Source organism: Pipra filicauda, unplaced genomic scaffold (assembly GCF_003945595.2).
Source record: "Pipra filicauda isolate LSUMZ 115617 unplaced genomic scaffold, ASM394559v2 scaffold127_size2900866_pilon, whole genome shotgun sequence".
NCBI classification, from domain to species: domain Eukaryota; kingdom Metazoa; phylum Chordata; class Aves; order Passeriformes; family Pipridae; genus Pipra; species Pipra filicauda.
Genome location: NW_024103740.1, coordinates 2028928 through 2313733, shown reverse-complemented (window position 1 = coordinate 2313733; position 284806 = coordinate 2028928). Strand labels below are relative to the sequence as shown.

General features: G+C 41.5%; 10 protein-coding genes across 20 annotated transcripts; 6 read left to right on the top strand and 4 right to left on the bottom strand.

The window, feature by feature from the left end:
* The first annotated feature begins 27808 nt into the window (after window positions 1-27808).
* GPR139 (G protein-coupled receptor 139) lies at window positions 27809-45683 on the top strand. The gene is made up of 2 exons (XM_027726337.2): window positions 27809-27929; window positions 41283-45683. Exons 1-2 carry the CDS (start codon window positions 27809-27811, stop codon window positions 42215-42217), a joined length of 1056 nt encoding a protein of 351 aa, XP_027582138.1. The 3' UTR covers window positions 42218-45683.
* A 45530-nt stretch (window positions 45684-91213) lies between these two features.
* On the top strand, window positions 91214-108037 carry GPRC5B (G protein-coupled receptor class C group 5 member B). Its single transcript, XM_039390273.1, has 4 exons — window positions 91214-91382; window positions 97378-98387; window positions 102926-103038; window positions 104445-108037. Exons 2-4 carry the CDS (start codon window positions 97382-97384, stop codon window positions 104487-104489), a joined length of 1164 nt encoding a protein of 387 aa, XP_039246207.1. The 5' UTR covers window positions 91214-91382; window positions 97378-97381; the 3' UTR covers window positions 104490-108037.
* IQCK (IQ motif containing K) lies at window positions 107964-144576 on the bottom strand (the record flags this gene model as incomplete). The annotated part of the gene is made up of 9 exons (XM_027743931.2): window positions 107964-109339; window positions 121741-121852; window positions 127654-127738; window positions 136580-136657; window positions 136772-136824; window positions 141003-141100; window positions 142452-142590; window positions 142938-142993; window positions 144465-144576. Coding segments are annotated over 9 exons (795 nt in total), but the record flags the coding sequence as incomplete, so codon positions are not given.
* A 73-nt stretch (window positions 144577-144649) lies between these two features.
* On the top strand, window positions 144650-153800 carry KNOP1 (lysine rich nucleolar protein 1). Of its 2 annotated transcripts, XM_027743963.2 has the most exons (6): window positions 144675-144745; window positions 145060-145126; window positions 145625-147020; window positions 150183-150251; window positions 150732-150809; window positions 153179-153800. In XM_027743963.2, the coding sequence occupies exons 1-6, from the start codon at window positions 144700-144702 to the stop codon at window positions 153488-153490; spliced, it is 1968 nt and encodes a 655-aa protein (XP_027599764.2). In that variant the 5' UTR covers window positions 144675-144699; the 3' UTR covers window positions 153491-153800. The 2 variants fall into 2 exon arrangements, with proteins under 2 accessions (XP_027599765.2, XP_027599764.2); XM_027743964.2 differs by lacking the exons at window positions 144675-144745; window positions 145060-145126 and adding an exon at window positions 144650-144658.
* A 418-nt stretch (window positions 153801-154218) lies between these two features.
* On the bottom strand, window positions 154219-204564 carry VPS35L (VPS35 endosomal protein sorting factor like). Its single transcript, XM_027743947.1, is given in 32 exon segments — window positions 154219-154982; window positions 155518-155664; window positions 161079-161197; window positions 162754-162919; window positions 164409-164548; window positions 174631-174745; window positions 175914-175991; window positions 176775-176873; window positions 178763-178826; window positions 181143-181223; window positions 182241-182326; window positions 182655-182717; window positions 183370-183450; window positions 183876-183929; window positions 184272-184388; window positions 184591-184702; window positions 186747-186793; window positions 187539-187661; window positions 188018-188095; window positions 188619-188712; window positions 189716-189763; window positions 190176-190272; window positions 192443-192502; window positions 193459-193543; window positions 197138-197266; window positions 198054-198130; window positions 199153-199177; window positions 199532-199654; window positions 199986-200153; window positions 201110-201209; window positions 204378-204516; window positions 204519-204564. Coding segments are annotated over 32 exon segments (3060 nt in total). The 3' UTR covers window positions 154219-154883.
* A 215-nt stretch (window positions 204565-204779) lies between these two features.
* On the bottom strand, window positions 204780-223459 carry CCP110 (centriolar coiled-coil protein 110). 7 transcript variants are annotated; one of them, XM_027743951.2, is made up of 16 exons: window positions 222556-223459; window positions 222100-222421; window positions 220921-221077; window positions 219806-219934; window positions 216791-218420; window positions 215707-215831; window positions 215384-215567; window positions 214559-214695; window positions 214101-214217; window positions 213744-213845; window positions 213370-213486; window positions 213120-213199; window positions 212465-212527; window positions 211583-211642; window positions 210932-211014; window positions 204780-207085 (listed from the first exon to the last, which is right to left on the bottom strand). In XM_027743951.2, the coding sequence occupies exons 3-16, from the start codon at window positions 221065-221067 to the stop codon at window positions 207033-207035; spliced, it is 3027 nt and encodes a 1008-aa protein (XP_027599752.2). In that variant the 5' UTR covers window positions 221068-221077; window positions 222100-222421; window positions 222556-223459; the 3' UTR covers window positions 204780-207032. The 7 variants fall into 7 exon arrangements, with proteins under 7 accessions (XP_027599752.2, XP_039246183.1, XP_027599753.2 ...); XM_039390249.1 differs by lacking the exon at window positions 222100-222421; XM_027743952.2 differs by lacking the exons at window positions 222100-222421; window positions 222556-223459 and adding an exon at window positions 221905-221998.
* A 335-nt stretch (window positions 223460-223794) lies between these two features.
* Window positions 223795-230343, top strand: GDE1 (glycerophosphodiester phosphodiesterase 1). 3 transcript variants are annotated; one of them, XM_039390283.1, is made up of 6 exons: window positions 223795-224122; window positions 225269-225440; window positions 226672-226777; window positions 227469-227561; window positions 228186-228397; window positions 228797-230343. In XM_039390283.1, exons 2-6 carry the CDS (start codon window positions 225334-225336, stop codon window positions 228942-228944), a joined length of 666 nt encoding a protein of 221 aa, XP_039246217.1. In that variant the 5' UTR covers window positions 223795-224122; window positions 225269-225333; the 3' UTR covers window positions 228945-230343. The 3 variants fall into 3 exon arrangements, with proteins under 3 accessions (XP_039246217.1, XP_039246211.1, XP_039246215.1); XM_039390277.1 differs by having other exon boundaries at window positions 224041-224122; window positions 225317-225440; XM_039390281.1 differs by lacking the exon at window positions 223795-224122 and adding an exon at window positions 224162-224367 and having other exon boundaries at window positions 225317-225440.
* A 513-nt stretch (window positions 230344-230856) lies between these two features.
* TMC5 (transmembrane channel like 5) lies at window positions 230857-260970 on the bottom strand. Its single transcript, XM_039390262.1, has 24 exons — window positions 260781-260970; window positions 255556-255672; window positions 246926-247087; window positions 246212-246396; window positions 245730-245834; window positions 245250-245342; window positions 244425-244524; window positions 243753-243843; window positions 243202-243450; window positions 242887-243038; window positions 242217-242361; window positions 241540-241695; window positions 240856-241022; window positions 240161-240239; window positions 239682-239779; window positions 237877-237972; window positions 237198-237273; window positions 236231-236364; window positions 234931-235104; window positions 233886-233964; window positions 233463-233555; window positions 232276-232377; window positions 231930-231975; window positions 230857-231371 (listed from the first exon to the last, which is right to left on the bottom strand). Exons 3-24 carry the CDS (start codon window positions 246997-246999, stop codon window positions 231253-231255), a joined length of 2613 nt encoding a protein of 870 aa, XP_039246196.1. The 5' UTR covers window positions 247000-247087; window positions 255556-255672; window positions 260781-260970; the 3' UTR covers window positions 230857-231252.
* Window positions 257720-272191, top strand: TMC7 (transmembrane channel like 7). The gene is made up of 16 exons (XM_027743962.2): window positions 257720-257788; window positions 257954-258182; window positions 260669-260817; window positions 261173-261340; window positions 261516-261601; window positions 262124-262269; window positions 262876-263023; window positions 264431-264601; window positions 266075-266232; window positions 267081-267198; window positions 267781-267878; window positions 268194-268377; window positions 269027-269157; window positions 269430-269585; window positions 270391-270469; window positions 271012-272191. The coding sequence occupies exons 1-16, from the start codon at window positions 257737-257739 to the stop codon at window positions 271069-271071; spliced, it is 2133 nt and encodes a 710-aa protein (XP_027599763.2). The 5' UTR covers window positions 257720-257736; the 3' UTR covers window positions 271072-272191.
* Window positions 272192-272458: 267 nt separating this feature from the next.
* COQ7 (coenzyme Q7, hydroxylase) lies at window positions 272459-275694 on the top strand. Of its 2 annotated transcripts, none has more exons than XM_027743984.2 (6): window positions 272459-272536; window positions 272658-272848; window positions 273235-273349; window positions 273484-273623; window positions 274493-274561; window positions 275119-275694. In XM_027743984.2, the coding sequence occupies exons 1-6, from the start codon at window positions 272464-272466 to the stop codon at window positions 275194-275196; spliced, it is 666 nt and encodes a 221-aa protein (XP_027599785.1). In that variant the 5' UTR covers window positions 272459-272463; the 3' UTR covers window positions 275197-275694. The 2 variants fall into 2 exon arrangements, with proteins under 2 accessions (XP_027599785.1, XP_027599786.1); XM_027743985.2 differs by having other exon boundaries at window positions 272464-272516; window positions 272602-272848.
* Window positions 275695-284806: the final 9112 nt, after the last annotated feature.

Genomic DNA, 284806 nt, shown 5'->3' with positions numbered 1-284806 from the left:
CACAGGCAGTATGTGCTTCAAAGTGCCCTGTTCTCAGGGTCTAGGTCACATTCCTGTAAACCCCACCAGAATACAGAATATATATCTAACAATTCTCTTTTTATATACATGTTTCTCACTGTGTCTTAATGCTGTGTATAAAACCATACCTGAGAACCAGAGATATAGGTAACTCCAAAAAACACGGTCATCTTTGTTGAATGGCACAGAGTGATCTTGAATTTAATCTCTGGTGCTACCTTAATCCACCAGATTGTCACAGTTCACTTCATTTCACGCTGGGGTTCTCCATCTAGATAGATTTTTTGATTAAAATTAGACTCCATTCCCAGGTAGTTGTAGAAAAATAGGTCCATATTTACAGATTTGTTTACTCATTCTCACAAAGATTTGATAACATAATTTACCTCCAGATCTCCTGAAATAATATTTAGCATCCAACTAACCCATCTGACTGAAAAGGTAAATAAATCAACAAATAAACACATAAACATAGCTCTGTTACTAGGTCATTGCTATTTTACTAGGTTAAACCTACCAACCACAGAGTATTTTCACATTGCATGAAGACCCTTAGCTTACACTTAGATCTGTATAGAATGAATCAAGAATTAACTCCTACAAATAATTGGGCAACTCTAATACAGAAATTATTTCAGTGACTTCAGGACTGTCTGTCCTCAGCTGCACCAGCTGATGCATCAACTCACTGCAGTTACTTATGGTTGTAAAACTGCTGAATAAAAGGCTCCGGAGAAAAATATCCCAGCACAATCCTCAATTATTTCAAAAGTAGTACTGTAAATCAGCAAGGCCATCTATGCTGGATTTTAGGCTGAGCAGATCCTTAGCTTTCTGTTAGGTCATTAACGCAGGGAACAACTGGAGTGTGACTGTTCTGTGTATTTACTACACTGGTTGGAAAAGCATCTTATATACTGCAGATAACCTTGCTCTGTAGCTAGGCTTTCTAATAACCAGTTCTGCTTTGCAAAGATATATGAGAGCTATAAACATTGATAATACCTGCAGGATCATCTTTTATTATTTTTCCTTCATAGCAAAGCAAACTCAAGCATATGAGTATATACATGAGGCAATAAAAAGGGAGAACAGAATATAGGAGCCTTTTATGAATCAAATTAATAAATTAATCTAAATCTATGCATACACTGTTATGCTGATGTATGCAGATTTTTGGGCTCAGTCAGGATGCCACCAGGTAACTTACTGGTTCCCACACTGGGGTATTGTTCTCCATCAGGCATTAGTGGTTTGCTTGGGTAGCTGTTGCAAACCAAACACAGGCAGCTGCAGTGATGCTCACATGAGCAGATTTTGTTTTGAACTCCTTTCCCAACAGTCTCTCATCACCACAGCACTCACCTGATCAGAGCCACCTCCAAACATCGCAGCAACAGAAGCAAAATTTAGCTTTGTGTTGGTGCCAGGAAGAGAATGACAGGGACTGGTGGGGTGAGGTGTATCTTTGGATATCCACGTTTTTCAAAGCCTTTTGGATAGAAGTCAGGATGTGGCAGGGGGCTGAGCAAGGGAAGCAAGTATCAGTGAAAAGAGAGTGAGGGGAGACACCAGGGGCTTTAGGATGCTCTTGGGAAAGAAGGGCTGGGAAGGGTGAGATTTTTGAGTGGGGCCATGGAAGGGTTTGGAAACGAGTGTTTCCAAATCCTCCCTTCCTTGCTGTCCCAGGCATGGGACATTTCATGCCATCATAGTCCTATGCCCAGCCTGGCACCAGAATCCTCTGCAGTGAGACTGGAGAAAGGACACAGGAGGGAATAAAACCCCAGAGATTTCTGTTCCTGCTGCCAGGAAGAATGGGGAAAAGGATGAAGTCAGCACGGGGAGCACCCATTCCTCCCACTCCTCCCTCCTCACCTGGCAGAGGGGTGAGCTCTTCCCATTCCTCCCCACGACCCATTCTCCACAGTTGTGGATGAGTAGAGGTGTCCCCTGCAGCCTGCCAGGCCTGGCTCCAGCCTCCTCTGCCCGAGCTTTGGACCAGTTTCGTTCCCAGTTCCATCTTGAAATACCATATTCAGAATTACATAACTGAATTCATGTCTAATTTAGCCTAACCTCATCAATGATTAAACAATAAAACTTATTACTGCTCTTCTATCTAATCCAGGAGGCATCGTAATGAAATAGCGCGTCTGGAAGAAACGCAAACAATTGAGCAGTTGCAGACAGAGGTCCAGAGGAGGGATGAAAGCCCAAGCAGGGCGTTTAATGAGCGTCTGGGTTACCACTTCAAAGAGCTTCATTCTTCCAGGCTCCTCAGCTGCCTCTGCATCTGGCAGACAAGGACACTGTTACCAGTTGCCAAATGCTGGTTGTGAGCACAAAGTACAAACGAGCGCAAGCGATGGATCAGAGGAGCTGAGGTGCTGGATCCTTCCCATCTGCAGGTGGGAAGCACTTTCACTTTCCCACCCCAGCACTTTCAACTGTGATGGTTTGGGAGCCAAGAGCTGGCCCTTCCTTCAGGACAGCTGAGCTGTGACCCAGCAAAGCCAGGAGAAGGATTCAGCTTTTGGTAGCCAGCAGTGCACACTGACAGCACTGCCAGCAAGATCCATATGGGAGCCGCTCTGGTGTAACTGGGAATATTTGGTGAAATGGAATTACCAGTGAAAACACTTCACCTGTGGAGAATGCTTTCCTCTTTTTTCTGCCAGATTTTCTTGGCGTGCTGTACCTCTTGACTTTTCTCTCAGGCATTTTGGAGAGTTGGTCATTTAAGGACAAGGAGGAAAAATCAGTAATGTGCTATTTGGCAAGGCTCTGAAGCTTGCCTTCATTTAACACCTTCCAATAGCTCAACCAAATACAAGAAAGTTTTCATTAAAATATTGCCAAAACACAATTCATTCTTTTAAAACATCATACCCATGTTAAAAAGAAAATTGATGCAGAATTGTTAGTGAAATCTCTACATCTCAAACGGAAAACTAACTTGCTTTTTCCAAATTTTCTAGAAATTTGGAGGAGGTTGAATAAAAATTCCTGGACCAAATATCCCTCTTTAAATCTGTTAGTCCCTGTAGCATTCAAACCACAGGCTCTCATCACCAGCTATCATTAGATTCAGCCCAGGCAGCAAATACTGTTTGCATAGTTGGCATCAACAAAATATGAACCTTTTCCTCTAGCTCACTGTCATGCAGAGCCAGTGAAGAGCATAAGGCTGCTTTCTTACACATCTGGTTTGTTTTGGTTCAGTTTCATCCTATTATTTCCCACAATCACATGGTATAATTATCTGATCTATAATTTATGCTGTTATTCGGAGCAGCATAAATAGTTTACTTTATTGCTACAGAAGCACAGCATGTCCAGATAACATCAATATTTTATTTATCTCTGTTTCTGTCTGTATTTGGTTATCTAGGTGCTTATTAAGTATGAAATTATTATAATAGCTGAGAATAAATAGCAACTGAAAGGAAGCAAAAATAAGACTGAAAATGTGTCTGAAATAGTGTCTGCTCTTTCTGTCCTTATCCTGCCTGCCAAGTATCTTAAAAAGAGAGCATTTTCAGGAAATTTCCAAAGAGCTAAACCCACCCCCATGATACCAGGGAGTAGATGAGTTGTTCTCATTAGTGGTGTCTCTCACATTTCCAGAAACTGTAATGGCTTTGTCTTAACTGGCAGGTCTGAATTTACCCACTTGCATTTTCAGGGTTCTTAAAAGCAAATGAAATCCTTCAGGGTGTTGTTTTTAATCACCAATTTAAATTCCATCATCTTGACAGTGATATAAAGTGACACCCAAAATTCAAGCAAGAGAGATCGTTTGAGCTGAAAGGAACTTCGTACAAATAGACTTGTTTACAAGAAGTGAAACAACTTCCTAATTTATTAAAAAGTGACTCGGGTAATTAAACAAAAATTGGAAAATTCTGTGTTGGTTCAATTTTATCTTAATACAGCGAGAGCATTAACAACCCCAGTCTTCTGACACAGTACATAGTGATGGTGGCTTCTGAAGCATTTAGCTTTTAATGTGGATTCCAAGTTAAGTGGGCTAAATGCACGCAGAAAGTAGCAGAAAATTTCGGAAAGTTTATGAGCCTGATCCTGCATTGCTTCTGCATCATGAGCTTGAGCAGATCCAATTCCATGCGCAATTCTATTATACAAATTGTTCAACCATATTTACTTTGGACTATATAGATGGAAAAAGAAAGTTTAATCTCTGATAGAGGGGAGAAGGAAGACACAACCAGCACCATCAACTTGCTATTCAGTTGTTCAGTTGTTGTCTCATCAACACAAAAAATTAAAGTGTGTGAGTAAAAATGCAGGTACAGAACATAAACATATGATTATGTTACAACCATAAACCCTTGCTCAAAAATCATGTAACTTTTCCCTTTTGCATACAGACATATCTTCTGAAACCTAATGATACTCATATAGAGAAAGCAATGGGTGATTTCAACAAAACTATTTTCCTGCAGCTGCTCATATTTTGTTTTATGAGAGAATCTACAGGGGTTTTTCACTGTTACAGCTAAAGGAGAAGTAAGGGAGGAAAAGGTGCAGCTCCAAAACTGACATAATGACAAATTATACTGACCATTTTGAATCAGTTGCTCAGTCATGGGGTTGGTTGAAATTCTGAGCAATTAAATTATTTTTTAAAAATCTAAATAGCCGGTAAAGAAATGCAAAAAAAATTCCACTCTTAAAATAATTTTCACTGATTCTTTTCCCCTCCACATGATTTTCACAAGCTTCCCCAAAGCCCAGTCACCTCCCTTGCTCTCCAGGTACTATGATACATTGTCACGGCTCTCCTGCAGCGGTACATCATCTTTCATTCCACCATATACAATCGCCATAAAGGCAGCATCCCTTAGTGGGACTGCTGTCATGATGTGACATAAATAATTATAAGGACTGCTCAGAAAAGAAATTTCAACTCTCACAGCCCTGCACCTTCTCTTCAAGAAATAAATGCGGTTCTGAAAAAATGGACTGATATGATTTATGTGCAATCTCGTGTATTTGATTTTTTTTTGCATTTTACCCATATTTTCCAATATTAAATTGTGGTGTTACTATAGCCTATATAATATAAGGTGCTTAAAGAATGAATGAGTACCAAAGGGAGCCATTTTCTGGGACATATATATAGGCTTGTGCAGGTAGCCCATCATTACCACAGTTAGCATTACACAGTTCCCATCCCACTAGAATATTCAAGAACAAAGTACCGTAGGCAGCAAAATAGCCATCCTGCCAGCAGACCATTAGTTAGCTCATGCCAGACACTACATACATTATTTGTGGCAGGCTTCTACTTTGAGAATAATGATAAAAAAGCTAGTGATGGGAACAAGCCCCAAATGGTCCATCAGTAGGTACGGTATGGCTTCTGCAAATACTTCAGTCAGCCAGCCTGATGTGCTGGATTATTCCTGGCACCATTATACCTGGATAAAATACTGAGGTCTTGTGCAAAATAATGTGATTTATTTCAAGAGAGGTAATGTTCAACTTCTCTAAAGTCAGAAAGCTTCAGAGCAGAGGGCCTCTGAACCTTCACAACCAAGAGCTACACCTTGTCTGGGAGTGGGTTAATTAAAATTGTTCTTACCTGTAGCCTGGACATACTCAGGAACCCCAACTGTGAACCAATCCTTTGCACACTAGGTCCTACAGAAATACACAGAGAGCAGAGAGACACAAGTCTGCTCTGCCTAGATTCAATCTAGGACCAGGAACACTGGTGCAAAATCATCCTTGTAGAAATCAGTCATTTAGGCTGGAAAGTTGTCTGGTTGCATCCACAGAGTTCCCACGCATACATGCACTGTGCACACAGATACATAAGCACAAGCTAAAAACCAAAATCTAAAATTGTCAATACTGAAAATGGGGCAGGGAAATGCCTTACAGGCTCTTAAAATGATTACAGGGATATGTTCTATTATAGAAAACTAAGAAAGGTGTAGAAAAACACAACCTGAGCTTCTTACTTAGAGGATTTTTTCAGTTGTCCAAGCAGAGCTCTGTCTCTGCACAAACAATGGTATTCAGAGGCAGCAACAACTGCCACACAATTGATAGGCTCAAGAATAACAAGCTGACGAGTGGATTTGGCATCCCCACAGCCAGAGCCTGAAGATTTATTGCTCTGGAGTGGTGCACGTCAGTTTTCTTTATCACTGGAGTCCCACAGCAGATTTATACATGATGACGTTAATTGAAAAGGAATAAAGCCACACATTCTCCTAACAACTGGGGCTCTCTCAGTATCTCCCCGTCCAGCAAGACTGGCAGCCCAGCAGCCACTGCTCTCGTCGGGGGCAGGCACCTGGCAATGAGAATAGCCCTACAGAGAAACGGGGTCACAGATGGGCTCTTTGTTGAAGGATGCTCTAACCCAAATGCCAGCTATGTCCGAGGAATCTATTAATCTTCTACAGCTCTAACACAGATTCCATTAAATGCATCTCTTCCCTTGCTTCTCATGACCCAAATGGTTTATGATGTCTTCTTTATATGCCTAAGAGAAGATGGGTTTCCCTCTTCTTACTTAGTTTACCCTGCAGAGAAAGAAGAGAGCCCTTCCCCTGCTTTACAGCAGTCCTTGTTTCTGTAACATAACCCGGCTCTGGTCCAGTTGCTTGAGCCTTCCCACTGCCATTTCCATTACCACCAGAGAGCCACTCCACGTGTTTTGTTGTCTGGGTCATGTGCCAAGGTTGTGGTAGGCAGTGACTGCTAGAAAGAAAACCTTAAAACCAAGTAGAATAGAGTAAATAACCAGTAAACCGCCTTCTCTTCTGCATATTCAAACATAAGTGGGAGTTGTGCTTGATAATCTTTCCTGAAGGACAGTGCTTTGGGAGGATCAAAAAATCTGCTTGCATAAAATGTAATTTCAGTTCCTGCTCCCCCACACCACCACTGCCTGGCCAGGGGAGCAGATCTCCAGGGTGGGACACACAACTTCACTCTGCTCCCTTCAAAGCCACAGAGATTCACTCAGGGGAAGAGCCAAGGCAGTTCCATCACTGCTGAAAACCCCACTGGAAAGCCCAGGCTCAGGACCTGCCTGGCTACAGGCTGGGCTCACGGGATCTCCTGGAAGAGGCTGCTTTCCCAGCTCCTCTGTAAATTCCTGACTTTGAGAGTCAGCAGCTGCTCACAGCTTCTGAAAGGTTTTCCAGGGTTATTGTGTCCTGATGGATACCTGTGAGTCCTGTCCTGACTCAGCCTTCCTCCCCCCATGCCAGGGACTGGCCACCTCCCTGCAGAGAGGAACAGAAAATGCCATCCCAGGCAAAGGTAGTTTTATAAGGAGAGAAATCTTGTTATTTCTTCCACAGATCTTATTGGCTTTTTGTTGTTTCTATTAACTTTTATGAGTTTAATAAACATGCCCAATTTTAAAAAGTAAAGTATTTTCCCAGCCTTGGAAATTGGATTTTCCATCTAGTCCAAACACAACAGCTGTTTTAAACTGCTCACCAAGAGAAATCACCGAAACCACACTTTTGAGTATTTTGTATTATTTCACTGTAACACACAGATGATTTGGAATACAATCACTAAATTAATTGTGCTCATTGTTATATAAACCCAGTGAAAGAGCAAAACCAGCAGAGAAAGAACATCTTTACCTATGTGATAACTTTACTTAAAGTGTTTTCTGCTCAGCTGCTCATTGACCAAATCCTAAATATAGTGATTCAATTTGTTAGCGTATTAAATCTCTTTTGTGATGGTAAAAGTCAGACTTAAAAATAGCAAGACTAACGCAGTGACTCGATGAGACTTTATGTAAAATGAGCCGAAAGTGTTAATGGTGCCCCTGTCTCAGAAACACGTAAATGATGGCAAAGAAAAGAGACCATGACCAGGTATAATCTAGTTTCCCTTGCAGTTTTCCTTTGGAGCTCACCAATCTCACAATTATTGGAGCACAGTGGTAGTTCAAAGTCACCTTTGTTAAACCAGCCAAGCTTCACTATATGCATGTCCCTGCAGCCCCTGTTCTGCACCAATGTCTGGCTGAATTAAAAGAGGTGTGAACCCTTCTGAAAAGCTGGAAGATCTTCGCAAGGACTGAAAGTGTTACTTGATTACAAGTAAGGTGGCAGTTGAGAAAAAAATCAAATTAATTTAAGGATTGCTAAATGTGGACATGAACATTGTGTCACTATTGAAAGGCAACTCCACTGACTCTCAATAGATAAAGGAATGAAATAGCAAATTATTAAAACCCTGCATTTCTTTTTGAAAATGCAGTATATTTAAATGCCTTTACAGTAATCCTAGACTTTAGAACTACATAGATTTTCATTTAGCCTCTGTGGAATTCTACTTCATCCAGCCTATTCCAAAACAAACCTAATCAGTTTACAGCTACTGCAAGCCCCAAGAAAAGTATTGTGGAGTCTTTGACAGAAATTGAACTGCCTTTCCTGATGATTCCCACATTACTGCACTGGGGTAAGCTGTAATGAGATATGGGCAGTGAGATAAAGGTCTTCCCCTCTCCTCAGTTCATGTTCAAATTATTATTATAAAATTATTTTTCAGAAAAGCCATACTTATTTGGCCCAGGCTCTAGGGCAAAAATTCTCTATCTGATGTTTAAATAATGACAACCAATTTGCAGGATACGGGTAATCTTAGATCAATTGCCCACAAGCTGTTGAAAAAATATTAAAAACCCTTCTCTGCACACTCCTCAGCAGAATGTGAGCGGGCTGCAAAGCAGTGGGAAAGCTGCAGAGCAGGGAGAGTAGAGGATCAGAGTAACAGGCTTCATGACATTGTGCAATCAGCAGCTGCAATCCAGAAGAGGCTGTTTAAAAGTCAACTGCCAATGAAAACATTTGACTTCACACCTGTAAGCTATACCCAGTAACTAGCTTTCTCCCACTATTTTCTTCTTTGTATTTTTTATCTTCTGGCCAAAATGTTCAGGTTTTGGGTCAGCAGGAACATACTCCCTTCTGATGCACTTCTTCCTCAGTGAAACAAGACATGGTGTGGGATATTAGGAAGAAATTTTTTACAGAGAGAGCAATCAGACATTGGAATGGTCTGCCCAGGGAGGTGGTGGATTCACTGTCCCTGGAGGTTTTTAAGGTGAGACTGGATGTGGCATCAGTGCCATGGTCTGGTAACCACGGCGGGATTAGATCAAGGGTTGGACTTGATGATCTTGGAGGTCTTTTCTGACCCGGTTGATTCTAGGATTCTATGATTCTATGAAAAGTGGCTCTGAAGCACACCCTGCCTGGCACAGCACAGCTCCCCTGTGAGGCACTGGGACTGGCAATAACCACCCCTGCAGGGAACAGGTTAAGCAGCACCAGTGGGTCTGTAAGGTGGGACACTGTTGATTGCATAGGAGATAATCCTTGTAACAAGACAAAGAACCCCAGGAGGTCAGGAGACACTGCTCTGAGTGCCAGCTGCCCCCACCCAGTGCAGCCACCCTCCACCTGCCCTGTGGGGTGCTGTCTCCCACAGGCAGCACCAGCAGGACCAAGGTGTTCATAAGAATGTCTTGAAGAAATAACAATAATCTTTCCCCAGAACTGTAAAACTGCCCAACAGGGTTCCACCACAGAGACAAAATTCTCTGTAAAAATCTCTATGGCATCCAAGTAATCTCTACAGAACTCTCCTCTCTTCAAGTTCATTCCAATTTACAGGCTGGATACTTACAGATTAAAAAAAGAGCACAGTTATTTGATTTTGCCTCATAAGCAAGAGTTAGTTACAAAAATACTTGGTATTTTTAGTACAATCTGGGATATTGCAGTGGGGCTACACAAAATACCTAATTTTCTAACTTCTGTTTTTCAGCATCAAGATTAACTCTGTCCCTCACTCTTGCTTTCTGTTTCTGAGCCCATGGGACATCACTGAATCAATTGGAAACTGGACACTTTGTTTTTTTCTTTCTGATCACAATCGATCAACTTAAGCTTCTGAATTTCAAAATATTCCAGTAACAAACACATCACTCCATATTCTCAATAGGTGAAGATAAAGTGGGATTTACACTTACTACTGGTGCCATCCACCAACACACCTGACTAACACCCTTCTGTTATAAAACCACATTTCAAGGACTTGATCAGACCTCAGTTGCAAGAAGGAAAATTCTAAACAAACCTGCTGATTTCAGTGACATTTCAGTGACTGAGTGTAAGCAAGATGTGAGTGGGGAGCTGTCTCCTTTTGCTGGCCCACAGCTTTCTTCCATCCCTAGCACATACGACATGGAACTATGTCAGGCAAGGTGGCCCCTGCAAAAGCTTTTTAATTCTTGCTGGATGTCCTGGCCAGTTGGGCCTTTTATTTGGGGAATATAAGAACCCTGAGCACAGAGCTGTAGGATTCCCTCCAGCAATAATTCAGCCTTGCTGGAGACAACCAACTTAATGCAATCTTAATGTGATAAACTGCTAACTTGATTGGATTCAATGAGATGTAAATTATTAGATTCAATAAGTACACAGAGACCATTTCACCTTACATCCTGCTCAGAAGGATTCTGCCTGCAGTCTCTCCATCATTCCTGTTAATTATATGCAATGCATCACAGAGATGGGAACAGTTTGGGACTTAAGTTGTCCTCTGACTCCTCACAAGCCTCCATAGCGTTCCCTTCTCTACAGAAATAATGTGTCTTTTATTAATAACTTTTTTCAGAATAGCTGCAATCACTTACAGATACAAGCTGATCTTCAGCACAGCCAAATTTGGACTAAAAAAACTCTGTTCATACAGATTTCTGCAAAATTCCCATAAGCTGAAGCCAGATAACATCATCTCATGTGGACTCATTTTTTAGTAACCAAAAACTTTGTGGCAACAAGCAGATTTTTATAGCTTCTCATTCACTAAAAAAGTCTTTAAAATCTATTCTGCTGAGCACAGAAATCAGTGCTACCACTCCAAAAAAGGGGAAAAAATGATGGAACATTATGAAAATATGTATAAAGAGATTCACAAAAATATGAGTCCAAACCAGTGTCTCTGGGCTTGTAAAACTCAAGTGGGATTTACATTGCCCTGTAGTTCATAAATATTTTGAGAAGATTTCTTTGTATAACCTTTTTCAGATTCTGACTCAGACGAGTGATGCTTCTTAATTTTATTTAGCTGGCATATTTGTAATCAAAGAAAAGTACTGGTTTACACTTTGTGCACTTTGTGACACTTTCTCCTCCCCTTAAATTTCCCTGTCTACTGTTTGACAGGTTTTTCTCCACACGGTATTTTCAGACATTTCCACTTTACCAAGATGTAATTTGTAACTACCACCCTTTTTGACAATTAACCCTTGCTGTGAGGAAGGCACACTTTCCACTTTACAGATGTTGCTTTTTGCAGTGAAAGAGTTCCACAGACTTTTCTTCAATATATAGTCCTCCATGACAAAAAACTTCGAGAAAATAACTTGAAATATATAACACATAATCTTTTGGCTCTATCAAGAACATCCTACTGTACTGTTTAGAAGAGATCATAGGTATTTCTCCACTTCAGGCATCTCTGAGAGGAATCCTTTAAACAAAATACTCCTACTTGAATTCGTTCAGTAGTTTTATACTGAGCAAGGCTCTGTCAAAATAAATATTCTGATTGATATTTTCAAAGGATCTGTTTAAGAGCTCAAAACCAAATCAAAATAGTTAATTTCTGATTTCACATAAAATGTTGACTTTTTCATTTTGCCTTAGAGGAGTGTTTCGGAGATCCCAAGTGACGCTAAGACTGTTCCCCTGTAATTCCCCAAATACAGACACTAACATGCCATTCTTCATGTGCTCTAGATATTATTGTGTGTTTCTAAGACAAATGGTAACCAAGCAATTGCCTGTGCAGAACAAGGATCCTGGGAGAACATCCAGTGAACAGTGCAAGGGATTTCAAGCTCACCTATAAGTCAGTAGCCCTCAGAGGAGAGGCACAAAGCCCAAGCAACCCCACCTGCAAGCCTGCAGCAGCCAGCCCCCTCACACCCACGTTATAGCTTCTCGTTTTCCTAGGTTGATTTTCTCCAGGCTTGGCATGGATCCGACCTGGTCAGGGTCTGCCATCATGAAAGTCAGATTTTCAGAGTCCCAGCTGACACCACACCAGGGACACCACCACCACCACCACACCTGCCATGGACTAGCCCTGTAAACGTTTTAGAGCCTGATGAGAAGGTGGATTTGTCTCTTCCATCTGCTAAGAATCCAGTTTAGGTGTGAGAGGTGGCTGCTGGGTTGATCAGCTAGCCCTTGATGACAAGGGTTTGATATATTGTCCTTCTCATGGGGTTTTCAAGCTGATGCCTGAGGCACTGATGCCTCCCACTTTGAAGTTACCATCTCCCTTTCTCCTCTTTCAACTTAACACAGAGTTTTTTGGTATTTTAATGTGCAGTTGCTAAGCAGTGGCATGGCTAAGAAGTCAGGAATATCAGTGGTACCTTTAAAATGGCACTTCTGGACATGTAAGAGCTGCTCACACTCCTCCTTCTGCTCAGACTAGAACTGAGTTTCATGCTCCCTGCAATTCTCAAAAATCCAACCTGCTTTCTGGCTTTGTGGGTATTTTTCACCTAATTTGTTTTCCTACACTCACCGACAGGTTAATTATTTCTACTTATTACTGGTAAATAATGACCAATTGCATTCCTGATTAGAAAATCCCTTTGGGATCCAAAGCCATAAATGCTGCAGTATGGACACACAGAAAATTAGAGGCTAGTTCAACACAAAATCCACTGAAATCAAGAGAGGAGGAGGTATAATGAGTAATCGCTGCCCAAAAATACAGGTGCAACTTCTGCAGGAAACTTGTTCAAGTACCTCTAAAGTATTTGTGGTGTTAGATTTGGGGGAAAAAAAGCAGAAAAACAAAGAAGAGATTGGGAAATCCATCCAGCTCTCAACCAGGATATCTACAGCTATCACCTTGCCTTGATGGTGAAGGAAAAGGTAAACATCTTAAGGACAAACTGATCTGAGGGAGAAGCATTTTGGGGTTTGAGGTAGCTTCAAGAAGAGGTCACACCTGAGAGGGCCCTTAGCTGGCAGCATTTTTACAGGTTCTGCCTCCAAAAAATTAAATTCTCATCCAGAAGTGTGCATCTCCTTCCTGAGTCCACGCTGCCATGTGCTACTCTGAAAGGTCAGACAGAAGCATTAAAGCATCGTTTTCCCACACATTGTTAATAGTCAACCTCAGAAACCCAAAAGGAAGGCACAAACCTCATTCTGCTCTAGTAATATAAATAGGGACTTTTATTTCCCGTTGACCTATGTGTAGTTAGCTGTATTATCACCAGGGATCAATGCAGAGCCCAAAGGACCAGACTGAGCCCAGCTTTAATTAGTTTACTGTAATGAGGTAAACCACACTTTACCTTTCTAAGGAAGTAATTATTTGCACTCTTCTTGCTTTTCAGTACTTGCACCACCTTCTTCATTTGCAGTGGGGGTGAAGCTATTGCCTGTTATATCAGAAATTCATCAAAACAAACAGGATACACAGAAATGATGAGGAAATGCTCCTGAAAATGACAATGGACAATGGACCAGAGGTGAGAAAAGGGACAAACCCAGAGACAGGACAAAACATGTCACCTTGTTAGTGTCCAGCTTTGGCAGTGAAGAGGCCATTCTATCCAGGGGGAGTGAAACAGGTCTGCAGCAGAGCTCATGAAAGCTAAACAAAAATGTGGACTTCGAAGTTGTTTTTGCTTCACAGGGGAATGAAACAGGGCAGTTCCCCACACTTGGAGATTATGTATCAAGTTGTTTTTATACGAGGATGCAGAGTACAGGAATACTTTCCAGTTTCTGAATGCAACAACATGAAGGATCCCCAGGCTGAGGCTTCTCCCCATCACTTTCCCTGAACTTGGAAAGCATACAAGAGTTTAAAAACAAAATAAAGCAAGAAACCCAGACCTTCAAAAAATATTTGGGTATCAATATAGTACATTCAAGACAGTTAGGAATGATGTCTGCTAAAGTGGAAATTTTTGGTTTTTACAAAAGAATAGGAAAATAAAATATTTATTTTTTAAAAGGGGGCATTTTTCTTTGAACATGGTTTAGACCCTGCTTTCACAAAATGCTAGTCCCTGCAGATGTTAAGCAGCTCCTGCCCTCAAGGGAGCAAACAGACCATGGCTGCTCTATTATTAGGGATTTTTATCTCCATATGAAATAAGGACCTGTTTTCAAAAAGTACTCCGGGGGGCTGTTGCCTAAGTGATTCTGAAAATCCCAGTTGTTAGTCTCCTCCATAGATACCTAAATATATTTTAAAATTTTGCTCTAAATAAAATTGAGTAAGACCCCCTCTGGCTCAGTACACTCTAACTAAGCTCTTCCTGGAGATTTGCATTTTTCTTTCTTTCAGAAAGTGTATTGCTGCTGCAAAAATTTAACTCAGGTTTTTAAACCATGTCAGCTATAAAAAAGGATAATATTAAGCAAGGGAGAGCCATGAAATAAGAATGATCAAATACTTCCATGCCTTATCATCAATAAAACTGTAAAGCCAGCCACACCAGTTCACTTCAGGGCATCTGCTCACATTTAATTGAATGATTGTTTTAATTTTTCATTGTTTGAAACCACTCAACCACTTATCACAAGCCAGCTCTGCTCTTAGAGTCGAGTATAAAAACTTCTTGCTTAGCTCCACTGAAAGGTCCTTGTTTTTTTTCAGGAATCCTGGACCCTGAGAGAGCTGCACAAGTAGAACAGTCAGCCCAGACCCTGAAGTTTCTTAGGCAGAATCCTGTATGTGGGATCAGATCCTCAGGAATCTGCAGTCCCCCCACACTACATATAACCCTGGCAAAGCCTGCAGGGGCTCAGACCCCATGGGAAAGCCCATGAGAAACAGCCAGAAACAGCAGTTGGAAAAAGGCAGATTCCAGGTCAGCGTCCTTGGGCTTCACAAAGTGACTCGATATAACCTCAAGACTTCTTTTTCAACCAAGGCTTAGATGTGTATTTTAAGTCCTGATGATTGAATCCAGGAAGGTGAGGCATTCAGGTGATCTCAGTTTGTGGCAAGACAAGAAAGGCAAAGGAAAGTAAGTTCATAATTCCTGCACATGTGCCAAAAAAATTTCTGCTGTCTTTAGGAAAGAGGAGGTCAGACTCTGAGGAGTGCTGGATTTTTCTCCATTGGTACTAAGGACACAGATCAGTGCAGCACGTTTAAAATCCAGATTCAATTTATTTTTCCAGGGCAGCCTTCCCTGCAGCATTCATGCCCAGCAAACCCAATCTCCAGATTAAGAGTTGTACATATAATGACCATATATTTTGTCATATCAAAATGTCTGCACCTTCCAAAGTTTTTAAATAATCCCCTACTGTTTTGTTTATCTTCTTTGTTTAATTTACTTTTATATAACAGCTCAATTTTGGAATGTAAACACCATGTCAAAGTAAAAGCTAGAATGCTTGAGAAAAATTATTTGGCTTATTCAAAGCAAATGTCTCCAGTTTTCCTCCCAAAGTATTTGCTGAACATCATATGAATTCACAGAAAGCTTCAGATCTGCTGAAACTGCTGTTGTTGGGTTTGGGACTTTTATTTTTCTAAAAAACCCCTTGGCATTCACTGAAATCAACTTCCCATTATGATATTGCCTCTATTGCCTCTATTGTGGCATGGTTTCTAGAATCATGAGACATTAAACAACAAACACGAGACTCTTTAGTCCTCTGGACTGTAAGCCTTTTGTAGTCCCTCAGCTCATCTGTGCAAGCTAATCTTTGCTACTCTACAGTACAAAAAGTTATTTTTTCTTTTAAATGAAACTGAGAATCCTATGTAATTGAATGACTCCAGCATCAAATATTGTGATACAACCTCAATTTGGGAGACTTGCAATTGCAGATGTCTTAGGGCTAAAACCTATCATTTCCCTGAGTCTGGATTGAACGTGTAGAATTACTGTGGGCTTTCCTCAGTGCAGCAGATGGTGGAGGCTCAAGGGAATCAATTCCAGGTCCCTGATTCTCCTTCCCATCCATGCCCTATACTACATTAAACAGTCCACTATTTTGCCACTGGCAAGGAAAATACTAATGACATAGAGGAAACAAATCCTCTCATGTCACGTTCTCGTGCATGGCACTCGCCTTACACTCTGCAAAGACATGAGCAGAAGTGCAGTGGCCACATTCTCCTGCAGATGCTCACCCCAGCCTTCCTTACATCACAGAAATTTGCTGGGGTCAACCTGCAAACAAAAGTAGATGCTTGCCCTTCCCCAATGCTGTGTAGCAAAGACACTTTGGAATTACAGGCAACAGCCCACCTGAGATGACAGCAGGGGCTGAGAGACCACCAAATTATACCAGACGGATGGCAAAACTGAGGAGAGCTCCAGATTCATAAAATTACGAAATCCCTGGGGCCCAGTGCAAGGCTAATTGTCTACTTTAAGTCTTTGAGTGCAATTACCAGCACTAATGGTTACAGGGACAGATTCCAAACAAGCACTATTTAAAACTCAGAACTGGAGGGTCTGGGATAACACTAAAGCCAAGCAGATAATCTCTAGAAAAGAAGAAAACAAAACTGTGATTAAAACTGGGCCATGCTCACTTGAAATTATAAATTACGTGAAAGTTATACCAGGACACACAATACTGAGAAGAAACAATCTGGATTTATTTTTTTTTTTGCAAATGCTGTCGTGGTTGATATCCAGACATTAGATCTAGTTTTATTACAGCCATAAAAGAAGTGAGTCAACAGCTTAGTCACATCAGGCAGGATGTGCTTCAAGCACAGCCTGAATGAAAGAATGAAGTTAAACACTGAGAAACACAAGGTAATTAGAAAAAGAACCCTAATAGTTTCTTCCCTAAAACAGCAAGAGGTAACATACAGGATAGTCTTTGAGTAAGACTGCATGGCATCCTGTGAGGCAGCAGGGTATGGATTTAAAGGAAATAAGCTGGATTTATCAGCATGTATATCAGGACAGCAGTTTATCAGCTGTCACTACCAACAGGTCTTCTGGCTTTCAAGAGTATCAGGTATCTTCATCTTGTAAAAGAAATGCAAAGAAAGATATGAAATCTGGTTCTTGTCCTACTTCTGCTACCTGTTGACTCCATTTGTGCAGATTATCTAATTACTAAAGGCAGACTCTGCCAGTACGAAAGCTGCAGAATAAATAAGAGAAACAGGTCAGCAGGCTCTGGTAACTTCAACATGCCCTGTGAGTATGGAGTGACCTTTCAAGAGTGATCCAGAAGAGAGTACCTTGGAGCATTATTTATTTATTTTAAACTGAGCCAGTAGCTAAGCACTGTGCCTGCAGGAAGAGAAGAGAAAGATACGGTGAGCGGGATGGGGAGAGAGCAAGGCAGGAAACTTTTGCAGATAAGTAAAAAATATTGTGTCACTGCAGGACTAGAAATAAGTCTCTCACAGGCAGCATGGCAGATTTATGTCACTCTAGGCCTGACTCCAGGAGGCTGGAAAGTTGGAGTGAGTTTTTCAGAATGGCATTTTATTTCAATGCGGGTACGCAGCAAAGACACAACACTGGAGTTTAATGACACTACATTCTCCAGGGAAACATTAAGTATATAGACATGGTCACATATGCCTCCTATCTGATGGCAAGGACTAGCTTTTTCTATTGCAATAGAAAATATGAATGGCATTTGTGTTTTTTTGAGAAATACACTGAAGAACACCTCTCACAGTCAGTGGGGTGGGAGTAGGGGACTGCAGATCTACTCTGGAACCCCTGGAGGCCATCAGAAGGCTGGATGTTCCTGACGTTTCCGTAGGCAGTTAACAAGGCCTCTGCACATCTGGTTTGCACCATGTGCAAAAGATGACATTAACTTCTCTTTTGGGATCCACAGATGCAATGGATTTTTTTGTACATGAGAAAGGATCAATGTGAGGAAAAGTGAATGTGCCACCAGAGGGCAGTGAATGAAATGGGTTGGGTTTTTATTGTATTGGGTTTGTAAGAGACAAAGCACATGGATAACACAACCAAACCAGCTTCATTCTACACACCTGTACTTACAGACACAGCTCATGGCCTGATTCACTGATGGTTTGGTGATTCACTATCAGTTTGATGCTGGAATGGCTTGGTGAGAACCAAGCACGGATTTCAAATCTCTCTAGGGAAGTGTCTACTCAGTGCTGTTGTGTTGGGAACTGCACACAGATGAGGCAGGGAAACAATGACCTAGGGGAGAAACCTTTGTCTAAATACACGCAAAGCCAAAAGCTTCCAGCAGAGGGAAAGCTTCCTCAGACACTCCACACACATTATCTCAGGCATGTAGCCAGGCACCCATGTGGGCAAGGCTGTGGGACACACCACCATCAACCCCAAGGGCTGTTCTGCCCCTGGGTTCTCTTTGTGTCAGTGGGACACGCACCACAATCACTGCTCCAACTCTCCAGTCCTCCCTTGCTGTCAAAGCATCCTGTACCCAAAGGAATATCCATCCTATGGACTGTGAGAAGGTGGGGGCTGCTGCTGCAGTTCTGCAGCTTTATTCTGCTTTGTCCTCGGTGTGCAATTACCCGAAACACAGAGTCATAAGACACAATTTACAATCCCTGCAGCTTTTTGGCATCCCTCTGTATTGGCTTACAGAGAGAATTGGTAGTAGGATGCAGCAGATAGGGAGAGCACTCTAATTACAGATTTACATTAAGAGGAAGGTTTAAAAGCTAATAGGACATTATTAGAATAATGATCCCTAGATGTTCTCCCAGCTGAACATCTGCCATTACTAATTAAAAACAAGTTAAAGTCAACCTGTTTAAAGAGAAATCAATATTTACAGAAACTAGATACCATCCTAATGTTAGATGTGGTGCTGACCTACAAGTACCTTCCCACATGCCACACCAAATCAAGGACCCTAAAAAGCACACTGGTTGTAAATCAGTGCCTGCACAAAAACCACCTTTGCAAAACCGACTCAGAAATCTGACTCATGTACAGCTTGTTTGTCACTTTCATTAGTCAGCTGCCCAACAGCTTTAAATAATTGCCACATAAAATGATATGTTACCCGCTTTCTGAGATTGGGGCATCATTTTTTCCAAAAGCAGGTTAGAAATTGCATTTCCAGTGGCAGACGAAAATAATCTTTTGGCAGTCTCTGTCTCCTCTCTATGCATCCCTGATTGCTATTGAACAGTGTCATTTTGTGGACAGAATCTACATCAATCTAACTACATGGGAATGTAAGAGTCAGTTCTGGAAGTGAAGGCATACAGTTACAGAGAGAAAACAATTAGGCAAAAAGTTACAACAGCAAATAGCTTTGAAATCCATTAGCTACCTCAAAGTGAAAAACAAATGCTTATTGCATCGGTCATTGTACAACCATCACAAAACAGAACAAACCTCTGAAAATGAGGAAACACTTGTCTTTCTGATCCAAGGTGTATTTTAGTATCTACCACCAGTATAATGCAAGAGAAGTTCAGAAATATGTGAGTTCATTCAAAGACTAAAAGGAGAGCACCCAACCCACAGCTGCAGTAAACTCCTTGCTAGCACAGTACTCCACCAATGCTTGCATGCATCTACAGGAACTTAACAAAATTAAAAGGGTGTAACCTGCATCATCTGGCCCAGGGGCATTGGTTGTTATAAAGGAAAAAAAAAAAAAAGGGTTGAAGTCCTCCTGATGGCTTTCCATTCTCACATAAACCCAAATCTATTGAAAAAAATTAAAGCCAAGTCTGACTCTGGAATTTAATTTTGCCATTGAACTGACAAAGCCCTTGCATATCAACCATCAGGAATAGGCTCATGACTACGAACTTGAGACCTTGTACTGGAAATGCTGGCCACTGACAGCTTCCACTGACTACAGGGGAAGATCAGTGGCCCCTTTGGAAACTACTGTGCTGTTTGTGATGTGTCTGGAAGACAAGCTCTGTGGTCAGTAAGTGCTCTAGTGTTCCCAGGCCAACAGCAGTGGAAGAGAAGAGTCAATGGCAGAGGAGTCTCTGCTTTTATAGCAGTGCCCAAGTTGTTCTTCAGGGGCCAATAGCAAGCACTGTGTGACCCTGCATTTGTGATTTCCATAGGCTGTATTATTAGAGACTTCAGTTTGGTGTATGTTTGTGCAGTGTGGGAGCAATAAAGAGCAAAGGCAAGAAATAAAGAGCCTCCGGGTGCTGACATAAAATTAAATCCTGACTTCTCTTTCAAGTTCAAGGTAGGAAAATCACAGCTGTATGTCTTTGTCAAAAGTGTGCCCAAGCACTAATATCATCAAGGACAGAAACTTTTGCCATGTAATCTTACCACATACTGTATATCATCCAGAGCCTTTGTGGACTTAGGTGTAAAATAAACTACCAACCCTCCTTAAAACATGCCAGCAAGCAGGATTTGGCCCCATTTAAGTAACTTTAGATTACCACTGTCTCATCCCCAGGGAGACCAAAGCTCCCTTCAGGGCAATATCTGATTAGAGGAGAAACAGTTGTTGGCCTCTAGGAAACTGCAAATAATTTTTTGTTCAAACCCACAGGGATTTTTGCAAGGCCTGCTGAGCCAATTTAAACAGGGGGGGGAAATAATCCGAGACCCCTGCAATGATATTCTCTGCAGTTTTCTAAAACCCAGATCCTGCTCATCCTACTCAGTGAAGCAATCTTGCTGAAGTTAATGAAACCAGTCCCCACCTAGAAGACAGGCTTCCTGCAGCCCTGCTGCTGCACAGAGAATTGCTCACGGTCTCGGTTGAGTGGAAACACATCCGTTAGTTTTTCAGTTACATCCCCCTCCCTGCTAATACTGACAAGTTCCATTTTTTCAGTTTGTTTTCTTTCCCCCTTTTTTTTCCCCTTCCTTTCTTCAGTGATGTGTTCCAACATCTTTGCCTCCTGCCATAGGCTGAGGTAGGTGAACTGCGGAATAAACATAAGGATATCAGAGAGCTGCACCTGCCTGTAAAATGACATGAATTTAATCAAAACCATTTCTAGTGTCAGGGCTCAGACACACGACTGGTCTTGTTGCTTTTCCCCTAGGCAACTGCTGGTGGTGCCTCTAGTGTAGGCTTGGACATATGTTTGACATCACCAGCAGAGCTGTAGGGGGATTGTATTATTTGATTTCTGCTTATGTAGAACTTCCTTCATTTTGTGCTCTCGTTGACCCCATGGATTACAGCAAAGCTGTGGCTAACCTGAGACATAAGATCCTGCTTATGCCTCACTTATGCCAAGGTAAATTGAGAGAAACTGTGGCACAGTTAGTGGAATTACATGGGAGTAACACTGAGTAAAAAGCTCACTAACATTTTTAATGGCTCTACTTTTTAATTAAGCACTAACTCTTTTTATCTAGAGCAATAACAACAACAAAAAAGTCAAGCCTGAAGCAGGAGAATACGTGTCCACTGACAGACAAATTACTCTTGCAGAAAATTCAAAATAAGACATTTTTTATATCACGGAAATAAAGCCAAATTAATAGTGGCTTTTATAGCCACTTAAAACATTCACCTGCAGGGAGGTATTTTTGCTGTATCTGCTAAGTGTGGTACCTAAAAATACCCACAATACCTAGAAAGTGAGAAAAAATGGGTCTTTTGCTTCAGATCAGTTTATAATGGTTACATGTAATTCAAAGTGAATCAGCCAAGAAAAGAGGAGTTCAAGGAAGCCAGAACCTTTAATCTAGTTAATTAATGGGGGGATAGCATGTGAAAGCCTTATGTAAAAGGGGAAAGCAATCTTATTCTGCTCAGCCTGGCTGCTCATTTGGTAGACGGGCAGAAGTTAACAAGGGACCTTGCAAATTATTTAATTGGCCACAAACTCAGAGTCTGCATCAGCCTTTTGTCCGTAGAACTGCACTTTTTTTATGCCTTCCCACAGAAAATAAAGGTGATGCTGCAAGACCTTCCTTCATTTCCACCAGGCTGCCAGAAACTGGCCGCACACAGGTCAGTGGGAAAGCCGCGTTCAGCACTCGTGCCCCGCAGCTGCAGGGGCTGTCACTGCGAGTGCCTGTGACAAGCACGGCAGTGGCAGAGCCTCCACTCCTGACAAGACACTCTCTGTAGGCATCTCATCACAGCCAGTGACGGCTGCTCCACACAGGAACCATTCCCAGCCCTCCTGAAGGGCTGCATTGATTTGGCCGGCGCTCGCCACGTCCCAGTCATGCAAAGGCACTAACAAGCAAATACAGGAAGAATTATGTATTTCCTTAAGGTGAAGAAAAGATCCAGATCTAAATCATTTAGCTCATCTGGAGATGTGCAGGGAGGATTGAACCAAACCAGCTAGCCGTGGCATTTGCATGGAAACACTAAACTGCAGAACAAAGTACGTAACTTTGTGACTCGATCCTGAAATGAGGCCTGATGAGGTTTAGGATAGCAAATATGCATGCATTGTTACGTTGTAATAATACTTGGGGGGTCTGCAATAATTAGTACGAATAATTGGTACAATGATTTTAAAATAATCTAATCTGTTGTCACCCTTTTTCTTGGTATTCACAGGCTGGACTTGATTTTTGCTCAGTAACAGAGTAAGGAAGCATCACCTCCCTTTGTCAGCATTCCACTGTGAGGTCTATGCATGGCACACCTTTTCTACAGAAAACCACTTGGAATTTCCAGCCCAAGAAAACTGGAATATTCACGTACTTTGTTATTCAACTTTTAAAAATGTCAGTAGAGGAAATACAGAGTCTCTGTGACACAAATCTCATGTGCTTTCTTTTCACCATGGGGAGAGGCTAAACTAGCCTCCATCTTCAGAAATATTTGTCAAGTAATTACATTTTAATCCTAATTTATTTATGCCTAAACCCAGCGAGGGATTTAAGCATATGCTGATGCTTAACATATGAATTAGCCCATTAATTCCACAGTTAAACATCATACAAATACATCATACAAGCTTCTGATGGATCCTTTTCACGTCCTTATCTTGTAAAAAGAGTTTGATTTCTGTTGTAAGTAATGGATTAATTTTATCTGAAACACCACCTATATGCTGGCTATTGCAAAAATAGTAATAATCTATCATAACCACTGCAAACTGGACAGGTCAAATGAGTTTATCTCAGTGCACATTTCTGTCAGATGTTTTCAATGTAACCTGAAAAGAGTATGACGGAAAATCAGGTGTATCACCTACCAACTAAACACAAACAAAACACAGTTTGTTTTGTAACTCTTCTTTAAAACAACAGATGCTAGGTTAAATCTCATGTTCAGGCATTTATCACATCTGTTTTCTGTTCCCTTGGAAAGTATACTCACAATCGTGCTCAAATTAATTACAATGAGATTTGTCAGCTGAAACCTAAAAGGGAGTTCAGGGAATAAACAAAGAAGGAAATAATTGGTGTTTAAAGGCTTTAAACTTGTTTTCAGATGGTTCAAATAGGCAGAGCTTCATTACAGACACTGTTTGAGACCTGTTGCAAACTTCATGGGTCTCCAAGGAAATATGAGGTCAAAGGAAGAAGAGATGAAGAGGAGTCTACAGGGCTGTGAAGCCTGAAGGTGAAGGCTATGGACCTGCAGCACAAGCTGGAGAAGCCTTGATGAATCCGTATTGTGGCCTCACAGCCTTCCCTAGCAATCACTACCAGTACAAGAAAAAAATTCTCACCTTAAAAACGAATAAATCTTCACTTCTCTTGTAAAACTGGAGCCTGCCTATGCACAGACACTGAGGAGGCTCTGGTAAAGAACCTTCATAATCACATTTTTTCCTTAATGGCTTTTATGAGAACACAGAAAGGTTTCCCTCCCCTTCCAAGCCTGGAGAGACCTGCAAAAAGCTATTGACAAAGAGAGTCCTTTAACTCAGGAGGAGTAGAATTTGACTCAATTACTCTGCAACCTAACAGTAAGGAAAGATAAAAATATTGCTTTGAAGAGAAGGGTTTCCTTGCAGCAAAATTATATACAAGCACCTAATAAGATATAATCTAAGAGTTGTCATTCTTATAGGTGTCATTTTCTCTGTAGCAGTTCTGAGTGTCATTCCTGCCTCACTGCTACACAGGTAAGACAGCCTTGATCAGGCCATAAACCAGTTCTCTTGCCAACATCCCTGGCCTCTTGTAACTGTTAACCCCCATATTTTGGACCAGATGATAACTCTTCCTTTGAGAGACTTCTCTGCCTTCACACTGCCTCTCCCAATCCCTTGTACACAGTCCATGCATCAGTCTTCCAGTTTCACCTTTGCTATCTTCCAGGCATGTTACTCACACCTGTATTGCAACAACATTTGGTTCTTCCCGACTCCTTCAGCCAATGACTCTTGTCTCCTGAAGTCACCATTACTTTGCTCCATGGCCCAAGTGCATGGGGGTGTGTGTGACCAATGTCATCTTCCTTCCCCCAGGATCACTGCCTAGCAGTTTCTAGGGAGGCTCAGTTCCTCTGAAAACAGAAAGCTAACCAAGCTCAAGGGCCTCTGGAATTTTAAAGCAAAGTACATTCACTTCGTATCTCTATGTAGCGCGTCACGCAAAGAATAAACTGCTCTTTGGAAAGGAATAAACATCATTCATTGCCTGAGCATGTGGCTGTTTATGAGATGAGCTTCAGAAACCATCCTCCTCAAGACTCCCGATGCTTTCTGCCTCTTGATTCAGCAGCAGACCAGTGCTCTTCTCACTGTGGCCCTGATGCTACACATAAATGTCATCCCCTTAGAAAACAGCGAGAAGTTTAAAAATAAACAGCTTTAAATAGACGTAAGCATTGTGGTTAGTTTTGAATTGGCTTTATTGAAATATCTGTCTAGGGTTCTGTTACTGCACACTTCAGAGGGCAGAACAATCAAATTTACTTCATTTAAGCCAAAAATTGCTTTTAAGTTGTTTGAAGGACAAAAGCCCCTCAAAACACAATTTACACATGGAACACAAGAGCAATCTTCACCTTTACTTTGGACCCTTAATTCTGGTATTACAAAGTATTTCATTGATTTGAATTCAGTGAAGCAAAAGTAAATCAGATGTGGAAACCTGGTCCATCCTACCTTAGCTCTTTGCACAGTGCAAGCAGAGAAGTTCCTCAAGAAGCTTTAATTAAGCTAACTGAGGTACCAGGAGCAGATTTACTTTCTGTGGCCACTCCACTTGCAGAGCAGGCCAGAGGGAAGTGTTAGTGAATGTGAGCGAATTTTCTAGTTTTCCCCCTTAGAATGGGAAAACATCACACGCGGTAGAACCTCTTGTGAGGCTCTAGTGAGCATTCCAAGCGGGGAGATGGGAAAATATTCTCTTACTACCAACAGTTCTTCTCAGCACACGAGCATCTACCTGAACTGTGCCCTGGAGACAACTCTAGCTCTGAGGAAGCAAATGCTGCTATTATAGAAACCTCTCCAGGGAAGCCCTATTGCTCAGGAAATTTAAAACTAGGCCAGTCTGAATACTGGCAACAGCACAACAGAAAATGGATGGCAGAGGCTCTTCCTCAGCTTTCAGCTTTTGTGAAATTTCACTGTTGTTACCTGGGAAGCTGAGAGACTCATGGTGCTGCAATGAACTGGATGTGAGGCTTTTCAACCAACATTTGCCAAGGTACCTCTCCACTGCCATCTCCTTCTTTGGTGTTTTCCTTTGCAGATAAACTTCACCTAGCTTCGAAACTGCGAGTCACACTATTAGCCCTGCTGATGGACTTACTCCCCCCAAGAAAAGGCTCCAGGAATCATCACTTCTCTTTTGGGAGGCAATAAAAGATCTCTTTCCTCATCAAGTCTGTTGCAGAAACACGAGGAGAAATTACACTTTTTAAAATAACAAGAAAAAAAACCCCTGAAGGTTAAATAGCTGGGGAAAAAAACAGGCAAAGCTGATTTCACAGGACTTTGTACTATATAACCACACACACCTCACTGTTTTATAAAATTCTGCCAGTTATTGGAATTATTGGTTTCAAAAAAATTCTTTTTAAAAGGAACACATCCACTTAAAAGCTGTACTAGTAGAGTCTCAGTACTAGACTACATTCATGAAGACATCAATTGAAAAAAAAGAGGAAAAACAATTTTTTCCAGCATGTTTAACCTGGGGAGATAGACAACAGTTTTAGTACAGTTCAAGAAGACCTTTTCTATTAAAGATTTAATCACATGAATAATCTTGCTGACTCTCCCAGCGAAGTAAGCTACCCAAGTCCTTGCAAGACCAGAGCCTTGCTTTCTCCTAGCTGTGCTTCCAAACAGAAGCTAAACTACTTTTCAAACAAGACCATGGAAACCCAAAGATACAGAAGTCCTTGCTGAGTCACCTGGTGGTCTGTTACAGCACTTGTTCTAAAGGTGCCTTCCCACCTGTAACACACTCTTTATGTTATATTATTACCCACGCTAAGCAGCTGGGTGTTTTCAGAGAGCAAGGACCACATCTTTATTTAGTTTTGTAACCCACCCACTGTACCTTGTGCATATCCCATCAGACATGCCTCACTGACCAACCTCACATGCACTGCAAACGTACATCCCCCTTGGCCTTCTGGCAGCCACAGAAATCCAGGGGTTCTTCCTGCTCCCAGTGCTGATTTGTGGGGCTCAGCCCTACACAGTTTGGGTGAAAAAACATCTTGTTTTCTGCTCAGGAGGAGTGCACTGTAATCTAACATCTATTTTATCACTAAACCATGACCTCCTGACCATATCAATATGCTGACATCTGTCCAACCCACTGATCAGCAGCACAAAGCACAGGGCTCACCACCTTATTAGTTTCACACGAGGTTCTGTACAGAAACACACAAGCCTTAAGGAACAGATGGAGAAAGCTTCCAAAATTTTGACCGCCCTTCAGCGTTGCCCTGAGGGAGCTGCACCCACACCTGCGCTCAGGCTGCGTCCCTGCTGGAGCACAGTGTGTGTCCATCCTGGTGGATGGCATGTGTCCCTGCTGGAGCACAGTGTGTGTCCATCCTGGTGGATGGATGTGTCCGTGCTGGAGCACAGTGTGTGTCCATCCTGGTGGATGGCATGTGTCCGTGCTGGAGCACGTTGTGTGTCCATCCTGGTGGATGGCATGTGTCCCTGCTGGAGCACGTTGTGTGTCCATCCTGGTGGATGGCATGTGTCCCTGCTGGAGCACGTTGTGTGTCCATCCTGGTGGATGGCATGTGTCCCTGCTGGAGCACGCTGTGTGTCCATGCTTGTGCATGGTGTGTCCCTGTTGGAGCAGGGTGTATGTCCATGCTGGAGCATGGTGTGACCCCGCTGGCCGCCCCGTCCCTCACCCCGCAGCACTGCGGGGGGAAGAGGGACAGTGCAGTTAACCCGGGCCTGCGTTGCGATGCCGCAGATACAAACGCCCATTGCGCGATGTGCCCCTGCCTCCCCAGTCGGCTTGAACCACAACCCAGGGCTGCCAGGCGCGTTCACCGCTGGCAACCCCCGCCTCTGCTCATCTTTCATTGACTCCTGCACCAACTTGGAGGACATCCCCCTTTTCCCTGCTCCTGGCTGTGGGGCGAGCCCGCTGCCCCCCGGGAGGCGGCGGCTCTCGGAAGATGCTCACCGAGGGAGATCCCCCCGCACGGCCGGGGGCGGGGGCCGGTCCCGCCCCTCTCCGCCCCGCCCGGCCCGGCTCGCCGGGGGCCGCGCCATGTGCCACCGCCCGCCGCGGGGCCGCGCCGCGCTCGCCGCCGCCGCGGAGCGTGCGAGGGGCGGGCGGGCGGCGCGGCCGGGGCGGCCCGTGCGGCGGAGCGAGCGCCGGCAGCGGGGAGAGAGCGGGTCCATGGAGCACAACCACCTCCACCTCCACAACGGCTCCCTGCTGGCGCACCACCGCTATGGCTGCGGCTTGGGGTACGCACCTGTCGTCTACTACAGCCTCCTGCTCTGCCTCGGGCTGCCGGGTGAGTGCCGCGGGACGGGCGAGGCTGCGGGGCCCCGGCACCGCCCGCCGGAGCGGCTCCTGCCCGCTGTGCGGGGCGGGGCGGGATGAACGTCCTCGGGCTGCCCCGGGCGCGCTGCCTCCGTCTGCCCGGCGGGATGAACTCGGGCGCTTCGGGCAGCATCTCCCTCCCCGGGCAGCATCTCTCTCCCCGGGCAGCATCTCTCTCCCCGGGCAGCATCTCCCCGCCCGGCGCGTTGCCGTCCCGGCGCTGCCTCCCTCTCCGGGGTTTGTCCCCTGCCTGCCATCGCACTGCTGCTGCTGCGGCCGCTTTCCCACCCGGCCTCGGGCACCCTGACTTTGAACTTGACAGTACAGAGTCAGCCTGTCGTGAAGTTTCTTGTCGTTATCAATTTGGCCATGTGAGTGCCAGAGCGGTACCGAGACGGCCGGGTCTGGTCCCCACCGATCGCGTGCCGGGCCAGCAGTAAGCACAAGTGTAGCTGCCGAGTTTTTCTGGTGCAAATCTCCGCCTTGTTCCCTGGGCTTTAGGAGCAACATGCCAGCAGTACAGAACTTGGCTGGGGAAGGAGCACGCTGTCGGAATGTTAGCAGGCAGTTGTCATATACTCGTGAGCCCATCCCTGTGGCTGGTGGAGCAGGACAGTACTTATAAAGTCCAGTCTTGGGGTCAGTGCACTGCAATGCTGACACTGAGACCCCTGAATACAGGTACAGGGCTTGGAACAAAGTCCCAGCTCACAGGCACCAGCCTCCAGCCTGTGTAACTCTCAGAGAAATTTCCTACTTAAAAAGGGGACAAAGACAATACAGAGATGCTGGAGATAAGAAAAGCTAGAGACATCCCAGATAGGGAAGGAAAGGATGTCTCAGTCTTGGGTGTGAACACCTGTGAGACACCACTGCCAGCACGCAGGTGCCCACAGCTCAGATGCTACACAAGCATCACATCAGCAGCACTGTCTCAGCTGAGACAAGGACTGAGCAGGTTCCTCATCCCTAGGGGGCTACCTGTGGCTGCCAGCGAGACACCTTGGCACGCAGGACCACCGAGAGCTGTTATAGTTACAGATTGGGCTCCAGTGGGCAGAGCTTAACGCCTCCAACCTGAGAGTGATCCCAAGGACAGGCAGAACGAGTCAGGGTAAAGTTAGAGCAATCTCATGCATTTTCTCTCACTGGTATTTTAAGGATGCCGAACAAGAGTTTGGTTGTTTCCTCATAAAGCTACATTTAAAGTGCCATGTGGAATGGCAAGCAGCAATGATAGTTAATAGTATACAATTTCTAAATGTTTTGTTCATCTTAATTCCTTCTTCAAGCAATTAATTCATAGAAAAATTTTTAATCAGACATGAAGAGAAGCCTGCTTCTGAACAGCACACATGCAATTACCACTCTGCATATGAATTGATGTTCTTTGTGTTGTTTTTGGGGTTTTTTTCCCTTCCTGGCTCATAATTAAAATTTGAACATTGGCTAATAGTTCAGAGAACTGGAAAGTTAAGTTCTGAATTTGCCCACAGAGGATGTAGAGCACAGGCAAGTATCTGTGCTCCACAGCATTGACGAGTCTCAGCCCTGACCCAAAGAGACCCAGCCAGCAGGGATGAGGTGGTAGCTTCCTCTTCATTAATCCCTTAGGGGCTGCTTAGATGTCCGTATGAAAAGCTCTGATTTTAACACCAGTCCCCTAGGAAATGACCAAGACCCTCTCAAGATTATCAGGTGGAAGAAGTTGTCATGAAGCAGTCTGTGGCTAAGCTTGCCTTTGTATGTCTCATACAGGGGAAAGTCTTACGTGAACACACAAGAAAAAAATTTAATGAGCGTTCTGCACATACTTGCACCGGCTCCCTAAGGATACTGCATTATAATTACAGACCTAATGCTGTCATTCTAAGAACATGGTTAAAATCAGTACACGATCCGAATTAGCAATGGTGACATGCATTTCTCAAGGGATGAGACATCAGTTGATTAGAGCAGTGGCACTTGTGACAGTGCTCAACAGAACTAGCCAAAGCATTTGGTAGTGCAACACTGCTGAGTTCAGTGAGCTTATATCAGGTATAGATGTGCTCAGTGCACGTGATCTGAGGATAACACTGACACTAACACCTGAAGTCATTGCACAGGTACAGTATGTTGAATAAATGCACAGTATGCTGAGTGCATGAGAAATTCATGATTCTCACCCTTAGACTGCACAGAGATGAGAACAAGCTAAATATGTTTAGGGGAAGACTCACAGCCATGCTTCATCGGGGATGGGGCATAGGGCAAGAGAAGCACTAAAAAGAGCTTTTCATGTTTTAATTTGAAAATTTTCTAACATTAGAAAATTGTAAAGGTAGCGGACTTTATTGGCTGTTAGAAAAAGAACTCTGAAGTATGTGGGATCTTAATTAGCTTTGCGTGGTGCCAAGAATTTAAGAGAAACACTGTTGAGGATCTGTCCTCAAAAACAGCACTGGTGCAGTGCTTTGGTGAAATGGAAACAGTTAACTCATTGCCACAAATCTTAGAGAAAGACTGATAAGAGGAGAAACCGGTTGACTGTTTCTGCCTTTCCTGCTGTAGTGTCTGAAGGAAATTTCACTAACTCAACAACTCCACGTTGAGGCCAAGTGATGCCAGGCCTGACTGTGCATGCAGAGGAAGCATCCTTCCCCTCCTGCCCATGTATAACCCAGGCACCTCAGCAGAGCCTGTTCTCAGCACTGGCTCCTTCTCCCTCTCTGTTCAACCAGGCACTAGAAAGTCTGTAAAAGATAGGGAGGAGAGAGAGCAAAGTGGACTCCATCCCTGCCGTGGTATTAGCACACAGAGGCAAGGGCCAGGCTGTGCCCTGCAAAGAGGGGCAACCACAGAGGCAGCACTACACCAACCTGTGTGACTGGTACCACGCACAAAGGTGGTTACGGCTCGGCCGGGGAGGTCATGCCTTCCATCAGCTGGGGCAGGAGGCTGCGTCTTTTCCCTCTAAGCAGAGGCTGACAACACAGAGACAGTTTTTCAAAACTTGTTATGAGTGCACATGTGCAAAGATGTCCCACAAGTGTGCAGTTGTGCTACCGGGAGTGGTGTGCCTCAGGAGCAGGATGCATGGAACAAGGAGAAACTGCCAGTACAAGGGTGAGGAGGAGATTAAGGCAGAGGCACTGGAAGTAGGGTCATTCTCCTATTTAGAGGGGAGGGTTTCTCATTTATGGAGCTGTTCTGCAGCCACTGCTTTACTAACCCTGCACTCCCCTTGTCTGTCAGTCAGAGAGAACCTTTGAAGCACCTGCAGTTAATTGGGAAGCAAGAGAGGGACTGCAAAAAGTCTTAATGGAAGTTTCTTGCTTTAGTGAGAGAAAATGCTAAAGAAGAGATGATATTTGCTATAGGGGAGGGAATAAATTGCTCTGTTTTAGTCCAGGAGGGGGCTGGTAAAGGTGAGAAAGCAAAGAGCAGCAGGTGCCACTCGGTCTGTCCCTTTGTCAGTGAAAGCTGCGCAAAGCAGCTGCACAAAATTGCTCCTGCTGTGGCCGGGCCACTGAACACAACCAGGAAGGTCAGGCACAGAAGCAACACTGCTTGCTGCAGACACCTGGCTTTGACTTTAATTCCTGCTTCATGAGAAGATGCAGCAGCAACAGGCTTGCCTTGCAGGCAGCCACCTTTTCCATCGGGAGTAGAGTGTATTGGTCCTGAAAGGACAGAGCAGCAGCATTTCCTAGACCAGAGTTTGGCCTGATCAATGTTCCCAGGGCTCATCTCCTTCTGACAATGCAAGAGGCAGAGTGAAATCTGGCTTTCCTAGTGTGGGATTGCTGATTCCACTTTGCTCCCCAGTCAGTTGCCTACCTTGCTTCTGGGGCCTTGGCTTCTGGGGTCATCACATCCCAGCAACACAAAGCACAGGCAGGTACCCAGCACCCTTACAGCATCCCCAGGAGGGGATGCCCCAGGGAAGAGCCACTCCAAACTTTTGGAGCCTGGTCCACAACTGTTTCTTTGATTTGTGCTTTAGGCTTTTACATAAAATCAGCCACAGATTCAGGACTTCACAAGCTTGGGAAAGCAGCTGGGACACACGTGGATGCTCTCAGCTGGAGGGTACAAAGAGGTAATGTTTGTGTCAGACCAGCTGCTGAACAAGGTGTTGTGGAGATGGGGAGAACCCAGGTTATTCAAAGCCCAGCCATGCACAGAGTGCACTCAGAGGGCTCCATGCAGAGGGAGAGAAGCTGTAGTCCTGACCTGGAGGAACATGTAAGCTCAGCAGGGATGCCTAACTGTTTTAACACACAGTGAAGAGAGAGAGACGCGTTATGGACCTTCCCCTAATAAATGACAGACTGGCTGTCCTTGCTCAACAAACCAGATGCTTCCCAGGGTGTTGGACTGACACACGGGTGCACTGTGCCCATGCAAACTGCAGTATAGCCACAGGAAAGCTGAAACAATGGAGAACTGGTCCTTCTGGAGCCTTGTCCTTGTGTAAAGTTTGGAATTAGGAGGCTACGTGGGAGGTGTGCATGCCAGGATCATCATCCTGGCAAGGCAGGTCCTGTTGGTGGGCTGAGCACCCCTGATCTAAGAGACCACCACCACACAACAGCCCAGTTGTGTTCCCTCCGCTCCTTGGCACGAGTGGGGGAACGAGACCCAAGGAGTGTTGCCAATTCTGTGCTTACAGCTGCAACCCTGTTAGTACCACAAGCAGGAAGGGAGACAGGTAGCAACGTTTGTTGATGGCTAATGTGGCACGTAATACCCAGTAAATACCAAAGCAGGCAGAAGGTAGGTGTACATACAGCACACAGCACTATAGAAATGTCTGGCTTGTTTTGGATTCCTGCCATCTGCTGCCTAGTATATTCTTTTGCAATCACAGTACAGGCTTCTGATTAAAGAGAGCATTTCTAGCACCTGAATAAATAGCCTTTCTCATAACAGCACACCTGAACAACAGAAGTGCTGAAGGAAGATCTGAAAATATGAGTGGGAGAATTGTTACATGTACAGTTATGACCTTGAAAAAACAGCACTCTTCAGCTGTCGCTCATTAGGCAGAGTTCACACAATGAATAAGAACCAAACCCTCCTGAGACCTGATTCAGCCACCCTTTCATTCAAAGACCATACTTTCTCTGACTTAAAATCTGAATTGGATGCAAGGCCAGTACATTGCATCCTACTTAAAAGAGGAAAAATAAATTGCCAGAACTTTAGCTCAGCTATTGGAACAACTGAAGGGCACTACAGCACATTTACAGTAGTACTACAGGACAGAGGGGAACAAAACTACTGCTAACATGCTTAAAATGAGTCATTTCCTATTGTAAAATGAATGCTTGTTCTGTAAGGAAAGAAGAATCATCTCAAAAAGAATAAATTCATTCTGTTCCTGTACAGAACCGGTGACAGCAAGGTGTGTAGATAGGAGTGATTTAGTTTGGTCAGTACATCTGCAGACTGTGGCCACTACAGTCTTGCAGCCTGAAAGGCAGCATGTGGATGAACCCATGCTAATGCATGGATTGTGAAGAAGTTGATTCCACATTTCTGGACGCCACTACAGAGTACAACTGCTAGCTTTGGTTTTCTTCTGCCACGTCAGTAGGAAACAACGCTGTCAGGGCTGTAATGATAATGAGGTGCCATATTTGGGAGGCTCAGTAGACTATGAAGTGCACAACCTTGCATGGCAGGCTGCTAAAATGGATTGGGAAGGAAAAACTCCAGAGGAGATTTTTCCTTGAAATGACAACGACACATAAGAGAGAGCACAGCCAGTTTTCACGGTAGGTGGGTAATGCTGAGCCCCCAGTTGTGAAGAAGTCAAAACATTCAGAAACACTAGGCAGTCTAATATCCTGCTGTTCTTCATCCACTCCCTTATTTAGTTCTGTCCTCCTCATCCTCTTTCTGCTTCCTTCCGTAAAATGGGGGTGAATCAGCAGAAACAAGCCAGCAGGAGCAGGCCTTCAGCCGCATACGACAAAACAATTTGCTGTAGGCAAACAAACAACGCGGAGATGTCCTGATGAGGTGCCCTCTGCTTTCACACACCAAGTGCAAAGCAATCCCTGTCCACAAAAGCTTTCACCTTCTGTTTCAGGTGGTCTTTTTGAGCCTATGATCTCTTTTCCCATTAGCTTTGAGACACCAGAAAAGGAAACAAAGCCAAAATTAACTCCTCGAGAACAAGAGACCTTACACACAAATCCGTTTTCATTCTGCAGGATACAGAAAAGTACATAAGGATCCTAAACCCCAATGTCTGGAGTGCTGTTGGTGCTGTTCTCAGAGTGACCTGATGAGAGAAGATGGGTTGCCCCCCAGGACACCAGTATGGTTGTGCAGAGAGAATGAAGTAGAGGCAGCCAAGTAGGACCAGAATTAGAAGTGCAGAAGATGACAAAAAAAGAGTTCTATCCCTTTATTCATGGAAGAGGAGAGAACCTTGCCTATTGAAACCCCGAACATCTTTTTCACTAAAATTGTTCCCTTCTACCAACTGAAACAGAGAGTCCTTGCAACAGTCGTTTAGCTTCTCCCTCTTTTCAATCATATGGACCATTGGCTGCACAGACAGGTGCACTAGAGGTTGCTTTTGGTTTCAAGACAAATTACCTGTCAGTCTGTTATATCAGACTAGGATATTTCTCAAATGTTTGTTCCCTCCAAGAGTGTTTTCTTCAATGTCCAGACTAGCACACCAAAGAGTGATATATCTAGTGTGGATGCAGTATATTCTCTGTGGGGGGAATAAAGCCAAACTGCAATGGTTTTACATAGTCTGTAATTTCCTGCATATTGTGTAAAATTGGCGTAGTCTCTGAGAAAGCTTGGCCATGGGGTTTGCAAGCATGAGCTCCTACTGCATTAGCTAATGCTTTAGGAAGACATAAAGACTGGTTTATTTTAGCAAAACCACAATCAGAGGTAAAATCCTCTTAATTATTCATGTTCAGTAAAGAATTCATGCCAGTGCCCTTATGAAATCACATCCTCTCTCCATCCCAGTCATCCCATGAAACACCTTTGGCACCTGCCTCAGTGCTTTGGCATTTGGTATCAGAAGGGTAGAATGGTTTTGTCACCCTCAAGCTCAAGTCACTCAGCCTGGGACCTCTTACACTGTGCTGACAGCCCACATGTAGAAGCCACAGACACCTGCCAAATGAGACACCTGAATTGCCTTGAAAATCTCTGTCTGTCCAGATATGTTGCATGAATAACCAAATTCCTTTTATGATTTCTGCATTATTTTGCAGATTGCTTTTTCTCTTCCCAGCATCAATTTCCATTGGAAAGCTTTACTGCTCTGGTAGCAAGATGTGAGGCTAGATTTTGAGATGTGCATTTTAGACATTTTTATCCTTGTGTGAGTGCCTCTAAGAAAGGCTTTGGGGAGGCAGGGGGGAATTCCTGAGAGTCATTAGAGACTTTCTACACTGTAGGCCCAGCTCAGGAAAGGCAGATGAAGAGGGTGAAGATGACAAGAGGAGAACCAGATCCCTGTCACGTTCACACACGTGTCACCAGTGAGCACAAACCAGACCTTCCTGTGTCTTAGCCCAGTGTTCCTTCTCATACTGCAGAAACAGCCCTATTTTATACAGACTATGAAAAAATCGTACTCCAATGGTCTAGGAAAGCCAAAAGCAGCGCAGTGTAATTACACCTTTCTGCCAGACAAAGCTACTGCACTCCAGCCTCAGTGGCTGGCAAGGCTCAAAGTTAATACCAGCCACTGGCACCTCCATGCCATTACTGCATCTGTGGCCTCCAACAGCGAGGAAGTGCTTTTCCTGGATTAAAATCCTTCTCTGGCCTCCATGACCCACTGATGGCTAATGCCAGCTGCAGAGCAGAGTACCTCATTCACTGCATCCTTCCCCAGAGCCGTCTCAGCTAATAAATGCTGTTAGTGAGAAAAATGGCCCCAGAGGCCAGATTTCCTTGTCAGAATCCGGCCTCTGGCACTAACTCGTTCATTCACTTGTGACTTGTAAGTGCAAGGCCATGCTGTGTTTTCTCTGGCAGTGACTAACCCAGTCTCCTGCATATAAAAGGGAGTTCAGGTTGTCCTGGGCAGGAGCTTGGCCATCCTCTACCTCCAAGTTCTCTTTCACCCTCAGAACTGGTGTGGTCTGTCCCTGCACGTGGGATTTCTAAGCACAAACCACATGAGAGCCTTCCTACAAGATGTGAAACCTGCTCCAGTAGCAGTCCTACATCCATGTCTGCTGTAGTTTTTATGATGCTCATTTTTTTTTTGCTTATATCCCCCTCCATCCCCACGGAGATAATGCAGGCACCAGCAGAAGGGGCTGACAGCTCTTCCCTCCTGGGGGTGCCTCGCCGTGAGCTGTTCGACAGCGCTCAGACAATTGAACAGCAAATAAATCCATTTATTTTCAAAAATCAATCCTCACAGGAACTCCCAGGGAAGCAAAAACTTGTGTTGCACTAATTATATTCTATAAAGTATCTCTTTATGCTTCATAACAGTTTAAGGAAGGATCTCAGGATATGATAATAAAAGAGAGGAACAAATTGAGGCACAGTTCACAGAGACTGTCCCCATCTGCTCTAGTGCTGAGTTTGATTCATATTGGCTGTAAGAGGAAACGTGGACCTGCCCTATCATTTCTAAGGGCAAACAGCGTCCAGGGGTCATTTTCAAAGGCCACATAACCAGCTATAGCCAATTTTAGTAATAAACAAGTATTTAAATTGCCACAGCAATTCTGAGTTTCTTTTTAAATAATTCCTGTTATGTAGCACTTTCATCAGAAATCAACCCTTGTCATGAGCTTCCCCAGAGAGCTCCCACACAAAGTAAGGGCTAAATGCCATCCTTATCTCCAGCCTAGTAACTATTGGTGCATTAGTAACCGTGGTCAGATCTGGCTGCTGGACACAGTACCTGTTTACATTTGAATATCGCCTCCTAGTTTAGAGGAAATCACCTATTGCCATCAAGCCAAAACATCCCTTGTTCTCACCGTATATTTTTAGCATGTTGTACTTCCATTCTCAGAGTTTCTAAATCTAAGACCAAGGTGTTACTAACATACTTTCTAAAGCAACTTAAAATTTCCCATTTGTAAGCTGTCTCTCTGTGCTGGTCAGGTGACTAATGCCAGGCCTGCAGAGAAGTTTCGTACATTGCACAATTATTTGTGGGGATCCTAGGGATCCTAGCAACAACTGTATTGGGTAAAAGATGTCCATTATATTGTGTGGCCTAATATTTATCACACTCAGTGAGCGACACTTGTGGCCACTTCATTTAGGTGGTTAGTGATGCTGAGCTGCTGAGCCACACAGCCAGCCTTGTCCCTAGCACCACGGCACTGCTGCTCGTGTTGTAATGGCTGTTACACTGCACGGGCTGCTGTGTTCGTGCAAAGTGCTCTCAATTAAAAAAAAACCCAAACCAGAAAGCCCAGAAATACGCCTATTTCTTCTTTACACAGATACAATTGCTCCTGCTTAAGCTCACGTGCAGTGGTGATAGTCAGTGAAAGGAGCTCTTCGAATCCCCTGCAAAGGCCGTCCTTAGACACTATTTGAGCAATGACTGTAATCCATGAACTAAGAAGCTGGAGAAAAAACTGTGCCCTTAGGTCACAGGCACTGCTTTGAGGAGGCACAGAAGATTGCCTGGGCTCTGCAGCCACGGCAGCATGGCTTCAGTATGGGAAGTAAACCCAAATCCACATGAAAACCAAAGTTACTCCTAAAGGGAGATCCCTCTCAGACATGTAGAACCTCCAATGGCGTGAATTTCAGTGCTAGTTTGTACTCAGAAGCTGATAAAGTCAGGGGAGACGTCAAAGGAGAGATGTGAGTGTCCCATGATGAAGCCTGGCTGAGTTAGAAGGTTGCCATATTTTGAGCAGTGTGGGCCAAGGGTGTTTGGGTATCAGAGACCTTCAGACACTGTGCCTCAAAGGCATCCTCAGGCCTGAAGGGAAAGAACTGAGACTGCCATTTCATACAGTTGCTTCTAATCATCTGCCAACGGCACCTCAAGGCTTCAGCCAGCTAGTCCCTAATCAAGCCCTGGTTCTCAACCAGATATTTATAAATTCAGAATACTGCACTGCAGCAAGCGACGCTGGCATAAATTCCCATCTGTCATCCCCTAATCATCTCCCAGCACAGTGATCAATCTCTTTCAAATTCAAATGATCTTAACCACTTAGTATCTAGAAAAAACACTGCAAGAAATGGGCAGTGTACCGTCCAGGACAATTTAGGGGTGCTGACCTCCCTAACAGCTGTGGCTCCACGTATGTTACAGTAGAGACAGGTACTTTTCTATCTCCATCATCACCATCTCTGCCATAGTCCTCATCACACACTACAGTATTAGTGCAAGGATTAGGGTCAGCCAGGTTAAAATATGGTTGCAAATACTCTTCCATCACCTTTCACCCACAGTGGGTAATTTTTGCCCACAGGAGAACAAGAGAGCAGGACTTACAGAGACACTGGCACAAGGACACAGTTGTTCACACAGAGCTGTGTGCCCACCCATTTTCCATTTTACTGAGTTTTAGGCAGTGTTTGAGGACACACCAAGGACTAACTCAACAGTGGCTAGGAAATGGGTGAAGGACTGAGACATTCATAGCCCATCTACATTTTCCCTATACAGTATGCAGCAAGAAAAACACTCACAGACCCTGTGCTAAGACACTGTCACACTGGCAACTTTCTGCTGCACCCCAGTATATATCTGTTTTCACAAAATAAGTGATGTTACTGTATTTCGTATCGTCCAGCCAGAAAAGGCTTGAATGTGATCCCAGGGAAAGCATTTCCAGTACAAGATACAGTAACCCTTGCAGAAAAAATGGGATAGAGCTAGCATGTATTTTGTCAGATCAATTTTCTAATCCAGCTCACCAGGCAAGGCTTTGCTGGCCTTAGATGAATAACTTGCACTTCAGCACATGCTGTTACTGCCATGGCTGGTAACCCTGAGAGGCAGGGGCAGAGGGTACAGAGGAAAGGACTGATCATAAATTTGCTCCTGTAGCAAAACTGAGTGGGGTTAGCAGAAAGTGTAGGGAGTGGGTCTGCTGTGCCTGGGCACAGCCTGGCTTCAGCATCCCTGCAGGAGCTGCTCTGACAGTCAGGCCAGAGTTACCAGCAGGGACCAGTGTCTTGAGACATCCCCCTTGCTGCACGCTGGCTCCAGCTGCTGCCACTGGAATGAGTCAAATCCAGAGGATTTAAAGAGGAGATGCGCCCCATGGGTCACATCCAATATCTGAAGCCGAGCCAGTCAGTCTGTCTGGCCAAAACCAGCAGTGGCTGCAGAGCCATGATAAACACTCCAGCTCGAGGATTTCCTTGACAGTACATCACTCACTGCACCTCCAGGGCTCATCAGCAGGCACAACAGAGGCATTTCGTAAGCAAGTAAGTGAAAAATGACACAGCAGTTCTGACTGTATCACCTCTTGTCTCCCACGTCTGCTCTGAGCTGAAATCAATGCAGTTGCATTCCCATTAATGGAGGACAGAATCGGGAAAATTCCCCTGAAGGCAATTCGAGACAATACCTTGGAAAGATCATGCTGCCTTTTTTTTTTTTTTTTAATATAGGGAAGGAGTCAGTTGATTGTCATGTTTTGTTTAGTTTTGTTCCAAGATACAAAATTAATACATTAAGTTAATACAAAAATAGGTGAGGGCTGGTGAGGGCTGTTAGTCAAAATCATTCACTCTGCTGCAGTTCATTTCCCTGGTGGCAGAAATCCGCTTCCAGACAGCAGGCTTTGAAGGCACTTATGAAGGAGGAAGTTTTTTTCAGTGCCAAGTAAAACAGTTTTTAAAAAATGAGCATTTCCAGTTGTAGGACATGTGTCCTAAGTTATCATTACCTTAATGTCAGCAACTTCCTTTCTCTCTGATTTAAAGGAATCCTTACAAGTATTGTTGATTTGTTTTGGGAAATCCATCAAAGCTGGCAGAAATGTTTGAAGCACTGAATGCACAGAAGAGGTGATTTATGGAACACTTAGGAAAGTATCAACTACAAACATTTGGCAGCCTCTTGTACAGTACACCAGAGCTCTGATTTTTAAGCACTACTTCAAGTATTATTCTAGCCAAGTGATACCAACTTCTAATGGGAACAATCTTGCCTGTCTCATTCCAGCCATAGTGATAGTAGGAATAATAGAATTATTTTTTTTCCCACTTCAAGACTACACAGTAAGTTCTAGTAAACGAGAGCAAGTAGCTAAAATTTGGCTGCACCTTAGTGCACCAGGAAAGCTCTCAAGGATTGCAAAGGCTGTTTATATTCATGGGGAGCTCTGCCTGGCCAGGGGTTGTAGGACTGATCCCTTGTAGGACTGGTTCAAGAAGACATTAAAGTATATCTAAGTTTAACCAAAGCTTTAGAAAACTGAGGCAAACCAGGCAGTGACAGAGCAGAGCAAAGACACTTCAGCACTTCACCACAATATTATTTCACTGCCATGCAGTACATCTGGGTGACGGGTCTGTATTGTGGCCAGAGAGTTGCAAACAGGCGCTTTTTGGGAAATTCAGGGATGTTTACACTCATGCTGAATCAGAACATCCATCATGTCTGATGTGACCAGCAGGATTTCATTTAAGGCTAAATTATATCGCTTTAGAGGAAAAATGCCTTCCAGCTGAAGGACTTCTAAAGGGCAGCTCTGGGTAAGCAGGCAGGTCTTCGTAGAGCTGACTGTCTCAGTGGTGGGAAGGGAGATGCTTCCCCAGAGCCCATGAGTAGGAGAGCAGGTCAGACAGGAATGACTGAATCACAGAAGAATCTCAGGAAGAGCTGAGGACACTTGTTTCCCTGAAAGTCCTTCTCTCGATTGGGAGCCCACTCAGTCAAGAGAGAATTACCTAATCCAGGGGGCTTTGGTTTCAGTTCTGAAACAGTCAGGTACCACAAGCTGGGATGAGAAACAAAATGTGTTTTTCTCCAGAGCCCACCCCACCCTTCTCATTTGTCCCTGGTTAAACAAAAAAGTAAAAAAAGCAAGGTGAGAACCAAGGGAAAATGTGCATGTGAGCTATTAGCTTTTTACTCCTGCTACCCCTGCCTCTGTGTGCGTGGACAGGGGTCCCAAAACCCTCTGCTCAGGACGTGTATTCCGCAGCTGAGAGCAGGGCCACATGCTCCTCCCATTGCAACAGTTTCTCTGAGGGACCTGACTGTGGCATTTTCCTTTTGGTTTAAATTTAATAAAGGAATCATGCTACCAAGTGCTTGAGCAGCTCCAAACAAGCGCTCAGAAAAGCTGGTGTTACACCTTAATAGCCTAACTTTGCATTTCTTTCTCCACAGCAAACATCTTGACAGTCATCATCCTCTCCCAGCTTGTAGCTCGCAGGCAGAAGTCCTCCTATAACTATCTTCTAGCTCTAGCTGCTGCTGACATCCTGGTTCTCTTCTTCATCGTCTTTGTTGATTTCCTCATGGAAGACTTCATCTTAAACAAACAGATGCCTCAGGTACTGGACAAAATAATTGAGGTCTTGGAATTTTCTTCTATCCACACCTCCATTTGGATTACAGTTCCACTAACCATCGATAGGTACATAGCTGTGTGCCACCCGCTGAAGTATCACACAGTCTCCTACCCTGCTCGTACTCGAAAAGTCATAGTAAGTGTCTATATCACCTGCTTTTTGACCAGCATTCCCTACTACTGGTGGCCCAATATTTGGATTGAAGACTACATAAGCACATCAATGCATCATGTCCTCATTTGGGTCCACTGCTTTACTGTTTACTTAGTGCCCTGCTCCATCTTCTTCATCCTGAATTCCATCATTGTGTACAAGCTGCGGCGAAAGAGCAATTTCCGACTGCGAGGGTACTCCACAGGGAAAACAACAGCCATTTTGTTTACTATAACTTCTATTTTTGCCATACTTTGGGCACCAAGAATCATCATGATATTGTATCACCTCTATGTGTCGCCTATAAACAACAGCTGGGTGGTACATATCGTGTCGGACATCGCCAATATGCTTGCACTGCTGAACACTGCAATTAATTTCTTTCTCTACTGTTTTATTAGCAAAAGATTTCGCACAATGGCAGCTGCCACACTGAAAGCCTTCTTTAAGTGTCAGAAGCAACCTGTGCAATTCTATACAAACCATAACTTTTCCATAACGAGCAGCCCTTGGATTTCCCCAGCCAACTCTCACTGCATCAAAATGCTTGTTTACCAGTATGATAAGAATGGAAAGCCTATAAAAATATCACCATGAAAAGGGCAATAGTTGGAGTTTCTGGGTGCAAGTTCCTTTCAAGTGGTTACATCTTCGGGATGTAATTTGCTGAAATGGCTGTTTTGAAGAGTGGTCATTTGATTTCATTTCCCTGGGAGACCAAGGGCAGAGCAGACTGCCAGGAAGGAACAGGAGCGCTTGATTTTAGAAGGAAAAGTGAGAAGGCAAATGCCTCCATCTCTTATATAGCATTTTGAATATGCTTCAGAGTTCAAGTCTTAGTGTTCAGCCGCCCTCAAATGTTTTGCATTCCAGCATCAGTGCAGTCCAAAGTCATTGGAGGGGCGAAGCCACAGCAGTGTTTAATTACAACCTTTTAACACACACCAACAAAACCTTGCTCGACTGTGTCGTTTGCTGTCGACAAAGTGAATGGATGCTTTTGTGTACTGTGGAAGGTGCCATTTCTGATGTGTGCACTTGCCAAAAATTATGTGTTGAATCTGACAAAAAATGCCACCACACACAGTTTTGCTGTCAAGACCTTGTTGCAGGAGGCAGCGTGTGAGACACAAGTGGTGACAAGCCCTTTTGTGGCTCACTTGAACAAGGCTCGAGGACCGATACAGTACCTGTTGCAGCTTTGACATGGAAAGCAATCCACAAGCTGTCAATAGTCATGTGGTTTAAGTTGTTATTTAAGAATGTGACTGAGACAGGGGAGCTTGAGGGAGGGAGGGAGGGAAGCTTATAGAGCCGAGAACAAAAGCAGCATCTTTTCCCAACTATTTCAGTTATGGTGTCTAAGGACTTTCAAGTTTGAAACCAAGTCCTGCCTGATGCAGAAGTTCCACCAAAGCTGCTTCTGTGAGGTTTGGAGTGATCAGAGCCTTCAAGTTCCTTCTTAATCAATACAGATTCTCAGTTATCCTCCATGTTCAGGCCTTTAGGGATTAACATATGAAAACCTCAACCTAAGCTTTTCTCCTGATGGATGATGCCATTCTGTTGCAGATTTGCCATTTAATTGTTAAAAACAATTATGAAAGAAATTCATTAAATACCCAAGAGCAGTAAAAACATAAAAGCCTTAGTCTAAGCTGATCTAAGTATTACACTTACTTAAAGTAGGTTAGCTTCTTTTCCTTCACACTCAAAAAACAGCATCCCATCAATGCTGAGTGTAGGAAATAAGCAGAGATTTACAGGAAGGCTGAAAATGTACTTCTTTTAATTTCTTTCACTTTCAAATCTTTGCATGTGGTCTTGGAGCCACATACCACAACCTTTTTGTTCTATATTGGGCACTTAATGCAGCCTCACTGACGTGAGAGCAGTGAAGGTACATGGTGAACACAAGCACAGTGTGGTCAGTGGACACAGCAGCTCCTCAGTAAGTACCTTGGTGCTAGCACTGCATTTGTGCCTGTGTCCATCTCCAATGCCAGCAGAGAGCTCATGGTGCATCAGGGACTAACATAGAGGGGTCCTTTCAGAAGGGATCCAATCAATCCCACTGTGGTGGGATCTGAGGGCTGAAAGCATCTCTCTAAAACCCATGGATGGCTCAGCTTTGGTGCATTTTCCCTAAGAAACGCCAAGTCTACAAAAGTCTTGGACAACAGCCTGGTTCCCCTCTGCCACACAGGGTGGGTTTGCACAACACCTCATACTGACACCCTGCAAGAGCTAAACCCACAAACCCGAGCACAGAAGGGAAGGGCAGCAAAAGGCACAAGGTGTGAAAATCAGGTCCCCAGGCAAGGGCTGGCTCTTGCATGGAGGGGTGTTCTCAGGAGAGATCAAGGCTGCTCAGTTTGGTCCAAATGCCCAGGGCCTTGGGGAGCACACGCCCCCCAGTCCTCTCCCACTGGCAGAGTGTTTGGGAGAGCTGCTCAGCACTCCTCTCGAGGTGCTCAGGCACCCCAAGGACCGTGCAGGTCAGAGCAAGGAGAGGGGCACATCTGGGGAAACGGGGGCTGAGAGCAAAAGCTGACGCTTTCCACCTTCACCACCGAGGGCATGGTACCCACCTAAACATCCCCAAAGGGAAATGAAGAGCCTCTCAGTCTGTCAGCTGTTTGCCCCTGTGACCTCAAAGCTTCACCCTTGCAATAATAAGTGCAAAAGGGATGCTGAACCTTGCTGTATTTTTCATGGAAAGGTTAAAATTATTGCTTCCTTTAGTGGTGTTTTACAGAAATTCAGTTTTGTGGCCATCCCTTCTGCCCTCCTCTCACAAACCTCTCTCTGGTCTTTGTCAGTTGATAGTAACCAAAGTTACCTTATGGAAAAGGTACTGTATGTCTCATTTTGGGAAAACACTGTATTTATAACTTATTTTTATTCTACATTTGTTATGAGGAATGCTTGTCTGAGTTACATGTGAATGAGTCTGAAGTGCAATATCTATATAGATAAGTGGTTCATTTTTGAGAATGTATCTATGGGGAAAAAAACTTATTTATACAAGAATTTCACTGTTCTACTTAATATGATAGTAACCTTAAAGAAAATAGTGAATGTTTAGGGCTTTTATTTATTAAAGAAATTTCAATTAAGTGCATGGCATATGCTGCCATTCATATGCTGTGATTTATTAATTTTTGTAGCATAATGGTTATCCTGCAGACTATCAGTGTTGTCTGATCTTTTCTGTCCTGATAATGTATTTTTGTAAATGACCATATTTAAAAACAAAAATCTTTCTGTATATTTTATTTCCCCATGAAAAATAACCCATTAAATTCTTGTAACTTATTTGGAAAAATTCACAATACTTTTCCATATAATTTTTGAAATGACAAGGTGCAATTTTCATGTACAGTGGATTGGTCATTTCACTTCTGATAATTTAGGGCTTTAAAAGCTTACTTCCATAGCCCTTTGAAGTCAAAGGGAAGGTTGCTAGTGGGTTTTGTGGTTGGTTTTTCAAATCCCCATCATTTTAGGAGGGCTTTGGATCAAGCTGTATCCTGTTAACAGACATTCAGAGCCAGTTTGGATAATAAAGCCTTGACTTTTTAGTCTGCCATATGGGAGCTGCTGTTGATAATACTTGCCTTATTTTTGGTTGTGTGAAGCATTTTGCAATGACTGTTGCTAACTAGCCAATGTCTTGCTGTATTATTTGTACCTCCTAATTTGCCAGTAGTAAAAAAACTTAACCAAGCACATATAGTGTCATTATTTAGGGAAAAAGTATCCTGGAGACAAAACCATCTCTGTTGTGGAGATGGTCTTTTGTACTCTAATTTATATTTCAAATGTCTACAATTAGAAAAAATAAGCTGTGAATGGACAGTTTTACAATTACTTATAGGTATACATCCTTGAAGACCACAGCTAGGAACAAAATACTTTTTAGATGAGTTGCTGGTATATAAAATTATGAGACCTATCAGCTATTTAAATTGTGAATATTGATATTTTCATAAGTAGACAATACCTTGTGTTTGACAAACTTGTTTGTATTATAATAAATTATGAGATGGTGCATAACTTACTATTGTGTGTGAAGCTATTGTTTGATTTATGGATTCTTATGATATACTTCTGATTTACAGATACTTATGATACACTGCAAGTAAGACCAACCCTTGGCAACCACAGTCTTAGATTATGGGTGTTCATTTCCTGAAAAAAAACTCTGAAATGTAAGATCTGTAAATTATTACTGACCTGATTCTTCATTTTGAACCAGAGACCCAGCTGCTCTAAGTTAAGTTTAGTTAAGTTAAAGTCAATGAATATCAGGGGAAAGTTGGACCTGAAAATGCTGGCACCTGTCCAAACAGGTGTGATATCAGAAAATCAGGATGATACCCCTGGTCTGTGCAAGTGGTGGGATATCCCATTTTGAGATAAGCAGCCAGAGCCCCTGGCTCCATCAGCTGGTGATCCCAAACATTTTGGATTTCATTGATTCCTGTGGGGAATTTCAGTCTGTTGCAGGAATAAGGATTCCTCATGAAACACCACACTTACAGATTTGAGTACTGGCAAATATATGAACATGATAAATGTATTGTACCTGTTGCCAGGAATAGAAAGTGAAAAAAACCCTCAAAAGTATGATGAGAAATACAAAATACTAGAGATAGAATCAGGACCTCAGAGGACTGCATGTGGAGGAAGCCCAACATTTCTTCAAATGAAAATTATTAACACTATGCAGATTTCATACCCCTGGCAAATGTAAAACTTTGTAGAGCTCTTTGTACTTCTCTGGAGAAGTAAAAGCACACAAAAAGAATATTACAGAAAATATTAAAACTAAGCAGAGAATAGAGACAAAACTGCCCAGAAAGAGTCCAGTATTTTAGAGGTCAAGAATCCAGGCAATGCCCAACCTGCTTGTCAGATTTCCCTGCTGTGAAAGGCTGGGAACAGGTTTTAAAGGACAGCTTCAAAGAGAGAAGCCAGGGGAAGGGGGCACTGCAGAAAGAGTCAGTGTCAGATTTGCTGGAGCTTATCAGAGTTGTTCCTTAAGGAAAGAGCCTGGGGTCTGCCTGTTTTGATAGTTTCATTAACAGTTACAGCATGAGAAGTCCTGATGAAGTGTACAGGTTATTAAAAAAGGAATTATACTGCCGGCGGAGGACTGAAGGACAGGTACTTCATGTCAGAAACAGATGACCTTGAAGATGGCAGTGATAAAAATGAGATTAATTCAACAGTAATAAACACAAGGTTCTCCAGTTGTCTGCCTTTAACAATACATTTGCTATAAAACCTCAGCAGCCAGAAACAACCAAGAACCCCGTTGTGCCAGCTGGGCTTGAATGACAATGAGTCACCAACAGAAAGCAGCTGAGAAAAATCCCAGAATGTAATCACAGACACTTCTAAAGATACAGCACAGTATTAATTGCATTTTATAAGACTTCATGTGCTATATGCATATGTATATAAAGGGATAAATAGCAGTGCAGAAGAACTTGATGTAACAGCTGGAACAATAATAAGTGTTTATGAATTTTTCTCAGGTAAATTTGTCCTGGAAGTTAGAAGACAGGCTAATGACTGAAGCAGGGAAGGCTGAGCAAAAGCCTTCCTAGCAGCTCCACTGGTTTTAAATGGAGATTGGGGGGTTCATGCACAGAATTATGAGCTGAGGCAGGCAGCAGAATACACTGGGACCATGCTTCCTTGGAAGCAGCTCAAAGGACAGCTGAGGTGCTCCCTGAGCCTATTCATCCCACTGGGGCTGCTCTGAGGGACACTATGAGAGCCACGAGAGCGAGCAGCTACTCTGAGTGATTCCTGCATGCAGCCACAGTTCTCTCAGCAGCTCTTGCAGTGGATGCTGCAGATGGGACACTCCAGTGCACTCCCCACCGAACTCACACTGACTTCTGCCTCAGCTTTCAGTTTTTTAAAAACCTGTTTAAACATACCAAGAAGAGCAGAATAAAAAGCAGACCCATATAGTCCTGAACTATTAAATGATAATCCCACTCTTAGCAGTCTGGGGCTGGATTTGTGGGATTTGCCTTTCTGACAGTATGCAATTAATTCCCAGGAGTTACCAGACACAACAATGGGGTTGAAAGGCTTCAGCCTTTTGTAATAAATAGGCATCAAAAGTGAATTCAGTATTAGCTTTCTACAGTGGACCAAAGACACATAAATATTTATTAAAATTACAAAATTGTGTCAAAAGATATTAAAGGTTTATGTTCTCCTGCCTTGCCAATAGGCTAGAAATGCTGCTCCACCTGTTTCTCACTCTGTACCTTCTTCTAGCAGACTGAATGGACAAGATGAACCACAGGCAAAGGTGTGATATTGAATATTACAGTCAGAAGATTAATTTACTGTAACAGAGGGTACTGAAGACCTTCAGCTGAGCATGGCTCAGTGTTGGCTGGTGCTGTACAGCAGCATAAAGAAACAGCCCTTGGCCTGAGGACTTTGCAGGGACAGGTGATGTCCAGGCAGAGCCCACTGCTCCAGGAGGTCCATCAGGTGCAGGATAGCCTTGGAAAGGGGTTGTGGGTAAGGCAATAAATAACACAGAACAGAGACAGGCACCCTGTCCTTGCCATGGCAAGGAGCAAGACATCCCAGGAAGGGTTCTACTGCCAGGGCCTGACTCCTCATGGGGCAGTGACATCCCCAAACAAAAAGCAGCAAAGGGTTAGTTACAGGAGGGATCAACTTCTGATGGTTTAAAACATCAGTGGCTCCCAGCCTCGCAGTGTTACAGCACACTGAGGCAGCCCAGCCACAGGAGAAGTGCCCAGTTCCCTTGCCATCCCCTTGGATCTGCCTTACAGGTGGGATTCACCTCACAAGATGGAGATGCCTGTTGTGTAGACAGCTCCCCATCAGCCACTCATCCAGACCAGCAGAGGGAAATTCATCTCAGGACTGGAAGTGCCCAAAGCACAGCAGGAGTGACACATGCCAAGGCCCTGAGTTGCTGCCTTCATCATAGGAGTGAGGGCAATGGGCTCTGCCTCCACCAGTCACCCTGCCCACTTGGAAAAGGACTTAGAGAAGGGTACAGAATTTAAAGGAGTCATGACTTTTCCCTGTTGGTTTTTGTAACAGAGTTTGCAGCCCAGCCTCAGGACAGTCAGACTTTCCAACAACAGGATTAGAGGCATTCAACCTTGTGAATTAAATATCACTATGAGCCTGGTGACGGGTGGTGGCTTCCAGCAGTACCTTCCTAGTCATTTGTCACAGTCATCTTTGTAAATGTAACTGATTCTGCTGGATTGAGCTCTCACAGGTTTCTATCCTGCAGGTACAGACCTTTGGCACTGCTACATTTCTGGGATGAAAAAGTTTAAAAAAAAAGTCCAAATCTGGGATGTTGTGTTCAGGAGGAAATCCATCAGCCTCTGACTAGCACACATCTCGAGTATTGGGGTACTTGGGACTACACATGACACTAAAAACACACAGAGCTGCAGCCAAACAAAACTGTGCATTTTAGCAAACATCACTTAAAACGGCCTTTAACAGTTGTCTCTTTCCCTGATTTTCTTCTGTGTTTTTTAACAGGACTCCCCTCTCCCCCATATTGTTTAATGAAGAAAAAAGAACACACACTGTGGAGTTTTTCCTCTCTTTTCTTTCATTTATCTACTTAGGAGTTTCAGAAAAAGCTACCTAATTGAACTCCAGGCAGTTTAAAGGAAGGGATAACTTCCACAGTAACACAGGAGCAGAGGAATAATTTGTATTACCTCCTCTTTTAGCACTATTGCTGGGGTCAGTTTAAACAGAAACAACCCAACCTCCCATGTCGTGTTATGCATCCTCAACAGGTTGGATGATGTTAGATAATTGCTTTGCTTGTGTTTAAGACAAGAAGTTCATGTTGGTGATATTTAACATGCCCCAGCTCCTCCAGCAGCTTCTTTTCTCTCTGAGCTGCCAGCTCTGCTCTGGGTTCAAACATGGGCACCTGTCCTATAGTGTTTTCACACTGGGGAAAATGGGAAGTTTGGGGAGGTGCTGCTACAAGCAACCCCTTGTTGCTAAACCAGAGAGCACCATATAGAGCCCAAGGGTGCAGAAAGCAAGACCAGAAGATGCTGCTGCTTTGATTTTAAATTGTAGATGTCAAATGAATCACATTGTCTACTTATTCCCAATCTGATCAAAAAGTCTCTTTAAAATAGTATCTGTTGTTATTTATCACTAGTATTAGTAAATGTCACATATGGAAAAGTTAGCTGAAATCTGCTTTATAGATTACAGCTGGCTCAGGTTAGAAAAGTACAAATCAAGTAAAGAGAACCAAGGTACTATTCTGATAGATAAAAGTATTTGAACTGAGAGTCCCCCTCAGTGCCAGCACAGCTCCAAGTGAACCTGAAGTGAGTCCTCCCCCTCTGATGCTCTGCACCAACAGTGACAACAATGAGCAGCCCCTCACGGACTGAGGGGGCAAACTGTGACAAAAAGTACCACCAGTCTGGCTGAGCCAACAAACAGGCACAACTGCAAGTCATCCAAAGCATGTTCTGGAGCTCCGTGCATCCCAGAGGATCTCTGGCAGACATCTGGCTGCAGCTGGCTACTTAATCAGCTGCCTGTAGGAAGAGCCACACGCATAATAAACCAATTTTCATTTAAGCCAATCTTGCACTGGCGTGGCCCTTTTTTCCAGGAGTGAGCATGTGTAAACTGCAGCAATCAGCAGCACTAAAGCTCAGCTGTGTGCGGGGAGGCTCCTGCCCGACAATTCAGCACTCGCAGCCAAGCCCGGTGCGCACCGAGGAGGAGAACAGCGCTCGGTGTTTGTCTGGGAGCACTGGGGAGAGCGGCGCCCGCGGGGTGAAGATAAGGCTACACATCTGCAGACTAGCTGGAGAGACCTGCTTAACATGCAAAGCCACCACACTCCGTGTGAGCTACTGCACCACTGATTCAGAGAGGAGAATGAACAAGGACGGGAGGAAATTTGCAGTTTAATTAAACTACTAGGAATTATCAAAGTGGGGAAAACAGAGGAGCAGCACAGGGGAATTCATGGGCAGAGGGCAGTGGCCATTCTGCTAAGGCTGCCATCCAATACAGGAACACATCAGTGTAAATAAAAGAAATCCAAATCTAAAGAGCATCAGTGGGTCTCTGTAGGGAGGATTCCAGAAGGCAAAAAGACAAGGGTTAGGCCACTACAGAATCATAAAATCATTTAGGTTGAAAAAGACCCTTAATACCATCGAGTCCAACAACAGTAAAAAGCAGGAGAAAGGCCAGTGTTCCTCTGATCACCAACTTGGAGGTGTTGTACCAGATCTCCAGAGACCATAGAAGGAACTCTTTTTCATGGGCTGCCCCATAATCCACCTCAGCCAGAAAGGGACTTGGACAGTCTTGTCTTCATCTGGGCCAGAGTGAGTAGGAGAAAAGCACTATAGAGGAAAGTTATATTGGTTTTGAGTAGCAAAATTTTGGTTGCAGGTGGTACTTCCTCACAGCACAGCCTCCCCTGCCCCTCTCCCAAAGCAGAGGGAGCTGCCCTTGCAGCTCATCATCTCGAGAGAAGAGCACAGAGTCACATCAGCTTTAGGGTTCTGTGTAATCATTTACACCATCACTTAATAGAGAGAACCTCACACTTGTTTGGTAAACCCCCCACATCTGCCAAATGGTACAATTACTGCATCACATCAAGCAGACACACTGCAAGGTACCCCCCCCAAGCATGGATTCAGCCACAATCTAGCAGGTAAAGGCAGAGGTGACAATTTATCAGTGCTGCTAATGCACATTAAACAGAACCAAACCATTCTCCACTCAGACCTCTCTGCACTATTTATCCTCCTGAACCCCATAAAGCAGTAAAGGAGAAATATCAATATCTTTGTGGGTTATCATCTTTCCCCAATCCATTAAACTCTCGAGGAGATGTATGAGGATAAGTTATTTTTCTCTGCAGTGAGTCATCCCTAGTCTTGCCCACTTAGTGAGGTCTTTGATTGGTATCAGGGAGAGAAAGCCCCAGATGGCAGAAAATACTGCCCCACCAGCATTCCCACTGTATCCCCTTCAGCAATGCAGGACTCACCTGCAGAGACCCAGGATCAGGTTCATGAACACCAAGAAATTGCAGGGCTCTGCTCCCATCAGAGTTTTGGATAAACTCCAGGAGACCTGAGTGAAGCTATAGTTCAAGCAGCTCCACATGGTTTTGGAACCAGGTTTAAAAGGTTTAAATGTTCCAGGATATAAAGATATTGACTACCAGATGGATTCAACAAAACTCATCCTCATGTGTTTATAAGAAGCAGAGCATTTAAAATTGCAAACATTTTCTGGAAAACAAACTATTACGTTCCAAGTTAAAAGACTTTGCTCTACTTTCCTCCATTCAGTTTTTCTAAAAGGTAAACCTCAGTGTATGGCTAGTTTTCACCATATAGTCCTTCTGCCTCCATGGCCATTATTTCTCCTCCCCAGGCCATTGGACATCCTTCTCAGTTCAAAAGTCACACATCTACCCATGGTCAGAGTGGGACCAGAGCATGTTCCCTCCCATCCATTTCTCAATACATCAGTGGGTCATGATGTCAGAACATGTCAGAACACTGACCCCTTTCTTGTAAATCAATACCTTATGGCAGTAGGTGTTAGGAAGGGAAAATGCAGCTTTTGCATTCTTACAGATATTCTGACCTTATCCTTCAGTGTCTGTACATCCATCCCTCCCACCCTTACCTGGAGCCACGCCAGCCCTCTGTCACAAACAGCTCAACTGACTCCACACAGCTCTCGTGGGCCATTAGAGTTTGGCAGCCTCCAGCACAGCTCTCACATTATGGGGAAGCAGGTGGAGAAATGAATATTGCTATGGGTTCTCAGACTGGCATATACCAGCCTCCTGATAAGTGTGAGTGCCACCCCCCTGACCTCACCTCCTGGCAAAGCCATTTCCTGCACCTGCAAAGCCCCATCTCCTCAGGCAGCACTAACATATTCCCAGTGGCCACACGATGCTCATTGATGAAGTCTGTGACACAGCTCATACACACAGGGACTCGAAAATGTGAGCTGCTCATGTCCAGTGAGCTCCCAGCTAAGCACTGGATGATCAGAATAAATGTTATTTCAGAAGCAGCTCATCTGGATCAGCCTTTTAAATCACATTGTCCTCACCAAGACATCTCAATTTTACAGTTCCTAAAACCAACCTTTCCTTGACATAAATAAACAAGCAAGAGCTGAAGGCTGAGTTAGCACAGAGTCAAGTAAAGGACATGCTGATACCTGCAGGCACATGAATGCTTTGTGAATACAGTTTACAAAGAACTGGGCACACTATTAAGGTTTGGCTGGCCTCTCAGCAGGTACAGGGACTTGCTTAAAGACCTGGGGTTAGGATAGACAGCTGCTCTCCAGGATGTGGTGATACTCCTCAGGAGCACTGCCTGGATTTTTTATTTTTTTTTTAATAAATACTTTGCTTTGAGAACTGCACTGATGCAGAAACCTGTTGGAAGGATTACTGCAAATAGATGATCCTACATTAAAGAGCCACTTTAAAGCCAATGCATGATTTCCAGAAGACCCCTGCCTCCCTCAGGAACCACAACGTACACCCTGTGTGAAGGGACAGCTGTGCTCAAGCTGGTGTTACCTGGCAAAGCTGTAATAAGTTGAATGTGGCTTCATCAATGACATCAAATGCTGCCAGTACCATGTCTGGTCACTTGGGACAAGTTTCTGTGGCAAAGACAGTTGCCTTCATAGCTTGACTGTAGAGGAAAAGCTAAGTTTTTTTCAGTGGTTTAAGGATTCAGGAACAAGAAACCTGCATTTCCAGTGAATCCAGGTCAACAATTTAGGTCACACTGGCCTTGTTTTGCTGCTATCTTCTGCTCTGGAACAACTAGTCAGCTCCAGAGGACAGAGCTCTAAAACACATCAAGCCAGGTCATCAACAGGGAGAAGCCAAGAGCTTCATGCAACACTTTTTGCACTGAACACATGTGAACGACTAATATGAAACAATAAGAGAAGTCACAAATGGACAGAAGGCTACTGACTGTAAAAACAGAGCCAGGGCTGTAAAATCCAGGAGACAGGACAGGGTGTACTTTCCCAAGATGGCTATTAACACATTCTAACCATTCCTACCATCTTGAAATCCCCGGGTGAACACCACCACTTGCAAGTCCTGAACAAACAACATTCAAGCACAAAGTAAGGTTTACAATTGCTTCCTGTCTTAAAGCATCATTATGCATATAAGGAAAGCCAAGGAACCAACTTGGCTTTGAAACGTTTGAAACTGCGGTTTGAAACGTTAATAGGGTAATTATAAATTCTCACACATTAAAAAGGAGTGATTGGGCTTTGTGTCACAGCAAATAAGAGTTGTAGCCCCCCTTTACTACTGCACCATGTCAGAGGCAACAAGAGTAAAAAGGGGAGGTGAACAAGGAAGACCAGTTGCTCTTAAGGAACCACCCACCATCGCAAAAAACATGTGACTGAGGATTCAATTTCCACTTTACTTTTTAAAAACAAACAAACAAACAACCTTTCTTTCTAGGCACAACACAAGTTTGTTGAATTCCAAGAACCAATGCTTCACCTCAGTGTAATTACACCATGTAAACAGCTCACATGGAGAAAATGCACATTCTACATCAAGTTTGGCAAGTGTAGCAAGTGAAGCAAATTCCCTGTAGCATTGCTACATGTAAAATGATGAAGGAATTCCAGTTTAAAAGTGCCAATGAGGATTTAAGTCCCCATTCTGTTCCCAGCTCTGCCACTGACTTCTCAGATAACCTTGGACACGTCCCTTGAGCTCTTTCCCCTCAGCAGAAGTCTTTTAGGACACTAGAGTTTTCTCCACACACTGAAGCACATCACCTCTGAGACATAAGTACCCTAGACATGAAAAAGATGCAGGAAATTATGCTGAATTAAGTCTCACAATCGTCAGTGACTTTGCCTCCTGGCTTCTCAGGACCTTTAAAACATTACAGTGTTGTTACTTATTGCTGACATATCTGGCTATGTTTTTTAGCAGATTTCCCCATAAGTTACAATATTTTGATGACCTACCTATGCAGCAGAATCTGCTTCTCAAGATAGGAACTCACTGACTGACTGCTGATGAGATGCATGCAGATATTCAAAAATTGCTTCTATAGGCATTTCAACCAACATAGGCTGGAAACTCTTTTGGACAAACACAGCCTTCCTTTTCATGACATTTCTGTTGCTTGTCTGAAACCATTACCAGGCTATTACTTGGAAACACTTTAATGTCTGCTGAAATTACCTGATCATTCCCAAAAAAAGAAAGACTGAAAAGAAAGTGATGGACTTGCAGCTTAAGAAACTCGGGAGTTAATACAGTAGAAGCAGAAACATGAGAAGGTCAGACCAGTTCAGAAACAGAGGACAGCACAATGGTTCCCACCAGCACTGGGGGCCAAGTGCTCTGGGACTGTATTGTCCTCCTGCTGACCTTTGAGATGTCAGTTGGGATTTCTAAGCCCCCGCTAAGACCTCTTCATCCCTTTTCACAACATTTCATATACATTTTATTAAAAATCAATTTTCAGACCCAAGAAGAGATTGTGCTGTAGCATGTCTTGCAGCCCAGCACAAGGTGGGAGATCTACAGGCAAGCATGGGGCATCTTGTCACCCAGCAGCAGAGTGGTGACACTGATGGCAGCTCTTAGCCTGGACCACCAGACCTGGCACCTCATTCAGCTCTTGGGGCACAGGCTATCAGGTAATCTTGTAATCACACATAGCCAGACATTATGACAACGCTGCTGTCCTGGGAATAGATACAGTTAGAGCAGATATCCTCCCATGTCTGCATCTCCTACCTGTCCACAGTAAGTTGCACATGCAGAGCTCACCTTTATGCTTTGTGTACCTACACATACATTTGGAAAAGTCACGTTGCCAAGTGCCCTGTCAGTGACTGCTGCAGTAATGAAGTCCAGCATGAGACAGTCACATTGCAGATCTGATCCTCCACATGGCTGCTGGAGCAGAGGGCTCCAGAGAGCCTCCAGATGGTACTTCTGGCACTGCTTTATTTTATTTGCCAGGGCCACCCCAGAAAACAGTATGCAGGCATTGAGTTAATGAAACTAGCTGCTAGTCATGAAGGGTTAACAGTTCATCTAGAAAGATTAATTTATGCTCAAAACCCTTTCTGTTGTCACTTACTGAGAGAAAAAAAAGTTAAGCACTGTAAAATGGGCAGCGATAATTGCATTTCCTTGAGGACGTGTCTGGCAGGAGGTCGCTCTCTGTTCCATGAGGTACGTGACCATGATACTGTCATTTTGGCAGAATCAATGTATGTAGCCATTAATCTTACAAATTAAAAACCCATAAATCTCTGTTAAACCCACTGTCATTGATTAGGAATTACATTACCACAATACACAGAAGCCTTTTAATTTAGTTTTTCCTCCAAAATGAATAAACAGGTCTGTTCGGTTTATCTTCTCCTATTCTGGAGTGATAAAGGGCAAAGCCATTTCATGGCTATGCATCATTTTTTGGAACAAAATCATACCTAAGAAGCTTGGGAGAGGGGGGAATGAAGAAGAAAAATAAGTTTCCTGGGATGTAATTTAGCCCAACTACTTATTATAAGTGCAAGAGTATCAAACACTGAGGCAGAATTTGTCAAACCTTAAATCTTGTAAATTTGGTTGATATAAGTCCTGTGAATAATCCAGCAGGTCTACTCATGATAAATATAAGGATATTTGTTGTGTTGGATCTTTACCTGCTTACCTATTTTTCTCTAATGCTCCTTGCCATTGGAAATATTCCAGACTGATCAGTTATCCAGTGAATCAACCTTCCAAGGTAACAGATGATTACTTCTCATTACAGTAATGACTTAATAATTCACACAAATTACTAGGAAATCCACTGACTTCTACTGAATTTTGACACCTGGATGCTGCTCTAAAATGTAGAACTTCAGAATACAGACAATTCCATCAGTCAGGGATCGATGTGCTGATAGTTCAACACACAAACACTCTACTAGACAAGCCTGACTCCATCTTCACTACAAAGTCCACAGTTCTGGTGTGATTAGGTCACCACTTCATCTTGTTTAAGTATTTGATGAGCGTGGGGGAAGAGAGGGAGGGAAGCACAGCAAGGTCTTTTTGATAATTAGCTATAAAACTGGGAACTACTATTCAAATGTAGCCATCTGCCAGTTTTACTCTTGGGAAGGTACATACAAAAGAAAACTTCTGAGAGTAAGGACTTGTACACAAGAACTTTCTGGATGACGTTTTTGTGAACAGCCAATGGGTACAGGAATGGGAGAGCCAGCACTTGTGGGTACACTCCCAAAGCAAGACCAACATCCCAGCTGAATTCTACCAGCTCCAGCAGGAAATAAGAAGGGGTCAAGGACTGAAACTTGTTCAACTCTTCTACCTTCTTCACTCATCTTTTCTCACAATGCCCATCCCCTGTAACTACCCATTGCTTCAAACAAGGGGAAAAGAAACTCAAGTAGCTGTCAGAGTTTGGATACAAGCACCTCAATGGACGGTAATTAAATATAGCATATGTTCTCTTTTAGTAGTTGTTTACAGCTGGAAGATCAAATGGTTTTCTCAGACTTTGATCTTGATGCTTCTCCTTGAAAAAACACACAGACAAGTTCAATGGATCCTCATTGCAACTTTTTAGGGATGTTGTTGATTAGATGCAATTTTTCTTAGCAGAGCTGCACATCTTCAAGGCAGGTTGTGGTCCCCAGGACCCAGCCCAGTCAATGGAAACTATAGGACACTGATAACAGTCAACAATTTAATTTGCCTGAGGGCTAGAAAGAGTAGTACAAGATCCTCTAAACACCAAGTAGCCACAATAAACATCCTCCTTCAGAAACACCGCAGTTGAATCTTGCTTTTCACTGCATTACATAGACACCAAGAGTCACTTAGGAGCTTGCCAGCTCTCAAATTGGCCAACAAACCGAAGTCAATCTGACTGGAATAGGAATAGAAACATTTGCCAGACTGAGACGAACCACACAAGATCAATACTATAGATCCCGGGACAAGGAAAAATTACTGTGTCTGAAGAAGAAAACAAATGAGAAAAAAAGTCACAAATCAATTATTGCCAGGATCTAGGGAAAAATGAAATAGAACATGGAAGAGCAAAATGGCAGCTCTCTGTGTATGTATGAAATAAGTAAACATGGGGAAAAAATATTTTTTTTTTATATGCAGAAAACAACTCCCACAGCACATTTACACAGCTCCATGGCTGTATGCAAGTGTAGACAGAACACATGCACTGGACTCAAAAGGAAAACAGTAAAACCCACAATTAAAGACAGGAAGGTTATCTCCTGTAGATACTCATTCTGTGCTTTTTGGAAAGATGTAACACCTGCACAATCACCACAGGGCTTTGTAGAGAAACACTACCTCCATTTGCTGAGTCTACTTTGAATGCTAAATACAGGATTTGATAACTCATTCCTTACAAAAATATACAGATAACAGGTAACAAAAGCAGCAGCTAATGACACTCAGCCACCTACTAGCCAGTGACAGGAACAGGCTACCAGAAGATGGACCTTTGGTGTGGTTCAATACAGCAGCCCCTACAAAAATGGGATGTGAGTGAAAATTGCAACTCCATGATGAAGCCAGACAGATTTTCAGGAATATACACATACACATTCAAGACAACCCCTTAATCACTCAGCTATGATTTACAATGCTTAAGGTGGTATCTACTGTCACTTGAGTCTACAGGATCAAGTCTCAATAGTTTGCCTTTCAAATCAGCTAATGATGACATGTCTCAAATGCCAGAGGAGAGGGTAAAGGGAATTCCACTTTGAACACAATTCAGTTTAGATCACAAAATAATTATGTATTTTATGACTTATTGCAATGGTCAGAACTTTTTCTATAGGTATCATCTGGGAGACACCTGCCCTTCCAGTCATGGCAACAAACAAAAGGTTTTATTTGCTCTTTCTATGTGCTTGACCTAAACTTACCAAAGCAATGGAATACCTTACAGATTGCAATACAATTTGGAATACTAATGTTTTGCCGATGACTAAAGCCAGGGCTTTTTTTCTGTTCGTGGATTAGTCAGCTGCTAAAGATAATTACTCTATGAAGTTTAGATTGCCGAAGACCCCATCATTTGTAAGTCACCAGACTAAACTTGCTATCTTTCTAAAGCCCGATATCTAATAATTCTAACTCCAAAAAATCCTGTGAACAACCTCCTCCTATTCAGACAATCCCAGATCATACATGTGCCAAATTTAAGTCTTTGCAGTCTTATGCACATGAGAGTACAGATTACAAGCCAACAGCTATCAGCTGGCACAGCCTGCACTCCTTACAGCGCACTCCCACTTCCTTGTACACATTCACTGAGGCAACAGGATAAATGGATGCTATCCCCACACTAAATACGATTTCCATGCACAAGGCACATGTTTAGCAAGTGTTCTGGTAAGGCCTATTCATCATCAGTAGTGTCAGTGCAGAGATGAGAGTCCTTCTTCAAACACACTCCCTGAAACCATGCCGACATCAGCAAGACTGCCTGGGTTTGTGCAGAGTCTGTTCCTGACCTCATTTCAGAGCTAGAGGAGGCAGGAAGACAGTGTCCAAGTCAAGACTTCTGGACCAGAATCACAGCTCTGCCTTCAACACACCCCATAGAAGGGGGGAAGAGAGATGCAGGGAAAAACCTGCAAGTTACTGCATTGTCTTTGGTGACACAGATGTAATTTTAAACAAAACCTTCCTCTGTGCCTCAACCCCCCTCCAAATACTAAACCTGAAAGCCTTAGTCCTTCCCTCTCCTCCTCAAGCCTCCTTCCTCACCCTGCAGATCTAAACCCCATCTTGGGAGTCTCTCAGCCAGCACCATTTGCAGGACAGATTTTACCATGACATGCTTCTTCCCTAATCCTGACTCACACTAATGTTGTTCTGGAATTGATTACTAGGACAAACTGCTTAGTGGTATATCTCCAAATCAATATTCCACTGCTTTCAAACCACTCAGTTGTCCTACCCCAGAGCAAAAGCCCATGTGAAGTGCCCTGTAACTTTAGCAGAATTTCAGTGAGGGCCAGCAGTGCAGATCCTCCAACACAGTCAGTCGATCAATCTTTATGGATTTCAGTGGAGCTGCACTGATTTGCACTAGCTGAGGATTTGGACCAGCATCTTTACCCAGTAGGAGCCTAAAGAAGCTTTTATACCTTTTTCACATCACCTAGAAAGCAAGACCTGGTAACATCTACAATGATCAGATCTGCAGTGGATTGTCTGAGTAGTTAACAGCCCACACAGCAGCAAATCACCACTAATGTCTGGTTCTCTTACCACACAGGGCTGCAGAACAAAACCACCTTGAGAGCTGCATTCAGAAGTGCTGTAGCTTTAACTCCAGCCATGTCCACAAAGGTCAACTCAATACTGCCTTAAAATCCTTCCTCCCCTCCAAGGCACTTCTTTGAAGCAGAAGCAGGGACCCCTTAGCATGGGGGGCTGCTGTGGTGGTCACACAGGCAGGGCAGGAGAGCATTTCCCACCTCCATCTCTGGAATGGAAAGCCTGTGCCTTTATAGATATTTCCACTCACTGCAGTGCCTGGAAGAAGCAGGAGGAATGTCCCTTTCCAGTTTAGGTCAGTATGAAGAATGTGATTCACAGACCTAAGTGCAATTAAATTGAGTGCAGGGTCTGTCCTAACCCACACATGAAGGAGGTGCTGAGGTGTGGGTCCTACAGCAAGTTTATTTCTTCCCAATAAAATATGGCTGGGCCTGAAGCCATCTACTTCAGCATACATTTCACAATAATATTTAGGTCAGAAGCAATCAAATTAAACAAATTCAAACTCCCTTTGAATTTTTAGTGCTTTTATTGTGGTTTGCCTTGAAAGAAGTCTGGTTCTAAGAAAGTCTCAGGCACCTACTCGATAAATTGAGGCACTTGTCTAAAGCTGCACACCCAAAAAAGCGAGAAGGAAGCCATGAGCACTGCTGCTGAGCAGAGGTCTGGTAAAAGAGCAAATTGTTCCCAGCTCCCAAATTGTAAAGAGTTTGAGTAGAGTTCCTTATTTTGTGGAAGTGAATTTATTTTAATTAAAATCATTTGGCATTATTTTAGCCCTGCTTAAATTATTTTGGCCAAACTAGTAAATCTGATAATTCAGTACTGAATACAACCAATTAGATTTACTGTATGATACACCATAATCTGATCGAGCAGTCTCAAAGGATTTGAGTTGTTAGCATTTCAAAAGCATAGGAGGTTTTTGAATAATTTATTACATTTCTTTCAAACTCATCTTTGTTAATTCATTATGTAAAGATAAGGCAGATGTTTTACAGAGACTTGTGCCATATCTATTTTAACTTGTATTAATCTGTTCCCAAAGACACACACCCACATCCTTTGACAGACAGCTCAGCTGAAAACAGGTACTGAAAGAGCTTTAGGAGCAGCTGAGCATTATGGCTTTCAAAATTCAACTTCAGAGATATGGGGATTTCCCACACCCCCCACTGTCTGAGAAAGAAGTTCTTGTCATTTACTTTTCCCTGGTTTCCTGTCTCCAGCCTATCTCACCCAGGTTTAGTTTTAATACATCTACTTCTGCTTCTAGAAGCTACAATGTTTCTTGCATCAAAGACTCTGGAAATACAAACATTAGCTGGACTAAACAAACCCACATCACCTCAGTTCTATTTGACAGAGGCATTTTTTTCCCCTGCCCACTTAAATGGTCTGAGTGGGCATTCACTCACCCTCCTCTGCCCCATGACAGTTGTTTCAGGGAAGCATCTTCCTCACCTGCATCCCAGGAGGATGCCTACCACAGGTTATTTTTGCTTTGTTCTTGTTCTGCCCAGGAACATGTTATTCACCAGAGGTTTGAATTCCTGTGAACAAACTTCACTGAGTTCAGTTGGAAAAGGGCACACATTCATTGCTTGATCCCTTTTCTGGGAGCTCAAGGCAGAAGGATAATGCCCCCGGGCTCCAAACCCACATCTCTTAGCACAGGGCCCTCTTCTCCCTCTCTGAACTGAGCAAGGGCAGCAGAACAGCCCTGTATCCAAAGGTACCATCTTACAGGGGTGTGAAACTGCAGCATAACCACTTCTTCCTCCATCAGGTAAGGATGCTCACTTCCACAACCCACACATATCTGACTACTCATAGTAAAATGTTTTTACCTGGATTCCTTTTGCAGCTTAAGCCAGGTACAAGGGTTAAGTTTGTCTCACTGAACTGCTTTAACTCTTATCTCAGAGGTAATCCCATTTTTGGTAATAGGTTATTTCCTTTTGCAGTGACATCAACCTCCACATATATCTGCATTGTAACTCCCCATACACCATTTTTTTATATATGCTGCTGTTCTGATTTTACCCCAAAGAACCAGCTCCCTTGAGCAGTACAGCTGGGTGCTGCACTCCCAGAGACTGACCATAAAGTAGGTCTCAGCACAGAAAAGGAGATCAGAGCCAGAAACCAGCCCAACACACCTCACACACTCCTCAGCCAGAGACACTGTGCCCCACGAGGCCAACTGGGATTACTTGGGCATGGAAGGAGGATTAAGAGTCAAATGTGCATGGAAGAGAGATTAAGAGTCAAATACTCTCATATCAGGAAATAGATGTGAGTATCCTTCTGAAATACTTGTTCTACCTGAAGAAAAGCTTCCAAAAGCAAATTCAGAACCATTTCTTATGCTAGGAGCTGACTTCAGTCTTAGGGAGTTCCTGAGGAGCTAAGCTTAGCAATGGTTGAAATAAGTGTGTGGAGTCACTCTGGGGAGGCAGAGCTCCAGTTGTCAAAACACAGTAACAAGCAGTTTGCTTTCAAGGACAATGTCTGAAGTGTCCTGTCTATCCAGAGCACTTCTCAGTGTTTCCTCACTGCCAGTGTCAGAAGAGGTGTGATATTCCTCAGCTGTACCGAGAGAGGATTTGTCTCCCAGTAACAAGCACTTCACGGCAAACACTTCTAACAGCAGGTTCCCTCACCTCTGCTGGCTGGCACAGAGTAACAGAGAACATCAAATAACAGAGGATTTCTGTTCCCATCCTTTTACTCCCCACCCCAAGTGTCATTAGACTCTGATATAAACTCAAAGTTCAGCACTGTAATACATTAATCAAAACAGAGCCAGGTTATTTAATATCTACATTTACATACCTAACTAGTGACCAACTGTGCTCACCTGGAAAGGTAGGGTGAAATTCATCTCATCTCACCAAGTGGTAAATAGTTCTCACTGCCTAAGCAAGCAGCTACAATTCAGACACTTCTCTTGAAATATGATGGAACTGGAGCTGATTCTCTCTACTGGACACAGGAGTGTAGAGAGATATCTTAAACTTAGCAGATGTCTAAATTCAGGGTGATATGAAACTCAGTGTTTTTCAGCTAGAACAGGGACTAAAATTCTGCACATTCACACCGGGGTTGTCCATAAATAGCACTACTGATGTATGCAAGTAAGATATGGTCTTGCCCATGGGGTCAAAAAGGGAAAAAAAGAAATTACTTGGAGATTTCCTAGAAGACAGAGCACTTCTGCTGCAGAAGATGTCTAAGTACGCCAGGTCAAGAGATTTAGACAACTTGAAGTGATGTTTGCTGGAACTGAAGGCTACTTGAAAACAAAATTGTATTACCAAAAGCTACAGATATGTAAATGAGAACTCTGTGACCCAGCAAGCAAACGTCATGAATAATCATCACTGCTGTGAGGGCTGGGCCCAACTGAGGAAGTTTCTGCTGTATCCAGTTCAATTTTGTGCTACCTAACAGCCCTTCAGGAGAAAACAGCTATTTAAGCATCCTTTGAACCAAAGCTGACAGTGCTTGCTATTACAGGTCACATCAAACACCTTTTTCATTTTAAGAATTTCCGTTATTCCATTGGTAACTTTTGAGGGTCAGCAGTTAGAGTTGGGCAAAGCTACACGGTGAGCATCTGCACCAAGAGGAAACAATTGTGTACACAGGCACATTAGATGGCACTATAACTCATACCTGTGGTGGTGCTCACGTGCAATACTGAGCTAAAAAAGAAATCCAATAATAAAGCTGGAATGATCCCAACATTTAATACTCTTCCTTAGCAATTTAGAATTTTTTTCAAGCAATAACGAGCTCTGAATTGTATCATTAACTAGGACGCAAATTCTGATCCAGGAAGTTGTATTTTATCTTGGTTCCATTTTCAAAACCATCTGGATGTAAATCACACAGACAAACTAGCATCAAAAATACATGGCTATTACTAATTATGGTATGCTGTGCCATTTCTCCCACCACCTGCTAGCGATGACACAACATTACTCAAGAATAAAGCTTGATAAGCTTAATGAATAATTTTAATACTATTTTATTCAGCTTGCAAATTACCTCTGAGCAGATCTTTTTCTTCCTCCCCTGCCCCCCATTTATCTTGTTATTTTAAGTTAGTCACAATGGTTTTGGTGACTAATTTCTGACCCATAACTTGTTTATGAGAACTGTGTTGCAAGTGTTTCAGATTTCAAATTCAAAACTTTGGTGCAGTTTAGATTTGACATGCAACTCAATAGTGGTTTACTCTCTGACGAGATAACAACTGAGTCATCATCCCAGTACGAATATTTGCATTTGAGGACTCAAAGTTCACTTTTTACCAACTTCTGATTGTTCCTTACTGTTTTCTGCACCCTCATAGAACATTCAAAGAATACAGAAACAGCATAAACATTAAGGAAGATTGAGGGTTGGAGAAGAGGTGAAAGAGGTAAGCAATTGCATGGCATTACTGCTGTTTTTGAAGGTAATCCTGTAAAACCAGAAAGAATCAGCTATTCCGAGCAATGCTTCTAAATAATGTTCACCACTGGATCAGTGTAATAGGAGGTTTTGCAAGCACCTGCAGACAAAGGCAAAGACCTTCTGAAAGCAACTGTTCATCTCTCAGCCATCTTCCTGCACAAATAAGAATGGCCTTGTTAAGGAAGAGCACCAATATAATGTCACACATGTGCAGTGTTCACTGGATGAGGATTCCAGCTTCCTCACATCTCCCATCTTTTCACCTCCATGACACACACCAGTTTCATTTTGAAGCTGGACATATTTTACAGCAGAGCTGCAGCACTCTCTAAAGGGATGATAAATACAACTTTTAAGAAAAAGTTTGCACTTTCAATACAAAGCAGATTGAAGAACAGTAGAAATGGTTTATGGGGCAGCTGTGGCACCATCACACTGTCAACTACACCTTGTGTAACAACACTCTGGACCCAAATGCTCTGGACCATGTTACATCTCAGTCCACTGATATTATAGAGCTGGCTATTTATGCAAGTAGATTACAAAGGTCCCTCCAGCCTAAAGTTTATAAATGTATCATCATAGAAGCTTCTAGAACTGCTACATTCTCTTGACTGCTCTGACACAGGTGCTTGGGAGCATGCAAAGATGTTCCATAACCAATATTAAACTTAATTATTAATTAAAACACCAGAGAAGAGTTAAAGTTCAGTTTTAATTTTGTTCCATTAATTATGATTAAAGCACTTTTCACAACTTGCTAGTAGCATTTTCTTCATTAAGGCAGTAATTTCCCTCATTAGTTTTCATCTGCGAGTCAGTCCCACACCAGCACTTGGGCTTGCTTTGTAAAAATAAAAGAATGAAGAAGAGCAACATAAGCCACCCTTTCTGATGAAAAGTTTTCTTCTGCTTGGGCCATTAATTCAGCTTTATGCTCCCAACTCACAGTTCTGGGGGTTCTTCATCTCTTACATGTTGAATTGAATAAGACCAGACCACTGATGAGAGATTTAACTCATAGAGAGGGAAACCCCCTCAGAGAGAGATTAACACTCCAGGGGCTGCTTCAGACTCACTCACATGTCCTGCCTGTTTCTCAGCTACGTGAATAAGTTTTGTGCTTGCAGTTTGCTTGTAAAAAAAGAATCCTGAAGGGTTTTTGTCCTGGTGTTCCTGGGGTAAAGTGCTCAGGTTTCCCCCTCCACATTGATGTTTCCCAGCAGAGCACTAGATCTTTGGCTGGCTGTCAGGGTGACACACACAGTGGGCTTCTGAAGAGTCAGAAAGTCATCTGAAGGATTTGTTCTTGGGCAGTACAGCCCTGATGCCATAGGAGCAGCCAGGTTTCATTAGCACAGCTCCCATGCATTTAAGAGCACCACAGACCACCAATCTATAAACCACACAGCCATGCTCTAAAGAGAGTAACAAAGCCTGTAGTGCTTACAAACCACAAATTTTAAATTGTATGTATTGTTTATTTAAAAGCATCACAAGGTTCTCATTTGTGTGATTAACTACCTGCTCAGTGCCATAATCAAATGAAAAGCCCGGATCTTTGCTGACCCCAAAACACTTAAAACAATTAGTAACAGCTATATAAGAACTGACCTCCATTTTACATTCCCATTTTACCTTTCCATATAGCTTTCTCCTCCTACACAGTCCTCAGCACCCCAGCAAGATGACATAAGTCCCTCCAGGTCCTTAAAAGCACTTCCACAGACCTATTTTTAAGTCTGCTAAAGTCACCTTGTTAATTGTGTCTTCTAGACTTCCTCAGCTGACCACTGCCAAGGGTGACTTCACTTCAGAGAGTAATTTGACTGCTTATGTGATCATCACACAGCACAAAAATTAGCAGAACATCTGAGCTGAGTCCTGATGTTCTATTCCACACAGTGTTAACACCAGCAAGGCTGTATTTTGGGGTTTAGGACCTGGTGAGCAACTGTGTCGATAAGGAAGGTTGAACAAAGAGCACATGCTCAAGGTGATGTTGCAAACATGGTGTCTTAATCTCCTGAGCATCTTCCCCAAAGGAAAATGCTGCCCACAGCCCAGGTGTAAGAGCCAAGCATTGTATCTGAGCTAAGTCTGAACTACCTGAAGCTGGAATTCATAGAAACACAGGAGAGAGCCTGGCTGGGCAGTCCAGCTGGGGAGCAGGGCCTGCACCTGATGAGTCCCCTCCTGGGGGTCCTGTGGCTGCAGCCACACTGCTGGCAGCACATCACTTGGCTCCAGCAGAGCCCACCCAGGGAGGGCAGCACAAGCCACATAAGCACCATTTCTTATTAGCCCTCAGACCTGCCATCCTGATCCATCACGTCAGCTCCCCAGGCATCAAGGCAGCAACAGGAGACTGTATTAACCCTATCTGCTAACTCTCATCTTAACTCCTCCTCTGGGAAAGTTTTGAGCCTTCTAACTCTTGCCACCAGCTGTCAAGATAATTAATGTTATTGTTTACCACAGCAAAGCCCTTTGATTGACATCCCTGTTAGAGGGCAGAGTTACTGTCCTGCTGCAGGACTGGAATAAAACATACAGGGCCATCAGTTTCAAGGCAGGTAGAGAAGAGCAGGGATGGTACTCCTGCTTTGGCTTCCCCTTTATAGTTCTTATTTAACAGATGACAATGCATTTTCTTGAGTTAAGATTTACCTTAAGTGGGTCAGGCAGCCACTGACTGCTGTGTCTTGAAGGAATGTTACATCCAGAGAAGGAAGAACAAAGCCAAGCAAACCTTAGAAGGAAGATGCATTTTGCACTTTTATAAAGGGCCCCAGCATCAGTTTGGGAAACGTCAATTAAGCTTTTCTAACTCCAGCCTAAGGAGCTTTCCTAAGTCATTGCTTCTCAGTCATACATATTACAAAGCAAGAACAGACACGAATAGCTTACAAATACCTCTCCAAAGGTCAGCATTGGTCCTACCCTGGGTTACATCCAGGACTTTTCCTATTCTTTATCTGTATGAAACTACACCCCCAAATAACACTTTGCTATGGCACAAAACCCTGGAGAATAAAATAAGAACAAGTCTGCAGTAATGAGGACAGACCTGCTTACACAAGAAAATGCAAGAAAAAAGACTTGCCTTTTCAGCTAAAAGCTAACATGATGAAAGACTGTGTTTGGAACCAGAGTTTAGTACCTGCTATAGCTCACAGCTTGTTTAAATGCATGTTCAAGTTTAAGGCTTAAAGTGATGCGAGGTACCATCAGGTGGTTGGGTTCACCCAGGACAGGTACAACTTTACTTTAATCTCAGTTCTTTTTCATCCATGCAAAAAAAGTAATCTTTCCCAAAATGCAAAGGTGACATGGAAAGTTTCACCTGAAATGACTCAGCTCTTATAAAACTGCAGTGAACCCAAACCCTATTCAATAAATCAGTGAGTAATTGGTAACCCCATGGAGCTCTGTTTTTCAGTAGATGTTGTGGCATGCAATGTCTGACCCCTGAGCCCAGCATCAGACTGATAAACATCCATCCTGAAAAAGTCACTCCTCTCTATTTCCAATATGCTTTAACAGGAAAACAATGCACAGCATCTTACGGCTCCAGATAAATTATTCTCATTTGAATGCACTACAAATCTCCAGCATGGCTGCATTCACCCCAAAGGTCTGTCTTAAACAGCTGCTCTTCCATCACCTTTTCCCCCACTCAGTACCAGGCTGATGGAAATGCATCTCCTAAGTATTTTTTAACCCTAAGGAAGATATGGAGGAAAAAAAGAATCTTATTTTAAGAGGCATCCCCATCAGCATCAAGAAAATCGGCATTCAATGAATATTTACTGTTTAAAAATGGCACAAAATAAAAAATAATTGGCTGGTCTGCACTGAGCAGATTAGAGGTTTCTCAAAGGTTTAAAACTGAAGCTGGCACAAGTCCAAAGACACTGTAGTTAGTTAAAAGAAGTAGGAAGAATTTTAATAACAGAAGTGCACTAGTCCATTCCTAATTAACAACATGATTGAGCGCACACTACAGCAGAATGATTTCAGGTAGGGAAAACACAGTAGTAGTAGCAAATAAGTATTTGTATTGTATTTGTGTTTACACTTGGGCTCAGCATTGCAAAGCACACCCATAAAATACAGAGAAAACCTCAGAGTTCATTCATCCTCCAGCAGATTTTGCACTCCCCGTTTTCTCTTATTCCTCTGCAATGTAATCCAGATCTCTCTGATGCAGCATCACCACCCATACAGCTCCCCAGGGTTCCAGAAGGACCACCAGGACACAGAGAGGAACTTCTGCCTGGCAGGTCTGTGAATGTCCTACTTCCCAGTCACAGCACCAGACACATTCAAGTCCTCTCTGCATTCATACTGAGCTCTTCCTACAATAAAAATTAAGTAAGGCACACTATAACTAGCAACAGCCAAAGCCCCTTGAGCACTTTTTACTAAGCAAGGAGAATAGGGATGCAGAAACTTTCTGCTTAACTGTATATCCATGGTGTAGTGACCTGCCATGCCCTGCCCATATTGAAGGCAGTGGGGTGGCTTGATCCCTTAAAAGATATTGGCTCTCAGTGAAGGATGAGCATCTGCAGTTAGCAACACAGACCGGTTTCATCCTCTCCAGTGCCCAGGGGAGCCAACTGTCAGAACAGCTCCAGCTGTTTAATAAAGCTCAAACCTGCTGTCTAAAGGTTAGTCCCCTCCTAAACCACACTAAATGCTTTAGGTGGCCTGGCTTTGTGGGCCACTTGCACAAAGGACTCCATACCCCTCATTCTTTTGTGGTTTGGTGGCACAAAGTGCGTAGAGAAAGAAGCAGAGATGGTGGGGGTAGTCCCACACTCCACAGAGGGAAGAGCAGGGAGCACCACTGCCAAAGCCCTCCAGCAGCCTGGAACACGTGGTAAGCTCATACCAGTGTAGCAATGGACTGTACAACACAGAACAGTATGTTGCAAACAGGTGTGCACTGTGACAGTGGAAAGCCTAACCATGTTAGATTAGAAAAGGGGGGGTGTCATTCATAAGACAATCATAGAATTGTGTGCAGCCTCTCAGTGAGGTACCATCCTCCCAAAACAGACAGCTCATCTCACATGCCAAGTATGGAACATCCATCCTAGTTCAGAGCGGACTGATGGCCCTCAGTGCAGCATTCACACTCCTTCTGGTCTGAAAACAGACACTATTGAAAAGGAAAGACATAGAAACACAGAACAGGAAACATTTGCATAAAATGAGATTAGGGAGACTTTCAGCAGCACAAGCAAGATCAGGGTGGCTGCTGAACTATTGATTCCAGTGCAGAATCTAAGTGGAGCAGGACTGTATGTTTTTGAGACAGTGACCTTGGCAAGACCATTATTTCCTTTTCCTTTACCCTGAAGTGCCATACATGCTGTGCAATATCCTGCTGAGGCTAATGCAGCTGCTGGACACCAACACTAGCACTCCATGGGGAAGCTGAGCCACTTGTGTGCTCCTTGGAGGCTCCACTGCCACACTGGGATAAGTGCCTGGTGCTCTGCATGGCTTTGGCAAAGTACCACCTGCTGTAAAATTTGCCACCCTCAAGCAAGTCCCCAGGGGTTTCAGGACCAGCTCATTTAACTCAAGACACTTTTATACAGACCACTGCAGTGCCCCTCTCCAGCAACACAAACCACAGCATCACCACTGTACACTGGCTTTTAAGAGTGATGTTCAAGAACAGTAGCTTTCATATGCTCCATGCTTCACCATGCTAAAAAAACAAAAAAACCCCACACTTTCCACTGCTTGATGAAGGCTGAGGTGGGGAGATAAGTTTCCTTGGTCAACAGAATTGGCAGAAAGCTTTTCATTCAAGGGAAATCAAGGAGTCCAGGTTTTCCTGGGCTCTGCCTCTGCTAATAAAGGATTATGCATTAAGAACCAATGGCAGCTTAGCATCACAAAACACTCACTGTTCCTTCCTTTCCTAAGGAGCACATGAAGGGAAACTGGTCCGTGGCTGACATGAGACATGTCCATGCCTGGAAGGCTCAGAAACCCAAGATATGCATGCCCACAGCACTGTACCTGTGCAGAGGACAGGTTACAGGATCATCTCCTGGTAAGCTTGCCCTGCTTCTCAGAAAAAACAGAAACAAGGAAGTATTCCCAAGGTTTTTTTTTTTTCCTGTGGGGTCTCATTTGAAGACTGGTTTCCCTAAAGGTGAGGTTCCAACCCAGCGATGCAAAGGGACCAACTGCACAGCAGAGCTCAGGACAGCAGGGACAAGCAAGCTGAAATTCCCTTGAAAAGTAGCAGCTACAGACTCAGCAGCCAGTGTCACTGACACCAGGCAGTGCTAAATACATACAAACAAGCAGAGTGCTGATTTCAGCATCTCTTCTGCACTTCTTAGAAGAAATAACCTTTTGGTTTAAGGATGGGTCAGTTTGTCTAATCAACTAGGTGTTAGACAAAGAAAAATGGGAAGAAAGGATGAACACACAATGCCAATTACTTCTTTAGCCTCATTTCAGATTCTCTCCACCCCCGAGTCTCTAGCTCTATCCATTGCAGCCTCCAGAGCTTAGTTCCCTCCCCATCATGCATCAGTTTTTATCACTCCTGCCATTTGGTTTCTCAAGTCCCCCTTGTCTAATCAGTGAAAACTTTACCTGTCTCTCCCCAAAACAAAGTCTCAGGGAACTATTTTGGAAGAGATACCAAGACCATATCTTTCTGCTGACAGGCAAGGTCTAAGAAACTGCCTAATCATGGTCCTGATACCCTGTGTGACAGTCTATTCGATGCATTAACTGATACTTCATGGCATTAAAGAGATAACATAAGTTTTTTAAAAAGCTCCTGATGCCTAATCTCAGGTGACGTCTTTAACTCCAACTGCCAAAACTTGTGCTTACTCATCCACTGTTATTCCCTCTCACATGTTTTCTGAATGGCAAGTCAAAAAGCTGAACACATTCGAACCTAAATAAGAATTCACTGACATCAACAGCAGCAACTGCTATACATCACTGACATGTTTTATATTTTAAGGGGAAATGAGTTTTCTTGCACTGTATTTCAGCTGTTGCCCTTTCCAGGGAGGAAGCAGAATGGGAGTCAGACAAGGCTGGAGTCAGCGCTGGCCAGGCAGGAGCAGACAGCAGGCAGACCACGAGGAAAGCTCAGAATGATTTTCTATAGAGGGACAAGTTTGCATCAGAGGTAGAAAAACTTAAGCACATAATAACATATTAGCATATAGTTACAGTATTACTGTGGGTAATAGGATAATGTATTTATAGAATAAATGTAATAACCACCTAAGCTTTGAGTAATCCATCAGTCGTAGCTATAGGAATTTCACACTGCATTTTCTGAGTCAGTCTAAGGTCCTCCCTGGACAGGTCTGGGGCGGGTCCAGCTCCAAAAAAGGATGCTCAAATGCACAGAGCTGCAAAGACATACTGCCCCACACTCTGCTGCTGCCACCAGCCCCAGGACTCCCTGCAGGCTATGTGCACTTCCCAAAGGAGCCATGACCAACCCTACCCCCTGCACTAGCACAAGAAACATAATTCCCCTCCAGCAGCAAGCAGCACAGCCCCACTCACTGGGTTTGCTCCTGATACCACAGTATTAGCAGCAGGGAACAAGTGGGCAGCAATAATTTTTCCTGAAACAAAAGGATATTTTATGTTTGTTCTCATAGCATAATAGCAAATTTTAATCAATTACTATTCAGTTACAGCAACTTATTTTAATTAGTTTGGATAATTAGTCTCAAATTTTCTGCATGCAGTCTATTATCCCTCCCAACACTATTTTTCCATTAGTTTATACTTGGGTTGCATTACAGAAGTGGGACATTAAATATTTACAACAAAAATACCCCCAGAAAGTATTGCTTTCCAATTTCAAAAACTAGATGTTCCACTAAAGGCATTGATTAATATTATATTTTAATAAAAATCTTGTAGGGGAAAAAAAAAAAAAAATCTTCTGAGTAGCTCTTCCTGCAGTTTTCTTACTTGTGTCCCTCTCAGCAACACCCACAGCAAGTTCTCTGTACAGGCTGGCTTTGAGCAAACCATGAGCTTATAGCAAAGACCCTGTAATGATGGACCAAGATAAAAGGCCAGAAATGGAAAGATGATAAAGTGAAACAGGGAAAAGGAAAATCCCCTCCTTCCTGCTGCCACAAATTGCTGCCAGAAGGGCTAATTACCCAACCAGACCACAGAGTGCTGGTGAGGGATTAAGAAGCTCCAGAAATATTCAGCAGCTGTGTTCTACCCCTGCTCTGATGAACCCACAGCTCCTCCAGCCCTGCTGGGACCTGACCCCACATTGCTCGGATGGGAAGAGGGGAGAAGTTCCAAAGGCCAACAGCAGCTCTGGTGCTCAGATATTCTGAGCATGAGGGGTGCACGTACTCTCAGCACTAGGAAACAGCTAAAGCTGTGGTAGAGGATACTCCAGCAGAATATGCCCCCAAGCAGCTCACCCCAAGTCCCCTGGGAGACAGCTGCTGGCTCCTGAGTCCTGTGTGTCCAATCCCCTCGGCTCCTAATTCAATGGTGCCACCTAGTGCCACCAGCCCTGGCACGGGACAGCCCGGGTCTCCCTGCAAAGGGATGCTTCACTCACATCCTCTTGGGCAAACTGGCTTCTCCCTGGTCCAGCCCGGGCCAGTTTTATAGCCTGGATCTCCTGCAGACAGCCCACAGTGGGATGGGATGCATCACCCACCACCATGCAGGGGAAGGGAGTGGGGAGGGCCAAGGGAGGGAGCCATCAAGAGCAAAACTCCTCTTGAGCTTTGGGGTCCAGGATCTCAGGGACATGCTCTGGAGAGGACAGTTGTGGAGGTGCTCCTGCTCACTGCAGCAGCCTACTCTAACCTGATCTCCCATAGCCTGCCTTCACTGTGCTTCTTCCAAGGGAGGAGAAAGATCATGTCCCATCACTACCACTCAGCCAGGCTACCTCCTCACAGAGCCCCTGCACTCCCAGCAGGACTGCCCACTGTTCAGCTCTCCAGCAGGACTGAAACTTGAGAGTAGCCAGAAATCATATCAGACACAGGCATCAGGTTAAAAACTCACCTTATGGGCCCTGAAAACCTACAGAAGGTTTAACTGTCAGACCTCCTGGAACTGGGGGCTTATCTCTAACTGGGGCTGCACAGTGGCAATGTCAGAGCCAGGGCAGATATGGAAGGCCAAAAGGAGATGAGTTTGTGGTGACACCAGCAGAGATGAGAATCTTCAAGGAGCCCATCTGTGGAAGGTCCATATTTGACAAGCAGTCACCCACTCCCATGACTGTGGCAGCAGAACCACATGAATAATGATGCAGATGCTCCAGGACTGCAACAGCATCAATCCTGGATGGGTTAGCCAAGACCCCAACCACCAAAGCCTGCACAGAGCACAAGATGGGTGAGCAAGACCCTGTGCAGAGACCCACCAGATCTCAGTGTTTCCCTGTGCAGGCAGAAGTCAAATCCCCAAAACCAGGACACAGAGCAAAACCTCAACCAAGGCCAGAGCCATGGCCCACTGATGCTGCTGAAAGGGCAGGATGCAAGAAGCAAGTTCAAAGGAGGCAGCCTGCTTCTCCTCAAAGTGGTGGCATGTGACAAAGGCTGACTTAGGTACAAGTTACTGCTCTATGCCCCACTGAGCAGATATCTTCCTCTCATCTCTTTGAGCTACAAGCTGGAGCTCAAAGGCCAAAGGCAGAGGAAGAGAAGAAAGGAGACTGGCTGCCTTGCTGAGCTTTTCACCTGCCACACAAAAGTACAATAAAACCATCACCACTACCAGGGTTCTCCCTCCAGCACAGTACTTCAGCCCAAGAAATTAAGGTTAATTTTAACAGATATTTGTTTAAAGGGATATAGTGTTGAAAAGTCTTTCTGAATTCAATGAGACTGCATCCAAAGGAAAAATATTCATGTGAGAATAGAGCCAAAATGTTCTTACTATTCTGAAGTGCAGCCATGCATTCATTCAGGTAATTTCAACTAAATTAGGGTGAATTGATATCAGCATCATTTCTTCTACATAGAGGTGGGGATCAAATTTTTCTGTCAGCATTAATTAGGGGAACTAGTCACTTGATTGTGCATTTATTCAAGGGTTCCCCTGGGTTTCTGGAAAATCAACCCAGTCTGTGCTTTTCAGGGGTGCACATGACCTGAAAAGGAATCACTTAATTTCACGGCCTCAAGATACAAAAGGGCAATTTCAGTTTTTGGCAAGAGAATGATGTTGGATCTGAAAGATGGGGTGCTCATTTAGATCAAAGTCCTGGCCAAGCAGCACAGTGCTGTCAGCTCACAGATCAATGCCCAAGCTGCTTTTTGATTCTCTTAATAATTGGATTTGATCGATGCTTTGAGAAGCTGTTCATGGCTCACCTCATTTCAGGGATGTTTCCTGGTGACAGGAGCCACACAGGCTGTGCTAGGGGCTGGGCAGGGACATAATGAACTCCTGTAAAGTGAGTTTGAATGCTCAATTCTTTATTGAAATGTATTTTTGTATTTTCCCTATTGTCTTCTTTAAGCACTGTTACCATTCAACAGCAGTAAATTCATCCTGCAGTGCAGGCAGACTGCAAGGATGCAGTGCCCAGAGAAAGCGGCACGCAGGGAGCACGAGGAAGGCATGTGAGCAGGTTTGAGTGTTTGTGCAGGTCTGCACTCAGGGAAACATCAACCTAAGCAAGGCAGAAAACATCCTTCTGCTGCTGCTCCCAGCACCACCCCCTTAGCACCCTGCCACATCTGCTGTCTCTGCACTACCACCTCTCCAGGATTAATGTCACCATAACCCAGCATCACACCACGGCCAGACCAGACACCAGGACACTCCCAACATGTGTTTGGGAAGAGAGAGGAAGGAACAGACCTGTCAGTCCCACCCACAGAAGGGCCAAGAGTGCTTCTAGGGACAAGTGGATGTAACAGCACAGTGTGCCTCAGCACACCATGGCCATCAGCTCCTGACCCTGCCGGGCATAGGCTTCACCTGAATCACACACAGCATCTCTACAGTGTGTTCCCTGGGCAGACACCATCCTCTCCACCTCCCTGAGGCATCCTCAGGGTGCAGACACTCCTGAGCAAGGCTGTGCCAAAAGCCAGCATGACTTCAGAGTGCAGGAAGAAAGGTGACCCCTTCTCAACAAGCCAGGGCAAAGGAGCACCTCACCACAGGGCAGGCTGAAGGGAGCAAGGAGGGGAAGGTCCATGAACCCTTCCTAGACCAGAGCCAGCTTTACTTGGCTGCCAGCAGAGCCAAGCTGCTGTGTTAAACACAGCGTGACTGTATGTTGCCCAGGATGTAACAGCTTAATTGCACTCCTGAAGAGACATTGTCCCCTGTGCCACTGAGGCCATGTGACACAGGTGGCACCCACTGTCCTACCCACAGGGGCTTTGCAGCTGCTCCAGCCTGCATCCCACTGCCCAGCACCTACACCTTGCTGCAGAATTCACAGCAAAACCACTCTTGTAGCTTAAAGTTTACTGACTTCTTTTGTTACTTCACTAGCCTCCCTCTTCAGAGAGTACCTCCCTGAGGTGCACAGCTAACCCCTGTGCCTGCCACCACAAAGACCTTTCCCCAGACCCTGCTGCAGCCAAGCCCTGAGGTCAGGACTGGTGAGATATGGAGCCTTTATCACCCTTCACACAGCTGTGCTCTGGGGATTAACAGACACCTACCTGCTTACACTAAAGGCAGTAACAACTCTCAGTGCAGCCACAAAACTCCTGCTCGCTACGGAGATGTTATGTAGCAGTCTTAAAGCCAGTGTTGACACAAGACCAAGGCAAGAAGCTGAGTCTCCAGCCCTTATCAAAAGGGCCCCATTTCAGTTCAGTTTCCCAGGGTCATTCTCTGGCAGCCCCTAAAGATTACTTGATTTGTTTCGGAAGCGTTTAGAAAGTATCAAATCTTCCAGAGGAAGGGGAATAGAAGAAGGATATAATTTTTAAATGAAGAAGATATGAATCAAACTTACACATGTTGACTCCAACAGTCTCTCAAAAATCATGAACAGTTGATGTTTCATCAAAGCTCCCACATGAGGCCCCAGCAGCTGCAGTGGTGCCAGGCTGGGTGCTCAACCTGGTGCTCAACCCAGAGAAATGCCCCACTGCCAAGGGGGAAGCTCTCCACCACTCACAAGTTTTTTATGAGCTTAACTCCCTGGTACAAATTTGCCACATCACACCAGAGGAAAATGAGTTTCTAAAGTCATAAAGAAATAGGAGAAGGTTCAGAGAGGGTCAGAGAATACACCCTGCACCTCCAGCAGGGCAACACCGAGCTGCTCAAGCACAGCTCCCACAAACAACAACAGCAGGGAGCAGGCAGGTAAGTACTAAAAGCACACATGCAGAAGTACTTTACTCCCCTTCCCCTTGCACTCAGGAAATCAAACCACATGAATTCTCCCCACATTGATAGCTTCTTCCCTTGCCTGAAGCATTTGCAGCATCCCTTGGGTTCAGAAACAGAGTACAAGCAATGGGAGGGCACAGCAAGGGCAAGCTGCACCCTCTGGACTGAGCACAACGAGAGCCAAAAGGGCAGGGAACACCCCACAGTACCTGACACTTGAGCAGGGCAGGTGCAGAGAGCACAGCAGGATCCAGCAGGACAGAACAGCTTCTTGACCAGGCAGGGCAGGGCAAGATTGAGACTCTCACCCTTACAATATAACTCAGGAATGGGGTACATCTCCTGGGCTGAGCTTAAATAGAGCTCCCAGTACACACTGGGGCAAGGGGAGGCCCCAGGTGAAGCTCATCAGGACACTTAAGACCTGTTAGTGCACTCAGGCCCTGACAAGCAGCTGCCGGTGGTACTTGACCTTTATTGGTCCCAGTGTCTGCAGAGCTAGAGAAATGTCTCCTAGGGAAGGTCCATGCAACAGAATCTTACCATCCCTACAGTCTGAGCAGGTGGGCAGAAGATTTAAAGGCATCAGGAAAGAAAAAACAGGACACAAGATCCATCCATAAGCCAAACCATCCAGGCAGGGATGGCTTCCTTGCCAGCATAACTGCTCATCACAGCTTGACATGAAGAGACCACCACTGCCAGCCCTAAAGCCCATGAGGCTACAAAGCCCTGGGACATCAAAAGCCCCACCATTATCTCAAGAAAGAAAAGACTCTACAACATAAATAACATTTAGGCAGGAGGAGGGGTGGCAGTGCCAAACCACAGTGTGGCTGAAGCCCCCGTGCCAACAGCACGTGGCAGAGCTGCTCCCACACCATGGGCTGTGGACTTGATGGGATGTCTCCATCAAGCTCATCATGAATCTGTCGTGGGTCACAGTTTGTCTACCAAAGCAGGTGGATGAACGGAGTGAGCAGACAGGTGGAAGCTCTGCGGGCTGGGTCCTGCTGTTGAGCTGTTAGGGATAAACACTGAAGCCAGGGAAAGTCTGTGCACATTGCTGTGGGGAAAACAAAACCCACTGCAATTCAGCCGGGAAACCGTGGGGGAAAGCATGGGGGGCAGAGAAACTCCCTAAAACCTCTCCTTCTCCTCGCCTGCCTTTAGCTTTTGGTGGCACCGCAGCACCATCTGTTGGGAATGCATGGAAGCTGGCCAGCCTGCACCACACGCTCCCAGCCGATGCTGAGACTGACACTGTGCCATGCTCACACGGGCAGGCAGGCAGGGTGGGGGTAGGAGCCCCAGTGCCCCAGTTCACCCGGGTCGTTACCAACCAAAACCTGCTAAATGTGTATTTCCCCAGGGAAGGCAATCTCCTAAAACCCCACCAAATGTGACATACACCCCTCATTTGGGTGCTCCTTCCTACTGCTGAACCTGGTGGCTGCATCAGTAGGAGGACACAGATGTGTCCCTCAGCAGTGAACTGTGAAATAAAGGAGCCCTGTATGAAGAAGAGCTGTGTCACAGAGGGGTCACCATGTCCTGGGTCCATGCCACAAGCTGCACAGACAGCATGGCTCATTGGAAACTGCACAGCAGGTGATCACAGATTTGCTCTAGTGACAAAATTTAGCCCTTTGTGACCCTTTGCTTGGACACAGTGCTGGCCTTTGCACTTGGAAAGGCTGACATAGATTAAAGCACAGGAAGCACACATGCATTATGGCTTTCTCATGGGGGATCTCTGATTTCTTGTCTGAAATTCAGTAGGACAGGCCAAGTGGCATGAACTTCCATCCTCTTTTCCTTTCTGCCAGCAGGCACAGTGCCATGCACCAGAGAGGGAGGGGTGTGATGCCAGAGCAAGAGTGTTACCTACAGAGAGAGATGAGCATGCTCTAGTGGTGGAGTCCTCCTTGTATGTTGAGAAGGGTCCACGTTATGATTTGGGCTGATCACCTACCGCCCGCCCTGGCAATTCTGAATTTCATTTTCACTGAGGAAAACCTTTCCCAATGCCATGTGCCAGCTTCAGGGATTTCAGAGCAGTGGATCCTCCCCCGGGGACTGAGCTCCCGCAGCCGGAGCATATGCTTCACTGGGCATTCCTGTGGGTGTCCTCTCCGGGCTGTGCACACACACGTCATTAAACAAGCACTAGTCCTGCTGCCCCCTCCCACCACTGCAGTGGCAGAACTGCCCTGTGTCCTGCAGCTCAGTAAAGATATTTTGGTTAAAAACATAACGAAAGAAGCAGATTTGCAAAGATTGCGTCTTATTAACTGGGATGCTTCATGGCCTCATTCTGCCCAGTGCTTGCAGAGGCATTGCCATACGGTTGCCGATGGCCATCCAACACAGGGGCTCCAGCAGGAGGATTCCTGCTTTGCTTTCTCCACGTCAGCAGCACCTGGGGATTACTGGACGGGCCTAATCCTGATGTACCTGCCTGGTGACCCTTCTCCTGCTTTATTCCCATCACCTGTGGTGACACAGGCTCCACTGCTACAGCCAGATTCCTTCTCTGCATCCACGCACTGCCTTCCTCCCCTGTATTACCGTTTTATGTAATTGGCCGTGTCAAAAGAGCCCTTATATAACCACAGCCACCCCAGGCACATGTCTCGAAACACATGCATGCCTCCCCTCTCTGTCAACTGTGATCTTTTGCACATGGATGGATTCAACCCTTATCCAGGAAATACTAAAAATAAAGAAACCACACTTGCAAGCACCAGGGACTCGCAGAGCTTGCCATAACAGTTCTTCATGTCTCTCACAGACAGTATCTGTATACTGCAACATCAACACAAAGACCTAGAAACAACACATGCCAGTGGGAAAAGAATAACTCACTTTATTCAGTCACCTCCTCTGCATTCAAGCAGAGCAAGTTCTCTTAATGAAAAAGTTCTTTTTTTAATCTTCACAAGTGCACAGATCTGTGTGCAAGCCATCCATACAGACCAGGGACCTGTACAGAGGCTACAAACACTTTGGACAGAGTAATTTTAATCATCTAAGTGATTCCATCGATTTTCCTGGGCTACTTGCATACCTAAATTAATCTGAACATTTGCATGACTTCTGCCCAAAAGTTTACTGCCTAAAAGCATTGGCACAATAACTTCCCATGAGATCAGCTTTATCACTGGCACAGGGAGCCACACTGACTGGCTCCCCACCCTGCTCACATGGATCATTTGCAGGGGCAGAGTATCACTTACGGATTAAACAGGCTGGAGCCTGTTGTGCAATGGTGAACCCAAGGAGCACTTTGGCACCAGCTTCAGGGAAAGTAAGATCAGGGTCTAGATAACCAAGGTCATGATTTGTTTGCAAAGCGAAGAGACACTTATTCTACCTCACTAGACACTGCAGCCTTACTTCTCTCTGCCAGCAAGACTTTATAGTTTCTTCTTCTGTTCATCCCCTTACTCTGCTACCATGTCCCATGTGTCTTAGGCAGGTGGTTCTTCTCACCCCTGCATTGGTAACTGCAAAGTTACTAACTCATGCACATGCTAAAAGGAGATGGGAGCTGATTACGTCTGCTAAACTTATTTTGGCCTCATACATCTTCCTGAATGCTGAAGGCAATCAGTTGTTTCCTCCTTTTTATAGTCAGCATTTCATTTTACAGGGCTCATTACAACAGCCCTTCAATGCCCATGTAGACTACTAAAGTGTTGTCTGGCATGAAAATCTTCCTAATTTATGAGATGATGTCAAAGCCTTGGAGTTGTGAGGCTGTGCTGACATCAGTCCACATAATGATGGTCTTTTTGGAAGGAAACTGTTTTACTTTTCTCTTGGGCTGTGATCACAGATCGTGTTAGGGCTATTGATAGTGACCCTGGAGTCACCAGATAGAGGCAAATCATTTACTTACATGAATGACTTTTCCAGCCCAGCGACTCAGCTGGCACAGAAATGATAGTGGTTTTCTCCTGCTTGGGTTTGGGTAGAGCTGGGCTTTGGCCAGGCTTGGACATCAGCTCACTGTCAGCCCCTGGGCAGGACTCCCTCTTGGCCAGCAGCAAGGCTGCAGTGCCTGACAGGTCACACTGCCTGGGCCAGTGGAGATGCCCAGCACTTACACCAACAGAGAGGCAGGAGAGTGGGGAATGTGGGGACAGGAGATGCACTCTTCTGCATAGAGATTCTTTGTTTTGCTATTTTTACTTTCTTAATGAAATGGATGTGATTTGAGTATGACTTAAGTTAATTTAGATTGTCCACAGCAGAAAAGTCACCCCATTTATGCAAAACTGTTGTGTTCCTGGTGTTCAACAGCCCTACTGACACACGGATATCAGTTGGCACCTATGGCTGATCCCTGGCTCCTGACTGTGCAGACATTACAATAATCCCCTTCTTCAGGGTGGCCGAGGCAAGGAGCACCTGACCCAGCTCTAACTGGCAGAAACCACACTGCTCAGTGTTTTGACAGGAAGTTTTCAGGCAGATCTAATGAAAATTCAGGAATCCCCAGAGCCGCCCTTGGCTGCCACCTCCGCACCCCCGCCTGGCTGCTTTTCTCTGGAGAGCTCACTGTCTCACAAGCATTAATTAATCAAGCTTCTCGCACACTTCATTTGCTTGCTGTGAGGTAAGTCAGAGATTTCTGGATCACTTCACTCCCGGCTGAGTGCAGTCAGCCATCCGGAGCGGAGCACGGGGCTCCTCACCCAGCTCCAGGCAGCAGCTCTGGGCAGGAGGCAGCCCCGGCCCCAGGGACCGTCTGCTCCGGCTGCAGCAACCCCAAACACCTTGTTGAAGCCAAGGCAGTCCCACCAGCAGGAATGATGGGAAAACGTGGGTCTGCACTCAACCGTACAAAGGGAAGAGGGGCAAAAGAAAAGGGCCACATTTCCACAGCTGTCTTTGCTAGGCTGCTTTGCTAATGATAACTTAATCCACAGCCCCACCGGTCTGGCCATGTTTGGAGGCTCTGAGAGCCCCTTCAAAAGCTGCTGTCTCATTGAAGGCCTCAGACTCTCCACTTTTCCAGCTGGCTGCAGTGAGGACAACCTGCCCTTCCATAGCTCCAGGGAAGGCAGAGGAAGGACCCGAAGTCCTGCCCAGGGGGGAGGAGGGAGCACACTCAGGCTGCCTCATGTCAGCAGGACAATGGCTCCTATAAAGACATCCCGACAAATGAGTGTCTCTGGCCTTTCACTGCCTCTCAAAGTGTGACAGCGGTGGCATCCTGCACCAAAAAGAGAGGGTGAAAGGTCCAGACCTTTGGATCAGGTACACCTAAACCTCTCCCTCATGGTGTGCTCCCTGAAGAATATCAAAAGGTTTCTGATGTAGAACAGCCAGGCTTCACCTGAAAAGAAAAGGGAAAAAAAAAGACACTTAACTTTCTAAACAAATTCAAAGTCAAACTATCAGTGAAGGAACACGTCGCTCTCTGCCTACCCTATTTCAAGGCTTGGCTGCAAGTCAGTGGCACTTTGAGCTGCAGCCAGCTGTGCCTGTCCAAGTGGATCCCTGGGGAGCCTCAAGCCTGGCTGCCTTCTGCCCACTCCTCTGCAGTACCTTGATCTCTGTGCCCAAGCTGTTCCTGCTCCTGTGCTGTGTTCCCTGTCTCCAGTCCCCTGCCCAGGTCTCAGATCTTCCCTCTGAATGTGCTCAGCAGCATCCCAGAGAAAGGGCAGCCACCAACCTCTGCTTCAGAGGGAACTCCTGATCCGGTTCCTGCCTTAAGGAGCACAAACAAACTGGACATAACATAATACAGCACAAAAAATAAACAAAAAATAGGTACTGTTTGTGATAAAAGGGCATGAAAGATCCCTCTTTGAATGTCATGACTTCTCCTGCACTACACTGCAGCCCAGTCCCACTTAGGATGTGGGATGGAGGTGACTTCCAACAACAGGGTCGATGCTCTGCCACACATTGCTAGTCATGGCTGACTCTGCCCAGCAAACAGCACCTTCTCCCAGGCTGTCCAGCTCAGCTTGTGTGGCTCCCCACTCTCCTCCCCAGCCAAGGACAGCACTCCTAAGGGCAGCTGCAAAGGAACTGTCCTGCATCCCACAGAGGTGCTGCCACAACACAAGAGCTTCGCCCTCCTTCCTCAGCAACCTCAGTCAAAAATGCTTTGCCTTGACCAAGTCCCAGCAGCAATTGTGGCAGCCCCAAGCCATGGACAAATGTTCATCATTCTAACACTGAAATATAAGATCAGTTAATAGTCCCTGTTAACTCTGAGACTGTTTTTTAAGGGAAGGCACATGAGCAGGATCGGCTTGTCTCACTGTGATGGCCCTGTCACCAGAAATACCACTGAGTCAAGACAAGCTTCAGGTGATGAAAACAGTAATGCAGCAGAAGGAATTTTTTTTTGACCTTCAACTCTCCCTTTTGATAAGATACATCACTGTGCTCTCACAGCTTGAGCAGTGTCTTTGCTGGATCCATTTGTGACAAGTAATGTTTTTGCCCAAACTCCATTTCCTTCCTTCCAAAGCAGTAAGATCTGCTTATGACTCAGCCTCAATAAAACACACAGCAAGGACCATTAAAATGAATGTGCAGTGCAGGGATAAAATTCATAGGCTACATTTTTTAGGCTAGATCTTCATTGCCCTTTATTTACCCTCAAAAAGAATATTAACTCACGCTAAGTCTCGATGCAAAGTAAATCTACCAGCAAAAGAGCAGTTTTAAAGGGAATCTATCTCCATGTGATAAATAAAGGGAGAGATGGGACTGCACAGGCTGCTTGATGGCCCTGGAGAGCCCACACTCCCAAGCCTGCACGGTACTTACAGCGACAACGCTCCCCAATCACTCTCTGCCTGAATAAAGATCCCACCAGCTCCGAGGAAATGACTTGCTGAGAAGTGTGGGCGGAAAGCAGAGAAGGAAGCCAGGGGAATTTTTTCTAGTTTAGCATTCACAAATTTGAAAAGAGCATTTCAGGCAAAGCCTCGTGCTCTCAATGAAGCTGTAGAAGCTGTGGTTTTTCCCCATTGGTGTTTGAGAACTGGCCCCAGGGTTTACCTGGTTGTAAGCCAGAGGATTCCAAGTCCTCTTGACACTGAATGGCCTTGGAAGTGCTTTGCTCTTTACAACAGCGCACAAGTGAGTGGTGAGGTAACTCTAGGGGAGGTAAATAGCATTATCCATCCTGTATTAATGCACCAGTCGAAAATCTCTCATGAAATGCATTTGAAGTCTGATCCTAAATTCTTTAAAATTACTCTTTTCACTGAATTTAGTGGAATTCCATGCAATCTCTAATCTCTCTGGTTTTCTGCTTAACCAGACACTTGCTTTTATAAGAGAGACATCCAGGCACAGAGTGTTCTCTGACAACAGTAAAGCTTGTAAGTGTCCAAGCACAAGAATAAAGTGAAGGGAAACAACAAACCCATTTCACAGAAAAAAATCCAAACAAACCCTAAACTAATAAGAAATTAAAATATGGCCACTTTGCATAGATTCAGTGCTAGGGATTGACTCCAGACATACTTTCAAGTGCATGTAATCTATTTTTTACAGATGTGAACTAAGAGGCATATGAAAAACATCCATAAAAAAATCTCTTCTTTAAAGTTTCAGTACAACATGGAGCAGTGAGCTTGAGGGTTACTTTAGACATGCTTTCAGGCAGCAATACCCTTGTGTAACACCAAGTTAGCTGAGGATAATTGTAATGAAACAGCTTCTATGGTACCAGCTTTCCTTTCCTAAGAGCAATCCTGCAGGATGCCAGTAATACAGCTCAATTATGTAAGGAAAAGCCACTGATTTTTAGGAAGAATTATAAAGAGTGGCGCTCCATCAGAAAAACAGGTGCAGTTCATCACCTGTTGTCCAGCTCAGAACTCATCTCTGGGTCTGAAACAGAAAAATCCCAGCTGAACAGTGCACTTCAGGCACTGCAGTAACCTGCTGGCAGGTCTGAGGAGGAACTGGGGGCACTCCTCGAAATGGGGAGAATGAACCACCCCTCAATCCCACATTCCAGCTGCGAATTCAGACTTGCTCAGGTTTACACTAGTTGAGATTCTGGCCCAAAGACTGGCAGAAAATAAGCTAGCAGTGACAACAGATGGGAGGGCAGGACAAGGACAGGGCTGAAAGAGCTTTTCAGAGCAATTCTTCTCTTTCCTGTAAAAGCTGTAGTGTCGATCTTCAGTAAAGGTACTTTGATTCCTGTTGAGCTCTGCTGGTCAATACAAAGAGGTGACCCTTTCTTAAGGTCGTCTTGTATCCATGGTCTAATGTGACAAAAAGCCACCAGAGATGGAATAACTGGTCCTTTTCCCAGTTTTTTTCACTTTCCCTTTACTGTTGGTTATGGCTTAGTTTGCTCTCATTAAGTTTATGGGAACTAGCAATTTACCCCACACCTTCACTGTGATGAGATCCTGACTTCCTTTGCATTAAAACTCCATGAAATCTGGTCATTTTATAAATGAGGAAGATTTCTGGATTCCTGGTCTACCTCCATTTACAGAATTACTGCTCTGTTTAGAGTTAGATAAGCCAGGAACATCTCAATGTGTAATTTATAAAGGCAAAGCCGAGTATTGAATTCATCAGCCTCTGAGGCTGCTCCCGAGATTCTGGCGAGCTGCTCTGTGGCCAGCAGGTGACAGTCTCAGCAACAGAAACCCTCGGCAGCTCACAAAGAGGGGATTGTTCAATATTCTGCCAGGATAAAAACGTTATTTTGGGGGGGGGGGTGTTGGATACACAAACAGTCCACAACAGAGGGCAATATTTTTCACCAAACATGCCAACAAACAGGAAGGCCAGAAAAATTTCTGAGCATGATTTCCCACCTCCTCAAGGAGATAATTCAGAAAAGAGCATGAATGACACTGCACTCAAGAGCTGTCAGCACCATTCTTAGCAGAATTAAAAAAAAAAACAAACCCTTTGCACCTCAGTGTAAAACCAGCACATATAAACAAAAGCACTCATAAATCAAGCCCATTTGAAACATAAGTCCATCGGAGGGCGTCACAGTTACACCAGCTGATACCTTTAAGGTGTTGAGGAGGGAACAGGATGCAGAAAATCTCTATGTGAGTTGTAGGTGACTGGAACATTTTTCTGCAGCAGCCCTAGACAGGGCTGTGTCCCAGCCTGGAGCACAATGGCATCTGTGAGCACAGCCACGTGCCACAGCCTGGCTGCATGTGATGGCCAAGACAACCTTTGCAGCAACAGCTAAGGAAACATTTCCACTGTACATTTAGACACATCATGTTCCTTACAGAGATGGCTGCATCTTGTTTAAAACCTAAAGGAATACAAGAACTGCTTGAACGGATCAGTCAGGACCAGAGTGTGTGATTTATGGGAAAAATGAGAACCCCCAGTGGGTGGAGGGAGGGTTTCTGCTCCACAGCCATTCCATGTCATTCCCTGCTGTAGAGCAGTCACTCTAAGAAACCTTTTTGCACCCACCACCATCCACAGCTACACACCACAAGGAAGCTCAAGGTTCTCCAGCAGAAATTGCTGTTCTTGACCAGGGTCACCAGCTCTCCAATATACGCGGTTTTAAGGAAATTTTCTCATGCCTGGAACAGAAAGCCACAAATCATTTGCTTGATCGAATTTATTTTAATCCAATTGGGTCTTTGCCTGAGCAAAGGTCAAGAATAAACTTTTTAAATCTAACTCGTTTGGCCAGTTTGAGAGGTATCTAGCCAGAGCCTCAGAGAGGGTACAGCAATAACTCAATAAATTAGAAATATGATGATTTAAATATCTGTCTCTGGTGGTTTTCCTTGTGAAATTGAGATTCGAAGGTGTGCAAATTCCCATAATCACATGCCTGGTGTCACAAATCATCTTGATTCAAATTGTGTTTTAATTGAATTCTAGCAGCTGCTGCATTAAATCTTAAAACTCATCCATGTTTCTCTTCAGTTTAAAGTAGCATTTATGCATTAATAGTGTGATAAATAATGTGTTAAGAAAAACAAATATCACATTGACTGTATTGTAAATCTTTCCTGCATCACTGCTCTGTTGTCCTGGTGTGGAGAGCTGTGACTGGTAAGTGGAGGAGACTCACTGCCTTCCCATACAGTGTATGTCCAAACAAGTGATGGGGTGAACCACAGGACAGGTTGTACATATTATCAAACAGAAAAAGAATTATTAGTAGGTGCAGAGCTGTAAAAGGTGTGTTCTCACCTTGGTTTGTCTAACCCAAGTTGAAAAACAGGTATAATTTGGATCTGAACACAGATGTGACATCCAACACTATGGCCACCTACCCACACTCTCCAACCTGAGAGCACCTTTCTTTTGTGCCATGGATACAAGTTCTTCTGGATTACATTTCTCCTTAATTCTTTCTTTCTCTCTCCTCCACGTATCCATCTCCTTTCTGACGTCCATCTCTTTCTTCATATTGATTTCAAGACTCTTTTCTTCTTTCATTTCCCCTTCCCCCCTTCTCCTCATTAACCACATTTAGTCACCCAGACCCATTTAACAGAGTACTGTGGAGAGCAGACTCTGCCTTGGGCAGTGCAAGGAGCAACGTGTGAAACCCTCTGCAGTAACAGAGAAATCATCTCACGGTGGTCACACAAATCTCGCTGTCTCCTTGACGCTGGCAACCAATGGGAGCACCAGGATTTGTATCCTGCCCTGAGAAAAAGCAGGGCAAGTATTAGGCAAACTAATCACGTTGCAGGGATTTGTGTAATGAAAAGTACCTCTGCTTGGGGGTCAGAAATGGTGTGAATCAACCACACACCATCGCTGGGGCAAATTCACCTGGTATCTCCATATTCTCTTCTGTCGTACCCATTATTGGGGCGTCTCCACATCCAGGAGGAGATAACAGAGCTGGGCTGCCCCACGATTAAGGCACACGGTCTGTCTCAGGGTATTCTTTCCAAGGCTGCTGGAAAACAAACTGCTTTACAGAGGGTTGGCTTCCCCTCGTGCCGCGCAGCCCTGTCTGTGCCCGGGGCCTCGACACACTCCCTAATGCAAAGAGTAGTAATGCAGACTTAATGATCGCTGTCATTTCCATGTGCCTACTGCTGATCTCTTAATGAAATATTCCAGTTAAATTGCACTGGCACAAGCACAGTTCCGTGCTGGCAGGAGCTGCAAAATCGGTCAACCCAGTGAAAAGGTTCTGCAGGAGCCGCTGTACAATAGGGAAGCTGTTGGTGAAATACTGTTGGGACAGCTTTTGTGCCTGCTCCTGCAATAGGCATGACACCTTCCTGGATTTCTGAAGGAAAAGAAGAGAACAGAGGACGGAAATTGCCTTGATCTCAGTTTGGGACGCAGAAAAAATCCGAAATGAGGATGACAGTATGTGGCGATATGGATTTGGCATTCATTGATGGGTGAGTGGTATCCACTCAGCACTGCTCTAACAGACTCACTCCCTGCTGTCAAATCCTGCTAGGAGCACTGCTGCAGAAGAGAAAAAAATGGGAATATGCAGCACCACACAGACCTATTGTCACAAGCAGGAAATCAAATATTTTGGGGGAAAAAAGCTAAATATGTCTTCAAAGACCAAATGGGTGCTGTAGGAAATAGGATAGTAGAATTCCTGAAAAGTGGTGAGTTTTTAAATTCGAGTATATGTGGTGATCAGAATATGACCAGTCTAAAATAAAAGCAAATAGATAACACACATGTTCTTCACTATTCTAGAGATGAAGAAAAGCACTAAACTTACATCCCTTTAAGCCACCAGCTCTGGGAAGTATTGCACAGCATAAGCAGAGGTCTCTAAATTTCTCCTTTACTTTGGCCTTGCATACCTCCCCCCTTCCCCAGTCTCCTCCAAGCACTGCTCACGTTCAAGCAGACACTGGCTGCAGCCACTGCAGGGTCCCAGGAACTGTTGTAGGAGCTGGGAGCACCGTGTAAAATCCAGGAATTCACACAGTCCGTCTGGGTCACAGCAGCCACTCCATCCTTATATGTGCTCTCTCAAGGTGAGGAAATGCTGAAGGTGCTGGTGACTTAGCTGTTGACTGATAGAAAGACTTTTCTCCTTAATAAAAGCGTATTTTCAGAGCATATTTCAAAGTTAACTAGTGAGAAAGTAACGCAAGAGGGGCTGTGATTTAGTTCATCTACTCTACCAAGTCCTCCTATAATTTCCTTGATGACTCAGTGTCCTGTCCTACACATTTTGCTGGTAGCTAACACTAAAAACTGCTTCAGCAGCACAGAAATCAGCCCTATTCGGTAATGACCCACTAGTAATGGTTGAGAGGGGCATTATCTTTCCTGTTCTAGCCGTACAAGGCAAAAGAGGGAGGCCATTTCCTTCAGGGAACCAGGGCTGTGTTAGAGACACAGGAAGAAGGGAACAATGCCCGAGATTTGCATTTGCTGAAGGGCTCAGTACATTGCTCCCTTGTGAGCCGGCCAAGACCGACAGTACATGAATCCTTGTGATTCATCCCTCCCCCTGATCTACCTCTCTGTATCCAGCATGGCACAGAGAACTCTGTGTGTTTATTTATACACAAAAAGGTCTTTACTTGGTACTGTAGTATTTGGGTGCTTGGCTCAGGCTGCCAAGCCAGAGCAGGGGGTACAGACTGATCTGGTGAATCAGTATTTTCTACTTTCCTGCCAGACTGCTGAGTGACCTTGGGCAGTTTACAGCAGCTTCACCTCTTACCACCTCAGTTTCTGTAAAATTATCCTGCTTAACTTTGAACAGCATGTAGCTATTGACTGACACAGGGGAAGGGTATATTGCTTATGTGTGACTCAAAGCCAGTGCCTACAATCTGGAATCAGCAAGGTAGAGAAACTGAGAGAGAAAAAAGCAGAAATGTGAAATTGTTCCTCTGCCTCAGCTTTTCTTATCCTGCTGCCCTGCCTAAATGCAGGCAATTACAGCCCAACCCCACCATCCGATTTACTCCATGTCAGCCACGCTGAGAAGTTCAGGTAACCCCCCAAGGCATCATAAATGACAGATAAATAAGCCCACGCATATTAGGAAGAGCCTGTCTAAAGGTTACAGTTCTGCTGTGCTGAAGAATGCACGTTTCAGGGCAGACGCTTCCTTTTGGAAGGCTCTGGATACGGAAACCTGGCAAGAAGGGCAGGGTGCTGCCTGCATTGAGGAAGGGCACACACAGGTCACCCCTCGCTGGTGACTTCATGTTGGCTGTACCTACCCAAATTTTTGCTACAGTTTAAGTGAAAGCACAACCCAGGGATGCACAACACGGCGCGGCTGCTGGTCACGGACGTGTCACACAGATGGACTCTAACCGGCTGAAAAGGCAAATGAGTTTCTGCTGCTCATGAACGAACATCTTATGCTAAGCCTGACTGTCTTTCCCTCCTACAAATAACTCCTCCTGGAGTTTGCAGAAAGCCCTGTCTACGACTGTCTCGGAGTTGAACCGTGAAGCTGGAAAGCAGGAGACCGGCTGCACGTTGGGAGGTGGGAGGCAGACAGCGAGCAGTCCCCAGCATCGCCTTTGCAGGGCCTCGTGTGCAGGGGCTGCTCCCGTGCGCTGCTGCGTGAGCAGCCGGTAAAGTGTCACTTGCACGATACGCAGGCTCCCAGCTTTTCTCTTCCAAGTGTTCAGCTGTTGTCTCAGGCTGCGGCAGGTCGGAAGCTGAATCCAGAGCAGGTCTAGTGAAGGTATCCAGCCCCTTGCAAAATCTCCCGCCGTCAGAGAGCTGAAAACGCCCTCACCTTTGCAGTCCCACACCTGGCCATAGGAGTGTGCATGCGCAGCCAGCTCGCCCGGGAGGGGGGTCCCAATGTTTGCCCTCGCACTCCTTTGCGGAGGCAGGAGCAGGGAGGAATGCCCGTCTGTGTGCTGTGTGCCCGCTCCCGCCCTGCGCTCTGTCCTGCCGTCACATCACCTGAGCACGTAGAGCTGCGGCCATGTGTGTGTCCCACTGTGCGCTCACAGCGGCGATACGTGCCCGGCTGTACCTGCGGTGCGAGGGTGTCTGAGTGTGTGTGTGAGTATCAGTGCGTGTCTGAGTGTCTGAGCGGGGTGCGTGTGCGCGCACCCCTCTCCCCCGGGTGCCGAGCAGCCCCGGGCGCCCCGGTGTCGCGGGGTGCGCTGTCCCCGGGGTACGCCCGGCCCCGCCGAGCAGAGGGAGCTCGACGCCGCCGAACCGGCCCGGCTCCAGCCGGGCAGTGCCGCGCTCCGCGGGGCGAGCTCATCCCCCCCGTGCCGTGCCGAGCCGATCCGATCCGCGCCGTGCCGGGAGGGCGGGGCGGTGGGAGGGGGCTGTCCGCGGGGCCGCGGCGCGGCGGAGCGGCGGGCGCAGAGCGCGGACACCGCACCCGCACGGCGCTGCCCGGGCCGGGCGCTCCATGAGCCGCCGCGGGGCGGGTCGGGGCTGCGCTCGCTCCCCGCCGCGGAGCCGCCGCGCCGCCGGTGCCGGGATGTGACTTGCGGCGGGCTGGCGGACAGAGCTGCCCCGCCGCCCTCGGCCGCAGCAAGACAGCGGGTGAGCCGGCGGCCAGGCGGCGGGCGGGGGGGACACCGGAGCCGGGTCCGGGGGGCTGCCCCCGGGGCAGCGCTGCGGGCGGGGGGGGCACGGCGGAGCCGCTCGCCCGGCTCTGCGCCCTGCGCTGCCCGCAGAATTAGCCCGGTGGCCGCCAGCAGACAACAGGCTGGATATAGGAGTCCGGGGGGGATTAGACGGGATATAGGGCAGGATGGGGGGGGGGGCTGGAGCAGGGGGCTGCGCTGCGCGGCGGGGAGCGGGGAGGAAAGCTGGCGAGGAGGATAGTGGAGTTGGGAGAGTGGGGACAGGCGGAGCAGGGAGAGACGGGGAAAAGAAACCAAAGAGAGAAATGGACGAAGGGACAAAAGAGAGGAGGCTGGAGCGGGATAGGCATCGTCCGGGGAGGAGGAGGAGGCGGAGGTTGCAGGCGGATTAAGGGGAGCCCGGAGAGGCGGCCGCGTACCGGCCGCACGGAGGGGCCGCTCGGCCTCGCACCGCGCTCGCGGGGGAGTCGCAGCCAAGCCCGGCATCTCATCGCATTCCCCAGCGGGAGCTCAAGGGCAGCAGTAACGGGGTACAGACCGAGGGGGAAGAGCCTTTTGTTGGCCTTTCGCCGCCCCTGTCCGGTCCCGGGGTTGGCGGGAGCCCCGGCTGGGTGCGGGTGCGGAGCAGTTTTCTCTCTAGTTAATAAAAGCCCCGTCTCTGTGTTACCTCTCCGCAAAGCCACGCAGTGATAGGATTTAGCACTTATGTGAACCCTTTGTTTACACCTGCCCTAATGTTTATCTTAAGGCTAACAGGATTTCCTGCGCGCTGAACCCAAACACCCAGGTTGGTGCTCAGCGCTAGCACGGAGTACCTGTTTATTGGGGATACGCTTGCTGCTTACCAGCAGGGAATATCGGGGTTGAGGTGTCCTCTCGCTGCATCAGGAGAAATCAGGTGACAGAACCCATCTGTTAGAAGGCTGTGACATGAATAGAAACAGTCTGAGAATTAGCAAAGAAAATAAAAACATTGATTACTGTCATTGATTGCTATCGGTTGTGAAATCTACTCTAGGCACTATGGCCAGAAGGATCCAGGCACAGGCGATTCACAGAATATGACCGAAGGGAATTGTGAGCACCCAGAACATTAGCAAGATCACTTCATATTAGCAAGATCACTTCATATTATATTCAGCGTTACAAAATATTTCTAAATGAAAGCAGCACTTTTTCTACGTGTCCTTTTTGGAGTGGGGTCTTGCTTTCTGTAACCGTGAGGCTCTGCAGAGCATTATGTGTATCTAATGCAGGGGCTGTCAAAATCACTGCTGTATTTTTGCCTACAAAGCACAATTGCACTATTAATTATTATTCTGGAAAAACACACATCTCTTGGGTAGTCTGATCTCAACTTGGCTGTTGCTGCTCTGTTATCAGTCCTGAAGCTCATTCTTCTGATCTGATCAAAAGCAGCTGGCAGAGATCCCGTGTTGTGATTAATTCCTCACTCACTAGCATCTCTCCACAACACTTCATGGTGGGGGCGGTTTTCTTTTGGAAATTGCACAGTGAACCAGTCTTGTGTCTGTGTGGCAGGCAGGTTACTATTTGTGCTACTATTGCTGATATTTACTAGATTGTTTTTCTTCTCTGTGATTGGATGCATCTTCTTGTGTCTGTTGACTAACATTAGAATATGGGAAGAGGTAAAACATCTAACCATGAATAGCCTAACCCTAAATCATCACATGATTACAGATTTATGTAGCAGCATACAGCAATATCTTTTTGACCGGAGATTTGCAAGTTTTGGTCAGAAGACTTTAGTTATGGAAAGCCTCATTGATTTTTAACCATGACAACTTTTTGATGACAACTGTGAGATTTTCTGTTTCTGCTTAGTTGCTTGTAATTGTACTTCATACCTGCTGGGGCAGCTTTGTGTCTGCAATTTCTGTAGTGATTCTATGCCAGATAATGTAATGTAGGAGACTGCACTCTGTGGAGTTATTACAGCTGTCATTGAGAGCTGTCCTGCTAATTGTTTGCTACTTTTGCCTGAAATGTGTAAGGCTCATTGATTCATTTTAAGTGCTTTTGGTTGCTCTGGGTTTAGGTATGTTACCTTAATAGCTTTACCGAAAAAAAATTTTGGAGAGCAATTGGGGGGGGGGGGGGAGGGGGTGGAAATCGTTGATTTCCTTCTGTATGAACCGTTCATTCAACTATGTGGGGGCTGTATTGCTGCCACTTACTGTATCTGTGCTGGAATGTTTCTGTGGCATTCCTGTATTACTATTGCTGTAGTTCTCTGGCAATAGGAATGAAGTGCCAGCCAAGAAGAGCGCTATTGTTACTACTGTGAGGTTGCATAACTTTGGTAAGAGCTAAACTAGACATAAAGAGGTAAAAATACTCCTCCTCTACAGTTACTGATTTAGGTACCCACCAGCAAGAACGTGCAGACAGATTTTACTACAAAATCTCAGACACAGGACTCTGCCATCCTACACACTGCACAGGCTTGAGGAAGACACTATTTGAATAAAACACCCATATTGATATATTTCTTTTTTCCAAAGCAACTTTTCTGCAAAAAAAAAAACAACTTTACAGTTTTCCCTTCAAATTATTTAGTCTGTCATTTTAGCTTAAGTTGTGGTATTCCCTTGCAAGACTTGTATGTTGTAATGCAGTGTTTTCCCTCGTTTTTACAACTGTCTGTGTTCAGTCCTGAGTACCAACACTAGAAAGGGGATTTTTTTCATTGGTGTCATCACAGGGGGTTGATTATTATTGCCAGTTTTTACCCAGTCGGGCAGAAATACATAGTAAACAGGTTGGAAACAAACTGCTATATTCATACCAGTGGGGAGGAAAAGATTTCTCCTTTGGAGACTTCCAGCTCTGCTTGCAAGCTTTGGTCTGGGCAGGATCTAGTGTTCAGTGGGACTTAACTGACATTTGGTAGGAAATGATTTCACACCAGGAGTACCTGTCAGCAGTCCTAGAGATTTCCTGGTCAGTGCTGTAGCAGTCTAGAACCTTACTAAGAGGACTACTGTTTATCTCCATCAGCTTTCCCAAAAGTAATTTCACAGATGGAAGTAACTTGAGAAAACTCCTCGAGTTGAACATCTCTGCATTTCAGGATATATTTTTATCTGAATGCTCAATATGTTTTGTCACAGCTTAATTTTCCCTTTCCAAAAGAAAGCACTTCTTCGTGGAGAGGGAAATACTTAAATTCATTAACCCTCCCTTCCCCCCTCCCAAACACTTCCAAATAGGAAGAGGAAACAAATGATGGGCTGACAATATGACTGCTTACCCATGCAGCACAATCTCCATGGAAACAGACTGTCCTAGAATAGCTCAATCACATGAGGGTTACATGACATGAATAAAGTAACCAGAAAACTGGAAAATATCTTAGAACTGGGGATACTTGCACTTAATTCATTACCCCCCAGGTTTTTGGAGAGTAGCTAATAAACAAAGCTAGTATTGAAAGCAATTTAGTCCACGCTTATCATAATTTGTAAGTGATGGGATACTGGAAAATTAACATGACCCTCACTTAAGGGCTGTTTATTGTTTCCAGTTTGGGTGACATTTAGAATGAATTTTGAATCATTTTCCACATGACCTCCTCCTCCTCCTTGAAATGGTACCACTGGTTTGCAGCATTGCCTTAGTAGATCCCAGTGGATTGCCTCTCTTTGTGTCAGCAGGCACTGACCATTTCACACTTTTTAGGACATTTCAGATACTCTACAGTAAATTCACTAGTTGAAGAAGGAATTGCAGAACTACCTTCAGAGTGTTTCCTTCTAGTTAATGATGTACTCACGAGGCAAGGAGGTTTATTGAGTGTAACCATATTCAATACAAAACTGAATACATTTCACTGATGATTAGTTTTCTGTCTGTAAGGTCAGTGTTTTTAACATGAGTGTTGTGACAGAGTCACTGAGAAACCTATTTTACAAATAAGACATAAACAAGTATATTTTCTACCAATTCACCATAAAGTAAATTAAAGATATGTAGAAATCCCAATTCATTTGTCATCAGGTGCAGGACATTGCATCACTAGAACACTGCAGCCCTTTCAACAGTGCAAAGATATGCTAATTTCTGTAGGCAAGCAGAGACTGTCGATTGCCCTTTTCGTGTTTGTTCAAGCCCAGATCACATTATTTGTCACAGCTCCCACTTCTGAGATGAAGGTTTGTAATAGGATGTTTCGTCTGTTGTATGAGTGAAGACCACAGAGTCATTATGGATTTATATTAGCACATTTGCTGTCTTGGTGCCTCTAATAGGAAACATTACAATCTCCATCATCTGTCTGCTGGCAGAGGCTGAAAATGGCCATTGGTCATTATGCAGTGAAACATTAGTTTGAAGACTGAGATCCTCAAGATTTGACTTTGGTCATCACAGGCCTGTAATGCACAGGAAGAAAATCCACAGTTCTCAGCTATAAGAGACCTTGTACAGTTTTGTACAGTCTATGTTAATAGTTTTCGTGTTGGTAATGACCAGCTGTGCTTGACACAACAACACTGCACTGTTACTTTGAACCATTTTCAACTCTCATCAAAGTTTTTGAAGTTTTCATTAAATGCAGTTCTGATCCATGAAATAGCTTTGGACAGGTAACCATTTAGGGCTGTTGTCTGACTTACAAAAGAGCTACTGCCAGTTTCTCTGCTTTTCGCTTTGTGTCCTAGACATGTCACATGAGCAGTGACTCGCAGTGACCAACATCACTGCCCCTTTATGTGGTGGTTTTGTTTGTATGGTCACACCATACAGGTGGGAGTCTTGCTCTGAGCACTCTTACCCTGGCACGTTGCTCACATCAATGGGCAAGATCCTGCTGGAACTGCAGCACTGACTGCAAGTGAAGGTTACCAGTGTCAGCTTTCAGAGCTGGTTCACGCAGTGTTTCTCCACACTGCCCTTACGGGGCAGCTCTCACCCAGGCACACTGGGCAGTTAAAGGTTATATTTTTAACAATCTCCTTTGCCTTTCTTTGCTTAATATAAACAAATGCTATAACATATGTATTTTTAAAGCACCTAACCCATGTTCTTCCTAAAATTAAGTTGGGATTTGTCCAGGCTTTTGGTCCTGATGGTCAAGTGGGATGTGTTGTGTTCCTGGAGAGTTTACCACTGTTTACTCTCTGGATCTGGGAAAGTGATGCTCTGTTTTTTGTTATTTGTTTCCTTTGTATGGCTTTGGACTTGCTAGGAAGCACAATGAGTCATTCATTTTTGACTAGCTGATTGATGACACTGCATGTGTGCACTATTGTAACAGAATATGGGATTTTTCTAGCCAACCATTCCCATTTGCAAATGCTATCTAATACCTGGGCTTTGGAAGAAGATGAAAGAAGTTAATATTATAACTCTTTATTGACCAAGCATGAAAACAAGATTTTCCTTTTTTAAAAAAAATACAATGTTTATTTCCTTGGACTGATTTATCCTTTAAGTAATAATTTAAAAAGTGCTTCTTACTCTTCCTTTGTTCCAGCAAAAGGAATGAGGCTGTGGACCAGTCTATTTGTGGTATAGGTTACACTTGCATCAGGCCCAGTGCAACTTACACATACTTTAAGTACCTGAATTTGAATGGGGTATTAAGTTTGAACAGGTAGTAAGTATCTAAGTACTGTGTATAATGTATTATTTTGCACCAGGATACATAATTTCTTCTGGCCGTGCTTTAGGATATTTGCAGGGGCAGAGTTTGGCAATGCTGTTTTCAGTCTGTGCAAACAGAGTAATGAGTCAGTTTGCATTCTGAGTACAACAGGCAAAGCAGCTTCTGGGAGGGCAGCGAAGGGGGCTGGGGGTAGGCTGTGCCAGGCAAATACAGTGCGAAAACAGTAAACACGGGCTACAGAAACCAGCTCTGCTTCCAGTTGCTGTGAAATCCTCCAAAGTGAGCTCCAGCTAAACAAATACTTTGTTGTCTCCGACAGAAAAATGAAAACCTACCCAGCCATCGGTTTCTTCCTCCTCTTCGTGATCAGCTATGGCTCTTCGGAAAACTCCAGCACGCCCAGGGGGTGCGGACTGGATCTCCTCCCTCAGTACATTTACCTGTGTGACCTGGATGCCATCTGGGGGATCGTGCTGGAGGCGGTCGCAGGGGCAGGTGTGCTGACCACATTGCTGCTGATGCTGATTTTGCTGGTGAGGCTGCCCTTCATCAAGGACAAAGAGAAGAAGAGCCCCCTGGGAATGCACTTCCTCTTTCTCTTTGGGACTCTGGGACTGTTTGGGCTGACGTTTGCTTTCATCATACAAGAAGATGAAATGGTGTGCTCTACCCGAAGGTTTCTGTGGGGAGTTATCTTTGCTTTGTGCTTCTCGTGCTTGCTAGCTCAAGCCTGGAGACTTCGCAGACTAGTTCGCCATGGGAAGAGTCCGTCTGGCTGGCATCTAGCTGGGGTGGCGATCTGCCTGATGCTCGTGCAGGTCATTATCGCAACCGAGTGGTTGATACTGACGATTGTCAGAGATAACAAGTTGGCCTGCAGCTACGAGCCGATGGATTTTGCTATGGCTTCGATTTACGTTATGTTCCTGATGGTATTTACCATGGGATTCTCGTTTTTCACTCTCTGTGGGAAGTTTAAGAAATGGAAGAAAAACGGAATATGCCTCATTATAACCCTTTTTTTTTCCATTCTGATTTGGGTGGCCTGGATGACTATGTACCTCTTCGGTAATGCTGAGCTACAGAGAAGAGACAAATGGAGTGATCCCACTCTGGCTATTGCACTGGTGTCCAGTGGTTGGGTGTTCGTAATTTTTCACGCCATCCCAGAGGTCCACTGTACCATCCTTCCATCGCAGCAGGAAAACACTCCCAATTATTTTGATACTTCGCAGCCAAGGATGCGCGAAACTGCTTTTGAGGAAGATATACAGCTTCCTCGGAGCTACATGGAAAACAAAGCCTTCTCGATGGATGAACATAACGCAGGTAAGAATTTGCTAGAGAGGACTATATTTTTCTGTAGTAGTCAAGAAAACTATCTGTATGAGACCTTTTTCAGGTGTTCAAAACAAGGGTCGTTAGAAATGCCATATTTTGCGTACTACACATTGTTCCTTTTTACATCAAGAAATCCCCCAGTGAGGGGGAAAAATGCAGAAAATACATGTGTTAAGTTAGAAGGATTCTTCTGCGTGTTGTTTTTTCTTTGAAAAACTGAACAATTCGAAATGCAAAGCCCTATTTTAAATAGTTTAAATGACATTTTTTGTCATTAGCAGGTAACAACATTTAATACAAAATATTTTCCCCAAACCCAAGAAAAAAATAAAGTAAGTGGTCTATGTTACAAAACGCTCAGCCTCTTGAGCAACAAAATAGTTATGATTAATTATATTTCCATTAAAATTAATTTAGTGCCACTTTGTGTCACTATGGGGGAAAAATGCCAAGTGGCTTATAGACAAGTTCAAAGACAGCCTTTGTTCTGAAGGCTTTAACGTCTGAGGTTTTACAGAGGTTTCAAGGTAATTTGCTTTCCTTGTCACAGAAGGATGCATGAAGACACATCGTTAATATTTCCAGAGAAAATGTTTTGGAGTGATTACTGAAAGGACCAGCAACAACTGGGTGCTTAAGAGATCCAAAGCATTGCTGACTGTTTAACCCGTGTCAGAAATGCATGGGTTACCCTCTGACCCGGGGAGGGGGAAGCAGGAGCCCGATGGGGTTGTGGAGGGGGGTTGTGCTCTGGTGCTGTCCCACACTTGGGTAAAGGATTTCATTACTAGTCACACTGATTTTTATTCGCTCTAATTGAAAAGAATACTGGCCTGGTATCCCAGCCAGGAGCTGCCACATTGCTTTGGCAGCCCCTGAAAGAAGGCTTAGGGCACATTGTCCAGGCACTTCACCTTTCTATTTGTCTTTACATGTCTTTGATTTCCTGTGGGTACAGACCAGACACGGAAGAAAATAGGACTCTTGTTTGGCACAATGGCAGGTCAGGAAGGCATTTTTCCTTTAAGATTTTTAGCAGTAACTTTAAAGGTCTCCTTCTAAGTATGGAAGTCTTGGAACAGAAAGGAGTTAAGTTCTGTGAACAGATACCACAAGGGCAGTGGTAAAACAAAAATCAAATGGATAAAAGAATGGTTGCTATTACTAATGTTCCAGAGCAACAGAGGCAGCTGCACTTTGGACTGTTGAAAGTACTGGTTTTTTCTGGGTGTGTTTTTGGTTTTTTAGCCATCTTCCATCCCCATTAAATTAATTTCATAGTAAGGTAACTGCAGTGACTTCAGTGGAGCTATTTCAGACTGAGGCAGATCTAAGAACAAAATTGGATCTTTCAGTCTGTATAATTCCAATTCATGCATGTGTTTAGAAAAAGGAATTGGAAACTCCTTTTTCATCTAATCATTCAGTAATTAAGTTTTTCAGTGAAATGGATAGATGTGTGATAGCTAGAAAATCATTATAGTGTCTATTATACTGCAATTTATGTTCTGTTTTAATCTATCTGAATCTTAGTACAATACAAAATTGATTTCCTTATCTGATGCCCTTATTAATATTTATCTTAATAAATGCATGTCATTCATAGTGCCCCGGCATGGGGGAATTTTTAATAAATCAAAACAGATTCGATATTCCTTTGCAGCAGTTCTTTAAGCACAGACTTGGACAACAGTGTTTGGAGACAAAACTTATTATTATGTTAGAGACTTAAAGTAAATACAGGCAGTAATAATCAAGTCACGTATTGCAGCTGCTGAAATGTCAGTTTAAGTCAGATCACTGACATCATCTGATGGTTGTCAGTGGTAAAGTACCTGGAGTCTATTAGCAATTGGCTCTCTGCAGGTACTTAGAGAATGTTCTCTTCTTTCATCCATTTAATTAACTCAATTGGAGAATTCATCGTTAAGAGTTTAGAAATTAATGGAAGGGTACTTTCTTCAATTATACTTGGGAATAATGTTTAAGAATGGAAGATCTACTCGTTGTGAAATTTTAGAAGACAAGATAACCAGAAAATACCTCTTAGTTCCCTGACTGTAATACTTGTTTCAGTAAATAGTCAGCTTGAAATAGAAGAATATGCCTGGACAAACATATTCTCCGTTAATTCCTGTTATTTCCAGTAATACTTATTCAAACAATTCCATAAATTTGCTCTTTTTCAAGATTTTAAGTGGCATTTTAAGAATCTGAACAACTTTTAAACTATAGGGTCAAACAAGTGTATGTCCTCCTAGTTTCCTTCTTTCTTAGCAAAGATGTAGCTTCAAGTTACACATCACGACAAGAGCTGTTCTATTCCAGGAATAACATTAAGCATTAATAAAGCAAAACTATTTTAAAGTTAGTATTTTAAATATCTTTTTAACAGCATAATTATCTGGGATTTTAATATTCATATGATAGGTTGAAATATCTATTTAAAAGAGTTTTTTACATAGCTGTGTCTTTTAAAAATGTTAGCAAAGTATTTAGAAATGCTGGACAAAGGCCAGTTCTCGGTGCTTTCTGGAAGTGCAGTGCACACTAGTAGGGCAACCTCTGTAGGCAAAGAGAATTTGCCTTATACATGAAAAATCTGGATGTGAAATGTAGAATGCTACAGCTGTCAGGAAACCCAAGCCCAAGCAATTCCAGTAGTCCTTGAATTTCATTTAATAACTTTTAGTACTACAAGACACCATTGCAGCCAATGCCTAAAAGCAAAGTTAACAAAATTTAAAATACGTGTTAAAAGGAGACTTTGACACATTTGCTCAGATCTTCTTGGCACTGCTTGTTTTTTACCTATAAATACCCTATGCAAGAGCATGTATTTAATAGTAATGGAAAAAGTACAAGGAAAAATGGTAAAACTGGTATGAGGAAAAAAAAATCAAAAATGAGTGTTTTGTCCACCAGCTTTATTACAGATTCTCATCTTTAAAAAATTTTAGACTCTTTGCAATAATAGGGAAGGGAAATTTAGCAATATGGAATTGAATTTACTGGCTCTTTAAGATAGCTTTGAAATTAACATTTTTATGTAAATATTTTGTGCAGATGTGTAAATATTTTATTGATAGTATGTATTATAAAGATTTTTTTTTATTTATATGTACTATCAAATCCCAGTGCAATCATTTCTGCTTAACACACAATATCTAGTCAAACAACAACAACAAAAAAGCGCTACTGACCTTGAGATGGTTAAATATAAAATAAAAAGCACTTAATTCCAGCTTAGGTATTTTCATCATTTGTTTTCTGTGTTCTGCAAAAATGTGTAATTTTAAAATATAGAGCAAATGAGTGTCTGTGTGTCTCTGAAGTCAACAACTGAGTATTTTTACCAGGGTGGAATTTCTAAATTTCCATGCTAAATCAATACTGTTCTTCCTCCTGGTGCACAGCTCCCAAAGAGAGGAGTAGCAGTGGATAGAGGACAGCATATGGCAGTAGGATCCATTTAAATCTTGTTCTACACAGAGCAACTATATTAAATCCTGGCTTTATTAAAGTCTGTGCTGTAATTCTCGTAAACTTGAGCTCATTCACGATTTCAAACAGAGAGCGTAGAATTGTAATTTGAATTAAATCTAAGAGAAATTCTTGCCCCAGGTGCCTGAACTGGGCATGTTTCTATTTACCAGCTGACAGATGAGTATTGACTGTTGTAACCATGCACATTGTGTGGATAAATGAGCTCTGTTCCCTGGCCACGTCTGAACTGAGGGAAGCCATTATTTACCCCCAAAATAAAGAGGGAGTTTTTGTGTGTCCATCCCCAGACTGGTGTAGAGAGAAAGCAGTATATCCCTCACTGTGCATCTCTCTCATTCAGAATATACATCTTGAACCCAAACTTGTGTAAAATTAATGGGGAGACTGATGTTTTCCTGGTATAAACATTCAGAAGGACAGTTGGTATCTTCTCTTTTGCTTCAGTCATTTGCCATGTTTAAGCTATTTGAAAGCAATATTTACTCCATCTTTCTAGTTTCTCAGAGTAAATATAATCTGAAACATCTGGAAAATCCTTATATGCTAGTCATGCTGAAGTAATGCTCAGGGGGCTGTGAGCATGCTTACTGGCTCGAGCAAGGCTTTGGATCCCTGTCCACTGCATTTGATAGAAAGCAAATTGCAATACATTTTACTTAACCCCACAGTATCCAGACCAACACTTTGCAAAATGCACTGTGCAAGATACATTAGAGCTTCAGTGACTGGAGATACTGAGCTTCCACTGATATGAGACTAAGCAAGCTTCAAAAATTTGGTTCCATTAAATTTTTTCCTGTTCCACAGCAAACAGTTAATTTTATGTAAATCTGATTCTTCTGAGATCCATTCCCAACTCTATAACAGAAACAGCTGTTCAAAAGCAATGTGAAAACTGGCATGGCAACAGGAAAGTTAAAATCAGTGGCAAAGTTCCCAATAACTAAGATGGAAGGAAGATACTTTGTGACTTCACAGCTTTAATTGTGTTCTAAGAGTGATCTCTCTTTTCTGAACAGCACTAAGAACGGCAGGATTTCGAAATGGCAGTTTGGGAAGCCGACCCAGCGCTCCTTTTAGAAGCAATGTTTATCAGCCAACTGAGATGGCAGTTGTGCTAAATGGTGGGACTGTAAGTATCAAAATGTGATGATTTAAGAAATCCTTGATATGCACTGATATATACAACCACTACTAATTGAAAAACCTGCTTGTAGCTTATTCACAACAGGGGGAGAGCTATAAATGAAAATTCGGGCAGCAAGTATGCATGTAATGCTTCCCTTCTCTCTAGAAAATATGTAATTAACAAGTATTTTGCATTTCTTTACTTGGCCATTCAGATTTTGCAGTGCAGCTTGAGTGAACCAAGTTTTTTTGTGGGACTACGTGTTCAATGGCCCTTTCAAATCTAATTTGTGTTAAGATATTTAACATAACTATTAAGTGACACCATTTCTAACCTGATATTTTTCAAGATTATGTGAGTCACAGAAATGTTTACAGGCCAGTGCATTGCTTCAAATAAGAATAATTGTTGCAGATAGTGGTGATCTTTCCCATCTTCTGTTTTCTTGTAAAATGTATGTAATTCTTTGTAACTTACAGATTTGTACCTCTCTTGAAAAGGGGTTCATAAAAGAGGAATATAGAATATTTTAATGTTAGTAGCATTGATTTTTCTTCCTTAGACAATAGTTTGGCATGCAATTCTTTGATAGACCTGTTTTTCTGCAGCCTGCTTGTTGTAAGAATGGTTTAGTGATCTGATGCCAAACGGATTTTCTAAATGTTTTTCACATCATGTGTAATTTGCGCTTAAGACATTTCATATAGCAGGCATACTCTTAAAAAAGAAGAATTTTCATCCCCACATTCTTCATGCATATCTACATGCTTCTTAAAAATCTACTCATGAGCCAGTTTATACTCATGTGAGTTGGGTTTTCTTTCGTTTGAATCATGAGCTGATTCCATAACTCAACCTCTACATTTAAAATCAAATAACGTGAACTGATTGCAGGTCTGGTTTTGTTTTTAAATAAGTAAAGTTTTGGTTGATTATAGTGAACAGGAGGGACTAGATAAAAGAATTCTCCTGTGTGGGTAAGACAATGTGAAACATGTCAACTTGAGTAAAATGAAAAGGCTTTGCTTTGTGTCAGTAATGGATTGCATCCTTCTGATGTTTGGATTCATCTCTGCCTGTTTTCTGATACCAGAGTGTGCAGCTCAGGGAAAAGGCAGTTTAAGGATGAAAAGCTTGAGAATTTGGTCTGGGGGTTTCTCTGTTTGTTTTTCTTTGTTCTGAGGTGGACACGAAGCTCAATGGAGAACATCAGATAGTGATTCATGTGTATATACAGTCATGGTTTTTACAGAGAGGTGAATGCACTGTATGGGTGGAAGACGAGTCTCTTTGTATCACTTTACTCTAGAACTACCATCTGAAAAGCTCTCATGTACATGTAGCATGATAACACTGACTTTTGAACAGTCTAGATCTCTCAGTTATGGGTTTGTTATCCTTATTTCCAGATACCAACTGCTCCGCCAAGTTACACTGGACGACACCTCTGGTGAAAGGCTGTAGGCTGTAGAGAATAAGAATCCTTGTTGCAGATGTTGTTCCCTGGCAGTGTGTCTTTGAGGGAAGGAATCCATAACAGTACCAGAACAAAGCAACAAAACATCCAGGATCTTTCGAAATCCTACAGAGGATTTTGTCTAAATGTGAACACCATTGAACTGAGAATTGCAGAAACAAAATTGTAAAACTGAAGCTGAATCTAACTTAAAATTGAAGTAGGCACACCTTAAATTGGAAGAGGGGATATTGTATTCTGAAATGTAAGATATTCTCTTGTCTGTAACTTGTGTGCCAGGCAAGCCTGTTTTTGGTGGTTGCCAGTTGCTTGCAAAATACCCTCCTCTCACCTAAACTTAATTCATGTTGCCACAAGAGATTGCCACGCAGGACTTCTTTCCATTTTGCTCCTTTTCCCTTCATTTCAAACGTCATGAGAAGTACCTTGTTTGCTCATTATGTAGCTGTACTGTACAGTCACGTAGCATCATGTGTAGTCGAGCATTGTCACTCTGTGGCAACTAAATTCCCATTACGCCGTAGGCTGATACACTGCTCTTCAACAAGCTGGTCTAGGAGGTGCAGTTCTGGAGGGATGGAAGGTCTAGGCATGTTTCACGCGAGTTATGGAGCTTCTTGAGGCAGAGAGGGAAAGCGCAGGTCCAGCACAGAGGCAGCCGTCCTCGGCCTCACGGGATGGATTCCCTGTTATTCCAGCCGCGATCCCGGTTGCGAGCGGAGAGCTGCGCACTCCCACGTGTCCTGCAGGCGAAGCCGTTCAGTGAAACCCTGCAGGGATGTACTTTGGCAAAGGTTTAGCTGGGAGGGAATGTGAGTGGTGGCGTTTGCAGCAGCAGTTCGTTGTGCTGGTGGATGAAAGGCAGCGCTGCTGCCCTGCCCAGCCCTGGGGTCGGGCTGATGGCCAGGCGGGAGCGCGGGGGCAGCTGAGGGGCACTGACCACCCCTGGGAGACACTCAGCAGCAGAGTAGGGTCGAGACCTCCCTTTCTAGTCCCTGTTCGTATGAGTAGTCCCCTTGACTGCAGTTGTTTGTGCATTTAAATGTGGTTGTGCATTTTAGTGCCTAGAGACTAGAATCTCTGTGCTGGAGGTGGTTTGTTGTTGTTTTTGTTTATTTAAGGTGGTTTCTTCCCTACTCCTCCCCTCCCCATCCATTTTCTTGAGTTGATATAAGGCAGACTTTCTCAAACCTTTTTATCTTTGTTTTCTCCAGGTTATTTAAAAGGTTCCCATTGCCCATTTTTTGTGCCATGGTTTTTCATTATGTTGAAGCAATCATTCCTTTCTTTAACATTTAATACATATCGGACATTGAAAACATCATTGTATCCTCACTGTTTGGCCAATGTTAATCTTAGCTTTCCTCAATACTAAAAGCTAATTGTTTTTACTTGAAGGCATAGGAAACATATAACAATTAAACTTTGCATATGCTGTAATAAAAATATATATTTTCAAACTAAAAAAAAAAATAAAATGTACAAATAACTGAATAGCTTAGTAGCTTCAGAGAAAGAAGTTACTTGCTGTGTACTGCAAAAGAAAGACAAGCTTTTTATTTTTCAAGAGTCTTCCTGATTCTTCATGTACCTCCATTTCTACTGAATTAGGAACCTAGTCCTGCAGACTTGTACTCCCACGAGTAGTCCCATCGGCACCAGTAGGTCTACATACAGGTACAGAGGCTGCAAGACCAGTCCCTAAGTGTTGCACACAGATATATGTATATATATATATGGAAAAATATATATTGCCATTCTTGCCATGATCATCTTATGGGGTTTTATTTCAAAGCCCTTCTCCTCCAGAAGCAATGTTTTTCTGTCATGCATGAGTGAAGGAGTTAGCACCCCCTGCCCTTCCCTCCTCGAGGCAAAGGAAGCATGTGCTTGTTTTAGGGATCCTTTATTTCATTTTGTATGTAACTAGATGGCCTTAGTAACCAAGTAGGGTAGGGGTGGATATTGCATGCTATCCAGCGACTTAGAAATACATTTTGCTTGTTTTAAGCAGAACTTTGATCAAATAAGACTATTTGAGATAATGATAGCCACCCATATGATGCATAATTTGGAACAATAAAAAAACTATTACCCATCACTTGCCTGCAGAATTTTGCTTTTAAAAACCAATTTTAAAAAGTCCCTCATAAAACTCTATCATAAAAACATATAAGATGACCATGGCACAAATGGTAGGACAGCTTTCTTTTTAAAAGTTTATCATGCTACAACCAAGACTGATGAAGTATAATACACATTTTACAGACCTTGGACAAAATCTGTACAAGATATAGTTATCTTAAGAAACTTTTTTTTTTCTTTTTCTAGATGTGACTGAATTGATAAATAGAGTTCCCAATCCTGCTTCTGATGAAGTTGTTTGGAATTTGAGGCCTTATGCAAAGATAAGGCCAGATCCTACAAACTGCTACTCACATGACTAGTCTCATTGGGTTAGTCATGTGGACTATTTACAAAACTAAAAATCAGCAGGATTGGGTTTAACGTGTGGTGGTGAAAGTGTGGCAATAGATTAGGAGGGTCTTTATTTTCCAACTTTATACAATTAGTAATAAGCAACTTTTTTTTGTAAACTAGTCTGTGATGTAAAATGCCCCAAATAAAACTGTAATTGAAGAAAGGCACCTTTATGTTAACTTATATTTTTGTTACAGTATTTACTTTTGCCTTTTTTGAAAGTTTTCTAGAATGTAGAGCATCTGTGAACAACATAATAAGTAAGTAAGCACAAGCCTTTCGCAGTTCTCCTAATTATAATTAGCTTTTATACTATAAAAGCTACTGTGTTGTCCCTTGATGGTTATGTGCTTATGGTGTTTCCATGCAGAAAAATGGAATCACAAAGCATCTGAAAAAACTATTACTAAAACAAGATTTATAATGACTGGCTTTTGGTCAATGGCTGGAAAAGAGTTCAAAGCCATTCTTTACAGATCCTGTCCCGCTTTTAGATGAGTTGAGGGTGTTTGAGGCTTGCCAGAAAATATGTAGCATCTTCAGAAGAACACTCTCAAGACATACAATTGTTTCTATAAACAAGGTACATGAACTACTATAGAATGAGCTGTTTCAGCTTTTAGTCTAAACACAGGCATCTTGGTTGGCTTTGTTTGAGCTTGATGCCTTGGATTTAACCAAAGGCCATACAAAAGGGAGCATTGTAGCTTTTATAATAAAACAATTGGACTATTCTACCAACTTACAGGATTACAAAGCAGGTGCTTTTTATTAATTGATGAGAGCTAAAGCTCATTTTTGATAGATAATATATATTTATTAAATGTATTAACGTGTGTTTTATAACGTACCCTTTTTTCCGCTGATTGTTGCATACTGGTATCTTATTAAGTACATCTTTAAAGGATTTTCAAGACAATCAATGTGTACCATGATGACTGTACATAAGTATACAAAACTACAAAGGTTGTAAAGCATGGGCAAATGTTTTATTTTCAAAATGCTGTTCTTAACGAGAATAAAGGCTTTACTATTTACTTACAATGTTTGTGTTACCTTGCTGTTAAAATCCACCTGAAGTTTTTTCCATTACAGTGAACTAACGGTGTTACAGACAGCATTGTAAGTGTAGATAAGTTAAACTGAAGGAAACAGGCTTCTAGAGGCCACATTCCTCCACCTTTGGCCACATTCCCATGCTTACCCTTAGCTCTGGCACCTATCAAACCCACAGTGAGCCAGTCAAAGAGATGAGCAGCCAAACTCTTAACAGACTAGTGATTTTTGTTTTTCCAGTTGGCTCAGCAGTTTCCTGTCCTGGCTCAATTGCTCATGCTTGGGAAAAGGAAGGGATAGGATCATACAGCTGGGGTTGAAGAGGGCTTTTTCTTCAAATGGTTTGATTTTCCAGATCTGGTGCAACAACCATCACCACCCAGGAAAAAAATCGAGGGGTGGGTACCAGTATAACAGTGAAGACAAAGTCTGTGTAAGTGATGGAAGAAATCCATGTGGAGCCACAGCAAGTGCTCTTATCCGTGTTTTATCATGTCTTTGTTTGAAACAACTAGATCTTTGACTTATATGGAATTAGTAGCAGAACTGCAAATATCTTCTCTAATTGTGAAATTATAAAGGCTTAAATAAGACTATGCTCAACAGGACTAAGTTAAAAAAATGAAGGCTCCTTAGCAGAGGGCCCAATCTGAGTTTTACTGGACCTAACACAGGTAAGTACCATACATAAGATTTGTGAAAATGCCACCACTGGGATCTTAATTCTACCCTTTCTCAGCACACGTGCTAAGTGGTAACAAAAGGGCCTTTGAATGTTTTTCCCCTGCAGAAATGCAGAGCAACCCCAGCTCTCATTGCCTTCCATTGGAATTGCAGGGGCACAGTGTTTCAGCAAATCGTTCTGAACAGGGCCTGGATTTGTGTGAACTGTCACAGCTCTGCACGAGTCAGTGAAGTCCAGTTTATGCCAAATGAAGATTTTTGCCTTAGCTTTAACACTTGCCTAAGTGAGCATTCAGGAAAACAAGATAAACACAGGCTGAACATTTTTGGCTAAATGTGCACAATACCATCTGTTTTAACGGAATTGTGTTCACTTAGACTAGGACTGAATTTTGTCTTGGCATGCTAGATCCTTATATGATCTCCCTTTGATTTACAATACCTCACATGTAAAAGTAAAACTACAATGCTAAGAGAGTTTCTAAATCAGTATCACATAGTTTATAGTCCATGAGCTTTGTGTTTTGCAATGTTAGTGAGGAAACTAAAGTTGACATATTGAATAATCTGGGGTATGTTCTTCCAAGTCTTCCAAGGTGCTTCCCACTGCAACCATACAAAAAACCCCCATTAACATACAAAGAAACAAAAAAGTAAACATCCATACTTCCACAGCAAATACTCTCTTGTTCAATGAATAAACAAAAATCCCCCACTCAACCCAAAAAGCTTATTTCTTTTATGCACGGCATTTTTTTTTGTTTTTACACAGTTTCAGCACTCAGATACTTGCACGTAGTTCTCCGTGCCAGCTGTGGGAGTTGTGCATCTGAGCTGAGGGCAGAGCTGTTTGCTAGTAAGTCACTGGATTCTTAAAAAAAAAGAATGAAAGCAGCTCTTTGAGGTTTTTGCTTTGAAGAATTTTCAATTAAAAGTCAGGGATGAAGTCATACAGTTCACCTAGTATATAAATATATTTTTGTCATTTAGGACAACAAGCAAGGTCAATAAAGAATAGTTTTTCTATGTCTCAGTGAAAGAAGAATGTTATCCATGTGATTGCAAAGGGTCTGCCAAATGGGAAAAAATCAGTCAAACAAAGAGCACAGGGTTGCTTGCTGGAGTAAACAATTCTAAATGAACAAAAGCTCTACATAAAAGTAAAATGTCCCACCCCCTAGTGAAAGCTGTTTTCAAAGCTCTGTATTCTTTCAGAGTGCTGTAATACAGATTAACCTAATGTTTTTCTTCTGCTGATACAACAGTCTGGTTCCTCATTCTACTCCTGTGATTTCAGCTATCGTATTCTGGGTTTAATATTTTAGTTTTACAAACTGCCTTTTAACCTAAAAAAATCTGTTTTTCTACTCCCTACACTTTCAGAAGATGCATCTGTACTATACACCTTTCACATCAAGTTTATGGGGAGATTTATATGTAAAAGTTATGCTAGAGGCAAAGAACCCAAATAAACTAAAAAAAAAAATATTCCCCTTTTTTACATACAGTTTCAGGAGGGCTTAGTTACCCTTCCAAGGCCTGCAACTGAAAACCAGCAAACAAAATCCTCTTGGTACGTACCCAGAGTACTGAGATGCAACAGGCCCATGTGTTAACTTAAGGTGCTCAATGTGCTACCAACGTGGAAGATCTCAGCTCATAGAAAACACACAGGAGAAGTGATGTATGAGGAGGAGGGACACAGCCAGTACCTTAGAAACCCAAAATATGACTGCAGTGGCAGGATACACCCTACGTTCTACAATGTTCAAGGCAATATGTGCCAAGTGCCTTCCTGGCACAAGACCCTTCTGAATTTTAGGCCTTCTGCTTGTACAGCTGGTGAGGGGAAAAATCAAGAGTGGATTCAATATCCCATATGACTAGTGAATATCCTATATACAAAATACTATCTAGCACATTGAATTTTATCTAATACTCCTTGATGTAATGAGGCTGGCCTTTGCAAATATTTCATAAACATTGCAACATATTCAAAAACCTCAGGGCTCGCACACACTTTTCCATTGAAGCAAGCAGGTGTTTTAGGTATCTGCTAGCAGTGCTTTTAGTTGAGAGTGTCCATGTCTTATCATAACCTGTGTTACTTAAGCATAACAATTTCAAATCACATCACACTAACCAGGAAGCACAGGTTGTCAGCAGGAATCTGAATCTCAAGCAGTTGTTTAAATAGTTTCTGACATATACTTGCTTCCTATGCAGATAGAAAAGTAAGATGTCCTCAGGATTCAGATAAGCTGGAAAGATGGGGAAAGAAGTGCCTGGCTAAGTCTTTTCACTAGAAATTTCCATTGGAAAAATGTATTTTTCAGGATGTGACACCTCAAACTGAACTAACTTGCTTAAAATACTTTGAAATGCCTAAGGAAGATGTTTAGAACAAGTTCTACTCGCTGATAATCCAGCCCGTTTCTTTCAGACAACACATACCTAAAAGCAATGAACACTGTAAATGTCAACACCAGTGACCAAGCTTACAACCATGCCATTCCTGTGCTGAATTTTAACCATTTCAGTCTTAGGAGTCCTGTCATTCCTTCAACAGAGCAAGACGAAGACCCATTTCTATTTTCAGTTGCATTTAAAGAAGTAATAAAAGTCAAACTTTAGCAGCATCGTTCCCACATTATGGTTTTATGTCCCTAGTCACTGTGTGCAGTTATGCTGGCAAATCCCTACCATTGCAGAACTCTGATTCTACTGCAAAGGAGAACATTTCTTTTTCCTCACTGAGATTTCCAGCATGCTGGGAAAAGGCGTATGGGCATAACTGGGCAGAACAAACTCCCAGGGATGTCACAGGATTGCAACTGTGCAGTTGCTGCCAGACTCAGGGCAATGCCAAGAAAACCATTCTCACAGGAGGCTGGATTCAGCTCCCAGGAAAATGACAAACACCTTAAATCCCAAGATGTTTGTGTAACTGAATGTGTGAAAATTATCTACAGAGAATACATAATCACTGGTTTAATGAGGTGTAACATTAGATTTAAGTAGAAGTAACACAATCATGCTCATTGGCAGCATGATCACAGTATTTCATATGGTTTTAAAACATTAGCTCCTGTTTTCAGTCCTAAGACATAGAGGAACTGAGGCCTTTAAGTGTTGTAACAGTGTATGTTACAAAAAAAAAAAATCTCACATCTCACTTATTTCTAGTATTAGGGTTTCTACCTGTATAGGTCATATGATTTTGTTGGCACTATGTCAGTCTCCTTGCTCCTTACTGTAGTTTTCAGACTCCTTCCTCATTACTCTTACTTTAATAGTGAACAAACCTGATTAAAGTATCCTTTAGTCACATGCATGTTCTAAATCATAGGACACTATAGCCACCACTACAATAATAAGCACTAGTGGGGACTGTGCTTAATTTCCTTGGAAACGAGGTGGGGGTTGCTCTTGAGGAGCACAACTGTTAACTGTTATTTTTGACTTGCTGCTCCTACTACAATAAGGTCATCTACTACTTGGTCTGCCACGTTCCTTGGGAGTGCAGCTCATTTGACATAGTTTATCAGGTATGTGTTGCAGTGTTGAGGCACAGATGATGGCTAAAGGAAGCACTGGAATGTATCTGGATTTACTGTTCGTTTGCTCCTGGGAGTGGAATATTCAAAAATCTGCAGAACTCCTATTAGCTGTCTGAGGATTGGCCTTTGTCCTATTTATATATGCATTAAGCTCAAACATCTTTACCATCTATTTTGGATAATAGGCACTATTTCCCCTCATCTTAATGTACAGGTCTGGTGTTCTGTTTTGACACTTGGTTGTTTCAGCATAACTGTGAAAAAACTATGACCTACTTTATACACTACTGTATAACACAACTGGCTTGAGACAGCAGCTTGTGAAGGGTTTGTAAAGAACTCATTACAGAGTGTGCTTCTTCATGAAACTCTAAGAATTACATTTAGTAATTTAAACAGCTGAACACAGTAATGAAAAATACTATAGACTCGGACTATAAGAAGATGAAAATCCATTAAAGAAAATCTATTGGAATAACTTATTAGCAGGGGCTTAGAGTAAAATATATATATAGAAAGGAGTTTCGCCCTAGCCTCCCAATGAAATGCCAAAGAAGCCTGAACATGAAATTGGAGCCACCAGCAATCTTTCTGAAATAAGACCTGACTTTTAAAGGCACAGTTTTTTATAAAGTGTTTATAATTTTAGCCTCTTACTATTGGAAGTCTGCCTGTACACAACTACTAGTGAAACCTTTTGCTTCAGGAAATATTCAGTCACTAGTAATAGGAAAATGGTGTACTGAATAAATATCTACTAACCAAACAAACTAATAATAAAATGGAAATAATGCCCATAGACACTCCTGCAACTCATGAATCTGAAATGGAACTGTCAGATGATCACTAAGCAGAAGAGGCTTTTGCAAAATGGATGTATAAATGTGATGGGACAACCCTAATTCTCCAGACCAGGAGCAGAGTTTGTAAAATGCTTAGTCTTGTCTTCATGACTGTAGAGAACTAAAAATTTCAGGGCATTTTTTAATTCACTTAGGATCAGATTAAGGAAGCAAGAGCTGACATACAGGGGACTCCCAAACACCACCATCCAGTGATGGATATGGAAAAAGAGGGCTGAAAGATCTCTAGCAGAATTTGTTTATGCAGTGCATAATTAATTTGAATGTATCTGAGTGGCATTTAGACAATTCAAGAAAAGAAATATGGGAACATACAAGCGTTAGACTATGAACATCTGAGTTAGGAAAGAACTACAGAGAATTAGATATACTGGAGACTGTTGCTTCCAATTGATTATCCAAGTGTCCTCCAAATAATTCAGTCACCTGAGATGCATGAAGAGACAGCCACAGAAACACAACAGTTTATGGAAGACAACCCTGGACTGAGAGAAGAATCCAGAATGAAGGCAACCAGTGCATCTCCAGAGCATCTGATTAATGCAGGGTTCTTTCAATGTAAATAGTCAAAATAAAGAGAATTGTGAAAACAGAAAGAACTGACCAGAAATAGAGAAAAATCATTCCAGAGTGGCAGGTCCTCAGCTAAAAAAGCATTTTGGGATTTACAGGTAGAAGCCAACACAGACAGAAATCCAGAATTCCAGATTTGCTGGGCAGATTCATGAAAAGTGCATTTATACTGATTAGCCCCTCTTATTTCTGCTTGCAAAATGTGATAGGTCCTGTAAAACTACCCAATTTAAACTCTTGCACAGACTAAAACAACTTATCAGGTAAAAAACCAGACTGTCATATGAGAAAAGACCTCCAAGTGACCAATACCACAGTGTGGGTTTAAAGGGAAGTCTGGGGCAAATAGCTCGTGTGTTCTGCAATCTGTCACCCACTTCTTTGTTATTCTCTGAATCATATTTTAAAACTCCTAATTAACAGCTCGTGGTCTTTCTTTCCCTGCCCTACCTCCCCTCCCTTTTGTTTTTAACTAAGAGTCTCGAGTCTAGTTCTGCTGCAGGACTACTTGGAGGCTTTATTTTTTAACTGGTGACAGTCTTTTCTCCAGGTTTTTAAGGCATCCCATAGTTATAAATAGAAATTTTGGGCTTGCATACCTGAGTGGCTAGCAAAAGACACCAATAGAATTTTCAATAAAAATGCTCCCACGTTTTTTGCTATTAACAAAAAAAGGTTAAACACGGAAAAACAAACCCAAGAAGATTGCAGAACCCATAAAAGATTTCTCCTCTCCTTAAAAAAAAAAAAAAAAAAAAAAAAAAATTATGTTTATATGATCACAGAAAAATTGCCAACTTGCAATTGTCTTTTTTTCCGTTACAAATCATTATTAACAGCTGCAGAGTGATGGGTGAAAATACAGCTTTGGTGCTGGAGGATTAGTTCTGACTTGTGCTCCAGATCCACTGCTGTGCCTGTGTAAGCACAGACCAGAGGATCACGTGTTGTAGTTTATCTAAATGATCATCTTTCCTTTTTATTTTTTCAAACATTCCCAACATAGTTACAGAAATTAAATGTTACTGTAATCTTTATAAATTTTCAAAGACGTCTGAGTCCGGGGTGTGGACCAATAAATTGGATTCTGCATCATGAGTCTTATGACTTTTATCACTACATTCTCAGCTGTTAGTGCCAAGACTGAACTTTCAAAAACATCTCAAGCATCTTGAATTAGGCTTGATGAAAACCACCACATACTCAGCCTTCGGAACTGCTTTGTTCTTGGATTTTCTTTTTATTTTCTTTTAAACAAAAAGAAATTTTAAGGTCTTCTGCATAACTGAAACTTTTTCCATGTGCTTTTAAATCAAAAGCAATCACATATATGCAGCCATTTTAAACCATTTGGACTGCAGCACTTTTGCTTTCAGAAAGAAACAAATACCTGTAAGTACAGTAATGTTTAAAAAAAAAAAAAAGCAGAGTCAAATTCTTTTAAGTGCAGTGTCCTGCTGACAGCAAGTAGCCTTCCACTTTATCCTGTTTATACAGCTCAGTTTGAAACCAATTTGTACCTTCAACATGTAGGATCTTAACATATGTGTGTGTATATATATGTGTGTTACATAATATAGCAGATTAAAAGTGTAAAACTATAAAATATGAGGTTACCACTTGCAAGAGTTTCATAATGAGATTAATTAAAAAATTACAGCTGTAGCAAAAGAAGGGCAGATGAAATTAGAAACAAATTATTTCGTTTTAAATCTTCTTAAAATATTTCAACCACCCATGGTGAAAGTGGAGGGGGAAAAAAGGAACTCTCACATAAAGCTGATGAATTCCTTACATTTTACTGAGCTGAATTTTCCTAAATAAAGCACAGGGATGCAGTCTGTAAGAAATCCATTAGCTATTCAGACTATGTGTTTTCCTAATCCAACATTATTACCTACAATACATTTTAAGTATTTTTTTAAGCCTAGTGTAAGTTTTCCCATTTATATATATTCCTTTTTCAATATTTTCCTTGGGAAACGACTCAGTCCTGCAAACATACACGTGATTGTAACTTCATTTATGGCCCCATTAATAAGGATCCATTAGAGCACATGACTATACTAATATATTTATATGTTTATGGAATTAATTCAAAGAAGTTTCACAGTGTAACCATTTTTTTTCTGGGTTCTGAATGTAACATTTTTCCCTTCCTCAATTAATTTTGCTTTGATGTGATATAATTACATACAGCCATCCTTCAAAAATATGTAGACTAGACTTTCCCTGTTCAACTTAACTTGATATTAAGCTTTCAAATCCTTCCTCATCATTCAGGTGGAGACAATCACAGCTGTATGAGGAGTGAGTGACTGCATTTCCTTGCTTCTTGACACTATAGATCTGTTCCTGCTCTAGTGGGAAATATGCAGCCTGTTCTCCCCTGCATCTGAAATCTCATTCATATTTTAAGGATTTTCCAGTAACAGATCACCTTCATTAGAGTATTGCTGGTTGCATCTTCCCAAGGGAAAATATTATTTCTATGAAAGGAGTATTTTTAAAATCTCTCCAGATAGGTAAGTAATAGCTTCTACTGCTGAAGGAAAAATACAGCTTGAAAATGAATGGAATGTAGAAGAATATTCCCCCTTGCATGTGAAAATCAACCCCCTCACCTGCTGTGAAGATTACTTTATGTCTTATTTTGATTTAACTAGATTTTCCACACACTGTGCATTCACTGTTACCCAAGTGCCTTGCAAAGCCCAGGCTGTGGTTGATCTGTAAGAACTGCCAACTAATAGGGTCACAATTGATTTTGCCATAAAACCAGGAACATTTATTTCTTTTACTATTTTCCCTAAGAACACTGCTTTTTAAAAACTAAAATTTTACAAATTTTATGCAGATAAGAAAAAGAAAAAGAAGAAAAGAAACCCTTTAGGACATAAAATAGCTGAAAGTACCAGTTGTATAATGGAATCAGTGCTCTTGCTAACAGCACACCAGCAGAGAAGGAACCACTGTAACAGGGTGTCAGTAGAGTGGTTTGTTCACATAAGTGATCAGTGAAGATTTAGATATTTTCATGAAAAAGTTCAAATATTTTTCAAATTCCTTTCATTGTAGGAGAGATATTTTCCCTTTCCAGTGATGTCTCATCAGTACTGCATCTATATAACACACTGCTCAGAACCACGACCAGATGGGGTTTGTCCACTGTGTGGAGGCACAAATCAGATTCACCAGGTTGTTCACCCAAAAGCAAAGGCCTATTTCTTCTTGGAAATTAAAGCAAAAATATGGTTGGAGCTATGTGGGATATCAGTGAGAAAACTAGCAGATGCAGTGAATTATGTCCAGTTTCCAATGGATGTTTTAGGATGCAGATACTGACAACACTGCTGTGCACAGTCTCAGATAAATGCATGGTGGGAAAAGAAGTTCTCCTAAACTGACAAGCTCACGGTAGAACATCAGCCTCGTGAAAACTGAGGCAGGCCTTGCACTGTCACATCCTGCCAAACATATCTTAAATAACATACAGGTTATTAAATCACTTATTTAAATATATTTACATTAAAGTAATTTCAGCAAATCAGAATTAAAAAAAACCAAACCCCAGCTCATCTGCTATTCACTCACATCCTCTGGAGGATGGTTTTTGATTAGCTGTATTTTCTCTAGAAGGTAATATTTTTTCTGGAATTTTGTAAAATATTCTTAAACAAATTTATCCCATCAGCTGTGCTATATTGCAGAAAATAATCTGTGTCCCTAAAAGTCTAAAGCTGTGAGCCACTAAACTAAGTCTTAAATGCTATGTTTCTATCTACATTTTCAGTCTGAACATAGAAATTGTAGAAATTGTTCAGAGTAAGGACTATCATACTTTAAATATAGATAACTTTGTGGAATGTAACGTTGCAGCAGTGGAGCAGTATAGCAAACAAAATGTCAGCCAAGAATGCTGTAGCTTTATGATCTTGGGTATATGCTGAAAGAAACACACTTTCTTCTTTGCACTCAAAAAGAAATTTTGCCAGCATGTGCATTAAAAGAGGTCAACGGTCCTGCAAGGTGCTATTAATATATAAAGTAATTTTCATGCAGTTTTCACACTTTCTATCCCAGAGCACTTTTCAAAAGTAATAATAAAGAGTATAAGAGAGAGAGCAAAAGAAGAATAAAGAATTACAAAGGAAAAAAAATGAAGATGCTTTGAAGCAGGGGGAGAATCAGTGGCTTATGTGAGGCTACATTATACCCCAGCCTCCCACACCAGGCAGACACACCGGGTGGGGATGGTTTCACATGACACAGCAGGCCCAGCACAGATCAGCTGATCTAAAAGTGAGTGGCCATCACAAACGGGCAGTTTTCCTTCCCTCAGTTACTGTGGCCCCATTTCCCTTCTGTTGGATGTAAGGACTGTGTCATTCTGGGGCAGGTCAGTTTATCAGGCTGATCCAGCACAAAGCCACGCCGAGGGCCAGCAGAGCAGAACTGAGGAGCGGCTCTTTGTCAGATCAGCCAGCTGAACCAACTCACCGTGAAGCCATGAGGGGAAGTGCCAAGAAAAGGAGAGGATGGCAGAAGCCTTGGCCAAGGGATGCCTTTTTAATGGGGAAGTTACTGGATCACCTTAGCTGCCCCCTAAAAATGAGACTTTTGGTCTTTACCTGAAAAAAACCCTCCAGAAGTGTGTCATTCTGGTTATGTTCTAATGAAAACTTAACTGTTTGCTTCAAAATTAATGAACATGTTTCAGCACACTTTCTGAAACCAGAAGAATAAATTAAGAATGCCTTTGGATTTGTTAATTACAATTAGTTTACATTTCTAACTTCTTATTATTATCTTTTTGAACTGTCACACTGGTCAACATTATACAAACACACTTTCATAAAGCTATATGTCTTTGCCTGGAACATACCCTTGAAATAAGGTACACATTGCATTGTGCTGAAAGCCACAACAAAGCAGACTCTGCCTGTTAGCTCACATTAACCGAGTCTTTGGCTGATATTTCCATGGAAGGTATGCTGATCTTTCTAGTAGTGTCAATAGAATCACATTACTGCTCGAGTCATCATTTTCTAAAAGCTATTTGGCAACTCACCATTCATCCCCTACAGTTAGATTCAACACTGTTTACAGCATCTAATAAACAGGCTTAGTGAGATAGAAATTTAAGAGATACTTCATTATTTTTCTTAATGTGGTTAACTTCATAATAAAATGCCGTATCTATTTAAAAGTGTTATTCTTTCTCTTTTGATCATGAATCTTAATGCTTTATTAGTGACATCTGAGTTTTTAGTAACAATAAATGCTTTGTCTGCTTGATTCAAAGAGCTCAGTCGTTTAATTAAAGGGGATTAATTGAATTAACCTAATTAATTAATTCAGTTAAACCAAATGCTTAGAAAGACAAGGTTAAGAAGTAGTTGTGTTATGCTATTCATTATTGTATGAGTGCTCACAGTCCTCTTCAGTGCAGTCAGCTGGGTTAGACTGAGTCACTGGTGAAAGCAGTTAAACTAACCTTGCTGACTTCATAATGAAATAGGGTTTAACAGCATTAATAAACAGTAGGATAATAACAGCAGAAATAAGAGCAGCTGGAGCACTAACAAAATTAATTATGGCATCACAGCTGAGATTGATAATGAAAACCCCTGGACAGTAACTTCTCAAACTAGTACAGCTGTTTCCAAATAGCCATCTGTCTGGGCCCCAAGGCTATTTTATGTATGGATACTCTTAAATTAACTTAGCAGAGCTCAGTTAAAGAATCACAGAAACAATGTGATAATATTGAAAGCTAATGTTTATAAGCAATATAAACTTACAGTGGTTTAAGAAAAAATTGAAAAGGGGCAATTTTGCAGCTTTGAAGTGGTTAAACAGCTGTGTGTCCTAGAGTCTGAAATAACTGATTTGATGACAAGAAAGCTCTATGAGAGTGATTAAAAGAAAATTTTCCTTTTGAAACAACTGGCAAAGAAGGCAAAGGAAATCTTATCACTACAGCTCTCCAAAACAACTTAAGTATAGTTTATGGAAAGATTAAATTTCTTTATTCACAGGAATTTTTTTAATCAATTCAACTGCCAAATGACACAGTCCACCCTTAGGCCCTACTTTTCTTAGGCAGCATTTTGAAAATGGTTTCATCTTGTGCTCTGAAAATGCACTTGTAATTTTCACCTTTAAGATTTTACATGTATGAAGACTGAAACTGTGATTGTCATCATATCATCTAATATCACATTCATCCTTTTTCATAGTGGTGTGTTGTGAATATATAGGTTTGTTTCTTAGATGTGGGAAATCTGCATTTGTAACTCTTACTGGTATCATGGATAATGAAATGTGTGAAAAAACATGCCTTGATGAGATGATAAAAATACTAACAAATTAGAAACAGAAAATCTAAACCACAAACATTAAATTGCAATAATTTAAAATTAATTAGCAAGCCTGGTAGGCCATCTTCTGTTATCACCTCCAGGAATGCAATTTTCCAACAATTAACACTGACAGAACTAAACATGTACTACAAAGAAAAGAATTCAGCTTTTATGTTTTAAATCTATAATGAGAATAATTTGATCATAGTAAATTTGAATCCACTGTTTTCAGATGATCAAAACCAGATATATCTATGTTTTCTTTTAAAAAGAAAAGATGCCTACATTTTTTTTCCAAAGTAAAGTCATAATAAACCACAGTAGATAGGCTATGAAATCCCACTTGAAGAAAACTTTGGTTGCTCTGCCCAAGTTTTCATTACATATTAGTCAAGTCTGCTGGAAGACAACTTATGTCTCATTGATTTCATTTTTTCATCATTTTTGTACACTGTTACGAGTTACTATATGATTTAATCTTCTAGGTCTAAGCTACTAAAGCCAAGAATTCTACTTCCCTTATATACACCTCATATATACACACATATAAATGCAGTTTTCCCCTGTTGTGATGTATGATTTTGTTCTTCGGAATTAATTAAATTCGGCTATAAAATATCCCTTAGGAAATTTCATGGATTGGTAAATAAAACCTGATCTTTTGTAGATTAAAACTGTAATATAAATATAAATAAATGCTTGCAAAATCTACGCAGCCCTTGTAACTGTAACCCTGCTACCACCAAAGAAAAAATCACTCTCCCGTAGGTCAGGGCAAAGATTGACCAGCTGAGAACACATGTGGGACAGTGTCACCAAACTGAAGGGCACACAGTGGTGCTGGTACAACGTGATTTCCCCTCTTTTCAACACAGCCACAGCTGAACGACCCCTTCTCACCTCCAGCTGTGGGTGTGGAGTTCACTTCCCCACGTGTATCAGGGCTGAGTCCAGCCCACAGGGGCTGCTAAAATGTAGACAGGTTGAGGAACTTATAAATTTTCCTGAGTTAGTAGACAAAGAGGCTGGGTGAATAATCATAATTAAACCTCTGTGCCTAAGTGAATAGAACTTTGGCCCTGTCAGTAAAGCCTTGTCCACAAACAGGGCAAAAAAAGAAACAAATTACAGTGTTGGTTCTTAAAGCAATCCAGCTTCATTTCCCTTGGCAATTTATTGGGTTGTTTGGGTTTATTTTTTTAGAACTGTACAGGCCAAGTTCTGCTATAAATAACTACAGGAAAATGCCAATAAAACATTTACCAGAGAGAAATCCCACAGTTTGGAAAAACTGTACTATGACCCACCTGGTAGAGGTCTAATCCTGCCCTGTGAAATACTGTGCCAGCAAATTATCATAGTCTTCTGAAATTATTGAGTTTTGGCCCTGTACTGTATTTTTCATTGCCACTTTCAGCAACTATCCAGGCAACTAAGACAGAGTAAATAGTGACTATAAAGGAACCGCCAGGCATTTCCACCAGACTTCACCTTCTCACTCAGGATTAGCGTCCTACTGTGGCCTGTTTTTTAGCACAACTCAAAGTATAAAAATTCAACACAGTGTAAAAAACCCTAAAAAACCAACCAACCAAACAACCTCTAAAACCCAACCCCCCCCCCCACACACAATTTAATTCACTTACCTTTGGCTTCCTGCTTAGTCCAGAATTGTTTCACTACTTTATTAATGTGTTTCTCCTCTCTCCACTTCTTTTGCCACTGACGTAGCTCTTGTATTTCACTGTCACACCGGACCTGTGAAAGGGAAAACAGAAAATACAACTAAAATTATATACCTTCGTGTCACCCAAGATGATGATACAATGTTTTTCATGGGGCTGTGGCTGGACAAATACATGAGAGCCATCCTATTTGCTTGGCCCGAGGTAAAAGAAAAATCCCAGAGGTTTACAGTTTTCAAATTACAGAGAAATAAAAACCACATCATTGACAAACCCCATTGAAAACATAAATATGCCAATTAGGGGATCACTTTGATTAGCAAGGACTCCTGAGAATGTGATTGCAGTGAGACGCTTATTCTTTGAGTTAATTAAAATTTCAGGCATTATGCTGAAGGGTATTAGTGCCTTTAGAAAACCACAACACTATAAAACCAACCCAGTGACCAACATAATAGAGCACAAGAGGAGCATGAAGGGTCATACAGAAGGGAATTTATTCCAGCAAACTGATTCACACCTGCCATCAGCTGCAAATAGGCTGACTGGCAATCCCAGCCATACAATTTTCACAAACAGGAGAGTCATTAATCTGTTATTTAAAGTAATTGGACTGCATTACGTGATATCTATTCTTTGTCAGTCAATCACCCCATGAAGGCCATAATTCTGCCTCCACAAAAAAACTACAATAGTCATGGGCCTTGATTCCATTTAGATTTAAGTTGAATTTTTCTAGTATTGTTTTTGTACTGGTGTAGTTCCTTCTAACATAAAAGCCAGCCAGCTCTGCATCACCAACTTTTACCACTCTGCTACTTAAACTTGTTGTAAGCAGGATTTGATTAATTAGCAGTGGGTTGCCCATTGCCTACCTTGGCATTCACACAATTACTACCTCCAGTGCACCAGATACTGTCCTTCTGAACAACAGTAGGAAGGGGACATGCCAGTATAACCTTAGAGAGTATTCTCTTAGAGTCATATGGAAATGGTAGTAGAATTATTTCTAAAATGCAGTTTCTGGTTTGGGTTGGGTTTTTTTTTCCTAAATATTACATATAAAAAATGTCATTATGCTTTAGGACTATGTGTAGAGAAGCTGTGGATGCCCCATTCCTGGAGGTGTTCAAGACCAGGTTGGATGGGGCTCTGACCATGGGTCAGGTGGAAGTTGTCCCTGCCCATGGCAGGGGTTTGGAACTAGATGATCTCTAAGGTCCCTTCCAACCCAAAGCACTCTATGATTCTATGACTTAATGTCCTAGTAATTTGGGCTGAAGTTGAATAACATGGTAGAAACAAGTAGCAATAACCTCAATTTCTCCTGGACACCTTTTTCTTGCAGGAAGATGACTACTTAGTTCTCTAGAAAATCTCTAAATAAATTTCAGTTTATTTTGTTCTTACATGATATAGTAGTGAGTTTGCTCTGTGATTTGAACTCTAGTACTCTTCTCCATTACACTCTGCTTTTCTCTCACTTTACTAAGACACATACAGAGCAAAAGAGCAGGACTTCTGTTTCCCACTGGTTATAAAAAAACCCAAATCTTAAAGAAAACAATATAAATTATGTATCAAAAGTATTCTTTCTACACAGAATTTCTCCTTTGTGGTGCAGCTAAGAGTGCAACAGACAGTAGCTGAACTCCCATAGCACTTTTCAATCCACTCAGGAGAAGATAACTTGTTATATTTCAGACAGTGCACTGGCAGAGCAGAAATACAATACAAGGTGACTCGATCAATAAAGACAGCCAAGACTTTTACTCAGTGACTTGACATCAGATACCTCTTAGGCCTCTAATAACATCCGATTATACTGATATAGTTCTGTAAAATCTTCTATAAAAGTAATAAGAATTTCTTACAAGGTTGGTACGAACTTTTAAAAATGAAGGAAGTTACAGTTACTAGTGATCTTCTTTTCAGCTATACAAAAAAATAAGATTATTTTCTGTTAAATTCATCAAGTACTATTTGCAAAAATAAAACGTAATCCCAAACACAGGATACTACAGGCTGCAAAAGACATTTTTTCTTTTAGGTTGTCATTTATGTTTTATAAGCCAAATAATTCCCCATTACATGGAGTCAGTTTATCTGCACGTGTAGGGGTTCAGGGAATGCTTATTGGGACTCAAGCATATAAATGACAGCAATGGAAGAGGCAGGAAATTAGAGAAATTACTACCTCTATACCTATAGAATTTCTGAAAAAATGTGCCCCTTCTACAACTTCAGCTGTGTGACCTGTATTTTGTCCCATGCCAGGGCCACAGTGGTCTCTGTATACTGAAAATGAAGACAATAACTCTTACCAGTTAAAAGATAAATGGCAAATGGAGTATATTCTGTATACTCTCCCTAGACAAATAAAACAGTGAAAGTGCAGTGAAACATAGTGAAATACATTGTTCTGAGATGAAGGCATAGTCATATAGACTCAAATACTCCAAAGTCCAACACTAAATCCAAGCAGTGAAAATGAGCTCCCAGAACAAAGTGTCTTTTCTAAAAAGTGAATAAAAAAAAAAGAAAAAAACCCCAAACAAAACACAGATATGCCATCTGCAGTAAAACAGGTAACAGGAATGTAACAAAATACATCAAAATGTTCCAAATATGCTTAATAGATTAGAGTTTAGCATAGTTGTGATAATTCCCCAGAAAGCAGTCTGTTTTGTAACCAGAGTGCAGTTCCACCATGATGGAAAAGCCATGACTCAGCAGCAAAATCTCCAGGCAAATAAACAGTGCAGAGTCTGGTGTCCCTCCTGCAGACCAGCCACGCCTGCAGCCCTGGAGGGGTCTGAGCTTTGAAGTGAGAGTTCACTCCTACCCAGGTCACTTGAGTTGAATCTACACTTGCTGTAAATAACAGGGAATATTCGTGTGACCTCCTGGGATTAAGCCTTTCCGAGGAGCCACAACTTGCTGGAAAGTAATAAAAGTTGTGATAGCAAAAGCACCACTGCACTTTGCAAGATACAAATCAAAACTGAAGCAGGTTTAACTTTTGCTCAAACAACACTCATAAAATAGCGCTGAATATTTACATAATGCTGTCCAATTTCAACTCTAAGAAAAATCTACAAGATTTAGTCAAAATAAACTTCTTTCAATGCTAAGTGAGAACACGTTGCACAACAGCAGAAGGAAAACACCAAAACTTCACCCAGAGACATCAGAGGAAATTGTTTTAATGAAAAATCCCCTCAGTCCAATAGTTCTGCAAATTGTAAAGTTTAAAAAGACCCTATTAAAAAATGGCACTAAGCAAAGATTCTGCAGTAGAGGAGTGAAGGAATATATCATCTTTTACTGGGAAAGTGCCTGGAAAATTGATACCTATCTAAATACTGCCTTGGCCCGTGACAGATGAATGGAACCTCAATGAAAAAGAATGATGGAAAGTGAAGAGAAAGAATTCTGATGACAGAGCTGTCTCAAGTCTTCTCTGAGTGCTCCTCCTTGCCCTCAAAGAGCCCACTCAAGATGACATCTTCCTTTCTGTGATCTCCTTACAAAACTCAGCAGTTGTAGCTCTCACTGCTTTTTGTTCTGGAATTTAGTTCTTGACTGAACTCGAAATAATTTTCAGAGTACCCATCAATGTCTTTGCATGAAGGATTGTAGCAAGCACTTTGTTGATGGCAGCCATCAATTATTACTACCAAAACAAGTGTTTTTCTGAAATGTGCTGCAGATAATGATGAATGTACTGCTTTGATCACGGTTTATTATGAAAAAGTTCTCAATATTCTGTACCTATAGTTTTATTTTACCTTTACATAAAAAAACCCTGATCTATTTTTGCATTTTTTGCTCCATGTTTTTGATACTGGCACACTCAGACAACTAGATGTGGCAGAAACAAGTGAAGTATCATGAGAAGACATGATGCTCAGTCAGTTTTATAACTAGATAAACTCTACTGCCTAAATCAGTATGGTTAAAATACCTCAGAGGTGGTCTGAGTCCATAAAAGACATGTCTTAGAAAACCAATGATGAAGTGCACTGTCTCTTTGGCACAGTGCCATGTAAAGTATCTATGTGTGCTTGTGTTTAATTATTCAATATTAACACTGTGTACATTTTTGTTTCAATAACACTGTTTAAAAGTTCTAAATTCTCTGAATTATAAAACAAGGTTTAATGAAAAACATCAGAAAAGTTTTTCAAATATTGACACAATAATATCCATAGAATGCAAAAGGGCATTATTTGTAAGTGTTCATTTATTACCACACTAAATCAGTGTTAGCTGACAGAGCTATCTATTTTGAAAGTAAATAATCTGAATTCTTTGGTAAATTTTCATAACATACTTTATCATTAATGCAATGAAATCCCATTTAAGCTTAGTGTTCTCTTAATTTGAAAGTCCAAGGACAACACATTGCCCTGTGTAGGAACTTGTTATTAATGATTTTTATTTCATATTCTGACTTTAATTTTTGATTTTTAAAAGCCTGATTTCTTTCATCTCGAATAAGAAAAACATTAACAGCTAATTTTATAGTCTGAGTTATTTTTTATGTCTCCTACCTTTTACAGCTAGGGTTTCTCTCTCATTTCTGGGAACGGTTTTAGAATGATACTAGTGTGAAAATTCTGAAGTTAATCTGTACAAGGGAGAATCATGCCCTTCACAAGCTTTTATAGAAGCACAAAGTATCTGAGCAACCTTGCACTGTTCAGCAAACATGACTGTTATTGGATAATGGTTGCCTTTGCAATACTCCTCTGTAAGGATGCCTGCAGGGATACTGTCTGGCCTAATTAATGTTAGTGTCAGTGCCATCTCTGTTTAAAAAAGAAAAACAAAGGAAAACGAACAACAGAAAGCGCCGCAAAGATCAATCAGTCAAGACCATTTTGAGGTATTTCATCGTCTTTGGCTGCACAGCACATTGTAGGAGCCACTTATATATTTGTGCTTGTTAAAAATAGTAAAAAAGAACTTACCAGAGAGTGTTTTATACTGATTGTTATTTAAAGAACACCTGACATCCGGAAATGTCTCACTGTCCATCACAACAAAATTGCTGCTATATCTGGGGGCTATTTAGAAGGTTAAATTTTGACAAAAGAAGCAAAGACATTTCTTCATCACCAAAGTCACCTGAATTTCAAGTGCATTTCTTTCCAAGGCATGAAGCTTTTTTAAAAAAAAAATTTACAGTATTTGTTTAGGTTTCAAAATAATTCATTTAGCATCCTAGGGTTAGCATGGCTGTTACCCTCCAAAATAATAATATCGGACAATTTTCTTTGTATTTATTTTATGCTCCTTGCTTTTCCCCCTTAAACTGGGGATTGCATTAGTGTTGTATTACTAATGTGTCTTACAACATCTGCTCACCATTTTGTTTTCCCTTTCCTGGAATAAAAGCCTTCACGCCTCTCCTAGATCTCCTGTCTCATTCTTGGTCTCAATTTTTTGTTCCTGTATGCTCAGACAGAACATACAGACCTCACCAATCCTCCATGTGCATCTCTACCCTCACTCACTCACATATCCCTGCATGAAGCAAAATAAGATTCCATCCTTTAGCAACTAGCCAGAGCAACTTTAAATTTAAAAGAGAAAATGGTTCACTGTGAATCGTACTTTTGAAAATCCAATTTCTGTGGATTTTCTGTTGTTGAGGAAAACACTGAGATTACATCAGCATAAATGCCTGTGAAAAAAACTGTAGTCACTAGGCATAAGGCAGAGCAACATCCAAAGCCAATGAACCATAGGGGTCTCAGCAGCTATTTATAGTATCCCCTACTTAAAATTTATGTAAGGATTTTCCCTGGGGCCTTCACAGTCCTACAGTTTTCAACATCAAGCAAAATAATTATAGATTACTCTTACCCGATAGCCTCTCCAGAAGGATTGAATTATTATGCTTGCTTCTTCTTCTGATAGAAGCAGAGATAGAGGAATTGGTGGCCTAGGACTTAAAAGAAAATATCTTTTTGTAAACAGACAGCCTATAAATGTAAAATACTTTCTTCCCTAACAGTGTATTTTATCAAAAAGATAAATGCTGTTTAGGAGCTTGAAAGGTACAATTTCTTATTGCCCTGAAAATAAAAATGTTCAAAGAATATCTCCTTTACAAATATACTGTTATATACACTGCAATAATTTCTTCTTAAAACAAAAATATACGAATGGCACATCAAGCACAATAATCTTTCTTATTCTTTTACAGGGATTTCAAATTCCCACTATTATGGTAAGGTTTGAGGTGGCAGTAGGAGGGGAACAAGAGAAGGAGCGTGCCATTTGTAAAGCAGAGGAGGTTTTAGTGTGCATGCAACAATTAACAGACTTATGATGTAAATGTTTATTATATTACATACACAGAATATAAACATATTTTAGTGCATTAATTTACATTATGATGTCCCTAAATTAAAACATACTGAAAAAAAAGTAATGTTTACCATATCTACGTAGCATGGACTCATGTTTACAAATGTCTAAACAAGTTCCTAAAATGCTAAAAATTTACTTTTGATAGCATATCCACATTGTTTGGTGATAAAAGAAAGTAATACATATGTGCAACCATTCTCGGTCAAAATACGCCATAGTTTGAAAGCATGTTTGGTGATTCTGTTACTACCAATTTTAATGGGAAACAAAGCAGTAAATAAATTCAGCCATCACTAACAAAAACTGAAAAGACTGTATGAAATCTTGCTTCCCAAAAGCCATTTTCTGTGGGTGTTGATTTATTGCTCACACAGAATGATCAAAAAGCATCCAGTGGAAAGGACAAAACAAAATTCATTTATATACTTTCTCTCATAATAAATGTAATTTAAAGCTAATGAACTATAGGGCAATAATGCTGCAACTCATGAAAATCCCAGTAATGAGGAGTAGCCTTGGCAGAGTGTTAGAAGGGCTGCCAAGGACCTCTCCCTACATGGGAAACAGGCTGAACACAGCCTTCACTTGGAAACCCACAACATTATGAATGTTGATACAGCAACCACCTATAGACACATGCAGCCCATGCAAGAACATTACCTATGGTATTTATACTCTAAAGACACATATACTGCAAAGCCCATTAATTGACCAGCTATCTATTTATGCAGTGTTACGTTTTCTAGTTAAAATGCAGCAATTTCCTTTGGAAATTTATTTTACAGTATATTAGAGCTCAAGCTAATAGGCTTGACAGCTTACATTTTCCTTTCACTTAATTTCATTCATATTAGTCTCTGCCCTAGTAAGCTTCCTATGCTCTCTGACATCTTTCTCTTAGGGCTTGTCTTCACTGCAGGAGCGTTTCAACTTAGAGCACAATCTTACCTCTTATCTAATGCTACACTGACTGCACCGTTTTAGTCTGTGTACTCAGCTAAATTGGTCTCATCATCATGTCAGCTGGGTTTTGGCCTACATTTATTTTAATGTGAAATAAAACCTTGGTCTGTTTGGAAAAATGGAAATAAGACAAAAATAAAGAGCGGTCTCTCCATTAAGCTAACCAGTCTTAGCCCTGTGAATGTTAATTAGTATTTCTCCTGCTCAGGGGAAATCATAAGTGCTGGACAAGCAAGGCTCCCTGAGCTAACGGCTTCTTATAATCAGACTTCAAGTTCTGAAGTTGAACTGTGCTGGTTTCCCTGATAGGCTTTCATCCTCTGTTCTATTTTTGATCTTTTTGAAACCCAAAACTTAGGGTGGGAAAATCACAGGAAGACCTACATATTCTACAGCAGTTATATCAAAGCCATTGAACTTCTCTGAGAATGAGTACATCTCCAAAGAACAACTTGAGATTTCTCCTAGCCTGCAAGGGCAACTCGAGCATTTCTTTCCTTTCATTTTCAAATTATAAAAATGTCTAGTTTATAATCCAACACTGAAATTCAGAAACCAATAAAAAAAATCAAGCAAGAACAGGACTTAATTTTCAGTATGACAGTCACTGGTAAGTATCAATTCTTTAATGGCACAGATTTAAAGAAGAGAAGCCATGCCAGGTCCAGTTTTGTCGGAGAGAAAATACGCAATTGGCTGCGGGTCAAATAAAAATAGAATCTGAGCAGAGGCAATTACCCCTCAGCAGTGAACTAGGAAAAGAGAGAGTATGTCAGTCGTGGCAGAAGACAGCTGTATGCCTCTGAGAAGATTAGAGCTGACAGTACAATGTACACTAACTATATTCTGTTTATTTAGTCTTTGATTATGCATGATCTTAAAAGCCCACACGTTAAACATATCAGTATCTATTGTGACACATATACCTTGTTTAATGTAAATTGCACCCATAAAAGAGCATTGGTAAAATTATTTTTCTTAAGTATTTTATTTTACCAAATCTGAATAAAGCAGACACTGCCCAGAGGAAAGTTAAATTCCAGAAACAAGTTTCTTGCGTTCTGAGCAAACTTGTACAGATCCTGATTATGTGATATAAAATTATGCAAGTGGAATTTGGCACCCAGAGGATACAAAACAGACTTGCATTAAATAAATGTATGAGGTAACCTCTGGGGGTTCACAGTCACACTGATGGACTGAGTACAGTCAGTATTTCTACACAGTAATGCCCAGAAACCCCAATTGTCTCTAAGTTCCCAATCTGTCATACAAATAGGCCTGATTCCTTCCTTGACAAGAAATCTAAGAAAAAATTTAATCAAGAAAATTTTCGGTATATATAATTCAGGATTTTGTAATTGCTCTTTTCATTCCAATCTGTTCCCTAATAGTAACAGACAAAGAAATTTAAGTACCAGCCTTACAGCCTGTAGGACCACTGTGCCACAGAGAGCATCAGTGCCTGGGGCTCATGGTGTGCAGGTGAGAGTGGAACATCCAGGGGCAGTCACTGAATGATCAGGGCTTCTCTCTGCTTCAGAAAGCTCAGCTCTAGAAACACTGAAGCAACCCTAAGGAAAAGGTTCAGGCCTCCTAAGTTTCAGTACAACAGTCACAGCCATATTAAACAGCCACAGTCACTTCACCTTTGGTTTGACTGTGATGGTTATTGTTCTTAACATTCATGTCATGTATGAACACAGGCAATGACAGAGTCACTGCAAAATTCATAATCTAAAAGAACAGGCCAAAGAATAGGGATAAATATTAGACATGCAAGTAAATGACCCTGGTGATCTGCATAACTCTTAAAAAAAAGGGGGTTTTGAGAAAGTCTTTGGTCTGGGAACTACTCCAAAAATTCACATGTTGGTCTGAATAACAAAAAAACTGCTCTGGAATTTTGTCAAAGTAGTTCTCTTTTATATTTTCAGTATTTCTTATTCTTACTCAGATGTTCTAGCAATACTACAGCAACACCTGCCTTCATTAAGTCTTTCTTCTTACACGCCTATCCAGAGTTGCAAAAGTGTGCAACAATGAAAAACTATTGTTTTGATTCAAAATAAATGTCTCAACAATCTCTGCTTATGAATACTATTAAGGTCATTTACCCAAAAAGCAGGAAAAAGATTGTTCATAAGCAATCAGACACTGAAGTACAGATTTATCTGACCTAGTATTTAAAATCAATTAGATATATTAATTAAATATTACACTTGCACTGTATGAGTCTCACAGGTTTACAGGGAAATATTCCCCACAGACACTTGACAAAAATACCCTGGAGCATTTTCACAGGTCAAACTGAGTGTGAACTGAGACCTTTCTTTGTAACATTTTCAGTATTAATACAACTATTCCACAGTCAGAAAGAAATTACTGGTTTGCTTTTGCAGCAATCTAAATTCACTAGAACAAGATTATTAGTATTCAAAGAAAAAAAATCCCTACAATATAAAAGAAAACATTTTAGTGCATTATATGGAGGGTACATTTTTGAAGGGTTGTAAATGTGGGAATAACCAAATTTAATCTCTTTAAAAGAGAGATTCCATATGAGTAGACTTTTTAAAGTGTGACTCCTGCTAGTTATCAGGAATCTGAACTCTTCTGCTCTATCACCTTCTCCAAATAAAAGCTCCTCGATACTGATAATAACTAATTGAAGAATTAAAAAATATATTAAAGCCATTCGAGAGTATTATCAAAGTGGCCATAGTCATAATATGCATTCAACTGTTAACACATACAAACTATTTATATACTTACTTATCTATTTATAATGAAGAAAAGACATGACAAAAAGAAAAGACAGTGCAGAACTAATGTGAGAAAGTCATTCCGTGGGGAGGCAGAGTCATGTACTGGACAGGAGGCTGAGGCAGAACAGGTGACTGGCAACAAGAATGTGAGAGGAATGAGAGGAAGCACAGCAAGAAGTCTTAGTAGTGAGAACAAGCCAAAAAATAGCAGTGCAAGAATCTTTTGTCTCAAGCTCTGTCTGGAAATTATAGTGGCTTTCTTGCCTCTTGGTATGGTCTCTCCTTGGGGAGGACTTACCATTTTAATGCTAAAACTCAGCTCTCCTGTGCTTGCATACTCGCTGCATGTTTTGAAAGTCACAATGTGTCACCTCACGTTTTCTGTCTTGTAGGACCAATGTTTATGTAGTTTGTATGAGTGTTCTTGGTCCTGGACTGAAGGAAATTAGACATGGACCTATTCCAAAGGCCACTCATGTCAATGGGAAAATTTCCATCTCTGTTTGTGTACTTTAGATCAAACTTCATATCCTGAAAACATGAAAAACTAACAGCAGCAAAAATATCCTCCTCTTAGTGCTCTAAAGCAACATTCGGAGAATGTCACAAAGCACTGAGACATTTTCAATTGCCATTTTGACAATCTTCACATAAATTAAGGCACGTTTCAACAAGGCATTGGTAATTATTCCATGAAACCTTCAACTCCATAAAGCACCATTAAAAAATATAAATATTTCATACAGAAACTTCAGGCAATTTTTCAACACACAGTTTTTAAGTAAAAAATTTCTCCTTTGTTAACTTGAATTCTGCCACAGCACTGGAATACCAGTTTTTTACTTGGAAACACATAGAATAACACCCATACAGATGTATTTGTTGGACTTGTCTATTACTACAAATAAATCAGCTGTCCCTGCCCCCAAAAATATTAAAGAAATTATTATTAAGTTATTAAGGAAAATGAAAGAAAAAAACATAATGCAAATCAAATATACTCCAAACATGGCTGTTTTAGAGATAACCCAATGAAATATAGCAGAATGCAGAAAGCAAAGCCTGTAGAAACTGGGCATATTATGGAAAGAAAAAAAATCAGTCACCCGTGCAAAATTACCCCTATTGGCCATCTGAGAACTGACAATGAAGTCAACTGTAAAGGCAGCTGAGACCAGCAGACTTCACCTAATTAAAATATTTGGAGGAGGGAGAAAAAAAAATCAATGTATGTATATGCATATGCAGATATTTGAGACAAAAAGCCACTACTTCAGATTTCGTAATCATTTAGAGACATGTATTCTTAGCTGCCCACTTCACTAAAGCCATGATAAATTTAGTTGCTCTGTATCTGCACACTTGTTTCGGTACACACAGATAGATTAAACCTGGAAATGTGTCTTTCTGAACTGAGTAGCAAGTAAATACCTCTTATTAAAAAAAAAAAAGAGAGAAAATGCAGATTAAAAAAATCTTGTGAATTACTTTTTATCTGACCTTCAACAGCCAGGAAAATACTTATGCTTATTCCTAACCTAGATCCATATGTCACCCTCTCTCATTGAATGTGTGGGTCAAAAGTGAACTTGAGCAATGCTGTCAATATTATTAAATTAATGTGACAGACTTTTATACCTGTTTTTGAGAGCAGTAAAACTATTTTTTTATTGCTTTCTTCATGTTTCTTTCATTAATATGCTAAAGAAGGTTGTGCAATGACACTGCCATGATACTCAGACTACCTCTGCCAGAAAAGTAAAATTGCAGGGGGATCAGAGCATAAACAGAGCTCCCTCTCTTTCCCTGTCCCTGATTCAGTACACAGGGCTTGGTTACTTGTGATTGAGCTTCACTGCTCTTCAGCCAGAAACACCACTGGAAAATGCTGACAAAAGGGAACCGCGTTGCTCATTAGCATATTTATAGGAGTACAAAACATTCACAGCTCTAATTCCATTTCCTTGGTTCTCTCAGCAGCCCTCAGTGTAGGAACAGGTACATCAGTCGGTATCTCAGCAAGTTCCCAAACACTTGTGTTGGTCTCTTGTTCCAGCTCCAGTTTCCTGCCCTCTGAAAGGTACAGCTGTGCTTTAAGGCAACAGAAACATTCTGTGTTCTCCTGGTGGGATATGTAGGTTACCAGTCAGTGTTGAGGCTGCTCCTTCTATTGCTTTTGAAATCTGCTTCGGGAATTGAAGATTCCCAAGGGATATAATATTTTGCCAGTGCTACTGGTAACAGAGAACCCAGAAGAAGACAAGGTAACTATACTGAAGCTTTATTTATTGATGTCATAGCAATTGCTATAAACACTAAAGCTGGAAATAAATTCAAATTCTACAAGCTTCTTCACCTACAATAACCAGCTTTAGAAGGTACAACATTTGCATTTAAAACTCTGGGAACCAATGCAGTATTTAGGTCTCCTTATAAAGGAAAAGTAGGCTGCAAGATCTCATTTAGAAGCACAACTTCCAGAGAATGAGGCTCATAAGACTGTGGCTTTCACTATTCTTTAAAAAAAAATTGAGCTTCAAAGAAGAAACTGGAGGCACTGGAGGAGAGCCAAAAAAGTCATACTCAAATATGGAATATATTAAAAAAAGCTGGATCTCTTATAGAACAAAAAATTATCCCTCTGGGGTTTTTTTGTTTCGGTGGGTTTTGTTGTTTTGGGTTTTTTTCAAGCATTAAGACTGCTTTGCACTGATAAACCTATCTAAACAGTTGGTATAAGGATGTTTCCCATCAAAATTTGACCAGCACTTTTTAGCATATTGTCTCTTGTATATTCTTAATCCTGTTGAAAAACTGAAAACTCCTTTAAAAATAGAAATGGAGCTGACAATAATCAGTTACATTTTAAGTCTGATATTTGGAAGGATATAATCATAAACTATTTAGGACATATCCAGAAGGACATAATAATACATTATCTCATTTTTATTCGTATTTAATACTGCAGTCTTTCACTTTGCTCTAATAATGCTTTCTTCATAAGCAGTATTTGTTTAATCTGTAATTTTAAGAGTAGTCCACAAAAAAATCCTATTTAATAATAATTTTAATAATTATTGTTTTAAGGGCCTACTTGTTTAGAGGATTTAAGACCAAGTGTATCAACTTAAGTAGGACTTTGACACTTCAGTGTCCTTGTGGAGCTGTCACTACATTATTTAGGAGCACCAGTACTAACAGAAACTATGAGTCATTCAGGCTGTGATTCCACAGTGTATTTCTCTTGGCAAAGCTGACTTAAGCAATTCCTGCCACCACCTCTACATCTTAGCAGCTCATTTGTTCTCTTCACCTTGCCCCGAGCCCTTCATTTTAATCCTTTGTTTGTGCCAATACACAGGTTTGTCACTCTCCAAGGTGAAGCAGATTGGAGAAATTATCTGTGTTTTAAATAGCCATACAAACCCTCCTCACACATTTTGGCAGAGAGATTCCTAACTCAGAGTAGGTCCCTGATCAGAATAACCAAGCACCTTATCAAACAGACAAGGTGATATCAGGTTGCCTACAAGCAGGTTGGGATGAAGAACAGGAGAGAGCAGGGAACCATTTCAGTCAGCTTTACTTCCAAGAGAAACGTTTGTAAAACTGTGACCTTGGACATCTTAGGGACAAATATCCATCCTCACATATCAGGGGTGTCCAAACTGCCTTACTAAGGGACAGCTCTTCAGTATGCTTAAGAAATGAGTACGACAACCTCGCTGCAGTCCATGGTCACCTTCCAAAGGACAGAATTCACTGCCTTAAATGGGAACCTTGTTGCCAAGAACTTGTGGCCTTGTTGGACAAGGAGACAGATGCGTCCCACCAGTGGTAGGTTCCAACAACAGTGGGTGGTATCTGAAGGTATGGGGGTTGAGATGAAATGGGTCATTCTGCAAAGGTGTTCATCTCTTACTGCAGAAACTTCCTACACGACTCTGACACACGATCACCTCTCGGGTAGTCAAATTTAACCGTTTTGACACAATCTCCAGCTTGGCCCCAAAGACAGATCTCTACGTTTTCAATGACTACCAATCTAGACTCCAATTAAGTTTAAAATCTGAGCTCTGTAATTTTCATATTCTCTCACTGTAAACTATGACTTTATTTTTCTCACACAGCAGCTATATTTTAAAACTACATGCAGTCTCAAGTACAGCAACATTTCTTTCAAAACCACTATGCAGCTTGGTTCTACAGGAATAAATGACTGAGGCTGCCAAAACAAGTGTTCATTTCTCAGACACAAAGTCATAAATGTCTGCAGAAATGCATCCTGACACCAAGGATTATTACAGTTATTTTTAAAACAGCTGCCTACAGCTAAAGGAATAATTTCTTGATAATATCCTCAAAGATTTCCACAGTAGGAAGCAGTGATGAAAACACTGCTTTGCTCATTAGCACAAAGATATTCATACTACCAGACTATTCAAATGTCCTGCACTCTACAATTAAAATGTCTAGGAATTCTAAACTAATTTCTGTGAACAATTCTGGTACAAAATACCTTGTAAGTCATACATGAGCAAGTTAGAAAGCATCACATAGTTCTGTGTTGCACACAGTAAAGGGCATTTTGAGGGCACAGTTGCAACAGGTTGAAGCTCTATTACTTTTTTGGAATGGCAGGGGTAAAAGGAGAAAAGGTTACTCTGAGTACTGCAATAACTTACTGGTCCTTAAGCCAGTCCTTAACAAAAGGAATGCTAAAGAATTCTGTGAATGGCTCATCTTTCCTCTTTGGGTTCATGCTAAAACAAAAAGGAAAACAACTCATATTAATTTAAATTTCAGCTATTCGATTTGAAAATTAATGCCTTTGAATTATTGAGTATAATTAATAGTAAAAACCATTATTAACTTACTTGTATAACCACTCAGTTAGGAAATCAGAGGCAATAAATTTGGTTCTTCTTCCCTAAAGATAGAAGATAGTTTCAAATTATTTATTATCTTTAGATTGGTCATATGTTTTTACTACTGGAGAGGAACAGAAGCTAAATTGACTGCTTTTATTAAATAAAATATACAGTCCATTACTCTCTCTACTTTAATATTGCTACTGCCAACAGTCAGTGGCTCTGCCAAAATTTTAGATGTTTTGTGGAATGCTTTCAAGTCAAGACAAACTATGAGTGAGAAAATTCCACATATATTATCTTGATATTTGCTGCAGTATATCTAGAACAAATATCTCTGAATGGTGTTCTTTCTAAGTGGTTTTCTCATTATGAGGAAGTTAACAGAACTCACTCATATATGAAAATATGTTGCCAATTACTTGCCATTTTGCACAAAGTTCTATTATCATACTTAAAATTCTTCATTTCCTCCAAGACACAGAAGGAACATTGATTGGATATTGTTTCCTCCTGCATGGAATCAGCTTGAAGGCATTGTGAATACTTAAGACACACACAAACGGGGTATTGTATGGCTGCTCAGACACAAATCATGTCAAGTGGCCCAGAAAGGAAGGCAAAACCAAAGGAAGGGATATGTCTATCCACAACCACAGAGAATCAGGTAAAACATTCAAAACCTGGAGCTTCAGAGCAAAACATTTGTGCCCTTTGCTCCCAGTTCTAAATCTCCACCAAAAAAAGAGAATTTTGCAAAATGCTTTGCAGCAGGTTCTCCTTGGGGACTCATGCAGCCAGTACCTGTTCAGCTGGACAGCCAGCCATTCAAAGCATGAATTTTGATAAGTACACAATGGATTAGGACCCTCCTTTTCTTAAGGATTTCCTCTCCTGAAATGAATGGATAAATGAGTACAGACTGAATGTATAAATGAGTACAGGTACTCATTCTGTTTATCACAAACCAGAGGAACCACGATGTGGAGAATATAATGTAGACTTCTGGTTGGAATAACAGGAGAGCTTAACTGGTATCTTTGGAATGGCTCTTGCACCAGTTGTGTTATGGATGTGCAGTCACTGAGTGAACACTAAGAGAATTCAGCCCCTGCAGACCACAGACACCAAGGGCTTTATCCCAATAGCAGCCCCTGAGCCTAGAGAAGGCTGAGCTCCCATCCAGAAGGTAACACTTACCCTGCCAAACAGGCGATTCAACTGCAATTACGACTTCTTAGAACTATTCACACTGGTTAATCACATTTGTGAAATTGCTAAATGTCACAAAAAAGGCTGAAGTCCTGACTAAAATGTAAGAAATAAAGATACTACTACTACTTGCTAAGAAAAATACAGTAAACATGTAATTGAAAATTTAATGCATGAAGAATGACTTTATTCTACGCATTATCCTCACCATCTGTGTTTCCCCCTGTGCTTCAAGAATAGGATGCAAAAAGGACCGGGGAATGTGAGCAGAGAGGCAAGAAAAAAGCACTCTACATAGAATAACTCTTTCAGTTCAGGTTTTTGTCATAATTTGGGGGTCAGCCACAGGTGAAGCGAAAGAACATTCCGTGAGGTGCTGACAGTGCCGTGAGGAATACAGAGCAGTCGTGTAGCTGGGGATGACAAGTGGGGAGTTTAGAGCCAGACTGCAGGGCACTCCCACATGATACCCAGGAAAGCTTTTACTTTTCTAAGTGTATCCTACCCTTGGTAGACACACAGTCTGACTCCCATCGAAAAGAAAGAGACCTTCACTGCAGAGCTTTCTATGGGTCACTTTAGATGTTAAATGGACAAATTTGGACTTGAACAGAATCTGTAAACAAACAGCACAGTCTGATCATCACTGTACAGATATTCTCAATCACAGTATGAAACTGGGTCCCATTACTTAGTGAATCGTTTCAGAGAATAAATGCTACACTTTGACAACGAAATTCAATTTAATCTAGCAGTTGTAATTTAATCTGTTTTAAGTAAATTGCTTTTCCTTTGCAATGGCAAAAAATGATCAGAACAGGCTTGTCAAAACAGCCATCACCAAAGGAATCAAATTCATCTTGTTTTATCCTTGTTAGAGGCAGTGAACTTATCAGGGAGGAATTTAGTCAAGCTCAATATTTTTTTATTTTGTTATTTTTTTGCCAGGAAAGAGTTTATTTTGCTAGCGAATTAAATCATTAGTTGCACAGCAGTCAACATTTATAAAGGGAAAAAATTACATAAATTGACCTCCCTTTGACACATCCCTCCTATGTGCTGCATGAATCAGGATAAACACAGGAAATATCTGCACAATGTGCATTGTTAACCTGCAGATGTGTTTATAAACTACTTATATTAGGAATTCATTTTCCACTTTTCAGTTTAAATGTTATGGACTTGGTAATAATCATGAAAAAAATCTAGTGATCAGAAAATGGCAAAGTCACTAGGAAACCTTCTTCCATTCCCTTTCCCTGATGTATCACACTTTAAAATATAATATATTCCATTACAGAGTCTGATACAGCATCCTCCTTCAGTAGGATAGCTTACTAAAAAGTCAGAGTTATGCTAATAAAAACATTTATACATTGTTCAGTTTTAATGCTGAAAAATGAATGCATTAGTCAGTTCTCATGAGAGAAAAGATTTAAGAAAATAGTCTTTCCCCTGGAGGCATTTGACAGCAGAGAGGATAAAGCACAGGAGAACTTATGGTAGGAAAAAAAAAATCAGTGAGGGAATACACTGGGCAACCTAACAGGTTTCTTTCATCTCTACTTTAAGAATGAAGCTTCTGCAGACTATTCTCATATTTCTGGCAGTTTGAAGTCTGCACATCTATCTAGCAGCTGGTGGGTTTTCTAGGTTTTTGCTTTTCAGATTTTTCATATGCATTACATAATGCAAGAGAGCCTATTTTAAATGAACTATTTAAATTGTTATGTTTCTATATCACCTCCCAAAGAAGATGTTGCAGATTTCTTTCCTACACAAATCACTACTTCCAGCAGAACTGTCTCCCTTTCCTGACTTTCCCATGTGATTACAATTCTTCCTCTCCAGACATGGATGCATCTTTTCTGGTCTCTTCCCTGAACTCCTCTGTTGGTTCCATGATCTGACCTCGCTTACCACAGTTTCAATTACTCAACAACTCTCCTACTTAATTTTTCATTCTCTTCTCATTCATCTTAATTTCCTTTCAAAACATGAAAACTTTCGGTCCTTCTCATCAAAATCCCACTCTTCATTTTCCCTCACAATTTCCTCTCTCTTCTCCCAGGCTCCATTCAACATTGACTGCAGTCAGTTTGATTATTCCTCCCTTTCTTCCAGTGCTTCTTCCATTAATCTTGTAATGGTTTATTCTGTACAACTGCCCTTTACAGGCTTTAATGACTCATGTCTAGCCAAAATTCAAACCCAGTATTCTCATCCTTCATGATTTCAGTCAGCTTAATCACAATTAATCTCGTTCCTCTCCCATTCTCTCACGAATTGCGTGTATCTTTCAAATGTTTGTTCTCCTCCTGTTTTTTAAAGCTATTTTCCAGTGTGTTTATCACAAGATCCTTTCTCCCTGTTTCTGCTTTGCTCTGGGTTTCTAAGGACTCTGGTTTTGATCCTAAAAATCAGTTCAAGTTATTTCATGAACTATTTTGATACAAATTATAGCATGGGGCTTTTTTTCTCCAATTCCATATGGATAAATACATTTCTTATGAAACAAAAATATAAATAGAAGTCACGTATTTAGGTCAGATAAGGAAACAGAATGTCCAAGTACAAGCACCTGGACAGCAATGGAAAAGAACACAAATATTCAGTTATGAGGCAAGCATAAAGAGCTATTGTTTTACTAGTTATTGTTCAAAAGGAGGAAGAAATGATGTCACAGTGGAAAACTATCACCCTCAAATGAGTGATGTGTATGAATCTGAGGGGAAGCCTGTTTCTCTAAAATATAGCACTATTTAGGCTAGATACAAATGGATATTTAAGGAGGATTTGTTGGGAGCTAGAGATCATCATAATGATCAAGTGTATGTAGTATGCAATCTGTTCTGAATTACTGGAGAAAACAACATATAAAACCAGGTCCAAAATAACTTATTATATGTTATATCATATAATTGTGGTTGGTTTTCTTGCAAAAGACCAAATTTAAAAAATACTTCCCATGAAATAAAGGCTGTAACTTCCTGCCAATTATTTGAACCAAAAACTACAAACTAACCTCAAAACATTTTTCTTTCTCTGCTTCATGCAGAAGTTCAGTCAGTCCAGGTAAGAGTACTGGAAATATGTAGAACTCTAAGTATTCTCGTGGAGAACCTGAGCAAAACAGGACAGACTTCACTTACAGGTAAGCACTCTGATTTCACAAAAAGACAAATATTAGAAATCATAAACTCAGTACCAGTCATTTTATCAATACCATCACAGCTTGCACTAAACAGATTTGTTCAGCTCAGATACAGCCACTGATGTGTCTTCACTTCTCTTCAGCCAAGACAACATAAACTTGAGCAAATTTCAAACTAAAGATGCACCAACAGTGCAGACTCAGGGCATCTCAGAGATGTCAGACTTAGTTTTAAAGGAGTAAACTCAGACACCAGAAGCAGTTCAGTCACAGAAATGAAAAGCCATGTGGACTAATTTGCCCTGACAGGAAGAAGTTAGCCTGTGCTGAACTCAGTGTTGTTACAGCCAGACCACTTTTGGTATCTCATGCCCTTTACAATCTGCATTATCAGAGTCGCTCATAAAACTGAATTTTTAGACAGAGGAAAAAACAAAGGTTATATTTCAGTGGTGCTGTGATTTCTTTGTCATAATTACTTCTTTACTTGCCACAGGCTTCAGAAATTTCAATGTGACTCCATACATCCAATTTTTCCCCTTTCTGAAGGCTGCCTGGATTGGCATCTCTCTCCATTCACAAATTATTCAAGTTTTGGTGTGGTCAGGAAAGATAAGTCATAGAAAGGTTCTCTTCTGGCAACACAGCTGAAATACTGAATGTATTCTCAGCTTTATATCTTTAATTGGTTTATATACTGCCAGAAAATGTTCATAATTGGAAGGACACTATTTATTTAAAAGCCCAGGGTAACACTGCTTCTGACTAGCACCAGGAATTCCTAATGAGCAAGAATGAATGGAAGAGAAGATGAAATGGAGGGCTAAAATGCATAATAAAGACACACTGCTGCTTGGTAATTTTTATAAACTATAGAAATTGATAAAAGTGGAAGAACAAAACTCTAGAGCTGTTTCCATTCTCATTTATAATCAGATGGGCAGAGTCATATTTTGACAGCAGTTTTCAAATTCAATTGTCTATTTAGTCTATTGATCCTAGTTTTGCATTACTAAATTAGAGGAAGAAATGTCTGCCTTTCTTTGATTTAAATGGCTAAACAGAAAGTCACTTATTCAGAAGAGCACAGAACTACCTAAGCCAGTCAGTGGTTTGTAATGCACCATTTGAAATTTCTGCCATTGACCAAGTGCCCAGGCTGGCTCCCTGTCTACAGACCAGGGGCCTAAACATGCCAATTCCATGTAAGAAAAGGTACTGAAGCTGTTAACACTCTCCATTAAACAAATTACAAACCCTTGCCATATGCAAGAAAAATAATTACAGCAGATAACATCAAGATAATATGCTCCTACTTACATGTTTTTGGGTCAGGTGGTTCTGGAGAGGGGGCTTCCTCGACTATGGGAAGCAACTGTTGGTCAACAGTATCAGCTGCAGGGGCAGAATTAAATTGTTCCATGACTAATGGCTGCAATATTCCTGCTTCCAAAGACACCTGTTTAAGATAAATGTAACCTATCTAAATACTCCAACAGACTATACAAAAATATGCAAACCAACTCAGCAGGAAAAATTATAAGGTCAGTTAAAAATTATGGAACTATAACTTCTTATTCAAATATTAAATTATTTATGTATTTTCTGAGTGCTACACAAGTTGCTTTAAATAAAAACAATTATTTGGACACTACATTAGTTGATTCAAAAAAGTTGTTTAAAAAATGTACTTTTGTTTTCATTTTATGAATGAGTCTACCATGTGGATACTTAATTTTCCCATTTAGTTATTTTAAATCTTTTAAAACCAGTCCTATGCAGACTTTTTTCTTGAAGTGTACTCACAGATTCTTGTTTTGATTCAGGAACACCTGGAAATTGAGGATGTTCTCCTTCATACTCTGAAAGTAAAAAAAAAAAAAAAAAGTACATTTACCATAAGACTTTAATTTAAAAACATATTTATTTTCCTCCTAAACAAGTATTACTTTCTAAACCCATTTATTTGGGTTTGAAAGAACAAAAGTTAGTATACAATACATATTTGTTAAACATGAAATCTAATGTTTTAATACAAGTGAGAACTTTAGAGCCTCTTGTCTTGGCTGTAAGTCAAGTGCAAGGTTCTTGGTGATAAAAGAACCCTTTATAGGGGAAAAAAAATTATCAAAATAATAATTTAAAATATTTCAACGCAAGTAAAATGCAGACGCTTGCATGGAATTAACCATTGTTTTTAGTAGCAGACAATACTGCTTTTCACGGTGGATTCCTCTACAAGAAATTATGTCCCATGGACATTGCTAAGTATTACTGTCTCCAATTTAAAAAAAAAAATAAAATAAACCCTCCCCCCAAAAAACCACTAAACACCATCAAAAAACCTAAAAGCAGTACATGACCCTCACAAATTACTGAGTGACTCAGGATAAGGAAACGGACTTGATATGAAACAATTTACAGATTACACAATACAGACCACTCAGAGCCAAACCCAAGAGGTTCAGTGTTCCACCATTATAATTAAGTTTACTGGCATCACCAAATCCATACTACAGATACCTTAGAAAAAACAACTTTATTCCCACATTTAAAACGTCTGCTTTAACACAAAATGCCTACTTCAGTAATTATAGTAGGGGAGAGAACCCTCTTTGGGAAGTGCAGAACTACAGTGCTGCTCTCCCGACTTTCCAGTCTCAGTGCTCTCAGACTCTGGCAGAAGACCAAGACTTTCGCTGTTAGAACAGGGCTCTGAGAGCAGTTTTGCGTTCTTTTAACTTTTACAACAGCGATAACACAGCCACCCCTCTGTTTCCCCAGAGCAGTGCTCCAACCCCCTGACGGGACCAGCCTGAGAGCGCAGGGCGCCGGTCACCGCCGGGCGAACCAGAGGCCGCGACCGGATCAACGGGCTGGACGCCGCGGACACACACCACGGGCACACACCACGGGAACACACACGGGCACACACCACGGGCACACACCACGGGAACACGCCACGGGAACACGCCACGGGAACACGCCACGGGCACACACCACGGGCACACACCACGGGAACACACCACGGGCACACACCACGGGAACACACCACGGGCACACACCACGGGAACACACCACGGGCACACACCACGGGAACACACCACGGGAACACACCACGGGCACACACCACGGGAACACACCACGGGCACGTGGCCGCCAGAAAACCGTGGCGATAAAAAGTAACACAGCGCTACACGAGCAGAAAAGCTCGTGGCCCTGCCCTCAGGGGTGGGGGGGGGCGGCTTTGGGGCAGCGCTGAGGGGAGCTTGGGGGGCGGCTGAGGAGCCCCGGGGAGGCAGAGCCATGGCCTGACGGGCGCTGCGCTCCCACCTGTCCCCGTCCCAGAGCAGGACTCTGTCCCTCCCGTCTCTGTCCCTCCTGGCTCTGTCCGTCCCTCCCGCCGCCGCCAGGGCCGCGTCCCTGCGTTGCCGCGGCAACGGCAACGGCGGCGCGCGCGGGGCGGGGCGGGGCGGGCCCGGCGCGTTCCCTTCCGGGGCAGAGGGCGCTGCACGAGGCCGGGGCAGGTGAGGGACGGCGGGGCCGCCCCGGGCACGGCCCGGCCGGGATGCGCCGCTCCCGGGGAACCCCCGGGCAGGACGGGCGGGGACGGGGTCAGGAGCGGGGCGGGGCGCGGGGCAGACCCCCCTGGCCGCGGTGTGGGGGTGGGTCGGTGGGCGCAGGGGCTGCCGCGGCTTCGGGAGGAGGCCCTGACAGGCAGGGATCGGTAAAACGCTGCTTACCAGACTTAGGTTTTCTATGAAGGATTTTGACAGGATGCCTTGCAAGCGGCGCTTATAGAAATCCCCATGGATTAATTTTTGATTAAAAGATGGGCAAACAAGTAGGGATAAACAGGTTTCTCAGCAAAGGCGGGGAGTGTCAGCAGGCGGGTGCCGGAGGCGTCTCTGGTGTGATCTCTTGGTAGGTGCGAGTGTCCCGAGAGAGGAGACGGAGGGCAAGGATGAGAAATCACAGACAGAAGCAGATTTAAGGTAATAACTCGGGTGTCTTGAAAGGATCCTGTAGTGCTGAGTGGGCAGTAAAGTGATGTGAAGTTCAGTGTTAAATAAGTGAAAAGTCATAGGTGTCTGGAAAACCGTCTTGACTGTACATCCATCTGTGTTTGTGTGTGTGTGTGTGTATATATATGTACATATATGTTTTGCCGTTTAGGAGAGATTTGTAGGTAGGTAGGTGTTACTGTAAAGGTGTCATGCTCTGCAGCTGTCAAAAGGAAGACACAGATAGAAAGTTACCAGCTGACTAGGACAAGTTACAGTAAAGAACAAGACAAAAAAAATCACCCCAGTGGACTGTATTTTCTGGGCTCTGTGCAGTTCTGTTTCCCCCATAAAGGAAAGCAGACTGAAATTAGAGTGGCAGGGACAGTGGGAGATATGAATAGTTTCAGAATAAAGGGAAGCCAAATAGAGGAGGGCTTGTATCATCTCTCTGAAGCAGTTTACTAACATCTTCGTTTCATTTTTTAGAATGATAATAAAGAAAAAGAGAAAAGAATTGCACGAGGAACCTATACAGAAGAAGAAAAATGTGAAGACTGTCATTAAAATTGAGGAAGATGTTCCAACTGTCATTAAAATTGAGGAAGATGACAGGCTTGAGATAAAAACAAAAATAAGGAAAAAGGTACATTTTAAAGATGAATGTTTAGACCAATCACAACCAAAGAACAAGAAGAAGAAAAACAAGAAAAAGAAAGTTGGCTCCAAATTACTCAAAGAAGCACAGTCAGAAAGCTTTGTGATTGTAAAAGGTCACCTGGATTCAGAACTTCAGGAGGAATCAGAGGAACAAATTAAAATTCTCAAAAAGAAGAAAAAAAAAGTCCCGTGTCATTCATTCTTAGAGGAGGATAATGACAGTAGTGGCATGGAGCTTTCAAATTATCCTACAGATGATATTAAGAAAACTGAATTTTCTTTTACAAAAACCAAAAAGGATACTGCTTTGAATTTGGAACTGGATGGTGAGGTAACAAAGAAAAAAAAGAAGAAAGGCAATTCTTCTTTTTCATTAGAGAACATCCAGGACAGTGAACAAAAGCAGTCTGAAAGAGTTTGTAAAAAGCCCCACAAATACATTTCACAAGAAGTAGCTTTTACAGGTGAAAACCATGACAAATATAATGTCCAGAATGATGGGGAGAGTTGTGTGAGAAAAAAGAAGAGGAAGAAGAAGGATAAGTCTGACTCCTTTTTACCATTAGTAGATAATGAGGACAACATATCTGGAGTTCCTGGTAGGCCCATTGCATTAAGTGACTTCAGAAAAAGGAAGAAGCAGAATTCCTGGGAAATTACATTGACAAATAGAGAGGAAGAGGACACAACTGAGGACTCTGGGAGTATCAAAGAGACTAAGAAGAACAAGAACAGAAGCAAATGTGTTTCTTCCTCAACATGTGAAGATCAGCTAGACTGCAATCACAGCATTCCTGATAAGTATCTCCCAGCACAGCAAGAAGTTGACTCTGAGGAAGAAAAGCTGTCTGGAAAAAAGAGCAGGAAGAATTTCAAGGGTAGTAATGAAGTCACCAAGAAGAAAAAGAAAAAAAAGATTCACAAAGAGGAGAAGGAAACAACATATTCAAAAGTTGCTTTAAACAATGATAGTGCCTCTAAAAACCAAAAAATAAGACTAACAGAAAGAAATAAAAAGAACAAAGGGGGTGAAATGGAGCGAGCTGAGCGTGTAGCAGGGACTGCTGTAGATGGGGCATTATGCAGTAGTAATCACATGCTCTGTGACAGGAAAGGGGAAAAAAGAAAAAAAGCCCCACCACAGGACTTGGCTGAACAACCAGGTTCAGAAGCAAATACAAAAAAGACAAAGATCGTTACAGAAGACACGGGGAATGAGTCACTGGTAAGTTGTAAAGAGGAGGGCAGCTTTGCCCCCTCCTGCTAAGGAATCAAAAGCTTTTTAGGTACAGTTCCCTACTTTGCAGGCTGTTCTGCCTGATCAGAAGTCAGTGAGGACCCCCACTATTCAGAAACAGGATTAGCTGATGTATTGATTTTAGCATATTGATTTTAGTTGTGACACGTGGGAAAGTATAACTTAATGCCTGGTGCTGTAATCATGCAGTGGTTCAGTCATGAAAATGTAAAAACTACAACTAACAGCAAGTATTGGCACAAAAAGAAAACGAGTGTGTGAAGTCATAAATCTTCTTCGGTTGCTCTTCACAAAGTGGCAACACTCCTATAAAATAGGATTTTAGTACCACGTCATTTACCCTGAGCAGGTTGGTAACACTGGCAGCATCAGTGCATCTCACGGTGTTTGTTAGACTTTTCCTCAGGCTTTGCTGCTGTTAATGCTGGAATTACATAGTGTTACAAACGAGGGGAAAATTTAGCCAAAGCCTGTTGTCTAACTTGGAGAAAACTTTAGAGAAAATCCTAAGAATGCTAAATGCAGACTAGGCCTAGAGCATTGATGTATAAATTCTGATAGAAAACTAGAGACCCGAAGACACATTTTTAATTAAAAGAATAAATCTATGCAAGAAAATTAATAGATGTAAAAGCAGTACATTATAAGTCATCAGGAGCTTGTTTTTATTTTTGTAGGTAATGGGAGACAGCATTCAGTTGTTTTTTATGAAAAACTCTGAATGGTTGGCTTGTTGAAAAGTCAAGCACTGGTTAATAAGGTATCAATGAAGATTTCTGTAAACTAAAGATGGAGCAGGCATAGCATGAGCTGCCTCCAGCACACTTCGTGGTGTGCTTTGCTTTGGTGTGCACTTATGTGCAGTGTCTTCAAGTTCTGTGGAAACCTGGCAGCTGCCTGGTGCCTAATGCTAATAATTAAATATAGATTTATGTGAAGAACCAGATACAGGCATTTTTCACAAGGGTTTGTGAGGGAAATGTGTGCTTATCAGTCATGAGGTGAGCAGATGTTTTTGGCTTTTAGCTTCGGTTTCTCCTTTTGACCTTTCAAAGGACAAGGTGGTTTTATTGCTGGGATATATTTTCTAATGAAGTTGACATTGCCTTTTTGAGGCTGTTAGACATTATTTGGATTCTTGCAGCTGCTCACATTGTGCAGAGGCAAGATAAGCCTCACAATGACATGTAAACTTGCATGACCAGTTAAAATGAAAACCACAGCAAATACATTGCAAACAATTGAGGAGAAGGTGATACCTGTTTTATTTCTCATTCCCATATGCACCTCCATCCTTTAATAATAAAAAATACTTCAGAGAAAGTCTCCTGAGGATTGAGAAGTCTGGGTTAATCAGTTCTAGCAAAATCTAGTTCCTGCCAGGCCTAAAGACTAATAACTGGCTGATGATGTTGGTCTCACATTTAACTGTGCCATAGTCCTGAAACATCCCAGTCTACAGTGTGTCACACACTGCATGCCTTGAAAAATCCTCTGTGAGGCTTGTGCAGCAAGCAAAAGAGTAAGTTTGAAAGACAATGTGGAGTGATACCCACTTAATATCAGTGATTGGTGTTTTTCCCACTGGGTGCCATTACAGTCAATTTGTGCAGAGTGAAGAGGAGCAAGAAATTGTTTGACTGCAGGCAGCATAATCCTACCACGTGTGAAGGTGCTCCTTTTCCATGGAGTTGGGGGAAGCTTGGCAGACCTCTGTGGGATGGTTTTTTCCACTCAGTAGCCTTCAGCCAGTCAGCACCATGCTGGGAATTAGCAGGGATGGGGCTGCTCCCCCATTCCTTGTCTGCCACTTGACCTTCCGGCTAAAAAAAAAAAAAATATGCTGCAGTTGTTTGCAGAACCCTGTCACAACAGTTTTCCTGCTTGTTTTAGTAGATATAAAAAGACAGTACCAGGCCATCTAGAAGTAAACTGGGGGTTGGTTTTGGTTTCTTCTTTTCCTCCAAGAGCATGAGCTCTCCTTACTGCAGACGGTGTCCTCTCATTTTTAACAGTGCGTGTGTTGTACGTGCGTGTGGTGAAATCAAAGGTAGCTTTGGAAAATGAAATAAATCATTCAGGGCTTTTAATAAAACTGTAAACCCTCGAAAAAGTAACAGCAGGTTCTGCTGACAGAAGTATGTTACAAATCTTTTCCTTGTCTTCATTTCCCTGGCTGTTTCATGCTTGGATTATTATGTTAACTGTATCAATAGATCTTCCCCTTGGCCACCTTTTCCAGGCTGGTCTAAAGCTTATGGCTCTAATTTACCACTATCCTGGACTTATTACTTATCCTGTTATACTGGGTGCCCAAAAATCTTATCCTAATTATAAATTTGGCAAAGAAAGGCTGAGGGCAATGATCTAGGAATGCCAGTCACTGGGAGCAAAAGTTGCTGAGGGGCTGCACTCTGTGGAAGAGCGATCAGGACATGGTTGCCTGTGGACTCTGCTGCTGATTTACCTGCTGCCATCTGGCCCATCCCGTCCTGGGGCTGCTCTGTGTCCTCCCATCAGCTCCCTGTTCCTCTCTCTCAAATGTGGAACTAATGTGCTGTTTGCTGCCACTGTGGGAGACACTTGATGTGTGTGTCCTGCCTCTCCCTGTGCTCTTTCCAGACTGGAAGCTCCTTGGGGACCATCATCCACAAGCGACCACAATGCAGCTGTTTCTTGATTGTTTCTTCTTTTTTTGTTTGTTTCAGAGAGACCTTTAATTATTTTACCTGCAATTTTTAAAATATTCTAACTTTTACTCTCTCTGTCCCTTACTTCAAGTATAAATTTAACTTTAACAAAACAGTTTAATTTGAAATTACTCTGCCTGCAAACATTACTGTGTGTGCCAGTGATGTTGGCAGATCTAATTTAATGTGTGAACTTAAAAAAATCCTTTATCTTCTTGGTTAAAAAAAGAAAAAATCTCTTTCTTGGGGAGAAGTTTCCTCCATAGAAATACACAGACTTAATTGGCATTTTCATCTTAGATCCGACTGTTTCTTTTTGCCCCAGAATAGTCCTACTGATTGCTTAGTGTTTTAATTACTCTCATGGTAAGAGCTCTGTAAATTCTAATTAACCAGAATGGATAAAAATAACCATACAATCTTTTTTCCTGTTTTACAGGAACATCTAGATGGTGTAATTATTGTGCAGGAAAAAAAAGGAAACTGTGATGAAGTTAACATAGACAAGGTATGCTTTGTCTTAATTGTGTGAGATTGAAAGCCAGTCAGCATTTAATATATGCATAAGAATTGATACAAAAAACCTGATTTGTTGCTTCCCTAAATAAAAGTCTGCTTAAAATGTGCTTTACCTTCTGTGGGTTAAGTCCAAAATATACAGCTTTAGTCAATGTCAGAAGTTCTGAGTAGCTTTTTAGGTTAAATACAGGTTTCTTTGCCTCTCTTCAGTGTTGGCAGTTTCAGCATAGCTGTTGCCTGCAGTTAGAAAATCAGACATACCTGTTACAGCAAAATATTCATTTAACATACCACTGGAAAAATCACAGTTCTCGTGTTGAATGTGGGAAAGGATCACATGCAACTTTTTAATTATCCTTGCAAAATTCTGAAGATCACTAATTACTTTATACATCCCTTTTTTTCCATTGTGAATTCACACACAGAAGATAGTGTCTTATGCTGCATATGTCATTTTTTTGCACACCAGGTGAGGCGACAGGCTCTGCAAGAAGAAATCGATAGAGAATCTGGCAAAACAAAGGTTTTCAGTTCCAAAGTGGGACAGGTATGTATGAGCTTAGACCTGGATCTGGTGGAAATACTGGGTCCTAGAGCAAGTTCCTGGTACAAACACTGTGCTCTTTTCTCTGTGTGGCTCAGGTACGTGGCTTGGCACAGCAGTCTTCCTTCTGACTGCAGAGTTAAGATCACGCTGTAGAACAAGTTGGTACAATGCCAAGAGAGTCTGAGAGCTGACAGTGAACTCCTTGGCATTGCAGTGTTCCAATTCCCATCATCAGTCCTCAAAAGCAACATTTTCTCTGGTTCCTCTGGAGAATGAGCCATGACAAATTGCTGCAGAAGCATTTTCTGCTTACTGTGAAGTACAAATAATTCCAGGCTATGGATATAGCAGTCACTGAAGTGTATCTTGTTTCTTATCTGCAAGACTTTGCAGACATTCAGAAAGGGGCACACGTGGAAAGGTAAAGGGGGGGGACAACTGATAACACATGATATTTACACTCAGTCCTCTCCTGGCATCCACATCTTTCCTCCACTTCTTTGAAAGATGATTCTTAATTCCTTGCCTTTGCATCCTACTCAGCCTGCCTCCTGAGAGATTTACAGTCAGGTAGTGGAAACTTGCAGTAGTGTTTAGCAGGGTTAATAGGATTGAGGTGGAGAGAAAGCTTTGCTAGTAATCCGGGATTCTTAGTTGTTTTGCAAGACTGCCAGTGTGCCTAGAAAGCTGGAATATGCCTCAAACAAATGCCAGAAACAACTTCTGTAGATGTAACATAGTGGGAGGCAGCCTGTGATAGCTCTGGAACTGCAACTGTCTAATAATGTCTGAAGTCATTGAGAAAAATGACATCCTTGGCAGGGGATCTCAGTTCCTTGGTGCTGATCTGTCTCTGTTTAGTAGCATGCAGAAGAATAGAAGCTGTGAAAACTAATTCATCAGCTCCACAAAGAGTGAGCTGGAAATGCTTCAGCAAAAGCTGTGTGTAGTGCCTGCCAGCAACTCATAAAAAAATGTACAGAGTTTGACAAGCCGTGATTATATTTGCATCTGTGCAGATGCCTCCCATTCCAGAGGGAGGACTTATATTTATCTGCATGTGACTTAAGTGTATCTGCATGTGTATCTGCATCTGTGTCACAGACTGGGCTTAGACAGCAACTTGCCTTTGTACAAGGTAAAAATACTGAAGTATTAGGGGTAGCTCTCTTTTAATAGGAGGTATTCTAGCCTATGATTGTGGGTGATACTCCAGCCATGCATTTTTTTTTAACTTAAAAAAGCCTGCTAGGGCTTGCCTGCAATATTGTGTAGCGTGCTGTGTGTCATGTTGGCTGTCTGCTGGAGAATGACTGTTTCATGCAAGCTACAACTGTTCAGTTGGAAGGATTTCAGGTTGACATAAACACACCACTAAATTCACATTTTTTCCTTTGGTGTAACCAGCTTAGTCTATTTAATTAATGATCAGACATTCTTCCATTTAGTTATCACCCCCAATTTTAAAGAAAAAATAGGGAGTAGCAATCCTGCTGAAAATATTTATAAATGACTGTGTAGCTATTCCTCAGGAGTCAAATAAAACCCTTAGATAATGAAGCCTGTTCTTAGGTAAGCCAGAAGTTCATGAGCTTTGTAAATCATACGATTTATCTTGGGTTATCCACAAACAGCTGAAATATCATTTTACCTGGACATTGGCTCTTCAGAAAGGAGCCAGAATCCTCAGACAAAGGAAAAATCCTGAAGGGGTGAACTAGTTCTAAAAATAGTGAAAGGCAAATACAGTGAATACAAAGAAAACAGGAAACTGCAAGGGAGGGGAGATTTAAGAGCAGTAGGTTTAGTCCTGTTGGATAAGGGGTTTTGCACCCTTGCAATATTCGTTGTAATTAGTGGGATGAGAATGCCAATGTTACTTAAAGCTTATGAGGCAGATTGAACACTGTCTCCAAAACTAACATAACAAAACACTGCTGAAAACAACAGCTCCCAAACTAGGCAATGGGAAAATGAAAAGATAAACATACAAAGTGACAGTGAAAGAGGATTAAGTCTGACAGTTTTCTCAGAATGAGAGATGTTGTCTGGCTCTTTGAGCTAGGTAAAGAGAAGCAGAAAAGCCAAGGTTCCTAAAGAGGGAGGGAAAGGAGATTCTCAAAGCGCATTAACCCCTCTCCAGGTTAAATGACCTGCACTGCTAGTGAAGATGCACTCACACAGAGTTCATGTCATTCTTTTACCACATCTTTTAAGAGGTGCTGCCCGTGGAGTAACTGCTTCTTCCCAGCTTTGCCACCCTGTCAGGTTTTTGTAGCTGGTTCTGTTCTCATGGTACACAGCCAGAAATTATCTTCCTTGCTCTTGTTATTACTTGCTTCTAGTGTTAACCTTGTTTTGCTTCACAGGATACAAAGTTTGGACAGTGGAGTACAGCTGCTTTTAAAAGTTCTGAGGAAGAAATGAAGTTTTTCAGACTGATGGGTGGCTTTAAAAAGGGCTCTGGGCCTATCCAAAATCTCTCAGCAACTACAAACAAACCGAACATGGCTCTGAACAGGGAAGGGCAGGAGAAGTTACAGCAGGCTCTGAAGATGGAGTTTGATAAAGCAATGGACTTGAAGCAACACAGAGGAATTGGTCTTGGATTTCAACCTACTGCCAACAAAAAAGGATACATAGACAAATATACATCTAGATCTATAAAATTTGAAGATTAAAACTCTGAAGTATTGAATGAAAATTCAGCAGGCAATTTTTTTTTTACTCTCCAGATCTTTTTACTTGAAATAAAATAATAAAATGGTTTAAGAAATTTGATTTGTGAGGCACTTTTAGTTCAAGTTTTCAGCTGCATACACTGGTGGAGCTGGGTCCTCACTTCAGCTAAACAGTAAGTTTTTGAAACCTTTAGCATATTTCTTCTACAAGGCAAGGCACAGCCTCCTTCAAAGACTGAAGATATGTGTGCCATGCCTGCAACTAGATTTTTTTTAATGCTGATTTAATAAACTTCTTTTTAGCTACCTCTTAGTGACTCAAAGGGATTTTAGTTTTCTGTAAAATCTTCACATTTTTACACTCAGTGAGTGGTACAAAGTGATGAGGAGATGAAAAACATGCAACAAGAATGGTTTAATAATTTGGGTGGTAGTTATTAGCAGCTTGCTAACTCCTTAAATATATGGTTCTGTCTAAACAGTTAGCCTTAACAAAATAAAACATTCTTGTGCAAAAATATATCTTAATATCTGTGTAAGGATTTAACTCATTAAGAATTTACCACTAAGCAAAAGCAGCAATAGATGCAAGGTTTCAGCATGGTTCCCTACCATGGGAAAGAAATGGTGAGAGTGAAATTTTATTAGGAGTTATCAGTACATGTAACTAAATTTCACAAGGGTAAGGTGATAGATTTGTATACAGAAACTCCCCCAGAACACACAGATGAACTGCAAATTGTTTTATTCAGTGATAGAGTACTTTGCAAATATAGAGTACTTTGCATACATTTCCTTTTTCATTTGCAGGCAGCACTTAAAGATTCCTTCCATTTTACAAAACACAGGACTAAAATGAAAACACAAACATGTCTGTGCAAATGTATTGTAGAAATTAGAACAATAACACCTCGGCCATTTTTCTCTTCTACTGGAACCAATAAAACAAATGCTGGCAGCATCCCAAAGCAGAGAGATTACTCAGTAGGATTATTATATTGAAATGCTGCTTTCTACACAGGAAAAACACTATTCTACAAGTGGGATGAAGTTTTGAGGCTGTGAATTCATTTATGCAGATTACCTTCTTCCTTTTATGTTAAAATTACAACAGATTAGATTTTGAAAGGCTTTCACTACCACAGAGGTTCAAAATACTGTTTACTGACAGTAAATCAGCATTTAAAATATTATTTCATATTATGGTAAAACTGGAGACAAATTCAGGTTAAATTATTGCACTCAGAACAGTTTTACCTTTACTGTGCCCAAGTATATGTTTCACACTAAGTAAAAACACACTGAACTCCTCCAGTCAGAATCTAGATCAGTGATGTTTGGCCTTGGCTGCATGCTGCCTTGTACAGGTGACTCCTTGGAAAAGAGACATCCATCAGGTCCTGGACTGCAGAGGAAGCCGAAGGGCCAGGTCTGCAAAGTGACTCATTTCAGGTTGTTGGCTTTGCCTCTTGATGTATTCCAGTGTTTTCACCTTGGTTTGAAAAAAAAGGGATTGGGAGATTTTTAGTGTCTTTGTCTTATTTCACAGGCCATCACTTCATCTTTATATACACACCATCATGATTTTCACTGGCTGTGGGAGCACCTAGGATTTCTTACTTATTATCACAGATATCTGCCTTAAAGGCTCTCAAATGCCACTTTCCAAGCTTATACCATGTAGTTCCTCCACAAAATAAAAATGCTGTATTTCTCTTAGAGCTAGTTTTCTGTTCTGAAAAAAACTTACAGCACCCAACACTTTCAGGTTCCTTAATGCTCGACACAGGATTAAAACTGCTAGAAAGATACAGACCACTTGAAATAAGAGAAGCTGCTTATTCATTAAGAAGCATTTAAAAAAATAAGTTGTTCAGGTTTTAAGATAATTTTGGGAGGGGAGGGAAGAGAGCAACTTGTAAAGAGATTAGGTTTCTTCAGATCAAGAAAACATTACTTTTTTCCAAATAAAGAGTGGCAAAAGATCTTAAGAATTAAAATTTTTCTGCATTATCTGTTTTCCTTACCATAGTCTTGGTGTCAGCAAAGCCATGTTTCTGAGCAAGATTCCAGAGATTGACTGAAAGCTGGTTTAGTTTGTTGTTTCGTAGATCTCCATGAGCTACAATAGTGTTAAAGAAATAGAGTGCCAGCTGGCTCTGCCGCTTCAGGGTCTACAAGGAAACAAAAATATTCCCATATTACCATGTAATCATCCCCAAACATGCAGCATAACCTCACTGGGTTCTCTGAACGCTTAGAAGTGCAAAGGGCACTCATTTTGTAACACACAGCAATAGCTACAAACAATACAGGCATAGTTTTCAAGTTCCATTCAAAATGCAACACGTCATGATAATGAATCAATGTAAGTTGCTGTAAATGAAATAACTACACCAAACTCCTACATCTCATATCACTTTGGCACAGCACATTATGTAGGTCTGACACATTTTTAACTCAAGACTCCCTACAATTGCATAGAAATCACCCTCCCACCGACCAGCCTTGCACTTGGAGCACCACAGCTCTATATATTTCAGAGAGACCACTATCATCAATCTAGATTAAGGCAACTTCAGGCTTTTTTTCAGCAGTCTATTCTACATTTATTTATTTAAGCAAAGATTTTTTTTTCCCTGCTATTCTTTCACTGAAACTTTGGTTATACCAACATATTTGCTCCATATTTGCAGCTACTTCCCCTAAAATTGCTGAAGAAGGCCCTTGAGGAGGACCCCTCCCTCATGGTACTCTGCCATGGAGGAGCACCAGCCTCTGTGGAGGAGTTCTGGGGCACAGACAATCCTGCACTAAGCTTACAGGGTGCTCCCTGATCTGGAGTGAGTGGAAAACAGAAATAATTAAAATGCTATTGCAGGTTCTGCTGATTCCTATAGAGTAAGTTTTCACAGTTCAAAGGATGAATTATTATTGGATGCATCTGAGCTGTAGTATTTGTTTATACTGCTCTGCTGCAGCTGTCCTTTGTTCTTTGCTCCAGAAAGCCCACTGACAAAGGCACAGCTCCATCTTACACAAACCACAGCAGAGTCCCAGTTTACAACACAACTGTCAGCTGAGCACTCCGATTAATGAATCCCTCTCAGTTCAGTTCATGCTGGGGTAGCTAATGCACAGTGTTCAGAGACAAGGTTACAGGCAGCATGAGCCAGAGACTGGGGTAAGAGAAGTGCAGGGACCTCTGACTTTGTGTTCCTGACACGGTACCGATGTAGCCATGCAGTCTCTGCCCTTTCCCTAAGGGACTGAAAGTAAATTAATTTCTCACTGCCAGCAGAAGAGAGGTCAGATGCTATTAATCAAAGAAATGGCACACACTGAGCTATCAGTCCTCCAGATAAAGATGGAAAAGGAGAAAGCCATGCTATGGAAGAACTGGCCAACTAGAAAAGAGACCAAGCATGCCCCAAACTAGAAGTATCAGACTGCTGCTGTACGTATGTGACACACTAGATCTGTACATGCAGAGACAATCTGCCATATCATAAACCACGCACACACAATGCCCAGACCTGCTCAAGGCCCCACAAAAAGTTCCTTGAGCACTTCATTAATTACATGAAACTGCCATGAAGACAGCTCTTCCTCTAACAGTCACCTGCATTAGCAATTTCCATCCCAGTAGCTCCAAAACTTGTTCGTATGCTGAAACTACAACCATCACTTGGGAGCACTGAAGTACTCCCTACCAGACACAGAAGTACAGTTGATCAATCTAGTCCAGTAATAGAAACACAGAGCAGAAATACAACTCAAAAAGACAATAAAATGGAAAATAGCTATGCTTAAATAGTACTGTTGTATTTCTCTTAGGACTAACACTCTTCAGTGGAAAACAGATCCAGGGTACAGCCAGGTAGTCCAGGTTTTGCCACATTATTCATAAGGCACCCTGCCACATCACCATGTATCCTGGATTAACAACATAACCTCTATTACCTCATTTTTTTTCCCATTGACCATCTAATACAAACTTCAAAGAGGTTCCTGGGAATTGCTTAGAGGTTTCCTCACAAGAAGTGAGGCAGTTCAGTTACTGGGCAGAATGCAAAAGCAGCAGTTCTCCAGTCTGAGTATTGACTAGCGAGGTTTTCCAGGCAACAAAATCTACTCTTCAAAATAAGGATGAAAAATTTGAAACACAGGTACTTCAAAAAGGATCATCCTTCAAAAAGGACTCAGAAACAAGCTAAGAGAATGAGAGGCACACTAACTGCCGTTGTGTTGGGGCAGGTATAACAGACAGGATTTTGACACCTAGTCCTCACTTACACAACAGCAAGTGGAGAGAGAGGCAGGCTCAGGTATGCAGGAAATCCCACCACAACAGAAAATGAGCAAGGACTGTCAGGCAAGGCTTCCATGATGATGAACAGGAATGTTTGTGTAACATGGCACTGACCTCCAACCCCAGGGATGCATCCGTGCCAGCACACTGCCAAGCCTGGCAAGATTGAGTTGTGGGTGGCAGCCCAGCTCATAGGGTATTCACAGGCAGCAAGGAGAAAGCAACAGCTCAGCTATTTGGCAACCACACACATCATGGGACTAGCAATTCCCACACCAAAAAGAACTGCCAGCCTTCTAGGCAGCACATTTTCCATAATCCTTGGAATAATGCTGATGACAATGAAACAAAGAACAAACTACATCATGCCAGAAGGTGACCCCCTTGTGTTCTCACCCCTCCACCAAAGAGCAGAGTAATGTCCAAATTTCATATAGCATAACAGAAAAAAAGCATAGTCTTTCATACAATAGGTCATGTAACATTCTGTTTCAAAAATTCTACCTCTTCTCAATTTAAAACACACCCCCACACAGAGAACTATGTCCAACTCTGCTTCTAGTCAAGTATTCAAGCACATGTGAAATCAACTGAAGTTGTTATGAGTTTATATAAAATTAAAAATCAGTTGTGTTGAAAGAAGAAGCCTCAAGAGCATTTCTCCTGCTCCATTTTTGATACTTACTATAAAAACTCCAGTATCTACCTTGCAGTACATGTGAAGACTGCCACCCTAACATGGCACTGCCACGGGCACAACAACATGCTCCTGATAATTTGGATCAAAAGTCATGTTTGAATAAAACATATATTTATTACTGAGTAGCAAGAAGCAAAGTATTTACATTTCTACAAAACCTGGAGCATAAGACCAGTCTTCCCCACACACAGAGAGGATTCACTGCTACTCTCATGACCAGAAACAGCTTGAACTTTACAGAACTGTCCAGAATTGAAAATTTCCATTCCAACACTGTCACATAAATGAAGCATTCTCTAATACTGTGAAAAGACCACGCTGTGTTAACAATAAGATGCATTGTTCTCTTCCAAATTGCCATTTTTTTGAAAGGATTTTATTGTGAGAAAAATTTATTTTCCTTTATAGCTTTTAAAGGAAATGGACCAATAAAAACGCAAAATCATCAGATGCTTGTTCATTTAAATGAGCAGCCAAGAAGATGAATAATAAAAGGTCACCAGCACTAAAGCAATCCAAATACCACAGTGATTTTATGACCAGTTCTACTTCAGCACAATTAGAGATCTCTGACAGTATTCTCACCACTTCTACTTCTTCAGCAACAACAGCTTCCTCAAACAACTATTCATTCTTAAAAAACAGTTCTAATCTAAATCTCTCAAGGACTTTTACTCAACAATGCAAAACAAACGCTCCCCCTTTGTAAGTAAGGATGGAGAGAGGAGTAAATCCAAGGCTGCAGGGGCAAAGGCAGGGCAAGGACCTATATCCGTGCTGCTTAGCTTTAAATCCAGTTTTCTATGCAACGACGGCTTCAGTGAAGTAACACAGGATCCCATTACTCAAAGTATTATGCTTGAAAGCAGAAAACAATAAAAAAAGCCTTTTCAGAAACCATGGATTTATTCCATATAGGAGTCAGATGCAAAAAAAACCCTTAATATACAACCCACGGTCCTGAAAACTTAAAAATCTCCTTCCAAGACCTGCTTGGACATTCTTAGCTGGGCTAGAATGGTTGTTTTCTGCTGTTACTGCTCTGAAAAAGAACTACCATTCACTGTGGTGTTCTGCACAATGATGCAGAGGCATTTGGGCAAAGGATTTATTCATCTTCCATCTCTACAATTGCTCAAGGAAGGACAAATAGGATAGCAAAAGCAGAGAAAAAGCTAAACTTAGCACAGTGTCCTCCCAATATGTATCACTTAACACATTTTGTATTGGCAAACGCTACGGGCTACTGTGCAAACAGGCTATCTAAAAAATTCCATCCAATCAATCATCCCCTGCCCTCCCATTCCAGGCTACAAGCCATAAGATTTCCATCAATAGAAGCTGTCCAGTAAGGGGTGATTAGGAAGCTGTGGAGGGGTTCAATCTCAGAAGCAGGTACAGTAACAGAACAGTGAGTTCTCCTTATTTCAGTAAGACTGACAGCATTAGTCACCTGCCTTTCACATACAATCCATTAAGCCATATTTGATCCCTCAGAGCCTCTCAACTCCAATCAAGAAATCCAATAAGCTGGCTGGAGTTTTCTTTATTTAATATTGAACAAATATACTAAAATCAGGGTAAAGACAAAACACCTTTTTCCTCCCTCTGTACCTCTCTCCTGACTTCATCCTAGTGTCTGGGGTCTGAAACTTTTACTAATTATAGGTGGCTTTCATTGCATTTTACTCAGGAATAGACTAACTGCGAATTCTCACTTTGCTCTTCACAGAATTGGACATTTCAGGTAACTGCTAACTCAGCTGGCAAGAAAATATGGTTTATTCCCTGCCCATGGCAGGGGGGTTGGAGCTTCCAACCCAGAGCATTTCATGATTCTGTGATTTACAAAGTTGAGAGCCAAGAGGAAACAACAGAAGGATGGACATGGGGCAGATTTTAGGTATGACCATACTGCCATCAAAGGAGTGACTGTGGCACTGTCTCCAATTCTATCTTAGGCCAATAACTGCAATATCATCATCACAGAGCTCATTATAGTCAGAAAGACTCACAAGAAAAAAGTTATCCTACACCAACCATCATATTTCCATGCCCAAATTACACCAGGACTCAAGCTGGTTAATTTAAAGTTGCCTCTAACCCCAAAGAGCATCACATTTCCAAAACCAGACTACAGCAGGACTCAAGCCAGTTAATTAAAGCTCACTCTAAGCTCACTCTCAGTGCAGAGTGCTGCTCTGCAGTGATCACTCTGTACTGCAGCACAGTCACTCCTTGGTGCACGGCCACAATCAATACCACGGTGTGCCAGAGTAGCCTCTGCTGCCTGTCAGCTCAGTGACCCACCCCTGGCAGCACAGAGCTGAGCAGGAAACTTCTGCCTGCATCTTAAACATGGATTATAACTGTGGCATCATCTGCTTCACATCATTAGGTGCCTCCACCACGAGCCTGCCTATGTGACAAACTCACTTTTTAAATAAGTAAAATTACCCGATTTCCTCCTGTTAAAAGGCTCCTGGAGCTTTCAAAAAGACCAGTGCCTGGTCAAAGATGGTGTTTCTTCAAATTACTTTTGGGTTTGTATTGAATCAAGCTGAGTAAGAACATACCTCTTCTTTTCCAAGGGTTTTCAGATGATCCAGGATCTGTGCTATCACTGTTTCACACAGCTTATTAATTTCAGCCAGGAACTTGGAGTCTCCACCATACAAGGCATCATTGGAATCAACTGCAGAGATGAATTCAAGCTTAGGTCTGGCTAAAGAGCTATGCATTTGTTTGCTACTGAAAACACCAGCTATTGACAGAAGACCACATGTGGAAGTTATAAAATGACCCTCCTCCATGAAACACAAACAGAACAATGTTGTTTAGGTGCCTACCACTCAGTTGCCAACTACGTGCTTTTGATTTTAGGAACAAAACACTGAAAAGAATCTTCTAGCTTAAAGCCAGTCCTGTATTCCTGGATGTAGCCAGGCTTGAAAATACCTGCTAGACTTAATGCAAAACAACATATAGTGTGAATTTTCAGTTTTTCCACAAAGACAGTGCCCCCATCACTTTAGAAGAGTATGGCCATTATCTTCAATGGCAGCAGGACTAGGCCAAATAGTTTTATTTGTATTTTACTATGAAATAGGTTACAAGAAATTCGTAGATTTAAGTGTAGTCTAGGTAAATCAGAAAGAACAAAAGATAAAAGATGATCCCCTGTTTCCAAGTAAACTTGATTTTAAGAAGCTAAGGTACATGGTGCATCATCCTACTACAGGGTAAAAATTACAATTTATATTTCCATGCTTGTCTCCATTATAATCTCCATTATAATTCCAATTTCTCATTTTAGGATTATGCAGCTATTTTTGTCATATAAAAAACTGAGTGAAAGAAAAAGCAGCTAAACCACACTTCCTTACAGAATTTGAAGAGCAGATTTACTGCAGAGTAGTAGTTCAACTGACAGCTATTTTCTGTGCTGCTAACTGCAAGAGATATTTTGTCATGGGTGGTAACTCTGACAGACTATTCACCAGAAGAACTGCAGAATATATTCCAGTCTGCCTCTCTGTGAAAGCCCTGTGCAACTAAAAGAAAAAATCAAAGTAGCTTGGTCTCTGACTCACTAATCTTCCAGTATGCTTTAAAAGACTCAATTATTACTCTATCTTAATTTAGTAATCTATAATCAGAAGACAAATACTCAAATTTTAAAGCATATAAAAATACTATTGCAAAAAAAGATGATGGCTATTTTATAAAACATAAAATCTTTAGAATTTTCTAGCTATTCTGAAGATTTTTATAAATTATCACCACAATTTCCAAAACTGAAAGCCTGTCTTCGAAGCAGCAAATACATCATTTAAATAATGGAGACTAGGCTTTACATTCTGAAAACTGGAGTTGTTAATAAATGTGAATGAAACACCAATGATAAGTATAAATCAAGTTGATACTTAAGACTAAAAAAAACCTCTCCATATTTTTAAAGTTCTAATATTTACTTGAATAGTTCACAGTTACAAGCATTTGCACCACCATTACCAGGAGCAAACTAAGTAACCCACTCTGCACAGATTCACTTTAAAGAACAGACTGTGCATCTGTTCAGGAGCCACCTCCTGTGATTATTTTAAGTTACAATACCTGGAACTGGATAGAAAAATAACCCATTCTGTAAGTCTGACTACCACTGATCTTCATTGACGAGGTACAGTGGTCACACAATACTACAAATTGCATGGTGGGAACGCCAGGACCCAGAGCCCCCTCAGGAGTTACCTTTATCTACATGGTAGATATATGCTTCTTGAGTCATTGCAGACAGCAGATGCAAAACATTAGTATAAATCCTGACTTTGTCATCGCTGTTATCCTCCCAAGTATAATCCTGGATCACATTTAGTAATCCTCGCACAAGAAACAACACTCCTTGCTCTGGGTGGTCCTACAGAAAAGAAAAAAGATGGGTCAGAACCAACACCACAACAACCCCCCGAAAACAGGATTATCTGCAGTCATTCAGTGGTTTAGAGTCACAATATAAGCTCTATAAAAGCAAAACTACAGTATAATTAAAGCTGCCAGCTACTTTTCTCAAGTATGCTTCCTGCGAATCCTTTTAAAAATTTGTTCCAGTTTCCATCTAAAATGTCCATTTGACCCATAATCAGAACTTGAACTAGGCAGCCTCCACGAAGTTTTGAAATGTTTTGTTTTCTAGTCACAGGGAAGTAGTATAAAATTAAGTGTCAGCTTCTTAACAGCTAAGCCTCTAAAATTAAACACTGGGTAGATTTTTTTAATAAAATCATGTCAGTAAGCTGTAGTATATAACACATAATTATGAGTTTCAGAAGAACACCTACACTGGGAAGTCAGAGTTACAGAAAATCAACAATCTTTTAACATGAAAGAAGTAGAAAGATGTCTGCTTTACATAAGCTGGGAGTTTTTGCAAGCAGCTTTAACGCTGCACCAAGCTCATTTCCAGCTGGCAGGTGGTGCAGTGATACCAACACACATAGGACAAATTACAGTCCACTGAGGACATTTCCTTCTGATCTTCAGTAAAGTAAATAGAAGAAAAAATTACAGAAGCTAATTTCTGAATCCTGGCATCTCATTGCAAGTTATTCTTCATTACTGAATCTGAGGGGTCCGCTGGAATAAGGAGAATGCACTGCTCTGATGAGGAGGATTTGGACAGCACCACACTGGGCTGCTTCACCAAACATGGTCAAATTAAAAAGGAAGGAGAAAACTATTAGGAATGTTTCAGTGAGGAGGAACAACCTACTTTTTACAAGAACAAATGAATATACCTCAAACTTTTCTTTTTCTAGTCTTCCAGATTAATTTACAATTTTCCCTCATCTTTTACCTATAGCTGAAAATATTGGAAGGAAAATTATCTCTCCCTCTCTCTCTCAATTTGACAATTAGTTAAAAATTGGAAGGGTGTAGAACGGTAGTACTTTGTGAAATATTCATCATGGGAAGAAGGTTATGCCAAAACACATCTTCTAAATATTGTTTTCACTCAAATGACTAGGCAGCCTATAACAAAGTAACTGAAACTAATAGAAACTAGAGCTCTGTATTTTTCCCCTGCTAAGGTATTAGATTTTTTTGAGTGCTTAGGTAATAAAACAGTAATTGATGTTTACACAATTAAATGACAGTGGATTTCATTCTACCCCAATCTAGTTAAGTGCAAGGTGCTACTGAGGCACCTCCTCCTTCACAGGTTCTGCCTCCCCATTTTCCACTGGGGTAAGTGATTTTGCAGCCAATGACCAAATCAGTTCACCTTGCTCATAGAAAACTAATCACTGTATCTGCCACTCCAAAAGCCCAAGTCTACTCTAAATTTTTCAACAGGAAAGTCAAAATAGTCTACCAGCCCATGTGCTGTTCATGCACACACAACTTACCGGAACAACTAATAACGTGGAAAAAAAATTACAAAGGAATTCCAGGAGGAAGGCATCAGAAGGTCGCATCTTTCCATCTACACTGATCATTTTTGGCACTTCAGGAACAAGGCTCACTGCAGCTTTGAAAAAAGCATCAGCTACAAAACAAAAACAGAGTTGCTGTATTATCACTTCAGCCACGATGGCAGTCGTGCCTGTGGCCCAATGATTGCTCTGAGTTTGATTCCAACAGATTACAGAAAATGAACCTGTGCTTAACTGCAAAAAAACTCAAGACTCAGCAGTCAAAATCTGTGGTAATTCAAGTGATGCTGTTTCTTCAAAAGAAATTCCTGCCTCACTCAAGACTTTTGAAATTAGAACTCTTCCCTTTTGTGAAATAAGGAGACACCATCATTTCACATATAATACATATATAATGCATATATAATAATAAATAATATTAATATAATAATATATACTAATAATATATAATAAAGAAATTAGCACATGATCAAAATTGACTTATCTAAAGAAGTGCTTATGCCAAGAGGATGGGGAATCCAAAGGGGGGAAAAAAAGGTTTGTGCTATCTTCTTTACCAATTCATTCACAAAAGGCTGTTAAAGTTATAAGGAAGTACTGACATCTTCATTTCTCTAATTATTTATAATACTTAAAAGTAAAATATTAATATAGTACCAGAACCTGAGGTATTGCTAGTTACCTAGATAAAAGACTTCTTTCCAAGAATCACAATACTGGAATCAGAGAAACCATCCACCACTGTGGCCTTGGCAAAATAGCTAGTAAGAAGTTTTTCATAACTCTTTAGTATGTCTCTAATCTTACAAAAATAAAAATTCCAAACACTAGAACATCTATTCCTTGGGTTATTAATATTCACAAATTAAAAGCAACAATATTTTCCCTCTTACACTAGATGACCCCCTACATATGCTGAGTTCACAAAAAATTTCTGACAGCAACATTGTTTTGCACTTTCTTGGCTACATTTCAGAATATCCAAGTATCCACATCTCACTTGAGTTGTTTAGCCATATACTTCAAAGCATCCTTCTGAATTAATGCCATGTCTTTATTTTACAGGAACAGGTACCAAGGCCATGAAATCAGATTTTATCAAGGAGAAAAGAGAGTTCTTGGTGAAAGCAAAGAGGTGTTACATGGCTGGGATGGAGATACCACTGACAGGCAGGCATGGACATTTCCAGGAGTGCAGCTTGCTCTGGAAAAATTCATTTGAGACTCCAAGAAAATTTGCTAAATATAGTACCAACTGATATCTAATTTAAGCTTATGAGGAATACCAGGGAAACATGTGCTTTGGAAAAACTGTAGTTCTTCTGACTCTTATTTCTTTTCAGCACATGAGGGCTCAAGCCTTTCTGAACTTTTCAGTGCTTAGAACACAGACCCCTTCTGTCACACATCGTACCTCCTTTTATTCTGCACATTTATTTTGAGGTGAAAGAATGTTTTTTATTTATTTCAAACAACATAAAAGTTTAGACGGCCAACCCAAAAGAAGGTAAGTAATCTTTCTCTAAGCTTTATTAGAGGAAGGAAAGTAGCAGCAGATGTTCATTCTAGCACAAGTAAATGAATCGCTGTCACTTCCACAGTTGTCTCGGCAGAAAAAAAAATAAAAGTGCATGTCCCACATCACCATACAATAAAAACATGTGACCAGACAAACGAAAAATGTGCCTCAGAGAACAGTCTGCATACCAAAGTACCCATGTCTGTGCAGAGAACACTCCTGTTATGAAATAACTTCAGAAGGCAGGACAAGAATGACCTGAGCAGCAATCAGTCTGCACAGTGAAAGAGCTGCTAATACCTCACCCTAATTTACTGCTCTCCCAGCAATCACAGTCCTACACATTCTCCTCTAAACTTCTGCCCTAATGCAAACCCAAACCCTCTTATCTTCACTTTGAAAAACTGAAATTTGATTCAATTTACTTTTCTGGCCCTCCTGCCGTTGCTGTGAATGGGAACTGCCTTCTCATCTGGCTGGGCAGCTCCAGAGCCAGGAGCTCCCTCATTAACGGGCTGGGAAGAGCAGCATGCCCGGCTCCTCTGCAGGTGAGTGCTGCTGGAATGAGGAGAGACCTGCCCTCCCCACAGAGGGCTCACCAGGCCCTGCCTGGGCTGCCACAAGTTCTGCTGCGCTTCCCGCTGCGCTTCCGTCTTTTTCTTCCCTACCCACGGCAGTCACAGAGCAGCTGCCCCTGGGCTGTCTTCATGTGGCTGCTGTCCCTGCCCACTGCCACAGAGTCACCCTGCAAACCCCGCATACTGTCACTGTCCCAGCACAAAGGAAAGACTGGGGGGCTCTTGCCCCACACTTTTAATCCTTGTTTCTTGCCTTTTTCCTCCTGCTTTCCCCCCAGTGCAACAAGGCAAGTCAAAAAAGCAATAAAGCACAAAACAGTTGTATTTTACTTTGGTACATCCACTAGTCCTGGCAAAGGAAAATATGTTCATTTTGCTACAAGTCCTGCCAATCTGTGCTAACCACAAAATGGCTTTATGCTGGAACACTAAAACCACATTTATCCAAGATATATGTGCTTCATAAAAAGCAAAAATAAATGCATATTCATGTGAAGGTTTTTACTACAGACTGCAGAAAGCTACTTGTCCTCCAAACACTACCACCCTATTTACTTGCAGGGAGGCGTCAGTATGCATCACATGCTCTGAGTTTGAAGAAGAAGTTCACTAAACAGGGTGTCACAGACCCGCTATTTTCTTAAGAAGTATGAAATGAGCATCAGTGTTTAATTCTGAACTACCTTAATTACAAGGTTATGCAATGGTGCTTTCTCTGTATCTTTAAAAGTCAATTTTTAAAGCTATTACTGTAGAGATGTTTTAAAACAAAACCCTACACCGCTTTTCCTGGCTTCCAAAAGATATAAGGAACCACTAAAAAAGCATCAAAAACCACAATGATGTTATGTTCTTGATTTAAAAAAAAAAAAAAAGGTAAAAAAGGCTTCTTCTGACAAAAGATGCTGTTTCCTTATCTGCCTAAAGTACAACACTGCTTCTAAAGTGACCCCCTGTTAAACTGGATAAGGGGAGAGCAGCCTGTGCACTACAACAAATCATCATGATGAAGCCTTCCCAGACTGCTGTTAATGTCTTGTGCAGTGCTCCGAACATAACATACTTCATGCTTCGCTACATTTATCCTTTCACAGCAGCTCCCTCATTTTGGTTGACCATAATCCTATAAATCTTTCCCCCAAGCATACATGCTGACCTTCAGGCTACAAAAACTAACAGTCTTGGATAACCAAGTCAGCACTTCCAGAAATACTCTACTACACAAGGAAAAGCAAGTGATATTGGTGGTGGATGTTTTGCTGTTGACAATATTCATGAGGGCACATGTACACACACATTTAATTATACCTACAAACAACTTTATTTACCTCCATATATTCCTATATATCAATCTCTATAGACATAAAAATTCAGCTTGCATTGTATTTGCTGCATCTGTGATAGCCAATTAAACTGGACAAATTTAGGATTTCAGGCAGGCAAAAATTCAAGAAGGAACAAAGCCATTAGAGATGGGAAAACAATTAAGCTCCTTAAGTCCACCTTCAAAGAGCAAAAGGGAGCGAGCTTGACATACCTACCCAAACTATTTTTAGACCCGGGTACAATTACACCAGGCTAAGTCCACCCAAAGGACAAAACCAGGGACCATACACAGCCTTCTGCATTCCACACCACTGTCATGTCTCACAACACTGTCAAACCTAATTTAATACTCTGAAGATTTTGCTTCCACATCTGACAGATGCTGGTAATTCAATGAAGCCTTGTACTCCAGCACAAAAAAATTAATGGGAAGCAATTGTGGGGGTTTCGTTGCCTTAGTTTTTCTGTTAAAGAAATTAATCCATTACTGTTTTGACAACCAAGCGTTGCAAACATATGAAACACCTTCTCCTCACATTAATGAGGTCACTGTGAGAGTTCTGCCACATTGTTGAAATGTGGATTTCCCTTGAACTACTGAACATTATTCTCCATCTTAAAATTATCTGCACATCACTTCCAGTCCAGAAACTACAAAGAATTATTTGAAGTAACAAAGTTGATATCAGAAAATGAATGCCCTGCTGCTTGGTGAACTGGAATGTACTATGTTAATTCATACTATGAATTAGCTGCAGACAAAAAGCTAGTTATGTGGATGAAGGCTGCTAGAGCCAGTTTTAGGCATAGCTCGAGCAGAGGTTGTTAGCAAGGCCTTAGTACTTCCAACAGCACACAGAGGCGTAAGTGGAAGGGAAGATGTGTACAGGGAGATGACACAGGATGAGCCAGGACACAAGATATTTTATTCTTAAGTTGTAGTCAGTAAATGCAACACACACCATCACTACCCCCCCAAAAACCACCACAAATTTCAGCCTGCCTCTCCGCATTCCACATAATCCCTAAAGATTATGAGGTAACACATCAGCAGGAGTCTCTAAAGAAAGCTCCACTAGAAATACTGGAAATTTTGAAATAAGAAATGCTATAGGTAAATACTAGGTTTCTCCTTGTTATTATGAGGTGAAAAAAAAAAAATCAAATGAACAGCCATATGGAAAAACACGATACAAGGCTAAAGAGTCAATATGGTATTTGCAGAGAGAAATCATTCCTCAGAAGTTTCTCAAGTTTTCCAAAGAATCACCAAGTTTATGTTTAAAAGTAACTCAGTTAATACAAATATCTGGATTTAAAAAAATATTTAAGTGTTCCTTATAGAAAAGGCTCTTTAAGCAACTAAGCTGACAGAAGATAAGGAGGAAAGTCCTCACGAGGATACATAACAATAAAAGATGGGGTGGGCAGGGAAAGGAGTGGGAATAAAAAGTTTTCACAGTGGAGCAAAAGAACTACTGCATTCCTTAAGGTTTTGCAGAGACATGTCCTTATGATGAGCTGGGAGGTGACAATGTTTGCAGACTAGTCTGGAACACGAGTGCAAAGCATCACAGATGGATCTCATGATTCTGAGCAATAAAGCAGCAGATGAACTCTAATATTAGTAAGGCATGTGGGGAAAGAAACAGCCCTTGCTATAAGCGCAGAAAGATAAGCTCTAAATAGGCTATTTACACTCATGAAAGATTTTGGAGTCATTATAGACGGTTTCCTGAAAACGACATCCTAAACAGCTGTCGAAAAGGCAAGGCAATTATAAGAATCATTAGGAGAGTAATGGAAAACTGAGGTGTCATTGTATCATTTATATAGCTGTTGTGCATTTATACCTGGAATACAGTCCTGATCTTCCCATTTCCAAAGGGACAAAAAGATTAAAAAGGTGCTAAGGCAGGGAACTGTTTCCTTATTAGAAAAGACTATACTGACAACAAATTCTTCAGAACTTACCAACTCCATCATCTCATAGACAGCAAGAAAATGAATTCAGAATGACTGAATTTTGCTCAGTATCACCTGCAGATCAGCTGCAAGCTCTAAGACATTCAGCTAACAGGTAACTGTGGAACTCACTGTCACATGAAGTTACAAAGGCCAAAAAGTAAAGATTTATTAAAAAATTAAATTCCTAAGGATTGGTCCATTTATTTTATTAAGTACTATGGTCCATACACAAGCTTTCTTGAAGGATGTATTTAGATCACCTGCAGCTGAAAGCCAAGAAGCATCATTATACATTAGTGTTTCCTGTAGGTTCCCTTAGTAGATGCTACTAGACACTTTCAAAAACAGGTCATGGGCTAGACAGACTTGAAGAACTGACAATCTGATATAAAATACTAGTCTGAAAAGCTTACAGAGACAGAGATGTCGTCTCTCTCACATCATATGGAAAAGCTATTGGCTGGGATAAAGAGAGGAACAACACAAAGCTCAGGGAATGAGAGAAGTTTCCAGCTATGGAAATCCCAGGTAACAGTACAATTCATAATTCTGTTCAAATAAAGCAACATTTAGCATTACTAGTAAGGAAAACAGTATCTCACCACTTTTTCCTCAAAGCTCCTTTGCTACCTTCAAGGAAAACAGCATTTAAAAACATAACAGAGACAACATACACCAATCTCACCAGAGAAGCAATAGCTAAGAAGTACCAAAATCTGTAATCAGGAAAATCTCTTCAAATTCTTATTTCTCTAAATTCTTTCCCTCAAATTCTCTCTATTTATATTCTTCAGATCTATGAAGATTTTAGGAGATTAGGAAAAAACACTACAAATTTTTATCTACTGCTACTGAGGAAATACTCTCAAACATTAATAGACTATGATTTAAAATTACTTATTAGATTTTCCGTACCATACTTTCTCCAGAGTTTGGCTGAAGCCTGTCATATTTAGAGAACATTCATGGAAAAGTAACATATTCTGCAGTAGAAAAGAAATTACTTTTGCAATCTACTAGGTGAAACTGTGTTTCAGCTACAACTGGAGAACAGAACAAATACCTAGAAGTACATTAAGCACCGTATGCCTCAGAATTAAAATCCGCATTTGGCAAACAAAAAGGTCTGCATCAGTTGGTCTGAGGGACAGGCTCCATTTTCATAATTTTATGTTTGACAGTATCCCACTGAAATTAGTCACATAGAATCAGTTGAATTACCATATTCACTCAGCATGTTACTTCTGAAGTGAGGCAAGGATTTCACAGCCTTTAAAACAAAACTGCTGCTGCTTAACACACAGTACCAGAAAGTTATGTCATCTCCACCCACCTGCTGAATGCTGTGACCAACAATTAAAAACTCATGCTGGCTGTTCTCTGACAGACAAAAGTAGCATTTCCACAGGGAGGAAATATGTGCAATTAAAATAATACCTATATCTCAGAAATCCAGAGGAGTGACACAACGGAGCATGCCTTTAATCTCAGTTTAGTCTCAGCACTCCCCATGGCAGGAAGCATGACTGATGAGAATTTATTCCTCTCAGCATGCAGTGTTTAGTGGCTCAGCTAAAAAAATGAAAAGCCCATTTCTGTAAAATCTCTTTTTCAAAAGTGAGCTCTTAATAGGTTCTCCAGGGGTACAAACTATGCATCCAGGACAAAAACACCTAAAACATTTTAAACATAATTACAGATTCATTTTATTTAAAGCAGTTCTTGGGAGCTGGAGACAAAAGAGACAATAGCCATGTTCAATACATACTGAACAGCATGCCCAGACAGACATCCATCAGTGTATTAAGATTGGAATTTCATGAGCCTATAAATTCACATTTCTGACCCAATTTCATTGTATTAAAGAAAATCTATTCCAAGAAAGATTACAGTTACAACTTTCTAATACTGAAGTATTTGGGTGAGTTCAAACACTTGATTTGTGTGGCAAATCCCAGCAGGAAAGGCTCAGATTTGATAGAGGAAATAGGAATAGCAAGACACTAGGACTGACAGCCTACTACTGCTGCCCCTTGAGACTGGGAATGAGGTAAAACCAAACTCCTCCAGTTATAAGCAGATTAGCTGTGGCTCTCCAGTTGTTGGTAGTTTATCAGTGCAATCCTCAGACTCATAAACTTTATTTATTGTTATGACTTGCACATCCTCTTTATAAAAAAAGCAATTTTTTTAATTCCCCTTGTCTACCCCAACATGTAATTCTGCTCCTTTTTCAAGTTAGATACATTGCCAATTTAGAGAAATCTCCCTATTGCCAATAGAAGTTGTGGAACTCAATTTTGTTATGTGTTTAAGTGAAAACTCTACTCACTGAAGTAGCTAGACTCCTCCATAGGAACTTAAAATTAAGAAAAACCCAAGAATTTAATTTGTTAAAAACAACAGCTGGAATCTTTAAAGACAAACTGCACACACACACCCCCATGCACACTCCACTGCTGACTGAGCTATCACATCAGGTACATTACCTTTCAGTTTTATTTCTCTGCACAATTTTAAACCAATTAAGCTAATCCAAACCAGCATGAAATAAGGGTTACAGACAAAGCACAATTTCACTTCCTGGCCTAATGGTAGCATTAATTGCACACTCTTAAATCTTCATGCTGCATTGATTTTAGTAGATTGGTGTCTAACTGGCATCAGTTAACTCAGTAAACTGACTGGACTGAAATTTGCTGTTATTAATTAATCAGTACTTCTTACTCATTCAGTTAGGATACAGATTAAACTGTGTTAGGAGTAACTTTCAAGGACACATTATCTGACTTCAGTGCATCAGCATATGGAAAGACATTTCACAAAAAATGTCCCAAGACAGTGCCTAACTGGTTAACACATGCTAAATTACTCATGCAAGTGACATGTCTCTGAATACAAATTATACTCAAAATAGCTTTTCTAAGGAAGCAAAAAAAGTGTGTAACAACAAAACCTTGGTAACTGAAGTGAGTTACTGAACACCAGAGTTTTGCACATGCTTCATTTTAATAAAACTGGAGATGAACCAAATGCTCCTTTTTCTAGCTTGTGGGTCTAAAATTCAGGAAAGTGTGGTTAATAAACCTGCAGTTTAGAGACTGAGCTCATAATACTTTGCATATACCTGTGACCATAAAAGATTTCAGGATGGGGATCCTGTAATTGTTTAGTGAGTGCATTGTGTTCACATGTCAAACAGCTGTGCACATTCATAAAACTCTCACATTGAAAAATCTGGACAATTGTTGGGGCCCAGGAGTCTCACTCAGAGTAGACTTGGATGACAAAAGTAATGAAAAGGCAGTTTAGAAATTCAAAGATTATTAAATAACAGAGTGGGCCCCAACATGGGCAGGGCATAATCCTCGAAGATCAAACATAACAGAAAAACTGCTTTGTATTTGCTTCCAACAAAAGAGGCACTGCAACACAGCAACAAGAACAGAAATTGATACACAGGATAAGGTAAACTGGTCAATTAAACAAAATGCCAGGGGAATAAAAAGTGAGTCCAATTTTTGTAAGCTCTGTTATCTACAAAGAAACTGCACAATACTAATTGCACAACAACGGACTTTGCAGATCTTTTATTTCCACAACATACTTGGACACAACAGCCAGCTTTAGTCTAAATCCCTCTGCTTTGCTATATGGGCAACATCAGATTCAAAACAAAGAAATACAACAGTCACCCTGCACTAAAAAGTCTTAATCAGCATCCTAAGTCAGCTTGTTTGTGCAGCTGGAACTTGCTGGTAAATGCAGAGCTTGGAAAACAAGCTCTCGTGAAGAAGCACAGAGAATTAATAGCAGCCACAACAAAAGATGTTGCAAAGCAATCCAATTTATTACTCTCACAGCTCCACTGAAAACGTGTAAAGGAAAAGCGTTTACCATCAGAGAGCAGACATTTAAAGTCAGGATTAAAAATTGCAAAACGAAGTAGAATGACATCATTTTAAAAAGGAAAAGAAAAATACTGCAAGCAGTTAAAAGTATGAGAAGACTTCTGGAATAAGTAACTGTCTTCCCTTTGTGACATGAAGGGGAACAAGATCATATTAAATGGCAATACAGACTTAATGCTCATTCTGGTGCCAGAATAGTTCCAATAGTTCCAATTGTTTTCCCCAAATCACATTTGGTCAGAATTTCCAATTACTTAGCATTGAGCTAACAGAATGGCTGAAAACTGTGCTCAGAGCCTGGTTCAATCACTAATTTAGATCGAAAAAAAAAGAAAATATATTTTTCAACCTTTATATGATCTGGTATCACTCCATTGTTTCACTCTGCTGTAGTGGCACAATTTCTTGGCTAAGCATTTATCACACATCTGCTTCAATACCAAGTTTCTGCTGTTCCTGACCTAACTTCTAATTCTTTTCCAGCTCCTTGCAGAGTTTTGTCAGCCTGTGAATTACTACACAGATGAACTAGTTTCTTTTTCCACAATACAATAAAGCACATCATTTGTGATTAGAGTGCTTGCATAATTATGCAGGAGAAAAACATTCCATGCTTTCCATAATTCCTAAGTAATTTAGGATAACCTACCTCATAGACAGGACTATCTTAACTATAGTCAGGTGTCTTGGTTATTGAGATCACAGGATTTGTGTTAGAATTGAAGAGCTGCTTTAATATGACAAGTTTTTACTCTAACAGTGCCTGAAACAGGGCTGTATGTTAATTACATCATAAATATACATATGATTTAGCATTTTGACCAAGTTATAATTCACAGCTAGAAATATTTCTGAAATAAGAGATCCTTTAAACAGACAAATTCATGCCTTACCTTGTGAAAGGCACTGATTTGCCAGAGCAACCTGTCCAGAGTGTAGGTACAGATTAAGACGTGTGAAGATGCTGCTCAGAGATGGAATTGTAATGAAGCAGAAGGCAACACAAGCCTAAATCAAATTAAAAAAAATTAAACTGAATAAAATTCCTATCTCAGAGTTATAGCAATCCTTACTGATTTTATACACCACTAGGAATCAAAATCTGTAGATCAGTTTTGGGAAAAGCTTTTGATGAAAAGCAAATATTATGTGAAACCCCAAATCAGCAACTTTAAATTTCTAACAAGTATTTCAGTAATGATAAAAATATTTTTATTATTGTTATTATTACTAGATAAGCTCAAAACTTACACTATGACTCTAGCTCAGAGGGATCCTCTCTTCTCAAGTAACCAGCCTGCAGCTCAAGACCAAAAGCTAACTAGAAAAGCAGATTACTGTCCTCGGGGACAAACCATGTGACAAACTGGCCAAAGCGGGTGCCCTGTGTGTATTTGGGAGGAAGATCCAGCCCAGAGTGCTGCAGCTGCAGGTCCATGGAACAGCCCAAACAGCTGGATGGAACAAGCAGCCCCCAGGCACAGGGAAGCTGGCCAGTGTCACCCCAGCATCCCTTGCCCAGGACACGGCACAGGTGCCGTTAACAAAAGTCCTCTCATTAATAGCAGGAAAAGCAAACAGCTTCCCAACACGTGGAGATGGAGACACCCTGGTTGCTACATTTCAGGTTAGAAGAAATGAACACAAGCATTTGGCACAGCCTGTGCATAGTTCAAAGCACATCTGACCATATCCATACAGACTCAGAGGCACTAAAGCTGAAAGGAGCCCTGCATTTGAAATTCAAATACTGATTTCAGCATATCGACTCTGATATTATGAGACAGAAGTTTGAATATATTTTTTACCCCATCTCCCATTCTCTCTGTGATTGAGTTACACAGAAATCTGGTATTTTATTTTAAATATAAATTGAAAAGCTGAGCTTTCTAGAATTCACACAAACAGCTCTCCCACGAGCCCCCCTTTGGAGAGGGAGTCAAATCTTGCTGCTCTTTTTCAATACAAAGCTGCTATTAGATGGTTTGGGTCTTTATTTCTTAAACAGCAGCATTATCTTTAGAGAGGAAAGAGAGACGGCAACGAGAGAAAATGAGACTACAAACAGTGTCAAAAAATACTAACAAACTAGTTTTTCAAAAATTACAAACTTAGGTGGCAGCAAATAGTGTTCTCTGCAAAGAAAGCAGGTTCAAAGTTTATTAGTCAGACCTACCCTGACAAATGCAGCAGTCTTTCTGGAATGATTTCCTTTCATCACCTTTCTTGTTTCCATTGCTAGTTGGTTCACAGACTACACATAAAAGCCAAAAGAAAACCATGAAGAAAAATGCACAGTCCCAGTGGCAAATAACAAACTGCATGTTTTACTGCATGCATTTAGAGAACAGCAAGAGCCAAAAGGAACTCTGATACAGGGTGCCCTCACTGTACTATTTAGTTTTTACTTGGAGAATTTTAGTGACTGTTCCTTAAAGCAAATATGACTTGTTTTGTGAAGGTAGACTCATTGATTTATTCAAGCCTTTAGCCTATCCTTTGCTTCCCAGCTATAGTGCTGTCACCTCTTTCCTAGCATAACAATAGTGATTTCTAGTTAACACATTGATTAAAAAGCCAAAACACTAAAAATATTTAAGAGAAGATACAATGTTCCAAAGGAATCAGATGCAGCTAATGCTTACCTGTGACTCAATACAGAAAAGGGATTAACCTTCCCAATCATAGCAGGATTGTGCCTGAATCTGCAGCCAGACACAGTCTAATCTCTCCTAGATGGAGGATTATAGAAGAGAGAACCCAAATTCTGAATGCACAAAAGGGCCATTTATTTTATTAGACATGAAGTCTCTTGTAGGATAGCCTGTTTTCTTTGTTGCAATGATACCATCGTGCCTGTCAAGCAAGAACTTCAGAGTGTTTAGAGAGATAAAATCAGAGATGAGATCAAAGTTTACTTTATAAACACTTGATAAAAATACTTTAGACTTATTTTGCCATATAATCTGACCAGGGAATGGGACAACTGCAAACATATCCTGACTTATTAAGGAGATGTAGATAAACTGTGGCTTACATGAATCAGCTGGACTAGAACAGGCTCCAGATTGCAAAACATTGACCTGGCTTCAACATAGAAACTCAGCTGTTGTTCAAAGTCACGGCCAAATGAAACCTAGAAAAGACAAAAAAACCCCTAAATTTTACCATTGTAGGTCATTAACTTTAAGATATATAAAACTGTGTGTGCAGATTAATCATAGATATTCAAAAGTCAAAATCCACATATAGTGGTAAGAAAAAAAACCACCAGTAACAACAAAATAGCACCTGGATAATCTCTGTCCTTTTAACCTTCTGCAATACTTAACTTTCAGGGAAACATGAAAGATTTACTGGTGGGTTTTTTGTCTATACTCCACATGATGTTCTACTTTACAGACCAAGAATACAAAATTTAAGTCCTAGGTTTGTAAAGTGTTCTCAAAACCAGCAGAACTCTTGTCTCTTTATGGAAAAGGGACAAAGACCTCGTTTTGGTCATACTTAAAAGGCAAAACAAAAAACCCCCAGAAAAACAGAAATACATCTGTGGATCTGTATTCAAAGTCCTGTAATTTCTGAGGTCCTGAGAAAGGGCCTTCAAGAGAAAATAGCATTTTTCCTAACTAGATAAACAAGAGAGAAAAGCAGGTTTTCCTCGAGTTTGGTTAATAAATACTTGCTTATATAGTATGGCAAAAGCCTGCAACCTTGTATTCTGGCAGGAAAGAAGTCAAAAAACAACCCTTGTGTGAGAACACCCTACTTCCAACTCTCTAGATTTAAAAAATCCAAGTGCTGTCAGCTGGAGTGTCTCAGCTGTCAATTAAAAGCCTTCCATGAGAAACAGTCTCCAGGCAGTCTATGTTTATGTATTCTATTGGAATTTTTTTCTAATAGAAGTAAAGGTTGCATTATTTATTATTTTTCAAGTCATATGCAAAAGATTTTTTTTTACAAAATTAGAATAAAATTTACATTCAATTCATACAGTGAAAGATCAAAGAAACTGCACCAGAAAACAAAAGATTGCTTCTCACATTACAGACAACTGTTTTCACCTTTCCTCTATTTGTACAACTGCTGATTCTTGAGTCCCAGTCTCAGGAAAACTCCTCTAGAAATACAAATTTTTCCACAAAAAGACTGACTGTAGGGGTGACTGTTACAACTGCTTTTCCCTTCATAGCTTAATGTGTGCTGGTTTAAAATTCATAACTAGTCATTTTGCTGCTATGGGATTTCCCCCCCCCCAAACCAAGACTATCAAGCCACATCAAATTTTATTCAGTGTGAGAAATCCTCCTAAAGGAAACTATACAATATTATACTGTATAAAAAGCTTAATAAAGCAAAACTATATTAAAGCATATTAATTAGCAAATTATTATAGCTGAAGAAAAAACAACCATCTAGAATTGCAACAAAGAGGACAAGTAGAGACAGAGCCTGTCAGCTGGATGTGAAAGAAAAACCAAGCATTGAGTACATGGCTAGAGAATAAAAAAGGCCTGACAAAGTCTCCCTAAAAAAACCCTGACATCTCAAAACCAGAGAACAACAGAAGATTTTATTAGGATAAGGGTTAAAAACTAATTTCAAGGTAAAAGACCTGGAGTTCTTGTGGGACTATTAATTTAATGATACAAATTATCTTATTTGTAAATTAAGATAAACAGAGATAAGAACAACATATGAGTCATATTTATCTTGTGTTTCTTAAAACTGGTATTGGTTCCATTTAAAGCTGGGTAGTGGAACTTCATTCAGATAAATCAGTGACCTCTCTGATGCTATAATAGACAAGATTTCAATTGCTGTTTAACTTTTTTAAAATCCTTGCTATGTTTTACAGGAGATTTACAAAAATAGCAGAAAATACAATGAAATAAACAATGTATGCACTTTAAACATTGCTATTGCATCAGACACACGGGCTCTGATTCAGCCACACAGGCATCTGTTCCTCATGGGGATCTCAGGAAAATCCAAACCCCACAGTTGCACACAACTGTCACTCACCATTTTTATGAATCCATTTATCAGAGCTGCTAACATTCTTTTCTCATCCTCGAGTGTTAGTGCACTGGAAGAGAAAATTTGTATGGTAAATTTTAGAATATTACTTATTAAAGGTTCAAATTATACATAATATTTTATATAACGTTATGTATAAAACTGATTTTAATATGAATATCACCAAGTCAACCATGCACCAAACTAAATTCCAGATTTAAAAAAAAAAAAAAAAAAAAAGTAAAAATTGCTAAGAGTGTCTTTCAATCTACAAAAACTCAGATTTGGGCCTGAGGAGAAGGAAGCTAAGCCAATGTTCTTTACTGTAGCAAACAAATGGCTTCAGTCTTGTGTTGCAACATGAGAACTAGAGTAGGAACTGACTCCAAAAGCCTAAAGAAACTAGTAAATCTATTCCTAGAAGAAAGTTACCCTATTTAAGGGGTAAAGTTTTTAAAATAAACTTTAAATAGTATATGTAAAGTGTATTTATTTTAAGAAAAACATTAGCTCATTGTTTGGTTTGGGATTTGTTTTGTTTTGTTTAGGGTTTTTTGTTCTAACTAACCTTGCCTTGGAATTTAAAAGATAATTAACATCACCTTCTTACATTGTTGCTTTTTTGATGTTTTAGTAAGAACTGAAGTGATATGTAAAAAGAAGTTTCTTTTCAAGATTATCACAGACACCTATTCTATAGCAAGAGTCCAAAATCTGATTTGAAACAAATTTACATCACATGAAAATCCAGTAAATCAAACCCGTTTCGCTGAAAATGGATGAATAAAAAGTTAAACAATTAACTATTACAATTTAATCCTCTTACTATTATATGCTTGGCTCCAGCTTTGACCTTTGGTATATCAGTTACCAATTTCCTACTCAGACACCAGATGGGAAGAGAACAATAGTTTTATTATACAAATTCAGTAAAGGAGGAAAGAAAACCTCAGCATGATTAGCTCATTAGGGCACTGCCAGTCAAAAGAGTCAACTGATGGGCTCTGAAAGGCTCAGAAGGCCTGTAATGAGATCTCCAGCTCAGTTATAGGTTTCCAGTTCAATTCTGAATCAGATCCCTACCAGTCTAAAGGCTGTTACCCTCCAACAGCTGTTATGGGGGTCAGTGAGCCCCACACAATGGGCTGGGAGTTTCCTGAACCAGGATGCAAAAATAGATGCAGGAGTTACTTCAAAAAAACTAGAATTTATGGTGATTTACCAACAGAACCAAGGCAATTATGTACACCATCTTAGCTAAAGGAACTGCTGGTTTAAGGGATTTTAAAAATCCCAGTAAACTATCAAATTGTTTTGGCAAAACGTCAGAGGCAGCACCAAATAGGGATTGTCATAAACTGCTTTATTTCTTTTCTTAATAAGCTGGTTTAGGTACAATATATTGTTCTATTTAAAGGCTGAAGTGGCTTTTAGTGCAACATACAGCCAAATAAGGTGCTTTCACCCAAAATAAAGCACTCTAGCAGGTATAAATTGGAATTACATGCCAAATATTACTTCCTTATTGGCAATAAATCTTGCATTCATGACCTATCAAGGCCAAGAAAGCTATAAGTTCCTTTGCAGCATCTGCCATACTAAGAGGCTCTGGGTTCAGAGTGCCAAAAGAAACTGTGCCCTTCCAATTCAAGAGGAAAAAAGAGGAGATTTGTGCTCTTGAGAGCATTGTGATTCTGGCTCTATTTTGAGTCAGACAAAGATTTTGGTGTGATTTTTGCAAGTTACCTACAAACCACAACATCTTCCACTCTGCACAATGGCTATTGAAACAGTGATGGTGCAACAGGGCACCCAGGATCTCTAACAACCTCAGCTCTCAAAGGCAAGGGGAAAAGTGAAGAGAAGGATTTAGGGGTAAGATATAGATGGTTCAAGAACTTCTCCTTGGTTCTAGCTTTCCCTACACAAGTTCCTGGAGGTCTTCCAGATATTCTTTTAAAGATTTGTAATAGCTGAAAATAGTGGCCCAAAGAAAAGGTATAATTGAGTATGGCAACCTGTGCTTTAGGAGCTACATATTCACTTGAATCTCACAAATAGCTTATTATTCACTGTAGCTCAAAGATTACACTGGTTTCACTCATCAAATATTTTTAAGATTGGATTGTGTACTGTCTCTGCTTCACTAGAAGACTCTACAAAGCCGTTGCTACTTTTCTCTTAAAATTCTGCTTCAGTATTTAAAACACAGCAGCAACTAAAGAGCAAATGGAACATGTTGCCACTTCACTGCACAGCTCTTCCCTCACCACTAATTGGATTCATGTCTTCATCCACCTTGAAGCAAACAGCCTCAGAAACATGAAACTACACCAGGCAGCCAAACTCTGCATAAATGATAGTTATTAGTATAAGTTAATCTTACTTCACAGAATCATGCATCGTCTTACAGATGTGCAGAAGAGCATTGAGTATAACAGGATCCTTTGTCGATTCCTGCTGATGCCTAGAAAGTGTTTTAGAAAAAGTGATGAAAAATCCTGCTCTGTCAAAATGAAAAACAATTACTAGAATAACACTGATTTCATGTATAATTCCCGTCGCCAGCACTGTATGACACTACTCAAGTTTTATATTCATTGGTGAACCAACAGAACTCCAAAGATCACATGGTTAATAGATGTAAAATTCCAGCAAATGCCAGTCAAGAAATATTATCTTAATACACAGAGCTGTAGTGCCAAGCCACAGAATCTGACTCCTTAAGGGACACAAGCCACAGGATCTGACTCCTTCAGGGACACAGCAAGCCAGATGTGATACATTGAGGCAATCTAAGAACATCAAAACAAAGCAATCCTCGATCTACCAAGATGTAATGTAATTTCTCAGCTACTTAGGGACAGCCAGGAAGGATAAATGTCACGTTTAGGTACAGAGGCACACGTGCAGTGCAGCTCCACTAAGATGATTAAGGGGCCACAGCATCTCTCATATGAGCAAAGGCCAAGGGACAGAAGGCTCAGGGGGCTCAGCACTGAATACAAATACCTGAAGGGAAGGTGAAAATTAAAAAAATGTTTCAAGGAACCTGTTAATTATTTGAAAAGGACTGTCTGCCTTTTACAATATTGGAAGATATTTTCATTTTCTAAGTTCATTTTTAACTGTGGCAATACTCCACTACACCAAGGCAACAGTTCTGTGCTGTCACAGCAACTGGAATGTGAAATAAATTTCATAAACCAACAAAGACAAAAAAAAAAAGCTCAGAGAACAACTATTCTGTTAATCCACAGCAAGTCAGCATCAGTACAATTACTTCAATTTCAGCTTCCTTTGTGAACAAACAGTCGACCAAAAGATTAACAAAACTGACAATTTTCTCTTTTCTTTCCCAGAGCCTGGAACACCTTCACCAGCTAAATGGCCTGATTCTTATATACTGACTCTTCCCTAGCCATCTTTCAATAAATTTCTCAGACCCTCTAAAGTGCATTTCACCTCAACAGTCTCCACTTACTTAATAAAAGATTCCATAATGCACTTGCAAACCTCCACTCTCACACTTTCCTTCTGGAACATATCCAGAAATGGCAAGAATTTCTCCTGAAAGTACAAACACATAAACAAGTAAAATTAGGTATGTTACCAAACAAAACACTAAACCAATAAACATTTATGCCATAGTAACAAAGAAACTCAAAGAATCTAACAGCCTACTGAAAAAAAAGTACAGAAAATTGGAATTGGAATAATGAATACTTAAGTACAAGCAGCAGAAAGCTCCCAAAATATTTCTGCACTTACCAACTTGATAAAAAGTCCTCCCATTCTGTGAACTTGTAAACAACTTAAATATCCCACTCACGTAAATTCTCTTGCAGAAAAAGAGCAAAATAGTTCTTAAAAATTTATTAAACTGAGTATTACTTACCACTGAAAAAAGCAGAGAGAAGTCATAGATATAGGTAATAACTTTCTGAATAATTGACTGCAGCTATAGGGGAAAAAAATTTTTAAAAAAAGGGAAAATTATTGTAATGCAAGTTAAATTAAGACTATCCACACCATAGTTAGGCATATTTTTTCAATTTAAAGTCTCCATGTCCTCCAGCTCTCTGCATTAAAAACTCCAATCAAATAAACAAACAAAAAATCCCCAAGTCAGTTTGTTAAATCTTCTTTTGTAGGTACTTTATCTACCCTCCAAGTAACCAGAAAACCTTCTTCAACTAATCTATATGTCATCTGGCATTTGGTCTCAAGAACTGCACACAGTAATTCACTGAAACCTTAACAATGCCAAGCAGAGATGGATTATTTTATGGTTTACTTCTGTTTAAACAGCCTACCACAATTGCTAATTTCCTCCAGCAAACAGCACTGTTGATGTAGGAGTTAACTATTGCTACTCCTAAATACACAAATCATTCAGGTTTAGCATTTCTCAGAACCGAAAGACTGATGAGCAGGGGAAAAAAGGAGGAATAAATCACAGCATTACAGTGTCCCAGAAGGCTTCCCAAATTACAGCTAGCGTTTAAAAATAATTATTTTGTGGTGAGATTCATCAGTAATGTTTAAGAATTAATTTCATTTAAGAAAATGCACATCAGATTTTTAGAGATTTGGTAAAATAGGTCCTTTACCTGTGGGTAAGCATCTTCAAATGCTCGATCAGGAGTCATGTGTTTGATAACATCAGCCAAAACTGTATTGACCTCTCGCTTCTGTGTGGCGAAAAACAAGGTTACAAAATACAGTAACAAAATCAGCACATAAATCAAGTCACTGAACATCAGTTGAGGTGGATAATTTATTTCCATTTGGAAAAGAATCAGCTTTTTACAGAGCTCTAGTTAAGCCAGGAACTTTAGCCATAGCTCCAGTAAATCCTTACTTAAATTGGTCCATCTGCCATTAAAACAAAAGGATAAGAAATATGCAGTGCTGCGGAGTGGTGAAGCTACAAAGCTGCATCTTTTGTCCCTATTTCTCTTTCATGAAAGGAAAGACATTTTCTCATTCACTACTGAAATCCTACACGCTTATATGGAATAGTTGAAGTTTCTCCATCTCTAATACCAAATTGCTAACACAGCCACTTAGTCTGTATCAGAAAAACTTCAAATGAAACAAAGTAATTTTCACTTACTGTAAAATGTCTGCATGTATACTCCACCCACACTTCAGCACAGTTGATATAATCCTAGAAATACATGTGTCTTGTGATTACCAATATTTACAGGAGGCTACAAGAAATACACTTGCAAAAATTATACTTAAAAGAATTAACTCCTGAGGTATGATTCATGCAGACTCAGAAGTTGCTTATATAGAATTACACTATGTAGAATTCAGCTATGCTTCAGTAGAGCTAAGAAAAGCAGGGATCATATAAAGGTGTTACCAGTCATCACATTTTTTTTGCAGCTCTATGTATCTAAAAAAGCTAAACAATGCCATGCTAAGCATATGCTAATTGAACAACTGGCTACAATTTTGCCCTAAACCCAGAATCAGTAGTGAAACAGAACAGACAATAACTCACCTGTGGGTTCTTCAGCTTTGTTATAACCTTCCAGGCTTCATTTAATATTTGAAGGCGATCGTTTTCAGGAGGATCAGCCAATGCCAAGTTTAATCCCAAGGACCGAAAGAGGAGATGCTGGAAGTTAACGAGAAGTTTTAAATTAAACGCAGAAGATGCATGACCCAACACTGCTCTAGCAGGTACACTGTGCAGAAAGATTCTGAGATCAAACCACCTTTCATCAAGTGATGTGCAAGTTACATAGGCAACTAGAGCACAAAGAACTCTTGTCAGGCAAAAAAAAAGGATTTGTTACATACTACACACAAAATTTTACCTTTGGGAATCCAGACTCATCACACTCTTTAATCATGGCAATGAAGTCCATCGACCTCGCAGCGATAAACTCTGCTCTGAACGCCGACATTACTGAATTCAACAGCAAAGCACTGCAATGAACACAGCACAGATCAATGCAGCTCAACATCAACTAAAACTTGGCTGTCCCTGCCCATCACTCTGAACTTAGACTAACAACTGTCCAACATCTACTGTAAATTGAAAAGAAAGGGGATAAGGAAGGAAAATTCCCTACAAATCAAGCTTGCATGGGTGAGGATTAATGGTGCATAAGCAAAACAAGAAAACATAAAGCCAACCTGTAGAATACTTGTTCCACACAGGTGTTTTTGAAGCCATCATTTTAGCATCAATTTAATAGAAAGATCAAGCAAACCAGGAGTAGATGACACATTTAGAAACTTACTCTTTTTTACTACAGTTCAGAAGAATACTTAGGGAGGGCAAATCCCCATTGAAATTTTTCTCATTGAATTAAATTACATAAGCATTATAAAAGCCACATTTCTAGCAGCTGCATTGTTAGGATTAAAATAAATCCAAACAGTCCTGATCATATGATAACTGGCAATGACATATTTGGACGTTTATGATTAATCATTCAGACACGTATCTGTGCTACTATGAAGCCAAAGTCACCAATGGAAGAGTGAACTCACTGCATTACTGTAACACTCAGTTTACTCAGCCATGAGTTAGGGCAGAAGCTTCCTCATAAAACACCGTGCCCTTCACTAGTCTGAAAGAGCCAGTTTGAACACAGGGCAGTTTACCTTGAGGGAAATTCTACAGAGCGCTTAAATAGCCCAGCACCCTCTGTGTTTCTGCCTGAGCATTAGTGCTCCCATCACAACTGGACTGGAATTTGCATTTTATCATTAGACAAGTACTTCCAGTTCACTTTGCAATACAGAGAACAGGCTGTCACTTTTCAGTTAGATGGTTGCAATGTAGCTCATGGAACATACTGAGATTATTTAAAGATTTATACACTGATGCTTCTTGCTTTGTAATATTTTGACAATCATGAGAATTAAAAAAACACAAAACTCCACTTTAAAAGAAAGCTACTGTGATCATCTAAACTGGATTATTCAACTTCCCAATAAAAAAGACATGTCCCAAAAACATTACTTTAAAAAAACCCTTCATTATACTCAACATTTTGTCCTTCCTTCAACGAGCAAACAGGAACAAAGAGGAGGCACCTAGGCCATCTTTACAGTGAGAAACTATAAAAGTTGATTTAAAAATAAGTTCCACAAAACAAACCAACACCTATACAAAATAATTAGTACAACAGAGTACGTGAATTACTTTTATCTGTATGATACACTCTGATACAATACCACCTTCACATCATGTTTTTAAAATCACACTTCTCCCCCACACTCCTTAGCTCAGTCACAGAATGCTGGCATTCCTCATCTAAATTCCTCAGTGGCTGCAGAATTGGGCTGTGCAAAGCACATCATAAAAAAAATAGGTAGATGAAAACTTTCACAGAACTCAGCCCACCTACCCACTAAAATGCAGAGAGTAGCCCATCAGCAGGACAAACTGCATTCACAAAACTCAGCAAGCACATCCAAAACTTTCAGACCAGCCCATCTTCCTGAGCTACTCACTGAAGGTGACTGGCCTGCACATAAATTTCTAGGACACATTTGGGATACTAATTTTAATGTTGAAAAAAGCAGTTGCCTAAATATTACCATCTTCCAAAGGCTGCCAGCTGCTTTACAGCTTCCCTTGCTAAATGCACTTTTGGGCTGACTGTAGCCAGTGGAGGAGAGGAAGAAGGAAAGGGAAGAAAACACAGAAAAATGAAGCACAACCTCGAATCAGAGACATGGTTGATGGAGAACACATTACGTATCCTAAATTTTGGGTTAGGAGCCAGAATGCAGCAACCAAGTTAAACTAATTAACTTTTACTCTACAAGTAATCTACCATATTTTAGAATTCATTTCTGGAAAACAGATGTTCATAATCATGATTTAGTAAGCTACTGGGAGAATGAAAGCTATACTATGCAACCAAACTGTTTCCAAAAGAGAGAGAGAACTTTATTACAGGGACTCACAGGTACTTTTTACAGACTCCTGTCTTCTACACTGTGCAACACTTACTTGTTCCCCAATTTTTTGCATCTCTCCATCATCTCAGTAAGCAGAACCTGGAAAAAATTACATATTAAAATTAGTGATTAGAGATTTTGCAAATAAATTCAGCTTTAATTACTGTAGTAAAGTCTACTAAAAGCTGTTTTAATTATCTTTCCAATACATTCCAGTAATCCTGTCTTATCCTGCATTTACAACACAAGAAAACCCTCTGGAATAGGTACAGTGGCATTTTAATCAAAACCACCATTTTATGAAAGTCAAATTTGTGATCCTTCAGCCATGCCATTACTCCAAGTAATCCCTATTTGCCGGCCAGGTCAGTTATCTCTGGCAGGAGAGGTGAAGATAATCAACTCTGCCAGAGTGCAAACCAGACTGACTGAGACTAAAACAGCCTGTTCACTGTGTTAAGCAATTCCAAAGCTACAGTTTACTCAAATCATTTTTATATCTGTACAACAGAAGAAACTAATGAATTCAGGACATAAATATTAAACTAGCTAAAAGACAGCAAGAAACAAACAGGAATACTGCCTATGAACTTGAAGTGGTCGAACTTGGAAGCAAACATTATTCCTGTTTAGAAGACAGAATCAGTCAGTCATATGTGGGCTCTTAATACTCACTTTTACAGTCATGTAAGTACTGACTGCTGAGGTTTTTAACAGGCAAAATGAACTCTTAATACTCACTTTTACAGTCATGTAAGTACTGACTGCTGAGGTTTTTAACAGGCAAAATTAACTCTTCACCACAACACTTTATTTAGCATCAAGCATTACCCTGCTTACTTACTTCTGGAGCATGGTATGCAATACACTGCAAAATCCAGTCTATAGCAGGAGAGTATAGAGTCAAATACAAAGGCATCTCCACACGTTGTCCCACCAGCTGGTTCTGAACCGTATCCCCGTGTATCTGTTGAAATAAAGGATGAAAATATGTTGCTGTGAAAAGGTATTTAATGGGAGATATGATAAACTGGCCAAAGTTTGTATATGACTGGAAATGACAACAGACAGTATCACAAATATACACAGATATTCTGAAGCATTCCTTGGAAGCTCAGAACAAATATTATTCAAGTCTGGAAACATGCAGAATAGAACAGTTTCAACTTATCAGAATGTATGTAAAATGTCCCATACTATATCTGGATACAGGCAGACCACTAAATCTAGATTTAAGAACTTCAAAGACTTTTAAAAAGTATGTGGCAGTTTGTCTAAGCAGTGTGTTTACCTGATTTGCAAATAACCCCCCTATTTGCTTACTTGTTTAAATGTTAGAAGAAAGTCAAAAAAATTTTTGTTCAGGCTTTCTTTGAGTTGTGGTGCCACTTCCATCCCAACCTGTATTAAAAGAGAGAGAAATATTTTATCAGCATCCATCACCTTTGACTCTCCTTCAGCTGTAAGACAAAACCACACTTTCTGAAGGAATACACCAAAGTCACACATATCAAATTAACAAAGAGCATTAAATCACATGCTTTTGACTATTTCCTAGTTTACTATTATAGATACGTTCACTAACAACTACCCTGAGGTAGTTACAGCTGTGTTTAAACATGATTATCCTAACATCAGCTCCAAGTATCTGTAAGCAGTGATGAAACCAGTGTCTAACCCCAGCACATTGCAACAGCCTATTGTATGCAGAAAGCTTACAGCACCACATAAAATTATTCTTATTATAAATACTAAAAAAAAGATTCCCTATTCTTAAAACAGAAGAGCAATTATTTTTTGTTTGTTTGTTAGAAGGGACAGGCTGCTGACCACTTCAGATAAAGGCAGCAGTTACAAGAAGCAGTGGCAGTTCTAGCTGCAGTAAATCTTCGATACAGACCAGAAGAGTTAAAAGACAGCCTACCCTGCAAAGGTATGCTCTTGCATAGACTGCAACCAGTGGGTCTCCAATTCCTCTAATCATAGATGTTAACCGCGGGAGACATTCCGAAATCCCCCTGTTAAGATTTTTTCAGAAAAGAAAATGAGCTTTAACAGCCAATAACAGAATTATATCACCTATCAATAACTTCAGTAGCTGCCTCGTAGGCTCACAATTGAGCATGAGTTATAGAAACACTTATCAAAGAAAACACTTCATTTCTTAAGTAAAATTTTATGTGTACAGTAACACATATCCTATACTCAATCTGCAGTATTTGCTACTACGAGTAAAACAAATACAACTAAAAAACTCCTCCTCTAGTTTGAAGGAGCAGCAGAGCTATGGAAGGGCTGCAACTCAATGTGAGAAAAGCAGCCACTTAAAGCAGAACTGGCAGAACTCCTTGCATGTCTCATTTTCCCATAGGTCCTTTTTGACAGAGCTGTACTTCTGCCTGGAGATGGGGCCCATCAATTCCAGTAAAAGAACTGCTTTCTAGGGATAATAAAGTTGTCACTATAGTAGCAATTTGGCTTACAACACTCATTTCAAAATATAACTGAAGAAGGACAATTACATGGGAAGGAACATTCTCTGCTCAGCAGCTGACACCATTTGGCAACACATTCAACTTATACCAGGGTGTTCAATAGATAATGGTTCATTGCTCCTAAATGATTTCTCCAACTCTGTCTCTAACAACATGGCATATCAATATTTTCCTTTCAGTTTTCTATCCTGTCTTTTCTGCTCCACTCCTCACCTCAGCAATCTTCCTTTCCTTCCACCATCTGCAGGTACTAGTTTTCAATTTGCATTGGGATTTGTGACATCCTGATATCACCATTATACATATATTCCAAAACTGCAAGCATGATTGTGTTTCAAATCGTATCACAGTTCAATTTGAAGTTTTCCATGGTATTCTCTTTAAAAATTCCAAAACCTCTCAGTACTGCTTCTTCTCAGATATACTGAGACCTTACCCACCATTAATCACAGAATTCTTATGCTTAACTCCTTGAATTAGTTCCTAAGCCTGTTCACTTCCTTCCCATACTTAACATTATTCTTACGTTTTGGACAGGAACTTATTGCACTTCAGTATTGCTGCTTCCACATAACTAAGTTGAAGCCAAGTTAAGGAACAAAACTAAGATTCACACCATTGAAAAACATGAAACAAACATATACCAACTACATATTGAACAAACTGTTTCAATGCATTCTGCAATTAATCTCCCCACATTTTGCTGATTTTTACAATTTATCTACAAGCTTCTGTTTCAAAATTTTTCACACATCATCTCTATTTTATTGCTGCCACACTGCTCAGAGCCAATAATTAAGCATTCAGTTTACTACAAAACGTGACTCAAAAGCACATTCAAAACAGACAGCCCGAAACAAAGAAAACAAAGCCAATATAAACATCAGATACTGTGGGTTTTATTGAAACAAACATGCTCATTTTTGAGAAAGTGTACGAAAAACCCACACTCACACACTCTGAGAGTCTCATTTGACAAAGGATACAATCTGGGAATGAGTTCTCTGATTGAAGCAATCTTGAAAAACCAGTTTAAGCAAGTTTCTTTAGCCGTATCGTTAACACTTTCTGGAGAAAAGTTATCTGGGGAAAAAACCAACCACCCAGACATAGTTACATTCTTTCTGGAAACAATTTGCTTTTCATTCTAGATATAAAACTGTATTCTCTCTCCCATCAACAAGAAATTAGGGGCAACCATAACAAACTAGGCAATACATTGGCTTCTCAGTTCTCTTGAGCAGCAGCCAGAGCTGAGTACACAGCAAGAAGGGGGAACAGAGCTTCCATCTTGCATTAAGCAACATTTCAGAAGCTGAAGTCAAGCACTCAATGCCAATCTCAGAACTGCTACTGAGAAATCTCACCTTTCTCTGCTTTCTCAAAAGTAGAAATTGTTAAAAATGGAAAATACAGGGCATCTGTAACAAATATATTTATTTATACATCTGTAACAAACGCATACACATAGAAGAGATTTAAGCACTCAAATTCTTTGTTTTAAAAGGTTAATATAATTTTTAAACGATACATTGCCTACAAGAAGTAGGAAATGCTAAACACTGACACAACACTTGTTCTTGTACACAGCACATGGAACACTGCAGTGCAGTTCTCTCCCCTTGAGCTCTGGGACTATTTGTGGCAGCTGCCAGCAGGGAAAAGGTGCCACCCCGAGGTGGAACAGATGGGTTGGGGGACAGCACTCTGGTCAGGCAGGCATGCAGTGGCATGGCTAACTGCTTCCTCTTTCTCTAGATTGCTTGGAACAGAAGGCAAAATTGGCTTCTTGGGATCAACCCAGGTTTGAGGCAAGATGGTTGGGATGGATGGGTCCCTCTTCTCTCAGTTTTAAAGCTACATAAACAGCTTCTGCTGTGAACGTCTCCTTAGCCACTCCCTGTGAAACAGGTTAAAATACCAGTGCTCTCCCACCCCTTCCCCCAGAAGGTGAGAAGCTCGTGCTCCACAAGAAAGTTTCCAACTTCCCAGATGAGAGAAGCCACACATTAGATGCTGACTGAGTACAGGAAGATGTTCTTTCTCATCTAGGACCTCAGGAATTCCCACCCAAATTTGTTTTGCTTGGTTCCCAAGGGACAGCCTAGAGATTAGGCCTGAAATACGCAGAGATTTGCACTGCTGTGCACAGCCAGCACAGCACAGATTTTCCCTATCCCTCCCACTTTTATAGCTGCTTGGGAAGTTCCCCCCAGCAATGCCTCCAGTAGCTGTTTAGCTGCAGCACGAGCTCAGTTCTCCAGAATGGAGGTAACTCTGCCCAGAAATCCTGGTGTGCCTTGGGAACTGTCTGCCTTCATTAATAAGAACAGTTTGTCAGGTCTGCAATAACCAAATTTTATCTTAAATATTTTCTGTAAGTTTATTTCAAATTTCAATATTTGTTGGTTTCAAGCTTCTGGCTCAAATCCTATGGATTTAACTGCAAACTAATGGTACTGTTGCTTTGCCAACTACAGAGTAAGAATGTTTCATATTTCAAGGATGTGCACTTAATGCACTCCAAATTGCAAGGAAATGCCTGTATTTCCATGGAATGTTTCAAAGTCTTGCTAAAGAGGTTCTTCCACATACATTTGTACTGTCAGTATCAAATTAGATCTTTACACTGTGTTGGAACTTCAGCTGAAAAAAGGGCCCAAATTAGAAAGATTAGGCTAGAAGCAGCCTGCTGTTTTTTCCAAAATTCTTCCTTAATTAAAGCAAAACTATTAAGTTTCCAATGTAGCAGCAGTATCATCTACTTACCAAAAACTGAGGACCTCAGCTTTGCTAAATTTGTACCATTAACTTTAAGCTACTAAAATGTAGTACCTTCAGAAAAAAACCATATGCTAAGAGGAAAAAAAAAGGTCTTCCTTCATCTAATTTGAGCATTCATGTTTAATACTCCCTCCCCCTAATAAATTCTGTATTAAAGAACTTATCCATTGTTCTTTGTGATTTCAAGTTTCAGGAAGACCCAGCTAATGTTTCGTAATATCAGAGCCATAAGCACATTTTAGTACATCTGAGGGATATTTTTCACAGTTAAAATGTAAATTTGCATGGACACTGTGAATAGTGGTGGCTCTAAGCAATGGATTGTACTCTGTAAAAAACTAAAAGCTACTAGATTCAAATCAGAACTTTTTCCACAGGAGATACAGTAGCAAGTCCTGTTTAACCTTCCTTAAGTTAGTTCTGACGTGATTTTTTTCCAGGAGTGCAGTGGAAACAAACACAAAGTTACCTGGCAGAGAGACCCGGTTATCAGCACACATTGACAGAATCCGTTCATACACCAGCTTCCCTGGTTAAAAAAAAAAAAAAAAAATAAAAAGAATAAGAACCAAAAATAACTCATAACAAATTAACAAACTGTAAAACACAAAATGTTGGTCCAAAGGTTCCCTCTCTAACATACAGTGAAATTAGCTGGAAAAACTTCCCAGAACGCTGACATTACGCTGCCCCCTAGTGAGGCTGAAATGTTCAGTGCAATTTTAGCGCTTCTCACACCATAAAAACAATTCTCTGGCTCCCTTAAGTGCAGAAGTAACACCCAGGTCAGATTTCCCCCAGGCCAGGAAAGGCCAGCTGGTGTCCTGACTTTGCTGACTTTGGATATTATGTTATCTTCAGCAACTTTCAGTAAGTAGGAAAGAGCAAAGAGGAAGCAAGACCTGAAAAAAAACAATTGGATCTATGTCACAGCATATCCTGCTAACACCAAAATACCCTTCAACTTCGAATGCCATTGTAAATCTTTTCCATAACATGGCAGAAAAACAAGAGATTCGCATGAAATGGATGACAACTTGACTTAAAGGGTTAAAAATATATTAAAAAATTCAGTAACTACCTTCTGATCACTCCACAGTCACTATTCAGCTAAAGAAAATTTTCTGACTCCTATTCTTCAAATATAAATATATGAAATATTGAGTCAAGAGGCTGCCAAAACCCAAAATATTTTCATAATGACAGTGTTTTAAATTTCAAAATGCAGAGAAGGGTTTTTTCTAGATATTCACTAATACATAAAGCACAGAACTACAAAATTAAATATTTTCATTTTAAAGACTTTGCTCTTGAGAGTTTTTTAAGAATTACACACCATGTTTATACCACTGGTGTTGTGTTGGAAATATTCCATGTTAAAACTGAAAGCCTTTTTTGGATAACTTTGATGCTTTCTAACATTACAAAACATTAATTTAATCTTATTAACAATTGTGTAGTAAGTCTGGCACAGTAGATACTTACCAAAAGTATCAAGGATATCTGTAATTAAAACAAATTTACTTGGATAAAACTGGATTACTGTTGTGTCTGAAAGAAGCTTAGAACACTAGAAAGAGAAAAAAAGACAGACAAAGAAACATTTTTAGAGGCCAATGCAAGTTTGTGTTTTTTACTCCAAAAGGGTGGAACAGATTAATATCCACAGATGGAAAGAACCACCATGAACTATCAAGCCAAAAGCACAAGGACCTCTAACATAACACACCACGGTGCTCTTTATATTTTTTCAGGTTACTCCTCATTTCCAGAGCTAGTCACAGATCTGCTTTTCCTTTATATAAGATAACCTACAGTGCAGAATTTCAGCTGACCATGCAGATCTGTGCATTTGTTCAGATGAGACACATTCTCTTGTAGAAGCAGCATTAAAAGGCACTTCTCTAAAACAACTTTTTAAAGGGCATTTTTCAGTTTCTCAACATCCATATCATACACAAAATTTATTATAGACTAGATTAAGAAACCATTTTAGAAGTGTAGTTAATGAGCTTTTCAACACGTTTTTGTGGCTCAAATAATTAGTTCAAACATTCTGGAAACAGAGCAGCTGATCCACAGTGAACTCCAGGGAGGAATCTGTAATCAATCACCCACTGGCACCCAACCTGATCCCAGCATTTGGATTACAGCAGTGGCTGATCCAGTCTCATCTGAAAACGTATTACCCACTTAGTTCTACTGTCACTGGATGTCAAGGCCAGGAAGGAACATGTCCATTCATGATACGAATTCAAAATACACACGGAGAAATGAAGATATTTTTAAGATATTTAACTAAGCTATTCTTTGTTTTCCAAGACTAAACTGGAGTCAAAAACTCTGGCAGAAGTTTACTCACAAAAAAACCCAGCTTCTACCTGAAGAAAACAGGCAAATGACTGACTGGGGAGAGAAATCCACCTCCTCCCTGCTTGAGTCAAATGTGGCCTCAAGTCCTCTGTGTTCTCTAACACTGACAATATTCTCTGTGATCTCTGTCTCTTTTCTCTCTTTCATCAGGAGACAGTTCTTCAATCTCAGTGGAATAAATAAAGTTCAAGTTTTCATTACACTTCAAAAATACAGAAAGCAACCCAAATACCCTCCAAGACTGCTTCGTTTAAACAAGAAAATTGTAACATTTGAACATCCTTAAGCAAGGGGCACACTTAATCTTTTTGTTTTATTCATCAGGGAAATTTAAGAGTGCGCCAGAAAGACAGGTGAGAGCATTCACATCCTACAACCGAAGCAGAAGCGTCCCTGCTGCGAGGTCAGTCACCTTCAAAGGAAGGTAATTCAGTAGCTGTTTAGGACCTACACATACCATGAACACTTAATTTCCACTTTTCTTAGAGCTCACATATATAATCAACTTAGTTCAGCTTACTCTAAGTAGCTTAGCTTACCCCATCTTGACAAGTAAAGTATCTTGTAAAAAGGTACTTGAGGAATCATAGAATTGGAGAATTGTTTAGGCTGGAAAAGTCCTTCAAGATCGTTGAGTCCAACCCTCAATCCAGCACAGCCAAGGCCACCACTAAACAATGTCCCCAAGTGCCACATTTACAGGTTTTTTAAATACCTCCAAGGATGGTGATGCCACCTCTCCCCTGTTCCAATGCTTAAGAACCCTTTTGGTGAAGAAATTTTTCCTAATATCCAATCTAAGCCTCCCTTGATTTAACTTGAGGCCATTCCTCTTGTCCTGTTGCTCGCTACTTGGGAGAAAAGACTGACCTCCCCTGACTAGTGCTTCCTGTCAGGTAGGTCGTTCCTGAGCCTCCTCTTCTCCAGGCTCAGCACCCCCTGCTCCCTCAGCTGCTCCTCACCAGATCTGTGCTCCACACCCTTCCCCACCTCCATGTCTCCCTTGAAGTGAGGGGCCCAAAACTGAACACGAGATTTAATCAGGCATTGGAATGGGCTGCCCAGAGAGGTGGTGGATTCACCATCCCTGGAGATTTTTAAACGCAGATTGGACGTGGCACTGAGTGCCATGATCTAGTAAATGGACTGGATTTGGACCAAGGGTTGGACTCGATGACCTCGGAGGTCTTTTCCAACCCAATCGATTCTATGATTCTATGATTCAAGGTGTGGCCTCACTAGTGACAAGTACATGGGGACAATCACTGCCCTGGTCCTATGGCCACACTACTGCTCATCCAAGCCAGGATGCCACAGGCCTTCTTGGCCACCTGGGCACACCCTGGCTCATGTTCAGCTGCTGTCGACCAGCACTCCCAGGTCCTTTTGCACTGGGCATATTTCCAGCCACTCTTCCCCCATTCTGTAGCACTGCAGGGGGCTGTTGTGACCCAACTGCAGGACCCAGAACTTGGTGTTATTGAACCTCGTAGAACTGGCCTCAGCCCATCGGTCCAGCCTGTCCAGATCCCTCTGTAGGGCCTTCCTACCCTCAAGCAGGTCAACACTCCCACCCAGCTTAGTGTCATCTGCAAATGTGCTGAGGGTGAACTCAATCCCCTGGTCCACATCATTGATAAAGATAATAAACTGCACTGGCCCAAAAGCAAGCAGTGAATCCCACCTTAGAAACCATATTATCTTAAAATTGTTTGTGAACCATTTGTAAAAGAACTTCTGAAAGTATTAATGCATAGATTATCACTGCACATCACACACTGTGTGTACATATATATATACATACACATACATTCAAGCACTGTAAGTCCAGTACATCCTTGTCCCTTTTCTTCTCATCCAAAGACAATTATTCACACTTCACAATCCTATATATGGATTTTTTTAAAAATAACAATAATAGTGCTGATTTTGTAGTATTACAATAGAACATGAGTCATCCTAGGTCACATATAACTGTTTGATCTCACTTCATTAACATTTCATTTCCTTTTCTGTCTTTACCACAATTTAAGATGAAATTACTGCAAACAGTTTTCACAAGATTATTCAGAATGGCAAAAAAAAAAAATCCTGACTTTATATATAACCCCAGTGGATGACTGTTAGCATTACATCAGTTCTACAGCTTTTAAGGATGTCATTATCTCCTCTGTCCTCTGCTGCACTCTGCCTCTGGCCCTTTTTAAAGGCCAAGCCAAACAAAAGAACATTTAATTGTCCTATTTCCCCTTGCCCTCCTCAAAACCCATCACCCCAAATGACCCAGAGAGAGACTGTAGACAAGTTTTTAAAAAGCAAACAAACAAAGAAAAACCTCATACACACACCTTTAAAATTCTGGAGTTGTTTTCTGTAGCTTGCTAAGGTCCTAAATCATGTTACTCAGTTGCCTTTGTAAGTCTGGATGGGTAAAATGCTGATGTTCAAAAAGCCATCCTGGTATTATTTGGGGTGGCCAGAAAGAGATAATATCACTACATGTTATTTATTCCAACCATCCTTAGGCAGGTAAAATTTCCACACCTATCATTTGGTGAATCTTTAATGAGAATTCCATCCCATGTAGCCTAATCAAAATCAATACATAACAACAAAGCTGAAAATCCAACTATTGTCAGAAGTCATAAAACTCTGAAAGAAATGGGTTCTGGTGAGGAACAAAAAGAAAAAAAATAGAAAAATAATAGAAACTCTTCTTTTCCTGAGAAGGAAATTGGACAAATATCACCAAACTCATTGGTTCTGTATAGAACAAAAATGTAAAACTGACCTGGATAACTATTTTGAGAGCTTTTACTTTCTGATCAGAGGACCAAGCATCCTTTAAAGACTGGTTCAGTTCTTCAATTCGGTTCATGTAATCCTGCTGAGTCAAATTCAACAGCTCTTTCTGTGACCCCTGCCAAGGAAACACAAGCCTACTTAGTGGGAGTGGGAGGGAAGGAAGGCAACTGCTGTTATTATAGAGTCAAACCACAGGTGAAGAGATGAAATCCAAATCTAATTAGAGTTTCACAAAAGGTTACATATTTCCTTATTATAAAGGGTACTTTATTTTTCACTAAAAGAATCCAATCCTTTATTTGTGACATGCAAGTATTAAAACTGTTCTGGCTCAGGCAACAGGCAACCTGACATTAGTTAAGAGGCAGAGGTTTCAAAACAACATTATCCAAAACAATTCTAGAAGATTTAGGTGTAAGGAAAGTAAGTTATGAAACATCTCATCTTTGCACAGCAAAATACTGCAGCTTGAGAAATAAGCTGAGTACTCAGTATTTCTATTGAGCTCCTAATTGTACCTTTAATTAAGCTCAGGCAGACAGTGTGCAGCTTCTGCAACAGGGGTAACCAAAATTATCAGATGTTAAGGCTATTAGGCTTAACAAAAATTTACAGCAGCTGCCAACTGTACTCAGTAACAAGATAAATCAACATCAGTAGATCAGGTAAATTTTCAAATCACAATTTCTAGTGATATAAAAATATGATTCTGCCTGAATCCTACAAAAATAAGGATTGAAATTACTAGAGAATTCTCACAGAAAGTATATATTTATCTAAATACTGCATAATACATGCAGAAATCAGGACCTTTTTAAAATGAAATAAAAAAAAGATTTTTATTTCTCAAATTTCTTTCACTGTTATAATGGTGCTGTAATTTGATCAGAAAACTTTCTCACCTCTTCCAGATCATCCAGTTCTTCTAACCTTGTCCTCACTTTTTCAGAGACTGCTGAACCAGTAGTTGTAGCTTTTCCTGTAAAGAATTACACGTTTAAGTCTAACATTTAAACACTGGGATTTCTAAAGAGAAACAAACCTGAAGGAACTTGACAGACTAAGACAACTAGTCGGCTTCTGTGACAGAAGACAAGTGATTTGATTCACTTAGTGAGAATTCCTGAAGACACATTTAAACACACCTACAGTGCATTCACTTTGAACAGGGAATGACAAGCAAAATCGAATATAAATGGATTTTCTTGCAAATTTTACTGGTAAGAAAAGAATCACCAGATAGAACCACGGGATAATTTAGGTTAAAAAAGCCCCATGTAGGTTTGTGTCCAACTCTCCTCCTCAAAGCAGGTCCAATTCTGAAGTTATAACAGGTTGCACAGGGTTATACCCAGTCAATTTAACGATACCTAAGAATGAAGATGTCACACTCTCCCTGAGCATCCAGTTTCAGTGTTTGACCATTCTCATTGCAAGAAAGTATTTTATACTTTTGCAGCAGCTGAAATGCTGCATGTTTACTCATACATAAAAATCCTGATCTACTATGCAATCAGCTAGGGCTATTTAGCTCAGATTTGCTTTGCTAGAAAACATGATAAAATATTTAACATTTGGTTCTTTTTTGAACACCCAGCACACAGTTGAAATCATTTCACTTTCATGTAAAGAGAATAACTGAACAAGTTCCCAAAGGACTTGTTTGCTTTCCTTCCAGCTAGCAGAAGAGTTGATAAACACGATACTCAAAACATGATTGCTCACTTTAAATGGAAGAAAGTTTTAAACTACAGCAGAAGGCAGTCAAATAACCACAAATTCATTAGCCAAAACAGGAATAAAAGACAAGGTGGTTGGGTGGCTTGTTTTAAATAACTGTTTTAAGTAAAAATCCAGCAGTCTTATCCACAAAAGAGCATAGACCCAAACAAATGTCAGAATGGGGGAGGCAGGAAAACCCATTTCAACTGTTCTTGACCACAAACCTGTCACTGCACCCTACCTCAAGCAAACTCTGTTATGGTAAAAGAAAGTGCTTACCTTTTTCAGATCCCATATACAGATTCTGTGGGGAAAAAGAAAAAGCAGACAATTTAGCAGTACTCGCTAGCATTTCGAGAATGCATAGGGTAATTACACTGCTAATTAAGCCTCTAATCATTTAGAAGTAGACATAAGACCAGAAGTTATTTGTATTGTTACAAAAAGACAGAGTGATGGCTCCTATATATCAAAAGACTTTTGGACTCAGCTCCAGAACAGTCTTTAGAAGTGAGGGCCCGTGGTACAGCTTTCTACAACATTAAAACTGACATTCAGAGGACCAGTATTTACTCATGTAATAATTACAAAGTAGCAACATCCAAAATCCAATAAGGGTCTAGTAGAAACCAATAAAACTGGACAAACTGCCACTTACAATAGACAGCTTCTCTGTTGTTGTGTATCTAGCAAGGATTTCACCACGTTTGCTTGACCATGGTTCAAAGTCACTTCCTACTGCTGAGCTGTCATCTTTATCCCGTTTCCTTCGTGTACCATCCTATGAGGGGAGAACAAGTTACTGCAAATGTTAAATACAAGTCTGGAAAAAGAAGAGAAGGCTGATAAAAGTCAACTGCATGTTTCAAGTGCTGGTTGATCCTTCCAAAAGTTACAATATTAAAAAAAAAATCCATATTTAAATAAATACATCAACATAAACTGGATAAAAATAAGAAAATAAAAAGGAATATTCTATTAATACAGTATATTTTCTGTTTGCATTAACCTGGTGAGACAAACATATTTTTTCCATGGTTGGCATTGCGATTTGGTTTGGGTTTGGTTTTTTTTAAATTTTATTTAGTTGAAATAACTGCCTCTAGTGTTACCATGGTAGCAGTGGTAGTCACAGGATCTGCAGCTGCTGCAAATAATGACAAAGGGTCGGTGCCATCCAATACACTGCTCAATGGATCCATCAGAGAACTAGAAGAGGAAGAGGAGGTAGAAGAAGTACTTCCTTTCCGGTTCATTTTCTTGGTCTTGGATTCAGTAACCTGAAAAAAAAGTTCAAAGCTACTAAACAAAAGAGCTTTCTCTTTCCTCTCTTTTCTTTAATAAACCACAAAAATATGTGCTACATAAACGGTGCTGTTGCAACAAAAGTGAGGACAAATCAAACAAACTCTTTAGAGCAAGCACCAACATTTAAATTGCAGCACCTCCTCTTCCCCTGAATCTGGAGGCACTCACTCTTCAATAGCATTTCCATTACTTTTTTTCCCTTCCAATTCTAGGTCTACAGAACTGTAACAACCATTCTAAATTTCTTTCTAGCACCCCTCCTCTATTTTATTAGGTTTATCCCTCTCCTCCAACCTCTTTCTTGCTATTTGATTACCTCCACCAGTTTCATCCTGAATTTTCCTGTAGGACACTCAAGACTCAAGCCTGGCACATCAAATCCATTCTTAAGGCCACTGTCTTATGTCCCTCCTGACCTTCCTGAGCAGAAGCTGCTGCCCATTTATCATTCATTAGCTGATGACTATCGTCTCTTTGAAGCTGGATTTTTTTTGCACATCCACATCTTTAAAAGCCTCTTATACATTAAAGAAATGATAAATGTTTTAAAGCACACAGCTGACTGGAAGTTAACCCAAAAACCAAATCTTATATCAAGCAATTATGCAGGTTATTTGTAATGCAATAATTTGATTTTAAATTTATCCATTATTCAGCATTTAATGCAACCAAGAAAGCCCACAGGCTAGAGTGCTATATTTGTCAGAAGGAGATTGGTTTTGACACATAACAGCACCAGCAAATTTCTGTAAAGGACAAACAGAATAAACCTCAATGCTTTAAAATAACAGGCCACTAATATAGGAAGTAACTTCACAAGTAGCACCACCAACTTCAAAGCCTTTTAATTTTAAAGGAACAAAAGCAAAACAAGGAACACAATCAGTTTTAATTCACATTCATTTTCCAAAAGCACAAAAAAACTTACTGTTATGGGTTTCAGTGGATGGTAATCACCGAAATCCAAGGGTACAGATTCCAGCTTGAACATTTCAGATTCTGAGGCATAGTTTCTTGATCTTGCATGCCTTAAAAAGCAAGAGTAAAGGCAAAGATATATGCATGTCTAGTTTATTTGTATATGCATATAAATAATCACCTACTAAGAGAGAAACATATCCTATGTCCATATAGATGTTTAGTTACAAAAAGAAATGCATGTTGAAAAATAAGTAAATATAAATAGTAGCTAATTGTTCTTTCCTGTTTCATTCAGGATCCTGAGAATGTTTACAGCACACACTACCACCTCAGCCAAGTGGGTAAAATCAGTGGTTACACAAAGAATTCTTTAATCAGACTCCTAAAAAACCAAACAGTACTTCTCCCATGTAATACACATCGTTCCCACAAAAACTAATCCGAACTTTCAAATAATTCCATTCCTACTCAGAGACCTAACTCATTAGGAAGCATTTCAAGCAGTGTCAAGCAGCCAGCTCTTCTACAATACTACTTACTCCCCAAAACCCAGTTTCATTTTAAAAATAATTAAGAATTAGATAATTTATGATTGTGCTACTCCAAGGAGAAATTTTGACATCTAATGTGATAGAGAGCAAGAGAAAGAGTCCAGTGAAGTCCACATGCTTATTCCTTTTGCTTTCTTGATCTCCAGTTCGTCTTCTTTTTGCTATTGTCCCATGTTTCAATGACTCTTCCTGCTCATTTGCTTCATGGGTTAATCAGCATCTGGGTGAAAAAACTTTCAAACCCTTTCTGGCTACCTAATTGTAGCATTTCTTTTACTGCTGACAACTCCCAGGGCACACCCCCAGGCCAAAATCAACAGCACTCTAATTAGAGTGCAAGCACACTGGCAAGTGCACATGGCTAATACACATGTGGGAGTGAACAAGTTCACCCTGCAAGTAAGTCTTTAAAAAGTACATTTACAATGTAGCTATTCAAGTGATAAGACAGCTTGTAACGCAGCTAATACAGGGACAAGTTCAAGCTTGCTCTGGCATTACGTTCTGCTTACTCTCCAGGGAAAGGAGATTAAGCATTCCTTTCTTGGCCAGTGCAGTGCAGCCAACTTCCCAGAGGAAATAAGACTCTGGCCAAGGTGGAGTTTCATCCCCCGTGCATACTGCAAAACACACCCCTGCTTCAAGTGCTGCTTTAACAGTGGGTTTCAACCTTTTTCACACACAAGCATCACCGTACCTGTGCTTTCAACACTTGCCAGCCTGCCAAGCTTTCTCTCTCCTCCTGGTAAATGATCTTTTTCCCTGAGACTGCTGGACCTCCTCCTCACCCTGAGGTCAGTAAAGCTCTTCCAGCACCCAGCCACCCTACGAACCCCAGTGCCTCCCTCACGCTCCAGGCTCAGCACAAGAACCAGCCTCGCTGCACATCTCCCCTTCTCGAGACAGGACACCCACCCGGACGCAGGGCTTATCCTAAAGCAAGGGCTTCAAAAAGCTTACAGGGAGCACAGATAAGCCAGGCACATAAAACAGAAAAGAGCCTCTTAAAAACACTAGACATATATTGGCTTTGGTAATACAATGAAACACATCCCACAAGTGACTGTAGCTATCACTATATGCGTATTAAACATAAACCCCAAACAATTTCTCTAAATATTTGCACATAGCACTGTAGCACTAAGTTTTAAATTACTTCATATTTGAGCCAATTCTTTTTATTACTCTAACAAATTTTTAAACCAATAATTTTTTAATTCAAACACTATGTTCGTACAATTCTTCAGCACCAACAGGTGCTGGTTTTTTTCTCATATGCAGACCGATGGGTATGCAGACAATTGATATGCAAACCAGCTTTTTAGCACGCAGTAATGCTTCAAAATAGCCAAAAAATAGCTAAACCCTGTAGCATGACAATATCTTCCATGTGACAGAACAACATGATGGAAACATCTTACTCTGGTCCATTATTCCTTCATGGCCACTTCTGCATCAGTGTTACCAGACCTACTTACCAGCCGGTTACCTCATTGCTGTACTATGTAAGAATTAGTTTGTCAGCATCCCACTGCTCTGCTTTGTTCTGCTCTATTTTGCTACTGCTAGATCCCAGAGTTGCACCACATTATTCCTTTCTATTTCTCCAAGATAACTGACCACACACTGATTCCACTGAAATCACTGCACTCAAAGGAAGTAACAACAGCTGCAACAGCTAGCAAACACGTTACTGCTGTCTTACATCCTCGAATCCTCTTAGCTACATAAATTCAAGTTTTAAAGTACTTCATCTCCCAGTAAATTTATTTTTAAAAGCATTGCTCTGATGTTTTTATAAAACCTCAATTGGTTGAATTACAATACTTAAATCCACAAATTACTTCTGCATTTTATTAAACATGAAAGTTTCCTCACACAATAATATGAAAGAGCGAGCTGGATGATGTTCAGCATGACAGTGTATATATGGGGAAAACCTTTTGGCGTCCTCATGCCAGTTGTTGCATATTACTTTTCTTGACTCCACAATAGGCTTGATTTCTAGTCTGCTCAGGACTATAACCCATCAGCCACACCAAAACTTAGATATATTCCATGTATTAAAAGCACAACAGACTCAGGAGAGTGAGTCTTCCACAAAGAGAAAACCAGCTTGTTTGTAATCAAGAAAGAGTTTGAAGAAAAATTAACTATGAAAATATTTTTATTTTGTCTGTCAGAATGCCTGCTTAATTCTTCCTTTCCATAACAAATACCAGATTGTGAGTTATTCTTTCTAGTGCAGCTTCCTCAGCTGTACCCCACATTCTCCTGCAGTAATACTGCACGTTGCTAGAAGCTGACTCTGCCTCTTCAGTCAGTAACTCGTGTCTACTTCTAAAGAGCCTGCAAAAGGTAACTATCAGAGATTAAACTGTGCTCGTAAAGCTAAATTCACTGCAGGAGATGTTCACCTCCCCCAGCGAGCAGCGGTAGCAGCGCTCCCGCAGTGACCCCGCCCGGCGGCGGCGGGCGGAGCGCTCCTGCCCCGCACCGGCCCCTCGCTCCAAACAGGACACGCTCCGTGACAACACACCGGGCAACGACAGCGGCCCTCGGGGAACTGCCTTACTTATTACAGGTTAAAATGAGCCCACAGCAGCGGGCAGAGGCCAGCGGCCGTGCCCTCCCGCCCGGCTCACAGCTGCGCCTCCGCCCTTCAGCAGAGCTGCATCCGCGCTTAATGTAACACCAGCGTGTCACATTATACATGAACCTGACCTGCACCCTCCGGCTTCTCCGAGAGCCACGGAGAGAAGCGCCGGGCTGCGATCCCACGGCAGTGGCTGCCCCCTCTCAGGCCGAGCGGCCCCGAGCCCCAGGGACAGAGCTCGACAGGGAGCTTCCCCCACTGGCACACGGGGGGCCGCCCCGCCTCATCCCCGCGGCTGTGAGGCTCGCGGAGCATGGCGGCTGCCCCCGCCCTTCCGCGGGAACCCGCAGCCCCTCAGCGCCCGGTCCCCCGCCGCCCACCGCCTCACCAGGGGAACGCGGCCATCTTGCGCCCATCACATGACCCCGCGGGTGGGCGGCGCCTTCCGCCGCCATTTCCCGCCCCGCCCCTCAGAGCGGGGAGCGCCTGAGGGCGAGCGGGGAGCGGCGGGAAAAGGACAAGGAAGGCAGTTCTTGTTAAAGATTCAAAGTTTATTGTGCAGAATGCTTTAAGTAAAAAGCAAGACTGGTGAAAAACGAAATAAAAGTATAAAAATAAATAGACTTTTGTAATGGTATCACAATTTCACAGAAAATAAAAAGATAAATATGTATAAATACAAAACATCAAGTACAAAAACAAAGTCTGGCACTTGCCAAGAGAAAGGCCTCATGAAAGTTAAAAAAAAAAAAAACACCTTGTGCTACAGTGCTTTATTACACAGTGGAAGCATGCTCAAAGACAAAGAAGTTTAGATGTGAAACCCAAGCAGAAAGCAAACATTCCTTTCTACTAACACACTAAACCTATTTGTGCATCAACATAGTGCCTATGCTAATAATAAATACACCACATAAAACATTCTTTAAAACCATCAATCCTATATCAACAGCACCTTTTGTCTCCTATGACACAGGTTACTCTTGCCATTGTTAATTTTTCCCCTATTGCGATGTATTTCGCTCCTAAGGAAAGCTGAGAACCAAAACAGGGCTGTGATGCCCACTGGGTGAGCAGGAAGCTTGCCTTGGGCATTTTGTGTACTACAACTGAGATTTTAAAGCACCACAGCATTTGAAGGAAGGAGGCAGGCCCTACACTGGTGAAAACTTAAAATTTACACCATTAGGGGAGCCTCCTGCCCCAGGCTTTCAAATAAATGCCACAGCAGAGAGCCACTGAGCAGTGTCATTCTTCAAAGTGCTTGGGCAGCATTTTTGCCATTTTCCAAGTACACAATTTGGGTAACTTACTGCATGGTATAACACACCTGTTTTGAACAATGTCACTATCTGCAGAGGACAGACTTGGTGGCAGATAAAAGCTATAACTGGTGCCACAAGCAAGCCAATCACTCATCACTGCTCATGAAGGTACCGTCCTCGTCTCACCATTAATGTTCCTCTTTCATGCTGACTATTTAACACAATGAAATTTTCAGTCTTTTTTCTCTTATATCCATGTCAACACGTTACAAAGCCTCCAAAGTTAGTATGTTATATCAACACTGGAAAATAACAAAATATAACCTATTTCACGTTCCAGCAGTCAGTTCTCTACTGCTGAGGTTACACAAGCAGAGCTTTTCTCTCTAAAACTTTGTCAACCTCATGTCTCAAGTTCATTAAAAGCAGGTATAGAATCATGCTCCCCTCAAGTTGATGGATAATATCCATCGGTTGGAAGACTGAGGTAAAACATGAGCATGATCATTTAATGTTAGATATTCATAAATATGAAAGATTTCGTTGGGATTTGGTAGGGATTCCCCATTCCCCCAAATCATGAATTCAGCACAAGGGCCTGTTAGATCACGGTAGAAGAGAAATTGCTTAGGAAAAATTGCAACTGTCATCAATGAAATGTAACATATCCGAATTACTATTACGGACTGAAATTACTATTTAAGTCTGAAACAGTAAAACAATTAAAATCTTGCCTTCTTGAGTTTTTGTAGAACATACAGGTCTCCATCGTGGCCAAATGCTGTTTCCATCAGAAAATGCAGTAGACATCAGGGTAAAAAAATCCCAGGACTCTTGGTGGTGGTGATTTGATCTATCACAAGTATAAATGCACAGTTTTGGTTTAGTCAATGAAGTAGGTCCATCTGCCCAGCACTGAATCTGGATCCATGTCTGTCCAGCTTAGCAGAAACGCAAAACATTTTAGGTCATTAGTACTGCAATTGAAGTAAATCTCATTCATACAGAAAGTACATTCAAAACAGCTGGTGACAAATTCACTGATGTGAGAGTTCACTCTTAAGTTTGGAGGTTTTTTTTCCCATTTAGCTGCTTTAACTTTATGGTACGAAACTATATATATACCCATGACTTACTTGTGGTAGCAATCATACACAGAAATTGCAATTTTAAGTAATGCAAAAAGCATATATCAGACACAAGAATTAGAAAGTGTGAAAAAGTCACAAATTACCTTCATGCTGCCCTGTGGTCGTCTTTAAATAAACAAGACTATGAATGTGTACACACTAGTATTAACATATAATAAGTTCTAACATGCAATTTTTCCACAAGTATTAGAACTTCAAAGTCCTTTATTACTTCAATATGATTGTGTTAATGTGTCATCTGAAAATGACAAAGTATGTTTATAATTTCTAAATATACATATACGTAAAGAAGATGCAATATTTAAAATCAGTGCTGAGAATGCCATCAGTAAAAAACAGTCAGTTTATCCCAGTGAGTGCTGTCTTCTTAAATTGTCACAACATTTGGCTTCTTTCTTTGGGTTCTTCCTGCATATGCTCCTAAAAATAAGCAGAAACATTACCATTTTACAATTAATAGTGCTGGATTTTGTAAGAGGATTATCAAAAGAAAATAGCTGAAAAAGTTTAGGAAAATTGTTTTAAAGCAGTAGTATGTATACAGTGATTACTTTTAAAATATTATTACATAATATTACACCCAAAATGCCTTAGAAAAACCACCTATAGTTTTGAAAGTTATGACACTTTATAGCACTGCCTTCTGCAGTAACTATTCCAAAGTGTTTTCTGCTACTGTTAAAACATCTACAACTACAATTCATACGTTTTTAAAAGAACTGTCACATCACCAAGACAATAATTACGTGGCTGATAAGTTTAACTATGCCAAGCACTACTTTTAAACAATCTATCAATTAAAAAAATATTATACAAATCAAATACTTAAGATAACTTTCCTTTCCCCCAGCTGCCACGTTAATTAAACCAAGAAACAGTTGTAGGTTTCCATATGTCAGTATGACAACCAGAATTAGAAGTGCAGTATGAATAAGGCCATCAGGCAGAGCCCTTATAAAAGGAAGGCTGCTCAAGTATAAAAATAATAAATAAGTCTTTACACGGGGAACAAGTATACACATACATATATTAAAAATCCACATTGTACTATGCATAGCACAAGTATCTTCCAGTAATAAGGGTTCAGCACTGCAAGCTGCTAAAAAGTAGCACAACTCAGCATTCAGTAGGTTCAAGCAGTTACCCAGAGTGTGCAGCAGTGTGAGCAAACATTTACACACAGCAGTGAAAACTGTACCACAGGGTGCAGAGCGGTGGGAATGGAAGACAGCCATGGAAGAGAAATGACTACCAGGCAAGTAAATGAATGTGACAAAGAAGTGCCAGTCCTTTTCAGACTCTTCAGTTACTCTTGGTCAGAGCTGCAGTGGTTACTTACAGGTGTCCAAGGGCTACAGTCAGCACAAGGCAAAGAAGCTTTGGAAACGCCCAGAGACCTCACCACAGCAGGATCCCTCACACCTCAACGGGTTCCCACTACATAAAAGGCATTCTCACTGGCCCAGCACTCTCCAGTGCTGGACTCTTCAGCTCACCTGTGATCTCGTAGGACAACCAAGCTGACAGGCATGGTGCTTTATCAGAGATTTAACACTACCCCTTAACTCGCCTCAAGAGAGCTATATAAAAATCTCACACAAATAACAGGGTATTATGTAATAGTATATGGAAGTGCAAAAAAACCCCAGCAATCCAGATTAAGGAACTGCAGAAGGCAAATTTCATTTAAAAAAGTGACAGTCTTTCTGAATACAATTATCACCCAACCTTTTCCAGTGGCAAGGGGCAATCACATGAAGCCTCTCTCCTGGGATAAAGGACAGACCTGCTATTCACACGGCAGGTCTGAGGCTTCCTGAAGTGCTGACCTGCACACTGACACACCTCACAGCACACACCTTCTCACACTGCCCTGCACACTGACACACCTCACAGCACACACCTCCTCACACTGCCCTGCACACTGACACACCTCACAGCACACACCTCCTCACACTGCCCTGCACACTGACACACCTCACAGCACACACCTGCTCACACTGCCCTGCACACTGACACACCTCACAGCACACACCTCCTCACACTGCCCTGCACACTGACACACCTCACAGCACACACCTCCTCACACTGCCCTGCACACTGACACACCTCACAGCACACACCTCCTCACACTGCCCTGCTCAGCCTCACACACGTGTGAGAGAGACCACACTTGGCCAACTGCTGCCACCACCCAAATACTCCACATGCCTCGTGCCCTGTACTTCTTTTCCACAGAAGAAGAAACCAGGTAGAAACAGAGATGAACAGGTCTAGTTGTAGCAGCAACCTGATTTCAACTACCTTCTTTCTAACAAAATCAGACCCCATTAAATGCGCTGCCTGGCCTGGCTTGCAGGCAATTGACTGAACATCTTGGTCCTATTTAAACTAATTAAATTTTAAAAAAAAATAATCAGCAAATAAGACTCTTCACTGATTCACAAGTTTGTACTTCTGCCTTTAGCACAGAACTTTGGATTGAAGGAGTAAAAAACAACAAAAACCGAATTTAGGATTGCCAGTTGATTCCTAAACAAAATGCCTTCTTGCCAGAAAAAGACAACAACCAGTCACAGTGGTATTAAAGCTACAAAGCACTTTGCAGACAGAATTTAAAACAACGAGGAGAACAAAGAAAAAAGTTGCATGAGTATATTATTATTTTCTTCAGAGCATTTGTCTCATGTCTAAGTTGAATATATTTATAGCAGCTGTATTCTACTAACCCTCCTTCCTTTTTTGCCCCTCTAATAAGCACAATTTAATTGGTAGTCATACTGCCAGACCTTTCACTATTCACATTTTACCCATCTATTAAGTGTTCCTTTAGAAATAGGTTAGATTACTTGTACTAAATGAATAGGAATGTGTAGTCCCTGTTCTTCAGCACTCTCAACTACTAGTTAATAGCATACATTATTGCAAACTTGCAGATGAAAACTTGCCTTAATGGTTACCTCTGGTTGCTAAAATTATATTGCTAACTTTATTTTCTTCTTTATATTTCATGGAGATTATTTATTAGTTTTGCTAATTTTTCTGCAGTGTCACTGAACACAACAGAACAACTGCCTTGCTCCACTTCACTGGTGACAGCACTGCCAGGAGAATTGACAGCAGAAAAATAAATTAAACCCTGGTTATCATCTCATTGTTTGCTATTTTATTTTCCCTTCTCTCTAAAATGTTATATATATATATATGCATACTGCCTTACTATACATCCTTCTGTAGCCACTTCTCTTGACTTCACGAAGTAGTATCTGGGAAAACATCACATTTGAACAGTGTAAAACACACTGCACTAAAACTTGCACATACTCCTTCCCAGCATTGTTCTGGGGCAGCAATGAATAAGAATTTCCCTTATAGGAAAGGTTTGATACTTAATACATAAAGATAATTCAGATCACTACAGAAAACAGTCAAAATCCTACATTACACATTTGCCCCATTAAGCCCCAAAATTCCCAATTTTTATACTTGCCTTGTGGAGAGTATAAAACCCTATATATTATATATATTTATATTCTCTTTTGAGAAAAAAATGTGTAATCCAGATCTTAAACAGTTTTAAAACCTTTAAAACTTTACCTTTTGATCAACTGAGGTTTGTCACTTAAGAAATTTAAAATCTGATTAAAAAAATAGAAACTGTGTATGATATTTCATAGTGTTTTATTCCCTTCGTGCCTGAACAGGCTGAAAACGGAGAGGTTCAGCACTATTATCAAATCTTTTTAATAAAAGGCAACCAATCAATCGTCTCCATATGCAAGTAGAGGAATACTCTACTTTTAAACTCGGGTCATTAAGACTCAAATATCCTGCAAGATGCTACAGTAATATATATAATTTTAGGACTGTATGATGACTGAACACCCACTGATGAGTCTGGAATTGTCCTTCCTGCCCTTTCAACAGACGTGTCTACAGAACTAAGACTCAAATGACACGAGATTCTAATCCAAGTCTATTTGGCTACAATCAGTTTCTCAACAGTTATGTCTGGCAACCTCTTTTATGACTGAGCATCTGGTGAGTGAAAGCAAATGAGCTGTGCAGCACATTCTATATACTATGTTTATAGAATCTGAAAGTGGATGGTTAAGTTACCAGTCCGTGTTTGTTGAAGAGATAGGTTAGATTTAAGACATAGCAAAGCAGGTGCACAAGGAAAGGAAAACAATATATTGCCCATTTACTTTGGCTAGATACTAGTAACTTATTTACTATAAATCCAAGCACCGATTTTCTACACACCTGAAACGGCCTTGTTAGACACTCTGCTCTCTGAGGCCTTCTTTCTATTTTGCTCAACCCCATTCACTGAGGTCTTAAAGGTTCTAATTAAATATAAAAGAGTTAATAAGTCACTTGCAACAAAGTTGAAAGGCTGTATAGAAAAACATGAGGCACTATCAAACTGTTTGTAAAAATGTTTCCACGCCAATGTCCCACAGAGCCTCCTCCTGAGTACGTGTGCAGTTTCTATCAACATTATTATGTCTTATATAGATACATTAAGTAGGAAAACATCTCCCCATGAATGGATTTGTAAAACTCTATTCAAGAAACTGATTCCGTTCAGACACTGTGACCTTACAGTCAACATATAAAAATACACATATTTCATTAAGTGGAAGCAAAGCTTCATGGAATGAACGTTACAAATAGAAATGTTGGAACACAATGTAAATGAAGACATACACAAGAGGGTGACAACATTAAGTACTTTCTTGCAGTATAAGGTCAAATGAAGTTTCATCACTGTCTCAAAATACTGGGAGAAGTAATTATTTTTACTTTGAACAACAGTTACACCAGCATGTGTAAATCTTATTGAGCAATCACTGTACTCTTGTGCTTTGCATTTACTTTCATCTTTAGGCTATAAACACACTGTGCTCTTACCCTTGTCTGCAAAGCAGTCTATGAACTGGGGCATTCTGTCCTTGGTTTGGTTGAAGTATGCTGTTAAAACACAAACCTTTATTAGTGCTTTTTCCCTTTAAAAATAAAAACCTCACAAGGAATACCGAATTATGCATCATGTTTCACACAACAAATTCCAGCAAGGCTAACAGGCTTTGTAATGCACATGACGTGTAGGCAAAGTGGCTGGAATTAAAATTCCAGAACAGAATTCCTACTTCCACTATTTAAAACAAAGAAAGAAAAAAAAAAAGTGCAGGTACAACTCCTTGAACAGTGCATGAGTAGACAGCATGCCTTCAAAGCTTTTGGGTAAACATGGGACAAAAATTGTTTTTAAGGGATGCCAGGTATCTGACTTTTTATACTAGAAAAAGGTGCAGATAGGCTGCTATCTTTCTGAACAGCATGTACTGAACACTAATTTCTGTGATCTAAGCAAACAATCACACAAATCAAGGAGCAAGCACTTTCCTTGCAACAGAGAGCCACTTCTTTCCTGACAGCTTCCTAAAGCTAAGCATTATCAATGATTCACTGCAAAGTAAGGGTATTAGGAAAAGTAGTAGTGCCAAACTGAAGCTTAACAGTCTATTTCAAAGAAAAACCTTGAACCTGAGCACAGAGACTTAAAGTCATAAATAAATAATTTCTGAAGAGAAAATTTTAGAACTGACTCTGAAGAAAACAAATCTTTTCTAACGAGCTAATAAACACCTTTCTTAGGTCATGCTCAATCAGATTTCATTACTGCCCATCATAATAATACCAGGAATTGAGCTGATTGATGGCAAACCAGAAATACAGATCACAAAATCACAGTTTCTTAAAAGCATCCAAATACCAGTAACCGTCACCCACCGGCTTTCAGGAGTTTTTTGTTTTATGATTATTTTTTTACTTGGTATTCCCATTTCTGAAGCCCTAGAGAAACAAAAGTATTGAAACATATTTCAATTAAAAATTCATCATCCAGGTCTTGAACAGAAACACTCAGAGAATGCCTACAACAGGAACTACACCTACATGTGCCAGAGCAGTACTACAGATTATCGCTTCTTTACTCAAGCGTAGGAGCAAGTGTAATACAACTGTTCAGCCCACTGTGTTGCAGGATAATGCCTGCTACCATTCCCCAAAAAACTCTGCTAGAGATACTCTATCAAGTATCTCTATTGCCAGGCACTTTAAACTGATAAAATCACTTGCAGCACTTTTTACAATTTGCAAATTCAACCACAAACTAAGCACCCACCACTGGAATCTAGCATAAATGCACTACTTAGAACAAATATTTTTCTCCTGTACAAACAAGAAGTCTCTTAAAAGTAAGAGCAAAATACTACTAGCAAGACTCTAAACACCTGGACAGCTTTTTATTCATTCTTCCTAGGAGAGATGTTAGCTTGCAAAGCTGTTACTCCAAAAACTTCCTGTCACTATTTCCTATGTCTCCTATTCATCATTTTGCACCCTGCCTCCCTCCCCCCAGTCCCAAGGGGAGAGCAGCACATACTTCATGTACTTCTTCCTGTCCAGAGATTTCTGTGTAGCTGTTGAAAGTGTCACTCGCTCTCTCGGGCTCTTTACTTTATCCTAAAAAAAATAAATAAATAAATAAATAGATATTGAAGAAAGTTACTTGCAAAAGCATAAACAATTTAGATCTAAGAAATATTTTAGGGTGCAAGTAAGAATCTCTTAAATGTAAAATGATTCAGACTCAAAGTCTTAAGACAGTTTACATCCTCTGGAACATAACACACCATTTGCCTGAGCATCTTCTCTTTCCGAACTTCACGATCGTGACGCAGAATATTCATCCTTTCTGATGCATCCATTGTAAAAAAGATGTCATGGATGTCATACAGAGCAGCTCGCAGCTGGAAAGAACAATTAAAATTTTAATAAAATATTTGGTTGAGGTAACATGCCCATGGTTTTGATCATCAAGCTCTTCTCAAACTAAGCAAAACTCTTTGTAATTTTGAAATCTCTCATTGGATCAGCACAAAAATTCTCTTCACAGCCATAGTTTAAAATTTTTTACTCTAAACAAAATCACTATCAAGGTTTTAGGTATTCATATTGCAAAAACACAATAGCTAGAAAAGGAAAAAAACTGTTTAAATTGTGTCACCTGAGCCATTACTCTTTCATGAAGGGATGCATCTTGTGCTGACACACTTCCTCTTTTCAGTGGGGCTTCAGACTGAAAATTTTTTATGAACTCCACAGTATCCTGGGAAAGATGAGAAAATAAGATAAAGCACCAAGCATAATCCCTCACAACAAGGCAGTTATTACAAACAGTACATGCAGGACACAAATTCTTTGTTTGACTTGGACCTAAGCAATGCAATACAAACATGTTCATGTAACAGACATTCCCCAATTCTTCTGAAAGCAGAAAATGCATGACTGCATCTGTCAATTGAAGGCAGGAACAGAAACAAAGAGGAGGAGAGGCTGCATAATACCAAAAAGCTGATCTTACTTTTACAGTTTGCTTAAGATGTTTCAGTTTTTCTGTCTGCAGGAGTCTACGAGTGAGAAATCCCTTTGCCACAGCAGTGATCTTATCAAACTTCATTTGTATCTCTGGACTGAGAACCTTAAAAGAAAAACATTTTCTAAACTTTTGATTAAAAAAGCAAGAATTATGAATTATTTCTCAAATAACATCAATCACATGACAGAAGTTCTCAAGCTGTTAATAAAGTTTTGGCTGGGCCAAAAGTACCCACTGTAACTTAGAAGAAGTAACGTATTTTTATGATTATTTTGCATATGTGAATGAGAAAAATATTCTATACAGTTCTTTTATGTAATCAAAGTTGACATAGGAAAGGATACTAAAATTTTCTGCGACATTTATTACACAGCTATTATAGTTACCAGTCTCTTAGAAAAACATGAGGTTTTTTTAAGATTTATATCTTTTTTTTTCCTTACCTGAGACCATCTAGTTTTGATTCTATTAGCTGGCCTGGATACTGAGGTTTTTATGACTCCACTACCTGATGGTCCCCAGAGAAAGAATGAAGTTTCACTTGTCGAAGAAAAGGTGTTGGGTGTTGTATGAGCAAAACCTGCATGCAAAGCAGAACACAGTTCAACACACACTTCTCCCAATAAAGTAATGACTACGTCTGTGTGTACACTCAGCTTGGGGGTAGCAGCTTTGCTGACAAGGTAAATTACAGGCAAGAAGCAACCTGAATATTTCTGTTCATTTCCATGCAAATTTGCTAAACACGAGACAGAACAAAACACTTCATAATGTTCTGGAACAGGTGAGAGGTGTTCCACCAGCTACAGCTGCACTGTCTTGCAGTCAAGATCCCTTGACAGAGCCCCTCTAAACCATCTACACAAATGTGACCACCTGGCCCGCTGCTGTGCAGCTACATGGCACGGGAATGAACCTTCTGGGACGTGACACAAATCCACATCCTCATCCTTGATCAGAAGAGTTTATTCTTGGCTTGTTTTCCCTGAACGTACCCTGGAACATAACAAGTTACATAACAAGTAAAGTACATGGAACAGTTTGAGGATGGCTGAATCTGTGCTAAATGCCAGTGACACAAAGACACAACACAGACTTTGTTTCAGGTGTGCTGTCCACAGCTGAGGGCAGCAGCTGTCTGTGCATCCTGACCAGCCCTGGGGCAGGAACACTGCACTTATCAGTACAGAGGGGCAGCTAGTCCAGTCAAGCACTGTAGAACAAAATATATCAAACACTTAATCTATATTCTTCCCTCCCAGTTTTACCAATGCTGGTGGAGTTTGTGTTATGGACTGTCTCCAGCTGAGACTGCACACTTTCCAGCAAGCCACTTTCACTTTTTTTCCTCCACTCCAACTCCATCCTACTGTTAATATTCACTTTGGAAATCTCTATTTCCGTTGTAGTAACCTTCTTTCCTTTCAACTTTCTCTCCTGCTCTTCCAGTTCCTACAAAAGGAAGATTCAACCATTAGACTAATCTTCTAACTCTGCAAAGCAACAGAATACACATTTAAACCCAACTGCTTCCTGACAAACTTCCATACAACACACAACCTTTGCTTAGAATTTTTCCTTTCAACCTTACCTTCTGCAATTTCTCCTGTTCTCTCTCTTGTTCAGCTATCAGAATTGACAGTTGTTGTGCATGCTGTTCTTCAAGTCTCTTTCTCATTTCTTCAAAGGCCAACATTTTAGTTTTTAAAATATCTTCTGAAAAAATACGTAACAAAAAATCAAATATTAAATAACTTCTATGTGGTCTTTGCCAGAGACACACACCCTTTATTGGAAGTAATTTGCATCATCAGTGAAAAATAAAGATGTCTTTGATATCAGGTTTCCTTGATACCAAATTTCCACTGGTAAGGTAAGGTAAAGAACCTCATAATTTACTACAAAATATTTGCATGGTCATACTGGTGGGCTAAGCACATGAACGGAACAGCAGTAACACCAACTCAGTATATATTAAAATAAAGACACAAAAAAATATAGCCCTAAGAAGTGTTACAGTTACTTGAGTGAAATAAAATTATTTATGCCACTTCAGCTTGGTTTGGTAGAGACACATACAGATGTAAGAGTCTTGAATTTGAAGAATATACCTTTATAGTGACTTCCAACCCATTAAAAGGTATTTTAATTTACACAGGCTGTCTTTTCTTTTAGTAGTCTTATTAAGACCTCATGGAATAAGACAACTTTCTTTGCAAAACTAAATTCCAGTTCCTAGATTCAAATGGGAAATAAGTATTTGTGCTGTCAAATTATATTCTTGAGAATAAATACAGAATCTGCAAAATTTATGCACAATGTTTTAGCTGATGTTCCCTCATAAATTGTTTAATCAAGTATTTGTTACAAATAACTGACTCCAAGATTACAGATTTCTGACTCCAAGCAGCTCCTAAGACAGCAATTACTCCACTCTGCAGCCATTAAAAAATGGCCCAAGCAACAAGCTGAATTTCAGAATTTGTCATTAAACATTAGAGAAATAATGAGGTTACTGAAAATAATTTACATGCACTAAAATTTTAGCCTTTTTATATACATACATACTTAGAAACACTGATGACTAACAATCACTGGGTTTTTTTATAAAATATTTATAAACTGAGAAGTAAGCAGCACTGAGAAGTAACCCTCAACTACAGGAAATCTTTTACCTTTTGCCATACTTTCAGGGGTAATGTAAACTGATTCCACAGGATATTTCTGTTCTTGCAACCACTGCTTCTCTTGTTCTTCCACTCCAACTCTCAGAACACAGGAACTGGTTTCTGTTTGGCAGTTGTTGGTGTCCAGATCAAGTCTACGTTTTACCTTTTCAAAATTTTCCTGAACCTGCTCGTGTGCTGGGGAAACACTTGGAGTATCCATCTGCTGTCGTGCATTCTTGCTCTGCATTAGCAGCGGAGACGGGTTTTCGACGTCGTAAGATTTATTGAGTTCCACCGTGGAATTAGATTTAGTGTTTTCTGGCAAAACAGGCGCTTTCACTTCATTCCCAGCTGGGATCTTCTGTGTTACTGCAGACTGACTGACGGCAAAGGGCTCAGTCAGTTTTGGAGCTATGATATTAGTACTGGTCTCTACTCTATATGGCCCTCTGCTGTCCAACACCACCTGTCCTTCCACTGTAGCCGACACCGTTCCTTTGCTTTCCCAGAGCCCAAAGGAATGGCGATTCGGTTTGCCAACCCCCAACCCATCACAAGGGCCTGAAGAATTCCTGTTGGCACCAGGAACTCTGCCAGGGCAAACCATATTGAAGTCCACCATGAACTTTGGCACTGATTCGGACACGTTATTTTTATCTGCAATATCTTGCATGATTAAATCCATGGCTCTACCCTTGCCTTTAGGACTTAACTCGTAGGCATTCACAGGGTTATTTATAATGATGTGTCCCATTGATAAAGGTCTTGGGCGCCGTCGGTGCATTTTAGGGCTCATGCTTGGCTCTGGGCTTGGCAATTTGGCATAGGAGCCTGTGAGGCTCCTGACTATGCTACTGTCACGCTCAAACACAGAATTCTTTTTAAATTCTTCGTCTGAATCTGAATCCACCAAAGGGGGCGTTCCAATTCTCATAGGTATGTCCACTTTAGAAAAACTGGATAAAGAGGACATACTTGTGTTATTTGTGTTTGTAGAGGCACCTTGGAGAAGGGTATTTGATTTATTAAGACTGGGTTTATCAAGCGTCTGAGCAGTGCAACTCCTGCCTGTAAGCTTTGCTCTTTCTTTCGCAGGGTCGGTGGTTTTAACACCGTCATTTTCTTTATCTGAATGACTTTCACTCATGCTCCTCTTCGAACTGCCTTTTGAGGTACGCTTGCTTTGCTCTCTCTCTATGTACTCCCTGGATTTCTTTATCAGGTTCTGAAGACTCATTACACATGGATCTTGGACATCCTCATCTGACGGCGACCCCGCTCGTCCCTCTTGCTTTTGCAGAGCGTGTGATGTGAGCTTGTGACACAGCTTGTCAGGAGAGGCAGCCTTTGGACAAGGGACATCTTTCAAGAAGCGACTCTCACTTTGCTTTGAAGAAACATTTTCTTCTGTTGCTTTAACTACTTCTGTCACATGTGATGTCCTCTGCCCTGCAGTACCTGATGGTGCAAGTTCTGGTGCCTTTTCCAGGTCCGTGGAACCGTGTCTTTCAGGAGAACATGACAAACTGACATCTGACAGAGCTGTGAAGTCAGTCAAAGCTTTTGAATCTGAGTCAGGGCAAGAATTCTCAGCCTCCTGTGCGTTCACATCACTCATGTTAAGTCCTTTCTTCATCTACAAATTCAAATTGAAAAAGAAAAAATAACATTTTCAATGAAATCTCAGATTCCTGCAAACTTCACCTGAATTTAAAGAAGTAATAAAAATAAATTTAAAAAAATATTAAAATAAATAATATCTTAAAACCAGTAAAAATTTTTAGTTGAACTGTTACTGATTTCCTACAAATTACATATAATACAGAGTTCTTTGCAATGAGAAAGGGGTCATTGGAATTAAAATATAAATTTCAATGGTGGTCAACTTGGAATTTTTACTGATACCAAGTATCTGAATACAAAGATGCTCTTATCTTTTTAAAGTAATTTGGATATATTTAATAATTTTATGCCTTCAAAATATCTTGCAAGATTTCTCTTAAAATAAGAAAACATGTTTACATCAAATAAGAAATGTAATTGAAAAATTTCAACAAGAAATATAAACTAACCTAAGGACAACCACAAACAAATCAACATAATTCCTAATAAAAAGTGGACTATAAAATAATTTTTTATTTCTTTACTAATCCAGAGACAACTAAATATGAGTTTTCATTTGTTGAGTACTTGAAAAACAAACTTTATTTGAGTAAGAATTACATGTTACTTCCAGCCAGCATTTGTTTAAAAAGATTTTCACACTACAATTATCCTATGTGCTGCAATTCAGTTATCAAGAAGACACCTTTGGAAAAAAAAAAAGAAAGCTTGCTTATTTTTGTATTCAATGTATGTTCCTGGTCTACTGGTCAAACCCCAAGCCAGATGACTGTTGCCACATAAACTCCAGTGAACAATGCAAAGCAGTGTTGTTTGTCACCTTGGTAACTCAACAAACTCAGTGTTAACTGTACTCGTTTAAGCAACAGGTTAATTTAAAGGTTGCATTACAACTGTTTCAAGGACAACTCCTTGATTAGATATATTTAATAGTCTTTTCAATTTAAACCTCTACTAAATCCATCATTGAAGTAGCAAAGAAAACAATACAGTTGCAGTAAAATTGTAAAGCACACAATAGAATTACAAATTGTTGAGATGGCAATTTTAATTATTTTCTGATTACACTGTAAGCTCGCAAATAAAGCAAGTTCTAACACCAGGGGTTTGTTAATTTGTGCTTACAATCTAGTTGATTCCAACACAGCTACAAAAGCAACATTGTGGTCTGTCTTCTGCATATAGCAAAACAAGCAGTGAAAAGCAGGTCCCCTCCATTACAATGAGTATCACCAAATAATCAATTATGAGGACACATAGCATGAAATACTAGCAAATGCTAGTTGGGGAGAGTTAACTGCTATTCATTTCAGAAGAGTTAAACCCCAGGACTTTCTCAAAATGTCTCTAAACAGAGGTTTTCTGCAAAGCTATGAGGTGGCTTTGGACTAACACTACCTGGACATTTTCTACAATCTCCTGAACACGATTCAGCAAAGCTCTGTTCCGGGAGTTCCGTTTCCTGGTCTCTAGGTCCAATGCTTTCTCCTTGTATTGCTGTATTTCCTTTTTCTTTTCAAGGCTAAGCTGCAAAACAGAGTGTAAGAAATATGGTTTATATCACTAAATGCAAATTTCAGTACAGAATTACAGAAGTAAATTAGAAAAAAACCCAAGAGAACAAAACAATTAGAAGAATCATCTGAGACTTCGTGCACCTGTTAAATTGCAGTTTCTTGTCAACCAATTATATCTTTTTTAAAGGGAAGATGCACAAAATGCCTTCTTGGCACACATGCAAATGAACATGAATTTAAAATGTCCATTATAAAAAATTTCCATGAGCATTACATTACCAATCTGACACAGAATTCAGACATTTTTTTTTTCTACCCAACTTTACAATATCCACCCATTTGTAAATTAAGAATATGACAATCTATCATTTAGTCTGCAATTTCTATCATGATTTCTGGACATCGTTGTTAGAGTCTCTCTCCATTCACACTTCCCACCACACAAACAAGAAGTCAGCTGCAGTATTGCAGGAACTACCAACAATCTTCAGCTTGGCTCTGTTTGCATTAGTACAGAATGACTTAACATAATTGATGAGCCTAAGAAATACATTAGGGTAAGATGCAAACAACGTGCAAAAAAAATTTACTTAAAGGCTTTTAAACCATCTCAGTATTTCCTGTTTTCACCTTTTTTTTGACACTGTTAAATTAACTCACATGTTTGGTATTTGAAATGTCACTGTGATTTTACATAAAGGTAAGCCCAGCAATAACATTTGTCAGTTGAAAACCACAAACATTTGTGCTCTGCTTATGAAGATAACAAATCTCCAGAAACTGCAAGCAATGCAGTCAATGTGGGGAAAAGAAGTATATTTTACCCATTCGCTTTTTAAGATTAGGGTTAGGAATGCTCAGAACACACTAAGCAGCAGGCCAGATGACAGCTCACCCAGATACCTTCAGCAGAATTATTACATGTGCACATCAAAGCTAGTGCCAACAGCAGAGTTAGGACACCAGGGAGGAAAGAGGGGGAAAAAAAGGCCTTACCAGAGGGGAAAGAACAGGGACTCCATAGAAATGAATGAGGGAGATATTTTTGTGCTGAACAGTAAAAGAAGTTTCTCCTTTTATTGCCTCTTCTTGGATTCTGGAAAGATGCTTCTTACAGAATATTTCATAGTCCTCCATCTTCATGTTAACTAAGCTGCAAAGAATAATAACATTATTCCTCCATACACCTCAAAGACCTTGAAGGGAAAACAACATCACAACTATTTCTGTATCACTCTGTTCTGGGAAACAAATTCTACACCAGAAAACCGAATCAGTTTCTCTTGTTCCTATCATTATGAAAAGCTGCAAAGCTGTTCCTTATTTTCCCCTATAAAACCAGAATCTGCATATATGACCAAAAAATGATGATCACAGGTACATGGAGAAGAAAGCAAGTGTTGAGATAACGAGGATTCACAGGACTACACCTGCTACAGACAATCTCAATTTCCATCGAAGACTAAACCTTTGAGATCTTCCACGACAATCGGACAGATCCTACGTAAAAAAACAATAAATAACATTGCAGCCGAATTGGAAAAAAAAAAAAGAAAAAAAAAAAGAGGAAAAAAGCGCTGGTATTAAAGAAAGAACAGGGGGCTGAGAGGCATTTGTGTCTTACTCCCGTGAGTCTCCGTCCCGATACGGAGTATACATACGTCTGTATGAAGAGATGCCAATATTTCCATGGAAAACATAAAAAAAAAACAAACCCAAAGATAAATTACAGCCTTGTTTCCTTAAAAGCGCCTACACATCTGACACTGCTCGCTCCCACCGGAGCGAAAACCCAGAGCCCAGCACCGCCCGGCAAGGCCTGACGGCGCTTTGTTCCCTCGCTCCGGCCCATTCCTGCCCGCCCGCCCCCAGACACCGAGCCCGCCCCAGGCCGGGGCCGCTGCCTCGCCTCCCCACGGCCCTCCCCGCCTCGGCCGCCGTGCCCCCGGCCCCCGGCACAGCCCCGGCCCCGCTCGGTACCTGCGCGGGGCTCGCACCCGGCCCGGCCCGGCCCCGCTCCCTTGGCGGCGCTGCCCCAGCGCTCCCCGGCAACCGCCGCCCGCCCGCGGGCCCGCAGCGCTGAGCACGGCGAGCACAGCGAGCACAGCGAGCACAGCGAGCCCCGCCCCGCTCCGCCCCTCGCTGCGCTGCCGCCTCCGCGACCTGGGGACAAACCTCTCGGCTTGGCCTGCCGCCGTCTGCAGAGCCCTTCACACAACACAGCCCGCGGGGCAGTTCTGCAGCGCTTAGGCGAGCGCCCAGCAAAGGCAGCCCTAGCTCACAGGGATGAGAGGGGATGGAGCGCCATCCTGCTGCTCTGATTTCCAACCATTTCCATTCGTAGCTCTCCCGGACAAGTTCCCCTGTTAGCGCAGGTGAAGTCTGTTCTGCTTTATCACATTAAATATCACACAGCTGTGCAGCCCTTGTATAGTGCAGTCCTTCTATAGTCAGGACAACAAATGTGCCGCCACAGGTATCAGTTTCATGGAACACGCTGTGATGAGGAAGATAAACATGAGCACCTGTTCACAGGTTCTGTCAGGACAGCATCCCGGAGTCATTCCAGATACCTTATCCCTCCCTCCCACCCGGCAGCCAGCCGCCAGTCCAGGAGCAGGTAACACTCACCCAACAGGCAGGTCAGGTGGAAGGAAAATCCACACTTGATCGCCAGCGCTTAGTCCAAGAAAAATAAATTTAAATTTATGGAAACGTCTAATTTCCAGTGAGTATTTAGAGCTGTTAAAGCTGTCGTTCTTGTTTCAAAAAACAACTTTGTCGTCTGTTACCTCTTCAATATGTTAATGATTGTTGAGGGTTTCTTTTTTTAAATCTTCATCTTTAATCTTAACAAATGCTGTTGTTTATCAAAAGATTTTTTAAATATGTATGACATCTAATTAGACACTCCATTATTTGTTATACATATGCATATATCTCTCTGATTTTTCTTCAGCTACACCTGGCAGAAGCCCAAAACCATGAAGAGAATATCCGAGATGCTCAGAACCAGCTAGGACAGTATGTGACAAATATCTCAGGTATTAAAAAAAAAATTAAATCCCGTTTAGAAGATTGCCTGGTGCCTGTTCCGCCTCTGGTCTGCAAGAGTTTCTCGCTACAAAGTCAGTTTTTTCGCATTCTTCCCCACAGACACACACACCAGGAAAAGGGTCAAAGTCCTCATTTATGTTAATACAAATCTAATACGAGCTATTTCCTCAGCTTTGCTATTCTGTTTCTAGAGCCTTCACTTCACTGTTTTCCCGCCTTGTTGCTCTTCCCTGTGGATTCCTTCCAGCTGTTGACACTTGTGTCAGGTGGTAAAGGTGACCTTCCCTGTCCAGCCTCTGTCCCGGCAGGAGGGCACTGCCTCCTCCTCCAGTGGCTCCCGGCTCTGAGCCCTGGCTCTGGCCTGTGGGCAGGCACGAGTGGGCAGCCAGCTTTATAAGATATACAATACATAACGCTGTATATAAAATCACAGCAATTAAGTGAAAAATAAACACTATCGATGCTACGTTTCTAATTAGCTAGCATAGCTGCGAAAGCCCTCACCGCTCTCCAGACACACAGCTGCTGTGCGACTCCCTCGACAGCAGAACTTCCCTCCCATTAACGGCATTTACAAACACACACCCCACCCCACCACCACCCCCTTTCTATCGGAAGCACCGCGCGTTTCCCAGCAGCGCCGCCGGGCCCGTCCCTGAGGGATTACCCGAGCCCCGAGCTCCGCCCTCAGCGCGGGTGGGCGGCCGTTGGCGGGCGCTGCGGGCGTTGATTGGCTGCGGGCGCTGACGGCCGAATGCTGATTGGGTGGTGCCGGGCGCGGGGGCGTTGCCGTCGCCTGTGTTCTGAGGAGAGGCGGCGGCCGTGGGTCCGGCCCCGATCCCGACCCGATCCCGGCCCCGGCCCCGGCCCCGGCCCTGGCCCGGCCATGCTGTGCCACGGGGACGGCCTGCTGAGCTTCCTGACGGCGCTGCTGGTGGTGGTGCTGGCGCTGAGCCGCAGCCCGGCGCTGGCGTGCCTGCTGCCGGCCGGGCTGTACGTGGCGCTGCACCTCCTGTCGCTGGAGCCGCCGGCGGCCCGGAGCGCCCAGCGCGTCCTGCAGCCCCGCGGCACCGCCGCCCGCGTCGCGCACCGCGGCGGCGCCCACGACGCGCCCGAGAACACGCTGGGGGCCATCAGACAGGTCAGCGCGCCCGGGGGGCGGGCGGGGCCTGGGGCGCGGGGTGGAGTTGCGAGGCGGAGCTGCCAAACGGTCCGCGGGGCCTCGCGGAGCCCACATGGCCTGGTGGGTGAGCGGTGAAACTGGTGGGCAGCGATGAGATCTGGTGGATTGTGTTCGGTGATGCGACCCTCCTGCAGGGGCCAAGCCTCCCTCATCCTCAGTATTTCCCGATGTTCTTCCAGCATCCGCAGGAAGCTGTGTGGCTGGTCGGTCCTTCATCCCCAAGGGGATTCAGATAAGATCTGAGTCTTGTGGGAGCTGTTACAGCCTTGGTGCTGATGGATATTTCAACAGTACAGCAGTTATGAAATACTGTCTTTTGCTGATGTAGCAACAGCACACAGAGAGAGGACAGCAACTCGGATAGGCTGTGCTTTTTAAACCTCAAAGATCTGTAATGAGAATCCAGAGTTCTGGGAAACTCTGATACTGGGAGAACTTCACTGTGTGCAGCCCTGCCATGACTGACTGCTGCCCCACCTGCAGGGCATCAAGGCACAGCCAGGGCTCACAGTGTTCCTGAGAGGGTTACCTCTAGTGCCTACCTGGCATTTGTCCTTCTGGCGCATTGTACCTTTTCCCAGGAGGGTGTTTGGCTTTCGGAACAATTGGTCTTGATTGCACTTCACTCGAGTGTTTTCCTGAGGAGTCCCTGGGAAAGTGCCAGGGCAGAAGCAGGATATATGAAATGTTCTAAGGCAGCCTGGCTGCTTCTTCCTCAGAGAGGAGTGTTTGCTGTTATCCTGTAGATTTTGTAAATTGCAGGCATTTGCTTCCCTTCTTTTATAGAAAATGACATAAGGACTCCAGGGTTATTACATCAGAAGGTGTGAGCAGGATTCTTTTCTGCATTTTTATTCTGAAACAGTCCCAATCCCAACATTATCACTATGGTTTAAAATAGATTATATTTCTGTTGATCTATGAATGCTCTCACAATGGCTTGGATAAAACCTGCTTTGCTCTGCAGATGAAGCTTACTGAAAATAACATTATTATTTTATTATTTTTGTTTCCCAGAACACAAGCTAATTATAGCTGTGCCTATATCATATATACAAAGCTGTCTCTTGTGTATGTGATTTTTAAAATTTTTTTTTAAGGCAGCTGAGAATGGAGCAGCGGGTGTTGAGGTGGATGTTGAATTTACTGCAGATGGTGTTGCCATTCTAATGCACGATGATACAGTGGAAAGGACAACTGATGGGTCTGGAAGACTGTGTGACTTGACTTTTGATGAAATTAGGAAGCTTAATGCATCTGCCAAACACAGGCTACGGTAAATGATCTACTGCTATTCTGAAATTACAGTTTGAACAGTGAAAAATACCATTCTTGAGAAACAGAATTATTGATTTAATCTATCACTGATGAAACTTTTTGTAAATTTAAAACTCAGTCCCATATGTTACTTTGATTATAGAAGCATATGAGACTATATCTTCTTACCTATTGTTACAATAGAAACAGTGAAGAAGAGTCAACTGGCTTTCAAGGACAAAATTCCAAGGCATCTAATGTGAAACAGGTCAATCTCTACAAAAGCTTGTCCTAAATTGACTGCAGGACACTAAAGATGTGGGGAGATTCATGATATGTCAAAATTGGCTCAAGGAATTGCTTCAAAAATTAATTTTATTTGCTTATATTTCTTGACTGATTGTGCCTTGGGGATTCTAAGCATCATGTTTATACTGTTGAAAAGGAGCTAGACAGAATTTAGGTGTCTCACTGTGACCCCCATGGCTGATTAGGTCCTTCCCAGGGGCATGCAGGGGAAAATATTTTATACATTACTAAAAATTTGCTAACAGTGCAACTTCTGCAGTATTGTAAGTGAATCCATTTCAGAGGAAGAACTTGTAGTGTGTGGTCCTGAGACAGTGCATTAAGGAATTCCAGCCTCCTGTAAATGTGCCACCCGTGGGTTTGTTCCCCATTACTGGAAAGGTGATCACCTGAGCCACACAGAGAGAACTTCCACACGGGCAGTGACTGCTGAGCAGCTGTTGTTCACTGTCACCGTGTCAGGAATCCTTTACTGATGGGTGAAGCTGATTGTGCTGCATCCTCAGCTTGTCTTGCCTGTTCTGCCAGGATCTGTGTTTCTGGCTCAGGGCTGGGGAGCACAGTCAGAGCGGGAGGAAGGCAGCAGTTGGGACTGAATGCTTGTTTGTGGGAGTTGGGGAAGGAGGTGAAGAACTGAGGTTAGTGTTTGGATGCAGAACATGGGGCTGGTGAGCATCAGATTAGAACTTGAATTTGGAAGGATTTAATTGTGGGATTAATCAGTGAGATTCTGAGGGGAAAGGAGATGTGTACATATCCCTCCACATGTGCAGTCTATTACTGGGTGAGAGAGACACTGCTGACACTACTTGATCCCAGCTCTAGTGCTACTGTAGCAAACTGTGTTTAGGAAACAGCTCTGTGGTTGGGGGTATGTGTGCCTGTGTGCATATGTGCACGTGTATCTTGACTGCATTCCAGTGAGTTGTCCATTTCTACAGGAGCAAATTCCCAGGTGAAAAGGTACCAACCCTGAGAGAAGGTGTTGTGGAGTCCATGCGTCACAACCTTACAATCTACTTTGACGTCAAAGGCCATGCAGATCAGGTACCTTCCCTCACACCTTCTGTGGATTTCTAACCTGCTGTTGTGTTGGTCTCAAACTCATATGTCTGGTACACACCCTTCTTGAATATGGGCGGGACTGGGCCTGCTGTTTGTGTCATCCCCAAAGTTGTTCTGGGAAGCTGCAATTTAAAATTAGCACAAGATGTGTGTGAGTGTTAACGTTCAACTCATAGCACCACAGTGAAACAAAGCAAATTGAGTTTGCTGCCTGTGCTGGGGGGAGCCAGCACCTCATCCTCAGCCTTCAACAAGGGATCTGTAATTTGCATTACTGAAGGCAGATGCAGATGATCAGTCATTAACATTTTATGCAAATTAGAATTATTTTTTCTTTAGCACAGCAAAATATGGAAATACATTAATTTCCCTCTTGAACTAAACCCTGAGTAGTGTGTCAGAATTGTATCCACATTGTCTTTAAGGGTATTTCAAACACTGAGAATGTTGTAAACGGAATCACAAAGAGGACTTCTGTTGCAAAAAAAATCAAAATGTCATTTCTGTGTTACTGCTATAAGCAAGATGCTATTTTTCTTCTTCCCCCTTTCTATTTCAATCTTGCTACAGAAAACTGGAAAATGTTTTTAAAGGGCATTGTTCTAGAATGACTCTGCAGTGTAAATATGAGTGTATGTATAAATATAACATCTGTGCGTGTCTCTAATTGTAGGCAGTTGATGCCCTGAAACAACTCTACCTGGAATTTCCACAGCTGTATGACAGCAGTATAGTTTGTTCCTTCATGCCAGATGTTGTTTATAAGGTGATGTTTCCTAAAAGTTTATTTTGGATTTTTTTAGTCCTGCCTGGTAATTTCAGTGTGGTATAAAACTCCCAGTTCCAGGTTACTCTTGGGTCATTAAAATTGCCAAGACTTTTAAAAGCAAATGAAGCATAATGCATAATCTTATTAGATCAGTCTACTCATTAAAGGCACATGTGAATCCACTGTAAGTCCCTCCATTCTGAAAGCAATGCAGGAAAAAGTGTGTTGCCATTTCAGTTGGTGTATGGCCAGGTATCTGTGTGCAAGGTACCTGCTAAATAAACCTCTTATTTTGATGTAAACATACACTATTCTTAAAACTGTTTCCTAATTGTCATTTCCACTGCTACTTACTATGTATTTTATTCCAGTATATACATTGCATGACTGCTGTGTAATTTTTTTTTAACATAAGAGCAGGTGCTTACTCAGTATGTTTAAAAAAAAAAAATAAAATCTCATAAACAGCTTTCCAAAATAGTTACAAAAGGACCTGGAGGGGAAGGGGAGAAGGACTCTGGTAGAGCTGCAAACGCAAACTAGCACTTTGTATCTCAAAAACTGTATTTAATGCAGCTGGGCTTGTGGATGAATTCCAGTCTTTTCTCCTTGGTCTTGCAGATGAGACGAGCTGACAGAAAGGTTGTGACAGCACTTACACACCGGCCCTGGCACCTGAGTCACTTGGGAGATGGGACACGCCGTTTCCGTTCCTTCTGGAAACACTACTTGTATGTGGGGATGGATATCATTGTGGATTGGAGCCTACACAGTTTCTTGTGGCGACTGTGTGGGAATTCAGCTTTCCTCGTACAGAAAAATTTTGTTTCTCAGTAAGTGTTAAAGCTTGCTCATATACCAGGAGATGTTGCCATTCTATTATAGGGTGGAGTTAACGCAGTATGTGCTTATCAAAATGTTCCATTTAGTGTTGGGTAAGGTTCTTTTGATAGTTTCTTTACTCCATGCTATTTTATTATTTTAAGCCTCTGTCTTTTTAATCTGAATTTTTATCTTATGTTAGATTCTAAGTTTACTTTCAAAGAGGAGAACTGTTGCTTTTGCCTGTTTACAATAACAAAGCACAAAAAGATGATGTTGCAAAAGAGGACACGCTGTTGTTCTTGGTGCCGTACTGACGCAAGACTAAAACCCAGATGTAGCTTCAGCACTGTCTGCCTTCTCTCTGTGGTAGTGTCAACCTCCTCTTAGAATGTCTTCATCCCTTGCAGGGACTATGTAAGTCACTGGTCTTCAAAAGGAATTCACGTGGTTCCCTGGACAGTGAACACGTTTGCAGAGAAAAGCTACTTAGAAAACGTCCTTGAGTGCAGCTACATCACCGACAGCCTGGTGGAGGACTGTGACCCTCACTACTGACCCACCTTGCACTCCCTCCCCGTCCATTCACCATCCACAGGGCATCCGGCAGTGCCAATGGACCACTATAACAATGGTTCTGGGAAAAGGCAGAGCAGCGGTTTTTTTCTGCCTGTGGTCAAGCCTCAAATGTAGAAAAGCCTTCTGGGGCACTGGACAGAGCTGTGGTGCAGCCACACACAGTCTGAGGGAATTGCTGTAATGTGAAAGAATCGGATTTGACAAGCAAACTGGGCCAAACCTTGTCTGTGCAGGTGGCTTTATAATTCTCTGACTATTCCCTTGCTGTGTTTAAATTCTGGTTATAAATTCCTATTAGCAATTTTTGTTGTCAAAATTTAAAGTCATACCTTGATTTTAGTAATTTTAACAGCATGATCTAAAACTGTATAATAATTTGAGGTGGATTTATGGTGTCTTTAAGACATCTACATTGCTGTTCTTAAAACAGAACCTGAAAGTAATGGTGCCAAAATAGAGGGTGAGTATATTTCCCTCCCCTGCATGGAAAGATGGCTGTGCTGCATCCTGGCAAGGAAGAAAAAGCCACCTTTCCATGTGGAATGTGAAGGCTATAAGAATTAATAAATAAAACTTGTTTAGCTTCTTATCTTCCAGACTTTTTAAAAGAGCTAAGGGAGCATAGGAAACTCTTTCTTCTAATGACACAGCACATGAATGTATTTATTTTTAAAAGAAAGGTATATATGGAGTGCTGGTAAAAGGTAGAACAAATGGAGCTGACATGTCTTTTTAGTTCGCTTATTGTTTGCATGATTGAAGGGCACTCAAAGGGTTATGGAAACTGTAATCCAGATTTAACTTGAACTCCAAAGAGTCTGCAGTTACAATAAACAAGTATCTGAAAGCTCATGGGAAGGGTATTCTTTTTGAGCCATGCAGCAGTGCCTTGGTGTAAAATGTCAAAATTAGTGCAGATTCATGCTATGTTCTGCCAGGGATGATGGATTTTCTGGTTGTATCTTGAGCTACATACAAGCACAAAGAAGCACAAAGGAGGTGGTTTTCCTTGTCAGGAAGACAAGGACCTCTTCCATTCACGTCACTCGTCCACCCTGCACTGCAGAAGCAACAATCTCAGCCTTCTGGTGCACGTCCTATAGCACATGTGCATTATGTTCAGCTTCTGTCCAGCCACTTCAGTGAGTGCTGTAGCCTCTACTTGTTACTGCTGAGCCTGACAGGAGCTCCCCATGTGGCCACTGAAGGGCAAAAGACTTCACAGCAAATGGCCCTTGCTCCAAAGGTCCAGTTTTAGTTGTTGCTGGCACTGCTGAGTCACATCCTCAGTGCAAACACCAGGCCCACATCCAATACTCACAGCCAGACTCCACAGCTGTACACACAGGGAAACAATAAAATTGAATCTGGTCTTGCATTTTATGTGAAGTTTGTCCTTTTTTCTGTGCCTTTGGTGGCTGGTTTTGGGTTGTCTTTAGCCTAAATTACAAGCAAGAGGAAAAGATGTCCCTCATTTTTATGTCCAAAGCAATGAGGGAGGAATAAACCAGGCAGTAGTAGAAAATGGGCTAAACAAAACAAAACAATTATCATGATGGTAAAGTTGTGGCTCTGAATAAAAAGAAGCTGCATCGTGTCTCAGTCATGCACGGTAAAAAAATAAATCTCTGTTGTGTTACTTCCAATCAATCCTTTATGGGAAAAGATGTGAAAAATTTTAGTTTACAAGCAGTGGTTTTACAGAGATGAGAATTTTGATAAGTAGTCACTCTTAAGAGTTCCAGGAGCTTTTAACATTAAAGCTGCTTTTGAGTGACTGTAATAAACTGTAAAAATGGCACAGAAAAGTGAAAATGGAATGGAAGTTTAACCTCATTCACACAAATTATTTCCCAGCCATTACAATGTGAGTCATTAAAAACAAGTGCACTTTAATTTCCTTCTGTGTTTATTTAACCAATACTTCAGGTTTGGTTTAGATCAGATAAAAGCAGTTTAAACGATATAACTGATACAAAAATATTTTTAAACCATAACTTTTATTTACAATTAGGCACAAATTTCCTTATATTCAGTCAACAACAAGTGGCCAGCTGTGCAGGGAGTCTCACTGCATCGAGGTGACTGTCACCAGAGTACCACTGCTGCAAAACAAACCCATCACGCAGGATATTCCCTGTCATAACAAACTGCAGTTGGGATGCATTTTGTTCTATTTTTTGTCCCATTTAGAGGTAAAAAAATGTTTGAGTGATTCTTTCAGTCATTAGTGCAAAAGAATGTTGCTTTCTGCAGGACACCCATCAGTGGTACTGACTGTGCCTGCTCAGGGTTGAAAATATCCTTCATCATCGTCGTCGTCCCACTGAGCCGCTTCTCTGGCGCGCAGGGCGAGTGCCACGGCCTCGGACATGCCACTGCTGCTGGGCTGGGCTGGCTCCCCATCTGTCACCACAGAGGCAATGTTAACTGTGCTGACATGATGTAACCACCACCCCCATTAAAAAGCCCCGTGTTATTTAAGGGTCTCATCTGCCAAGTATTTGGAATGAAGGGACATGATTGTGTAAACCGGGAATAGCTCAAACTACCCGGCAAGATCCTGTAGCTTTTTTTATTCGGAACATGATGATATCCTAGGGACCCTACATCATTATTAACCTCTTCTGAGATCACACCAAGATGTGAAGTCTGTCTCTGAAGTGACTTAATGCTCTTGTCTGTGAGTGCTCCCATAATACAAAATGACTCCTTTGCCCAAGGAAATTCCACTTTCTGCTATACAGTCTTCAGAGGTCACCATCGACACCAGAACAAGCTACCAATAAACACATCCTATAAAAAATGTTCACCCCAGAAACCCAATCTTTTTGTTTTCTCTCTATACAAGATGCTAAAAGCTGTGTCCCTGACATCCAGCTGTTACACGCTGTATCTGTATGACAAACATTCCTACTGAGCTGAACTTCTGAGAGCTTTCTGTGTTTCATCTTTGTTGCTTACCTAGTGGGAAGTCAGTGCCACTCGAGATCCCAGCAGAATAGGGATACTGAAAACAAAATTCACAAGCAGGTTTAGGTCATGATTTCCCTCATGTGCCTGTTGTCTTCTATTTAAAAATATACCAGTTACCTGTAACAAAGCCATACTCTCCAGGTCTTAAGCAGGTTTGTGATTAGGAGTGTTCCAACAGCTATTCTGATTACACTTTTATACCTGCTCCAAATAATCTTTAAGGTTATTTCCATGCACACAGGATGGCCTCTTTGCTCCACATACACCCATTGTCTGTATCACACCCAGATTCTATATAAGGAAATCTAGCAGGTTTCCCTCTTGACCATCTCACCTCTGTGTAGGATGTGTTTTGGTTTCTGTCAAATGCCTCTGCTGGGTAGCCTGGCACTTGCTGGGCAGGTGTCCTGGATGGGTGGTGTGGAGAGGAGCTTCTCTGAAAGACAGAGTATTTGGCATTAGCAGTCTGTATTCTGGCTTCCAATCGTGACTTTATAGTCAGCAGTGCTCATACCCTTCTTTTAGGGAGTCTGCCTTTCTGTTAGGTCCACAATGAGATTATTCTGGCATCTCCTTTTGAAATCTGATCTTAACAACTACAAGAATATCCACACTTCATAGGCTACCAAACCCTCCTCTCAGGAGTCCCACTTGTGACACTGGACACGGCCACTGGTTGTTTGAAAATCCCCAGCACACAGAAAATGCCTCTTCAATTTCAGCTCCCCTCTTTACAGCCAATATTTACTTATATTGTCACACGTGTATTTATATTTAACAATAGATCAATATCAACTGTTATCCATATTTATTCATTTATTTTTATTTATATTATGACTTTAATGATGGCCGGTCGTACAGGGGGATTTGATTTTTTGGGAGGAAGGAGGGGAACCTACCAAAAACTTTTTCTCTGCTAGTATGTAGGTCAAGGACTTTTTACTCAACACAAATTAAAACACTAGACAGCACCTACATGTGTACATTTTTACACTAATTTGATTGGTCGGTGGGCATGACAGCCTTGAAAAATAAATTTAAGTTTAAATCAGATGTCTATTGATGTCATATGGGATTTAAAATGGGGTTATATCAAAGCACTCAGTTTTACCTCAGTTGAAAAAAACACAAACTATAAAACTCTGAGGAAATCCAGAGTCAGGGGAGGAAGGCAGCCTCATTCCCAGCCTAGGCAAGGTTCAAGTGTGGCTGAACCCTTTGTGATCATCAGTGCACACTTTAAGAATGTTTTCTTGCAGTTTCATAGCCATAAATTGTGGCTGGTGAGGGTAAGGACTTTTCTATATCCTTCCCAGGTTGAATTCCAGCCTGGAACAAATAGTTAGGGAACTTTCAGAATATCCTTTTGCTGTCTGGAGTTAACTAGTAATCAATCAGTTTGCATGAAATTTTAAGTACAGACACATCCTTACAGGGCAGCCCATTTGCAGGGCTGGAGGAGCCCCATGGAATCAGACCAAGCACGTAATTAAACAGCAGCACCTGAACAGGCAGACTGACCTGCTGGCCTCGTCCTCTCACTGCAGATGGATTTCGGTTTGCCCTTTGCAGTCTCCTTAGTTTTTCAAGTAAAAACATCTTGTCTTTTGCTGCCTGTGGTCAAAACATACTAGATCATTAGCTGGAATGGACTAATCATTCCTGAGAGGCTCAAGGCCTGTAAGTAACCACTGATGAGAATAACTCCTTTTATCCTAAAATAATCGGCCTACAGAGGGAGCTGCTGCAGCACATCTTGAAGATACAATTCTTTTGCAACAACTCTAGTTGTGAGTTAAATTTCTCTGCAAGTCCCATGAGGAAGGGCTCCCACCCTCCCTCGCAGTCATAGCCAAAACAGGTTACAGCTCCACAAAGCTGGATGAGACAATCGACAAAGAAGCCAAATTATAAAAAAAAGATACAACTGAAAGTCAAACTTACATTAATAATTTGCTTACGTAAGAGTTTGGTCATGGTTTTTCTTCCTTGTATTATTTGCCAGTAAAGATAAGTAATAATTCTAAACAAAACAAAAAAGTCCAATATATGAGCATTTCCTTCCAGTCATTGTCTAAACAGAAAATTATCCTGTTTATTTTAATCCATTAAAAGACATACATACACACATCTCTGCACACACACATACACACACACACATATATAAAGTAGATGTACACAATTACACAAGGAATGGCAAACACATGAAATTGCTTAAAACACTCTCTTGACAAAGACCCAAAGATCTAAGAACTTGTATAAAATATGAGAGGTACAATTAAGTAAGTCAGCAATACAAGGTGCATTTTGGATAACAAACAGGAACCTACTGCTGTTATCCAACCTTGTGTCATTTCCTTGGGCACGGGCCTGGACCTTAAATCACAATGTGGAACACTTACTGCTTCCAGGCCAGTCCTGGTCCCACTAGAGCGAGTGGGATCTTGTTTAATGGGAACAGATTTGGGCTCTCAGGTGCACAAGGACACACTGGAAATACCCAGCAGCACACCTATGACTTCAAACCCCATCAATGGGCACGTAGCTTAATGTGCACATACTGGTTTTCCCAAAATAATTGACTTCAACCAAGGTGACAGAATGTGAGTTCACCTGGGATTAGCTGGAAGGAGATTGCAACCCACCTACTACCATTGCCCCTATGGTGTGCACCTTGGACACCCTTCCAGCCCAAACAGGGAAAGGAAAAAAACAAAGGAAGCCCAAAAATAGGAGGCCTGAATAAGGGAGGCCCAAAATTCCCCTAACTCCACACAGGATTAGCTTGGAGCTGGTTTGTAAGGAGCTTTGGCATTCTAACATAATAGGAATAGGTTTCACAACTTCTTTATGTACTTCAAATACATGAATTTCCAACACATTAACTATTTCTGATGCTTTAAAATGCAGTTTGCAATTTTTTTTTTTTTTTATGAAGAAGGGCTATGTCATTGCCAGGTTTTTCCACTTTTCATTAGCAGGTACTTACAGTACAACGCTAGAGAGGATGAAGAAGAAAAGTTCACTTGTAATTAAGTTATGGTAGATCCACACAACCCATTCTGAGACAGTGTAATGTTCCAGTGTATGTATCCACTCAGACACTGCAGCATACATAGAAGACAAGCCTCTGAAAGGACCACATCCTTCTGAAGGTTTTAACCTGGAAGTGTGAAAAAAACAGCTACTTAAAAACTTCGCATACTAACCAGTGAACTTAGTCAATACTGTGATTTTGTACATCAAGATGCTCATCAGTTTGCTCTAGCCCTCTGTTCTCTTTGGGCTCTCAGGTACTTCCATGATCTGTGTTTCATTTTTAACTTGGGTCCCTCTCCAGCCACTAAATGCCCACCTGAGATGATGCAGTTGCTGCAGTGGATCAGTGCCAAGCCCTGTAAACACAATCTTGACCTCAATGTAACATGTCAATCACTGTAGCACAAGCTACAGCAAATTGAAAAAGTGGACTTTTTTCAAGTTTCACCACAGGGAACCATCCTTTCACCTTGCCTTCAGGGCCATGAGTCATTGCAGATTTTCAGTATCAACAGAATGTGCTGAGCTAAGGCAGCCCATTGCAAGAATTAGCATTATCAGGTAGACTGAAATAAGAAAGTGTTCTTTGCTTTGAAGCTGAACTACTCCAGACAGTCTGAAATTCCCCCTTGCCATCTGGAAATGTTTGCTCTGATAGATTTCATCCCACCTACTTTCATGTGTAGTCACTTGTCTTACTAAATATTGAAATCATGTTGCTGACAAGTCCAGGAAAAGGCTGCCCCTCCTTACTGTGGTCAGAGCAACATGCACAAAACCAAAGCAGCTTTAAAATACTGGTAGCACTGAGATGCATTATTACAGAGGTCAGCACTGCCTGCAAAAAGAGCCTCTGAAGTTCATAAATAATCCAGAAGTTGACCTCAATTGAGTTTTTTCAAGTGTTTCTCTGCTGCAGACCCAGTATGGCCTATAACATACATAAGTCCAGGAACTAAGAGTCAGTCACAGAAACTTTTGAGAAGGAGTTTGATACTACATTTAAATAGGAACCCAAAACTTCAACTTTGTTTCTCATCTCACTTTCTTATGGGACAAGCTACACAGCTACATTCTCCCAAGCTCACCCAGCATCTCTTGTTCTCAGAATACAGAACATCTCCTGAACATCTGAAACCTTCCATCAGCAATTAATATAGCTTTTCCTATGGAGAAATGCAGGTTCCTCTGCCTGGTATCAGGTCACACAGCATAATTTAGTAGGCTTGAGCACCAGTGATCTTCCATACCTCCAGACAGTGACTCCAATGACACACAGGACTCCAAGGAAGGAAGGGCAAAACAGCAGGAACATGAAGGATGTTGTCATTTGAGCAGTTCTCCAGACTTTGCGAGGGGGTTGGCAATTCCTCATCAGACTGACCTTTAAAGAGATGAAGGTACTCTTGGAATGGTGTTACCTGCCACTTCAACTCAGCTTAAGTCAATCCCACTGAAATTTCTGGAACAGCATCTATCAAAAGTTTCCAAGAATTTCTTTTATATTAATTTGATAGACACTCTGTAGTTTTAGAAAACTTCAAGAATATAGTCTTTAAATAGCAAGCAGCAAAATGAGGTTCTGATGGGTCCTTCAGGACTCTGTTGGGTAGAATTTGCTTTTGCAGCATATGCAAACCCTTGGTTCAGAGGAGTTTGAATCCATCTTTCTACCTACAGCTTTGTTCTTCTACATTCAATGCTACAAACTGCTTAATGATCCAGCAGACAACTTATCACCTCATCATAATACTGAGACAACTCTGAAAAGAAGAAATTTCCACCATGATCTTTAGCTGAATCACCCTGCTTACACTTAGATACCTTGGCAGAGGGGCATTGCTGGGGAGTAAAATGGGAGGGCAAAGTCACAGCCACAGGCTGTCTATACTGACACATGCACTTGTCCACTGTTAATTCCTCAGCCTTTAATTTTACTACTTTATCTTCTCCCCTCTCCAACTGTGCTCTTAACTCCTCCTATAACCCTTCCAACACCTTTTTCCCCTCTCAGATTTCACGGATTTGTAACTCAAGGGCATGCATCTAACTAGTCTTCCTTTAAAGCAAATCCCACCCTCCAAAGCCCAACCAACCAAACTGCTCCCCTAAATGCAAAACCCCACAGCCTCAACCAAAAGCAGCACTTAACACAATAAATTCTGCCCAGATTTCAAACAGTGAAAGTTTATTATGAATACATACGAAGTTTGTTACCTTTTTCACACAAAATACTATAAAAAATGCTATCATCTGGATACCAGGCAGCAGAGGTGAGAACAGGATACCGATCCTACAAGAAGGGATTTATAGAGGAAAAAGTTACATCTTCACTGTTCACCACACAACTCTCCATGCACTGAAGGCAAAAAAAAATATCACAGTAACTTCACATACAGATAGTGTTGGATTATTTGGAAATGTGACTATGTTAACCTTGATCCTGTAACAGTTAGTCCACCTTGGAAAATATGCAACTTCAAACATACATATCTATGCACAGATTTGCAAAACTCTCTTATAATTGGAGTAACATACTCATTCTTAGAAATAAGGCATCTTTTCCAGGCTTTAGTACCGAAACTATTTCAACAGGAACATCATTCCAGTGGGGAAGTAAACAAAATTCCAGGATATTCCTGCAGCAACCTATTGGATTTCTTCCAGACTAGGTGGCCACTGGATAAACTACTGACTGAAGTTATTGTTATTACCCACAGAATTATAAATAAAACTGGCAAGTTGCAATCCTTCCCAAAGGTACTTAATAGGTCACCTCTCAAGAACTTATCTTGTTTTTCCCCCATGATGGGAAGCACCCAGAAATGTCAGAATAAGAATGTTCCATGCTATTTCTAAGTGCAAATGAAGTTTTGCCTGTAAATGTAACACTTACCAGGTCAAGGTCTGTGCATAGATCAAATCTAAAACATTTCGTCCGATATCAAATTCTGGCTGCCCCAGGCTCACGCAGACTGTAGTTCCAATAATTCTGCAAGGGGAAACCAAAAGCTACAGCACAATAGCATTTGCTAAGTGACAAAGCCCTCTGTAGAAATCTCTGCAAAAGACCTCCTGAATACAAGCATCAGTGACAAATTATTTAGGGGCTGCATTAATGTCATGCAAAGCGGCCACAGCTCGTTCAGTACACAACACATAAAAAGTGAAACAGAATTTGGCAAAAGTGAATTCCCATAACACACAGCAGGGGTGAAATAAGATCTAGGATATTTTTCATGCAACTAAAAAGACAACAAACAAGGGTTTGTTACTGTATCAGTAAATATATCTACTAACGTAACTATTTCTTATTTACTTTAAGCACAAGTATGTTTGTGCTTAAGCAGCCGAAATGTCAAGTTGCCTCGGTACAAAACTGTAACAGCTTTTCAGGTCCTGAGTCCTGAGAATTTCCAGCCTCAATCAGAAAAAAAAGAGTCTTGTAGTCTGATATTCTTCAGATATATGTGAAGTATATCCTGTTTCAAACTCACTGAGGTTGCAAGTAGCTGAGACAAACACAGGTAAGCAAGTACTAAGAAGATTCCTACTGAGGACCAATAATTGCTTTTTATCACCTCATTTTTCCTGAGGTGGGGAGGTTCAGTTTCTGCTTGTTGTAGCAAGAACAATAACAATTTTGGTAATTATTCCATCTTGCCTTGAATACACACCTTGGTACCACTTTATCAACTGCATGATCAACAGCGTTTCAGGGCTGGGTTTTCAGGTTACTCTGAACACATATAATTAAATACAGGCAATTGTACTTTTAACCTTTCACAGTTCTAAGTCAGGTGCTTTTGACCAGCTTAGGGGAGGCCATTTGTCAGAGCTGGCACTGCAGTTTTGTTTCTGTGACCTTTTGCTAGGAGGTAGTTTCCTATCTGAACACAAGAACGGGAAGATTAAAGCACACTGGCAAGAGCTGTGGAGGAAAAGTCTTCAAAGCCTTCTCAACATTGTTAACTTTTTGTTAAATTAATACAAAACAAAGTCTTACCTTGTAAACCAGTCCTGTTCACACCATGGGCAAAGAGCAAACAATGGATCTCCTACGTAAATAGGATCAGGAACCTGAATGCTCTGGAGAGCTGGCAAACACTTAAATACTCTGCTGCCTAAGCCCTAAGTAATGTTTGGCAATAGAAAGGTTCACACAGCAGATGTCAGAAGTAAATGACTTTTTCCTTACATGCTGAGCTGTATTCACATTCAGTCAAAAATATTTCTCACTTACCATGCTGCAGACCTCTACACTTGAGTCATATTACACCCCTAAGAAGACTGACTAAAATCAGATTTTATGGACACTCTGTAGTGACATAACTGAGAGGGGAAAAAACTATAGGGAGTCAAAAAAAGGAAAGGCAGCAGTATGCCCGTGGAGAAAACATGGTTTTCTGCTTGACGCACTTGGTTCTTTGTCACCCCACATTCAGGAGATCCCTGAGAGTACCATGTAGTGTTTACACCTCCAAAGGGAAAAAGGACACATTGGGAGAGTAGAATGCCACACACACTGACCTCCTGCTAAGGAGGAGCTGCAATATATACAGGGCATCTACACAGAGAGACAATCAAGGGAGCTTCAGTGGTGCCACAGCCATGCTTCTGCTGGACTTTTCTCATGCTGGAGAAAAACAGACCGTGTCTTTGGGTAACGAATAAAAACAAGATTAGAAATGCAGTACTCACCTTCGTAAAAACTCTCCAAAGAAAGAGCCAAGCAAACAAAATATGAAGTCAACCAGAACAAGACGATAGATATCCTGGCCAACCAGAGTTTCCCAGCACTTTAGGAAGCAGAAGAAAAAAAAAAAAAAAGACAAAACAACAAACATACCGAGAAGTCAGAAATCATGCGATTCTAAAATTGTTCCCAAATGCTGAAACTTGATCAAAGATCTGAAATCTTGATCAAATATATGCTAACAGCCTGACTAATCATAGTTGAGTTCTCACTGAACAATACTGCCAACCAGCTGAGACCTGAGCTGGGTCATTCATTTTTTCCTACAGTTCATTTCTCCAAATTTCCTAATAAAAAATATTGGAGCGGCAAACTCAGCTTTCCAAGACACCACGTGTACTTCTCTTTGCTGAAGCAAATATCTTATCAAGGTGGTTCCTAAACTGGCACTGTAAGTCAAAGATTTGTATTTTTGAAACTTTACCTGTGACTCTGAGGCAGACACAATGTTAAGCCAGTAGTAGCACAGTATTCCAACAATAGAGATTTTCAGGATGATATTTCTGTAAAGAAAAAGTAACAGTAACTGCACCAACAGCTGGTCCATAAGCTCACTGGAGGGAATGATGGCAGGATGACCATTGGTTACATTTTAAAACCTGCCAGGACCAACAGGAGCTCTCCTGGGAGCTCGAGTGTGCCATTGTTCTATTGTCCTGGCAGGAGGGGAGCTGGGCATGACAACCTTGGCACAAGCTGAACAGGCTGGGGGTGTGGGCTCCCCAGGGGAGGAAGGTCTGAGGGACACCAGGGGTTATGCAGTGTTAATTCCAGGTATCTGTTTTTAAGTGAAACGACCTCAGTCCTCTCTCCACTTCCTTTCCTTTCCTGGGAAGGGGCCAACAGTCCAGGGGCCATCTAGGGGTGCTACAAACAAAACTAAGCCCAGTGTCACAGTGCACCTGAGAGGGAAACCATTCCTCATGCAGAGATGTAACACTCCAGAAGGCTCATGGAAGACAAACAAATCATGAAGAGATGAGTGCACAGAAGCCTTTGGAGAAGATGAATTCTCTCCCATAGCTCCCTGCTGCCCACCACACCATCCAGGCACAGCTTTGCATCAGAGAGTCAGACAACTTCAGGCAAAAAGCACTAAGAGGTGGTAGCAACAAATACCTGGCAATAGTGACATATATCTGCTGTCCAGGAGTCTGAAACCTCTCCATGCGTCCAAGCCAGGAGTAGAAGAATGGGGTGAATGTGTTGAGGAGAGTTGCAACCAGAGGTAGCACCAACATGGCAGCTTGGCTCTCTAGGTCATTGTCACGCCCTTTCACAAACAGCTTAGAGAGGGGAAAAAAACCACAGTCAAACAACCCCAACTTAGAGCCTTAACCAAAATGCTGCCTCAGGGTGTGTCCACAGGGAAGACACCTGGCACACCTCCCTGTATGTTTATATTCCCTGTATGTTTATGGGCCCATGACCTGCAGCACAGTGACCTTCTCCCCTTCTCCCGCACTACGTGGTACTGAGGGTGGGAGCCCCAGCTCAAATGCAGCTCCTAGGAAAGAAGAGGCAGGTCTTGCTACTTTTTTCCAGGTCACCAGCTGCACTATCCCTAAGCTAACCATGGGCCCAGGCAAGCAGCTGCTGGAGAGAGGGGGCAGATTTCCTCAGACCCCTCAGGTCCCACCCTCTTGCCATAGTCCCCAGTGGTGCAAGGCCTTTGTAAACCAGCGTTTTAGGTCCAGCAGAATTTGTGTCTGCACTGAGAGGAACAACTGCTCTGCTTCTCTTGGTAGTGAACAGCACTGAGTGTAAGATACACATGTGGAAAACTGAAAAATCTGTCCTTACCTCAAGGTTATTGATGGAGAGGAAGTAAACACCAGCACAAGCAGCTACTGCTGTTCCCAGAGAAGCAAACCAGGAAAGAAGATGAACACCAATACGAACAATTCTCTGTGTCACAGAAAAATTTACAGCTTCTCTGTTTACTCCAGTGAGGTGTTCCTGCAAGGAAACAATTCCTAATAAAGAATTTCTTAGCCAACACCATAAGGCAACACTTGTTTCAAGTAACTCCTTGAGAAACTGAATGAAAAAGATTATTTCTCTAGATGGGCACAGTGATGTCCTAGGAACATTTACTGGACAGCTTTGTGTTCCTACCCTAAAAGTTGTGTCTCACAGATAACATTACCAGCCTCCCTTCTGTCTACAAAATGGTTAAATTGCAGGAAGGAAAAAAACGGCAGAAATGTTCTGTTTGGCAAATATTTAATAGCCACAGAGATTCATTCAGAAGGATACAAATATTTATATGCAGCTTAAAGAGAAAAGGGAAACAAGTAGCTAAGACAACTCCAGGAGCTTAAACCAAATGAAACTTAACAGTCAGGAAGACGTAAGTCTCTTAGGCACAGGACTAGCCTGCTTGTGTCACTCTGCCAGAGGTTTGTAAGTGCACACACAAATAAGTCTCTGGCAGAATGACTCATGCAGGTTAGCTTTGTACCTCCTGTGTTTCGTACCTTTATTTGTGTGCTGAGATTCTTTTGTTTCAGCTTCACAGCTTTTTCATTAGTTATATTGAAGTCCCAAGCGCAGAGCAGTTTGCTGGCATTCACAGAGTATGCCTGAGGGTTAACAAAGTTCCTGGTGAAGGAGTTTGCCATGCTGCAATGAAAATTGAATTTGTGAGATGCATCATGGGAAACACATCGAGTCTGCAGGGCAAAGAGGGAGATAAGGGAAATTTGTCAATTTTCCCATCCTGTCCCAAGGCTACTACCTGTATCAGAGCGTGTCACATAAGACAATGTGGAAAATAAACTTTAATGTAAGAAAAAAACTTTCATATTTCCTTCTCCCAGTAGTTGCTGATGATCTTTACCTCTGGAAGGCCATCATCAATAAGGGACTATATTAGGTGCAACAGCTTACAAAGGGTTACTTTGGTTTCAACTGGGATTCTCTGCATGTTCCTTACTATTTTGCAGTTATTTTTAATTTCTCTAATAAAGGTTTGATTTCTGGAGACTGTCTTTCGATCAGAAACTTCTACTTTATACCCGGAAATGAGGACTTGCAGAAACACACTCAGGTAATTATTACTGCTAACTGCTGACAAGGTGGGGGGGTTTTGTTGTTTGGGTTTTTTCCTCTTAATATAAGGGAAATAAGAATTCACAGTTAGTTTACCTAAACAACAAGATAAGAAAACAGATGACAAAATGTACTCCAACAGTGAAAATATAGGCCAGCTGCATGTTGTAAGATGGACCGTTCTTTATTTTACTGATTGTAGCATTGGTGTAAAAGCCATAGTAGAGTACTGTTTGTTGAAAATAGCCCTGAAAAGACAAGGACATTATTCAGAATGTTTGCTACCACTTCCATGTGGTGGAAAGTATCATCATCTGAAGCCAAATTAACAGAAGTGGGAGCTGTCCCCTTGTCTACCGTGAAATCACAAGCGTGATTGAACTTACATTTAGATCAAATTTGAATACTTACAGCTCCAGTGAGCAGCTCCAGACCCGTGAATGAAAGGTTATTTGGTTCTGCTGCAAGAAACTGAGGAACTGCGATGAAGCCGAAGTTTATGAGGAATGAGAAGATGTTAAAATTTAGCAGCCACTTCAAGAAAATAAAATAAGAAAGAACACTCGTTCCAAACTCAGCACCAATGATCTTCAGAGTCTTGTGCCACACCCGCAGCAGGTGAAAATGTTCTGAAATGGTGTTTCCAAACCGCCGAAACGACTGAAGTGCAAAAGAGGAGAGAGATGAATCTCAGCAAGCAAACAGGATGCAATTTCACATAATAAAGCCTCACGTTTTTTACAGTTTCATTCATACAGTTAAGAACAGATCTGCCCCACTCCACGCACCATAAGACGCTTAACTGGGGTTCCTAAGTGCTCCCATAATGCACTAACGACCACTGCAGCAATTAACTGGCTCGTTGGTAAGTAGCAAGACCCCAGATTCCTCTGGAGACAGTGGTAGCATTGGAGCTAAAGTGGTTTGCTCTGCTGTGACTGGCAGAAGTTTCTGACACTTACCACTGCTGTGTCCTGCAGACACTGTGTACAGCAGGAAAGGTGAGTACCACGGTGCCTTGACTTTTCTGTTATTTCTTTAAGAACTTTATTTCTGTGGAAGAGCAGGGCAAGGGGTGACAAGCATTATAGTGTGAGTTGTAATTGAAACAGGAAGCCAAAGAAGATTCTGCAAATGAAGTTTCACTCATGTGCACATGAACAGAATTAACAAAACATGAAGATGTTCTTGCTGGTTCTTTTTATATCAGCTGATACCCTGGCTCTTGTCCATGCTATGACAGCATGTTTTAACCCCTCCACTAACTAACATTGGGAACAAAATTTAACTATATTTTGTGAGGAGACAAAAGGATGGTTGAGACTATGCAGTCTCTTCTCCATTTTCAATGGCCAACATCCAGGTGTCCTTCAAAAAGAAATCTGAAGTCATCATTCATAACCAAATCTCAAGATCTCGATATTCTGTATTATATTACCACAGAGATTCTTCTCATCTCCATCGTTAAATCATTTCCCTTGTGAGATGTTAATTTTTTTAAAGTGCATTAAAAAATTCTTAGTCATAAAGTGACAAACCAAATCTGAGCAGATGGCAAATCCCCATACTTGAGAGCTAGATGTTGCTAGAAGTATAATGTTTGTAAAACTAAACGGATAAACTTATATTTTTACCTGATCTCTCTCTTTTTTTTCATGGTCCCTGGCATCTTCTGGATTGCCTTAATCCTTTCACTGGTGGACATATTTGCAAGGCTTCCAATTAAATCTTTCTCTGCATCAAACCCGTGAAAAAACAAAATTTTGGGATACTAATACAGTAATTTTTATACACAACCTGAAACGAATATAACAGCATCCCCCATTTTCACTGCTACCAAGGTGTGGCAAGTCCTGAGACTTAAAAATATTGTCCAGAATATCTTCAGCTCCACCAGTACTCTAATACAGATGCAAGCAAGTACTACAATAAAGTTCATACAAAGAGCTGCAATACCAAGGAAAATAAAACACTGACAAACTTCAAGATTCTGGTCTATTGCTTGAGCACTGTTTGATAGTTACACTTCCATGATGCTACATATTGACTTGAAAGCTAAATTTTTGTTTTATTTATTCTATAATTTTAGTTGATGTTACTGCCCAAACTTAGCACTACCTATGCAATAGACAGAACTGCATTACTTGACAACAAGGCTGTTTTCCCATAGTTGAAATTTGATGCTAATTCTAAACACAGTGGCTGAAAACAATCAATTAGCTGTTCAAACAAATTCTGATAAAGAGCTACAATTCACATTCATGCTGCACCACGCTTCATTTGTCATGGGATTCGAGCGTGTTAGCAGAGCATAAAATATTAATCACTGGTGTTAACACAAACCAAGTTGTCCCCGTAACCACAGACAGACTGTGCAGGCAATTCTGGCAATAAACTAAGAACAGTATCGATCACTCCATCCTTGTACAAGATCCTGAACCACTTATCTGAACTCCTACCTTCACTGCCCACTGGATCTGTTCCAAACATGCTGGAGGAAGTCAGAAAGGCCTCATCAGGTGGTCTTCTGTTCCGTCTCCGAACAAAGCTGTCTAAACAACATGCACTCTTTAGTAAGCCCAGATAGTCCTGACAAACTGACTTAAGAAATTCAAATTTCACTTCCACAGAAACAAGTTAAAAGATTATTCTTCAAACTCACTACCTACATGCAAACAGATACTCCCCCACTCACTTCTTTCCTGGTCATGCAGATACATGTGGGAAAAGAGAAATGTCCACGTTCATTATTGAAGATTTTCTTCCTAGAAACAGGGCCTTTCTTTAAAAATCTTTCAACTGACTTCAGGGGGATTGTTTTAGAATCACACTCAGTCAGGCTGAGTATGTTACATGTACCAGACTCCCATTTCCCTGGGACCAAAATGCAGCTGCTCTCTCCACCTTCCTTCATCCAATTATTTAAACACAATCCTTACCTTCCGATCCACTGGAAATTCTGTGGGTATAGGGATAATCCAGCTGATGGAAGGTAGAAGCTGGGGTGTATGCCAGGTCTGGCTCAGGCTCAAAGGAAAGATTGTCTGTGGAAGGGAATCAGAATCACACAGAAACTTGTTTACTGCTGTGGATTATTTATGGACACAGAACACCAGCCCTGTGATCAAGTACAGCTCTACTGCAAACACAACAACCTATTCCCTTAACAAAACTCCCAGATCTCACTCCAATGTCCATTCTAGTACTCAACAATACAAGACAGTATTTACTGATCCGTTAATACAACACGCAGTCCATGGATCTGTTAACATAACACCTGAATTGCTTTAAGAAGATTTAAAAAAGGGCAAAAAATACATAGAGAGTTGAGCTTTGCAGAGCTGCAGGACTCCCTCGGGACAGAGCAAGCTGTTATTTGTTCCAGTGTTTCTGTAAGCTGCTCACATGAGAAATTACATACCTGTGAAATTTCCATTTGGATTCCTGCTTGGTAAATCCTCTCTGTGTTCAGAGCCAGGTCTCATGGAGCCCATTGGTATGGCCACAGGGTAGTTCTGCTCTCTTCCACTGCGCTCTCCATAGGAACCACGAAGTGAAGGATCATCAGGGGTTTGGTGAGAGAAGGGATTGTTCTGAGAACTTCCCCTGTGTAAGCAATAAAAAAGAAAACCCTGACTGTCACAAAAACACTCAATAGATATCCTTAATAATTTGCTACCTATTATCATCAAATTTGAGTTCTTTGTAAACCAAACTCTGATACTGAGATGTATTTTGTAAATCTGATTTGGTGATCAACTGAATTAGAAAAGCTAATACTTTTCTCCACGTGAAGTTAGCTTAGACTCTGCCTAAATAGGAATAACTGCCTGGAAAACAAGAATATCCCAGGTTACAGTATATTGTGAAAATTACTGGAACTAAAAAGTATCTATGATACTATGCCATAAATACATTTTACTGAAATTCATCCAACATGTAAAAAGTAAAACACCATTTCCCTTGAATGCTGCCTTCCTGGTAACAGCTTTAAAAATTTGTGTCTGAGAATGAAAGCATAAAGGAAGGACTAAAATAAATCCACAAATTAAAACTCTGGGGGAGAAGTTTCTCGTGCATATGAGTAATTTAATTTCTTATGGCACAGTCACACAGCAAAATTAAATAAACTCACCTTCTATCAATTTCCAATGTCTCTGAGAAGTAGTAGTCTGGATTTTCAAAGCCTTCATTGTAATGATAAGACATGACAAGTCCTTTGTTTGGAGGATGAAATCTTCCCCTTTTTTGTCTCTACTGCTTCATTAATATGTTAATGGGAAGACTGATTACAGACCTGATTAAAAAACAGATGCACGTACATAAAAAATTAAAAGGAAGGAACTCCATTTTAGCAACTCAGAAGATTCTGCCATCCCACTAACAAACAACATGAAAGAAAATAAATCAGAAGTGGTTGTACCTTCATGCTATTTACCATCAGGAAATTGGAGTCCACCAGAAGTTGCAAGTAAAATGGGAATATTTCTCTATAATAAGCTCTCTATAAAACTAAGGAACTGGAGTGCCACTGATGTTTTCCCCAACACTGAAAATTCAGCCAGGTTTTAGAAGCATGTCAAAGCAATAGGAAGAAAAAATAAGTTCTCTTTCCTTCTTAAACAGGGAAAGCCAAAACCACAAATTTCTCCAAAAAATTTACTACATTTCCAAAACCAAAGAGGAGGAGAAGCCTGCCCTCCTACTTACTAGTAGTGCATCTCTAAGCCTTAGTTGTGAACAAGGGACCCATTGGACCACTGCTATGTATGGAGCTGACAATATTTAGACTCATTCTTAATGAGGGCTCTTCTAATGGTTTAATGTCTCGATCCTGTAAATAGGCTGATTTTGGATTCTTACAGAGTGCTCCATTTTAGTCTTACACAAACCAGACTTGGTCAGAGTTTAACAAATGGAAGCCCAGATAAGCCGGTGAGAAGGGAATGTTACATTAGAAAAACAGAATCCAAATTAAACGGGCAGTTCTTGCAACTAATCAAAAATGATACTCAGAATAAAAAAGGAAGCAATTTTTAGCATTAGTTCTTAAAGGCACCATGCCAAGTTTCATCAGGTGGCAGAGCTATTCCACAGCAGGGAAGGAAAAAATAAACGAAAAAGGGCACATCTGGCAAAACCCATCAGAAGCTATTTTTATTTCGGCTCCATTCCTAGAAAAACAGAGCAGAATCTCATTTCACAGTACAGTCTCTACCAACTTCTCTATTTGCAGTGGATTTTATTTGTGATTTTTATTACAGCAAAGGAAGTATCACATGAAAAGTATCTTCAAACTGGATAATTATACAGTGTCTAGTTCCCGAAGCCTTGTCAAAATCTTCTTGTTCTGCCAAAAGAAGCTCTTAAATTACTATTATGTCATTTGCACGCCTAAAGATCTTGGAACACAGTCTAAAATCCTGCAGTGTGACATAGCTGTAAAACACTGCCCAGGTTCTGCACACTGACTGGCAAGGAGATACACACATAAACACAAGTGATTGATTGAATTCAAAGTCCTGCATTTTAATCAGAACACTGACTACATTTTGATTACAGCCTGATGAATCATGCTGTGACACCCATGGATTCAGCACACTCAGTAAAAATGCACATGGGGCACTGTGAATCTGTGGTGCATCACCCCTGCCTTCTGTAAACAATGGGGTGTGGTTACTGCCAATAAGAAACCATAAACACAGTCTCTCCTAGGTGAAACTTCTGTTTTTTCAGGCAACAACTCCACACCTACAGAGACAGAGTGAGATTCTCAGGAATGCAGAAAAGTAATTAGCAGAGCCCCCTCTCCTCATCTCCAAAGAAAACCAATGAACACCCAAGGAATCCAAGGCTCTGATATAAAAGTCATGAGAAGTTTAAATCTCCTGAGAGGTAGCTTTTCTTTGACAGGAACCATTTAGCTCTTGGTGATCTTTTGAGAACTTGCTTAGAATATATCTGAACTTTTATACAAACTCTTCAGGCATTTGTACATTGTGTCCTTATGCTCCATTTTAATGCACGGAAACAATTCTCAAAAAAGATAATCGTGGACTTCTGCAAAGCCTTGCTTGGAAAACTAAACATCCCCTATAAGAGTGGTTTACATTTCAAACTGCAATGAAAAGCTAAAGAGGAAAAAATTACTTTCTCAGGGGAAGAAAGCTCTGAGAGAATTCCCTTTGAAGAGTGTGCAAAATTACATTTTTCTGGTTTTTTAACTTGTTTCCCAGGAACCCAACTCTCTTGGACTCAGACATCCAGAAAGCTGGGAAGCCTGCCAGCAAGGCAGTTGGAAAGCTGAGCACTGATCTGAACAGCTCATCAGCTTGCCTGGTCTTCATTCAAGCAGTAGGGAGAACAGATATTTTGATGGAAGTGTATGGGATGTGTAGACTCAGCATTACCCAGAAGCAAGCTGGCAGAAAGCACTGACCATCCCCATCAACTTGATATAGCATCAACCAACCAGAAACAGATCAGCCTGACTGAAAAATACATCCAGCACTTCTTTCTCTTACTTGAAAGACCTCTAGGCTTATCCAGAAAGGCTTGCTAAGAGACTCAAAAAAGCCCAGGACAGACTTCCAGTTGATTTCATCATTTTCCACTTTATTTCACTGGAGTCTTAAATGCACCACGTGCCAGGTGTGCAGTCTGACACTGAACCCAGCACCTGCAACCACTTTGGTTTTTCTCCACCCACAAAGTTTTAAGGACTTTAAATAAATTCTCCACGTACTCAGAGGCAAATTGAAATCTTTGCGTTTCATCCCTGAAAAAAACCAGTTTTTTCCCTTGCTACCTGCGAGCATTAGATCTCAAACTTTGAGGCATTTGGAGTGAGCAAGAACACAAACATGGATAACAGGAATGGTTCTTGACTGTAGTCACTCACAGATTGCTGTGATACCTGGTACACAAGTGCTGCAGGCTGGGGGGGAGGTGTGTTTATGAACAGACATGCTCAGGGTGCACAGCTGGCACAACAAGGGTGCCCAGGTAGGATGCCAAGGGTGTACAAGTGACACATCAGGCCACTCACTTCCTCCATCTCAAGTGCAAAGATCATGAGAAACTCTTTTTATCCAATCTAATGCCTACACTGCAGGTTTAGTTTGGGGTTTATCTGTCATAGTTCACTGGAAAGAGCCCAAAGCAGGTAATGCTCAAACTAAACCATCTCTTTCTTCCTTCTGACCTATGATGGGATGCAGTAAACCATAGCTCCAGGAAAAGCTATGACATACAGATTGAGTTTTCCCTTTAAAAAGTTATTTTCTAAATGGAAAAAAAAATAGCTGGAGAACAGCAGTCATTTGGGAAAGACAGAAAGCAGGATCTTGACAAATCTTCCCTTTGCAAAGTGTTGTCCACTTGTGGGTTACATTTTTTGATTTCAGCAAGCAACAAGACAAATCTTATGTTACTCCTCTGGAGTACAGAAGGGTTTAAGATCGGTGAGTTTAACAATCATTGATATGTAAATAAGTTTAGAGGTTAGGTGGAGAGTGGGTGCTTTCCCCTTAAATCATTCAACACACACTGTAATGATACAGAACAGGAAACTCCAAGCAGTGCACACTCAAGCTTCTGGATCGTTTCCCAGAAAAATAATTGCCTTCACGTCACAGACCAACAGCCTTGATAAAATACTCCAGGTTAGTTTCATCCCTTCCTGGACAGGTAATTCTCTGCTATGGACACTAATCCTCATTTAGAATGTAATCAAATAAACATGAATGTCTTGCCAAAATAGCACTTTGTCCTGGCATCAAGTTTCGGGAAAGCCACTTAGACCTCCAAGTTCCTTACCTGTAATCCCTCAGTAAAAAGGATTACATAAAGCAAGTCCTGCTTACACACATCTTGAAGAGGAATAGAAACAGATAGAAACAGTAAATTCCAGAACTACAACATAGATAACTTAATAATGTTGAATGAAGCAAATAGAACTCATGGAAGAACTGATTCAGAAGGGTGAATGTGCTCTATTTCTGTAAAAATATTTTAGTTTTATAGGGTACGACTGGACATACTGATTTCTGGAAGCCAAAAGTGAGTTTGAGAGACAAGCCAGAGTTTTACATGCTACATCAGCAACTACATTCCAGTACCAACCACTGGTCTTCCACTATCTCAGTCCCAACAGTTTCAACACTGCTGCAACAAACCACAGAAGCCTCTCAGAAGGTTGTGAAGGGCCTGTGAATTGACCCTAATCAAACAGTACACTCGAGGAAACCTCATCTTTATTTGATATATTAAAGATATATTTAATTGAAACCAGCGTGAATCATACACGGAAATGACACTCACCTTTACTGCCTATTGCCAAAGTACTCAACCTGTACCTTGTACAGGCCTCCCACTGTGTTTTTATTAATGGCAGCACAGCCAGTTACAGGAATCAACATCAACTCTGCTATTTTAGACCTTTAATCCATTTCAGAAATGTAAACTGTGCCTCTGCTACAAGAGCCCTTCCCAGTGATGACATGCAGCCTTAGTAACACTAAAAACCCATTTGCATAGGGAAAGAACACGTAATCAAATTGGGAAGGGAGTGACAGCATTCCCCTTGTAGGGGAATGTCTCTCCCAACAGCTCATTGGATCTTGAGCTGAAATTAATGTACTATAGTGCAATGCTACCTACCAGAATTCAGATACCACCCTCCCTGTAGCCCCAGCCCCTTCTTGGTTAGAGTGTGGCACAGAGAGCAGCCAGGCAGGCAGGATAGTGTCTGTCTGACACAGGGAACATCCTACTGTGGGACTGTCTCTGCCCTCACCTGGCTGCTCCCAGTGCCTCCAGCTACTGCTTCAGCATCATAAGCTCTGCTCCTTATTTGCTCTTTATCCACTGTTTTTGCACCTAGTCACTTGTTTGCCTTATTCTTTCCATCTAACATTCCTCTTGTAATTTCCCCCCATACAGTGTTTTCATCCTGTTCACTTTGTTTGCAAGTAAATCCTGTCACCTGTGGTTGCTCAAATAAGGCCTTTGGAGAAGGACTGCCAGCTCCTTCATGTTTGCAGTGGCCCAAGCAGGATTCTACTTCTTCACCTGAGTTTAGACACCTTTCCTACAAACATGCCCCTGAAACATTCAAAAAAATGTTACAATATGCAGTTAAAAATTATAGTGTCCAATAAAGTGTTGGAAAGGCGTGGTGCACACTTCAGGGTTTTTGCTCAAAGGCAGTGGCTGAAAGTTCAGATACTTCATTAATTCTGTGAAATTCATAGTACTCTCCCTAATCTACCACACACATCCTTGCTTCTCCACCCAAAAGGCCCCATGGGATCACAATTCTTATGGATTGAAGTACATATGACAGTGACTTAGCATGATCTAATCCTTTCCCCAGAGACCCCTTTGAGACCAGCTTTCTCTTTGTTTGCTGTATGGTTGCTTTTATTCCCTTAAGTCTGACCACAAGTTGCAAACTTAATTCACTGTGAAAATTATAAACTACTAAAATTGGAAATAGGGAACTGAAGAGCAAGAACAGTATACCTGGCAGAGAGAGGCAAGATTAGCAAGAATAAGAAATAAAACTCTGCATTATTTCTTTACCACTTGAAAGACATTACCTAGCTCATAGTCTGACCATTATAGGGAAAAAAGGACTAAAGCAAGAATCATTTCATATCAGTGCAACTCAGTCTTGTGACTAAATTTCCAAACTGCAGTGTCACATTCTTTGCATTTAGCAAGACTAAATCTTGCTTTGAAAACAAGTTTTTTAAGTCTATTAACCAACATTACCAGCCACTTGTATTTGAAGGAAATAACTGCTTACATAAAAAAAAAAAAAGGAAGCAGTTTTTGAGTACCTGGTTGGAATAATTTTCTGCTTTCAGTGCAAAGGCACTCCACCACAACAGGTCTATCAGAGGCATGAGAGACTGCTTACCAGAACAGTTCTGATGTTTTGCCTTAAAAGAAAGCTCTTTTTATTGCACTTGCAATGGATACCCATCCAGTTTAAATGCAACCTTCAAATTATATTTTAATGAGCAGTATCAATTACAGGAGTCTCATTCACAAGTTGAATTGGAAAAGCAAATGAAGACTATACATATGATCATTTCATATAATAAACAGGGTTTGAAATATAAACAGGGTTTGAAATATACACAGTGATGTTGGACTAAAAAGGGGCATTGTTCTGTTTGTAATTTCTGGCTTAACTTCCTGTTAAGGATATTGTCACCTCATTACTATTTGCACAGGCAGCATTTAAAAGAACTTTGAAGGAAAACAAAAGCTATTCACAATATTTTGACAAATAAACTAAGAGACTAGAAAATGGCCCGGGAGAACCAGAAAAGAGAACCAGTTTTGTCACAGGTTTCTCCTAATTCTTCAAAATCCTTATGTGCAGTTTTCAAATCGTTGGACAAATAATTTCACATAATCTGAATCCTTTTTTTTTTTTTCAGACAAAATGCAGCTTCATTAAAATGCGATGTAGCTAAATCCATTAGGGAAGCATGTGGCTGCTAATCCCCCATGGGACCAGCCCTTGCAGGCGAAGGCAGAGGAAGCCGGTATGTGACTAACGGGGCGATAAAGGTGAGAGGTGCCGCGCAGCAGGGCTGACACCACGGTCTGGGCACGGCGCCGTGCGGCTGCTCACCTTTCAGAGAGCAGGAGCCGAGTACATCCCTGACACTCCCGCCATCCTGTCCTTACGGTTCCATCACTCTGTATTAGCAGCGGCCACCTGCTAAGCGGCAGCCACCTGTCGGGGGCCCGAGTGGCTCCTCCATCTCAGTGAACGGAGAAACCACCCTGCAGCCGCGCTGTGGAGCGGACCCAGCCCGGACCCAGCGCCCCCCCGGCCCTTCCCAGCCGCTCCAGGACGGCAGAGCCCCGGAGCCCCCCTTCCCAGCTCTTACCTGCCCGCCGGGAGAGGCTGCCCGCGCCAGGTGCCCCGGGATCGGCACCGCTCCCGCCCCGCCGGCGGCTCCTCCCGGCGCCCCGGTCCCGCCCCGGCCCCGATGCCGGGGGAGCTCCCGGTGGCCGCCGGCTTCGCTTCGCTTCGCTTCGCCCCTGAACGGGCCGTGCACGGAACTGCACCAGCGGGAAGGGGGAGCTGAGGTCCGGCTCGCACAGCTCGCAGAGAGACAAGAAAAACAACCGCGCCAAGTTCTTCGCTGTTACCTGCCGTGGGACGCTTTGCTATATTTCTGTATGAGCTCCAAGGCATTCAGTCTCCTTTCCCCGTAAATTTAAACATGCTTTTTTTGGGCTGAGGATCGCAATAACACCACAAAAAAAGGACGGAGAGAAGCGGTTTTCAGACACAGGGTGTGTTACCTTTATCCCTGGATTAATCATTTGCAGGGCAGAGATAAAGGACGATCTTGACCTCACATATGTTTACTTCCACTAAAGAAAGGCTCTTCCAAGGGTGAAAAAACTAGATCACACTAGTACAGAGAGTAATCAGCAGTTCCTGGATGGGGAATTTAATACCAGCCCTTCCTGTAGTCTGGATGGGTCAGAAGGAACTTCTCCTTTAGTGTGACACAGACATACTGATTTTTCCTGTCTTTCTCCTTTCCCTCCTTCTTCCCATTTCACACAGAGATGGGAAAAACCATGGACTGGACAAAGCTACAGTCGAGCACCAGGCAGGGTGCAACACAGAGAAGTCAACAAAGTGCTGGGGTGGTGCCTCTTGCAGGAATTTTTGTCCTAAAGCTGCTCACAGGGATATCTGCATCACCTTCCCTCACTCCACTGCAGCTGGAACGGGGATACCCCGGCACATCCACCACACAATAGTCATGGCCAGGCTGTGTCCAGGGCCCCTCTCCAAGGCTAATGCTGTCCTCTGGAAAGAGGAGTATCCTCAAACTGGACGAAAGGCCAAACAGCCACCACTGGGATGGGCACAGATGGAGAGGGAAAAAGGGTAAAGGACAAGATTGACTCTGCTGTCCCAGACTTGTGGCCTGCCTGTTACCTTTCTCTTTTTGCCAACACTTTACAAAATTATAGACTCCCTGCTGCTTTTGTGTTGGTAGAGCCTGTTATGACATTTTGGCATATTTTATCCTGCCAGGAAACCACATATCTTAAAACTTTTAGCAACTATTTCTAAGTAACTTCTCTGGCCAGCAAGATTAGAAAAAAAAACAAATGAAAAATACCCCTGTCGACCTTTTGGATTAAAGCCAGTGGGGAATTGGCAATAAATCAATTTGCTCTGTGTTCAGAAGCTGTGTTGGTATAACAGCTGATGATCACTTTTACCAAATGGCTGGTGACTTCCCAGTTCCTGAATTGTGTAAAAATGTGTTTATTCTGTATCTGACACATTCTGTAGACTTCAGTGAAGTGTTCTAATACCACTTTAAGATTACCTTTTGCCCAAAGCAACATTCCTGGCATGACTGCAGAGGACCTGTCTGCAGATTTCCTGCATTGATCCAGAGCTCCCTCCCTGCTGCACAGGCCACAGCCCAAAGCACCAGGGCAGTCGAACGTGAGAACACCCCAAAATTAAAACAATCACTCAGAACTTTCCTTAACATTTAGAGCCATTTTTGAGCTGTGGCATTAGGAAGAGGAACCAAATGAAAGAAAAAGTGTCCTGGAAATGGTGTTACTAAATGTGACAGACGGTTTCCCAGCATCCTGGGAAACAGTATATGGCATTGGCTTCCATGCTCAGCACAGACTGAGAGCTGCTGCTGTTGTGAACAAGGTACACTGGACAAATAATACACAAGAGGAACTTACCACAGAATCATCCATTTTCTTCTCTTTAGCTTGCCTGTATTCTGCTTTTCCACCTGGGATTGCTGTGATCCATTAAATTCATTGAAACATTTCCAAGTGTCTTAAAAGCTTTCTCAACTGGAAAAAAAAAAAAAAGAAATAGATCAGAGAATGTTCTCACAAAATTCCTGGGGAAGTCAAACTTGTTTCAATTCCTCCAATCTTTATTCAAATTTGTTCTCATGGGGTCATTAACCCAATACTTTTCTAGAACATGGAGTTTCAGAAAGAGTCTAATTAAGCAGCAAGTGTACTACTGACCTTTATTCTTTGTATTCTTACTGGTAAGAAAAGAAACATAAATAAGAAGCCGAACTGCCCATCCAGATGACACCTCTAGGGAAGCCTTACCCCATAAATATTCCTATTTAGGGCAGAGCTGGCCCTGCTCTGAGTTCACAGCCACAGAAAGATGCTTGGGTGGCTTCAAGGGACCAGTAGAAGTGGGTACTTAGGCTCTGTAGCATAATGCACATTCATATTCATGAATGCTGATCAACACCAAATGATTTTTTGGGGTTGCTACTGAGGGGTTTCAATTTCCATCCCCTGAGTTTTTCAGAATGATCAGCTGGGAGTTGTTCAAATGAATTCCAGGAAATGTGTTGCTCATACAAGGACCCAAAAATCACCTGTGCAAACGGGCTTCACTGAGGTGTCTGGTTCTGTTACCAACACACCCATCCTGCAGAAGGATCTGTGTGTTACAAACACTCTCTCACAGCATCAGCCTTTGCTATACAAAAAAACCCATCTGGGAAAAACCACCCTGGAGATCTGTGGAAAGGAGAAGGGAAAAAAGCAACAGGCCTTCAGAGTGACTTATTGAAGAAGGAGGGCAAGTTATAACTTGTTCTCATCAAAAATAGACAAAAAAATATAAAATATTAGATATAAAATCACAGAGTCATCAAGGCTGGAAGAAACCTTTGAGATCATCAAGTCCAAGATATGGTATGAAGGCAAGAACACCTACAGGGTAGGTTTCTTGTTTTCTTAAGTAATTCAGTTCAATAAGGAAGTTGCTGTGCTTTAATTCCATGTCTCTGTATTTCACAATTCCCCTTAAGATATATCTTTCACCTCTGCCAGTAACACAGATCATAAATGTGTACATCTAAATTACTTTGAGAACTTTCATTTTTATCAGTAACATTTTATTGTTTTATTATGGAAACAGATGACCCACATAGATTCTTATTGCTAATAAAGCAATTTGAAAATGATGCACCTCAGCTGATGACACATATGTAACAGAAGACACATGTTTGTTTATGTCTGATTCAGCATTCTGAAACCTAATAATAACTTATTTTAAACATTATGGCAGAAAGTGGATGAAGAATGTTCAGAATAATCTGTTTATCAGTTTAACTATCAGTAGAACACAGTAAGAAATGCTAGAAATTATGGGGGTTTTTTTGCCCACCCCCTAATGCTGCTGAAGCTACCAGAGGTTTCATTTGTTTTTGGTCACACATGCTGTTATTTTCACACAAAAGGCAAGAATTATTCCAAGAAATAAATCCCTCTGAGATGTTTACTGCAAGCTAACACAAACCCCTCACCCTCAGATGGAAAAAGAGATCCAGCATCTGCTTTGCTTGCTCCGGTTCATACTGAGTTTTCACATTCAAGGGTGAAGCTGTGTTGTTTCCACTGCAGCCTGTGGCACTGGATCCAGTCTCTCAGAAAGAGCTGACACCTCGGGCTCGTGACCTAATGAGAGCTGACCAAGTGTCAGAGTTTCTAAGTTTTTACAGCACCCAGCAGCAGCGTGGGCGCTTAACAGTAACAAAAGACATTGAAACAAAGCCAATTTCCAAGCCAAGCGTGGGCGAGAGATGCCCAGCAGCCAGAACACGCAGAGCCCCGCACCTGGGGTGCGTGAGCCCTCCCTCATTGTAACGAGGGCGAGCAGCTGCTGTGCCCTGTACACACGTGTATATGCGCACCCTGCGTTTTAAAAACAAGCACGAGGAACAGAGAGACCGACCCTCCGAGCCGCGAGCCCGGCGGGCGGGGTGCGGGAAGGCGGCCCCACGGGCGGCCTCGCCCCCGCTCTGGGCGGCAGCCGCGGCCCCGCAGCGCCCGGAAACGGCGGCAGCGGCGCGGGGCTGAGCTCCGGCTTCCCCCGCCGACATGAGCGGAGCGGGGGCCGCCGCGGGGCCGCCGGGAGGGCAGCGGGGCAGCGGTGAGGGCGCGGGGCGGGCGGGACGGGGGATGGACGGACGGACGGGCGGACGGACGGACGGGCGGGACGGGACGGGACCCGCGGGACCCAGCTCAGCGCTGCGGGGTCCCGGGTGCCTTGTTGCGGCGACCCCCGCCCCGCAGCCCCCGCTCTCTCCCCCCGCAGGGCTGTTCCTCCCCGAGGACCCGCGCGGTGCCGCACCTGTGGATTTCCTGCAGGAGCTGCCCAGCTGCCAGTCGGCGCGGCGGCGGCGCGGCGGGACCCGGGAGCGCGGGGCGGCCCCGCACGGACCCGCCGGCACCCAGCCCCGGGCGCTGGGGCAGGATGGAGGCGAGCTGGCTGAGCGCCCTGCCAGGGAGCACCCGCTGAGCATCGCGGAGAAGAGGAGATTAAGGTGAATCCTCACGCGTTTTTCCCCCTTGTTGTTGTTTTTTGTTTGCTTGTTTGTTTTTAAATTGACCTGTCCTGAACACGACCCCGGTGCGCTGGAAGGCTGAAGCAGAACTGGGTTCAGCTGTATCTGTTCCACCCTGTGGCATGTGGTTCCGACGCCAAAGTGCCCTGGTGCTCTTGGCTGGCACGAGGGAGTCGCTTGCTGGGGGTAGGAGTAGGTTGAAGTGGAAGAAATGAGTCAAAATTTGAGTCTTACCTGCAGCAGCCAAACGTGTTTCTTACTGGCTTCTTTTTTCCCTTTTTCTTTTTCTTTTTTTTTTTTTTGTTTGTTTTGTTTTGTTTTTGGTTCAGGGTTTTGTGCTTTCAAGGGTCAGTGTGGGTTATCTGCTGCTATGCGAGTGCTGCTGCTCTTGAGTCTGCTTAGCTGTTCTTACACAATGCACTGCGCTCCCTTTGCTGTGGCTCACTACAGTTGGAAGGAAGCTTCTCAGGACCCTTTCTTTTTTTCCTCCTTTTTTTCTTTCCATATTCTTTTTTAAACGGCTCTTTCCTGTGCGCTGTGAGCAGTTCCTGCCCCCCTGGTGGTAGCCCCCCGGAGGGAGGGATTGCAAAGAGCATGCTTTGGCCCCGCCTGGGTTTCTCTGCTTGTTGTCTCATGTCTCTGTTGGGCTGAAAGCTGCTGTGAGGAGGGAGGGTACAGGATGTGGTTTTACACTGCCGGGGAACAGCTGCACCTTTAAATCAGGTACCTTGTAGTTCTGTTATGAACCAGGAGAGAGGTGAAACTGCAGTTGTTTGGTACTCCACAGAGAACAAACAAGAGTTACTCTATTGCAAGAGCAGTGGGAAACAGCCTGACCCTGGAGTTATGTTTAACCCTATACTGTGTACACAAGAAGTAGCAGAAGATCTAGATCATGGTAAAGGGAAGTGCTCGATACCTTGAATTTTTTTTTGAAGTTGGGTATTTAAAGCTCAGTTCTTTAAGAAAAAGGAACTGGAGGGAGAAGTGGAGTTGCAATGTCCCAAGCTTGTTTACACATGTTAGCACTGAGAGATTCTGGTGGGGCTTCTTGGCACTTCTACAGATCAGTGCTCTGCATGTTGTGCAGCAGCTGCCAACACAAAGTGCTTGGTATGAACGTCCTGAAAGCTGAACACTCAACTTCTGTAACTCAGACGAATATGCAGCCCACGCCTCTATTTAAAATGCAAACCGAACAGAGGCCAGACGGTCCTCCAGAGTGTCTGTTTGAAACACTACGTGCTGCAGCCTGTAGTTTCCACACTTAAAGCTGAGGTCGTCTGCTGCCTGTTTGATTGTTGTGTATAGGTTTAATTCGGCTTCCTGCCAAAATGCTTATTTTACTTTCAGCTGAGTAGGATAAGCAAACTGGCAACAGCACACGTGGCAGTGGTGTGGCAGTTGCATCACTTAGGCGCTTTAGGGTTGTGTACAAAGTCTTTTAAAACTGCAACCTTTGTCTTCTACCCCAGCACGGTGTCCGTGGGCACTCAACTGCTGCCCTTCTTCGGTGGCACCAGAGGCTGGAACAGCATTTGCTCATACAAGTCCATCTTCAAGTTTTCTGGGAAGTTTTGTCCATTTTCCAGGTTTCTTAAAAGAAACAATAAAATGCAAACTCTGACCCACTCAGAATTCTCTTTGATACTGTTGCTGACCATGCAGCAATTTCTAAAATGCAAATGTATGCATATAATATGAAAATCCATAAGTGAGAAGTAGTTAAAAATTACAGACAGTGGCACGTCCTCAGTCTTGTTTGCAGATTGTTATTAGAACAGTGCACCCCCAGATGTGGCAAAAACTACTTTCTTAAATTCATTGAGTTGGCACTTCCCAGCAAACTTTTCAAAAAGCTATTAAAACTGAATAATGAAAAATTAATTATTTTAATAACATTTGTTTTCTGTTATGTGCTGGAATGTGATATAAAAGTTAGAATTATAAAATCAAAATTAAATATTTAAGTCTCTGTAGTGTGCTTTCTCTCTCCTTTCTTCTTTTTTTCACACAACATACTTCAGATAAATATTTTAGAGAAATTTTTTAAGAGCCTCTTGGTGGAGATGCTGAGGTCAGAAGTTTCAGAAGTTTTGAGGAAAGAATCTTCTCTTCCTTTTCCAGCCATTTGTAAATATGAAGTCATTAATGGCAACTTCCCTGAGATCCCACTGGGAAGTTCAGATACATATTTTTTTTCTGTGTTGTGCTATTGTCAATTGGGTATTTTTTTTCTCTGAGAGAGGCAAGTGTTTTTTGTGAGAGAACTTGCTGTATTTGAGTGAAGCTGATGGCGCCATTAGCAGGAGGATCAGATGGGGATGGTTTGTGTGTGTTACTCCAGCTCCCAGCACTGTGCTCTCCCCTGAAGGCTGCAGGCAGGCTCCATCGGCCTGGGCCCTCTTACATGCAGTGAAAAGTTTTATTTCTTGTGCTCAGTAACTGTATTTCTCGATTCTCAGGGACTCTCAGCAGGCTGATATAAAATATTTATCTAAATGGAATAAGTGGAAAAAAGCTAACAGTAAATCATTGAAAAAAGTACTCAGTGAAGCCAAGGGGTTGTCATCTTACCTGGTGCTTTGGCGACGTGATATTCACAGCATTGAAGGTATTTGTTGTCTGATGTCGATTTCTCCTTTTCAAAATTGCTTCTGTTATTGGCAGTATTACATGTGTGAGTGTAGTTTCAGATATAACTACATGTGTTTAAGAAGTTAATTTCTTCCCTTGTTATTGCTGAGTGTAAAATCCACGACGTGCTAGAAGGAAATATATATTGGAGAAAATTATTTAAAAGTCCAGCTTGCTTTTCAGTTATATTGCTAAAAGTCTGAAGTACTTAGAACTGGCTTTAGCAATGTTTCTTCAGTTAATTCAATGTAACTTAAATGATAATCTGCCTATTCTGTATTTTCAATTATTTTATCATCTTAATTATTGACACCTGTTTCTTTTATTCCCAGGGAGATTTGGTACTGGCATCCAGTCCTACTTCTCCTTCCTGCGTTTTCTGGTCCTGCTGAATTTTATAATTTTTATCCTGATGTTCAGTTTTATTACTCTTCCCACCATCATTTCTGACTATGGAATATTCAACAGTACTGTTGCTAACATTTCTCCAAATAACACAGGTAAACATCTCTGTGTACAGCTGTTGTAAGATTCCCACTTTCCATCAGCTTCTCCTCCACCTCCCAGAACAAAGAAATGCTTTTTTATAAGAATGTGCCATGTTTGAATTAACTTGATCTTGCAGTTCAGTGGGCACTGTGATTTCAGTGACTTTTCATGCTTTTCTTTTGACAGATTATAACTGCTCAGTTTATGAACCTAGTGGTAATAAGGGACTTGTTTACTTCTATACTTACCTCCAAGATTTGCTCAGTGGCACTGTAAGTAATTAGGTATTTTTTTTTTAATTAAGTTTCTGTGTCTTGCATGACATTTAAGATGTGAAAACATTTCACTAGTGGAACGAAGCTTTGATAATTTTGAAAAATGGTAAGGCATCACTGGGGTAAATTAGCCTTTATCTGTGAGAAGGGGAGTTTTCAAACTGACTAATTACTCAGCAACCACAAGGCCTGGCCGGCCACGTGCTGCAGCCTGGCCTCTCCTCCCCAGCTGCTAAACCCTTGTGTATTCTGGAGCACACTGCCTATTGTGCTCTCTGTGTAAGGTCCCAGTGTTGTGTCCTAGAGCTCTTTGACTGGAGAGGGCAGGGATTCTAATCACACAGTGTCTGCATCACAGTTTGGTAGAGGCAGTGGCAGTATTTAGAAGCTATAGACTGCTGTAGCTTGCTGAGGGCCTCAATTTTAAATTTACAAAATGATTGCTTAATGCCAGGTTGGATTTAACAGGGCAGTTGCTGCTGCTGTTACATATTCTGTTTCAAATTCATGTTTTCCCAGGGATTCCTTGAAGTGACAAGATTGTTCTATGGCTATTACACAGTAGATGCTGTATGGATCAGTGTCATGAGGTACAACTTGCCCCTGGCATACCTCCTGGCTACATTTGCCTACCTTGCATTAAGTTTCCTATGGATAATAAAAAGGTAAAGATGTTGATGTAGTTTATTTACTGCTACCTATTGCACAGTTTACATTGTATTCCTATTTGAAGGGAACATGCTGCATTCCAGAACTCTTTTATATGGAAATAGAGAATCTTCTGCTTGAGGATGCAGTGCCACAGTAGCCTTTGTCTGTGCTTGGGAAGCAAGAGCCAGCAAAAATTAAAAAAAAAGAAAAAAATTTGAAGTATCAGTTTTTCATATGTACACATACATATAAATAAAAGGCCCTCAACTATACAGTAGTTGTTGGGGGATTTTCTTTTGGGGTTTTTGGCTGTGGCTTTTATTTTTACCCTCTCAAGTTTTCTGAGCCAGCTCTTTGCAGTGGCAGAGAAGCGCTGGGTGAGGTGAGAAGGTGTGACTGTGGCTGAGTGCAGGGGGGAGTAACCTGTGCCAGTGAGGTTCAGCTGCTGAGAACCTCTCTCTGAAAGCCTCCCAGTGCCTCACTGATGCAAAGCAAGTGCGGCACTTTGCTCATAGAGGGGGTCGTTCAGTCTTTGATCAGCCAGATTGCTTCGGTGTAGTTTTTTGCTGGGGATAAAATATGTCTTCTCATGAATGATATAAAGTTGCATTTTTCTCTAGGTCTGTGGAAGGATTTAAGCAGAACTTAGTGCATGATGCAGACCCATTTCAGAGTTACTGTAACAAAGTCTTTGCAGGCTGGGACTTCTGCATTACAGATCCCAATGCAGCTCAGCTAAAACACCGTAGCTTGCAATATGAGCTCCAGGTGAGTAACTTCATCTTTCTGTCGTGATGGTTTCTTATGGCTTAAGTGGCTAAAATAGAGAGATGTGTAATTTTGCAGATAATGTAATAAGGTTAATAAGGACTGAAGTAGTTTGTTTTGGGGGCAGGGCAGCCCACATCCTCTTGCTTTCTAGGTAGCTGTAATAGGGGTTGTTGGCACTTCCCCCATCCACTGGGGACTGAGGCCAACCTGCTGGCTGCTTGTCTTATCTGCCTCTTCCTCACACTCCAGTCCTGCTTCCTGTGTTAGTTTTTACATAATCCAGCAGGAAAGGTTGTCCCAGCTGTGGGCAAAACCCTTGTACTGTCAGGAATCAGTCTGAGTGCTCTGGGTTTTAAGTGTGCAGTGCAGTAGGCAGTTATTTGGGGAGGAATAAAATTCAAATGGTACTGCTCATACAATTTGAGAGTGTTGCTGCAGTAAGAAGATACTGAAAGACTTTTCACTTAGGTGTCTTTGGCACACGTGCAGATACAAAATGCTGATGCAGCTTAGATTTCCCAAAAGCTCTGAAAAAAGGGTCTGAAAGGCTTTTTTGGTGAAACAAGTACCTTCTTTTTGCTCTCTGTACACTGGAAGTGGAGATTTGTGTAGTGAAACAATTACCTTTGAGAAGATACTTCCACTTCAAACCACAAAGCAGTAATTACAGATTTCATGAATTACAGTGAGTTGCTTTCTGCTCTGGTGAAGCTCACAGCCATCTTTTTTCATCATGTAACCAGAATCTCCTTTACTTACCACACTTTTGCCTCTAGAACTCACACTTTAGAAGAACTTGCCCCTTAATATTGCTGTTTGATGGAAATAAATCCTCAGAAAATACCTGGGTAATGTGTGGGTCTGCCCAGGCAATACTGTCTTTTCAGATAAGGCAAAATATGTCAAGTTTTCATGAGAAGCTGCTCGAGACTGTACTTTCTTCTCTATGTGCCACCCCCCAATTTTCCTTCACAATGAGTAGGAGAAGGAAGTTTGAGCCATGGTGGTGAGGACTGGTTACTTACCTGCAGAAGTAATGAGGTGGGGGAGCTGATTTACTCGTTTCAGAGTTTAGTACCAAGCTATCTGAGATCTGTTTGTTACAATGAACATGCAAACTGTCTTTCTGTTCTCAAGGAAATATGTTACTGATCTAGCAAAGATAGGAGGATTGCAAGACACTTGTCTGTGGCTGCAGGGCCCCCAGCCTGAGGAGGCTGAGCACACAGGGACTTTCATTCCTGGGTGGACCCATTTGTGTAAAGGAAAAGGCACTCTCAGTTCTGTGTGCTGACCCTCCTAGAGCAGGCTATGGATTTGCACATGCCAGAGGTAGAAGATGTGGTGCCAAGTGTTGTATGCTGCACCAGAAAACTGCATCTCTTTTTTTTCTTTTGTTTGTAGATGGACTTGGAGGAAGAAAGACTGAAGCAAAAAATAGCTGACAGGACAATAAAAGAAGAGCTACGCATCTACTCTCTGAGAATATTTATAAATATAATTGTTATTGCCATTTTATCAGGATGTTTTTATTCTATTTATAGAGTAACTGTCTTCTCTCAAGAAAAGTCCAATGTGAGTATCAGAAATGACATTAGGACAGATTCAGTCGAGGCTGGTGATTACAGCAAGAGGAACTATTGTGAAAGAGTCAAGTATCTTAATATAGCACCTTTTATGCAAGGGATCTGAAAATGCTTTGTACAGATAATTCTTTTTAGTAGGAGAGAGCAGGAAAGATTAAGAACCATGTGCAAATAAACAAAAAAAAGCCCAGTAATGTCTCCCTTTGCTGCAGAGGCTTCGGTGTCAAGTGCCTGGGAGCTAAGGCAGCTGACAAGAAGAGCAGCCCTCACTTCCCTTCCCATGTAACTGTGCTCACCTCATTGTGACCTGCTGGGTCTGGGCAGTGAACTGGCTGAGGGAACTGATCTGCTTAAAGCAAACTTCATGGTGATCAGCTTCAACATGATCTGGTTCACTGCTCAGCTGCAAAACTGCACTGCCAGGGAAGGCAGAGCAGAGATTGTGATCTGTATTGTGACTTGAGTTACCGCTATGTGGGGAAACAGGAAGGCTTTGAACACAGAGAAGTTTTCAAAATCAAAGGTTCTTGCATCAGTAGGGAAAAGAATCAGGTTGGGTGGGGTTGTTGACCCCTGGCAGGACAAACAGACAAAGAGTGGTTCAGAAGCAGATCAAGAGCAGACAACAGTTATGACAGTTTTGCAACAGTAATTGACTTCTCTGTAGGACCCAGGGTTCAGTCAGCCTGGTAGGAATGGGGACTGCACTTTTTCTCTCCCCTGGGTTTGTTGCTGATGTGATGGGCCTGGCCGTGCATGGGGAAAGTTATGCTCATGGTGGACCTAACTCTTAACTTCTGTAAACTGCAAGGACTGTAGAGACAGAAGCAGGAAATGGGGACTAACTGTGTCAGAGATATTGTTTGAGGGCAGAGGACAACACAACACTGAACAACTCAAAAACCAGCTTCACTTAGTGTGGGCTTTATGCTTAAGGGTCTGTATCCTGACCTTGCCTAAATGAGCAGGTAGAAGGGCTTGTCAGGATGGTAGGAAAGTCAGGGGAGCTGCTTGAAAAGTGTTTGCACTTTGGGTAGGTGTAAAACGTGGTAGCCTTGGTGCTGATTAGCAACACAGTCAGACACACTTCGAACAGAAGCTTTGGGGAAGCACAGAAATACTCTTACCTGGAGGTGGAGGGAGTTACTGGTCAAGGGAGCAGGAGAAGGCAGGGGTGTGTAGCAGCAAACTGCAGAGATGGATAGCAGTGATCAGGATTGCAGTATATAGAATAGAGATTTTCATGAAACTTGCTTGTCTAGAGGTATTCGGAATCAGATGGGTTTGCCATTCATGTTATATCTGATTCTGACTGCCCAGTGCAAATGTAGATGGAGAATGCAGACAGAGTAAAAGATGCTACCTGAATCCTGGACAAGAGAGGCTGGTGGGTAGCTGGGGAGAGCATGGTGTCAGGAAGATGTGTTGAAGTATTGTCTTTCTCTCGTCTCTTCTTGTGCAGGACATCAGCAATACGAACTTCCAGGCTAATCTCTTAGTGCAGTATTTGCCTTCAATAGTGATCACATTGGCCAACTTCATTGGTCCTCAGATCTTCTCATTTCTGATCAAATTTGAAGATTATTTACCAGCCTTTGAGATCGTACTGACACTCATGAGGTAAAGATGTTTTTATTGTGGCCTTGGATGTTGGAACAACTTGTTCTTGGTAGGTTATATGTGTTGTAAACATTGAAATATCAAGAAGCAGAGAAGTTGGTCATGGAAACCAAGCAGGCATTGTTTGGCTAATGTTTAGTTGGAAACTTTACATCTGGGAACAATCTGTTTTGATGACAGTGCAGTGCAATCATCTCAGTGTCCAAGTTTTTCTCTCAGTCCCATTTAGCTGTGTGGTCTGGACATCTTCAACAACCTGAATAGTCAGTAAAGAATTTGTGGCCACAGAGCTGTGGATTCACACTGCTTTGTGTGCAGCAGATGTGTGTGTACATCAGTGACTGAAGCACAAGGCAGAAGTTAAAAGTTCTGGGGTAAAAGATACTTTAGTGTGAGAGCATGAAGAACTGGTGTTTGGCAGCTTAAGGCAGTGAGGTCTGGGTTGAAGCACCTGTTCTTTGTATTTCTGGTTTGGCTAAGTGCCTTGGAAGGCCTGGAGCTACATGAGGTGGAAATGATACCCACAGAATTGTCACCTGGCCTCCCAAATTGTACTTGAGAGAATTGCAACCCATTGCAGCATCAAGATCTGCAGCTGAAATGACTGATCGAGGAACCATATTGAGAAAAGAAACAAGGGACTGTAGCCTAAAGCTGGGAAAGTGAAAAGCAATTTAACTTACTACTAAGGAAAGAAATATGTTTGTTATCTATCTGGCTGTTCTGTTAAAGCTCTTCATGACCCTTTTTGTGTTTCAAGGCTTCCTTGGACTCCTGTGCAGAGTGAGCCAAGTGTTAGCGTGGCTCTCTTTTGGCAGGTTTGGAATTAAGTTTTGCCTTTCTTCCAGGTGTGTCTTCCTGCGTTTGGCCAATATCGGTGTTCTCTTGTTCTCTCTGTGGAGTCAGATCTCCAACTGTGCCGCTGACAAGTGTGAGCCCTGTGGATACAATTACAAACTCTATCCTGTAAGCAGATTTATCTTGCTCTTTAATCATCTGAACCTGTGAACAGAGATTTGTTTTCCATGAGAGTTGCTTGTCTAGAGGTGTTCAGTATCAGCCCTGGGGTTGCCATTCATGTTATACCTGGTGCTGATTCTCACTGCTCAGTGCAAACCAGTACAGTTATTACATGGATCTTTTGTTTGTCTAAAACTTGGAATTAGTCCAGTGGCAGATGATAATTTAGCACAGATTTTCTGTCTACCTTCAGTATTGTTTGAGGTGGCTGTGTTTTGGAGACACTTGTGCTACTGATTTTTGCTCCAATAAGGCAAATGGTTTTTCTTCAAAAAAAAAAAACCCAAAAAACCCCCCAAAAAAACCACAAAGAGAAAATAGCCAACCACCCAAACCAGACAAAATCCACCAAAACAAACAAGCGAAAAGCTTGGCATGGATGCTCTGAAACTTTAAATATTTTAGAAATGGGAGTTAGTTTGAACTTTATGCTGTTAACTGAGACGTTTGTTGCTTTAGTGATGGACAGATTTATTTTTCACTTTTATTTAGACTGCTAATCTTGTTTTTCCTGACTTGTTTTTATAGTGCTGGGAATCTGACGTTGGACAAGAAATGTATAAACTGATGATATTTGATTTTATTATAATTCTGGGTATGACCCTGTTTGTGGACTTTCCTAGAAAGTGAGTATCTCTGTTTTTTGAGCATATTTTGCAAATGACATATGAAACATATTTTCTTTTTTCTGTTATTAATTCCTCTTAGTTCTAACCAGGTTACCAATTTTAAAATACACATAAACTTATTTCTGGTGGTTTGAGTACTTGTTTGTTATTCAGGTGGCTGTGTAGCTTTTGATATTTGAGACTTTTTTCTTCAGACACTTTCTGTAATGTTGTCTAATGCTTAAATGATAAATTCTGTGTCTTCCAAATGTGTTAGAATTCATCTGAGCACTATAACTTAAATTTAGGACTAATGATGTCCTTTGGTTTTAGGTTGTTAGTTACTCATTGCTCCTGCAAGCCAGTTCAGTGGTGGGGATTGTCGGAATTTAGAATTTCTGACAATGTCCTTGAAATCATTTATGGGCAGACTATTTGCTGGATTGGAACCTTCTTTTCACCACTTCTCCCTGCAATAGCAACTGTTAAATACTTCATCATCTTTTACATTAAAAAGGTAATGAAGGTGTATGGTTAACAAAGAAAACTAAGCACATCTCCGTGGTTTTTGTAATATAGGTATTTAGGTATACAGGTGATCTAAAACAAACAAAAAACCCTAAAAACACCTGTGGATGCAGGGTACTGGAATGAGGCAATGGTATTCCATTTTCTGTAGGTTTTTTACTGTTAAGTGAAGGTAGAATTTTGCTTTGAGATCAAGCAAAGCCACACTTCAGTTACTACCTCTTCAATTACTTGTCCTTTTTTTTAATAAAATCTTTTTATGGACCAAAGCTACTTTACAACACTTTCCTGCAATAATCTATTTATTAGCAACACAGCTTAGAACTTGGGCAAAATTTTGCAAAACAGTTAAAAATTTGGAAGCAAAATGGAAAATCCAAGCTGGGTTGGATGTGTCTGTTGACTCTGTGCATGAGGTTCCCTGGACCAAATTCTTGATCAGAATAGAAGACTTACACCAAAATATAAGGTGTTCTTGTCTTAGCCCTTTTCAGCCCATGTGCATCAAAGGAGGGTGGTTGTGTGGTAGCTGGTAGCATGTTTGAGAATGGAAAATTCAGCTGGTGGGGAAAGTATACTTGGATTTATGTATGTATATAAATGTACTGGTAACAGTCTTGCTGGCTTTCCCTCCTCAGATCAGTTTGATACATGCACGAAAACCTGCAGATAGGCCTATCAGGGCATCAAGTTCCAACTTTTTTTTCCTGGCGGTGCTGTTGATTGGGCTCATCTTGGCTTTTATTCCTGTGGGAGTCAGCATAGCAAGGTAAGTGACTGCTTAACTTTTCTGAAGGTGACACTTGTTCTAAAGTTGTCAGTTCTGTAAAAGCAGACACACGACTTTGGAATGATAAATTCCAATGAAATATATAGTGTATAATACATCAAATTATAACTCAGTTGGTATAAACAAAAGTTGCAGTTTTAAAGACACAGGACACTTTTACCCCATCGGCAAAATGGTGCTGGGCTTGTGTTGGATTATTTTATCTTTACATTTTGGTGTAATGTCTTCTTTCTGTTCTGCTTCTTTGACAGTATCCCCTCCTCCAAGGCATGTGGGCCATTCAGGAATTTTAACACTTCATGGGAAGTTGTTCCAGATACAATACGTGGGTTTCCAAAAGGTCTGCAGCAGGTCCTTTTTGGCATGGCATCAGAAGCCTTTGCAGTGCCTTTTTTTATGGTCATTTGGTGAGTACTGTGGAGACCTGATTCACTTATGCAGCTTCATTTCCTTCCTTACTGAACTAATACCAAACATCTATTAGACCACATTTTTCATTTGCGGTCAATTGGATCTGTTATTATGTATACAGGAAATCTCAAGTCCTCTTTGTTTGTTTTTTCTTTTCTTTTTTTACTTTATCATAAAGTCCATGTAAAAGGTGAAGGATGACTTGCACTCTACCCTACTGCTTATTATTTGGAAAAGAAAATACATGATTTATATAGGCATTTCTATTGTTGTGGTTCTTGTTATTTTTCATCATTTAATGCACTGTGGATAATCAGAGTCACAGATTGCACTGGGATATGTGATATACAGAATGGCTGCCATACTCATCTGTGGCTGCTTACCCTAGTTAGAAACCCCAATGGGAGCAGAGTTACTCCAGTGAAGCCTCATTAAACCTAATTTCTCAGGAACAACCCCCCCAAACATACACTTGGAGCAGGGCAGGAACTGAGAGTCTAGACAGAGCTGTCAGAATGCAGCCCATAACATCTGTGTTGTGCCTCCCTGTCCCCTGGCACTCCCTAACACAGGCCCTGCCTGCTGGCAGCACAAATCTCTCAGCAGATGCTTTTGAGCAGAGCTATGCCCAACCTACCCCAGCAGCATAGTGATTTTTTTTTTTTTAAGAAATGTTTCTTTTCTCCAACAACTTCTCATCTGAACCCACAAACTGACCATTTCTCTAGCCCATAACAGCCTTTTTGTGACCGATGGTGTTTTGCATGATGCTAACATACAGTGTTTGTTTGTTGTTTGCAGCCTCATTATGTTCTATTTTATGGCCTTGGCTGGAGCACACAAACGAGTGGTTGAGCGGCTGGAAGAACAACTGGCTTTGGTAAGATTTGACCCACTTTACTGACACAACAAAGAGAACTTTAGGGGCACAGAAATGAGGCATGCAGAGGAACAGCGATTTTTATGGTCTCCTGGATACTTGGTGTTTGCACAGGCAGTGGAGAATGTTTTACAAATTACACAGGAAAATAACCAAAGAATTTAGGAACAAAAGCCTGCCTGCTTTTTGAAGGGTTTGCAGATCAGTTAGGAATTCTGAAAATTATTGCATGCTTTTAATTTTTGTTTGCTCACTGTTGTTATACTTCTTGGAAGTAGGGTTTTAAATTTTTAGGTGTATGAGATGCTTTTACAAGGCTCAATGCAGAACTGTTAATGTGTGACGTAATGTGAGATAAATGAAGTCAAGGCTATTGTAAACTTAAAAATTGTTCAGGCAGTTGAGAGTGTTCTGGGAGCCACTAATGAGAGTACAATGTAGTGAGCACACCTATTTATTTCTAATAAAGACATGAGCTGTTCATAGATAACTTCTATTAACACTGTTCATGTAGAGCATACTCTTTTATTCTGTCTTTCCAGGAGAGTCGTGACAAGATGTTCCTAATCAGAAAGATAACAGAAGCTAAGAGGCGTCCTTGAAAACCATGAAAGCCAAAAGAACTTGACTTCCTGAAACTCTCAGAACCACAAGATAAGAGTAGAAGCATCTGCAGCACCAAAAAATTGAGCAGCTGACTGGCACCATGGCACTGCAGTCTATGTAATGGACACTTGTGGTCTTAGTCTTGATTAGGCCCTACTGGCTTAAAGTTTCCAAAACTGGACATTCAGCTAATTTATACTGTGTTAGACCTGTTCAAAAAAATTGTATAGTAGGACACTTTATTGCTGCTCCAGCTTCAGGGTTGTTGGGATTTAAGTCCCTATTTTTCCAAGGAGTTGGGGTAAAATGTGATCATAACTGAAACTCTCTTGTACTGTTTTTACAAATTATGCTCTAAGAATCATGAGGGAGGGGAAGGGTATGGTACTACATGTTTCCAACTCCCTTCTCTTTTTAAAACTGAAGCAAAAAAAAGATGTAGGCAAGTATTTTGAAATGGTGCATGGGAGAAGAAAATACCACAGATGGGTTTGAAATCAGTTTTCTAAATAGTTTTAGATGAGGCTTTTATATTTATTTTGCTCTGAAGTAGCAAGTGCGGTTGAACACTGGATAACATGGCAAAATGGCTCAGAGAAAACAATATAAATTATTATTATGTGTTATGATAAAAGAGCTCTGAATAAACACTGGGGTGTAGGAGGAGAAGAGCAGCCAGGTCAGCAGGCACAGCCCTGCTTGGGCACCAGCTCCTGTGGAGGGGCCTTTTTTTCTTTTTCTTTTTTTTCCCCCTCTTTTTAATGTTTTAAAGCATTACTATTTGTGTTCTATTCTTGTGTGAGCATCTTGACTACTGTTCTTTTTACTCTAAAATGTGAATATTTAAGAGTTATTGGTTGGTAGCACTGTGTGTCAGTGCCCCTTAATTTCACATTTCTTCTTGCTTTATCTGCACTGCTGGGGCCATGTGAGTCTACTAACAGAGATTCCTTTATTTAAAGATTGATGTTAAGGATTTTCTGTACAGAATTGTGTATATTCCTTGAAATCTGCTCTTTGGTTAATGTGAGACACTATCCTTTTTATGTAATGCTCCGGGATGTTTTCTGCCTTCATTTTAAAGAGATTAGCGTTCAATAAATGTTCTATTTTTTACTCCAAGGTGTGATGTTTTACAGCAGGTTGCGGTGGCTGCGTTGGGGGGCGGGCCCGCGCCCTCAGCGCTCCACCCGCGGTTCCCGCCTCGGCCGCCGAGGGCGGGAATGGTGAGCCCCGCCCCCGTTCCCACGGCAACCGGGAGACGCCGGCTCTGACTGACAGCTGGGCTGCCCAATGCGGCGGCTCGGGGGAGCCAATCGGAGTCGTGATAGGGCGGGAGGCCGGCGCGCGGTGATGACGTTACGGAGGAGCCGCCGTGGATCAGCGCGATGGCGGCGGTGGCCGCGGTCCCTGTGGTGCGGCTCTCGCTGGGGCGGCGCCGGTGCCTCCGCTGCGGGCCCGGTACGGGCCCTGCCCTGTGCTCCTTGCCTGTCCCCCGCACCGCCGCCCGGCCCCGCGGGGGGCAGCGCCTCGGCTGGGGCTGGGCATAGCGGAGCTCGTGTCACCTTTGTCTCTCCGACAGGTCCGCGGCCTTTGCCCGCCGGCGGGTCCGCTCCCAGACCGTGCAGCACGCAGGCGGCTCCACAGGGCATCAACAAGCCCGTCATAGACCGCATCATCCGCGTAGACCACGCGGGGGAGTACGGGGCCAACCGCATTTACGCGGGGCAAATGGCCGTGCTGGGCAGGTCGAGCGTGGGACCGGTCATCCAGGTCAGTGGGCCTGGGGGCGAGTGCTGTGTTAATTTGCGTCTAATTAAGAGCACCGGATGAAGGTGAAAGGTCATCGCTTTCGTGGCAAGTTTGTTGTACATCTTTTTCTAAGCACGTCCAAACGGGTGTGTTTGTAAAAAGGGGTGGGATTACTTGCCAAGGAAGTTACCAGTACCACAGATGCTGCAATGTTGTCCTATTTTCCCAAATGTTTTTATGTTACCTTTTTGTTACTATCCTCGTCTGCCCTTCTTCATTTTTTCTCTGTGATGTTATAGTGTTACCTCAGCTGTCACAGCGTGTGTTTTTCTTTGCGTTTATTACTTTTATTGGAAACGTTTAACTTCTGTGATTTTGTACTTCACTGTGATCTGGCTCTTTTGCAGCAAATGTGGAATCAAGAAAAAGTCCACCTGAAAAAGTTCAATGAGCTCATGGTTGCATACAGAGTTCGACCTACTGTTTTATTGCCTTTCTGGAATGTAGCAGGTTTTGTTTTAGGTGGGTTTGTATTGTTGTTGTTGTTGTTGTTATTGTTGTTTCGTTGTTGTCATTTTATGAAGTCTACAAATGTTCAGATTATTTGTGTTGCTTCAGATTTCATTGTGTTCGTATGTTTGGCACCACAACCACAGGGGCTGGAAGTGCTTTACTGGGAAAGAAGGGTGCCATGGCTTGCACAGTGGCAGTGGAAGAGAGTATATCAGACCACTACAACAACCAGATCCGAACTCTGATGGAAGAAGATCCAGAAAAGTACAAAGAACTATTGCAGGTATTTAACTGCCTTAAAAAGTAGCTTAATAAACTCATTGAATCACCTGATGCAACTTTAGTCTTTTAAAAATGACATGCTCGTAGAATTTACAGTAGATCTCTTTGTGTCTGTCACTTAGAATGCTGAAGTCAGCAGAAACTTTTAAGATAAAAGGATTTTCTTTTTTCCTTCAGCAGCACTAAATTGATCAAGCACCAAAATTAAAATATATGTTGGGTTATCTTCAGCATACTTTCAGTAACTCAGCATTTCCCTTTTGAGTGGGAGAACTGTGCTTTAATTTTGATTAATTTTAATTGAAAGGAAGGGTTTGAAGGGGAAACAAAAGGCAGAAATATGATTGCATAGTAGCTTTGTTGCCCTGCTCTGAACGCATTCAGGTACCTTCACATCCTCCTTAAACTGCAGGGCCCAGAGCTGCACACAGTGCCTTTTGGTCCCAGTTGAAAAACTCAAAAAGAAAAAAGAGTTTTTTAGAATAGACAAAATCCCAGTTGGCCGGCAGGGAAACATCCCTACTGGTTGGCAAGAAAGAGACCTTAATTTCCTTATTCAGATTGTCAGAATAATGTATGTGTGCGTGTGAAACTAATCAGTGTTACAAGTTTACTGTGACTATAAGTTTTTTTGAAACAGTGAAAAAGATAGTGATATATTAAACAGCACCTTGGCCTTAAAGACTTTCTTTGGAGAATACTGTAAAGAATTCCCTTCTTTCTGAATTAGAGATTCAGATCTTTGAGAAGTTTCTTGAGAGACCTCAGCTTGCTGTGGTGCATGCAGTGGTCAATGGCAGATAGTTTTGTGTACCAGCTGCCTCGATTTGTCTGCAAAGTAGACTTGCTAATTACCTGCTATTTTTAAAGGTAATAAAGCAATTTCGGGATGATGAACGGGAGCACCATGACATTGGGATAGAGCACGATGCAGAAGCAGTAAGTAAAATGTTGTTCTTTCCCAAAGATCCATAGAAGAAAGCCCTGCAATATTACAGCTTTCATTTTTCTGGAGGACAACCAAATCTGGTGGAACTCATGTCAAGTGTTGAAGTGACTGTGTTTTCCCCAGAGGTTTGCTCTGCAAAATTTTAAATTTTATTGTAATTTAAGTTTAGATATTTTTGAAGATAAGGCTAATAAGTGCTACCCATACAGCTGGGAACTTGAGGCATCATCTTGGTAGATGGTCACAACCCTGTTAGGAATTGTGAAATACTGAACTGAATTCTGTGCTCCCTGGAATAACAGATGAGAAGCGTGTGGCTTCTCTCCTTATTTTTCTCCTGACTTACATTTGTGGAGAAATGGGAATATTCTGCAAAGCTGATAGATTTTAGTTTAGTTTTCTCTATGGTCAATTAGACTACAAATGCAGGTGGGATTTTTTTGTGTGTGTGTTTTTTGTTTTTATACGATGCTTACTATTCCTTATCACATTTCGGTTCAAGCAAAACACTTCAGGAGATGTATTTAATCTTTTATTCTTTTTACAGACACCAGCTTATTCTGTTTTGAAGACAGCCATACAACTTGGATGCAAAGCTGCAATATTTTTGTCAGAAAGAATTTAGTGATGTTTTCCAGAATGGTTGTGGCAATAAACTGGGACACAAGTGCATGGAAATTGTGGAAGAGTAAGAGCTCTTATATTCAGCCTTTTAAAATTTTCTGCACTAAGCACTTGATTCAGTCATCCTTTGTCACATTGAGCACCTATTTAAAAAGTATCTGTGTTAAAGTCAGTTGGTCTAAATGTGAACAAAGGTGGCAGAGTTGGGTCTGTATGAACCAAACCTCCCTATCCAGAGACTGTTCACAAGGTGGCAGCAAAATATGTGTATATATGCAATATGTGTGTATGTATACACACACATAAAAATTATTAATACATTCTCTGTTGCCTTGAAATTTATGTGTACTTGAAATAAGCTGGAGCTCATCAGCTAATTTTAAAGTGGTTAATACTGATGAAGTAGATTATTTTTGATTTCTGTTTTCAGAGTAAGTGAACTACTGGCAAGTATTTATTTTCAATCTGTCTTGAATAAAGATTGGTATTATAAGACCAATTTTACTTAAAGACTTCTTTGTGTTTTGGGGTGGGTTGTTTTTCAGGTGCAGTTCTAAATTCTTTCAGTAGAATTTTATTTCCTTTGTTGTTTTTTTTTGTTGTGGTGGGATTCTGCTGTTGCTGTTGTTTGGTATTTCCTTGGGTTTGTTTGGTTTGGGATTTTTTGACCCAAATGTGTGTGTAAAAGAACTGATTCCTGACACAAAGCAGGTGGAGAGAGCAACTTGGACCACCTATGGAACTGCATTTAATACTCTGTTAGAGCTTTCAAGCTTACCTTACTTTGTTTCAGACAGCATTTAATCCAGGCACGTCTGGGTCTACCTTTTTAGTAGCTCTGTTAGTGTTTGTAGGTACTGATTGGTGTGTAATTTGACATGAAAGGCTTCTTAAAGAGGATTATTTAGCCTTTTTTTTTGTGAAGGAGCTTAGACTGAAAGTTAAATCTTAATGCAGAGAAACTCCTATTCTGTGTGATTTATTATGACTGGCACTTTGACCATTTAAAACTATTTTCTGTCCAACTGTTTCAAGTGTTACCTGGTTATACTCAAACTACTGATGTTATTTACATTGTAGCAAAGTAGCATTTGGTTCTCTTACCTATGACTGGTTTGCACACCCACTGGAGTAACTTGAGGAACTGGAAGCTAAATCAGGGACTGCATAATCAGAAGAGAACTCTAAGGGATTCTCATTTTATTTGCCTCAACCCCAGACAGTTGTGAACCACATGTGTGAAAACTCAAGTTTGCTAAAGGTATGTCCTGTTAGACTAATGCAATATCTTCCCTAACTTAACCAATTCGCTGAACAAAAGTTACATCTAGCAGATTTCTTACCTTAATTTCTCTAAAGTATTCAATATGCATGTGAAAAATTCCTAGGTAATTTGGAGGAGAGAGGAATTGGCACAAAAGAATGGCAAATTTTAAGTGGCCAGAGGGGTAAAAAGTGGTATTGGAAGCCTGTGCAGTGCAGTTGTGTAAGTCATCAGCTTTAATAATTGAGGAAAAGAAGGAAAAAGGATTGCTTGATGAATAGTCCATTGTAAACTCTTTAATACCAGGGGCAGCATGGGACAGCATCTTTTGTAAGTCCATTATTAAAGCTGGGAGAGGGGGAGGAAAGGGCAGAGTATATTTTGACTCAAAGCCACAATTTGCACACCCGTAAGTACAATGGTCCTGTGACAGAAACTTGAAACAGAGCCAGACAGTTCCTGGTCTTTTAGTCATTGCATCAGGATTGAAAGCTGGACACGGCACCTGTGGGGCTTTCCTAGAGAGGTGGTTCTCAGCTGAAGCCTGGTGTTCTCCAAGGCTGTGGTCACAGAGGTTTCCCAAAGATGTCTGCAGTGGTGTTCAGCAGTGGTGGGACTGGCTTCCAAAAGAAGTGCTCATGTGATTGTCCAAGACGTGGGAGGCCTCCGAGACCATCACACACTGCTCACTTGGGGTAACATTTAAGAGACAAATCTCATGTTTAATGTATTTCTTTTGGTCAAAGGGAGGTCGCTGTGTGAGATCAGTGTGTTTGGTCATATCTGCTGCAACTCTGAGGGTGCTCATAGTGAGTTCTTTGTCCTCAGCAGCTGAACACATCCTGCACATTTGATTAGGATGTCAAACAGTAACACTGTTTCTAGCTGTGAGCATAAAATGTGAATTGGGAGAATAACTTTGCTTTATACTCCAGAGCAGGATTTGGTCCTTCTTTACTGGAGCAGCAGATTTCTGCCCATCCATTATAATGTGCATGGGCTGTTCCTCTTCCACTTCCAATGGCTATGGATTTCCCTGTTCACTGGCAGTTTACTCTTTTTTTTGTTGTTGTTTTACACAGAAAATGGAGTTGATTTTCATTTTTCTCAGGAAAAAAGAGACTTTGTTTAAAAACCTGTTTTGGCTTTTAAAAGACTGAAAAAAATAGTAGAAGGTTACAAAACGACTAGAGATGCTCAGTACTGTACAGAATGATTATACAGCTGCTGCAAGGCTGTAGTTACTTTTTTGATGTTATTTTGAGGCAGAACTAAGCTAACTAATAACTTAATCATCCCAGCAGGGGTTAATGGCAGGCACAGGCCAAAGTATATAGCTTATACAAGTCTGTTATCATAGTGATTCTCAATGAACTCTGGTCATGTTGACAGAGGAAAAGGAGCCTGGATCAGACAGAAGGGCTGTGAAATGCTGCATTTTCAAAACAGGGGGTGGGGAAGATTGACAGGGTCTTCACTTGTGTGTGCCTTGTTTCTTGGCTTTAGGGAAGACATAATTTCAAATGGTGTGCTAGTAATTTTTTGTCACTAGATTCGAAGTTGTGGCATGTCACTTGCATTGAATTCTGCACATACTTTTTTAGCCTGGGAAGCTTAAAGGAATAAGGTAAAAATATTGGCCAGTTTAAAGGAGGAATGTATGTGGTAAGGGAGGAGATTGTTTAAAGATACCATTTTTCTATTTGTTACTTCAGTTTTCCCAGGATGTCTGAGTTGAAAAATCTGAATGGATTTAGGACAATGGCAGTTGTCCTTCGGGTGTTTTTGAGAAGTACCACGTTGTGCTACAGTTTTGCAGAGCAGAACCCAAAGCTGAGCAGAGCAGAGGTGGTACCTCTGTGTCCAGCAATACAGCTTATGGCAGCAACAGTGTTTCATTGTGTTAAGATGCAGAATAATACCCCCCCTTTAGAAAGTCGGGGTTTGGTGCTGAATGTCTTTGTTTCACTAACTCTGGCCATGGCACTGCCTGTTCTTAGCTGGAAGTACATGATGTTCTGATGGAAGCCCAGGAATCACGCAGTGTTATGTAGAAAGGAACTCTAGAGGTCATCTGGTCCAACCTCCTGCTGGAGGCAGGACTGTGGCCAGCACTAAAGGGGGTCAGCCATGACTATTTCTAGCCAGGTGATGAAAACCTCCAAGGGCAGAAATTCCACAGCCTCTATGGGCAGCCTGTTCTGGTCCTGCATTACCCTACCAGTGATGCTTTTTTCCTGGTATCTATCCTAAAGCTTGCGAGACTGTCGCTGCTCCTGCTGCTGCTTGTTATGTCATATGACACCATGGAGAAGAGTTTGCCTCTACTATCTTGGTAAATAGTTTTTGAGTAGTTTTATACAACTATTAGATCCCTCAGATCTTACCTTCCCAGTGTACTGGGCTGCCTGGGTCAGAGCAGGGGCAGCAGTGGGTGAGGGGGATTTGAGTTTTTTTGCAGTGCATTTTGAAGGCAAGTTCTGCCAGCCTTTTTTTAGCAGGCTGTCAAGAGTTTCTCCCAAGCTTGGGGTTTGAGGGCAGCTGTATAATCAGAGGCTGCTAACTGTGTATGCAAATGCATAAAACATTAAGTGGAGTGAAAAGCATTTGCTTATAGGAGCAGACAGACATGCAGTGTCAAGGCAGATGACTCAGTCCTGTTGATCTTTGTTGCTATCTCTGGATTAAAGTAAGCTTCTTCTTTAAACAGTAGCCTATGTCTAATTTAAAACTGTCCCACCTTGCTGATGATAGATTGTTTCCTCCCTCCTGTGGGGCAGAGACCTGCTTCAGAGGTGCCACCCAGCTCCTGAGGAAGGGGAACACGCACACGTTGCTTCCCAGGACTGATGCCCAAATGACAAAACACAGAGGAGCCTTTGCTCTCTGGATGTGTTGTCCTAAGTTCCCCATGCCAATGGCTGTGGATCCCAAGGCAGGTGAAGCAGAGTCCCACTCTCAGGAGTGACAGTCTCTCCTCTGCTAGTCTGAAGCATTCCCATGAGAAAGGGACTTTGCTTTAGGGCTGGCTTAAGAGAAGGCCAAGTCTACTACAGATAAAAGTTTCTGCTCAACTCTCAGCCCAACAGCAATGGGGATAATTGGATGCTCCATGTTAAACTTGTTGGAGGCCTTAGTGACTTGCCTGTGGTCACTTCTCAAGTCTGTGGCCGAAATACACTGGAAATACAGTTTGAGAGGAGCTGAATCTTCCTTCTGTCTGTATTACTGTACTAACCATACAGCACTCCTGGTATGTGAAAATGTGCTTTCAAGTGGGTTTTTTGTTCAGCAAAAGAACAGAAGCAGGACTTAAAATCACTGGTGAGATTATTCTGCAAGGGTGGCTTAATGGCTTGATTCCAGCCCTGGCCTGGAAAGCTAACTGCTAGTGATGGGTGAGGAGCTGTCTTCCACATCTCATCTTGTCAGCTCTCATTGTTCTGACTGGCAGGAAAAATGCTGTTTACTTGAAGATTTTGAAGGTGGTTGAAAGAAGACTTTGAAAGTGGTTGAAATGTGTTTGTTTGGTTTTTTTTAAATTAACAGCTGTCTGCTTTTCAATTCCTCCCACCCAAATATTACAGCAATACTTGCTAATGAGAAATAATTATATCTCAATTTTAAGTGACACAAGTGCTATTGTTTACACAAAATGTGAGAGTCTTGTAAGACATGGGGCATATGTTTAGAGGGATAACACATGAGAAATCAGTTCTCTCTTCTTGGGAAAAGAGCCTTGCAAAGGAAGATGACAGATACACGTGTTTATATAGAGACTCTGGAGCTGGCTGTGTTTGCTTATCATTTGTCATAAATGCAGAGTCTTGCAGCACAGAGCACTAGTTCAGCATAAGCTGGAACATATGGTCCTCTCCAGCAGATGGGATATGAATCCTGATGCTCACTGGATGTTTCAGGCTGGTGACCAGCAAGAGGACTTATCCTGGTAAGCTGGTATGGGTATTCTTGAAGCTTTCCCATGGATTGTTGCTCCGTGTGGGATTTTTGCATGGATAAGGCAGGAGAAGTATGGCCTGGTTTTCAGCTTGCATCGCTGGCAATTCATAACTGCTGAAGCAGCCACCTGGACCCACCTGATGTGTTGCTTGGATATGGTGTTGCAAACTTCTGGGATAAAAATGTTTACATGAAGCTGCTGCTTTGAAGTGCCCTGAGGAGTGACCTAATAGTTCATTATTTCTTTCCTACTGACTCATCATTCTCTATAGCTTTGGTATTCAAACAGAAGTAACTCACCAGTACCAGTGGTGAAAGCCCTGTGTCTTGTTTTCAGTGACTTTCCTATTAACAAGAAAATGCATGGTTATATTTTTTCCTTGTTTTTTCCCTACATTTGCCCAAATACATATGGTACTGCTACAGCCTTTGCTTTTAGGTGATGTGTTGTGATACACCCTCCATCTGTCTTCTAATACTGAGTACTTGTTCCAGGCTGACCTGTAGTAAGTTAGGAATAATCAGCAGAACTCTAAAACACTTGTCTTTTGATTTACTAAAAAAAACCCCCAAAAACCTAATCCCAAACATTTCACTTATGACATAAGTCACAGCAAAGAGCAACCAACAGAACAAGTTACATGACCTGCATGTGTTATGAAAACAGCATAAAACCAAGAGAAGTTTAGAGAAGATTTCCTAGAGAATATTTATCCACATTTTAAAAACAGTGATAAATTTTCCTGTATCTGGCAATTATTGTTTCACACTCTGCTCTTACTCAGTGTTCACCCTCTTCATCTTAGGCAACACTTACTCATTCCTGAGTTCTCCCACATACCAAGATATTAATCTGCTTCTCATACAAATAGTCAGTGATCTGAAGTTGCTACAACACACCAGCATGGACTTGATTCAGTAGCTGGTTTTGTGTGCTTTCCTTTTTGTTTGTTTGTTGTTAGGGAGAAAGAATCCCAAGTGGATCAAAGTCCATGCGGTCTCTGGAGCTGCACCCATGCCCCGACTTCTTGCCCCTGTGTTTAGACTTGCATGCTATGAGGTTTCAGAAGTCATAGCCATTACCCATCTGTATTTGCCTTAAATCAAGCAACTTCTGAAATGGATTTATGTGTTTCATTTTTCTTTGCTTTGTTGGACTTAAGTTGGTTCTGATTTTTCTGTGGGTTTTGCTTTCCTTGGCATCTAAAGTAATTTTATAAGGTGTTGCTGATTTGAATCATTTGGTCATTGGCAAGTCCAGCTGTGCCCCTTACCTGGCAGTTCTCTGCTTCAGGGCACTACAGGCAGACACAAACTCAGCTCCAAAGGTAACAAATTACAAGTGCAAGTATTGCTGTGACAATCAATTTTGGTTATCGATGGGTCAGTGAAAGTATCTATGCAAATACACATCAGTGTGTGCTTCTTTATTTATACTATATAGATCTGTTGACCCAAGGACTGGGCATGTGCCTTTTACTCAGAGACTGTTCCCAGAGATAAGAGCTGCTACAGCCCTGTTGTGATCACCAGCTCTGAGCTGCATTCGGGGGTGGAGTTGACTGTGCCTGGGTAGGTGACGAGGGCACAGGTGGTGGCTGGAACAGGGCTGTAGTTGGAGCCATTTACATGTAGGAGAGCTGCTGAGACCCTTGTACTGGCCACATCTTCAGGTCTTCTGGGTGCTCTCCACTGGCTCTGCCAGGATGCAGAGAGCACACAGGTATATTTATGTCTATCCTAGACTTGAAGTCTTCCAGCCCTTCTCGGTGAGCTGGTGACAAAGGGCGTGTTCACACTGCTGAGCACATGAGCTGGGGTTCCCTGAAGCAGAGGGGAGGTGGTTTGGGTTTCATGGTGTCCCAGTGACCTGCAGCATGACTGGAGGCCAGGAGAGGACAACCTGTCTGCCTTTGAGCTTCCCCATACTGGCCACTATCTTCAGGTGTTTTTTGACCTGGATGGCTTGCCCTCTGCTGATGGATGAAGATGGGCACTAAAACTTAAGTTACCTGTGTTTCTACTCCCCCCTCTTTCTTTGATCAGTGTAAATGGACTTGTTGTAAATGGACTTGTTGGCTGACTGTTTGGGAGATACCTGTTCTTTGTGATAGTCATCTGTTTGTGGAGCTAAATCAGTGCTGTAGGGCATGAGAAGCTGTATACACAGCACAAACCAGAAATGACAGAGGGTACTGGAGGCAAATGGTGTCAAGAAAGCCACTGGTTCAAAATTGCTTACACAAAGTATTTGGTGAACAAGTTCAAGTAAGATAAATGGATAAATGTCCAAAAGTGAATGGTTCATTAAAATGAGGGAAATAAAACCAATGAAGCATTCAATCAACGTGAATAATTCACTGTTCTCTAATATATTTAGGAGTGATATTTAAAATATGTTTTTTATGCTTATAATCATAAACCTGACAAAAAAATTGATCTAGAAAGAGGGTTTATTATTTATTCCAGAGCCAAAGACTGGTGCTGAAATTGTGTGAACTGAAATCTCTTAGTGAATTCAGATGCAACCCTTAGTATTTCATGCTTCTTAAATGTCTAAAAATCTTCCCACAGAGATGAGCTGTTAAAGCTCCCCTCAGATCAGATCCCAGAAAAGCGAGGAGAACAAGGTATGGAAATTTCAAGTGTGTAACTTCCAGTATCAAAGTGCTTTCGGAGAGAGCTTGAAATTCATGCAGCCTGAGGCAGCTCTCCCCAAGCCTCTGTCATCTGTCACACTGTGGCAGGAGGCAGAGCAGAGAGAGGGAGGGGAATAGCACATTAATATGAGGACAAAGCCGTGTCATTTAAAGAATTGCAATCTGAGCAGAAGCTTGGTTTTGGGTGGGTAACAGTTCTTTATTTTTCAACTCATGCTCTTCATTCTTTGCTCACCATGGTTATCCCTTTCCTCTGCTTCCACAGGATCAGCAAATTATTGTGGGGGTGGCTGGGACATCTCTGCTCTGTGGTACCACATCCCCAGTCCCTAAAGGGGGTGCTGCAATGGGTGCAAGTTTCACTTCAACGCTGTACGTGTCTTGTACTGCTCCATGCTTTCTCTAAGATTTATGTCCTCCTTTAGTTACGAGCATATTCTTTTCCATTCAGAGAGGACCCAGACATAAAGATCCCAGAGGCACTGGTGACCCTTCTGCTAAGGAAGGGGCTGGTTCTGGGCATTGCAAGGTGAGCTCAGTGCTAATGAGATGTTTGTAGAAGCCTCCAGCGAGGGATCCACTCCCTTGCACTAGTAGGACTTCAGCCTGGTCGTGGATGTATCTGTTCCCACCAATGCTGAGATAGGGAAAAGTGAACCTTTTACATTCGTTGTTCTCTTCCCCATTTGCAGGTACCACTTTAGAGATGGCAAAGGGAACAGGAGACAACATGTTCTGAAAGTAAAGTAAGAAATAACATGCAGCTGTGAACTAGCTTGTTGTAAAGGCAATTTGGGCTTGACCCCAGTTTCCCTTAGGGAAGCCTGTGCCATTCCTGTTGTTTCAGCGAGTTTGCTTTGTGTTTGTACCTATGTGAGATGAGGGCAACACGTATTTTACAGTTCCAGGGAGCAAATGTGATGCCTTCTGTATTGTAATTTTAAAAAATAGATTTAAATTGAATTAGGTAGAATATGAAAGATGCTCCCACCTCTGATCAAGTGGTTGGCACTGTGGTAATAAGGAAACCTATGACACCAGATGTAAAAATAGCTGTCATTTAATGAGCTCATCTGAATGGCCTTGAACAAAGATGGGAATATGCTGCACTTGCTCTCTTGCTAATGAAGTAATTGTGTTGCTTTGCATTGATCTGTGGAAAGTTTTATCTTACTTAAAAGGGTACAGCCTGAGAAAGTGGTGTTGAGGGATGCTGGGAAGAGATCAAGATTAGCCATCCTGGTGGGATTTCAGGCTCCACCAGTGTGATGCTCAACGCCTCACAGGACAGCCCAGCAGGTAAAGAATTTCCTTTGAAGCAGGAAGATTACATGACTGAATTTTAGGCGTGATTTAAACAACTGCAGGTGCAGACATCTCCTATACCAGGCACTGTGCTGCAAGGTTTTCTTTTACACCAGTGATGAGCAGTGCCTGCAGCATCCCCCCAGCATCTTTGCACCCAAATCGGGTGGGCTAGAGCAGTGCAGAGGACACTGCCCTGCATGGGCTGACATTGCTGGGATGACCCTTCGTGATGGAGATGCTCCCAGATGGGGATTGCTGCCAGGCTCCATGTGTGGGTGTGAGGTGAAACCTTGAAACCTCCCTGAGCCCAAGGACCTCTGCTACTGTCCCTCTGGGAATGCAAGGGTGACAAACTCTGCTGGCTTGGGTCCTTTGATCAGTTTTAGATTGCTTTTCCTTCTCCACAGGCCACTTTCCTT

Excerpts from the sequence above, each read along its gene's own strand:
- GPR139 (XM_027726337.2), top strand. The coding sequence starts at position 27,809 with ATGGAGCACAACCACCTCCACCTCCACAACGGCTCCCTGCTGGCGCAC. Across the intron at positions 27,930-41,282 it reads GCTCTGCCTCGGGCTGCCGG|CAAACATCTTGACAGTCATC; the intron begins GTGAGTGCCGCG and ends CTTTCTCCACAG.
- GPRC5B (XM_039390273.1), top strand. The coding sequence starts at position 97,382 with ATGAAAACCTACCCAGCCATCGGTTTCTTCCTCCTCTTCGTGATCAGC. Across the intron at positions 98,388-102,925 it reads GATGGATGAACATAACGCAG|CACTAAGAACGGCAGGATTT; the intron begins GTAAGAATTTGC and ends TTTTCTGAACAG. Across the intron at positions 103,039-104,444 it reads TTGTGCTAAATGGTGGGACT|ATACCAACTGCTCCGCCAAG; the intron begins GTAAGTATCAAA and ends CCTTATTTCCAG.
- KNOP1 (XM_027743963.2), top strand. The coding sequence starts at position 144,700 with ATGCGCCGCTCCCGGGGAACCCCCGGGCAGGACGGGCGGGGACGGG. Across the intron at positions 145,127-145,624 it reads CAGACAGAAGCAGATTTAAG|AATGATAATAAAGAAAAAGA; the intron begins GTAATAACTCGG and ends TTCATTTTTTAG. Across the intron at positions 147,021-150,182 it reads ACACGGGGAATGAGTCACTG|GAACATCTAGATGGTGTAAT; the intron begins GTAAGTTGTAAA and ends CCTGTTTTACAG.
- CCP110 (XM_027743951.2), bottom strand. The coding sequence starts at position 221,067 with ATGAAGATGGAGGACTATGAAATATTCTGTAAGAAGCATCTTTCCAGA. Across the intron at positions 215,832-216,790 it reads CCCTGAAAGTATGGCAAAAG|AAGATATTTTAAAAACTAAA; the intron begins GTAAAAGATTTC and ends GTATTTTTTCAG. Across the intron at positions 211,015-211,582 it reads AGACTGCTTTGCAGACAAGG|AACCTTTAAGACCTCAGTGA; the intron begins GTAAGAGCACAG and ends ATATTTAATTAG.
- GDE1 (XM_039390283.1), top strand. The coding sequence starts at position 225,334 with ATGCACGATGATACAGTGGAAAGGACAACTGATGGGTCTGGAAGACTG. Across the intron at positions 225,441-226,671 it reads TCTGCCAAACACAGGCTACG|GAGCAAATTCCCAGGTGAAA; the intron begins GTAAATGATCTA and ends CCATTTCTACAG. Across the intron at positions 226,778-227,468 it reads TCAAAGGCCATGCAGATCAG|GCAGTTGATGCCCTGAAACA; the intron begins GTACCTTCCCTC and ends CTCTAATTGTAG.
- TMC5 (XM_039390262.1), bottom strand. The coding sequence starts at position 246,999 with ATGTCTTATCATTACAATGAAGGCTTTGAAAATCCAGACTACTACTTC. Across the intron at positions 246,397-246,925 it reads ACATTGGAAATTGATAGAAG|GGGAAGTTCTCAGAACAATC; the intron begins GTGAGTTTATTT and ends TTGCTTACACAG. Across the intron at positions 236,365-237,197 it reads TAGTATTTTGTGTGAAAAAG|GTCAGTCTGATGAGGAATTG; the intron begins GTAACAAACTTC and ends ATCTCTTTAAAG.
- TMC7 (XM_027743962.2), top strand. The coding sequence starts at position 257,737 with ATGAGCGGAGCGGGGGCCGCCGCGGGGCCGCCGGGAGGGCAGCGGGGC. Across the intron at positions 258,183-260,668 it reads GCGGAGAAGAGGAGATTAAG|GGACTCTCAGCAGGCTGATA; the intron begins GTGAATCCTCAC and ends CTCGATTCTCAG. Across the intron at positions 268,378-269,026 it reads TCATCTTTTACATTAAAAAG|ATCAGTTTGATACATGCACG; the intron begins GTAATGAAGGTG and ends TTCCCTCCTCAG.
- COQ7 (XM_027743985.2), top strand. The coding sequence starts at position 272,464 with ATGGCGGCGGTGGCCGCGGTCCCTGTGGTGCGGCTCTCGCTGGGGCGG. Across the intron at positions 272,517-272,601 it reads CTCTCGCTGGGGCGGCGCCG|CGCCTCGGCTGGGGCTGGGC; the intron begins GTGCCTCCGCTG and ends CGCGGGGGGCAG. Across the intron at positions 273,624-274,492 it reads AGTACAAAGAACTATTGCAG|GTAATAAAGCAATTTCGGGA; the intron begins GTATTTAACTGC and ends CTATTTTTAAAG.